Below are 267,402 nucleotides of genomic sequence, written 5' to 3' on the forward strand. Positions count from 1 at the left end.
ACGTGTTGGGGGGGGGGGCTCCGGAGCCCAAGCCCGCCCCGCCCGCCCGTGCAGATGTTTGGGGGATTGGTGGCAGAGGGGGAGGGGCCTGCATCCACAGCTGTCTGCTTTAATTATAATTATCCTCTTTTGCTTCCTTTCTGGCTAATGAGGGGGGGATTCGGTTTTTTTTTCTCCCCCGCTTTCCCTGGAGTTGAGGGGTGGGGCGCATTCAGGGTCTTCCTCCCCTTCCTCCCCAGGCCCTGGTTACTGGGAGAAAGGCAGACTCGGGAGAGTGGGGACAGTGTGAAGAGATTTGCAGGAACAAAGGGAGGACAGGTTTGGATTGCTGGACACGTCCCAGAGCTGGAGAGACCCCCTCCATCCCACCGGCACCCCCCAGCCCCCAGACAAGGAGCTCAATGTCTTCCAGCCGGTGAGAAAGAAGCTAGAGGGAGCCCAGGCCTGGGGGGGGGGGCCCAAAATTAGTCTCAAAGGATCTTTATTTCTGAGCTAGTGAAGCAGATTAATCAAGGGGAGAGCAAAATGATCATAATGGGAGCAATGAGGGGAGGGGGCTGAGGCCGGAGTGGGGCGCAGTCTGGCCGTCCCCCCTCCCCCGGTCTCCCTACTCCGGTGCGGAAGGAAGAGCCAGGCCTGCGGACCCTGACCCAAGCCCTCAGAGTCCCCCTTTCAAAGCTGAGGGACGCCGGCCCGGAAGGTGGCTGGGAAGGCGCCTGGGAGGGAGAGAGCCCCCCGCCCCAGCTTAGGGAGAGAGCCCCCGCCCCAGCGGAGGGAGGTAATGGGAAGAGGGACACTGAAAGCCATGGGGGAGGGGGAAAGAGGGAGCCGGCAGGGACTCAAGTGGCCTCCAGGTCTGTGGGACAAAAGTTGGAGGGAGATTTGTGTATGAGAGAGGAGGGGAGGGGCCTTGGGGAAGGGGGGGCTTTGACAATGAACTTGAGACAAACTTCATTAGCATGCAGGCCTGCTGTCTGTCACGTCGAGCTCAGACAGAGTTCCCAGGCCGGCCAGGAAGAGTGGGAGGGAGGGGAGGGCGGGGTGGGGTGGGGGTGACGGAGGGGACCGGCCATTGTGCCATCCTGGGCCCCAGCGACCAGCGAATATCAGGATCCCAGCCCTGGAAACCAGCCCCCAAAGAGCTCTCCCTCCTCTGAGAACAAGATAATTTATCTCCCACTTTGAATCCCCGGTCCCTCCCCTCCTGTCTCCCGTCTGGACTTCCCAGCGCTGCCCTTCCGCCCCCACGGTGGGCACACAGTGTCTCCCAAGTGTCCCTCTCTCCTTCACAACTTGGATGTGGATGTGTGATTTCCCCGGGAGCTGACAGGGCCTGGGGCTGGGGGAGGCTCGGGCCGGGGGCCCGGGGACAACCCCGAAAGGGCAAAGTGTCCTGGTTCTGGCGCTCCTTCTCCACTCCGCTCCCCACCCTGGACGGGTCGTCTAGCCACGCTCTCAAGTTCAAAGGTCAGCTGGACCGGGCGGGAGCCTGGGGACTGTGCCTGTCTGTCACACTCTTTCTCCCTTTCTCGGGCTTCCTTGGGGGATTTGGGTGGCCTGAGGAACAATGGCTTTCTTGAGCCCCTTCTTCCTGCCTCAGGTCGGAGAAGGCAGTAGGAGGAGGTGGGGGACAGAGGAGATGACAAAGACCCCTTCCCACACAGGCCTCGGAGAGAGAAGGGAGGGGGCTTTCACGGAGCGGGCTGTCATTTTGGTGGTCGTGGTGTCTCCAGACAGGGGCAGCACCCCTCTTTGCAGCCTCCAGGGAGAGCAGCCAGAGCGAGCGCGGGAGGGAGGGGGGCGAAGAGAATTCCTGAATGGACAGACAGATGCTACGTCACCGTCACCGGGGCTGCGTCCCCCACCCCCAGCCCGAGGAGGCAGGAGCCGGAGGGAGGCAGTGCAGCGGCTGGGGCCAGCGAGCCCGCTCTCCTCCTCGCAGAAGCCGGGTGAGTGGCCATTCCGGAGGGCTCTTGCTCCCTCGGACCGCCGGGCTGGGTGGGATGTGATCCCCTGGCATCAGCCCAGGGCACCCTGCTTTGCCCACCAGCGAATGGAGGAGAGGCGGGCACAAAAATCGCAGAAAGGCACGGCGGATGAAAGACGGAGGGGGCGACCCACGGGGGTGGGGCGTGGGTGTGGAGGAGTCGTTGGCAGAGGGGGGTCCCCGCTCCTGCCTCCGGCCCGCCCAGGGCGGTGAGCTGAGGCAGCAGCCCTGCCTCGCTACCAGAGCGCCTCCGGGTCCCCTCCTTCCCCGCCGGCCCGCGGGCTGCGGCTCACCAAGTTTGTCAATGGGATTGGGAGGCTTTAGGGTCACGGCGCTCCTGATCCTGTTAACCGGCCCCTCCCACTCGCCACCAGACGGCCAACGTCTTAATGCTCCGACCAGCGGGGGGTGCGCAGGAAGGGAGACCGTGGGATGGAGGGAGGAGAAAGACGGTCCAGGGTCTGGACTCCTGACCTGGTTCCTTTCGCGGCTTTCGTCCTCTCTGCCCCGGGGACTTCAGCTCTTGGGGGAGGACAAGGTCGAAGGAGCTGGGTCCTGGGGCTGGGGGCAGGGAGGGAGCCACAGTCCCAAACAGGTGGGGACCAGAATTAGGAGGAAACCCAAAAGCGTGTTACAGAATTTAGATCGCTCTAACCCTCCTTCCCTGCTTTTCCCATGGGCTGGCAGGGGGGAGCGGGGTTCGGGGATGCTGAAAGCCCAGTGGGGTGTCGGGGTCAGATGCTCAGGTCCCAGAAGGGGCAGGAGCCCCCCTGCAGCTTTCGCCAGCCCCATTGGGTGCTGGTTCTTACTTCTTGCTTTTCGGGAAGGGCCAGGGCATACGGAGAGAAGGCACAATTCCTGTCCCCACCCACACTCTGGGGGGTGGTTCTGGGAGACAGGCGGGGACTCCTGGAGGCCAGTGGGGGCTGGAGGCCGCAGACTATTTCTGGTCCTCGGGGGCCAGGTTTCTGGGAAAAGCTGAGGCTACTAGTCACCAAACAGGCTCCTTGCCTCCCTCCCGGGGCGCGGTCCTTGTCACCATGCCCCCCACCCCTGCACGGCACGGGGTGTTGGGGGGGTTTGCGAGGCAGGGCTCAGCAGGGAGAGGCATTGCTGCTGCGGGGACCCCACGCCTTTCTGATGGAGAGGGAAGGAGCCAGAGCCCCCAGCTGTGTTTGTGCCCATTTTCTAGCCAGTCTTCAAGTTTCGGGGCTCGGCCCCGCTTTGGTGTGAGGACCTTTTCAGATGGAGACATCCGCTTAGGAATGGAGGGGCTGGCGGAGCTGAGGCTGGGAGCCTTCGTGTCCCGGAGACATGGGGCGGGGTGGGCAACGCGCTCGGGCAGGAGATGGAGCTGGACGGGGAGGCTCGTCCCGCTCCCAGCCCTGCCTAGTGATGGTTTTCCCTGCCTGAAGGCTGGTGGTCTTCCCGGTCTAAAGAAGGTGGAGTAGTTGTGGAGCGAGATTGAGGGAGAAGGACTCATCAACTTACCCCAACACACACACGCACACACACGCACACACACACACAAGCATATGCAAACACACGTGTGCAAGCACACACACACACATACACCCGCCCGCACACTTGCGAATATGCCTCTAGAATGTCCGAAGCTGGGTCACCACGTCATGCCCCTAAATCAAAATTCAGCCTGAAAGCAAAATCCCGGAAAGGTGAAACTGTAAAATATTGAGAGAAGGTTCCATGCCCAACAGTAACATGTAAAATGCTGCTTTGTATTCTCACCTTCTGTGCAGAGAGGCCAGGGCAGGGGTGCTGGCAGCTCCAGGATGGAAGGGCCAGAAAGCTGAGACTGGCAAGGAGCAAGGCTGGCGGTGTCTTCAGGGCCCGAGGACTCTACAGACTCGCCGCCCTTAGCTCTTGACAAACAGGTCTCAGTGCCCCCAGATCCCTCATCCAGCCCCAGGCAGCCGGAGCAGCCGGGAGCTGTGAGGACAGAATGCCCGTGGGGTGAGGGCCTGCAGGCCCAGGTTCAAGTCAGAAGGGCCAGGGGCTTCTGCTTCAGCAGGAGGAGGAGCAGGCTTTGAGTGGGGCTCGGGTGGTGCCCTCCGGGCAGTGTGCAGGCAGTGTGGGGCCGGCGGGGACCCTGCCTTGCCCCACGTGCGGGCTGCCTGGCGGCTCTCCCGCCTCCCCATCACCCCCGCCCTCGCTGGTGCTGCCTGGAGTTCCTGCGAGGAAAGAGGGGCCTGGCCTGCGGGGGAGGGAAGGGCCCAGGAGGGCAGCAGGGAGAGGGGTGCGCGGGAGTGCGGGGAGCGCCGGAGCCGCGCTAACCTTCACGCCTCCTCCTTGACAGGGCCGGCCTCCGAGACACAGCAGCCCCGGGTTCCCCGTGGTCACCTTGGCTTTTAGGGTATTTATTTTCTTATTTGTTTGCTTTGATGGTGGGGGTGGGGGCGGGGTGGGCTGACCCTACACCCCCCACTTCTCCTCCGTGTTCTCCTGGTCCCCCCACCCTGCCTCTTCTAGCTTTCGGGCCCTGACTGTGCTCCCCTCTGAGGGTTCTAAGACCTGTGGCATCACCGACGGTGGGAACCAAAGACATCCCCCCCCACCGCACCCAGCTCTGGGAGAGGGATGAGAGGCCCTGGGGACCCGGGGGACTCTTCCTCTTCTCTCAAAGGTCCTGAGGCCCGAGGGGGGGGGCAGGAGGAGGCGGGGTGGGGATATGGGTCCCGGAGGGTAGCATGGGTTGGGGGGCGTGGGGATCTGGGAGGCAGCCCCGCCGTCAGAGGCTGTGGCCAGAGTGCCCAGGACATGGGGTGGCATTTGTGTCTGCACCCACGTGTACACAAACAGCACCCTGGCACCCCCAAGCTTTTGCCCCGCAAGGAAACCTCTTGCTAAGGGCCGGGCCCTCTAGCGTGTTCCTCCACTCCCTTCCCCTCCCTGGCTCCAGAAGGCTCGGAGACGCGCGCCCAGCTCAGCTTCTGGGTCTAAGCATGGGGGGCAGCCAGGAAGGCACTTCGACAGGAGAAAACTAGGCTCCTGGGAAGGGAAGCGTGGCATCCCCAGGGAAAAAGTCTTCCCCCTCGTCCGCGCGCCCTCTAACCCCCTCTGCCCCTACGGAGATAGACAGATTTTTTTTTCTTGGCTTCAGCACTTTTTTTTTTTTTTTTTTTTTTTTTTTGCCAATTCCTGCTTGTATGTGTCCCTACCCCACAGACAATGCAAATATTCTGTAGCAAAAGAATAATGTGTGATAATGTTTATAACAACGGGGCACCCGGGAGGCAGAAATAATACCTGAACCCAGTCTCCTCCAAAGGCAGCTTTCATGTGTATCTTCCAGGCGAATTAATCTGATCTTTGAAACAAAGAAAAAAAATACGCTCTTAACATAATGACCTGAATGGTTCCAGAGAGTGGCCTAATGCCAACATTTTTGGACCCAAACAATAAAAACCTGCCCCAAAGCTGCAACCAGAAAGCGCAATTCAGGCCTTGTTTTTCCGCACCTGGGCCTGTTCCAGCACAGACAATGGGTGCGCATCAGGCCCACAGGGATGGGGGTGGGGACAGGCACAGGCAGAGAAGGCAGGCTCGGAGCTGAAGGAGACACTTGCACGCTCTGATCACACCAGGGACTTGGGGGGCTCTCCCCGCAGCACCCCAGAATTTCCCTGGAAGGACTCGGGGGTCTGCAGGCCACAGCTACTGTACACCAGCCTCTGTCGAGAGTGCTGGGGGCTCCAGTGGAGGCCTTCCTGGGGAGACTGAGGCTGGCAGGCCCAGCACAAGGGGGACCTAAGGCACTCATTTTGCTCCAATCGGTGGCCTCTCCGAGGCCTGCCGTATCCAATTCCGGAGGGTAGAAGGGGCTCTTGCGGTCAAAGAAACCCCTGAATGAAGTCACTAACACACCGCGGGGGCCCCCATGCCTCTCCGGTCCCCTCGCACGCAGAGCCCGCGCACAGAGCCAGATTGCCCACTTTGTCAACGCCCGCCCTCTGTACCCATGCACACGAGGGCAAACTCAGCTGAGCATGGGCACGCACATACCCTCCTTAACCCACTCTTTCCTGGGCACCCACTAGGTTTTCGGCATAGTATTAGATCCCCCAGAGCCAATAGGAATGACTTTGCCCCGAGGGCCATCTCTCATGCTCGCTTCCACTACTGTCCTTTGGGAAACCTGAGTGACGCGGCCTCATATACAGAGCAAGCCCAGAGGCCCTGGGGAGTCTTCTGGCTCTTCCCGGGCTTGGCTTAGTGCCCCATTCGCCTCCATCCCGGAGCAGGACCCTGGGAGGCCAGCTTGTCCTGTCTGCCCAGAAAACCAAACCCAAAATGGCTTCATCAGGAATCTGGCCAGATATTCCAGGGCTCACGCTCTTCCCCATTTCCCCTGCGGGGGCCTCCTTACCTTTAACACCGCCTAGGCTGGGGGAACTCTGAGGCACCGTGGCTGTGGCACAAGGCAGGAAATCTAGCTCCTTATCTAGCTACTGGAGGGGAAATTTGGAAACGTACCCTGCTTTCTATTTTTTTTTTTTAAGATTTTATTTATTCATTGGACAGAGAGAGATCACAAGTAGGCAGAGAGGCAGGCAGAGAGAGAGGAGGAAGCAGGTTCCCTGCCGAGCAGAGAGCCTGATGTGGGGCTCGATTGGAGAATCCTGGGATCATGACCTGAGCTAAAGGCAGCGGCTTTAACCCACTAAGCCACCCAGGCACCCCCGTAGCCTGCTTTCTAAACCCCAGTTTTTGAGAAGGTCCAGCAAGTCTGATTTTGGCCCACGGGAGAGGGGGTGTCCTCCCCGGGGCAAAGAAGGCTTTGGGTGTCTAACCCCTGCCCCATCCCCGGCAGAAATACAGCAGTGGCTGAAATGGAAGGAAGGTTCTCCGTGGTCCTCTGCCCCAGTCACTGCACTCCCTGGGTCGCGTCCTCGTGAAGAAGAGCTGGGGCCCACTGAGGGCAGGGGACTAGGCTGGGACGGGGAGAGTGGACGGCACTGGCGAGCAACTCTTCCCACCTGCCGGCCTCAGCCTCCCAGGAGCTGGGAGAGGGGGAGGACAGGGGTGGGAGAGAAAGTACCCTTCGGGAGCTTTTAAGGGATCTTGTAGGGGGCAAATGGGGGAATATTGGTAAGGGAAGTTGGTGGTGTGTGTGGACAAGTGGAGGTCCCACCCAGGATTTCTGGAATGTCTGGAGGGTCTTGGGTTTCTTCTAGAGGGGCATGAAGTCGCCCACCTGGAATAATCTGAGGACATTTGTAGGCAGGAAGCTGAAAGGCTGGAGGGCCCGAGGTTTTCCAGGGCTCTCTAGAGAGCTCATTCAGCAGCCTGCTGGTACGGTCAGTCTGTCTCTGAGAGGGCTTGAGGAGGATCTCACTTTGCTGCCATGGAACTGAGGCAACAGAGACCCCTGTGCTCCCCCAGTGCTTCGTTCTGAGCCGTAGGGGCAGGGGGAGGGCAGGAGGGAAGAAAGTAGGCCGTCCCCACCACTGGCTGGTGGCTGGTGTGCTCCCAGTTCTGGGAGGGTAAAGGATTGATGCTGTGGAAGCTTCTAGAAAGCCTTTCCCTTGGGTAGCAGTCCTGAGACCCTTTGGAGGCTGACAGAGGAGTCGGGGTGGGGAGCTGTGCCAAGCACAGCCGGGAGAGCGCCCTGAGACTGGGGAAGCCAGGCTCCAAACTGCTATTCTGGGGAAAGGCAGGCCCCCAGGCTTTTACGCTATTTCAAAGTGTCCCCCACCTCCCATTCTCTATACATTCTCTGTAAGGGGCGCATAAAATGAAAATTGGCCATGGACTTGCGTCTAACCAGGGGGAATAGTATCCAGACAGTGCGGAGAGGTGACCCCCCCCCCCAGTGGATAGAACAGTTGGCCCGCTGGCAGGCTGGCAGGCCGAGGGGCGCACCTCTGTTGGCACCGCGCTGAAGGATCCCAGGGGATAGGAATGGGCTGGGATGAAGCAGACACACGGGCTCTAGGAATCTAAGTCGTAGGATTTTTCAAAAAAAGGGCTGAGAGTAGGGCGGCTGGAGGGGCGGGGAGTGCTCCCTGGCAGACACTGGGGCTCAGCGAGGAACCCACAGCTCTCTCTCCGGAGAGCTCTGCCAGGCGGCGAGAATCCGGACCCGGCTTGCCGGGTGGCGCGAGCTGCCGGCCTTGGGACGCTGCGTTACTGGACTCGGATTCTCTGGGCTGGATGGGGAGAGCCAGGTCAGGACATTCGCGCCGACACCGACCCTTCTCCCTCCGACGCCCGCTCTCCAGACGCCGGCGATGGAGCGGGGGTGGGGGCGCACGGGGCAGGCCTGCGAGGCCGAGTGGATTGTGCGGAGACTGTCGGCGTTAATGCCCGCGGGGGTCCGCCGGCCTCCTCCCCCCGGACCCTTGGTGCAGCGAGCAGGTTCTAGAGATGGTCCCGTTTCTGCGCGGCGACTAGGGAGGCCCTGCCTGGTTCGGACCCCGCGTCTCCCGCTAGGAGTCCAGAATCTTTCCCTCACTGTTTTGGGTTGGAAACCAAGAGCGAGGTTCCCGCCGGTCCTAAAAGGTTAGGATGCCAGTCCGGAAGGGATCCGAACACGACAAGCACAAAGAACGTCCTGAGGAGAGGAGGCAGGTGGGGGAGAATCCCGTTATCTGATTCTTTTTAGTATCTCTGGGCTCCCCACCCCCATTCTGGCGCAATACCGCGGGACCAAACGGAAAATGTGGGGCCGACCGAGAGTGAGGATGGAGGGAAACCACGCATGGCAGTGGGGGGAGAGGGCAGGCGGGCTCGGGGTGGGAGAGGCAGCGAGAGGCCGGGGGTCAGCGCACCGAGGTTCCCCCCACCCCGCTTCTAGGGGGAGGGGCGCCCCAGTTGCGCGCTCCGGCTGGTCCGTGGCAGGGGAGGGGCGGGGCCGGCTGGGAGACGAGGCGGTGACGTCAGACTTGGCGGAGCCAATCGGAGGCTGGGCCGGGGAGGGAGCGTGAAAGGATGAATGAAAAGTCCGGAGCCGGAGCGCGCCCGGGCCAGAGCAGCGGCCGCGGCGCAGGCGGAGCTGGGGAGGCGAGGCCCGCGAAGCCCTGCTGGCCGCGGCTCGGCGGGGGCTGAGGTCCGGCGGGCGCCTGCACCCCGGCGCCCGCGGAGCCCTGGCACCCCGGAGCCCTGGCACCCCGGAGCCGGGGCCACAGCTCTCCGCGTCGGGAGCGCGCCGGGAGGACCGCGCGGGAGAGCACGATGGGCGCCCTGGGCTCGCTGTAAGTGGCCTGGCCGGCTCGGGGCCGCAGGTGGGCGAGCGCCGACGTGTCCGGCGTGCCCGCGCGTCCGCCTCGAGGTGCCGGCCGAGACCCACACCTTCCTCGGGGCTGCGGGGACCTCCGTGACTACTCCCCTTCCCGATCGGAATCCCCGCCAAGCACCAGGGCCCCTTTCGCCTCGGACCCCCGGCCATTTTCACAGCCTTGGGTGCTTTGTGGACCTCTTTGTACAAAGCCGTTTTTCTGGGGGTCCCGCGGGGCCTGGGGTTCGGCTCACCTGCACCGCCTGCCCCATCTCGTGTGTGTGCGGGGTCTCCCGCAAGCCCTCCCGGGTGGGGTCTTTGCTCTTTCCTTCTCTACCCGAGACGCGCCGGGAGGCCCTGGGGCGCCCGCCCCGCACCGGCTTGTCTCCCTCCGGGTTGCCGGGATTTCCTGTTCCCTCCAGGACGCCGCCGCCGGGGGTTTCCCGCACGATTCGCTGCTCGCCCCCAGCTTTAGTCAGCGCCCTTGTTCTACCCTTTCGCGAGCCGGGGGTCCCCGCGGTCCCATGCAGAGGCTTGGGCTGTTGGGCGCGCCCTGCAGCTTCCAGAGGAGGGCGGTGGGGACCCCGTGGGGCCGCAGAGGCCTCTGCCGCGGTCCCTGCGGTCGTCCCGGCTGGCGCGAAAAGCCCGCGAGTCCCTCTTCCTGCGGAAGGACCCGCGCACTCCCGCTTCGGGCTCGGCTGCGAGCGGGAAACCAGGCGCTCGAAGCTCCTGGGGCCCGGGGGCGCGCCCTGGACTTCGACGCCGCCGGCCTTCGGTCCTTCCCACGCCCTTTTCGGTCACCGTGGTTGTCTGTGTCCTGTACTCGGGGTCCCTTTCGGTCTTGGACTCCGTTTCTCTCTCCGCCCCCACCTCCACCCCCGTGCCCTCTCCCACCTCCACCGCGCGGCCGGGGGCGGCGGCGGCGGCCGCGGCCGGGAGGCTGCGTGGAAGAGGCGGCGGCAGCAGCCAGGAGGCGGGGTTGGTTGTTATCTTTGGTTATCTAGCTGTATGAGTGGTGTGGAGTCTTCATAAAGCTAGATAACCGAAAGTAAAAATAACCCCATACACTGCGCAGAGGGCCCCGGGAAAGCTGGCCGCATGGGCGGGCGGGGGAGGCCTACACGAGGGGCTGGAGGCGCGAGGTGCCCTGGGCCGCGCGGGCGAGAGGAGACGCCGGTGGCCCGCGGGCCTCAAGACCGAACCCCAACCCGGGGCCGCGCAGGTAGGAGGCGCTGCCGGGGCTCACGTTAGCCCGGTGCTCCCCATGAGCTCGGACTAGGCAGAAAGAGGCAGGGTGGTTCCTCCCCAGGATGGGGCCTTTCTGGGCAGAATGAGGGGCGGGCCACTGCGCGGGGAGCTGCTCTGAGGCAGAGATCCGTTGACTCTATCTACGTGCAGGGTTCTTTGGGACAGTGTCTAGGGCTCCTGGCGCAGGCGTCTCCCGTGGGCGCTGGTGAACAACTTCCCGCAGGCTATGCCCAACTCTTGCTGGGGTGGGAGGTTTGGGGGGAACCCCTCCGCCAGCCAGACCTCCTTTACAGGAGAAAAGGAAAGAGCAAAGACCCCCACCTATGGTTTTTGCTTTCATACACTCCCTGAAGCCTTGTAGGTCTGCCCAGTTGGGCTGGGAGCTGGGAATGGCAGAGTGGAGACGTGTGGGGGTAGCCCTGGGGGTGGACGGGGAGGGAGGGACAGGCTGGATCCTGGGGAAGGGGCCTGCGGAGTGTTTCTCATCTCTCTTCTTCCTTATTCTTTACTCTTCCTGGCCCAGCACCTGAGTGTGATGTCTTGAAAAGCTTCTCACACCAGCTTTGTCTTCACTGACCGCCTGGGTTGAGTTGGGTCTTACCTGCCTATCCCACTCTCACGCTCGCAGAAATCACCTCCGAGAGCAAATGGCCTCAAGGAGCTCAAACACAAAGGAATCTGTAGCTTAGTATTTATGCTGCCCAGAGAAAGCAAAGAATTAGAGATTAATCAGGGCCTTTTCTGAAAGAATCCATTTATCTGGCCTGACCTAAATATTTTCAGCAAGTGTTTCAGGGCAGTGGAGAGGAGGAGGAGGACGGGCTGGAGTTACTTGGTGGGACAGAGTAAGTGCGACAAAGCCAGAAGTAGCCCCCCTGCATTTATGCCCGCTCCCCGCTCCCCCCACCACCACCTGGGCGGCCAGCCGGAGTGCGGCCAGCCGGAGTGCGGCCAGAACTGGGCAAAATGCCCTTTCCCAGACCCCAGTTCGCTGCAGCAACTGACCGTTTCCTCCAGGAACTGACTTCTGTATGGAGGAGGAGGTGATGATTCCACGATACGTTCTGAGGGAGAAATCCTGGGGACGCCAGACGAAAACAGTCAGGCTTCAGGGAGCCTAGAGCACACGCGTCTCCTCCCCTTAAAGCTTTGGAGGAAGGAGAGATTAGCTGCCTCTCACCTTTTTTTTCAACTGTTTGGAATTTGGTGTTTTTGGAGGGGGGGCAGTGGAGACCGGATTAGGGAGAGAGGGAGCAGGTTTGGGCAGGGACTGAGAATCCCAACACCACACCGTACCTCCTGGTAACAGCCTCCCCGGTCTACATGCTGCTTTTTGACCCTCTGATTAACCCCATTTTACAGAGGAGGAACTACAGACCTCAGTGCGAAGCTAGGGTCACGGAATAGTTTCAAACCTGGGGCAGGGCGGAGGGGGGCGGTAAGGGGGAGATGTGGGTGAAGGGTGAGTGAGAAAGGAGGGGGTCGGACATGGGGGAGGAAGGCCCAGGAGAGATGTGAAGAGAGCCTCGGGCCTGCTAGTGATCGGGGAGGGGGAGGGGAAGGGGAGGCGCAGGAAGAAGAGGGGGGGAGGGGGAGGAGAAGCTCCAAGAAAGACAGGCTTTTTTTTTTTTTTTTTAAAGATTTTATTTATTTATCTGACACAGAGAGAGCACAAGCAGGGGGAGCAGGAGAAGGAGAAGCAGGCTCCCTGCTGAGCAGGGAAACCGATGGACCTCATGATCATGACCCTGAGCCAAAGGGAGATGCTTAACCCACTGAACCACCCAGGCACCCCTACCTTTTTTTTTTTTTTTTTAACTCTTCATGCTGCTGGTTGGAAGTGCGTGTTTGGGATCTCCTGAGACTCCTCTACCTAAGAACTGTTTTAGCGGCAGTGGGTTTATGCCGACACCATGGGGGGGGGCCCAGGAGCACATGTGATCTCTGGGTCTCCCAAGGAGACCAGCTGGGAGGAAGCGGGTGGGTGGGGGGCACAAAACAAACACCTGCTCTGGGGAGGGGGGGAGAGGCCAGGACGGACGCGGTGGGGGAGTGTGGGCTGCCTTCCCTGTCCTCATGGTGGCGCGCCCGTGGGTGTGCGGGCAGGGCGGTCAGGAAGGGTTGGGAGGCTGTGCTGGGAGCTGTCTGTGTCTGCTCAGGAGGGTGAGAACCTGAGTGGCCTGGTGCGAGGCTGGGTGTGTGTGCGCGATGGGTGCACAGTGGGCAGGAAGCTTGGCTGTCGGATCAGGGATGCCTGACCACGCATAAGTACAAATTCGCGGAAGGGACCGACACTCTGGGTTGGGGAGAGTCTGCCCGATGCAGACCTCACAGTCATACCGCTGAGTCCTGCTGCCCGCCTCCCCCAACTTTTATGCCAGATGATGCCTCCTCCAGCTGAGCCCACGAGGTACCCTGATGGGATGGGGGTGCAGGGAAGCTGGCTCCAAGGGGCTCGCAAGGGCCTCGCCTGTCACCAGTGAGTGACTTTCTGGCTTGGTATCATCACACCTCTGTTGACGAGGTTTTAGTTTTGTTCTTTAGATCTTAGACATCCACCCATTCCTACTGGGAATCGAGTTCTAAGCTGGTTTCTTCACCCATTTTCCTCCCTTGCCCTCATCCCAGTGGCTTCCTATTGGATTCTGAGTCCAGGAGTTCAAAGGCAGTTTTCTCCTAGATATCTGACTCAAGTTTTGATTATCACTCACACCCTCACCTTGGGTCAGATTTTCCTCAATGCGGGGCATTGAAAGTTTTCCCCAGGGGCACCTGGCTGGCCCAGTCGTTAAGCTGTGATCCTGGGGTCCTGGGATCGAGCCCGTGTTGGGCTCCCTGCTCTTCAGGAAGCCTGCTTCTCCCTCTCCCACCCCCCTGCTTGTGTTCCCTCTCTTGCTGTGTCTCTCTCTGTCAAATAATAAATAAAGTCTTGAAAGAAAGAAAGAGAGAGAGAGAAAGAAAGGTTTCCCTACTTGTAACCACCATCACTGTCAGCCTGGGGAGAGACAGAAACGGAAGGAGTGTATGTGACTGGAAGGTCTGGGGTTGGGTGTATCACGCACCAGCTGCAACATCTCCAAGCCTCGGCAGGATGTTTATAGAAGGGGGAGAAGAATGTATGCCCTCAGGATTGTTACATGGAGCAAACAAAGAATTCTATGTAAAAGACCTTGTACTGTGTTACCACATCCATGGGCAAGGAGTCATACTTCCCCTACAGTCGCAACAACAATCTGAAAGCTTATGATTGAACTCAGAATGCAAGAAAGGACAGCTCTTTGGTATGTTCTTGGCTGAGGATTTCAACACATTGAAACTGGAAGTTCCTTCCTTCTTTTCCAGCTTTGGAGTCCAGGAGGGACTGCTGGGGACCTGGGTAGGCAGTATCTGGAGGCTGGTGGAAGGAGGAACAACCTGTTCAGGGAAGAGCCTAGGGTCCTTGGGGCAGAAGAGCCATCGTGTTTTCTCTTCTTAACAGATCTTATCCCCTCGTGGTAGCGTACTACAATTCAACTTACAGAGAGAAATATGGCAAGGATAGATAATAATTCCAAGCTTATTCCATTAAGTTTCTAGGATTACTAAAAACAGTTTATCCAGGTAAAGGACCTGTTAGGCAGTGGGTATAATTAACAGACCAAATGGAGACCTGCCTATCAACCTGCAGACTTTTCATCCACACTGAGCAGCTTTAAGAAGGTGTTTTCTCTCCTCTTGCCTCCCTGCCTCCTGACTGCCAAGTTCAATTCCCAAGGTTAGCAACCCTCTGGAGAAACACAGCCCCCTCTTCAGTCTTCTGGGTCTGGAAGTCCTACTTGAAGTCTGCACTTCCCAAGGCTTGGGATCTGGAATATTCTGATACTTATTTCTTTGCCTTATTCCCTCCCTAATGCTCTGGGCACAGATCAACCCTTCCACTTTCCTTCCTTTGTTGTCCAGACCTCAGAGGTCTTGGGGAGTTATGTAGGGCACTTTCTCTTCCAGAGGCAGGGTGTGCCCACTTCCCTAGGAAAGAAAATGCATTTAGATTAGTGCTTTAAAATCATTGCAGGGGAAGAGTAGATGAAACCATGAAAACATTCTCAGGGCTTTGAGGAGAACGAGAAGCAGGGTTATGGAAGGTAAAGGTGTGTGGGTGCATATTTAGATAGGAGAGAGGTGAGAGAAAAGGGGAGCCCTTCCTTGCCACCCAGGCTCTCCCAAGGCTCAGAGTGACACTCCCCTCCTCCTCCTGCCCTAATCCCCGCATTAAGGCTGCTCTGAGTTTGTTATGACAGCGGCTGAAGGCAGCTGAATTGCTGTTTGCTGTGTCTGCTAATTGGACTGAAGGGCTGGAACCCGGACACTGATGCCTGGGCGGCTCAGACACTGAAAGGAACCATTGTTGCTGTTTACGTTCTACAACTGCCTCTCTGGGGACCTTCTGGGTGAAGGGGAGCAGCATGCCCTCAGGGTCACTGCACCCATGCCCAGTCTCCACACAGGGGCCTGTGGTGGGGAGACAGTTTCTCATTGCCTGATGTCGTTGGGATGGTTTGAGCTTCCACAACACAGAAGAGACAAGCCCAACACCTGAGCCGGTCTCCCGTTCCCGATCTGGCCCGGGGTGTGGGGGGGTGTGTGGCACCAGGAGTTCCCAGGAGAGAGAAGTTTTATGCTTGTCCTTCTCTTCCATATTTATTCCCTGCTTCTTCGGCGGCCCTAGCTTTGCCTCTTCCTCCAGCGGGCCAGGGTTGACCCTTGTACTTTGTCCTAGGAGCTTTCTTCCAGGCCAGGGATTCTTGACTGGGTTACACGCAGGAGAGCTTTAGAAAAAAAAAAAAAAATACTGATGTTTGGGTCTAATTCCTGACTGATGAAATCAGAGTATCTGGGAATGAGGCCTAGGGATCTGCATCATTGGAAAGTTGTCTGGGTATTTCTAATGTGCAGGTAGGGTCAAGAACCACGGATACAAGCTTACTCCTCTGCGTGGGTCACACACACACACACAAACGCGCGCGCGCACCCAGGCACACACCTGTGCTCATTCCTCCCTTCCCTGCCTTTCCTCTCCAGCTCTCCCTAACTGTAATGCTGTTGGGCAGACTGTATCTGCACCTGTGCATCTACCTCATCTTTATTACTAAATTCCTTGTGGGAACCATAGAACTTAGAGGTCTGAGCCCCATCAACTACCTGGACTTGCCCTTCCCCAAGGGCAGGAACTGTGCCCTTCCTGCGGGTTTCCAAACACGACCCAGATGAAGACTGAGCTAATCTAGGATTCTCATGGCCTTAGGGATGAAGGGACAAAGCTCCCAACTGCGCTGGCTCTTGGGCTCTCCCTCCCCCTGAAGTTGCATTGGGGATTTGGGTATCTGCAGAGAGGAGAAACTTCCTCCAGGGCTATCTGCCCCTTTACTTACAAGTTTCCAAATGTTTCTGCTTCTTCTCTCCCCTTTAGCTTCCCACCTGGGGCGGGTGGGTGTCCCCACCCTCCCGCCCTGTCTCTCACGCGCGAGCCCCAGCTGCATCCAGCACCACGGACAGCTCCCGGGAGGTGAGTCAGCCTCGGCGCCGCCCCTGCGGAGGGTGAGCACGGGGCCTTCTACTGTCTCTAGACTGTGTAATCTGTGGGAACTGTTTGCAGGCAGCGGTGGAGTGTCAGGAAGAGGAAAGGGCTGAGGGCAGTTGTCCAGTCCATCTTCAGGAAACTGTGTCTGTCCTCCTCGGGGACTCTGAGTGAGGACCGGCTGCCCCAGCAGGAAGGATAAGAGTTAGACTTCAGGAAGGATTTAACCGAAGCCTTTGTGAGATCAGGTAGAGCCAGAATGAGCCTTGGCCCAGTGTCCCTCGTTGCACAGATTCCCTAGAGAGTAGAGGAGTTAGGACCAAGGTCACTCAGCTGGGGAGGGAAAATGCTGAGAGGCACCTCTTGAACTCCAGCCTGGCCCTGCCCACCCGGTCTGCTAGATCCCGTGGGGCCTCCCTGCTCCCTGAGTTAGGAGGAGGAGGCCTGAGAGGGTGCGCAGGCTGTCCGTGCACGAAAAAGGACAGAATGCGTGTGTGGACATGTGAGGCGTCCCCACGAGCCAGCACGCCGTGGGGAGCCAGCACGCGGTGGGGCCGAGTGCTCTCCTGTCCATCCGCAGAGGTTCCGGGGGAGGCCTCAGGCAGAGGCGCAGGGGGAGGCACAGCAAGCCGTGGCTGGCAAGCCCATGGGAGAAGAGGCAAGGGGGCTACCATCTGCCAGGGCACAGAGGCCAGCGAATGGCCACAAGGAGTCTCCAGAGGCCGGCAAGAGTCACGCAAACTGGAACAGGGCCTGGGAAAGGCCCTTCTGTGTGCCCAGGCCTGCTTCTCCGACACCGGGAGCCCAGGAACAAAGAGGCCATTCTCTCTAGGATGTGATGCCGCCATCTCCGGCTGGCAGTGCCAGGTGGTGGGGGCATCAGGGGTGTCAATCTATTATCCCCCCCCTCGACTCTTAGGTCCTCTGGGGCTGGATGTTGGGGAGGTGGGTGTTCCATGCTATGTTGCCACGGCAACCGCCCCCACCCCCACCTTCCTAAGCACAAAGAGAGAGCAGCTTTCACCCCCACCCCCGGGAAGAACCTGGGTCTGGTTGGGAATCTTCCCTTGGGAATCCTCCTTTCCGAGGCACAAGCCTTGGCATGCGCGAGCCTCACCCTCTCCTCGGCAGCAGAGCCCCGCCGAGCCGCGCAGGCAGGGCGGCTGGCGCATGCAGACGCTCTGGGAAGGTTGTGCGAACAAGCTGGAGTCCCTTGTACTTAACCCTCTCTCCCGGCAAGCTATCCTGTCCCTGCCCTCCACCCAGGCCGTCCGGGGCCTTCTTGGCTCAAGTGACAGTTGCCTTGACCTTCTAGTCCTTCCCAGAAGTGAGGGACACCCGGCTACCCCCAGCAAGCCTCCAGGCTGTGGGAACGGGGGAAGAGGGGGGGTCATCCCTGCCACCCTCCGTCTGCACCCTCCGCCATTACTCATTAGGCATTCTGCCCCCTCCTTCCGCTCGTTAAGCCTGATTTGCATACATTTGCATAATACAACTCATTTACATTCCAGGAGGCTCGTTGTAGGAGCCAGGAAAAAGGGGGAGGGGGACGGAGAAGAGAGAAAAGGGGAGAGATTTTGTTTTCATCGAAGTGTGTGTGTAGGGGAGGCGGCAGGAAGGGGACAGACATGAGAACTCACACTACTTCCTTTCTTCCCCGCCGCCGTCCCTCCCTGAGCTGGACTCCGGGACCAAGGAGAGGTGCCAAGGGGCGGCTTTTCTGTCCTTTTTGTCTTGCTTCCTCCGGCCTTGGCTCCCCAGCCTGGCCCCCCACCTTGTTGGGCTCAAGCTTCAGAAAGAGAGAGCTGGGGCGGGAGGCAATGCTGTGGGAACGGAAGCAGAGGGAGCGGGAGGCCGCCATTTCTGGCAGCTGGTGCCCCAAGACGGCCGCCTCGGACAGGTGGACGGACATGGTGGGGGGGGAGAGGCCACCGGAAGCGCCTGGCTGGACCGTGGTTGAGTCTACCTGCTCACGGAATTGGGAAGAGAGGGTGGGAGAGAGGGAAGGCGGGAGGGAGGAGGCATGGGGGCCCCAAAGGAGCGCGAGCCTGGCCTGGGTGCAGGGCTGGTGGAGAGACCTGGGGTCCCCTTGCAGACCCCGGTGAGCGCCGGCGGTCAGAGGACCTGGCTGAGGATCTGATGGGCCGTGGGTTAGGTACGGATCCTGGAGGGGTCAGAATCGGGCATCCCCGCAGGAGGAAGGAGAGGGTAAGCGGGTAGGCGGGGCCACCTGAGAAGAGGGTTCTAGTGTTCTCTGCCCAGCCCAGGAGGCTGACCCGGATGGACCTCCACGGGCCCCCGCTCAGGCTGGAGGATCCCTACAGAGCATCTCCTGCCCGCTCCCATGGCCTCCAGAGCTCCTGTTACCTCCTTGCTTGTGGCTCTGGCTTCCGCTCACTCCGTCCTCCATCTGGGTTCGCCAGGTCTGCATTCGCGCGTGTGCCCCGGGGTTCCGCGGCCCTGCCAGTGTATCCGGTCAGCCATCGTGGGGCTCTAGACGCTCACCCACTTCACCTGTCTGGCCTCTCTGGACTGCAGACCTGTCCCCCACCTGCCCTGTGTGCTCCTGCCCTTTGCTCCCGAGGCAGAGGCTGGAGGGGTCCACCCGCATGGCGGACGCCCGGGCCTGGGCTGCAAGGACCCCGGGGAACTGTGCTTTCGGCGGCCATAGTGACGCATAAGCCAGCCCCCCCCCCCCCCGAGATTCAACGGGTGGCCACTTCCCAGACGCTCCCTGGCTCAGCCCTGCTTCTGACCAGGCCCAGTTCCTACCACGCTGCCTCCACCAAACTCCTAGGCCCTCAGGTCCCACTGGGAGCAGGCCCTCGCCCTCCACACCACCCACATCAGGACCCATCTCCCCGCCTCGCAGTGCCCCTCACACCCACACCTTCCTCCCCTGCGCCCTGTCTCCACATCCACTCCTGTCAACAGGCACTGCCTGCCGGCCCTGGGGCCTTGAGGAGGAGGGACGTGGCTACAGGGCTTCGCTGAGGAGCTCGCCGTCCCACAGGGAGGGCAGGCACGCAAGGAGTCAGCGACAGGGTGAAGGCCTGGGCCGGGTGCTGCAGGGGTGCAGGGCAGGCAGCTAGGGTGGGCCTCCTGGAGGGGCCGGAGGAGACGTGGCGAGACGGGGGTGGGCATGGGGTTGGGGATGAGAGTGATACAAGGTACAGTGTCGTCCAGTCTGAGGTCTGGGGAAGAAGTGGATGCTGGAGCGTGGACAGGCAGGGGACGGGGCTGTCCATTAGGGGGACTCGGGCAGGAAGAGACGGACATGGGCCCCGCCAGGGAGGCTGGACATGACAGGGTGCTGGGGAGTTCGCTGACAGCTTCAGAGAGGCCGGGAGCAGGGTGCGGCCGGGGGGCAGCACATGACCGCTCCCAGGAGGGGCCAGGACCCCGCAGCAAGCTGCCCACTCGGCCCGTGCCCCGCTGGACGCTTCAGGGGCTCCTGGTTAGTTCTGCAAATGAAGGAAATGTTTAAGGCCTGGGAGCCCCCTGAGGAAGGGTCTCTGCCTGTCCCGCCGGCCTCCCTCACCGCCCGCGCGCGTAGGCTTGTGGGAGCTCTCCGGGAAGAGAGGCGGAGAAGCCGGGGTTGGTGTCCAGCACCCGTGCCCTGGGGCCAGCAAGGAAGACGGGCAGCTGGGACTGGAGTGAAGGGCAGACAGGGCACCGGGTCGCGGAAGGTCCCTGGACGAGGGGGTGAGGGACAGGGAGGGTGGTGGGGCCTGGGCCTGGGCTGTGAGGGGATCCCTCCTGGAGAAAGGCTGTGGGAGGCTGGAGAGGCAGCCGAGGAGGAGGAGGAGGTGGTGAGGTGCTGACTGGGGGGACGGGGGGGGGGGGTAGTAGGGGTACGGCCCCTCCCCTCCCCCTGGCCCAGCCTCTGCACAAAGGCTTCTCTGTGAGGTGAGGGAACGTGGGAGGGCTCTGTCAGGTGAGGGGGCTTAGCTCCCAGGCCCCCCCCCCGGGGGCAGGTGGACGGGTCTGGAGGTGTGGAGGGCTGAGGGGTAGCCTCAGGCGTTACCCAGACCTGGGAAGGACATGGAGCAGCTGAGATCCGGCCAGGCTCTCGGGGCCGCAGGCTTGGGACAGACGCCTCTCCAGGATCCCGTCAGGCCGCACAGGCCCCACACCGAGGCCATAGCTGCCCTTCCCTGGTGCTTCCCAGCTCCTGCTCCGGGACCTCCTTCCCCGCTCCCGGGGGGTGGAAGGGAATCCCACGCCGGCCGAGCCTCTCCCCGGTCTTGTCCTCCCCCAGGGACATTTCTGTCCTTGCCAGGTCTGCAAGTCCTGCTGACCGCCAGCGGGGAGGGACCTTCCCCACCACCCTGCGCTTGGTGCCCACCGTTCCTTGTGATCAGAGTTTGGGTGTGGGGTGCCCACAGCAGGCAGGATGTCCTGCTCACACACTTGCTGGAAGGGCCCCATCCACGGGACGGACAGCAGGAGGAGGTTTCAGTTGCTGACCTGGAACCGACAGGCTTGTCAGGATGCAAACCCTGCTTCCCTGACTTACGGGCTGGGTGACCTTAGGCAGCTCACTGAATGTCTCTGATCCTGACTTCCTTCCACAGCTGTCCTGGGTCAGAAGGGTCCCTGTGTCAGGGTGTTTTGTAAGGCTGTGTGCAGGCGTCCAGGGCTAATTCTAAAAGGGACGCAGAGTTAGAAGGGCCATTGCAGGTAGGTGGGAACAGTCAGGGAGGGCTTCCTGGGCTCCGAGGTAAAGGCAGGACCCCTGGGGCGGGGAGGGCGGGGGACTGGACGCAGGCTGCCGTGCAGGCCTGTCCGGGAAGCGTGGGGGCGGCTCTGGCGGTCTCCATCCTCAAGCCTCTTTAACACTTAGAGGGGAGACCCCCTCACCGCAGCTTCTTTGGTCCTTCCAGCTGGCTCTGTGAGCACACTGACCAGCAGTCCTGGGGGAGCCGGTCTGAAGTCCCCCTCCCTTTGCCCTCCCCTGGCGCCCCCCACATTAGGGTTCTTCAGAGGCGCCGCTTGCCAGACACGGGGACCCTCGGTGAGCATCTACGAACGGTGCCCTGGGCCTGCCGTGCCAGGCTCTCCTTCCCCATGTTCCGTGCCGTGGCCTTGTTAGGGGGCAGGGGGCTCAGTTAAGACTTCGCCAGAGCCCTCAGCCTCTGGGCTGGCAGGACTCTGAGCAGCAGGGTCTTTTGTCTCTGTGCGGTCACTCCTGGCTGTAGGGGCGGAGCTGGGAGGGGGACCGGTTCTCGGTTCTCCTCCCCCACCCCCTACAGATCTCGGGAGCCCAAGGCCTGCGGGGAAGGGCGGGGCCGAGGCTGGCATATGGAGGGACAGCCCTGGGCACAGGGGCACGAGCCTCACCCGGCCAGGGCTACCTTCTGCCGGCTCTGTCCATCTGGCACCAGCTGGCTCTCCAGCGCTGCCCCCACAGTCAACCGGACTCCTTCTGCTGCCGTTGCCATAGCAACGGGCTGCCATCTTGTACTCAGGGCACTGCCTCCTATCTGGCTCTTCCCATGGGCTTTCCCGGAGGATGGGAGATAGGTCTCCAGGGACGGACCCCTTCCTCCTGCGAGCCATTCCTTAAAAATTTAGATTAATCCATGATTTTTAAAAAATAGCCAAGATGGAGGCCAATGGTAAGTCGGACTCTGTGCTGAATTCTCTCGGTGTGTTATGTAATATGGCCAAGGAGGCACTCACGGGATCCGGTTCCCACCCAGTTTCTTACTCCTGCGACAGGCTTTTCCTCTCTCCAACCAGGAGGTCCCATGATCCTGCACATTCCTGTCTTGGGAAGTCCTTGCCGGGGCCTAACCCTGGTCTGTAGCGAAGCACCCTTCGACCCTGGGCGCGACACGGTGACTTTGAGAGGTAAGGAACACAGGGCCACCAGGTGCGGTCGCGGCCCGGCCCGGGCCTCCCGGACTCCAGCTGCTGGCACTGGCCAGCCTGATGAGGTCCCAGGAACCCTTCAAGACTTGGGGATCCACGTCCAAGAGCTGTTGTTCAGAGGGGCGCCCCGCCGGCTCAGTCAGCGGAACGTGTGACTCTCGAACTCAGGGTCCTGAGCTCAAGCCCCACGTCAGCAGGGAGCCTGTTTACAATAAGAATAAGAATAATAAATGCAATCTTGTCTAGAGGAGGGGAGTCCGTGTCACAAAATGCTAAGAAATTCCCCTTCCTTGGCCCCTAACCACCCAAAGAAAGAAGAGCCAGAGGCCCCTGGGAAGGGAGTGTCCCAGGCCCTCAGGGTGGGGGGCTGGGGTTCCCCTAGGAAGGCAGTCTCCCTGCTCCTGCCACGCGGGAGGCTGACGGGGACCCCATCCTCCCTCCCTCTGGAGCTCAGGCCAAAGGCAGGGAATGGTCACCTTGACCCAGAAGGACATCCCGTAGGGGCACTGAGCAGGGGCAGGCTCTGCTGGGGGAATCTTGAATGAGGGGCAGGCGGAGGGAGAAAGGCCATTCTCCACTGAGGCAGGGTGGGCTGGCAGGGAGGGGCTGGGGTGATTTACGACAGCACTGCTTCCCCGCCCCCCTTCCCAGCCCCCTGCTCCTGCACCGTTGCTAGGAGATGCTGGCTGGCTGCGTCAGGGCTGGGAGGGTGGGGCAGGCGGATTGGGCTCCATCTGGACTCCTCCTCCCCCACGGGCTGGGGGTGCTGCTCTGAGCTTCCCCCACCGCCCCTGCCCAAGCCCTGACACGCACCTTCCCTTCTGTTGTCCCCCCAAATCCAGCCAGCCTGGGGCTCATGGGGCCCTGAGGCAGGCTGAGGGTCTGGCAGGCCAGAAATGCCAACAGTGAGCTGGGGAGGGAGAGGCTGGCAGACGCACCTGGGGTGCCGAGGAGGGGGCCTACTCCCCAGGGCCTGTAGGAACCAGGGCAGGCTGAGGGCCAAGGGAGGTCGGGGCCTCCCAGGTTTGAGGGAGACGGAGTCCTCTCACCCTTGGGGAGCTACCCGTGTGATGGGCAAGGCACACCACATTCGCAGCCCTCCAGAGTACCGCCGCGGTCAAGGTTAGCGGCTTGCAAAGGCTGGGTTTGGGGTCGTGGGGTGGAGAGCGGAGGGCAGGGGGAGGTAAGGCTGGACCACCTGATCTGAGGGGGGAGCTGTATCGCGGGGGCAGGGCTCGGGTCCCCTCCCCTTCCGGAGATTCTCTCTTCACATTTCAAAGCCCTTGGGGAAGTCAGACGGGGTGAACTTGAGGGACCCCCAGAGCCACCTGCTCCCAGGTCCTGCTAGCAGGGAAGGGACACCGCGTCCCCGTGAGGGCTCCTGATACGAGAGTGCGCACAGCCCTGGCTGGGCTCCCTTCCTCCATTCTGCTCGCTTTACCCCGAGAAGGGCACCCACCTGGATTCAGCACCCGCTTGCCCGTGCCCCAGTCCCCGCCCCCCTCTCCATCAATCTTCCAACAGGCCTGGAAAGGGGCTGTTACTGTCCCTCACTTTGCAAAGGGGCAGTCGGAGCCCGAGGAAGGACATGTGACTTGCCCAGAGTCGGGGCTAGTAAGCTGGGCTGGGCTTTGGATGGGCCCTGGTGGGTCCCCTGCACTGCTGCCTCCCTCCCCTGTGGCTTCTGCACAGCAGGTTCCTAACACACCCAGAGTCACGGATGGGCGGGGCCTCACAGCTCCTGTTGGGGGCAAAGCCCAAGGGATGCTGACACCGCCCTTGTGGGCGAAGACAGGACCGGGAAGAGGCTATGGTTGCTGTCGAAGCCACCAGCAGCATCCCAGGTTGATCCTCGTCCGAGGGAGGCCTGTTCCCCCGTCAGCCAAGTCCCCTGGCCACTGCCCCACCTCTCACCTGCTGGGAATCTGAGTTCCTCCTCCTGTCATGGCCCTGGGTAGAGCTCCTGGAAGAGATGCCTGGACTTAGCCCTTGGGCATGGGGCCCACTGGCCCTTGCCTTTTTGGTGGAGGGGAGCCTCAAGGGCCACTGGATGTTGTCCCTGGAATTCTGTCCTGTGCCTCCAAGGTCTCCATCCAAAGGGAATCTTCTTCACTGTTGATACTTCTTTTCAGACCAAAAAGAAGGATCTGTGTATCCAGTGGGTGTGGGCTCGCTCCAAGAAGCCTTCTGGGATTGACCCAAGCATGAGGCTCAACTTCATCAACCGACCGGCTGCTCCAGGAAGCCTCTGAGCAGGATGGAACTGGCTAGGCCCTGGCTCCAGCCTGGGTTGCCCGTTCCTCCTGGAGCCACTGGGGATGAGACTTCTTTCCACGCGTGCTCCCATGTCTGCAGCTGTCCACCTAGCCCAGCCCGGTCCCCCCCGTGTCGCCTGAGCTGACAGTCCTGAGATGGGGGTCCCATCTCCTCTAATAAAGATCCCTAAATGTTGAGCCAGTCCTGGTGGTCGTGATGTACCTGGGTGGGATGTGAGGGGAGGGCTCCCCCCGAGAGACCCGTGCTGTGGGGGCCGCCGTTGCAGCAGAAGAGGGAAGCCTCATGGAGACACGCGCCAGGGGTGCGGACTGAAGTCCTTCTCGGCTGCTCCCCCTCTCCCAGCCGCCCCAGGGCTCCTGGGGATGCCTCCCAGGCTCTGGCCAGGCCCAACTCAGAGCGATGCGCAGATGCTCTCGGCTGAACTGGAACCACCACCAAGACCGAGAAAGCGGGAGAGGCTGGGCTTGCTGACCGGAGTGCCTGGGGTGGGGGGGTCCCTGGGTGGCCTTCTCTCTCCTCCACAAAGGGGCCCTTCTTCACAGACGTCCTCTGTCTGAACAGACCACAGAGAAAGAGCACCCACTCCTGCTTCCTCTGTAGACGTAGAAGGAGAGGGAAATACTTAGCAAAAGGGGTGCGGGTTAGATGGTGGGTAGGACAACCCAAGAAGACCTTGGTGGGCAGGGGGCCTGCAGTAAGAGGGGGCTGGGACTGTGCTCTTACCCCATGTCCCGGATGATGCATCGGTATCCAATGCTTTCCCCCCAAAGACAGGCCCCTCCCTGTCTGCAGAGCTCCTGCTGTGAAGTAAGTGTTGGGAGACGGACTGCAGGCACCTGGCACCTTCTAAGATCTCTGTCGCCTGCTGAGAAGTTCTTCCTCCCACCTAACCACAGCCCCTCTGTGGAACCATAGTCTGAAACCTGGAATCTTCCTAAATAAAAATGCTGAAGCTAGGAACCATGGTACACTTCCAGCAGCACAAAAGGGAAATTATGTCTCCTTCCTGCCCCGTCCCCAGCCACCCCCTCCTCTCCACAAGGCAACGACCGTCCCGTGTCCTCCCCAAGACACTTGATATGCATGTACGCACGTGTCTACAACCCCCATAGAAACACTGACCACTGCACTTTGAGTTCCCTAAACCGGGCCTCCTGGCCTGAGGGCAAGACAAAGCCCGGGGACCCCAGCATCTACTCAAGGTGCATCCAGAGCGCCGGTGGGCACCTGGGCACTGTGTCCAGGAAGGAGGGACACATGAAAGCCACCTGGTCTTGTCCCACTCTTCATTTCGCAGAGGAAACGCACGTGGGACAGGAGGAAGGCTACAGAAGCCCCCCACCCCCACCACGCCCCAGGCGCTCCCGCAAGGACAGGTCTCAGAGGGCGGCCAAGGCCCAGGACACAGCCAAGAAGAGGCCGGTCCATCGGTACCACGACGTGGCTTATTTAAGCACCTCCCCACGCCTGGGCAGCGCCTCCAAGGTTCCCAGCCCTCCTGTCAGGACCCTCCTGCTGTCTGGCCTTGCGAGGGGCCCCAGCAGCCCCCCAAGCCCAGGACAGTCGCTGGGGAGGAGGGGTGAATGGAGCCAGGGCCCGCTGGACTCCGGGGTCAGCAGGAAGGAAGTCGCTGGGGATCTGCCCCCCACACCCGCCCTGAGCATCAGTCTTCACAGCCCCTTACCCTCTGGGTGCTGGGGCCCTGGGTGGGGGAGGCAGCCAAGTATGGGGTCCAGCCCTCTGCCTGCCCCGTGGCCTCCTGGCCTGGAAGGAAACTCAGGACGCGGCGGTTGGGGTTGGGGATGGGAAGGCGGCGGAGGGCTCTGCACAGGAAGGAAGGGCGCGGGTCCAGCAGGTGTGCGAGGAGCCTGGGAGGGTGTGGGCCGTGGGGAGGCAGAAAGACCCAGACCCAGGCCGGGGTGGCGGGGTGGGGGCGCTCCCTCGCCGGGGATGCCAGCACCGGGCCGGGAGGGGCCTGGCGGGACACTTCGGAATGTGCTCTCCGAGCCCCTACGGAGCATATGCAGATGAGCCCGTCCGTATGCAGATGAGCCCGTCCGTATGCAGATGAGGAAAAAGGCCTCCTCCTCTCCGGGTTAGCACGCGGCCCACGCCCCTTGGAAAGAGGCCAGGCTGGGGAGAGGCAACCTGCGGCGAGGGTCAGACTTCAGGAGGGACTTACCCAAGCAAGTGGGCAAGGAGCTGGAGAGGAAACGGGGAACGTAGAGGGGCGGCGGGGCCGGGCAGCTGAGAAAGAACTTAGACTGGGGGCTGGGCAGCCACTCTGTGCCAGGCCTGCTGGGTGCCCTTGGGTTCTGCCGATCGAGGCCCCCCCGGGCCGACAGATGTGTCCAGGACCCCCTGTTTGCACATGGCGGGGCCGTGGCCTATCCAGCTCCGGGGCCTGGTCCTGCCCTCTGGGAGGGTGAAAGGTGTTCAAGGTCAGGGCCTGAGCTTGGCCGAGGAAGGGGCCCCGGCTGGGGGCAGCGGAGAGGGGAGACACCAGGAGGGGGACATCAGGTTGGGGAAGGATGCCAGGGGTAATGCCGTGGGGGAACCTGAGGCCAGGATCTTGGGGGCTTTGCTCTTCTCCCTCAGCAGATCCAAGTCCCAGCTGAGCCTGAACCCCAGGGTACTGGGACCCCAGCCCAGGGCCCCTTCCTTGGAGTGCAGTGCCCGGGAGTGGGGGTGTCTTTGAGAATAGCCTCTCCTCTCCGTCCGGTGGCCCCCGGCCCCCCACGTCCAGTGGTGCAGCCAAGGCCTTTGTGCGGAAGCCGCGGGGAAGAGAGGCCCCTTGTTGGCCTGTTCATCTCACCGGAGGCCCCGCCAATGCCAGTCGCCAGCACCGGCTGGGCTCTCCTTCCTGGGGGTGCCAGCCGGCCCCCCACCCGAGACCGCTGCTGCCCACTCCCCAGCTCTGTCGTTTCCTGGAGCCTCAGGGCTTTGGCCCCAGTCCCGGCTGGAGGATGGCGGGGAGCCCCAGCCCCAGAACCTCCCACACCCCTCCTTTCACACGCTGGCACCGGAGTCGTGGGAACGCCAGGCGGCAGCTGGGCACCAGTGCCGGGCTTTGCCCACCCCCAGCTCAGTCGACCTCGGCGAGGGGAGAGGGGCAGGCTGCCCCCAAAAAGCCCCTTCAGGATGGGGCCCGAGAAATCCTTAGCACTAATTATGAATCTAGGGACAAACAAGGCATTTGCAAGTCAATTAGTGACAGAACTTTCCCAGGAAAGCGCTTCATCCAGGCTCTGCTGAAGCCTGGGCCCCATGCTGGGTCACCTTGTCCCTCCTCCTGTCCCTGCCCTGCTCAGAGCTCAGGCACAGTGTTCTGCCAGCCCCTCAGCCGAGGTGCCAGAACCCGGAGTGGGCTGGACGCTGGGGGACAAGGCCGTGCTCTGTGGAGGTCAGCTGGGGGTCCCTCTGGGGCTGTCTCCGGGGCCGGGCCGGACCCTCGGGTCCACTGCAGCTCAAGCCCGCGGCTGGCCGGGGCGGCGGGCAGGGCTAGGTGGACAAGAAAGTAGACGTCACTGTGAAGAGGCCAGGGGGCAGCTTCCCTGGGGGCAGGGAAAGCAGGGCAGGAGGCAGGCAGCCCAAGGGGGTCCAGCTACACCTATGGGAACTTCAGGGGGGCTGGCCCACCATCTGGGGCCACTTCTCACCGACAGGGAACCAGGGCAGGATGCTCCTCCTCCCAGGCCTGGGAAAGGCACTCTCTGCCTAGAGGACCCCTTAATTGGGGGACTTGGCGGTGGGGGGGAACAGGCTGTTGGGGCAAAAGCCCTAGAGCCAGCCTCGCTAGCCATCTGAGGGAGATTAAGGGATTACAATTAAAAGGCGTTTGCAGGCTGAGCAGGTGGGCTGGGGCTAACGATCTAATTGCCGCCTTACACCAGCACTTTCAGGGGGCTCTAATGAGCGGGGTGGGTTTTTCAAGGGGGGGCAGGCGGGCAGAGGAAGAGGGGAGAGGGCCCGGCCGGGAGGGGCCAGGAGGGGCCAGGAGGGGCGGGACATCAGCTTGAACACCCCTGCTCCTGGGGCCACACCGCAGAGGCCCCCCCACCAATGTCCTCCCGGAGGACCCAAGATGAAGCTGTGTCACAGAGCTCTGGGGGCAGGAGAAGTGCTTCCAGGCCAGGAATGAACAAAGGGGGCGCTTAGGTCCAGACAGAGCGGAGCCCTTAAGACGGCGGTCAGGGTGTACTCTGTGTCACGCATTTTACCACATACTTTATAGACGTACATAACCCTCACAACCACAGTAAAGTCGTGTCTCCCCCAGGACAAGACCCTGGAGCTGGGGGTCCCACCGACCAGGGGGTTCCCTTCAGATCCGGCCTTTCCAGAAGGGACAGAGGGACACACCCTCTCCAGACGCCAAGAAACCCCAGGCTGAGGGTCCAAGCGTGCAGGGTGCAGCCCCCGAGCCCCCGCTATGGGGCCCCAGGCCCCTCCTTGACTCTCATGCAGAAAGAGACCGGGGCACACGGAAGGCGCCGCACAGCGGAGCCCTCGCACACTCTGTTCCAGTTCCGGGACAGCCAGCCCTTCTGCTCCTTTTAAAACATTTTTTAAAGTCTTTATTTGTTTACTGGAGAGAGAGAGCGTGCGTGCACAAGCCGGGAGAGGGGCAGAGGGAGAGGGAGAAGCAGGCTCCCTGCGGAGCAGGAAGCCCGACAGACAGACAGAGGTGGGACTTGATCCCAGGACCCTGAGATCTTGACCTGAACCAAAGGCAGACACTCCACGGACGGAGCCCCTCAGGCGCCCCCTCCGCCCCTTCTCTGCCCTTCTGAGAGGTCCTCCTATCCCCTCCGTCCCCAGGCTCTCCTCCCTCGTTCTCTGGCTGAGAGGGTGTGACACAGGCTGGGGAAACACAGGCATGGGGCTTATTTCCAGAAACCGAAGGGCCTGACCCAAGTAGTCCTGGGAGGGTCCCGAGCAGCGGGGAACGGCGGGACGTGGGGCGGAGACAGGTAGGTCCCAGGGAAACCCGTGCCGCCTAGTTTACCCTTTGTGCCTCCAGAGTGTCGAGAAGGAATTACTCAGAAACAATTACATTCAAAATATTGGTTATTGCATCTTTTTTAAAGGCTGGGGAAGGATAGTGCTTCACCCCAAAGGCCAGAGTAGCAAAGCCTGAGATGCTTCAGTTAGGAGGCGAGAGTGGGATTTTGGTTCCTTCCATCTGCCTCTCCCCTCCTCCGGCCTCTGCCGGCCTCCCTCCCAGGCACCTGGGCCTGGTCAGTGTCCCCCATGCTGCACCCAGGTCCCAGGGGCCTTTTGGGACCCTCCCCCAGAGCAGCAGCACCCCTCCCTAGCCAGCTGGCGTTGAGGGCAGAGCCTGACTTCCCACTAGCTCCACGCGCAGGCTCCCTGAGCCCGCACCAGCCCTATGAGGGGACAGTGGTGGCCTGGTGGCTCCTGTCCCTGCTGCCAGGCTCCCGTGGGCCCACTTGCCCTCTCCGCATGTCTGTGTGTCCTTCCTCTGGGGCCTGGGGCCTGGGCCCTGCCGGCCCTTCCTCCCCCGGGGCTGGCTGCCTTGCTGAGGGGAAAGGGGGCCTGGTCGTGGGGCCTTCGGGAACCGTCATCTGGAAAATGGGGCTGTAAACGTGGCTCTGCCGGAGCGGCGGGGGGCTCACTGTGATAATGGAAGTGGAGTGCCCAGCGCAGCAGGGCCCGAGCAGGGCTCTGAGCGAGGCTGTCATTGCCGTTATTAAATGGGAGGGACCCTGCGCCGTGTGCACGCCTGTGGAGGGGACCCCTCGTTACTGCTCTGGCTGGGGATAATGAGGCCTGTGGTAATAGCCCCTCACACTCCCCAGCCCGCTGACAAAAGGCCCAACAAAGTGGGAAGTGAATGTGCATAATGGGACACTCGGGGGGCTTCGCCCAGGCTGGGGGGGGGGACCAGGAGGGACCCCCAGGCTGTGGCTCCAGGTGCTCAAGGACCCCACAGGTCAGAAACCCCAGCCCGCAGGCCGCCCTTTCTCTACCTCACCAGGGCCAAGGGCCTTCAGAGGCAAACCCAGCTTAGGATGGGGGGCTGGCCGGCGCACCCAGACCCCAGGCCCTGGGGCGTCATGAGGCCACTGCTGGAGAAGGACACGACCGGCTACTCCCATCATAAATGATCTGGAGAAAAACAGATCAGGAAAAGGGGAGCGTCAGGACAGCAGGGTCAGGAAGGGAACCACAGTTTCAAATAAGGCGCTTATGGAAGGCCAGGTTTTGTTCAACTTCGTCCTGTGAAAAATCGTCCGTAAACACAAACCGCGCAGGCCAGTGTGAGGAGCCCCACGGCCCCCCCCCCCCCGTCCGCCTCCTTCCCTCTGCGCCAGCTCCCCCCACCCCCTTGGCTAGGCTCAGAGCTGAGGTTTTGAAGCAAGTCCACACTCTCCCTTTCCAGCGGCCCAGGCTGTAGGGCTCCAGAAAGCCGCGTGGCCCCAGTTCCGGGCAGGGGGACAAAGAGCCGGGGGCCTGGAGCCCTGGGCCTGGGATGCAACACACGGGTCCCACCTCCCTTGGTGACCGGCTGTGTATCATTTCATGAGTCTCCTAACTGCTCAGAACCTCAGTTGCTCTGTCTGTGAAAGGGGCTGCGGCCTCATCCTGCAGGGCGTCTGGAGGAGGAGGCGTAGCCCTCAGAGGGTTTCATGAAGGAATGACCCGGGAGGCAGGTCCAGGGTCGGCTCTCCGCACGTCTGAACCTAGGGAAACTCAGTGACAACTGGTGGTGTGGTGGTTGAGACCAGAGCCCCGAGGCACCCAAGCCAAGGTGGGGGTCAGGACGGGGCATGGGGGAGGTCTGCAGAAGGCCACTGCCGGCTAGCCAGCCACGGTGATGGGGGGGAGGCTGAGCCCAGAGACTGGCCACGTTCATGGTCTGCCCCTCACCGCCACCTGCCGTGGATGGGCCACAGGGTCCCAGGCTGCTGGAGACAAGGGGAGCCTGGAGCCTGAATGGCCCCTGTTCTCTCAAGAGGCTTGGTCCCCTGTAAAGACCCTTATCACCACCTCCACCTCCCTCCCAGGGTGATTATCACCCAGAGGGGCCTTTCCTAGGGGACATAAAGAGACCCTCAACTCCCATCCTTGGGGCAGGATAATGGGCCATTCACACTGAGGGACCCCAGCCCCACACCTGGCCCTCTCGGGCGCCGACTCCACCGCCCCCATGGTCCCAGGGGCAGGGGAGCCCAAGTCCCCAGCTGGAGGCTCCTGGCCCTTCCCCCACCTCTCCAGCCGCCTGGACTCCCGCTTAATTTGGGGGAGGTGGGTCCGCCATTCATCCACCCCCTCACTAAGAATTTCACTCCTCTCGAAAGCCCTTACAGAGCGATGGGAAAATGGGAGGGAATAATTAGGAAAATCATTAGCGTCTCAAGGCCCATCTGAGAGGGATCAAGGGATTAAAAGCCTTCCAGCCAATCTCTCCGACTTTAAGGCTGTTGCAGGGGTTTGGGGTTTTGTTTTCAGGACTCCCCCCCCCCCCCGCCTTTCTTCTGAGTTGGGGCAGACTGAAGTCTTGGTGGATCCTTCCCTCAAAAGCCATAGGAAAAAGTCAAGACATTGAAGTCCGAGCAGAGAAGAATGGGGGGAAGCAGGTGTGTGGGGGAGGGGCTCTTCCCAAGCTCTCCTGGGCCACCTGGGGCCACTTCTCAGGGTGTGAGTGCACAGGGAGGGGGCACTGAGGCCCGGCCGGGCCAGAGGGGCACCTGGCGGGCCTGCCAGGCCACCTTTCACTGGCCCGAGCGCCCGCTGAGGGCTCAGCCTACTCTCTTGCCCCTAACTGGGTCCGTCCTGCTCCGTGGCCGGTGGCCAAGGCTGGAGGTCAGGGGGGAGAGGGAGAGGCAGAGCGCCCGGCTCACGCTGTCCTCGAGGCGCCCACAGTCCATTTGGGGCGAGCCGATAAACAGCGCATTACACCCTGCGAGGGCGCCGACCCCGGGCCGTCTGGAGGGCTTAGCCACCTTCCCCCCAGAGCGAAGTCCGGCTTTTCTGCACAGGCATTCCGGGCGTTCTGAAGGCCTGGCACCCGGTCGGCTCCTACTCTAGCCCACTGCTCCCTTCCACAGGGTCGTGCTGTCTCAGGAGAGGGTGCTCTAGCCTCGAGGGAGAAATCCAAACACTGTGCCTCCAGGGTTAAGGCAAACGGGGCCCCCAGAGGCTGTGGGTTTTTGGGACCTCCACCCGAGCTACCCCCGAATGTTCCAGGGAGGAAGGGCACTGGCTTCACGTGGCCCTGCCCTTCTCCTCTCTCTCCCTGGTGCCGGTCCTGGGGCTCTCTCCATGCCCCAGCTAAGCCCCTCGGAGCCTCTGTGGCCGGGGACACCTGCGCGGTGGGGGAACGTGGAGTCCAGGACGGAGGCAGGCCGGAGCCCACCCGCAGTCTGGGAGACCACGCAGCCTGCTGGCTTGGGCATCAGTGGCCACGGTCATTAAGGGTCTGCATTAGCAACTGCCAGCAAGAAGCCCGGTGCAGATTCCACCGATAATCCGAGGCTCGCAGGGCATGGACGGACGGCTGGCAGCCACTGTGCACCGCATGGGGTCCGGCCGGGAGCCGCCACAGAGCTGGGGAGAAGGGGGACCCTGCCCCCACCGCCAGCTCCCACCCCGGGGTTCCTTGACCCCCCGGGGCGCAGCCTCCTCAGATGCTGTTGGGACAAAATGAAGCGTGAGGAATTGCATGGAGGAGGGGAGACTTCTGGAGAGAGCCAGAACCAGACAGCAGCCCGTGGGAGGAAGGCGAGGCTGTAAAAGCCTGAGTGAAATGAGCTAGAAGGGGATTGGGAACAAGCCCCACAGTGTCCCGGAGCCACATTCCTGCTCTGGGGAGACGGAGAGTGGATGGTGTGAGCCAGGGCGGAGGGGACACTGGGGGGGCCGCCCCTCCAGCCGAGGGCTCTCCTGCCAAGAAGAGCAGGGTGGGAAAGCAAGTTTGAGAACCAGGCGATGCCCAGGACAACAAAGCCACTTCCTCTCTCAGCCTCAAGCCAAGCTTGGCCTGTTTGGGGCCCCGGAGACCCGCCGAGCAGGCCCCAGGGAGCCCCAGAAGTCCAAGCCGGGGGAGCTCAGGTCGCTGCTCCTCTGGCACGGGCCGACATGAGGGTGCCACCGGCAAATGTCCTCGTGGGAGGGCAGCCGCGCTCTGGGGTTTGGGCCGGTGGGGGCCTCAGCCGCATGTGCACGTGCGTGAGGACAAGGGTTTGCCTTCTTCCCGAGGTAGCCCGAGTCAGAATGCTCCGGAGGAATTCTGGGTCAGCCCAGAGACGGGGACAAAAGAGCAGCTGGGTGAGGAGCTGTGGGGCAGCCCAGTCGCAGAGGTGGGGGCTGGGGGCCGGCAGAAGTCTGGCTGCTTCCCAGGCCCCATGGCACCCCTCAACTCCCAGCCCCGGGGCCCCTGACTCCGACTCTCCTCTTAACTTAGAGTGTCCCAAATGCCAGCCCAGGAGGCTGCTCCCCCATCCCTCAGGGTGAGGTGGCTGGGCACATTGCTCCTGTGCCCCGGGGGAGGCCAGGGGTGGAAGGCTGGGCCGGCCCAGAGGATCCTCAGGCAGCGTCTCTCTTGTCTTCTCCACCCTCCCCATCCGGGCCTCTCGCCTTCCCGGGACCAGAGGCCTGGGTTTCCCAGGACAGCTTTCCTTTTGGTGTGGCCCCACCGATTCTGCCCTGAGAGTCTGAGGAGTGCCAGATGTATCCCTGTTTCAAGGGTTCGGCACCAGCCCTAAAAGAGCTTCTCACCCGAGTGGCGGGCGCCATCCTTCACGAATCTGCATGGAGGTCCGGGAAAGGTGGGCTCAGGCCCTGCGCCTCGTCCAGCCTCAAGCCCGTGAGCCAGAGCTCAGCCTGCAGGCCCCCGGAGCAGGGCTCCTGCCCCTCCCCGGAAAGGACTCTGCTCCCAGCCCAGAGCTCCCTCACCCACTATCTGAGTATTTTTGTAAGTAAAACTCTACACCCCAGGTGGGGTTTGAACTCAGGCCCCCGGAGTCAAGACTTCTGAGCCAGCCAGACGCCCCTGTCTGAGCATTTCAACCCAGGGTTTAGCCAGTTCCATGCGTGAGCCGGACACAGGCCCCCGGGCTGGGGTGGAGGGCCGCACCTGTTTCATTTGCGGGAGGGAACCGCACCTCAGTCAGTCCTGCCACCGTGCACCTATCTCCCAGGCCAGGCCTGGCCCCTAAGTGTGGTGGACAGGAGAAGGGGGGGCAGGAAGGGCGGCCTGCACTAGGTCTGGGTTTCAGGGGTCAGGGAGGACTCCCGGGGTGTCTCTGTCCAGGACCCTGCTTTGGGGAAACCACGAGCGTTCTTCTCCGGGCTCTGGACCGGAATCGGCTGTGCCAGTCCACTGGGTCCCCGTGATGTGAGAAAATGGATGGCGATGGGGCCAGAGGCTCTGCGGACAGGTAGGGAGAGCGGGAAGAGCCCCACCCACTGGGCCCGGTTGAGGCCCCAAGGGAAGGAACCCCAGTGGGCCAAGCTAGTGAGCAGGGGGAGGGAAGTGGGGGGCCCACCGCGGTCTGACCCCCAAGTCAAGCCTGTTTGGGGCAAGGAGTAGGTGCAGAGGGGACAGGTTGGGGTCACCTCTGCCTGGGGCCGCGGCTGGTGATCAGACTGTGCCGCGGAGACAATGGCGCTCTGTCCCGGGCGCGGGGACGACAGCTCATCTCTATGCGGTGGCTGCCGGCTCCTTTCAGGCGGTGGAAGCCGGCGGCGCAGGGGAATTCTCACAGGCCGGGGCATTTGCATACCCGGGCTCGCGGGCCGAGACATTGGCCGGCATTGTTCCCGCCGGGGCGGTGGCGGCCTCTGTGGTGCAGGGGCCGGGGTGCGCGGAGGCGGGCTGCAGGCCAGACAAAGGGGCTGGGGCGCAGAGCCGGGAGGCAGCGGGCAGGGGTCCTGATGGTGGGAGAGAAATATTGGGGTGAGGCGGGGCACCCGCCGAGCCACCGACCCACACTTCGGACACCCACGCCGTGTCTAATTCCTCCCCGAGCCAAGGAGCACGCCGTGATGTGAATCCCAATGGCACAGCTCAGGCCTTTCCCAGGCTGCGGTGTTCAGGCCAGGTCCTTCAGAGGTCAGGCGAGCTGCGGTGGCCGGAGGGCTCCAGCCGCACAGGCCCTGAGACACTGGGGAGCCTCCCTGGACGGACAGAGTTATGCAAAGCCAGAACAGTGGCCATTTCCAGAAACCCTTCCCTTAGTGTCCTGCGGGCTTCCACGCCGACCTCTGCATGGCCCGTCAACCCCATCAGTGCGTCCCTGGAGGGGCGCGAGGGCCCAGTGTCCCCCTCCATCGAGGTCCCAGAGCTGGGGTGCAGGCGGTTCACCGTGGACAAGCATCTGATTGTCTTGCATTGAGAGTGATAATGGTGGTGATCAGAGGGGGCTTCCCTGAGGGCAGAGGCCTATTGGTCCTGAAGGGGTGAGGAAAGAGCCCCCTTGGCCCCGTCCCTGCCATGTCCTTGACCTGCTTGTTGTCACCCTGTTGGCCCAGGCTGGATGGTTGGGTCACCTTGCCCATCAGGGGTGGTGCTGAGTGGGGCTGCAGGCAAGATGGGGGAGGGGCTCCTTAGACACCTGCGTTTCCTGCCCTCTGAGCTCCCGGCCACACAGTAGTGATGGGAGCATCACCCCTGTCCCCCGTCACTCACACACCCTCATCCCCAACCACAAGTGATGGTTGCCTTCCTCATGGCACAGTCCGTGGGGCGCCAGCAGCCTGCTGGCCCTCAGGACCGGGTATGGGAAGGACAGGAGGGAAAGTGAGGACAAACCAGGCATCTGGCTCGGGACAGCTCAGACCCGGACCGCGTCCCCTGAGCACTGAGCGCAGCACTGTCTCCAGGCCACGGGAGGCTTCGTGGGGGACATGGAGCAGGGGACCACCTGTCCCAGGGCACTTTCGAGGGGCGGTCCCCACCTGGGACAAGGTGGCCTTGTCCTCTGGGTGGGCCACCCCACAGTTCCTCCCTCGGAAGCTGCCTGGCTAGCCACCTCCCCTGGAGAGGGCTCAGTTGGTCCCTTCCTCCAGGAAGCCCTCCTCCACGCGGCAGGAAGCGGCAGCCAGCCTGGGCTGGAGCAGGCCACGTTTTCAAGCCTGGAGATGCGGCCGTGGTCAAGCAAGGACCAGAAGGGGAGGGTCTGGTGGAATATGCTGGCGGCCGCGAGCAGAATGACGGTCCAGACTGAACCAGGGCACACCAGGGCTCGTCCCTTTCCTGACAGGTTTTCAGGTCCCTTTGAGGACTTCTGGGGGGTGGGGGGGGCTCCAGTTCAGCGACTGGACCTGGGCCAGCACAGGGCTGAGAGCTGAGGCCCCAGGGCGTGGAGGGAGGATGTGGCCTCAGCTCTCCCCCAAGCCCCCCATCCCCGCCGGGGCTGACAGGACAGGGGACCCTCCTGCCATCTGGGCCGTCATCCTTCTGCCCCAGCTCAGGGGCCTCCCCATGACCCGCCCACCCTGGCCAGCCGTGGGGGCCTCCACGGAGGAAGGACGAAGCTGACGGTCCCCTGGGGCGCTGGTCCCTCGGGGCTCTCTGTGCTCCTGCCCCCTCCTCACTCCCCAGCCAAACTCCACACAGTGAGGAGGACGCCTGCTGGGGGCACCCCGCTGCCCCTGACGCCCGCAGTCCTTGGGTCTGAACGGCCGTTGGTCTCCAGCTCCGGCCGACGTCCGGAGGAAGGGCCGGCCGGGGTGGAGGTGTCCCGGCCCTCCCGCCCGCTGCTGGGGGGCCTCTCTGTCGCACGATCTCTGAAGCCCTGGAGCCCGCCTGACACACGGGGGGCTCAACACAGACACGGGGCAGGCATGCTGGGGAGCAGAGCAGGAGCCTCCGGGAAGGACACGGGTTTGGGAGTGAGGGGGCCGGAGGGTCACGGACACCGGCTCCCGCGCCGGGCCCGGAGCGCCCTCTGGTGGTCAGAGGAGGTCAGGCCGGGGGCTGCCTTCCCTCCCGCAGCCGCTCTGGGGGCGCTTCACACTCCCAGGGCCTCACACGGACAGGGGCAGAAGGGGCGCCTGGCTGCGGGCTACTTCCAGGGACTCCGTGGCAAACAACTCCCTCTTCCCCTTCTGGGCCCTGCAGGCGCCTGCCCAAGTCAGGAGTGGGAGCAGCTGCCGTTCTGGGGCAGGAGGACCTGGCCAGCAGTGCCAGCTGTCCTGGGACACATGGACTTTTGGGGAGAGAATGAGCTCCCCATCCCTGGAGGCAAGCAAGCCTAGGCTGGGCACCTACCTGGAGGAACTCGGCCTCCTAGAGGGAGAACCATGGGCCCAGGGAGGAGGGAGCTCGCTGGCCCCGAGGTCCAACGTTCCAACATTGTGTGTCAGAGCCAGAGAGGAGCCCCCCACATGCCCAGTGCACAAAAAAGAAGTCGGAGTCCTTGGTGTGGGTGGTGTTTATCACCCCGACAGCCTGCCTGGCGCACACCGTGCTGAAACGGCTGCTTCAGCTGCCTCACTAGACAGGCCAGTGGGGGGAGGGGTGAGATCTCCCTCGACCTCGGCCAGGTGCGGCCCCCATCTGCCCACCTTCCACCGCCCTGTCCCCAGGGCCGCAGACGGCTCTCAGCCTTTCTTGCAGCAGGAGGGACAGGAGCTAGAAAAGAACTTCCCTACGGTAGCCGGTCGCCGGTCGCCGGTCACCCGTCAGCATCTTCTAAACGCAGGGCGTCCTCTCTCAGGGCTGGAAGCAAGTCAGGCCCGGCTGTCTGGCTCCTCTGCCCTCAGAGGGCCCTGGGCTTCCTCCTCCTGCTCCCCAGGCACCTGGAGGGCAGGGGTGGGGAGCAGGTGAAGGGGTAGCCCCAGGGGCTGAGGACCAAAGCTGGGGCGGGAGGAGTCCCCCAGAGAAGAAGCGGACAGGAAGGCAAGAGGCAGGTGAGGCCGGGAGGGAGGCTCGGGTCCGAGGGGCCGCAGGCACCTCACCTCCCAGTAAACTTGGTCCTCGTAGCACTGGGAGTCCGCAGGGGAGCCCAGGAAGGGCAGCTTCAGCAGGAGGCCTGGTTGGGGGGTAGGGGTGGGTGTGAGGGGCGGGGAGGCCCAAGGGCCCCCCAGGACACCTGCCACCGACGGGTCACAGCCGGATTGGGGCAGCCCTTTTGCGCATCGGACCCTGTGCCAAGGACTCAGCAAGGCCCTTCCCGGGTACCCGCCGCAGCCCTGTGAGCTGGACCTGACCCCCAGGGCATGGTGGGGAAGTCCCGTGGCTCCCTCCTTCCCACAGAACGTCGGGGACCCTATCATGACCCGCTGTGACACAGCTCCTGAGCTCTCTGGGGCCTCCCGCAGGAGGGGTGCAGAGAGTGTCTACTGAGTAAGACATTATGCGAGGGAACAAATCGAACCTTGTCAGGGCACGAGAATCTCGGGGGGAGAGAAGGGAGGGCTGGGGATACTGAGTCATGGGTTTTATTTTGAAGGCCACAAGGAGCGAGTCGAGACATAGGGAAGGACCGTCTGACCGGGCATCAGTGGGCAGTCCGCCTCCATGGATGGATCTGGGTTCCCAACCCCCGCACCCTGCCCCTTGCCCAGTGGCCCCTTCAGGACCTCAGCCTGAGGTCAGGCTGCCCTCTGGTGGGTGGAGCGGGCAGTGCAGGGAAGCCCCAGACACCAACTCAACTCAGTGCCTGGCCGGCTCCCCACCTTCTCTGAGCACAGGGAGGGAACAGGTGCCCACTTCCAGATGAGGTTACCCCTGAACTCTACTACCCCACCCCACCCCTGGCACAAAGCAGGTGCTCCCTAATTATCTGAGCCAATGAACGTCAAGGGCATGGGATCTGCTGGCCGGTCCCCCGGGGGACAGACCTCCTCTGTCTTCTGAGCCCCGCAGAGCTCCTGCCAGCCTCCCGCCAAAGCCAAGGTCACTCACCTCCGAGGCCCCCACCCACGGAAGCAAATGTCAGTGTGACCAACAGCCCGAAGAGTTGGTAGATGGCCTGGGACGTGGCGGTGCGCCGGCCCGCGGCTACGAGCGGAAACACGCTGTCCAGGCTGCAGGGAGAGGGGGTCGGGGGACACGGGGCTGGAGCCCAGGGTCAGGGCGCCAGCGCACTGCATGGCCTCATGCAGCCAAAGGACCTCGAGGGAGCCCAGAACACCCTGTCACCCTCATGGGCCGGCACACTGCTACACGCTTTGAGAACTGTCTGAGGATCTCTTTTGGTCCCAAGGGTAATTCGAATGAATGAAAACAGTGCTTTTTGTGTTGGTCCACAAAAGGAGGAAGAGAGTGAGTGAGGTCACCCTGCCGGGATAATGACCTTGGGGAGGGTCAGGGGTGGTGAGGACTCACCCTTCTCCATAAGCTTCGTGGGTGGCCAGCCCAGCCACAAGGACCCCCAGGAGGGCTCCCAGGACTCCAGGCATCCCGTGGAGGTTGTGGACACCACATGTGTCTTGGACTTTGAATTTTGCCTCGAGGATGGGCTGGAGGACAGGACACCCGTCATGAGTCTTGAGTGCCCCCCCCCCGCCCTGGGCTGTTGGAGATGGGGGAGGAAAGGGGCTGAGTGCCCCGTGCTCTGCCCAGGGCCCCGGGAGATGTCCATACCGTGAAGAACTTGTATCCCAACGTGGAGACCGTCCCAGCCAGGAAGCCAGCTGCCAGGGCCCCAAAGGGCGTCAGCATCATTTCACCTGCTGTCCCCACCACAACCCCTCCGGCCAGCGCAGCATTCTGGATGTGGACCTGGGGCAGCACCAGGGAGGGGGGCATGGGAGGCCCTTCCGGATGGCACGCCCAGCCCGGCCCACCCCGTCCAGCACAGCCGCATCTCCTGCCTCTAGAGTCCCTCTGCCGACTGACCCCTAACCCTCCAGCTGGCCCGAGGTCTCCTCTTGCGAGGACCCTGCACATCTGGTTCCCAGGCCTGTGCTGAGTCCTGTTCTCTTGGAAAACAGGCCTTACGGTCTCACAATGCTCCTCCCCCGACCCATCCCGAGGCCTCCCCGAGGCCTCCACCCCTACCATGTCCAGCCGGCCCCGCTCCCCGACCAGGGCTGACAAGGCAAAGGTGCTGAGGGTGCTCGCCGTCAGGGAGTAGTACGTGTTGAGCGCTGTCCGGTGCTGCCCGTCCCCCAGCACGGTGGGCGCCGAGTTGAAGCTGGGCCAGAAGACCCACAGGAAGATGGTGCCTAAATGGGGAGCCCAGAGGAGAGCTGGGGGGCAAGCCTCCCGGGGAAGCATGCCTTCCTGAGGGAGCCCCCGACTTCCAGCCAAAACACCCCTCCCATTTCACCACAGACCTGGAGGTGAGTGAGAAATGCAAAATCTGGGGTGCCTGGGAGGCTCAGTGGGCTGAGCGTCCCCTTGGCTCCTTTGGGTCATGATCCCGGGGTCCTGGGATCGATCGAGCCCCACAATCCTCTCCCTGCTTGCGCTCTCTGTCGCTATCTCTGTCTTTCTTTCAAATAAAATCTTAAAAAAAAAATGCAAAGCCAGCCTTTTTGTGGGGGCCCAGGCCCTCTGGCCATTCTTCAGTACCACCTACGAGACAATAAAATCTCCATTTCCTTTCCTGCCTTGTCTGTGAAGGCAGAGACGTGTGCCTGGAAGGGGGAGGCGGTGGTGACGGTCAGCCCCAGCCGCTCCCAGGAGGGACCCATGACCCCTCCCTGCGCCCCGGGCATGCAGGGGCCTCTGGGAAATCGCCGGGGCGGGCAGCGTGAGGGGCAGAGTCCTGGAGGTGGTAGATGGGGAGAATGGTGGGAGCAGCTGTGCTGGGCGGAGCCTGGCCTCTGACTTGGGGTGGGGGCTGAAGAGTTGTAAGCAGGGATTGGTGCCGTCAGACTTGGTCTGGGGCTGGGGAACGGGTCTGGGGCGTGTGAACATCCCAGGACTGAGTTCCAAGAACATGTCGAAAATAGAACAAAAACAAACCCGCTGACACTGCTGAGCAGACCCCGGGCTCTTGGAAGGGAGAGCCCAGCAGGACCCCAAGGACTGTAGGCAGTACCCCGAGAACTCGCCTAGAGGTGGTCCTCTCTAGCCACCCCAGCCCCCCCCCCCCGCCCACACAGGCCAGCCTCACCAATCATGGCAAACAGGTCGGAATGGTAGATGGAGCCCTGGCGATGTTTGCTCTTCTCCAGCTGAGGCCGGTAGAGGACCCGAGAGAGGACCAGCCCAAAGTAGGCCCCGAAGGTGTGGATAGTCATGGAGCCTCCTGCGTCCTTCACCTGGGGAGGGAGAGCAGACGTGTAGGGGCGGCCGTCCGCCCCCCCCCCCCCGCCGGCCCCATGCTCTCCCAGCTTGGGCCTTGCCCTGACGGGCCCCCCCCCGACTCACCCCCAGGAGGCTGAGGAGCACAAACTCATTGATCCCGAACAGTACGGTCTCCAGCAGGGCCATGAGCAGCATCTGAGCAGGCCCAGTCCTGCCCAGGACGGCGCCGAAGGAGATGAGCACAGCCCCCGCACAGAAGTCCGCGTTGACCATGCTGGGGACACAGGACAGAAGCGCGGGAGGGGCCGGCAAAGGGGGCCCCGGAGGCCCAGGTCAGAGCCAGCAGGCCGGGAGCACCGGCATCTGGGCCCTTCCCTGGTGGGTGGGAAGGGCTCCCGTGGCCCCCGCTCGTGGCCGAGGAAGGCAGTCTCGGCGAGGTTCTGGGACGTGGCGTGCGAAGCCCACAAGGGGCAGGAGGACCAGATCCTGAACCAGGAGTGCCCCGAACCCCTCCTTTCCCAGGACGCCGTCCATGCGCCCAACAGCCCTTGGGTAAGAAGGGGCTTAGAGAAAGGGCCAGGTGTGGCCGGGTGTGCCACGGCCGAGGGAGCCGGCAGGCCCCTGGGGCAGCCCCCGCAGGTCTGGGAGCCGACTGAAGGACAGGGCCGCGGCTGGCTCTCCCTGCCAGGCAGGGGCCTCCCAGCTAGCCCAGGGCTGGGGAGGAGCCGGGAGCCCACCACTGCCCACCTCTGCACGCCCACACGGATGCGGCCCCCGTGCATGGAGTGCAGGAAGCCCTGGATGAGCGTGGACCACTGCAGGGCGAAGGCGGCCAGGAGGAAGGTGAAGCCCACGCTGCTGAAGCCGTAGCGCTGCAGGAAGGCCATGAGGAAGCCGAAGCCCACGAACACCATGGCGTGCACGTCCTGGAAACCTGCGGGGGCACTCACAGCTGCTCGGTGCCGTCCACCCCCACAGCCGCCCTTGCCAGCTGGGGCGCCCAGAGGCTGGAGCCGACCGGCCCTCTGAGACCCCCCAGCTGCGGCGGGGACCCCCCAGCCTGGGTCACCCCCCAGCCTGGGTCACCCCCCCCCCCGGCCCGCCCTGCTGTCCCCATGTGGGAGCCCGGAGCCCAGCCTCCTGCTCTCTCCTCTGGCCCGTCTTCCCACCCCTGACGGGGCCCTCCTGCCCAAGCTCTGCCCTGCGGCAGCCCCTGACCCCCCACCCCGGGCTCCAAATTGGCTCCCCCTTCGCACTTCGTCCGATTTTTCCCTTTCTGCTGGGAAGTCCTCCTCCGTGTCAATCTCCATTCCTCAGACTTCGGAATCTGTGCCTCTCTCCGTTTTGAGGATTTTAAACTTTTTAAAAACAATTTATGAAACAACTTTATTTATTGGGGGGGGAATAGCTCCAATTGTGAGCAGAGAATTCCTCAGGGATGGGGGCGGGGACGGGGACAGGAACGGGGGGGGGGCGGGGCTGCTGGGACACTGCCAACGGGACCCTGGATCTGTGCCTTACAGAGGCTCGGGGCAGGAGGGTTCTGCTCTTTTGCGTGTGTATGTTGACTTTATAGAAGACTTGGCTGGATTCATCCCACGCGGTGTCACACAGTGCCAGTGAGTTTCTGGGCAGGGAGATAGGACGCTTCCTGCTTGCGAAATAGGCGAATAGATGTGAGGCTGATACCCACGTCTACAGGGACGCTGGGGACGCGTTACACGGCAGCGGTTTGCTTCGGTGTCCGTGTGTGCCCGCACCCCTCCCTCACTCCGTGTAAACAGGGTTTGAGACGTGACCTAGTGCGGCTCGCGGCCGGCCGGCCCTGCTCGGTCTTTTGGAGGAATTCCGTGAGGGGTCTTTGGCTTTAACTGAGAAATGCTAGGGGAGAGTCATGAATGTGGTCAGAAATCACACAGTGTCAACAAGCTATTGAGAAACGGGGTCAACTCTGACCCTAAACTCCCCTTTTAGAGCTCCACGTGAGAAATCTCCCTTGGAACTTAGTCCTAGTCAATGTCACCTCCCCCAGGGCCCCTGGCTGCTTCCGCCACATTCCCCTGACAGAGATTTACTAAGAACTGGGGCACCAGGCTCTGGGGACACGGCTGTCACCGCAGCTGCCACTGCACCTGCCCTCAGGGAGCGTCCAACATAGACGTCGGAGAACCAGGGACCCACGCGCGGAAGCCCTCCTAGCCTCCGGGGAGAACACATAACTGGTTGCATTTCCTTTTTCTCTTGGCTGCCTGGAAGCTCCGACCGAGCCACACCAGGATTGCCGCTGGGACCACGGAGGCACTCATTCCTGATGACTACTATTCATTATTTATGTTCTGCGTCTCGGCTTTTCTTTTCTCGTCCTCATTATGTGTTTGTTGTAAATGACCTCAGCTCTCTTGTAGAGAGAGGGAGATCATAAAGGAAAAAAAATCACGGTCCCCTTTTTCTTTCGTCTGAAGAAGCACCGGCAGAGGCCAAACGTGTATTGCTGGACCGTACACGCGATTCGCAGCTTCAGGAGAAGCAGATTTTTCTTGTGCTGGGTGTGGGCTGACAGGAAAGGAGGTTGCAAGCCCCTGCAGATGGCTGGGTGGGTCTGGGGCTCAGCTGCCCCCCACCCCCAGCTGCCCAAGGGGTAAGGGCCTGGGGGTCCGCTGCCTTTGCGAAGTGTCCCCAGCACCGTGCCACTTCTCCAGCACTGTGCGCCGCCGAGTCACCAGCTCTGTCCTCCCTCTCAGATCTTAAAACCCAGCAAAAAAGGAGAAGAGCCACCTGGAAGGCAGCCTGTGCCCTAAGTTCTTTGAGGCCTTGCTGTCTGGTTTCTTTTCTCCTTGTGGGAAACAGTAAAGGGGTTGCCATGTCTGTTCTTTTGTCCAAGGACAGCTGGATGGCAAAGGGGCCTGGGTTGCTGGGCTCCGTGACCCTGACGAGCAGAAACTGCCCCAGCACTTGTCTTAACTGGCAATAATATTTATATCTCCTGCTCTGGGCTTGTTTTCAATCACAACTCAGTCCCTTGACCTTTCAACTGGAGTCTAAACATTAAAAAATCTCCTTCACAGCGGGGCATTCCGCAGACTCTCCATTGGCTGTGGCCACCAAACCCATGCACCTTTGGTTGGAGAAAAGATAAAAGTCCCTAGAGATACCCATTACCCTGCCTCCTTCCCTGACTGCTCCTGCCCAATCCACTCGTTGGCTCCTGAGCAAAATAACAAGGAACAAGGGGGCACTTAGAGCTGGACTGGGTGACCACGGACAAGTCACTTAACCTCTGTGAGCCTTGGTTTCCTTACCTGTAAAGTGGGGCTATAAACACGCCCAGCAGAGGAAAGGGAGTGGTGACCTGGGGGTCCACCTCCTCTCACACTCGACTCCCTCCTCCTCCCAGAGGTCACAGACCACTCCGGTCCAGTCACGTCCCCTCCCCCACGTCTTCCAAGAAGACCCCCATTCCACCTGTCCTAACCCCTCTCCCCAGAGCTAAGCTCTCAGAGGCATGTGACACAGGACCTGCCCATACCGTTTTCTGAGACTCTTTCTCATGGCTGTGGCCGTGTCCCCCGTCAACTTGCCTTTTCTCCTCTATCTTATTTCCATGACTTGCCTCATGGGACAGGAGGAGTTGCCGCAGCTGGGCGGCTAGGGGACCTGGCTCAAGCCTGGCTGACTTGGTGTGTGATCTTGGGTAGCCCCCTGAGCTCTCTGGCTGTCTCTGCACACCTGAGGCGAGTGAACCAGATGGGCTCTGAGGGTCCCTCCTTCGGCCAGAGGTCAGACGGACCCTCAGAGTGGCCGTGCCCTTGGCACGTTAGCCCCACGGCTCAACACCAGCTGCAGAACTCCCTTTCATCTCCCGAACCAAAGGGCGGTGGCTACGCCTCCCTCTGGCCCTGACCCCTTCCCCTGGACTCAGGGGCAGGGGAAGACCCGGCTCATCAAAGCCCCAGGCTCCAGAGACCTCACACTTCCCTCCACCCCGACCTCCCCCCACACCAGGGTCCCAAGTCCACAGGGATAGAAACCTAGGACATCAAAGCGGTAGGATCTCCACTCCTATCCTTACTGCGGCCCAGGGAGAGTTGCGTGTTGCAGGAGAGCCCTGCCCCCCGCCGAAACAGAGGGGCAACTGGCTGGGGTGTTTCGGGGAGAACCCTGAGGCAAGCAAGGCACTGAGGCCTTGAAGCCCTCCGGGAGGAGCAAATACAGGGTCCTGGCAGGCAGCCAGGTCAGACCCTCGGACAAGAGCTCACTTCTCTCAGCTTGAGAGCTGTTTCCTCCCCACTCTCTACCTCTCTGGGCAAACGCGCGACCCGAGAGCCTGCCATCCAGCCGTCTGGGAAACACGGGAGATCTGCAGCCCCTGCAGAGGACGGCTGGGGGCCTGGGGGTCTGGGGGTCTGGCACTTCGAGCTGGGGCCCAGTGCATCTCACCCTCTATGCCCTCAGCATTGGCAGCCTCACTGCATCGGGGTCGGGACCGGGAGAGGGTCAGGTGGGGACAGCCTGCCACCAGCTCAGCATAGGAAAAGCAGGGTAATGACAGACCAGGGTTTATAGAAGAGACTCCCACACTCCGGACCTTGTTTGCATGTGCATCCCGCAAACTGAAGCTTCCTTCTTCCCATTGCCCAGACGGGGAAAACTGAGGCCGAGAGGAGCCCTGCCCAGCAATGGTGATGAAGTCTGGAGAGCTGGTATTTTTGGTCCCAAGAGGTGGCCCCAACCTTGAGAGAGAGGCTCTGTCCCCAGCAGGGGATGTTGCTTGGGAAGCCCGAGTCCCAGTTCCTGCTCTGCCATTCACCTGATGGGTGATTACAGGCAAGTCACAGGCCCTCTGAGCCTCAGCTTCCTCCCCCAGGAAATGGGCTAATGACCCTGCCAGGCTTCCTTCTCAGAGCTGTGGTCGGTGGTGGTGTCCTCTCTCTTGGACTCCAGAAGGGCCAGCTTTGAGTGGCTGGGGAGGAAACGCCTCCGTGCCACCGTCTTGGCTGCCTTCATAGCGAGTACCTGCCATTACCACCTTCCGCACACCACTCCCCACAGGGAGGATGCTCTGCCTGGGATCAGGGTGGAGGCCCTGCAGAGCCCGTCTGGGAACAGCCCTGCAAAGCCCAGTCACGCCAGCTGGGAGGGGAGACAGGGAGCACCTCCAGCTCGGATCTGGGTTTGAATCCCTGCTCCCTCAACTCTGGCAGCCCAAACCTTAAGCAGCCAACTAATCTCCTCGAGCCTGGGTTTCCCCATCCCTGTCCACGTCGTGGACTAAGGGAGATAATACATGTGCGGCCCCCGGCACAATGTCCGGACACCGCAGACACCAGTGAAAGGCTGTCATTATGAATCTGGGGCACCTTCTTCTCCGAGAGAGTGTTGCCCTCCGGGGGTAGAGACGCCCGAGACACCGCGGACCTTGGGGTCTTTGCTCCCCGCGCCCTCACCCGCACTCACTTGGGTAGCGAAAGTAAAATTCGTTGTCCGCGTGACTGTGATTGCCCCAGTGCCAGAGCGCGGCATCGGTTTCGGGGTTGTAGCGGACAAAGGCGGCAAAGAGGATGGCGGTGGCGCCCTGGAGGAGGAGGCACAGCAGGGGCAGCTGCAGTCGCCGGCCCTCGGCGCGGCGGGGGGACCCGGCCATGGATAGGGGCTTCCAGTCCCCGGCTCCGGCTCCCTCTCGGGGCGCGCAGGGCAGACTATCCCGGCTCCGTGCGGCAGGTTCCACCCGGGCCAGGCCCCGCCCCCGGATCAGGCCCCGCCCACCGGAGCCAGACCCCGGTCCACGCCCGAGGCTCGGCCCCACCTACCGGAGCCAGGCCCCGCCCACAGGAGCCAGATCCCGGTCCACGCAGGAGGCTCGGCCCCACCTACCGGAGCCAGGCCCCGCCCCCGGATCAGTCCCCGCCCACCAGAGTCAGACCCAGGCCCACGCCGAGGCTCGGCCACAGCTCGAAGCCCCAGCCCCCGCAGGTGCGGAACCAGGGTGGCAAAGGCCTGTGTCCGAGGCCTGAGGTGGGACAACGTCCGGGCGGGGAGGGGGTTATTAGGGACCCCCAGTTCCTGTCTCCCTTGGCCCAGCTGTCTCTCCCGCTCTTCAGGTTGGGACAGGTCCTTGGAGATGGCCTGTGACCTGCCCTGGTGGGGCGCAGCTGAAGGAGCAGGTGGAGTCGGGGGAAGAGAGGACCCTGCCCTTCGAACGTGGCATTAGTTTAGAGAGTGTTTCCCAAGGAAGAGGCCCTTTAAGGCCCCGGCCTGGCCCCTCCAGGATTACCACCAGGGACAGTGGAGGGCTTACTCAGTCTTTTCCCAACTAAAAAAACCAGATGGAGAAGGGAGGCAAAGAGACTGGGCAGGCATTGATGATTAACCTGACTGGGGGTGTCTGGGCCTCAGCAGCACAGTCCCTCCCTTGGGCCCGAAGCCTTCTGGGTCTCCCACCCCGGTCTGCATCCCAGCCTGCCCAGCAGCGGGCCGCGGTGACAGCTGGGCTCCCTGGACGCCTGCACAGGGGTGAGGACACCTGGCCTCTGCCTCAGCAGCTGGAAAGAAGGAACGCTAGATGGAAAAGGGTCTTAGCCTGGAGTCAGGAGCCGCTTCTAACATGGGCGAGGTCTACGGTGGCTGGGGTCCTGGGAGACAGACAGTAAGAACACTGACTGACGCCTACTGAGAGCCAGGCTTTGGAGACGAACCACATGAGCCCTGCCTCCCTCCAGGAGCACCTAGGAGGGAACTGAATTCCCACTGGGGTGAATGTGGGACCTTAGGAAGTACAGAGCCCAAGGGGGCCCAGGAAGAGAGGCAGCAGAACCCACGGGAGCAGGGTTGAGGTTGGGCACAGACGTGAGCTGCTTCCTGGGAGGTCGTGTCTGCAGGCGCTCTAGAAGGACAACCTAGAAATTGGGCATTCCAAGAAGGAGGAGGGGACATTTCAAGAAAGGGACCTGCAAAGACGGAAGCCTGCCCCGGGAGTGTCCAGGGTGTTCAGGGACTGAAGCTGGGGGTGGGGGGTCTAGAAAGATCTTGAAGGCCCCGCAGAGGCACACGGCCTCAGCCCATGGGCGCGGGGCCACTGGAGGCTGTCACGGGGGGAAGACCCTGGCACTGTTGGTTCTGACACCTGAAGGCCACAAGGGGCTTCAAAGAAGAGAAGTCGACGGGCGTCTCAGTGGGGCCGGTGGGTTGGGAAGCCCTGTGTCCTCCCCGCTGCCCAGCCAGGTCTGAGGGGGCTGTTGTGTGGGCAGGGCTCGTCCCTGGCGGCAAAGGAAGAGCTGCCATCCCGGAGGCCGTGGCTGAGGGTCCCAGGGACCAGCCACTCCCCCCAGCAGGTGTCAGGTGGGGCTCCTGCCCGCAAGGGGGTTTGTCCCTTCTCAGGAATGCGCAGGGACAGGTGTGACGGTGCGGTCCCTGCACAAGGGGGCTTGTCCCTTCTCAGGAATGCGCAGGGACAGGTGTGACGGTGCGGTCCCTGCACAAGGGGGCTTGTCCCTTCTCAGGAATGCGCAGGGACAGGTGTGACGGTGCGGTCCCGGCCCCTCCTCCTTGCGTCCCGTCTGTGCGGCTCATCCCCTCTGCACTTCCCACCGTCTGCTTTAGCCTCCAGCCCCGCGTGGGCTCCAGGCAACTGCTGGATTCTAGGTGTCCGGTTTCCTGACCTAAGTAAGTGACCAGCCAAGGAGTCCTGGGAGGGCAGGGGTCAGCCTCTGGGACTGCTCCCGGCAGCCCAAGCAGGCTCTCTGGCCTTCTGCGGCCCCTGGCTCGTGGCCCGGAGCTCTCTGGCACTACTTGGTCAGCAGGAAGGCTGTTTTCTAGCTCCTGCTGCAGGGGTGGGGGTGGGGGGGGATGTCTGGTCAGCAGCCTTTGGATAATGATTCTCGGACGATTCATCTGGGGTATTTTCCTGGAGCCAGCCTTCTGCCCCAGGGATGCGGCTTGCTTCCTGGGCACTGTCTGGGAGTGGGGGCTTCTTCGGGTTGCCCAGGCAGGGTCTGGGCAGGCCCTCATAAGCTGCAGAACCGGTGAGAGCAGGAAGGAGTGGGTTGGGACCTCCCAGCATCTTCTGGGAGCCTGTCCCATCTCTTCCTCACCTATTGTCTCTCTTAGTCTCTGAACGCCTCCGGATTGCAGATTCCCCCTCCTCCGTGGTTCGTTCATGCGTCCAACAACAATTCACTTACTTAGTCCCAACCCTGGGCCAGGGCCTAGGGCCATGACCCAAGACTCTAGTCAACATGGGTAACACAGCTGGGTCCTAGAGGCCTACAGAGACCTCTGTGGGATCTACTGGATATTGGGAGGTCTAGAGGGCCAGAAGAGCCGGGCCAGCCGTGGAACATAGACATCTGGGTTCCATCTGTTTGCCCCCCTGTATGGAAAGATCATTATATTTTAACAAATGGTGGTCCCAGCCTGTGTCACCCCTAGCCCAGCAGAGGGCAAGATCCTGATAGTCCTCCCCTTCTGAGGGTCCCCCCGACAGGCGTCCGCCTGCGAGGTCCTCCCTGGCCCACCACCCAAAAGGAAGAGGCTCCATCCAAGCGCTCTCAGGGCCCCTGCGTCCTCTGGGCCTGGAAGCTCTGGTGGAAGGGGGCTTTGTTTCTCAGTCCTCCCTCCACGCCACCCCTCTCCCAAAGGGCCCCTGAGTCTGTTAGCTGCTCGCATCCTGCAGCCTGGGGGTCTGCCCCATCTTGGACCTCCCTTCTTCAGGTTCCACTCAGCAGCTGGACACGTGGAGGGTGGCCAAGGGGAACTGCTGGGGGCTGCTTGCCCTGGCCCAGGGAAGACCCTGCGGTCCTTGGCTTGGGCCCAGGGCTTGGGTTACTGAGTAACTGTGGGGTTGCCCTGGGGGGGGGTGTAAATGAAGGGGCAGGATCAGGCTGCGGAGGGCCGAGGGTGTCCTGGCCCCGGTGCTAACCCGTGCTGCTAACCATGGTGGGGTGGTCAGGGAAGGTTTCCCGGAGGAAGTGATGCTTATGTTGAGATCTAGCCCAATTTCACAGCTGGGGTGGAGGAGGGGGGTTCTTCTCATGCAGCGCTCTGGTATGAAGAGAAAAGAGGCGAGGCTGGAGTGCTCCTGGATGCCCATTTTCTGGGGCTGGATGAATCGCCGCTGTCAGACCCCCCTGAAGACCACAGCCACGGCAGCACCGTGTAAAACACTGCTGTTTTTACCTCCCCGGCATGGTGAAAATTAGATCTAGCTTTCTCTGCCCAGGGCCTCATCCACTTAGGGTGCTGTAAAAGACAGATTGCTTTCTTGATCTTAAGCCCCCCATTTTTTTTCATGTGTTTAACACTCTATCTGCATTCTGGCGATGGACCAGGTGCTGTGCTGGATTCTGGCGGACGTCTCCCCCACGCTCCGTTGCCACCACATGGGACAGAACCACGCCCTGTTCTTGGGCCGCCAAGACAGAGGAGACAATGTCTCAGTCACTAAGGCTTGACGGTAGCCGTGTTTCCAAAGTACAGTCCTTGCCTAACCTGCTGGGGGTCTGAGTTCAATCCCCGATCAGTGAAAGTTTTGGGAGACCGCAAAGTGCAGAGGGAAGGGCGTAAGGACGGAAGGACATATGGAACGCAAGGACGTAAGTCAGTCTCAGCTCGGCCCCAGAGAGATTTTGCACAAGTTGTTTACCAAGCCTCCAACCTCTGTTTCCTCGCCTGCTACAGGGAGGGAACTCACCTCCCAGGGGCTATCGTGAGCATCAGTATCCAGGGAGCACGTGTCAGTGTCCAGGGAGCATGTGACCGGCCATGTGTCCTCAAAAGCAAAGCTCACGGTGATTACCGCTGTTCATAAGGAAACCTGCAAGTAAGCCTTATGGCCATTTCTTTGCCTTAGGGGAAATCTGTGCACTGCTAGGGACGTGGGGAAACTGGCTCTCAGTCCTTAGTTTGAACACAAAAGGAAGGGGGTGCCTGGGTGGCTCAGTGGGTTAAGCCTCTGCCTTCAGCTCAGGTCATGATCCCGGGGTCCTGGGATCGAGCCCCGCATCGGGCTCTCTGCTCAGCGGGGAGCCTGCTTCCTCCTCTCTCTGCCTGCCTTTCTGCCTACTTGTGATCTCTGTCAAATAAATAAATAAAATCTTAAAAAAAAAAAAAAAGAAAGAAAAGAAAATGAACACAAAAGGAAGGGTGTTCATTTAACCCTCAAGTGCCTGAGTGGGCCCCTTTAAGAGGAAAGCCAGGAGGGAAAGGGTCATATGGGTGTGACTACTGTCAAAGGGGGCCAGGACAGAACACTCTGTGTCTTCCCCCCAGCCCCCACCGCAGCTTCTTTTCCTCAGTGCTCCCAAGGACTCCACCACCACCATGGAACCAACCAGAATCACAGTCCATCCCGGACCCACTGGGAAAGCCAGCTCACGTCCTACTGTTTCCCTCTGCGGGGAGTCCAAGGACTCCCTCTCCTGGCCAGCCCCATGCTCCCTGCCGGTCTTCCCCAAAGGTGAGTTTTGATGAACACCTCTCTTCTCTGGAAAGGGAGCAACTGAGCAGAGATGTTCCCATATGACCCAGGATGGAATGACTGGATGAGATTTCTGTCCGGGGCCTGGCGGGGGTCGTCCACAGCTGGGCAGAAGCAGCTGGGATGACGGTGGCGAGCTGAGTCCCTACCACCTGACAAGGGCTCCTGGCTCTAGGAAGCTCCTGGCTGCAGAAGAGGGACTGGGCTAAGCCGTCACACTGGAGAACTTCACCTTGTCTGGTGCACACATAGGACGCAGGCTGCCTGTTCTGAGTCTCTGTCCTGCAGGCCTGCCTGAGTCCGAGACCCCTGAGACCCAGGCAGGATGTGAAATCTGGGGCTCGTGATGCTGGTAAGCAAAATCATAGCCACTCAGCCCTTCGTGATGCTGGTAAGCAAAATCATAGCCACTCAGCCCTTCCCTCCCTAGCTGTTTATGGAACCACACTTCACAAGGTCAAGCAGGCCTGGCTTTGCCCCTGGGGATACAGCAGTGAACAACAGACACTGACCTTGCCCTCAAGGAGATGCTTTTCTAGTGGGGGAGCTGCGGGAAACACACACAAATAGCTCTATAACATGCAGACGAGGCCAGCAGGCGGACGGAGGGACAGAAAGGAAGGGGGAGTGAGACTGGGCTGCTGGGGATGGCCTTGGGAGACTCAGGAGACGCAGGCAGGGAGCCAGAAAGGGGCTCCTACGGACCCCTGGGCAGAGGGAACAGCATGGAGGGCAGGGCAGCTGTGTGGGGAGCGAGGGGGTGGCGCAGGGAGACGTGGGCCGCACACGGAGCACTCAGGGCCCTGGTAAGGAGCACGACTTCTCTGTAGGGATAATGGGAGGCAACCAAGGAGTTAAGAGCAGGGGAGTCACATGATCTGATTTACTACTGTAAAGGAGCTTCTGGCTGCCTGGGGAGCACAAGTGTGCGTGTAAGTGGAAGCAGGCAGCCAGCTGAGCAGCCAGCACCATCCAGGCAAGAGCCGGTGGTCATGGTGACATGGAAGAGGAGGAAGCAGTCAGGCTCCGGGTAGACTTGGAAGCTAGAACTGACAGGGTTTCCTGAAGGACTGCACATGGGGTGAGAAAGAATGGAGTCTAGATTCACGTGTGCATGTGGATGTCCAGCTATTCCAACACTACTGAAAGGACTCTCCGGGGCACCTGGGTGGCCCAGTCATTGAGCCTCTGCCTTCGGCTCAGGTCATGATCCCAGGGCCCTGGGATCGAGTCCCACTTTGGGATCCCTGCTCCTCAGGAAGCCTGCTTCTCCCTCTCACACTCCCTCTGCTTGTGTTCCCTCTCTCGTTGTGTCTCTCTCTGTCAAATAAGTAAATAAAATCTTTTTAAAAAGAAGAAGAAAAGATCATCCTTTCTCCATTGGATTACCTTTATTTACTCCTTTGTCGAAGGGGAACTGGCTATGTTTCTGTGGGTCTATGTCTGGGCTCTCCATTGGGTTCCGTCGCTATATTCATCTAGCCTTTCACCAATACCAACCACACTGTCTTGACTAGCGCAGCTTTACATTAAGTCTTGGAGTCAGGAGGTATCTCCAAGATGCTCCAATGTTGTTCTTCAATATTGCTATTCTGGGTCTTTTCCTCCCATACATACCTCACAATAAGTTTGTCAATATCAACTAAATAATTTGCTGGGATTTTGATTGAGATTACATTTAACCTATAGACCTAGTTGGGAATGGGGTGCCTGGGTGGCTCCGTAGGTTAAGTGAGTGACTCTTGATGTTGGCTCAGGTCTTGATCTCAGGGTTGTGAGTTCAAGCCCTGCATTGGACTCCACACCCAGTGTGGAGCCTACTTTAAAGAAAAAAAAAGATCAACTTGGGAAGAACTGACATCAACACTAAGTCTTCCTATCCATGAACATGGACTATCTTTCCATTGAGCATGACTTAAACTTTTTTTTCTTTTCCTTTTTTTTTTTTTTTAAACTGAGGGGCACCTGGGTGGCCTAGTTGGTTAGATGACCAGCTGTTGATTTCAGCTCAGGTCATGATCTCAGAGTCGTGAGATCAAACCCCATGTCAGGCTCCATGCTCAGTGCAGAGTCTGCTTGAGATTCTTTCCCTGTCTCTCCCTCCCCAAACTGGCTTGCTCTCTTTCTCTCAAAAATAAAAACAAAGGGGCCTTTGGATGGCTCAGTCAGTTAAGTATCTGAATTCAGCTCAGGTTGTGATCTCAGGGTCCTAGGATGGAGGCCCATGTCAGGCTCCTCCCTCAGCAAGGAGCTGGCATCTCCCTCTCCCTCTGCCCCTCCCCCTGCTCATGCTCCCTGTCTCTCACATAAATGAGCAAAATCTTTTTATTTTTTTATAAGATTTTATTTATTGGGTGCTTGGGTGGCTCAGTCAGTTAAGCGTCTGCCTTCAGCTCAGGTCATGATCCAAGGGTCCTGGGATCGAGCACCGCATTGGGCTCCCTGCTTCGCAGGAAGCCTGCTTCTCCCTCTCCCATTCCCCCTGCTTGTGTTCCTGCTCTGTTTCTCTGTCAAATAAATAAATAAAATATTTTAAAAATATTTTATTTATTTGTTTGAGAGAGAGACAGAGAGAGATCACAGAGGAAGAAGCAGACTCCCCACTGAGCAAGGAGCCCAATGTGGGGCTTGATCCCAGGACCCTGAGACCATAGCCTGAGCCAAAGACAGACGTTTAATGACTGAGCCACCCGGGTACCCCAGCAAAAAAAATTTTTTAAGATTTTATTTATTTATTTGAGAGAGAGAAAGCTAGCATAAGCAGAGGTAAGGGCAGAGGGAGAGGGAGAAGCAGACGCCTCACTGAGCAAGAAACCCCATGTGGGGTTTGATCCCAGGACCCTAGGATCATGAACTGAGCTGAAACCAGATGCTTAACCAACTGAGATACCCAAGCACCTCAATTAAAAAAAAAAAAAAAAAAAAAAAAACCTTAAAAAAATAAATTACAAAATAAAAAACACTTTATTGAACATATTAGGCAAATATCACTGCCTAAATTTAAGGTGTACAATGTTACTTTGATACATTTATATGCTGCAATATGATTGCCTTTGCAATATTGTTGCTATAGTCATTATACTGTGCATTAAATCGCTACGGCTTATTTAAGACTCTTTACAATTCTGTACCCTTAAATATCATTTTTGGCCCCAATTCCCTATCCCCTGGTAACCACCAGTTTACTGTTCTTTTTAGTTTGGCTCTTCTAGGCTCCGTGAGTGGTATTACGGAGTGCTGGTCTTTCTCTGACGTCCCTCACTTGGCCTCATGTGCTCCAAGATCACTCACATTGTTGCAGATGGTGGGGTGTCCTCCTTTCTGACCGCTGAGCCGCACGGGGTACCTGGACCAGAGCCCTTTTACCCACTTGTCATTTGATGGGCGCGTAGGTCGCTTCCGGATCTCAGCTACTGTATAAATGCTTCAGTAAACCTGGTAGTGCAGGGGCCCTGGGGGGTGGGGGGCTCAGTTGTTAAGTGTCTGCCTTCAGCTCAGGTCATGATCCTGGGGTCTGGGGTCTGAGGATGGAGCCCCACACTGGGCTCCTTGCTCGGTGGGGAGCCTGCTTCACACTCTTCCACTCCCCCTGCTTGTGTTCCCTCTCTCACTGTATCTCTCTCTGTCAAATAAATAAATGAAATCTTTAAAAAAAAAGATTTCATTTATTTATTTGACAGTGAGAGATCACAAGTAGGCAGAGAGGCAGGCAGAGAGAGAGGAAGAGAAGCAGGCTCCCTGCAGACCAGAGAGCCCGATGCGGGACTCGATCCCAGGACCCTGAGATCATGACCTGAGCCAAACGCAGGCACTGAGCCACCCAGGCACCCCTGAAACCCTCTTCTTAATCAACTGCTTTCTCTCCTCCCCACCTCTGCAAACCAACCCAGCTCTTCCCCTGTATTTCACAGGAAGAGAAGGTGTCTGGGGAAAAGGACCCAGTCTTGAGAGTAATTGGCCAACGCATCTGTGAAAGTGATGACGCAGCGTGGCTCACGTGGCTGAGCTAAGCTCAAGTGTCCTCTTCTCAAATACTGGAAACTTATGGCTGGACCTGACCCCTCATTAAAGCTACACTGACTTCCCTGCAGAGAAATTTCCATGTGATGTGTCTTGGTGTTTCAAGTTCAGAGCTGGTTGTCAGTCCTTCTCTGCAGCACAGCTCAGATTCCCCCACTCTGTCTTAAGGAGGTGACCCGCCCGTTTCTAACCCCACCATCCGGCCGACAGCAGTCTCACATCAGGTCATATCATCAACTGATTCAGGTCCCACGAGCGCCATCGCCCTTCCGCCCCAGAATGCCTGCCCGTGGTGTTCCCATGACCTTACAGGTGCCCTGCTGCTCTCCGAAGGCTTCCAACGGCTCGTCAGTGCCTCCAATACAATCAGAGCTTCTAGTGGCTGTGCTTAGTCCCATGGCCCCGGGAAAGCTGCCTTGTCAGATCTCAGCACTCTCCATTCTCCCTCACATCCTCTGTTGGGGAGGAAAGCTTCTCCTAATTTCTAGTGGCTTCTTCTCCCACCTCGAGGTCCTTGTCCAAGCCCCTCCACTGACATGAGCCCTCCCCTTACTTCATCTGCCTAAGCCCCACGCCCAGCCCTTCACAGAGTCCAAGATGGGTGCAGCTGCCCTCCCTAAAGACCCCTCCCCTGCAGCCCCCTGCAGCCTCCCTCCAGACCCCCTCCAAGGACTGCTACATTTTGCAAGGAATTAGCTTAGCTGCCTTGTTAGATGGACCTCCTCCCAAGACGGTCTCTACCGTGACACGTATCCCCGGTGACCCTCCCAGTGCTTTGCACCCTGCGCGCACTGACTGTGAACCAGCCATGTGCAGGATTCCTACACACTGGGTTCCACCGAGGGCTTGCCGGGGAGAAAGCAGAAGACGCACACAGTAACTTTGTTCCACGAGTCATTTAGTGGACTGGGGCAGGTGACTGAACAACAGGCTGCGGGGTAAGGCTGGGAGAGTAGAGTTCTTGCTTGTCCTCCCAGGAGCCAGCTGTGTCATGGATGCTTGTAAATTTTCCAAAATAGCCATCTGCTGTTGGGCGAGCTGGGTCTGGAGCTGGAGATTGGCGTACATACACTCCAGGAGGCCCAGGCATTCTGTGGGCTTGTGGTCAACTCCTGAGGGAGAGCAGAGGAGGTGCACCGGGGGCAGGAGGGAGACGCGGAGACCGTACCGCGGTGGGGAGCGCTCCAGCTGTCCCCGCACAACTCAGCCCGCGCGCACTGGTGCTCGGCTGTCACCTACCCGGCCACACTACTTTAACTGGAAAACTGTCACTGGGATTTGTTCCTTTCTCCCTTGCCAAAATTCCCCCCATAGTACTTGTGATCACATAGCCTGGTCTGCAATCACTTGTTTAATGGTTGTCTAAGCCCCTCTCTAGCACGTAAGCTCCGGGAAGGCAGGAGGCTCTGATTCCTTCGCTGTTCTATCCGCAGCACCGAGAAGCGTGCTGGTGTCTAAGTATTCAGAACGTACTGAGGAGCGAGTGAGACGATCCTTCCACAGCCTGGTGCGGCGTGGGGTCAGCGGGGACCCGCAGTGCCTCCTGTTGTCTCACGTCACGTTGCTCCTGTTCTTAAGGACTACAGCCGGCTCCGGGGTAACTCTGGCAGTGATGTGCCTATGTCTTATGTATTTACTGGCCTTGGCTCCTTTGCTAAACTCTGAGGTCAGCAAACACTGTTGTCATGACCTGTCGTATGGTCTAGTGCTGGTTAGGCCCTGCAGGTGTCCGTACCCACGCATTCCCCCACGGGAATGTGAGCAACTGCCTACCGTTTCCTCCCCTGGCCGCTTTTTAACTAAAGTTACTAGCGAGCAATACAATTTTCCTTTCGGTCCCGCCTAGCCCAGTAAATATGCGAATAAGGAAACCAACACAAATTGGTCGAAAACGCTATCAGTTGACCTGAACAATCAGCAAGCTGCCAGTGACCTGGGGTTGGTACCAGATCAACAGGGAGAGAGCTCAGGCCACTTCCTGCGTGCAGGCCCTCCCCATCCAGCGCTGGGTCCCTTGGGGAAACCTCCCCCCTCCCCAAATCCTTACCTGAGGGCGGCTTTGTTTTCTGGATGTTCAGGGAAGTGGCCGGTGGGGAACTTGCTGGAAGATTAATAAAGCTAGGGGAGGGTTTGGCTCGACAAAGAGGCACAGCATTACTTTCCTCTTTGGCTGGAACAAAATCAGAGGCAACTAATCAGAGTCATTTCTCACAAGGGATGGCCTTTCTAACTCGACCCCTGCCTTTGGTCTATGAACACAGGTACCAAGGCCCTGCACTCAATAGCTCCAAAGGAAGTGACGTAAGACAGACAAAAAAGAAGCCACAGTGGAAGTAAGGGAAGCCAAGCAGGGATGGGCTCAGCTAACACCTGACAAGTTCTCGTGGACGTGTGCCACGTGCTTACTCCTGTGCTAGACACTCGCGCAACACAGGGTCTCGAACTTGTGGCTTCCCAGGGACTATCTCTTTGGGAGATGAATAGCACACTGATGACGAAATGTGAGATATAACCACTCAAGGACCAGGGCGCCTGGGTGGCTCAGTGGGACAGGCCTCTGCCTTCGGCTCAGGTCACGGTCTTGGGGTCCAGGGATCGAGGCACATATCGGGCCCTCTGCTCAACAGGGAGCCTACTTCCCCCCCAACCCCTCTGCCTGCTTGGGATCTCTGTCAAATAAATACATAAACAAATAAATAAAATCTTAAAAAAAAATAACCACCCAAGGACCTAAACAATGTGCTTCTGACAATCTGGGTGAAAATGAGAACTTTGTTGCTATTATTGTTATTATTATCTCTAAGACTTATTTATTTGAGATAGAAAATCTCAAGCAGACTCTGCCCGGAGAACGGAGCCAGGTGCAGGGCTCGATCTCACGACCTGGAGATCATGAGCTGATCCCGCATCAAGTCAGACCCTCAGCCAACCGCGCCACTCAGGTGCCCCCAAAACAAGGCCTTTTATCTCGTAGTTATCCTACGTATGTGACTGGATGCAGAAATGGATGCTTTCGGAAAGGAACAAGAGCTCAAGACAACTCTGGGAGTCGGGGAAGACCCCCGGCCAGGAGAGGGTATCTACCGGAAAAGATACTTCAAGTGGCGGGGAAAGAGGCTCAGGAGAGCAGGGGTGCCAGGGGGGGCCCTTCACAACAGTGAGCCTGAGACTTCAGGCTTTCTCCTGAATCCGGTGGAAAGCCACTGAGCCTTTTAGGATCAGAAAATGTGATAAAAACTCTATTTTATTAATTTCCAGGAATTAAAAGAGACTGGATGTGGAAGTTCTTGAACGGGGAAATACATGACCTTGGGCACAAATAATTAAGTTAGAAGGGAAAAGTGCATTTGTAGGGAGAAGGTCATGGGTCCCACAATAGACATGTGTCAATTTTGTTTAGTGAGCAACACTTCCTCTGGAAAAACTACTCTTCTCAGATTCCAGGCCATTCTGGTTGGGACACCAGGCCCGGCTTCCCAGGAGGAAAGGGCGTGGGACCCAACACAGGCCAACCACGGTATCTCATCCTCCGCGGCCATGTGGCTGATCCAAGCGTAAGCACGAGGGGCCGGGGGGAGTGCACAGACGGATCCGGCTGTCCAAGCAGTCTGCTTTCTTCTGATCTGCTATGCTGGGAAAATGTGAAGTTGGGGCAGAGGAAAGCTACTGAATTTGGCCAGCGTGCTGCAAGGAGCAGACACAAGCAAGAGAGCCCAGAGCAGAGTGCCGGGGAGATGGACGGACTAACGGCTGCCGGCACCACGTCCCTCAGTGCAGGCCCGGAGGCCCCCGCTCCTGCAGGGCCTTCTTCCTGTCCTGCGAGCATCTCAGCTTCCCTCCCAACTGCACAAGCCTCCGAATTTCCTTGTTTACCCAAGGAAGTCTGAGTTGGGTTCCCATCCGATTAACGTAACTCACATTTTGGACATACTGAATGAGTGGAGACGAGACAGTCCAAGTAGAAATGCCTAGAAAAACAGCCAGAGGTAGCACTGAGCTCAGGGGAAAGGTCAAACTACCAGGCCAGCCCCAAAAAGGGGATAAAGAAGGTGCAAAAATAAATCAGCTCTCTAGAGTGAAAAAACAGGAGAGCAAAAACGGGACCTTGGGAAGCTCTTCCTCGGGAGTTTCAAGATGAGAGTGGCCAAGCGTACAGAGGCGGCGGATGGAGAGGCAAAGCAGCTGAGTCTCCGAGGGAGACCGCGAGTCACTGCCAGGCCGAGATCAAGGGGGACAGAAAGACGGACTCCACCGGCTCACTTGCACACCTAGGAGACAGCTCGATGCCCGCGAGCGTCCACCACTGACGATGCCACAGCAAGCAGACCTGCACGGTTGTGACTCTCAGGGAGCGGACAGCGCTGCGGTGTAGACAGCCACTAAGCGACTCTCAGGGAGCGGACAGCGCTGCCGTGTAGACAGCCACTAAGCGACTCTCAGGGAGCTGACAGCGCTGCCGTGTAGACAGCCACTAAGTGACTCTCAGGGAGCTGACAGCGCTGCCATATAGACAGCCACTAAGCGACTCAGGCAGTGGATAGCGCTGCGGTGTAGACAGCCACTAAGCGACTGAGCATGTGCGTCATTCCACCGGGAAGTGTGAGAGAGCACCTAACCTAGAGCCCATCTGGACAGCCGGGGACTGTGTTCCCCAAAGCGATCCTGTCTCAGCCGGGATCTGGGGATGAAGATACAGGACGGCTGTCTTCAGAGGAAACAAGCCTGGGGCAGAGGTGTGACAGGTAGGTTGAATGAAAGAAGATGTCATGTTCTTGTCCTTAACTCCAAGTGCAACAAAGCCCCCCCCCCCCCCCCCAGCAGGGGACAGAGAGTCCTCATAGCTGGGTGCCAGGCTGAGGTCCTCTCTACTTGGAGACTCACTGGGCCTATGAAAATGCAAATCTGTTGGGGCACCTGGGTGGCTCAGTGGGTTAAAGCCTCTGCCTTCGGCTCAGGTCATGATCCCGGGGTCCTGGGATGAGCCCCCCATCAGGCTCTCTGTTTCCTTCCTCTGTCTGTCTGCCTGCTTCTCTGCCTACTTGTGTTCTCTGTCAAATAAAATAAAATCTTAAAAAAAAAAGGCATATGAAAATGCAAATCTGTTTTATTCCCTACTACTGCTGGTGAAGGTGAAGGAAATTCGTCTTTGGGGGTTTTTTTAGGCTGCGTTTGCGCATTTTCCAAGCCCGGCTGTAGGCCCCCCCATCTCCTTTTCCCCACGCCTCATCTGACATTTGAAGGCTCGTGCGGGATGGTAAGAAGACAGAAGCTGAAACGGGGGGTCTCGTGATTACTGTCACCATTGGAAAAAATCTAACTTTAACTTCCATACAAATGCACTTCTCCACAATTCAGTCCCTTCCTAGGTGTAGGAGGATATATTTTCCACCAGGCTGGCAGGTGTGAAGGTGTGAGGAATACTGACACACAGTGCACGGGAAGGAACCACACCTCCGGCAACACAGAGGGGAAGGAGGCTGGGAAGCAGCTTCGGGAAGCAGAACACAGGAAGTAAAGGGAACAGGTGCTTTATGGACATTACCTAGTGGGAACAGGTGCTTTATGGACATTACCTATTTCTCACAATGACCGGAAGACATTTTACGGTCACATTTTATCTGAAAAAAACTTAAGGTAGGAAATTTGCTTAGGATTCCACAACTAGCCACGTGGCAGTGCTGGGGTTAAGTCCCAGCCTGGGGGCTCCATGGTCATGCTCTTTACCAGCCCCGACGGCTCCGTCTAAGCTGTGACACAGCCGCCTCTCCGGTAGGAGTCATCTACTCCACCCATGGGGAAGTGGCTGGTTCTGCAGTCGGCAGCTCCAGGCACCCCCCAGTCGGCTGAGCGGGACTGCGGGGGACTGCGCCGCCCCCCCCAAACGGAGTATCTGTTTTCTCTTCCCACCACTAGGTCTCCTGGAATCCCTGCGCACGAAGTCGTGTTCTAAGCAGTAAGAGGGAAACAAAGGAAGAACAATGTATTCCGTCAACGTGTCCTCGAGCAACTATCCTGTAACAGATCCAGTTCTAGGCCCTGGGAATACAGCAATGTTCCCGTTTATTTATTTATTTTTAAAGGAAGGTCTAGGCCCAGAATGGAACTCAAACTCATGACCCGGCGCTCAGGAGTCACAAGCTCTGCCGACGGAGCCCGCAAGGCGCCCCAGCAACGTTTCCATCTGAAGGGAAACCGTAGAACAGCTGCAAATACGTTCCACTTAACAGAGAGAACAGTGGGGGAAGTCTATATATACAACTAGAATCCTTTTCCCGAACTCTGAGCAATTACGGAGGCCTGGCTTTGGTGTGTGTGGGGGGTGGGTGCAGGGCCTCGGACACACACCTTCTCCGCTGGGACGGCCAGCACGCTGCTCCATCGGGACACCAGCAGGTGCGGTGCCTGGGGAAGAACCACAGCGTTACGGGCCCGACAGCCCGCGCTGCCACCACCAGCGACGGTTCCGGCTCTCTCCGGCGCATCTCGGGAGGCGCGCGCGGGAAGGGAGGTCCTGCTGCACGTCCCGGCCGAAGCTGGCGGCCGGGGTCGCCGGCGCTCTCGCGGGGCTGCGCTAGCTCGCAAGCAGGTCTCCGCCGCTGCTCCCGCTGTCCAGCACCGAGCCGTCGGGAACGACGCCCAGAGCTTCGCGAGGAGCCTCCCGCGAGCGGGGCCTCCCCCACGGCTCCGTCCCGCAGCGGCAGCCCCCTGCCTGCCCTGCGCGGCCCCGGCTCCCCTCCCCACGCCGCACCCCTGCTCGCGTGGTTTTCGGTGCGGGGCCGGGAGTGGGGCGCAGGAGGAGGGCGCGGGGGAGCCGGGACCGGAGCCCCGGGGCGCGCTGCGGGCCGGACAGCGGGCTGGCGTCTGCGGGAGGCGCCTGCGGAGCGAGCGCGGGGGCCGCGCGCGGGGTCTCGCCGCGCGCCCCGAGAGGGGCTCTGCCACCCAGCCGGCCCCAGCGACCCCGCTCCCGAGGCGGCCCGCGCCGCGGCTCCTCCCGCAGCTAAGGCTGGGCAGGGCCCCCCGCGGCCCCGGCGCACCCCGCACGCCGGCCGGCCCGGGCACCTCACCTGCGCTGTTACTCTAAAGCCTCCGGCCCGGCACCCACCCTCGCAGTTGACACACATGCGCCGTGGCGCGCCGGCCAACTGCCCCGGCCTCCGCGCCTGCGCAGACCCGCGCGCCGCACGCGGCCGGGAGCGGCCACCCTACTGCGCAAGCGCCCGCGCCCTCCCCGTGCCATCGCCGCGCGCTCTCCATCTAGCTTGCCCGGCCGTTCCGGCGTCGAGGGCGGGGCTAAGGAAGCCGATTGGCCGGTGTTCGTGCCGGTCAATGCGCTGGCTGCGGTGATTGGCAGCGACCCGGAGGGTAGCGGGTTGAGGTGTGAGCCTTGAGGAGGCAGCGTTTTCTGGGCTTCTCTCTGCTTCTCTCTCTCCAGAAGGTTCTGCCGGTCGCCCCAGAGCTGGGTACCGGGCTCTGCATCGCGCCGCCATGATGGGCCATCGTCCGGTGCTCGTGCTCAGTGAGTTGGGGGGAAGCCGGGGCAGGGGCCCCCTTCCGCCCCTTCCCTCCGCGCTTGGCCGTGGGGCCCCAGCCGGGTCCCGCCCGGGTCGGGCCGCGCAGCCTTCCCGTCGCCTCGGAAGCCCCCGCCGCCGCTCCCCGAGTGCCCCGACCGGGTCCCTGGTCTCCCTGGCCCTGGCCGAGCCGCCGGCTGCGGGCACTCGCGCTCTCCGCGCCGCCGCGCCCCTGCTCGCGTGGTTTTCGGTGCGGGGCTGGGGAGTGGGATGTGGCCCGGCGCGGCCCGGCCTCGGCGCCGGGGCCGGTGGGGCCGGTGGGGCCGGTGGGGCCGTGGCCGCGGGGCCCCGCCGGCTCGCCTGGCTCGAGCGTGCGGCCCTTACTGGCGGCGCAGGAGCCTGTCCCCGTGGGGTGGGGGGATTAGGTGCCGGGCGGGGGGCAGCGGCCGGAGAGGGGGTCCGCGCACAGCCGGTGGGACCCGCGGTCAGTCTCCGTGACGGCGCCCCGGGGTCCGCTCCAGCGACGCTGCGGGGTCCGGCCTGGGTGTGATTCGCCCCGCGGCGACCTCTGCGCCGCGATCTTTCCTGCGGAGTGTTCCTGGATTCCTCTCTGAGGGCCACCTCCATTGTCCTCGCTCGGGCCGTTCCCGTTTTTCGGGTAACTTCTGTACCCCGTACAAGCTCTCGTCCCTCCCTTACGGGTTTCGGTGCGCAAATGCAATAACGCGATTTCCTCCGTTTTCCCTGTCCCTAGGAAAGAACTGTTTTTAGAAAAAAGAAAAAAAAAAAAGATTTCACCGAACTGGGGCAAAGCCGCCTTCGTTCTGATGAGTCTGCCGGACAGTCCAGGCGGGACTTTAGTTACGGCGACCTGAAACGGGAATCCAAATGCTGAGGGTCCCGAGCGCGTAGATGAGACGGGACTGGGTGAAAATTTTACCCATTTAACCTGTAGGGAGTCTGTGGTCAGCATTAGGTTGGTCTGGTTGGAGCCACGGGCTTGTCTCCATGGGGAGGGCCCAGGGGCAAGTGGTGCATCGTGAAGCCTTTTCCAGGTCTGCGTTTATCCCTGGCACTAGAGGCTAGAACCGAGTAGGCCTCCTGTCAGGATTCGTGCTTAGCTCTGGCTGATGGTAGGGGTCCCTGAGGCATTCCTGTTCTAGCCAAGTGTGGAGCGAGCGTGTCTGGTAAACCGAGCCCCTCTCAGAGCATGTTCTCACTGCACAGCACACCGTGGGGGCACGGCAGTGATTGCGCTGGGACTGTCAGTGTGATTCCCTCTGCCCAAGTAGGAAGATAGGGACCCCCCAGACTCCTTCCTTTTTAGCATAAAGCAGTGATTGATGCTTTTTTTAGGTCAGCGGTCCTTTGAGAACCTGATCGCTCTAGAGCCTCTTCCCAGACAAGAACACAGTATCTCCCCATTTTCTCCCAACCCCAGGAGTTCATTCCACTAGGGCCCACTCGTGGACCTCAGGTTATGAATCTGCTGTAAATACGTGAACGTTTGGTTCGTGGGAAGGCGATGGCCAGGGCTCCAGGGTTGAAGTGTTAGGGATTGTTTGTGTGCCAGGGCTTGACATAAAGACGTAGCCACAAGTACGTATATTTACTTTTTTAACAGTTTTTTAAGGTATGTCGACACAATAACTTACACGTATTTGAAGGGTACGGTCCGGTGAGGGTTGACCCTTGTTACATCTGTAACACCTGTGTGTGTGTTTATTTTCAAAGGTCAGGGAATTAGACTTTCTATACGGTGGGTGAATCCTGATCTGTTGCATTTTATTTTATCTGTTTTAGGCCAGAACACAAAGCGTGAATCTGGAAGAAAAGTTCAGTCTGGAAACATCAATGCCGCTAAGGTAGTGTGTCTTTGAAGTAGTTTAAAGTTTGGATTAGTTTGCCTCCAGCTGCCTTCCCTGGTCCTTTTGTATTCATTTGCAGTTAGGCAGAAGAAAATGTCCTTTCAGGCCGTTTCTCTCATGGTGGTAGGTAGAAAGATACTCTCCCGCAGTGAGTTAGGCCTAATACCTGGGCATAATTCTGTTAGTGTATATTGTTTTGTAACCTGCTCGTGTCTGCCTGCCATTCCCCACGAGTTACTTGAGGGAAAGGACTGTCTTCCCGTTGGCATTCCTAGTGCCCACTGTAGATCCTGGCGGGGTACTCAGCACGTGCTTCTGGACGAAAGAGTGAAACCTCCCCGGAGCTGGTTTAGCGCAGTGTGGAGGCCCCTGTCGTGGGAAGAAATGCTAACGTGGACCCGTGGTTACCTGAGTTACGGGAACCGGAAGCTCTGGAAGCCACGTCCCCCTTTCCTGTGAAAAATTCTTTCTGCGTCCACCCTGAAATCACTCCTGGGGAGAAGTAGCAGCCCCTGGGGCTGTGGCGGCCTGTACCGAACGTGCCTTCTGACGCGCGCACTCACGGGCCTTCTGACCGGTGGTCCGCGTCTGTCATTTTCTTTTTGCTAGACCATCGCGGACATCATCCGCACGTGCTTGGGACCCAAGTCCATGATGAAGGTAGGCCTGGCCCTTCCTGCACTTTCTGACTTCAGATTTTTCCTGTCTGTTACCTGGAACAAGTGTAACTTAGGTATGACTTACTTTTGTCCTAGATGCTTTTGGACCCCATGGGAGGCATTGTGATGACCAACGACGGCAACGCCATTCTCCGAGAGGTGTGACTTTTTGTTGAGCTTTCCAGTGTTCGCTTCGGCAGCACACATACTGAAATTGGAACGTTTTGCTTTCTAGGAATTTTATAAAGGATCCGTAAAATTATGTATGCATGATGGTTAGTTTCTTAGGACTGCCGTGGCTTTAAACAGAAATTTATTTTCTCATAAAGTGGAGGCTAGAAGTGAAAAATCAAGGTGTCAGCAGGGCCCTCCTCCTTCCGAAAGCTCAAGAAAAGAATCTGTCTTTGATGCTACCAGCATCTGGTGGTTGACCGCAGTCTGTGACATTCCTTGGCCTGTGGACTCAGTCTCCTTTTTTTTTTTTTTTCTTTTAAGATTTTTATTTAACAGCAGGCACAAACGGGTGGAGGTGCAGAAGGAGAGGGAGAAGCCAGCTCCCCACTGAGCAGAGAGCCTGACGTGTGGGGCTCTATCCCAGGGCCCTGAGATCATGACCTGAGCGGAAGGCAGAGTCCTAACCCACTGAGCCACCCAGGCGCCCCCTGTCTCCTTCTCAGTTGTTATAGGCCATTCTCCTGTTGTGGCTCTGTTAGAAGGACAACAATGATTGGATATAGGGTCTGTCGTAATATCACACATGATCTAATTGTAGATCTTGATTACAACTGCAAAGACTGTGTTTCAGTAACATTCCCATTCACAGTTTCCAGAGGGTAGGACTTCAGCTGTCCTTTTGGAAAACACAGTTCAGCCGCAACACTGGGGCTCCTGGGAAGTAAGCTATGAAAGTAAGAGGCTCTTCTGTCTTTGAGAAACTTGAGTAGTTGAGTTGGGACGCATTTTTCCCTAAAAAGAGGGGGACTTGGAGAGAGGATTCACTTAGATATTTTGGAGACCCCTTAAAATCATGTAAGCTGTGGTAAAACAGTACTGGGTAAGGGAGAGAATATAACAGCTCAAGAGTCAGGACCCAGTAGAGTGGGTTCCGAGGTCTTTGAGTATTGCTGATTCCGTGGCAATCTGTGTTTTCCTTCTCAGATTCAAGTCCAGCATCCAGCAGCCAAATCCATGATTGAAATTAGCCGGACACAGGATGAAGAGGTTGGAGACGGGACCACATCAGTAATTATTCTTGGTAAGAGGACGACAGCAGTGCTGATAAGGGAAGCTCGATTGAAACATGAGGTTTTTTCTTTCCCCCCTTTTTTTTTGTTTAAGATTTTATTTATTTGGAGCACCTGCCTGGGTAGCTCAGTCATTAAACATCTGCCTTTGGCTCAGGTCATGATCTTAGGGTCCAGGGATCGAACCCGACATCGGGCTCCCTGCTCAGCAGGGGGCCTGCCTCTCCTTCAGTCCTGCTCGTGCACGCATGCGCTCGCTCGCTCTCTCTCTCTCTCTCTCTCTCTGTCAAGTAGACAAAATCTTTAAAGATGTATGTTTATCGGAGAGAGAGACAAAGAGATCGCAAGCAGCGCGGAGGGGTACAGGGAGAAGGGGAGGGGCCCACGTAAGACTTGATCCCCATGACCTGAGCCGAAGGTAGACACTTTACCTGCTGAGCCACCCAGGTGATCAAAACATGAAGATTTTTATCGGAAATAACATATGTGTCCTATTTTAATAAGGAAATTATTACCAGTCCGCTAATTACAAAATTTAAATAATTTATTGGTAATTTTTTGTGTATTTTCTCTAAGTGAGCATAAAACATTCATTATAGTGTAGGATGAACTAAAAACCTGGTTGAACAAAATACAGTGTGTTCTTGTCATTCACGGTAAGTTGCATTCTAGAAAGTCACCACAGATGCTGAGTTCGCAAGCGCTAAACCGTCCGTCCTGGAGTAGATCCGTGTCCGGCTCCTTTGAGCCTCTACACACTCTTTAATACCTACACACCTTATTGCATTTGTTTGGGGGGGGTGGGCAGGGGAGAGGCTGAGGGCAGAGGGGGAGAAACCCAAGCAGAGTTCCCGTAGCGACGGGAGCTTGGAGCCTGATAGGGAGCTCGATCCCACGACCATGAGATCATGACAGCTGAAACCAAGAATCAGGTGCCCTCATACCTCACTTAATGTGAGGGGTTTTTTGGTTTGTTTTATTTATTTCTATTTCAATTTTTTAGAAAGGTTTTATTTATTTGGGGGAGAGAGTGATCGAGAGCACGAGCAGGAAGGAGAGAGAACAGGCTCCCCGCCGAGCAGGAAGCCTGATACCGGCTGCAGTCCCAGCACCTTGGGATTAGGACCTGAGCCAAGACCAGATGGTTAGCTGGCTGAGCCACCCAGCCTCCCCTACTTATTTTTAAAGTAATCTCCCAGTTCACCGGGGTGGCTCAGTTGGTTAAGCGTTTGCCTTTGTCTAGGATCATGATCAGGGTCTTGGGATCAAGTCCTGCATTAGGCTCCTTGCTTAAAGGGGAGCCTTGCTTCTCCCTCTGCCTGCCGCTCCCCCTGCCTGTGCTCCCACGTGAGCCAGTGCGTGCTCTCTGACAGATAAATAAAATTATAAATAGAATAAAAAACCAACCAAATAAATAATTTCTACTTCCAGCATGGGGTTTGAGCTCATAACCATAAGGTCAAGAGTTGACGCCTTTCCAAGTGAGCTAGCCAGGCACCTCTCGGTTTGTTTTTTGTTTTGTTTTGTTTTTAAGATTTTATTTACTTATTTTGCAAAGAGAAAGCAATCGCAAGCAGGCAGAGAGGCAGGCAGGGCAACGGGGGTGGGGGTGGGTGGTGCGTTGCAGGTTCCCTGCCAAGTGGAGAGCCCAATGTGGGGCTCGATCCCGGGACCTTGAGATCATGACCTGAGCCGAAGGCAGAGGCTTAACACAGTGAGCCACCCCGGCTCCCCTCAGTTTTTTTTTTTTTTTAAAGACACCCTATGGGGGCTCCTGTGTGGTTCAGTCATTAAGCGTCAGACTTTTGGTTTCAGCTTAGGTCATGATCTCATGGGTCCTGAGGTCAAACCTAGCGTCAAGCTCTGTGCTGAGCAGAGTCTGCTTGAGAGTTTCTCCCTCCTCTTCCCCCTTCCCCTCCGCCCACTTGCACAGGGGAATGCACACGCGGTCTCTCTTTTTTTCTCAAATAAATAAATTATTTATTTTTTAAAGGTTTTATTTATTTGAGAGAGCAAGGGATCATGAGTGCGGGGAAGGATAGAGGGAGAAGCAGAGTTCCCACTAAACGGAGCCCAGGGCGCCTGGTGGCTCAGTGGGTTAAGCCTCTGCCTGTGGCTCAGGTCATGATCTCAGGGTCCTGGGATCGAGTCCTGCATTGGGCTCTCTGCTCAGCGGAGAGCCTGCTTCCCCCTCTCTCTCTGCCTGCCTCTCTGCCTAACTTGTGATCCCTCTGTCAAATAAGTAAATAAAATCTTAAAAAAACAAAACACAAGACTTGATCCCAGGACCCAGGGATCATGACCCGAGCCAAAGGCAGATGCTCAAATGACTGAGCCACCTGGGCGCTCCACAATAAATAAATTTTTAAATAAAAATAAGGACACATTATGTAATACATGTTGCTGATTCATTGAACTCACAGCCAGTAGCACCGTAACTCACGCCTGAACGAGGCTTTTGTAATGTGTTTTCTCTGTAAGGCACGTCACTTTTCTTGCACTTAGGAAGGCTGGGCTGGACTAGTGCTATGCTTGGGCCAGTTTAAACAGTGAAGTCAACAAAATGCACAAAAATGTGAACCTGTATTGCATAAAGTGTGGGAGCTGAAGCAGGGCAGGGCATTGCATTGCGTGACTTGAGTGTTCATCTCAGCACGTGTGTGTGAGTGACAATGAAAATGCCCCTGATTTGGGGCTCAAAGATAACATTTTATATATTTATTTGACAGAGACCATGAGAGGGAACACCAGCAGTGGGAGTGGGAGAGGGAGAAGCAGGCTGCCTGCTGAGCAGGGAGCCCGATGCAGGGCTCTATCCCCGGACCATGGGATCATGACCTGAGCCAAAGGCAGATGTTCAGCAACTGAGCCATCCAGACGCCCTTACAAATGACATTTTAGCCAGTTGTGCGGGTGACGAATGTTGACAATGAGTCTTGACCGTACATATTTTAATAACATCTTTCCATTTTCTGTAGGATCATAAAGGATCAGTTCTGAAAATTTGACGTTGCCTTTATTTCTCTGTGTGTTTTAAGTCAATGGAGAAATGCTTATAATCAAGGCATTTATTTTATTTTATTTTATTTTTTATTTTTTTTTTTTATTTTTTTTTTTAAAGATTTTATTTATTTATTTGACAGACAGAGATCACAAGTAGGGAGAGAGGCAGGCAGAGAGAGGGGAATACAGGCTCCCCGCTGAGCGGAGAGCCCGATGCGGGGCTCGATCCCAGGACCCTGGGATCATGACCCGAGCCGAAGGCAGAGGCTTTAACCCTCTGAGCCACCCAGGTGCCCCAAGGCATTTATTTTTTAAAATCTGATTTCAGTAATACATTGTTGAGGAAATCACCATCACCCTATCTCTCTTCCGCCCCCCAGCAACCCTCAGTTTGTTTTGTGAGATTAAGAGTCTCTTATGGTTTGTCTCCCTCCCAATCCCATCTTGTTTCATTTTAAGGAAATGAACTCTTTTAACAGATGTCAGTTAATGATGTTGGCCCACATGTCTGGAAGTAGAGTGCATATAACAGAATTATTGTATGAACTTTTAAAGTGATGTTTTCAGTTATTTTTAGGAAGTACAGAGTTGGGTGGAGATGTAGTGTGTCACCACCAACTAAGCACTTGGTTATTTTTTGACAGAGCGTGAGCTGGGGTTGGGGGGCGAGCAGAGGGAGAGAGGGGGGCTTCAGCGGACCCCCTGCTGATCGGAGCTGGACTCAGGGCTCCGTTCCTCTGGCCCTGAGATGACCTGAGTCGAAACCCAGGGTCGGATGCTTAACCTGGAGAGCCACCCAGGTGCCCACTAAGCATTTGTTCAGACCCAGTTCTCTTTGAGGAGTGAAAATTAGGTGTGGCTAGTTCTGTGCTTGGAGGGAAAATTCGGAGGATGCAAGAAGGAAGACAGACTTCATGTGTTTTCCCACTGTTTCGTGGCTGCAGATGAGCAGTAGTCACCAGGCAGGCTTTCCTAGCTAATAACCTAGTTAAGTCTCCCGGAGAGATTAGGGGGTTAAGTATCCATGAGTCTAGGTAGCTCTGATAAAGAAAACCCTGGTGTTCCTAGAGTCATTCTTCTTTGAAGTTGTCCTCACTGTTCTCTAACAGGCCATACCTTTTCCTAAGTGAACTTACTCCAGTGTATTTTAAAATGCGTATTTCTGGACGCACCTGGGTGGCTCAGTCAGTTGAGTGTCTGACTTGGTTATGGCTCAGATGATGATCTCAGGGTCGTGGGACCAAGCCCCGCATTAGGCTCCACACTTGGTGCAGAGTCTGCTTGTCCCTCCTCCCCTTCCGCCCCTCCTGCCATGTGTGCACACGCGTGTGTGTGCGCTCGCTCTCAAACTGAATAAAGTCTGTAAAAAAATAATTGCTTGATTATTTTAACAGGTATTTTGGTCACTTAGGAATTGGTGTAAGGTATCGAATTCAAACATTCAAGCACGTGCCAAAGTACATTTGTTTTTGTTTTTAAGATTTTATTTATTGGACAGAGACACAGCGAGAGAGGGAACACAAGCAGAGGGAGTGGGAGAGGGAGAAGCAGGCTTCCCGCTGAGCAGGGAGCCTGATGCAGGGCTGGATCCCAGGACCCTGGGGTCATGACCTGAGCCGCAGGCAGACGCTTAAGGATTGAGCCACTCAGGTGCCTCTCAAAGAGTACACTTGTGAACCTTGACACATTTGTGTACATTTTTTTTTCATTTGTGTACATTTTAACAATCAGTGTTAGTGGACAGGTAGTACAAGCAAATTGTACAAAAGATCTTTTTTTTTTAATTGTTACAAAAAGTATATTTGTCTCTCCAAACTTTTTTGTTAAGAAACAGACTTGTGGGGCGCCTGGGTGGCTCAGTGGGTTAAAGCCTCTGCCTTCGGCTCAGGTCATGATCCCAGGGTTCTGGGATCGAGCTCTGTATCGGGCTCTGCTCAGCGGGGAGTCTGCTTCCTCCTCTCTCTCTGCCTGCCTCTCTGCCTGCTTGTGAGCTCTGTCTGTCAAATAAATAAATAAAATCTTTAAAAAAAAAAAGAAGAAGAAGAAACAGACTTGTGTGTATATGTGCATCTATATCTATTTGTGTGTGTTAGAAAATAAAGACAAATTTTTTTAGTAAGGGGATGTTTCACAAATAATCTCAGTAAATTTTGTAAAATTTTTGTGGTTATGCTTCCAGGTATAAGGTTTTTATGTGTATTTTTGTTTTTAGTACAAATGGTTTCTCTGCCTCCCAGGTTCCGAGAGAATCATAAACAAGTCCATTTTCCTTTATATGTTTTTCCTTCTGGAGTCTTTGGGGGGGAAAATGTCTCCTTTTGCTTGGAAAACTGGTGACAAACGCTGATCTTGAAAGATCAAGTGAATAAACTGTGTTCAATCTTCGATCACTTAAAGCATGTCTGGTGAGGGTATTTTTTTCATGGATTGCCTTGTATAAAGTATAAAATTTGGATTACAAAAAAATTTTATTAACATTCCATTGGCATAGGTTTTGGGACCATCTATTTTAGGGAAAATGATAAGGTATTTTTAGAAGTCTCATGAAGTTGCCTTGAAATCTTGGTACTTTATTAAAAAAAAAACACGATGGCTTGTGTGTCTCTTTTCAGCGGGGGAGATGCTGTCTGTGGCCGAGCACTTCCTGGAGCAGCAGATGCACCCAACGGTGGTGATCAGTGCGTACCGCAAGGCCCTGGACGACATGATCAGCACCCTTAAGAAGATCAGGTATTGAGATCAGAGCTACTGTCAGCCGTGGGGGCCTGGAAGATGGAGGTGTTCTGCGGTGGTGAAGGAAGGCGCATCACCAGGGCTTGACACTGTTGTCCTGTATGCAAGGAGGAGAGAGGAGGACAGCAGAAGACAGAGGACAATGACACAGGGCACGGAGCGGACAAAGGGAGTTGGGTTCAGTTCTCCCACATGTCTTCGGGTTACATGCAGTTTGCTTGTTCCCCTGTTAGGGGCTGCTATGGAAAATGTGTAGCAAAATAGACCCACCTTCTCAAAGCTTAGATGCCAGTGGGGGGAGTTAGTTGAAGAGTTGGATAACTAATTATTCAGGATTTAATACTAAAGTGCCCTACCATCACGTAGGATTATGACTCATGCAGTTAATTCTCTAGTAAAATGCTGAGGAGGGCGGTAGCCGGCAGTCTTCCATTAAAGTCAGGAGGAGTGGGACTGAAAATCTGTTTGAGTCCCATCTAGGAATTCAAGAACTTGCTGTTCATCTGCTGTGTACTAATAGGGTAACGATAGGAGTGTGGAAAGGCAGGACTTCTAAAATCAGAGGATGTGAGGTCATGACATAACGCAGAATGTCCTGGGTTTAAAAATTCTGTGTAAAGCCTCTACTCTGATGTGGTTGGGTTTTTGGTGCATAAGCCTCGAGTAACTTGGCGAGCTGTGTGTTGTAGTACCTGCTAAGAAACGGACTGTATGTTAAAGTCTGTCTAGCACTTTCAGGGAATGTGGTGTTGTTTGCCTGAAATTAATTTTATAAAGTAAGCTGTAAGAATGTAGAGATAACCAAAGGATTTATTGAGTTTGTGGAGCTGAATTGATAGTTTCTCTTATCAAACAATAATTGTCTGAATGTCCTAGGTGATACTTGTCGAGCTGTTGTTTCTTCTCTAAAATCCATAATTCTTGGGGCGCCTGGGTGGCTCAGTTGGTGAAGCATCTTCCTTCGGCTCAGGTTATGATCCCAGCGTCCTGGGATTAAGTCCTACCTCGGGCTTCTTCCTCACTAGAGTCTGCCTCTCCCCCAGCTCATGCTGTCTCAAATAAATATTTAAAAAAAATAAAATCCAGGGGCACCTGGGTGGCTCAGTGGGTTAAGCCTCTGCCTTTAGCTCGGGTCATGATCTCTGGGTCCTGGGATTGAGCCCCGCCTCAGGCTCTCTGTCAGCGGGGAGCCTGCTTCCCTCTCTCTGCCTCCCTCTCTGCCTACTTGTGATCTCTGTCTCTGTCAAATAAATAAAAATCTTTAAAAGAAAAATCCATTAATTCAAGAGCTATGTAATGATAGCATAGCATATGCCTTACACTGTTACATGAAAATTCGGTTTAGGTGGTGTCCAAGGTATTGTAGAACTTCAGTTTTATGGCTGCAGATAGTCTCACCACATACAGGTGTGTGCTGCTGTTAGGAGAGGCTGAACACAAACACGGCATGTGGTTCACCACGGAATCAGCTGCTTGAGGATAGTGCGGGCCGAGGGGGGTTACCAGGACGAGCTCTTGGCATTTACTAGTGGTGGGATAAGGTGTCAGAGGCAAAATGTGTTTTGACCCAAGTTACAAAGTGGAGTTTATTTGGTTGAAGCAGAAGATAAAGAACACACCATTTTTCTGTAAACTCTTAAGTCTGGAGGGTCGTCAGGCATGAGGAGACACTGGTCGGATTTGAGATCGCTTCCAGGGACGGCTTAGTTGCAGTCTTGTTGAAAGTCACGGGGAGGGACAGTTCTGTCCGTTGCCCCCCACCGGGGTCCCTAGGCTGTAGATGAGGGACTTCCTCGACCGTCCGAGCTGTCCGCTGAGCACACTGCCTGCCTCTTCCTCCAGTACCCCTGTGGACACCAGTAACCGAGACGTGATGCTGAACATCATCAACAGCTCTATCACCACCAAAGCCATCAGCCGGTGGGCCTCGCTGGCCTGCAGCATCGCCCTCGACGCCGTCCGGACGGTGCAGTTTGAGGAGAACGGTCGCAAGGAGATCGACATCAAGAAGTACGCCCGGGTGGAGAAGGTGAGCTCGTCCGCGCGCTTGCAGGACGCGCTGCTTCCGAGCGGGAGTCGCCTCACTAGGCAGGACCGAGGGTTGTGTTTTTATAGTTAGAACATTTGCTGCCCAGAAAACTGCAGCTTGAAAAAGAAGGTACCCAGGAGGTGTTCCCAGAATAGTTCTGCTGCTTTCAGTGCTGTTCCTCCGCAAGGCTTCCGGGGGCTGGAGGAGGGCTTCTCGGTGTCTCTGTGTCTGGGCCTCTTGGTGAGGCTTTCACCCAGGCCCCAGAAAGCGCTCCCCAGCTCTGCTCCTTGGAGGACCAAAAGTAGCATTAATAGCCGTGGGCCTGTAGGTGGAGCCCCAAGCCTAAAACATCTGAGAGAATCTTTGCGAGTCCCTGAATTTCTCAGCGTCTCCGCTGACCTTCAGATCGGGGTCCTGGTCCGTGATTGGTGTGCCTCCTGGAGGGAGAAGTGTGGTTACAGCTGTTTTTGACGTTCAGGGAAAAAGCGACGTCAGAAACCTGCATGTGCTCATTCGGGAAAGCCGAGTGTCTGGGAAGGGAGTTGAGAACTGGCTGCTCTTGGTTGTGGATGAAAAGTGGGTCTTTTGCTCAGATACCGGGGGGCATCATTGAAGACTCGTGTGTCCTGCGGGGAGTCATGATTAACAAAGACGTGACCCATCCCCGAATGCGGCGCTACATCAAGAACCCACGCATCGTGCTGCTGGACTCCTCTCTGGAGTACAAGAAGGGAGAAAGCCAGGTGAGGCTCCCGGCCCGCCTCCTCGCCACTGGGGGAGGACTCGGACTGCGAATAGGACACGGAAGTAAAGGCGTGTTTGTTACCCTGCCTGCTGCGTCCGCAACCTACATGTCTACTTTCTGCTTCCCACGGGAACCCTTTCCCGGTGTTGGTGCTGATTCTGATTTCCCTTCACAGCTGAGGGATTCAAAGCTCAGAGAAGGTAGATTAATTGAGGAACACAACCGTCCCGGCCAGGTCAGGGTTTGAACGCAGCTCTGTTGGCTTCGGTTCCATACTGCCATGCCGCCTCTCCTGACACGAGTAGAACATAGGGTCAGGGGTAATTCAGCTTGGGAACGCCAAGGAATTTTCAGAGGGAGGAGGTTCACCAGGCTTTTACTCTGTGTGGCTAGAATAAAGTAACAGGCTCGTTAACGCAGGCATTGGGAGGAAGGTGTATTTTGTTGGCGGGAAGAATTAAGACCCAGATACTATGCACACTGACGGGCTGGAGGGAACGTTGCACTAGGGTCCGGGACCTCAGGCCACAAACTCCCCTGAATGCCTTTGCCTTTGACACTTCCACTTAACGTGTAATTAAACATTAACACGGAACCACACCCCTGAAACCAATGAGACATTATGTGTTAATTTAAAAAAAAGGAAAAAAAGTGAAGGCATTCAGCTGCAGGGCTGGAGCTGAACGGGCTCCCGAGGGCTGGGCTCCCGGCCAGCAGGCCTCTCGGACCTGTAAGTCCGCAGCTTTCTCCACCTCACAGACTGACATCGAGATCACGAGAGAGGAGGACTTCACGCGGATCCTGCAGATGGAGGAGGAGTACATCCAGCAGCTCTGTGAGGACATTATCCGTCTGAAGCCTGATGTGGTCATCACAGAGAAGGGCATCTCAGGTAGGACTCCATTCGCTTCCCCTCCCGGTGAGCAGAAGAGGGCGGCTGCCCCCACCGCCCCCCGTTGGCGTGGACCGAATGTAAACGCGACGGTGTGGGGTACGTTGGGGATGACACCGGTTCAGGACCCAGGATTCCGGTTTCCAGTTTGACGTCTCTGTTCTCGGGTTTACAGATTTAGCTCAGCACTACCTCATGCGGGCCAACATCACAGCCATTCGCAGAGTCCGGAAGACAGACAACAACCGCATCGCCAGGTGAGTTGGCCACGTGAAGATGAGATTCCTCCTTCCCGTGTGTTTTCCTTTTGGAGCTTTATAATGTGGTTCCTGTTACCTGAAAAGGTTTAATGTAGGACACAGTCAGATTGGGTATTGATGGGCATAACCTGGGCTTAGCTGTGTGCTGTCTCCAGAAAGGCTCCGGACCCGCAGCTGCCTGCTGCTGGCCAGTAGTGACAGGCTCAGGCTTAGACGTCTTGGTCCCTGCCTCAGGGTCTGTCACAGCCTGTCTGTGGTAGCTCAGCCTAGAGCACGGCTGTTGGATTCCCTGACTGGATCTTCAGCTGCTGGTCATGTAGCTTACGACTGACTCGCTATTTGCAGATTCTGTGTTCACATACCATTCGTTTCTGATACTAATTTTTATTTTAAAAAGCTGAGTCCACCCCAGTATCAAATATCAGACCCAAGTCAAGTGTTATACTTCCGCCAGCTCTGAAAGGGCTCTGAGTGCGCACGGCTACAGAGGGCGGACCGTGGGCCCGGGAGTGGGGGACCCGGGCAGGTGAGTTCCGTGCTCCGTGGAGTGGAGTCAGACGCACACTCACGGACTCCCTTTCCTCCCTTCTGGACTTCGCGCTGTCTTGAGTGCAGTTCCGTTACTGGCCTGGAGCTCTCATTGGGCCTTGCGGGACGCAGCGCGTCTGGAAAGGACTGTAACGTGGCGCACACGGTAGAAGCGCCCGGGAGCACATTTGTCCGATGCTGAAGGGCCACAGAACATCCTCGGGTCAAACTGCACCTGCTTGTCTCATTGTTCCGTGTATTTGCAGTTTATCAGCCCTGTCCATGCAAGGACACGTCACATACACGTGTTTGAGAATCTTACTGCCGGGCAGCCAGGAGCTCCCGCGTTACGTAGCCGTGTTTCCAGCAATCCACTTCGGGCCTTACCCCCAGCCACTGGCCTCCGGCTGGGAAGATGAGTAGAAGCCCCCAAAGTCACATGCCCCCCCCCAATCTGGTCAACAGAGCTTGCGGGGCCCGGATAGTCAGCCGGCCAGAAGAGCTGAGAGAAGAAGATGTTGGGACAGGAGCAGGCGTGTTGGAAATCAAGAAAATTGGAGACGAGTACTTCACATTCATCACCGACTGCAAGGACCCCAAGGCCTGTACCGTTCTCTTGCGCGGGGCCAGCAAGGAGCTGCTCTCCGTGAGTCTGCCTTGGGGGCGTGCGCGCCGGAACTGGGTCTTCCTTTCTTTCTTTCTTTCTCTCTTTTCTCTCTCTTCTTTCTTTCTTTCTTTCTGATTTTATTTATTTATTTGACAGAGATCCCAAGCAGGCAGAGAGAGGGGGAGGCAGGCTTCTTGCTGAGCAGAGAGCCCGAGTGGGGCTCCATCCCAGGACCCTGGGATCATGACCTGAGCCGAAGGCAGAGGCTTTAACCCACTGAGCCACCCCAGGTGCCCTGGGTCGTTCTGTTTCTTGAGAGAGGCCCCTAAGACCTAAAATCCTTCTGTTGCCCATTCATAGCCATTTAATTTTTGATATGTGGCCACAAATATCTTCTTTTTTAAGTGAATAATAATTTTTTTTTAAGATCTTATTTAGTTGGGGCACCTGGGTAGGCTTAGTCGTTGTATGTCTGCCTTCAGCTTGGGTCATGATCCAGGGTCCTGGGGTCAAACCCACATCAGGCTCCCTGCCCAGGGAGAAGCTGCTGCTCTCTCTGCCCCCCCCCCCCCCCCCGCTTGTGTTCCCTCTCGCTGTGTCTCTCTCTGTCAAATAAAATCTTTAAAAAAAAAAAATAAAAGATTTTATATGACACGAGCACAAGGAGGGGGAGCAGTAGGCTGGGGGGAGGGGAAGCCGGCTCCCCACTGAGCAGGGGGCCTGATGTAGGACTCGATCCTGGGACCCCAGGATCACGACCTGAGCCGAAGGCAGACATTCAACCAACTGAGCCACGCAGGCGCCCTGAAAAACAATTTTTTAGGGGCATCGGGTTGGCTCACTGGATAAACACACAGCTCGAGCTGGAGGTCATGAGTTCAAGCTCTGCCTTAGGTACAGAGATTACATGTGTATGTAATTTTTAAAAAATTATTAACTACAAAAAAAAACACATAAAATTTACCATCTGAACCATTTTTGAGTATATAGTTCCGTACATATTTACATTCTCGGGCCACAGATCTTCAGAACCTTGTCATCTTGCCAGACATACCCCTTCGGCAGTGACTCACCATTTCCCCGGGAACCACTGCTTCCTTATTTCTTAAGCTGACGTTACAAATACCACTTTTGTCCCAGGTTAGGTAACTTACCCAAAGGTGCACAAGCAGGGCCTATGGCGCCCGGCTCCCGCAGCGCCGTGGGAGGAGACGGAGGGGGACTGCTCTGTGTCGCCTGACTTCACCCCCCGCCCTCTCACACACCTGTAGTCCCTGTGCTTCTGCGAGGCGCAGGGCGTCTGCTCTGCCCCACAGTGTTGTAGGGACCTTTCCAGCTGCCCTCCTTGATGGTTTACCAGACGTGGCAGTTAGGGAGCCCTCGAGTGCCTCTGATGTGTCTCTGAGTCCCCAGCCTTGGGCTTCATGTCATCCGTTTGCTTTCCCAAGGAAGTGGAACGCAACCTCCAGGATGCCATGCAGGTCTGCCGCAACGTCCTCCTGGACCCCCAGCTGGTTCCGGGGGGTGGGGCCTCGGAAATGGCCGTGGCCCACGCCTTGACAGAGAAGTCCAAGGCCATGACCGGTGTGGAACAGTGGCCATACAGGGCTGTTGCCCAGGCCTTAGAAGTCATCCCTCGCACCCTTATCCAGAACTGTGGGGCCAGCACCATTCGTCTGCTTACCTCCCTTCGGGTGAGTTCCTTCCCACGCTTTGCTCCTGACGGGGTGGGCAGAGCTGCTTGGCCCAGGAGGATGGTTCACATCTGTGCGTCTGGCTCTCCTGACAGCTTGTACCTTCAGGTGTCCCCTCTCTCTCTCCGAACACTCGACGTGTTTGCAGTCATTGTCATTCCCTTGTCTCATGTCACTGTTTTTGCCTTATTACCTCATGTTCCTGCCCACTTGTTTCTGGGGTTTTCCCTTGAGCTGTTGATACTTCTTCCGACTCCAGGCCAAGCACACCCAGGAGAACTGTGAGACGTGGGGTGTAAATGGTGAGACAGGCACCTTGGTGGACATGAAGGAACTGGGCATCTGGGAGCCGTTGGCTGTGAAGCTGCAGACGTACAAGACGGCAGTGGAGGTGAGGCGCCTGAGTGCGCTGGGCTGCGGGCGGGCACACCCTGGAAACCAGCGTGTTGGGCTCGATCTTGAAGGGGGGGCTTAGAAGACAGAGGGTTCTCGGAAGGTCTCGCAGAGTATCCTTTTCTGTACTCCCCTCTAGCTCATGCAGAAAGCAAGGTGACCCCACAAGATGTGGCCCTTGCTGAGGGAGAGCTGTGTTTTCCGTGCCAGGCTCGGTCAGGGTAGACGGCAGATAAAATGCTAACTACGTGGAGGAGCTCGGTGTTGGGTTTTAAAGAAAACAAGCGCTCTTGCGGTCTCTGCTGACCTCTTTGGGGCTGTGGTTTTCCCCCAGACGGCAGTTCTCCTGCTGCGGATTGATGACATCGTCTCGGGCCACAAAAAGAAGGGGGATGACCAGAGCCGGCAAGGCGGGGCTCCCGATGCTGGCCAGGAGTGAGTGGCCGGCACCCAGACCTCGACGCAGAGCCGGTGGAGGCTCCCTCTTCCCTGAGCCAGACCGCCAGGGACACTGTGGATGTCTTTGCTTGGAAGGGTTCGGGTTGAGGGGCAGCCCAGCCCCTTTTCTGCCCCAGCTCAGTTTGCAAAAGGCACTGACATGTAATTCTTCTCTGTTGTAAGCTTTCCATTTAATTTAGTTTGCTTCCGACGATTAAATCTAAGTCATTTGAGACGGTGGTTCTGTGTTTTTCAGTCTCGAGTCTTATCTCCGCCTCCTGGTGAAGCGGGAGGAGGAGGAGACCTTACTGGGGAGGAAGGGAGACGGGAAGGAGGCAGGCACCCGTCTCCTTGAAGGCGTTTTTCAGACTTCCCAGCAGATGCTGGTCGGGAAGACTCTTGGAATTCAAAGGGTCGGACTTCCCACTGGAAGCAGCACCGCCTTGTATAAAGGGCCCAGAGAACAGGAGGAACCTGTCCAGCCCCTGGGTGTTCCCGCGGGGGTTGTGTAGACAGCAACACCCAGTGCACGCCACAGCTCAGGTGTCTGCCCTAAAGAGCGTGAAGCTGGGGTTTTTCTGTTGTTCCCTTTAACTTTCAGAATCCCTCGCGTCTTACCTGGAATGCTTTTCTTCCTGACCGCGTCTGTCCCCCGGCCTGCTGGCGTGCCCTGGCACGCTCCGGTCACCAGAGGGCCTCTGCCTCCTTGCTGGCGGTCGTGGAAGGTTTAATTGTGTTTCATGCTTTGTTCTTATCCGGACAGGAAAATAACGGCCAGGGATGCTGGAGGCCAGGTGGGGCCAGCCTGTGATTTCTTCAGGGTCCGTGTTGGCTCCTGGGCCCTCCACATCCCCTTTGTCCTTAGGAGTCATAACGGTCAGCCCTTCCCTCCTCCCTGGCCGCAGGCCTTAGTCGTGCTGGGCGGCGTGCTCGGTAGAAGGAGAACAGCACACAGTGCCTCCTGCCCAGCGCGTTCCAGTCCGCGTGTGTACTCCGGTCTCCACGGAGACCCCGATCAGTCCCATCCCCTTTCGCACTGGGGCGTCCGACTGGCACAGATAAAAGTCGAGTCAAGGGCCACAAAGCTGGAGAAGGCAGGCGAGCTAGCTGTGGGCGGTCTGGCTCTCGGCAGGCCGTGCCCACCGCAGGAGGCATGAGGTGGTCCCTGGTCTGTTTGCCTCCGGGGCCCAGCGTTGGCTCAGCCCCCTCTGAAGCCCTTGCTCCTCCTCCTGCCCTGCGGCTCTGGAACAGGCCCGCCCGTCCTGTGCCGTCCTGTGCCGAGGGCCCTGCCTCTGTTTAATTCATCATTCCTTCCGCACTCTAGGACCTTAGGGGCGAGGTAGACGACCCTTGAAGTGGTGCTCATGAAGACCCTGTGGGTCTTTGCTCCCTGTTGCAATTTTCCCCAACGTCCATTCTGGCTGCAGTTGTCCCTGCCGGGTGTCGGGGTGAACGCTGGGGGAGCGTGTGGTGGCCGGCCTGCTGTGCTCAGACCCTTGTCCCTGTGAGCGCCTCTGAGCCGGACTCCCGGCCAGCTCCTCCTGTCCAGGCCGGCTCCGGCGTTCCCAGCCTCTCCCTGCCGCGCAGGCTGCCTCCTCCGTCACCACCCTGTGGGCCCGTGACCGCAGCTTCGCAGCTTCGCCACCTCCTTGACTGGGCGTGCCACCCCCCATGCGTCAGAACCGGCCACATCCCGTTTTCCTCCTGTAAAGCAGCATTTTTGTGTGGTGGGGAGGCTGAGCTCCTGACCACTCAGGCAAGACACCAGTCTCTACTTCACCGTGTCTTGGTAGCTCAGACGATACAATCACTTGTCTCAAAAATGAGTGGTTTTTGGGTTTTTTTTTGTTTGTTTTTAGATTTTTATCCATTTGAGAGCAAGCATGAGAGGTGAGGAGGTCAGAGAGAGAAGTAGACCCCGCGGAGCCGGGAGCCCGATGCGGGACTCCATCCCGGGACTCTGGGATCATGATCCGAGCCAAAGGCAGTTGCTTAACCAACGGGGCCACCCAGGCGCCCTCAAAAATGAGTTTTTTGAGAAAACTTGAGTTCATCCCAGAGGAGCCATTTGGGGGGAAAATAAAATTAGATCCCTACTTCATTCCCGGTTTCCAAAATTACTTCCAGGCAGCTGAAAGTTTTCAATATAAAAAAATGAAACCAGAGGAAAACCTGACATTTTAGAATCTATCCGTGTTGGGGAGAATAATGAACATTGTGAAAAAGATGGTGGAGGCGTTGGGGGCAGTGATGCTGGTTCTAGTACAGAAGTGAACTTGAAAGAACGAGCACTTGGCGGTCAGGAAGGTGGGGCCTGCAAAGAATCAGGCCAAGGTGTAACCCCAGAGGAGTGGCCAGCCTCCCTCACCGGGACAAGGCGGCGAGTGTCAGACCCTCCCACACAGGGCCTGGCCGTGAGAAAGCTCACACACTGTCCCTGGGATCAGCCGCGCGTAGCTTCCCTATCTGGACTCCGATGCGTACGAAATGCTGTCGGTACAGGGGTGGTCACGCCTCAGTCTGCCGCCGCGGATTGCTGGAAACCACCTCGGCTCTGGGAAGATGTATCCGGGGGACAGGCCCCCGCGGCGAGACGCGCGAGTGGAGAATGCGCCGGGAGGAGAGGGCAGCTGACAAGGCACACGCGGGAGAGCACACGGCAGGTCGCGGTTTGCCGCCGTTTCACGGCATCACACGTATGTGTACATGTGTGGCACGTGGCACGCACAGAACAGCTTGGGTCTTGTTCTGCTTTCTTCAGTAGGCTCTGTGCCCGGCGTGGGGCTTGAACTCGCAACCCCGAGACCAAGAGTTGCCCGCTCCCAGCAGCCTGCTGGGTGCCCCTGCGTGGTGCTCCTTGGGAAGGACAGGTCCCAAACACCACAGTGGTGGTGGTCTCAGGAGGGAAGAAGGGTGACACCCTCCCTTACCTTAAGAAGTCTGAGTCATGTGCATTTATTATTAATATAATTTTAAGGAAAAACACGAAAACAACAAAGAGGTTTATTCAGCCAGACATAACTCCTTTTGACAGATACACTGTTCCCATCTCTTAGTTTGGAAGTGTCTTATAAGGCGGAGCTCCCGTAGGTCAGGAAGGGCATGCACGGGCTCCACGGTCATGGACGGACCCATGGGGGCACCCCATCTGCGCCCGAGTTCTGTCCAATTCCTCTCTGCCTTCCCCACAGCACAGCGTTATCGGGATCCTCTGGGATCTCGAATCCCGGCATCGTGGCCCCTTAACAGGCAGCCAGCGTGGCGGTCGGGTAGGCGAGGTCGGGGTGTCTCACTCGAGGTCCCGCTGGGGATGACGAGCGGCCCACCTTCCCGACCTTCTCTCCCGAGCCTGGGCGGGGTTAAAGGAGGCGGCCCCTTTAAGGACTGCGCGAGGCCCCTCCCTGCGCGGAGGTCAGCTGAGTGTGCGTGTCACATGACTCTGGGGTCTCTTCCGCCCTCTGAAGTTGGGGCCCCATGTGCCGCCGCGAGGGGCCCCGCTGGCGCTGGGGGCGCGGTGCCCCCGGCCCCACACTTCTCCTGAGCCTGCTGGCGTCTGCAGCCCCGCTCGGCCTGCTGGGGGACGAGACCCGCCAGGTGAGGGACGAGACCCACCGGGTGAGGGGCTAGAGCCCTGGGCGCTTCGGCAGACGCTGGCCTGGAAGGGCACCCGGGCAGCAGGGGGCGCAGGGGGCTGCTAGTGCCCACGGGAGCGGGTTGCAGAGGGCGGGGGCTCCCTGTCTTGCCCTGATGGCCCGGAGGGACCCAGGCGGGCCTTTCCTCACCCCCCAGCCCTGCGCCCTCATCTGCCCGCCAGGGTCAGGGCGCCGGGGCTCTGTCCACCTCTGCGCCCCTTACCTCTCCCCATCCCCCCAAACGGCTTCAACCTGTGTCCTTTTCCGTACCCCATGATCCAGGTATCTCTGGAGGTCATCCCGGACTGGCAGGGGCCCCCCCAGAACCTGCTGCACATCCGGGCGGTGGGCGCCAACTCCACGCTGCACTACGTGTGGAGCAGCACGGGGCCCCCGGCAGCCCTGCTGGTGGCCACTGACACCCCCCGCAGTACCCTGGCCGTCAACTGGAGCCGCCTGCTCTCCCCGGAGCCGGACGGGGGCCTCACCGTGCTCCCCACGGACAGCGTCCGGTTCTCTTCTGCCATTGTCTTCACCAGGGTAAGGAGGCTGGGGAGAGCCAGGGGGAGGAGCAGAGAATTCATCGGGGTGCCGGGGGAGGGTACTGAAGACTGTCAAAAATGGGACCCTGGGGGTTGGGGTCTGCAGGGGGGTGGGGGTGGGAGGTGGTTCGGGTGCAGCGGGACACAGCAAGCCCCTCCCACGTCACCCCGCCCACCAGCTGTTTGAATTTGATGACACCAACACATCGGAGGCGTCTGCCAAGCCTCCGGGAAAACCGTATCCCCCGTATTCCCTGGCCGAGTTCTCCTGGGACAACATCACAGACTCTCTGGACCCTGCCACCCTGAGTGCCACGTTTCGAGGCCACCCCATTCGTGACCCCACCGGGGCTTTTGCCAACGGCAGCCTGGCCCTCAGGGTAAGGTGTGGGGACTCAGAGGAACCTGGAAAGCTGGTTTGTGAGGGTGGGGAGGGCCTGCAGATACAGACCCCGCTTCCCATGCCTCCCCACTCCAGGTGCAGGCTTTTCCTGGCTCCGGCCGGCCAGCCCAGGCCCCACGCCTCCTGCATTCAGCGGACACCTGTCAGCTCGAGGTGTCCCTGGTTGGGGCCGCTCCCCGGGGAAACCGTTCCCTGTTTGGGCTGGAGCTCGTCACCCTGGGCCAGGGCCCCGACTGCCCGTCCATGCGAGAGCAGAGCTCCATCGATGACGAGTACACGCCTGCTGTCTTCCAGGTCAGGCTTCCGGCAGGGTGGGGGCCGCAGGAGCCCGCGGGGCCAGAGGTGCCGGTCGGTCACCACGTACCAACGGGCAACTAGTTTAGCAGCTTTAGGTGCTTTAGTCACTGTGGCCTGAGAAGGGTTGAGGAGGGAGCTGCGCACAGGCTTGCAGAGGGCAGGGCTAGGAGGCGCCTGGTGCTTCCCATCCAGCTCCCACTTCTACAGAGGACAGACTGAGGCTCTGTGCACGTGGCCTTCGGTCCTGGAGGTGGCCCCGGCCCCAGGCCAGACAGTGACAGCAGGAGGCCCAGAAGGGTCCACACAGGGTGTTGTTCTCATCCTGTTGTTTTTCTTTCTCCCCAGTTGGACCAGCTGCTGTGGGGGTCCCCCCCATCAGGCTTCATGCAGTGGCGGCCAGTGGCTTTCTCCCAGAGGCAGAGGGGCCGGGATTCAGCCCTGCCCTGCCAAGCTTCCCCACTGCGCCCCACCTCGGAGTACCCTCTCCCCCAGTCCCCCATTGTCCGAGCCTTCTTTGGGTCCCAGACCAACTTCTGTGCCTTCAATCTGACCTTTGGGACTTCCACAGGCCCCGGCTACTGGGACGAACGCTACCTCAGCTGGTGAGGGCCAGGGCGGGGCCAGGGCCTTGGGACTGGACGTGGGGGAGCCGGGCCTCCCGGTCTTCCCACCTAACCTGCTGGCCTGCCTTTCCCACTCTGCTTGCCTAGGTCCATGCTTCTGGGCGTAGGCGCTCCTCCGATGGACAGCTTGTCCCCGCTCATCTTGGGCATCATGGCGGTGGCCCTGGGGGCCCCGGGGCTCATGTTGCTGGCAGGAGGCCTGTTTCTGCTGCTGGGCCACAAGCAGTGCTCCGAATACCAGCCTATCAACTGAGGCCCGCTCGCCGGGGCGGGGGATATGCACTTCGGGCCTGCCTCGCCGGTCTGCCGAATGGAGGGTCAGCGGCTCCCTTCTCCATCCGGCTTCCCTGCAGGACCTCAGAGACCACCCCCAGGGGTGGCTTCCTTCATCCTCCGGGGAGGGAAAAGCAACAGGGTGATGGCTAGAGGTGGGGAGGGTCCCTTGGCATCCCTTCCCGCCCCTCGAGCCCTGTTTCCCAGGATGGGACTCGGGCCTAACGAGAGGCCTCTGACTGGTTGGCCACCCTGGAAGGGACGAAATAGACTCTTTTTCCCCCACAAGGGCTCGTCTGTCAGTGTGCGGGCTTCATGGGTGGGGGGGCGGTGCTGGTTCCAGGAACCGAAGGCTGAGGTGTGGGCATGGGAGGTGTGTGCAGCCCCCTCTCTTCCCTCCAGCACGCCCCTCTCTGTCCTGTGGGGCAGGGGGTTCTGGACCAGTTGGCTCAGACCAGGAAGGGACACCTGAGAGTGGGGTTCAAACATGAATAGTGAGGGGGGACCGTGGCGGTCATTTATTGTCACACGTTCACACAGGGTTCCCATCGGCCACCGCACCCTGCAGGCACCCCAGCCACCGTGTGCGTGGGCCCATGCACACATACCCCTGCCCCTCTCTGGACGGAGGCTTCCCCTCCCCTCTGCAGGTTGGAGGTGGGGGGGTTGGGGGCCTGACTGGGTCGGAAGGGAGCAGGCGGCAGCTCTGGGCTGGGGCAGCTTCGATCATCTTGACCGAAGCTAAAAGTCCTACAGGGGCCCGTGGTGGAGGGTCCTGAACCCAGGCCCGCAGGAAGGTTTCCGCCAAACGTATAAGTCCCCTGTGATCAGATGCCCAGGCTTTACCTTGGGCACAGGCACTACTGCCAGTCTTCCTGCGGCCCATGGCACAGAGATAGTCGGCGGAGGCTCTGCCTGCGCGGCCTCATGGGGGCTGGAGCGTGGGGCGGAGGTCAGCACGGGGGTCCTGGAGGCAGCGCCAGGGGTGGGGGGTGTTGCTCAGGAGGGAACCATGCCCCTGCTCCCTGTGCCACCCCCTGCCCTCAGCCCGCAGAGGGGCATGGCCGTCCACCTCTTTCCCTGCAAGAAACCAGCTGAATTCCCTCCCGACGGCCGAGGGCTCCCGAGGTGACGGGGGAGAGCAGGGGGCAGACGGGCAATCCTGGGGCTTGTCCCCCGAGGCACCGAGGCTGGGGGAGCCGAGTGGGGGCCTCAGCCCCAGGGACGAGGCCTGAGGTCCAAGGCCGAGCGGGCGTGGTCGGGGTAGTCCAGGCGGCTCTCGGCAGCGGCGAGCATGCGCTCGGGCTCCACCACGAACATGTAGTACAGGTTCCACACCAGCATGGACAGCAGCGGCAGGAACGTGAGGCCGTAGCCAAAGCCTCGAAAGGAGCGGCCCACGGCGAAGGTCAGCCAGTATATCAGCCTGGGGGCAGCGGGAAGAGGAAGTGCGTCAGCCGGCTGGCTTGCGGGCTGATGGGGGCGGCAGACACGACACGACGTGGGCCCTAGTGTGGACATCCCGCATCTCCAGGAGGCCCTCGTCATTCCCTCCCTCTCTGCTGACTTTCCGTATTTAAGTCTGGAACTTCAGCGTAGGTGGGATACCTTTCTGTGGTTCGGAAGGCAAAGGCAGCAGCGAGGACGGTGAAGCGCCCCCGTCCCGACCCCTGCCCTCGGCCACCCGCCTCCCCTCCACCCACCCTCGGACGTCCAGTAACCCCGCGGCCTGTGAGTCAAGGCTTTATGTGCAGATGAGCAAGCACAAGGCGGATGTTCTCCTTTTCCCGTTGTGAGGGTCGGTAGCACACCGTACAGACCGTTCGCGCCACTGCCTGTCCAGGTTAGGGTTGTAGCCATACATAACGCACTTCCTCGCCTCTCACAGCTGGACCGTACCCCACTGTACTGGTTTCTCGTTTTGCAGATGAAGAAACAAAGACTCCAAAGGGATTAAATAGAACTGGCCCAAGGTTGCACATCAGGGAAATACTAAAACTGTGATCTGAACCCAAGCCTGAGCATCACCCTCTCTCCTGCCATGTTAGAGGACAGAGGGAAAAAGAGTAAGGAAGCCGACTTCAAGAGGCCTGGAGCCAAAGGGATAGGCCTTTCTGCTCTTGGAAGATCCATCCCAAATACACACCCCTAGTGCCAGGAGGACAGCAGCCGCCTCTTGTCACATGAAGGACCACTCGCCACAAAATGCCTGTGCCTCCACTCTAACTCGTGGGACGGGGAAGAGCCTCGGCCCGGGCTGGCAGGTGCAACGGGACACTGGGTTCCAGCGCCTGAGCCCTCCCCGAGCACCAGACTCCCGCAAGCTCTGCGTGAAGTCCCTGTTGAAGTCCCATGCTCCGCAGGGGTGAAGCCCCACGCTCCACAGGGGTGAAGCCAGGCAAGAGCGTTGAGCACCTTGCAGGCGGTAGGGAAGGAAGGGCCCTGTGGGGGACACACGGAGGGGCTGTGCTCCAGGCCCCATGGCTGCCGGCGGGCCTCCCCTGACCTGCTGGGCTTCCCTCGCCGTGAACTGGGTGAGAAAGGCCAGACAAACGTCATGGCTGCTTAAGCCAGCTTCTGTCTGAGGCCGGCGCTCCCCAGGACGGACATGGGCACACGGGAGGGTGAGTGGCATAAGTAGGAACACGTTCATCTGGGGGAACATCTGGGAGAAAACAGGCTTCAAGATGGCCGGGAGGCTGGTGGGACAGACGGCCACTGGACTCCAATCAGAAGAACGGCACACGGATGCTAGCTCAAGAGCAAGAATGTTCTAGCACTTAAAGGGACCAGGAATCCTGCATGAAAAGTAACAAAAGGAGGGATGCCTGGGGGGTTCAGTCGTTAACTGCCTTCGGCTTGAGTCATGATCCCAGTGTCCTGGGATCGAGTCCCACATTGGGCTCCCTGTTCAGCAGGGAATCTGCCTCTCCCCCCCACCCGTCACGGCCCCTGCTTGTGCGCACCCTCTCCCTCTCTCTCTCACTCTCTCTCTCTCACAAATACAAGCTTAAAAAAAAAAAAGTAACAAAAGGAAATACATTAGGGAAAAAACAAAAAGATCTGCGTGTGCCTTCAGAAATTCAAAAGTGCTTTCTGGGTTCGCAGCAGTTCATGTGGAAACGCCCCACAGGGTTTCGGGTGACTTCCAGACAAAAGCAGAGGAACGAGAGCCAACGTGGCTCCATGTGTACCAGCAGGAGGCCAGTGCCAGTGACAACGGCTCTCTGGCCAGAGGGAAGGTCACAGGACACTGAGGCACAGGAAACTGTGGACGGGGGTGGGGGGGGTGGGGGGGGTGCTGGAGTGGGGACTTGGAGCACTGGTGTCAAATACCTGAACGGCCCTGGGCAATTCCAGAGTCGAAGTCAGGACAGCGGTTTATAACACAAAGACAAGACTCTCTAGTAACTGGGGCCTTTACACAGACGCGGAACTGAGCATCAGTCACAGGGGGTGTCTAACTAGAGGCTAGCAGGGGGGGGAGGTTGATGGAGGTGACACCTGGCAGCCTTTCCAGTTTGGGGTTGGTCCTTGTCTCTCTAAAACAATTTCCTTTGGGAACACAGAGCGGGTCACCTGCTGCCAGGTGAGGTCAGGGGCAAGGAAGAAAGCGGACTCACCGATGCAGGGGGCACATCCGGGCTAATGCGGAATCCCGAGGGCTCCCTGCCTCCCGTCTCCCGTCTCCCCAGACCAAATGCCGGGGTCCCTCCAGCACCACCGCCTCCCCCAGCCCCACCCCGCCGGCCAGCTCACCGGGAGATGGCAAAGAGACCGGTGAGCAGGGGGAGCAGTTTGAGGGTCTCCTGGGGCAGGTAGGTGGAGAGCACGGCCAGGTTGAAGAAGTACAAGATGAAGAGCTGCACCGACTGGGCCACGAAGCGCCGGTGGATCTCCACCTCCCGCCGCCGCTCCCCGAACGGCCGCAGGGCCGAGAAGCACAGCAGGCTCAGCCCGTACACCAGCAGCCCTGGCGGGTCGGAGAGCGCATGGTCAGCCCGGGAGCCCGCAGGCGGGAAGCCTGGGAGGGCTTGCGGTGTGGGGGGGTGAGCGTGGGGCCGCGGACCCCGGGGAAGGGGAGCTCCCGCCCCCGGCCCCGCTCCCCGCAGGCTCACCCAGGATGATGGGGAAGGTGGCAAAGACCCCGCAGCGCAGCGTGTAGATGAGGCGGGAGCTCATGGTGGGCAGCCGCGGGGCGTCGAAGGGCAGGAAGGCGTAGGCCCCGTACAGCAGGCAGGGGAAGAGAACGAGCGCGGCTCCCACCGAGGCCACGGCCCTCAGCCCGTCCCGGCCTCCGCAGCCCCCGCAGCCCCCGCAAGTGTGGCCCGGCGGCCTCACCACGGCCTCGGCCCACTTGCGCTCACAGGGCTCGGGCTGGGTGGGCCGGGCGGGCAGGCAGGCCCGGCGGCCCTCGCCCTCGCCGGCCTCACAGCGCACAGCCGGGTCCTCCTGGGGCCGCCGCTCGATGCACTGGAGGTCAATGGGCACGAAGGCCCGGGCCGCCTTCTCAGGCAGCAGGATGGCGTCATCTTCGGACAAGTCCTCTAGCTTGGTGGGTGGCTCTGACCGGAGGGGCTCGGGCTCCATGTCCCGCCACCCGGGGGGGTCTGGGAACAGGGCACTGGGCGGGGGGCCGGTCCCCCAGGGCAGGGTGGCCGCCTCGCTCACTGTGCTGTCAAGGCCATCCTCAGGTCCCTCTCCGGCCGTGGTAGACCCAGCTGAGGACCCCACCTTGGAGGATGCGGCTCCATGGGTCTCGGCCTCACCTTCCCCTTCTGGCTGACGGCCATTGGGGACCAAGGCCTGGGGTGGGCTCTTTTCCAGGGCCTCAGACCCCTTCACTTCCAGCAGGGCCAGGGTCTCGGGTTCTGTCATCCTGGGGCCTCACTCCTGGGGTCTACCATGAGGGCCTATCACCCTGGAGGGAGCAGAAGAAAGCTCTGTCAGAAGTTCCTGGTTTCTGGCCCTCGGGACAGGTTGATAGAATCGGAACTGTCTGGGGCAGCTGGTCTCATGGGCTCTGGCCTCTTCTGGGACCTTCGGGAGAACATGGGGGCCAGAAAAGGTGTTGAAAAGAAGGAGGTAGGAGGGAGGTGAGCAGCTGAAATGGAGACCCCCGTTCCGCATCAAATGCTCCCCAGCAGGAGCGGGTGAGTCAGGGGGCACAGGCGCTGGCAACCACGGCCTCGGCCAGCTCCCACCCACACCGTCTACTCCCTCCACCAAAACCCCTGGGGTCACAGCCCCCCTCCTGCAAAAACAGGAGGAAGAAGGGTTTTCTAGAGCTTTGCCAGGACCTCCCTTCCCACCAGCGGCCTCCCTGCCTCTCCATCTCCAATCCTTCCCGTCTTCTTGGGGATCCCTGCTTGGAACTCTCCTGGTAACCGATCCCACTGATCTGCCTACAACTCTGTCCCAAGGATCCGGCAGCGGCCGTGCGCCCTGCTCTTTCGTCTCCAAGGTGGGCACCGGGGCAGTCTCCACTCTCTTCACCAGCCCCTGTCCGCTGTCCTCCATCTCCAGAGGGCCTGGGGCTGTCCCTTCTGAGTTCTGGGCCTAATCACGGCTGTTCCCCATGCCTCCTCTCCTTTCTTTCCTCCCTGTTTTCTCCATCTCACTCCTGCTTGATGGGGCTGGGCCCCTTCCCCCCACTTCCTCAAGGGCCTTCTGCCTCTAGCCATGTAGACCCATGATACCCTCTTACTTTCCATCTGGAGAGACGGAGGGTCCCCAACGTCTGGGAAGGAGCTGCCCGGCTCCCTGCTGGCTCTGCAAGTGTTCCTCTCAGTCTCTCTCCCTTTACCAGTGTCTCCAAACCTGTCTGACCAGAGCAGGTGGGGCCCAGATTAAAGGGGCAGGACCCGCCCTGCTGAATCTGCCGACAGAAAAAGCATTGTCAGAGGACATCGTCATCCTCTCTGAAAGTAGGGGTGCAGCTGGGCGTACAGGGGAGCGTGCGGTCCAGGCACATGGGATGTGTGGGGGCCCGAAGCTCGGCAAAGCAGAGGGTAAAGAGTGGGTCTGTACGTGAAAGGGTGCTTGGAGTAGGTTGGGAGACCCAGAAAAGAAGTGGAATTTCTACCGTTATCCCAGAATATTTGTGGAGCACCTGTTTCTAGCCAGGCACTATTCTGGGCACAGACACAGGAGACAAGATGACAGGCAAGGTCCCTGCCCTCCAGAAGCTTATTGTATTGGGATCCCAGGTAATGAAGAGCCTAACCTGTCAGACGATTAGAGTAGAGAAAAACTTCTTAGCCAAGATGACATTTAAGCTGTGACCTCATGGGAAATAAGGAGTGATCTAAGGAGGGGACAGCAGGAGAAAGCCCAGCCTAGGTGGTTTCAGGAACAAAAAAAGGTCGGTGCAGGAGATGGAGGAGGAAGGGAGGTTACGCTCCCATCATGACTCACAAAGACCCCAAAACACCTTGCCTTGTAGCCTGGGTGCAAGGTTAGGAAAGCAATCAGAATCCAAGGTGACCTTCCAAGGCAGAGGGCGCGTGGCCGCTCACGGCCGTGGGGGCTGCTCGCTCCCGTGGGGCCTCACCCCCGCGCCGTCGGAGCTCCGGGAGGGCGGGACAGGGTCTGGGCCGCTCGCCCCGCATCGCGTGGCCGGGTGTGACTGTTCGCGGGGCTGCTGAGACGCGCGGGTGTGGGTCTGTGCGACGGGAGCCCGGGAGCCGCGGGCGCGGTCAAGGCTGGCGTCCCGGAGGGCCGTCCGCTCGCGGGCCGCCTTGTGAAGGGAACTTTCAGGGACACTTGGGTTTGTTTGCGGGACCGCGGGGGGGTGGGGGAGGGGAGGAGAGGGGAGGGGAGGGGAGGGGAGGGGAGGGGAGGGGAGGGGAGGGGAGGGGTCGGCAACGATCCGAAAGCGCCGCGGCTCCAGCGGGGGCTGGGGTGAAGGGTCGGAAGGACGGACCGGGGCCCCCGCAGGACGGAGCAGAGCCTCGCTCCTAGCTGCGGCCATCTGCCGCCCCGCAGCCCAGCTCCAGCCCCTCGCCGGGCCCGCCGTCTGCTCGCGGCCGGCGTTGTCAATAAAGTTTCCCGCGGCGGCTCGCGGAAGCCGGAAGGAGGCCGCGCTGCCCAGACTTAGTTCGGGCAACTTCCCGGGAGGGAAGACGAGCTCCGCGAGATTTGGCAGCGTTCAGGCCGCGGGCCCGCCGCTGGGCGGCTGCTATCGCGAGATTTGGCGGGCGGAGGCGGAGCTGTCGCGGGCAGCCGCCTCACAGCGATGGCGGCCGAGCAGGGCCGGCGGCGGCGGCGGCGGCAGCGGCTCCGGCCGGACACGGCAGTGGTGGCGGCAGCGGCGGGCGGCGGGGGCCTGTGACCGGGAGCCGCCCCGGACCCGGACACCATGAGCCAAGGCCCCCCCCCAGGGGAGAGCAGCGAGCCCGAGGCCAAGGTCCTCCACACGAAGCGGCTTTACCGGTGAGGGGCCGGGGCGTGCGTGCGGCCGCCGGGGGAAGTGGGCGCCGCGGGGGCGGGGCCGCGGCGGGCGGGGCCGGGGCGCGGGGGGCGCGGGAGGGCGCGGCCGGGCGGCGAGCGGGGTGGGCGCGGGGCCCGGCGGGGGCCGGGGCCGGGGCCGGGGGCGCACGTGGAGGAGGCCCCTGGCCCGGAGCCTGGGGCGGGCGCCGAGCTCTGCGGGCGGCGGAGGCGGCGGCGGGGTCGCGGGCGGGGAGCACCCGGAAGCGAGCGGCGCTCCGAACCCCGCAGGACGCGACGGAGGCGAGCGCCCCGGCCTGCGGTCCGGAGAGCCCGCGGCTCCGCGTGACCTTGGGCCTCGCCGTCCGCAGCCTGGAGAGGCCGGGCTTGGGTCGGGAACGCCCTGCCGTGCGTCCGGCTCCCGTCTTGCGGAGTTTGAATGAGAAGAGAGGCCGAAGACGAGCTGCGTCGGCCTGGAGGGGCCCCGAAGGGCCGAGTCCCGAGTGTTCCTAGGTCACGGAGCCCATTTCAGGGCACCAGGGCCCCCCCGGTCGCGAGCCCTGCGCCCTCCCAGCCCCCTGACTACAGCCCCTGGCCAGGCCGCGTCCATCCCCAGTGTCGGGGTCCCGCGGCGCCACTCGCCCTCCGCAGGTCCAGGCGGCCGCCCCCGTCCCCCTGCGGAGGCCGCTGTGCGCTCTTCCCACACGGGGTCGAGGATTTTTTCTTTCGGGGCGGGGGGTGCAGCTGGAACGTGGTTTCTAGAACTGGGGCAGAATGGGGTGCAGCGTGAGGCGAGGTTGAGGTTGCTGCTGTCTAGTAGAGGGTGAGGTTCGTAGAACAGGGGCCCTCGGAGCGGCGGCCCGTCTCGCCGGCGCCACTCGCAGTGCGGGGCTCGGAGCGTGTTCTTTCCCTCCCGGCCCTGGGCGTCCTGCCTTTCTGGCCTTTGTAAGTCAGAGCACAGGGGAGCATAGGCTGTTCCAAAAATAGCAAAGTGATCCAATGCGGCAGCCCCCAGCCGCCTGGGGGGGGGGGGGGTGAGGAGCCGGCTGAGGGTGACACGGGGCCGCGTCCCGCTCCCGAATGTCCGCGCTGTCCCTGGAGCGTGGGCCCTGCCTGCGAGATCCCGCACCGGTCTCCAGCTCTCAGCGACGGCTGGTCATCCTGATCCTTCGCGGCCTCGCTCTCCCTCAGCCCGCCCCAGTACCTCACGGGACCCACAGGGTGATGTGGGCGCACGTGTGGCTTACGCGCGAGCGTGCCTGTGCCTGTGTTCCTGCAGGGTGGAGACCGAGGCAGCAGAGGGTCGCAGTGGTGCCTGTTGGAAGGAACCGGGGAAGGGAGGTCTGCTTCCTCTGCCCCAGTAAATGTGTTGTGAGATACCAAACTGTCACTCTGAGCGTCAGTAAATTTGGGAAATTCCCACCGTCTGTTTATAGTCGGAGATTCTGAAATGTTTTAGAAAAAGAGAAGGCAGCCGTCGAGGGGATGCTGGAAGGGCCACAAACACGTTAATTAATTAGTCTGATTAACTATTTTTAAAAAGTCGTTTTTCGGGGTGCCCGCTGGCTCAGGAGCGCGTGCAGCTCTTGATCTTAGGTCACACCTTCAAGTCCTATGTCGGGTATAGAGATTACTTGAGAAGGAAAGAAGGAAAGAAAGAAGAGAATCTGCAATTAGAACTTCCCAGAGTCGCGGTTGTTAAGCTTCCCTGGATTGGGAACCAAGCAGAGCTGTGCAGCCGGCCCCTAAAGACATGCGCGGGTGCTCCCGAGGTCTGTCCGCGACACGGAAGTTGGAAGGCCCTGCCCTGGGGAGCTAAGGGGGCCTAGAATAAAGTCAGTGATGGCCATCTGACAGCCCTGGCATGGAGGGCCAGGCCGGCTAAAAGGGCCGCCTCCCATCTGTAGGCAGCCCAGAAGGCATTTGCAGGAACGCTGAGCTCTGAAGATTGCCTGTGAGGAGGCCTGGAGTCCTCTCCCGCCCGCTCCTCTGGGCGCTGGCGGCCACTTTGCCCTGGGCAGGGCAGCCTCTGTTGGCATCCCACCTGTGCCACCGCAGTGAGCCAGCCTGCCGTGGCCCACTTGACCCAGCCCAGAGGCCCACGTCTCAGTGTTCTGAAAGAGTCACCAAACCCTCCCTTTCTTGTGTGCCCAGAGCTGTTCTGAGTGTCCCTGTTTCCCCAGCTCTACCTGCCTTCCTCTGGGTTTTCCCCTTCTAGAGATGACGCGTCCGTCTGGCACTTCTCAGCCATCCATGGTGGCGTTTCAGTGGCCTTTTCTCGTGGTGTCTGGCATCTCCTCCTGGCCTTACGACAAGAAAGATAGAAGCTAATACTTGCTGAGTCTGCACGTATGAGGCACCGTCATGAGCGCTTCACGTATTCGCTAATTTAATCCTCGCGCAGTGGGGCGTGATGGTGCTTCCATCGTGTAGATGGGAGAACCGGGACACGAGGAGGTTATTCCCCCGCCCGGCACCCAGAGCCCGGCACAGCAAGCGAGGAATGGAGGAGACCTTGCGGCGACGCAGTGCAGTGCCCCGTTCTTCCGTACCCCACTAATTCAGAAATAGAAATTTATGCTAGGAAGGCCTTTCCTTTGTGTCAGGGACAGTAAGTCCTTGGACAGTGACTAACTTGAGTCCCGTTACTTGTTGAGTGGCTGCCGTGAGCCAGGGCCTCAAGCGAGTTCTTTCAGTTCGTCCTCACAGTCCCCTGTGGTGGCTGCCATGCCTGTCCCCGTTTTTATGGACAGGGAAACTGAAGCTCGGAGAGCTTAATTTGCCCAACGTTACAGATGTGGACACAGCCAGGGTCAGAGCCTGCATTTCCTGTTTGCGTCCCAGCACAGGCTCTTTCCATTAAGAGAATCGAGCTTTTGGGGCGCCTGGGTGGCTCAGTGGGTTAAAGCCTCTGCCTTCGGCTCAGGTCATGATCCCAGCGTCCTGGGATCAAGCCCCGCATCGGGCTCTCTGCTCAGCGGGGAGCCTGCTTCCTCCTCTCCCTCTGCCTGCCTCTCTGCTTACTTGTGGTCTCTGTCTGTCAAATAAATAAATAAAATCTTTAAAAAAAAAAAAAAAAAAGAATCCAGCTTTTCCTGTCACAGGGCTTCTCTGCTTTGACCCCTTGGACACTTGGGGCAAGATATGTATTGTGGTGGGCTGTCCCGTGTATCGTGGGGTCTCTGGCAGCACCCACTGTAAGCCAGTAGCAGCTCCCCTGCCCACCAAGCTCCGCCGCAAGTAGTGACAGAACTGTTCCCCAGGGCAGAGGGCTATTCTTGGGGTGCGTGGTGGCTGTTCGTCTGGTTTTGTACAGCTTAGCCTGCAGCCTTCCCATTTCCCTGCCCCTAATTCTGTAGCTTCTCCTCTAGGATCAGTGCCCCCCGCCCCAGCCTGCCTGGACCTATGCAGGGCTCAGGGCTCTCTGCCTGTGCTTCCCTCCAGGGCCGTGGTGGAGGCTGTGCATCGACTTGACCTCATCCTTTGCAACAAAACCGCTTATCAGGAGGTGTTCAAACCAGAGAACATTAGCCTGAGGAACAAGTAAGCCGGAGACTCTCAACGACAAAGCCTTAAGCTTTCTCTGCCTTTCTCCCCCGAAACCCTGTTGCACACAGACGCGTGTTCTGTCTTACCTCCTGAGCTCATGGTAGGGTATCGGGCTGAGAGCTCTGGCCTTCCTGAGAGAGGACGTGGGGACTCCTCACTGTCTCCGCAGCTTCTTCCTCTAGCGGCCTGGTGCCGCTGGACGGCACTGAGTTGGGGGAACCGGTCATGCTACCAAGTGGTGGGAAAGAAAGATGGGGTTAAAAGGCAGGAAAAAGGGAGAGAAGTGTGCGGGGCGCAGAGAGGATTATTAAAGTTCTTACTGCTCCCGCCTCTATCCTTGGGGGTTTCCAGGACTGCTGTTTTTCCTGGGTCCTGCAGACTGACCCTGGACGTCCCTTGGGAGGCATGGGGATTGGTGGGTCGGGGCATGGCACATGCCTCCCTGTCCGAGGATGGTCAGCCTCCCGTGCCGCCCTGTGCCCTCAGGCTGCGCGAGCTGTGCGTCAAGCTTATGTTCCTGCACCCAGTGGACTATGGGAGGAAGGCCGAGGAGCTGCTTTGGAGGAAGGTGTACTATGAAGTTATTCAGCTCATCAAGACTCACAAGACGGTAAGGGGAGGGCCCAGGTTTCGAGAAGAAAGGTGTCTAAAGAGGGACGCTGAGAACGGAAGAGACAGCTGGGAAGGGGGACCAGGACACGGTTGGAGGTAGAGGAACCACGGGCAAGAGGCAGGAAGGAGGGAGGGGCCCGATGAAATTAGGCTTGGCCGGGGGGCCTCCTCGCAGACGGGAAGATGAGAGGTGGATCTGAGGGTGTGGGGTGACCCGTGAGTGAAGGGCATGTGGGCGAAGTTCCAGAGCCAAGAATCCAAGTTTGGTTCCTGGTGAGAGGACTGGGGTCAGGGCGGGGAACAGCCCTGTGAGCTCATGGCTTAGCAGTCCCTGCGCTTTCCCGCCGTCCAGCACATCCACAGCCGGAGCGCCTTGGAGTGTGCCTACCGGACGCACTTGGTTGCTGGGATCGGCTTCTACCAGCATCTGCTTCTCTATATCCAGTCCCACTACCAGCTGGAACTTCAGTGCTGCATCGACTGGACCCACGTCACCGACCCCCTCATAGGTCAGTGACATCCGACAGGTGGGCTGGGGAGCGAGTGTAGGGGCCGCCGCATCTGGCCTTCTTACTCTTCTGGGTTCTGTAGCTGGTGACCTGGCCAGGCACAGAGGATTCTAGCCAGACCTGCAGACGGTCCGTGGATTTCGGGTTTCTCTAAACAAGCGTGCGAGGTTGGGTGAAGACCTGGAGGAAAGAGAGAGGTGTCTGTTGGTCGGGGGTGCAGACGAGGCGGTGTCCGAAGGACAGCCCCGATGATTGCGAGCAGGCCTGTCCTGGAGGGTGGAAGTTACAGCACCTGTTTTCTTCTTGCCCTTGAGTTTGCTCAGCACTGTGTGTGTGTGTTCTTTTTTAATTTAATTAATTGATTATTTATTTTCATAATCTGTACACCCAACGTGGGGCTTCAAGTCACGACCCCAAGATTAGGAGCCTCCCACTCCCCTGACTGAGCTGGCCGGGCGCCCCCAGCACTTTCTTTTAACTTCAGAAATTGTTTCCTAGCTTTTTTGTGCGTATTGAAAGTGTTAGAAATGTTTATGGGTGGTCCTTCAAGATTGCGCTGCGCGGTTAGGTGTTAGCAGATAGGTAAGCGTGGCTGCCCGAGGGGCCGCGACTGTGCTCCACCTCGTTCCCTCCTCGTCCAACTCTGGCCGCTCACGCTCCTTCCCTCCCCTTGCCTGTGCCCCTGTCCTGGCCAGACGCTGTCTGTGTCAGCTGGGGGCATTCTCCTTCAGAAGCCCAGCACTGCATCTGGTGCATTTACAAAACATTTAAAAACAACGAGGTAACCTAAGACCGCCCTCCTAGACACCATAGCAGATGGCCGGAGGGGTCCAGAGCCCCTGCAGTGAAGAGCCTTCACTTCAGAGGCTACGTTTCCTGAACTCAGTTTTTCTCCTCATTGATGTGCTCGCGACCGGCTGACTGAGGACGTCTGCAGAACGTACTAGGAAGGGCTTCTCAGGGCGGGTCTCGTAGCCAGCAGCGTGGCAACCTGGTGATGTGGACAGAGGGGACCAGCTCGAGCCAGTTTGCTTTTCAAGTCCTGGCTCTGCCACTCACCAGTGTGTGACGCCCTTCTTGACTGCCCGGTGGGAGCAGTGGAAGTCACCCTCTCCAGAGGTTGCCGTGGGACCCGTTGACACCAAACAGGACTGAGACCAACCAGTGCCTGATACGTGGGGAAGCTGCCCCCCAGAGAGCTCGAGCTCTCTGAACTGAGAATGGGGAGCTGAGAGCCCAGCACATTGGCTCCGGGCACGGCAGGCTCACCTGTCTCCTGCACGGGCAGACTCCCCAGTAGGTGGCCTTCTCCATAGGCCTCCTCCCCCCGGAAGCCTGGGGCACCTGCCTTGGCCTCTTGTACATTTCATTCTTCCCAGCAGGTTTCCCGTCTGTACCCAGACCTTTGCTCCTTACGTGGGAAGCTTCTACCCAAGGCACCCAGGACTGACTTGACACTTGGCCTTCCCCTCTTCTTCCTTTCTAGAAGCCTTCCTATGATGACCTTTCACGTTGCCCTTCCCCAGCAAACTGTCCTGATCTGAGGACCCTTGCCCATCTCCTCCAGTTCCTTGCCGTCCTGTGAATGATCCCTACCTGCAAGCCTCTGTCTCCCCACCTGGTCCTGGATGCATGTCTTCCCTGCCCCTAACACAGGGTTTCAGGACGAGCTTCGGATTCTTGATCTCCTTCCCCACCTAGGAAAGATGTTTCCCATTAGGTAGAGGGCCGGGGAAGGGGCTTCTGAGTGTCCCTTTCTGTCTTTCTCAGGATGCAAGAAGCCAGTGTCTGCGTCGGGGAAGGAGATGGACTGGGCACAGATGGCGTGCCACCGGTGTCTTGTGTACCTGGGGGATTTGTGTAAGAACTGGCACTCGTTGGGGCAACGGTTTGGGCTGCAGGACAGGCAGGAAGCTGCTTCTGTTGGTACCAGCTTGTGTGTGTGGCGGGAGAGCAGGAGGAGTCGTCTGCGGTCTGTAACTAACATGTCCCCTTGTCCCTGCTCCTCCATGAGCCAGAAGGGACCAGTGACTATGGAAGAAGGAAATAAACTTTGAAAAAGTCTGGGTGGTAACTCAGGTTCAGTAGTGGGTTAGGAAGATTTTTTTAGTTGGATGTTTTTCTCCTTTGGGGTATGTTTTTTTCGTTTTTGCTCTACTCCTAGAGGAATTGAAGTTCAGCCTCCTGGAGGGTTTCCCTGCCTGGCAAACGTTCCTAGAATGGAGGAGTACTCTCTTGCCTGCTGGGCCCTGGGCCTCTAGTCCTGGTAGCTAAAGGTTCCTCATTAGGCTATTAGATGCATTACTTTTTGTCCCCTGAGGCTTTCCTCCCTGCCCCGCACACTCCTGGCCCCCTCATGGGCCCTTTGTGCAGAGAGAGCAGCGGCTTTGCGTTAGACTGGCCGAATGTCCTCAGTAACGTCTTCCTGCAGGATCAAACAGCTGTATTCCATGACCCACTGCTGGAGGTCGTCCCGAGCAGTTACGGCTGCGGTGGGTGCCGGGGTCCCCTTCCGTTGGAAGGAGATAAACAAGAGCCTGTTTACAAACACTAAACATGACCCACACCCTGAAGCTCCCAGCAGGGAAGAGAGTTGAACGACTGGCAGAGTTAAGATTATGCCCGAGGCCCAAGCAGTCAGCCTCATAGCTCAGGTGTCTTCCTCCCAGGGTCTTCCTGCAGGTCCACAGAGTGACTCCAGGACGAGGGGAGGTTTTTCTGGAACACAGCAGCATCATGTTTCCTTCCTTCTGTCTCCTGCAGCGCGTTATCAGAATGAATTAGCTGGCGTAGACACCGAGCTGCTAGCTGAGAGATTTTACTACCAAGCCTTGTCAGTAGCTCCCCAGATTGGTAAGTGGCGTCCAACTCAGGCCTCCCTAACCGGCAGCAGTTTTCAGCAGGAAGACGACATTGAGAGGGCAGGCAGGCCGCACTGGCTTCGCTGGGTCCTCTTGTGCTCGGTCCCGTCACACTTTGCCTTGGTTGTGCATTCTCCCTCTCGAACACAGGCTCGAGAGAAATGCAGATTCTTTTTTTTTTTTTTTTTAAGTTTTTTTTTTTTTTTTTTTTTTTTTTTTTTAGATTTTTTAAATTTATTTGACAGAGATCACAGGTAGGCAGAGAGACAAGCAGAGAGAGAGGAGGAAGCAGGCTCCCTGCTGAGCAGAGAGTTCGACGCCGGGCTTGATCCCAGGACCCTGAGATCATGACCTGAGCTGAAGGCAGAGGCTTTAACCCACTGAGCCCCCCAGGCGCCCCGAGAGAAATGCAGATTCTTTATCTAAGAAGGAGGGAGGCAGAGGGGAAGGAAGAGAAGGCTCCTTTGTCTCTGAGGCCTCTGCAGAGAGAGGACACTTGAGGGACAGTGGGAGCAGGGGCAATGCTCCATTGCACGGAGAGGTGGGGATTTGCTTGCAGTAGGAGGGCTCAGGTGAGAAACAGAGCTGGGGAGGAGCAGAGGGCTCCGTGGGTTTCCAGCGACCCTAGAGTTGCCACAGCCGCGCCTGACAGAATGGCACCCGGTGGTGCTGATCCCTGGCAGGCGAGGCGGGAAATGAATGTCCAGTCAGTCCCCCGGGGAAATAGGATTGGCCACTCCTCCCCGGGGATGCTGGTGTCCCCTGCTGACCCAGGCCGCCTCCTCCTCACAAGCCCATGAGTTTCCCGGTGCTCAGCAGTGCTGGGTCATGGCGGCAGGGGAATGTCCTGGCACAGACCACATGACTTCTGTCTCCCTCCAGGGATGCCCTTCAACCAGCTGGGCACGCTCGCAGGTGGCAAGTACTACAATGTGGAGGCCATGTACTGCTACCTGCGCTGGTGAGTACTGCCCGCGGGCCTCGTGTCCCAACCGCTGCTGCTTCGCTTCCCCGCCTTTTCCTAGCTCCTGCTTGTCACGGATCCGCCTGGATTGGAAGGCGCTCAGGCAGCCGGCAGAGCTGCCCACCGTCTGCTGGGAAGTGCAGGATGGCTGTCTTGGGGGAGGAAGTCAGCGGGGTGTGGTAGGCAGAATGGGGTCAGGGTAGCGGCTATGCAGAACAGCACAGCCGTCGGCCTTTGGTGTCTGAGTGACCACGGCGACAGTGTGGGAGGGCCCGCTGAACCGCAGGGTGGCCACTGCTTCCCCAGTGCTGACGCGCCCTCAGAGTAAGGAGCCTCGGCTTCAGGATGGCTGAGCCGAGTGGGCTTAGGTCACCCGAGTCGCCAGAGCCGAGTGGACGTGTGTCTGATAGGTTGCTGGGTGCCCCAGTGAGGTAACGGTCAGGAATAAACCGCCTGGGCCCCAGCGGCAGCTGCCTTGTTGGGGCCGATGGCTCCATGAGAAGCCAGATGTTCCAGAAGATGCTGCTGTGAACTAGGCTTCCAAGCAAGGGGAGTGGAGGGAGCTGGTTCTTCGTAAGTGTGTAGGCCGCGTGCGGAAGTGTGAAGTGAGCGTCTCCCTTCTCATTCCCTGTGCCATGATTGTGGTTCATTTGGTCCAGGAAACCTTTCTCCTTGAATCAGCACAGTGTCTGCTCTTGGGGCACCTGCCCCCTGTTCGGGGCCGGCATAGACCGGCCCCCGTGGCTGCTGTTCTTAAATACAGGTGATCAGGTTCGTGGGCTTCCGTTGCCTCCTCCCCAGTCCTCTCGTACCTTTCCGGGAATGCCCCCCTTACTGGTCCTTGGTCCCTCATCACCCTCGTGACCGTGATTGCGAGTGATCACTTCCAGAGAGAGCCTGGCACGTCCAGGTTTGGGAGGTGCCCGCAGGGACCCTGCCTTGCTGTGTTAAAGCACTCACGTCTCCCGTTTGTGGGTGAGGCATCTGGGTGGGGCCTGGTCAGGCCTTTCTTTGCCCCCAGTGGCCTTTTCTAGGATCAGTCACTGGTATTCAGCAGCCCTGGGGGCTGCTCTGTCTGGAGCAAGGCTCTTCCGGACCCTTCCCACTCAGTGGGTTTCTCTTCTTGGGAGAAGCTGCTCTGCATCGTCTTCTCCCCCATCCCCGATTTAAGGCGAGGACGCACAGAACCCACTTCTGGACGGAAGGAGTGTCCGTGACTTTGTGACTACCTCTTATTCACCAGTAACACATATTTCTTCTTTTCTGTCCCTTGCTTCTTATGACAAAAATACATTAAAAACAGCCCAGTGCCCTGTTGGTGTTGTGGGTGCTGACGCGAGGCAGGCTGGGCTGGGAGCCTCCGCGCTGGCTTGGGTCCGTGGGGCCGGTGCAGTGCCCCTGCTCGTCCCAGCTCTGCGCGCACGTGCGTACGTGTGGGCGGCACGTGCTGGGCCTGGCCTGTGGCGGGCTTCTCTGCATACTCTCGCCTCCGAACCAGTGTCTGAGCATGGGAGCTGTGTGTGCACACATGTGTGTGCGCCGGCTTGTTAGCTGCCGCTTGTCGTTACGTGCTCTGTGCTGCCGTATTTCAGGGACGGTCCCTGACAGAGCGGGAGCAATTATTGTGCTTACGGAGGGAGCGAAGGTCTTCCGTTCACTGTGTTGTCCGAAGTTGTGTCTATGTAATTTATCTGGAACGGTGGTCTTGCCCTGAGTCTGTACACAGAAAGGGAGCCTGGGGGCAGCGTGCGTTTGCTCCAAGTACTGTTCCTCCAAGCGCCAGCAGAGCGCCGTGCCTGCCGGGGCTGCACAGTGCACTCTGTGTCTCCTTCAGCATCCAGTCGGAGGTGTCCTTCGAGGGGGCCTATGGGAATCTCAAGCGGCTATACGACAAGGCAGCCAAAATGTACCACCAGCTGAAGAAGTGCGAGACTCGGAAACTCTCTCCCAGCAAGAAGCGGTGAGTAGGGCCCGTGGGGCTGGGGCGGTGGGACTGGAGGGCCTCTGGGGCATTTGCCATTTCCCTGGGGTGCCTCTTCTTCCAGGTGTAAAGACATCAAGAGGTTGCTGGTGAACTTCATGTACCTGCAGAGCCTCTTGCAGCCCAGGAGCGGGTGAGCGCCAGCGGATGGGCCCTTGACCTGCATCCCGTGAGCCCCCTCCCGCCCGGGCCAGCTCTCTGCAGTTCCCACCAGGCCCTGCAGCTCGTCTTGCCTGCCCTGGGCCCCATCACTGACCTCCTTGTCGCCCCTGTCCTTCTGCAGCCCGGTGGACTCGGAGCTGACGTCGCTCTGCCAGTCAGTCCTGGAGGACTTCAACCTCTGCCTCTTCTACCTGCCCTCGTCCCCTGGCCTCAGCCTGGCCAGCGAGGGCGAGGAGGACTACGAGGGCGGCTATGCTTTCGTCCCGGACCTCCTCGTCTTTCAGATGGTCATCATCTGTCTCATGGGCGTGCACAGCTTGAAGAGAGCAGGTGACTCCCGCGCCCTGCCTGCCCCCCCCGCCGCCCCTACCCGGCTTCCTCCCCGGGCTGCCCGCCGCGCCTGCCTCACTGCTGGGCTGGGGACCCCTCCTCTGCAGGAGCTTCTGGTGAAGGAATGAAGGCAGCAGCCTGTCCATACTGTGCCCCCACCTCAGGCCCCTCCCGCAAACACACTGTTGGTCACAACCCGGACCAACAGGAGGGACAGGGTACTTAGCCGATGACCCAGACAGAATTCCAATTTTGTTGTCGGGAGCGGTTGGGCAGTTGCGCAGACCTTCCTGGGAGCGGCACACATGGAGCAAAGTCAGGAGGAAAAGGGAGGCGGGCCTGGGTATGTAGGGGCTCGGGCTGTGGGGAGCCCGCCTGAAGGCGTCCGAGCCAGGGCAGATGGCACGGGCCCACAGGATATGCTTGCCCGAGGACGCACACGGTGAGCCGGCACGTCCTGGGCGGCAGCATAATCACGCAGAGACCTCAGAAATCCTTTTTTCTTAGAAGAAGCTTTGAGAAGTAGTTTGGTCCTTGGAAGGAGGAGAGCAGGTGAGATGGGGCTGGAGCTCATGGCGCCTGCTCCTCCTCAGAGCCCTGGGCCGCTCATGCCCAGCTTTCCCGGCTTTAGGGTCCAAGCAGTACAGCGCAGCCATTGCCTTCACGCTGGCGCTCTTCTCGCACCTCGTCAACCATGTCAACATACGGCTGCAGGCGGAGCTGGAGGAGGGCGAGAACGCCGGGCCTGCGTTCCAGAGCGACGGCACAGGTGCGGGTGGGGGGGGCTGGTCCAGAGCCACGGCACAGGTGCAGGTGGGGGGGGCTGGTCCAGAGCGACGGCACAGGTGCAGGTGGGGGGGTTGGTTCAGAGTGACGGCACAGGTGCAGGCGTGGGGGTGGGCCTGGTCCAGAGTGATGGCACAGGTGCAGGCGTGGGGGTGGGGGTGGGGCTGGTTCAGAGTGATGGCACAGGTGCAGGCGTGGGGGTGGGGCTTGTCCAGAGTGAGGGCACAGGTGCAGGCATGCGGGTGGGGCTGGTCCAGAGTGATGGCACAGGTGCTGGCGTGGGGGTGGGGCTGGTCCAGAGTGACGGCACAGATGCAGGTGGGGGAGGGAGCGTGCACATGGGCAGGTCAGGCTGGTGTGCGGTGACGGGAAGGGGAGCACATGGGGGGCTCGGGAGGTGGTGAATTGCTCCAGTTTGCCCCCAGGCCCCACCTGACTGTCTTCTTGGCACAGATGAGCCCTTGGAGAAGGAAGAGGTGCCAGGCCCTGAGCCCCCTCCCGCAGCACCTCCAGCGGGTGAGGTCAGAAAGAGCAGGAAATTTTCCCGTCTCTCCTGCCTCCGCCGCCGCCGCCACCCACCCAAAGCAGGAGATGACAGTGACCTGAGTGAAGGCTTTGAATCGGACTCCAGCCACGACTCTGCCAGGGCCAGCGAGGGCTCGGACAGTGGCTCTGACAAGAGTCTCGAAGGTGGGGGAACGGCCTTTGATGCCGAGACAGACTCAGAAATGAACAGCCAGGAGTCCCGGTCAGACCTGGAAGACATGGAGGATGAGGAGGGGACACGGTCCCCAGTCCCAGAGCCTGCTCGGCCCAGGTCAGAGGCTCCTGAGTCTCTCAATGGCCCCCTGGGCCCCAGTGAGGCTAGCATTGCCAGCAACCTGCAAGCCATGTCCACCCAGATGTTCCAGACCAAGCGCTGTTTCCGACTGGCCCCCACCTTCAGCAACCTGCTCCTCCAGCCCCCGGCCGAAGCTCACGCCACGGCCAGCTGCAGGCCCTGCGTCAACGGAGATGCGGACAAGCCCTCAGAGCCAGGTATCTGGGCCTCTGTTCCTGCCACTCTGGTCCGTACTTCCCACCACCCCCCGAGGGAGGCGGCTTGCCTGTCTGTGCAGGTGCCCTCCCCGCCCCCTCGCTGCATCCGTGTGCTCTCTCTGGTCCGGTCCGGTCTGGTCCAGCAGTGTCGTCCTCAGAGTCCCCACTGCTGCTTGCAGTCTGCCCCTTCTCCCACACCGCCCCTGCCCCTGGCCCTTGTCCCACCAGGGACCTCTCTCTAGGGGGTCTTCCCTGTACGGGGCGCCCAGTGCCTGCTCTCTGCTGGGCGCCGGGCTGGCCTGTCGTCGGGTGCTTTGTTGAACTTGCACAGCAGCCTCGTGCAGGACGAGTTCTCCTCCCTCTTCTGAGTGCTGCCCCTCACCTGGTGCTTGGCTCCTTCTTACTTGCCGTCTGGTTTTCCCTCATTTATTTATTTATTTATTTATTTATTTATTTGACAGACAGAGATCACAAGTAGGCAGAGAGGCAGGCAGAGAGAGGAGGAAGCAGGCTCCCCGCTGAGCAGAGAGCCCGATGCGGGACTCGATCCCAGGACCTGAGATCATGACCTGAGCCGAAGGCAGCGGCTTAACCCACTGAGCCACCCAGATGCCCTTTGTTTTTCTTTTTAAGATTTTATTTGTCTGTCAGAGAGAGAGAGTAAGCACAGGCAGGGGGAGTGGCAGGCAGAGGGAAAGGGAGACGCAGACTCCCCACTGAGCAGGGAGCCTGACTCGGGGCTCAACTCTGGGGCCCAGGGATCATGCCTGAGCTGGAGGCAGACCCTCCGCTGACTGAGCCCCGGAGGTGGCTCAGCAAGGGTGGAGGCACTAGTTTCTCAGCTTAAGAGCATCCGGCTGGTGGGCGTGGAAAGATGTGGGGGTGCGTGGTGAGTTCCCCATCATCAGCACTCCGCCCCGGGGTGCGGGCAGGGCGGGCCGTGGCCTGGAGCTGAAGCCTGAGGCTGTGTTCTGGCCGCTCATCCTGGCTCCCTGTCCCCCACCCCAGCCTCCGAGGAGGGCTCCGAGTCGGAAGGCAGCGAGTCCAGCGGGCGCTCCTGTCGGAACGAGCGCAGCGTCCAGGAGAAGCTGCAAGTCCTGGCGGCCGAAGGCCTGCTTCCCGCCGTGAAGGTCTTCCTGGACTGGCTGCGGGCCAACCCTGACCTCATCGTCGTGTGCGCGCAGGTGCCGCTCTCCGGGGCGGTGGGCGAGCTCCGCCATGGGGGGTGCTGGGGGGCCCCTCCACGTGTTCCATCACGACAGACGTTAGGCACCTGCTTCGGGTGGGCCGTTACGCTTTCTATAGGGACAGGGTTAGACGTGACCTCTGCCCTCCAGGAGCCTGTGGCCCCGGGCCGGGACCCGGAGTCTGTGCACAGGGAAAGTGAAAGCTGCTTGTTGCACTTTGTGCCCTCGTGCCGCGGGTCACGCCCGGCCTCAGGACTGGGGTCAGTGAGGGCCAGCCTCAAGCCCTGTCCCGGAGTCCAGAGGGAGGAGTGGTGCCTGGGAGACGGGCCCCGGGGGCGGCAGGACCGCCAGACAGGGTGGAGGCGCTGGGGCAGGGGAGCCCTGGAGGTAGTGGCGTCAGGCCCGGGCTGTGGAGGCGGGCGCTGGGGGGTGGGGGTGCGGTGGGGGCAGGGGGTGCCTTCTTAGGGTCTGTCTGTCTCGAGCCTGGAGGGCCGCACAGTTTTTGTCCAGTGTTGCTTTATCCCAGGGGCACATCTGCCCTGCTGTGGAGGACCCCTCCCCTGCGGGTCGCCCTGTTCTCAGAGGAGAGCTGGGGTTAGGGCCAGGCACACCCTTGGGCGTGTGCTCATGTGTGCTGGCGGCGAGTTACTCACTCCCCTTGAGTCATCGGGAGGTGTGCTAAGGATGGGGGTGTGGGGTCCCGTCCCCACACAGGTATTCCAGGATGGGCGCATGGAGAGCAGAATGGTGGGGAGAAGCCGCCTCCGGCGCTCGGGTTTCTCCCCACTCCCAGAGCCCAGTGTCCTTCCTATGGCCTCAAACCTTCTCCCCACGGTCTTGCTGCTGGTGATGAAGTTCAGCCAGGCCCGTGGGCCCCCTTCATTTCTCGTGAGATTGGCTCCCTGTTTCCCAGGTCTCCCAGGACTCCCCCGCCCCATCCCCCTCGGCCTCTTTTGTTGATTTTTCCATCAGCTCGCTCTAGGTCTGTGCCCATAGCCAGCCCCCGCCCCGCCCCGCCCCGCCCCCCCCCCCCCCCCCCGCGTCCTCCTCCTGCCCCACCGAAGGCTTCCCTTCTTCGCAGAGCTCTCAGAGTCTGTGGAATCGCCTGTCTGTGTTGCTGAACCTGTTGCCAGCTGCTGGCGAGCTCCGGGAGTCTGGTGAGTGAGTGCCCAGCACTGCCCCTGCTCTCCCTCTCCCTCGTGGCCCCACAAAGCCCAGCCCCCTCCCTGGTAACCCAGCCTGGGGGGAAGGAGGCTGATGGAGCTCTGTGTCCGGCCATCCTGGCACACAGCGGCCATTGTGGTCTCTGCGTCTCTGGTTTCCTCAACACTGCCCCACTGTGGGCAGGTGGCCTGGTTGGCGAGGCAGGGTGCTCCCCGGGGAAGGCTGTGGGGTGGACAGGAGCAGAGAGAGGCAGGCCTGGGAGCCAGCTCCGGTCACCGAGAGTCCTCCTGGGCCTCCAGAGCTCATCCCCTCTTGCCACGTTCGAGCTGCGTGTGTGCTCCGGTTCCCAGCTCGGGCCTCAGCTGAGAGGGTGCATGTCCTCCTCGAGAGCCCTCCTCAGGTCCACGCTGGGCTCGGGGAGCCTTTCGGGTCAGAGCACACTGCTCCTGTGCCTGCCCTGCTCCTCCAGCCCCACCTCCTGTGCCTGCCCTGCTCCTCCAGCCCCACCAGTCCTGTGGGACGACCCTGCACGTCCATCTCCCTGCTCTCCAGGGGGAAGGGCCATGTCCCTCAGGGGGCTCCCACAGGGCAGCTGGTCTCACGCGGCTTCTCCCCAGGCCTGGCCCTATGTCCTGAGGTCCAAGACCTTCTTGAAGGTTGTGAACTGCCTGACCTGCCCTCCAGCCCGCTGCTCCCAGAGGACACGGCCCTTCGTAACCTGCCGCCTCTCCGGGCGGCCCATCAACGCTTTAACTTTGACACGGATCGGCCCCTGCTTAGCGCCTTGGAGGAGGTGGGGACGGCGTTTCTGACACCGGTAGCTCTGTTCAGCCAGCCCCGCAGTAAAGCCGGTGGCCCTCCCGTCCCAACGGACAGGGTCCTCAGGGCTGGGCTTGGCGTGAGCCGCCGGGCTTGCCTCCTTCCCAGGGGATGCTTGTGGGTGTCCTTCCGTGGCCTGCCTCCACCGTGTCCGGCTTTTGCAGAGTGTGGAATGGGGGGCTGTTAGGGCTTAGGAGCTGTTCTCAGGCTCTTTTCCGCTCTGGGGCCGGCATCCTGTGAGCTGGACAGGAAGCCGTCCGAGAGAGCTGGAAGGGGCAGCGCTGCCTGACCGGCCACCCGTGTGTCTGCGTCCCTATGCGGGTTGCCTGGGGACTGCCCGGTAAGCCGAGCAGACAGGCACCCAGCACCCTCGCCGGCACACAGGGGCCTTTTGGTTCCTCCTCTCCAGCCAGAGGGCCTGGGCTTTCGTCTGTTTCATGTTTTAGGGTTTTAGAGAGGATTCTTGTTTGAGGGGGAAGAACAGTTTTCCTAACCAAAAGAGGCTGGAACTGTTGGTCTAGCTGTGCCCCTCGTTTTTGCACTCGAGGAGGGAGGTGGCGGGAGTGCCCAGGTGCCCCAACGCCCAGCCCGCTGTGCTGCCTTTTCTGTCTCCGCCTGGGTCCTGGTTAGCCAGTCCTGCCTGGAGTCCCCTTTCCTGGCAGCCCAAAGCTCTGGGTCTCGGGGCTCCCCTCTCCAGCGGCCTTTCCAGGGAGCCCCTGCCCCTGCTGCGGGGGGGGCCGGGGGGGCGGTGCCTGGGGGCCCTGCTGCGCCTGACCAGCTCCCTCGTGCCCGCAGTCGGTGGTGCGCACCTGCTGCATCCGCAGCTTCGGGCACTTCGTGGCCCGCCTGCAAGGCAGCGTTCTGCAGTTCAGCGCGGAGGCCGGCATTTTCGTCAGCATCGCGCAGTCGGAGCGGGAGGGCGTGCTGCAGCAGGCGCAGGCGCAGTTCCGCATGGTGAGCCTCGGTCCTGGGGGGCAGGGCCTGCACGGAAGAGCGAGGGGACGGGGGTGCGGGGCTGCGGGGAGGGGCCTCCCCCCGTAGGCCTGCAGACGGGGGCAGCATAGGAAAGGAGCGGTGCTTTCAGTAGAGGCAGCCTGGCCCCCGTCTGTGTCTAGACTGCCCGGGCTGGAGGCCTGTCTCTGTCCCCTCCTGTCTGAGCTCCCTGCTAGGTTCCCCCATGGGTCCCCTGGCCCCAGGGGTGCTGGCCTCTCGGGGTTGTTGTGACGTCAGAAAGAGCTTGCGTCTCGGGCATGTGCTCGCGGGCGCCCCTGGCGCTTCCTCTCCTGGCGATGAGGACTGGGGGTGGGGGGAATGGCCGGATCCTTCCCTACAGGACCCCCAGAAAGTAGGAGGTGGCCGGGGTTAACCTCTTCTCCATTCAGAACCTGGTCCCCAGACATTGACTGAGAGTCCGCTCCTAGCCAGGCCAATCTGTTCTGTAGACCCTGGGTTCGCGGCAGTGAGCGAGCAAGGAAGGCCGTTTGCTCTCGGTGGCCCGATGCTGGGGAGCAGGGTCTGGGCTCTGCGCTGGGGCCTGCATGGCTGAGCACACTGTCCCCCCCGGGCTGGATGGCAGCCCGTTTTGGGGGGCAGCGGGGGATGTCTGGCACTGAAGCATGGCCCATGAGTCTCTGCAAACCTTGAGGTTCTTCATCCGAGGCCTGTCCCCTCCTCCCAAGCTGCAGGCCTCCCCACCTCTGAGCATCCGCTTCGCACGGACAGCGTGCGTGGTTGGGAAGGGGCACAGGCGCACCAGGAACACCCTTCTTCGTGGTCTTAAAAGCAAGCTCCTTTTGTTGAAAAGCAAACCTGTCGTGTTCTGTAGAGGAAAACACGTAATTACAAAGACATTCACGGGGAAACCACACAGCTTTAAAAATACTAGTTTTTGCAGGCATTTCCTTTAGCTTGAAGCTCCAAGACTCCCATCGCAGGGACGGAGCCGCTGAGAGCCCCTCGCGGTTGGTGCTGGACTCCAAGGTTCCGTCGCCTGCCGGGGCTGCCCCCAGCCCTGCAGAGTGGCCCATGTCCTCCCCAAGGGTGCATCCCTCAGCAGCAGCGTGCCCTCCCTGTACTGACATCTGCCAGCGCAAACTGAGAGCTTTCCGTGTGCCGAGCCAACGTAGCCCGGGACAGCGCGATCAGCCCTGGGCGCAGCTCAGTGAGGGGCGCTTATCCTCTCCTGCGCCCCATGATGGGACACAGCCACAGAAGAGGGATTGTCTGTGGCAAAGCCAGGGCTCTGCCATCGGGCAGACCAGCTCTTCTTAGCTGCTGTGGCTGCAGCATTTGCCTGGGTGAGGCAGGCCGAGGTCCCCTGAGGACGGCCGAGGCCCACATCTTGGAGCCGCTGGCCTGACGATGCCAGAGGCTGAGGTCGGCGCAGCTCTCCTCTTCCTGGACCCAGATGGAGGTCCCTTCTCTCCCCTCGGCGGAGCGGACCTCGCAATTCAACTCCAGCCTGAAAGGCTGTTCCCCGGGCCGGATTCTGCAGCGCCAGCACTGCCCGGCCTCGCTGGTCTGTCAGCACGGCCCTCCCTCTCTGTCCTGTGCCCAGCGTCCCCAAGGGGCCATTTTGTCATATGGTCCTCTGGAGGGGGGTAGGCGCATCTCGCACAACCATCGTGTAACTGTCACAGCTGAGGTGCTGGGGTGGGCGCAGTACTCTTAGCCCCAGACTTTCCTCCGATGTCACTGGATTCTCCACTGACGTCTGTTTTCTTTGTTGTTTTTCTAATGATTTTATTTATCTGAGAGCAAGCAAGCAAGAAAGACAGAGACAGCACAGGCAGGGGGAGCGGTACGCAGAGGGAGAAGCAGGCTTCCTGCCGAGCAGGGAGCCTGATGTGGGCTCGATCCCGGGACCCTGAGATCATGACCTGAGCCGAAGGCAGCCACTGCCGGTGCCCCAGATGTGCTCCCACATTATGTTGGGTTGTGTGTGTCCTTGGTCGGCTCTGGGCTGTGGCGGTTTCTCAGTCTTTCCGTTCTTGACCTTGACACTTGTGAGGAGTGTCTGTCAGTTGGTCTGTAGCGCGCCCTCAGTCTGGCTCTGTCCAGACAAATCGTGGCCACGCGTTCTCGCGGCGGACGTGGTTGTATAGGTTACTGCTGTAGAGCATTGTTCTGAGGACGTCCCTTCACTCGTCGAAGGGCCTTCGGTGCCGTGCCCCCTGCCGCCCATCCTTTGTCTCATCTTTAGACCACGTTAGGGAGATTGGGCTTCATCCCCAGAAGACAAAGGGGACCGTCAGAGGCCTCGGGGCCCAGCAGCTGGTGTCTGGGTGCCGGCGGGGGAGGTGGCTGGGGCAGAGGCAAGGGCCGGGGAGGAAGAGGTGGGAGGAACCAGCTTAGACGGGGGTCCCACAGCGGAGGTGAAGAGGAACAGAGGCGTGAGTGGTTTTTCGGACGTGTGGTCAGCAGGACAGGAAGGCGATGACTTGGGGAGCAGAGAGAGGGACCAGTCACAGCCCAGCTCAGCCTCCTGGCGTACACAGCAGCTGCTTTCCCAAGTCGGGGACCGCCAGAAGGGGAGCAGCAGGTTTGGAAGAAGTTGGCAAGTGGTTGGCGATCGTGGTGTGCGGGCGCCGCGCAGAGCAGAGGGCAGAGCTGGTGGCCTCCGTGTTGCTGGGCACTGTGTGTGTGGCCCCCGCGCGCAGCTGTTGCTCCCTGGCCCGGGTTCCTGGCCTGGCAAGAGCTGCGGCGCGGGTCCCAGAAGCCCTTCTCTGCCAGGGCAGTGGTCTGTCTCCTGAGCCTCCCTCTCTCTCACGTAGTGGGGGCGAGAGAGCCGACCTCACATGATGCCTTCCTGTCTCCGACGCGGGAGCTCCTCTCGGGTAATCTGTGAGAGCTCTTGATCACTGGGGAAAGGACTGTGGCCCCAGCTCTCGGTCCCAAGCTTAGCGCGCGTTTTGCCTTGTAGGCGCAGGAGGAAGCCCGTCGGAACAGGCTGATGAGAGACATGGCCCAGCTGCGGCTTCAGGTAGGCAGTTGGGACCCAGCGGCGGCCGCTCTGCATCTGCTCATTGGCCGGACCCCACGGGCAGATGGTGCCCAGCCGCTGCCCCCCTGCTCTGCCCCCAGCGCCTGTTCTGCCCCCGCACCCCCGCTGTTCCAGTGTGGCGCCTGCCCCTAGAGCTCTGCTCTGTCCGCCCCCGACCTTGCGCACTGGCTTCCACCCGAAGCAGGTTGCCTCCCAGACTGCCTTCTCCGGCTCTCTCCTCGCTGGGCCTCCTGGGCCCTTTCTGCCTTCTCTGTTCGCTTTTCCTTCTCTTTCTCTTTGCCTTTCCTTCTTCTGCCTCCTTTTCTTCTAAGGCCTTGGTACAAGGAGCCCCCCCGTCCGCCTTGGCAGCAGGGGACACCCCACGAGAGCCCCCTTGGGTTCCATCCTCCACGCCCAGGCTGCAGGGCCCATGCAGCCGCACCTACTCTGCCCTCTCTCCCCAGCTCGAGGTCTCTCAGCTGGAAGGGAGCCTGCAGCAGCCCAAGGCCCAGTCAGCGATGTCTCCGTACCTCGTCCCTGACACCCAGGCCCTCTGCCACCACCTCCCGGTCATCCGCCAGCTGGCCGCCAGCGGCCGCTTCATTGTCATCATCCCAAGGACAGGTAGGTGTACTGGGGATGGGGGCAGGGTGTGGTTAAGAGAGACTTGGGGTTTGCAGTCGAGAAGCACTCACGGAGGCCCAGTTGGTACACGGTGGCCTCGGTCAGGTCCTGCCGTCTTTCTAAAGCTCGGTCACTTCGTCTGTGGAACGTATGTGCCAATCTGTTAAGTGCTGACTCACGAGACAGTTGGGAGGAACGAGAAAGACCTAAGCTCACGCACTTGGTAGACCGTGAGCTCTACTGATCGGAGAAGGTCCTATTTTGGAAGAGCCCTGGGAGCCACCAAGGAGCCCGGGTCCCTGCTTCTACTGCTGCGGGTGCTGGGGTTCCCTGCGAGCTCACCTGTTCCCCCCCCCCCCCAACCCGCCAGTGATCGATGGCCTGGACTTGCTGAAGAAGGAGCACCCAGGGGCCCGGGATGGTATCCGGTACCTAGAGGCGGAGTTTAAGAAAGGAAACAGGTGAGTGTGGGCCTCACCAGGCGTCTCCTGAGCCCTGGGTCCCCGTTGGGGAGAGACACACTTGCAGTCCCTGCGCACTGCCGGGGGGGGGGGGGAGGAGGGGACAGAGATAGGACGACAAGTCAGGGTCTCAGCTGTGGATGCGGGGTGGGGGGCTGTTGTCAGACCACCCAGGCTGTCGTCTCTGTCTCTGGGCAGACGGGAGGTGAGCGTCGTCAGGGAGCTGGGGCAGCACCCCCCCACACCCCCCCACCCCTCCGGCTCCCGGCTGCCGCTGTGGGCTGCCGCTGTGGGGTTGGTCCTGTGGGGTCTGTCCGCGATCAGGGCTCCTGGGGTGGGAGTGCCTTCACCTGCGCAGCCAGGCGGCGACTGCTGAGCCCCGCTCAGGCCCTCCCTTCGAGGCTCCAGGCTGGGAGAGCCAAGGGCGGTGGGTGCAGCAGAGGGACAAGCTGGCTCCGGCGCCCCGGCGTCCCGGCGGCATCGGCCCCTGCCCGGCCAGGAAGCCACACAAAGCCTGCTTGTTTGGACCCTGTCTCCAGAAGCCCTGACTTGAAAAGCATCTGCTGCTCCTCCCTTCCCAGCTCCTCCCCCGGGAGGAACCAAGGGATCGATGTTATCGGGAGGAAAAGCGAGCCCAGCTTGGGAGGGGGGCAGGAAGCTCCTTAGAAATGGCTCCAAACAGAGCCCGGATGGGAGCGAGGTGCCCCTCCGCTCCCCTGGGACACAGGGAGGTGCTTTAGGGGAGGTGCCCTGCCTCCTCTGACCCCCTCCCCCTGCTGCAGGTACATTCGCTGCCAGAAAGAGGTGGGGAAGAGCTTCGAGCGGCACAAGTTGAAGCGGCAGGACGCAGACGCCTGGTAAACGCCGGCCCCGCCTCCCTGCTCTCCCCACCTCTCGGGCTGGACGGTGCTGCAGCGGCTGGTGGGACCAGCCTGGGGCCATGCTTAACCCGCCAGGGCCTCCTGTGCCTGTCCCTCGGGAGGGAGAAGTAGCCCCAGCCCCACAGCCCTGCTTAGTGTCCCTGCTTAGTGTCCCTTTACCCAGTCCCCATGCAACACTCTCTAGAACCACTGTCCCTCTCTGCCTGGTTTCTCCTGCGTGTGCTCCTGCTGCCCTCCCCAGTCCCCAGCTTCTGGGGTTGCTGGTACGCGGGCTGCCCTCACACTATGGCTTGGCTTGCCTCCTCTTCCTCCCTACCAGGACCCTGTATAAGATCCTGGACAGCTGCAAACAACTGACTCTGGCCCAGGGGGCGGGTGAGGAGGACCCCAGCGGCATGGTGACCATCATCACAGGCCTTCCGCTGGACAACCCCAGTGTGCTCTCAGGCCCTATGCAGGTCGGTCCGCCAGGCAGCAGGATGGGGGTGAGCGGGGGGGAGGTGCCCGGGCCGACGTCCTCCTCAGACCACTCCATGCGCTTGCTTGTCGCTTCCACCATCCCTCAGGCAGCCCTGCAGGCCGCTGCACACGCCAGTGTGGACATCAAGAATGTTCTGGACTTGTACAAGCAGTGGAAGGAGATTGGTTGAGACGGACCCCACGCCCTACAGTGGGGCTGCGTCCAGATCTCTCCTGCCCTCCCTGGCAGCCAGGACCACCACCTGTAGTCACCCCAGCACACGCAGACGCACACACGCACGCAGGAAGGAAGCCCAGCCGCGCAGGCCACAGGGAGGGCCCGAGAGCGGCAGGGAGGGCCCGGAGCCGGCCGAGAGGGCGGTCTCCCTGTCGCCAAGATGACGTCAGGAACGTGAGGGAAGTGCTGGGAGCAGGAGAGGCCTGGGGGCCCCCAGCCAGCCCTTTCGCCTCAGCCCACCGCTGTCCTCGGGGGCAGGGGCAGGCGTGGGCGTCTGCGCTCCATCGGAGAGCTTTGTGGACCTCTGAGGGGAAGGGCCAGCAGGAGGGCCCGTCTTCTCACTCAGGATGCCCGGTGATTGGCGCCGGGAGTCCGCATCCTCTGGCGCGGGGCGGGGGAGAATTGGGTAACACCAGACACGTGGGTAGTTCTCTGTGGACCCTTCCTCTCCTGGAGGACCGCCCGTCCTCTCACTTTGTGCGGGCAAGGCAGCTCTGGAGCCTTGGGGACTCTTCCAGAAGAGGGGCCCGGAGCTGCCAGCACCAAGAGGAGGGCCAGGGCTCGCCCCCTCCTGCTGCGGGGGCCGCGCACCCAGCCGCCCCACTTCTGCTTCCGCTCTGCGTTTGCCTGGCTCCCAGGGCCCCGAGCAGGTCACTCTGTCTGTTGGCCGTCTGGCCCGCAGGCCAGGGAGGGTCTCTGGGGCCCCCAGCCCCACAGTGGTGGCACCTGCGTGGGGGCAGAGTGTGATGCCAGGAAGAGAAGAGGGGAGCGGTGGGAGGCCGGGAGAGGCCTGCATGGAGATGGGCGGCAGGAGGGAGAGGCCCTTAGAGCTGCCCGGCCAGGGGCTGCTGGCCTGCTGGGGCGGAGCATGGGGTTCACTTGCGCGCAGCGAGGGGCGAGGTGAACGTGGGAGCCGGGATCGGGAATCGCTCAGGGCAGCGGGCTTTGCAGCGGGCACAGGCTGTCCGGAAGGCTCTGGCCAGGAATGCTTTGGCCCCTTGCCCTGGGGCTGGCCAGGAGCTCGGCCAGGGGTGGGGGGTGCCGGGGGTCTTGGCTCTGTGCCCCCCACCCCAGCACTAGCCTAGCTTCCCGGGCTGTTCTCAGAGGAAAGCAGGCTTCTTGCCTCCTTCCTCTAAGACAGCACATCTGGGACAACCTGGGGCAGCGGGGTCACCCCCCTCCCAGGCCTTGGCAAAGACTGAGACTAAAGCGTCACTTAATAAAGACCCCTCGAAGCCCAACCCCGTCTCCTGGTGCCATTGTGTCCGGTTGTATTGGGATGTTGGCACTTTCTTCCTGGCGTTTGCAGAAAGTTTCTTCGAGGTGAACCCCTCAAAGCAAGAACCCAGGGATGGTTTTGTGGAAGACTCCGTCAAGTTCCGTGGCCCTGTGAGCGGCTCGTGGCTTTGCAGGGGTGCTAGCGGGAGCTCCAGCAAGGACAGCAGCTCCGGTGGGGCGGGCGATGCGTGGCCTCCAGCTGGGTCCCATGAGCAGGGCTGAAGCTCTTTCACGGGGGCGGGGGGCGTGCGTGGGGGCCCGGACACCAGCCTCTGGGGCCTCAGCCCTTGGCCCCCAGCAAGGACTGGAGCGTCTGGTGTGTCTGGGGATAAACAGGAGTGGCCATTCCCTTGTGGTTCAGCCCCATTTCCTGGAGGCGTTCACTCTGGACTCTGCCCAGCACCCAGGCTCAGCGAGAGGTGCTTTCTGAGGTCACAAGTCAGGATTTGGGTTCCCGAGCCCAGGCGTCCCCCTGCCCCCACCGCCCTGCTCATGGCAGGACCTGGACCCCTGGCGCGCCCCCTGGTCTGAGGAGGGTGCCATGCCGCCCTGGCCAAGTCCGGGCTGGCTCTAGCCTGGTGTGGCCAGTCTGATGTCCATGGGCTTGGGTCAAGCCGGAGGGGCTGGCTGTGTGCAGGAGGCCGAGTGAGCGGCCTGCTAATTGGGTTGGGCCACCCCGCGCTGCTCCCTGGGGGCTGGACAAGGCTGGGATTGTTCCCTGGTTCCCCTTTGTCTCACTCCCCGCCCAGGCCTGGCCTGCCTGCCCGCTGCTCTCTCCCTCCTGTCAGCTTGGCTGGCAGGAGCCTGGGACTCTGCCCGAGGAGCCCCGGGCCTGCTGACCCACCGGGTGGGGAGCGCCGGCCACGCTCTGGGTAAGCCTGGGGTGTGACACCTGCTCTGGGGGACCAGAGGAGAAGCGCCTGCTCCAGATCCCTCTTCTGTTTAAATGGCTACTGCACACAGCCCTCCAGAGACCCCAAACCCTACCGTTAAGGGAAGGGACCCCAAAGGGAGCTAGGCCCCAGCATCTCCACCCCCACCCGTCCCCAGGAAGGTGGACAGCGCGCAGGATGGGTCAGATCACCCCCATCCCACTCCTGGGAGTGGCTACGGGACCGGGGAGGCTTCATCTAAAAGCCAGGCCACAGGGACTAGAGACCGGGTCTGCCTCCGCCCAGCAGGGTCCCCAGCACCCAGGTCAGCAGCAGAGCCCGGCAGGAGCAGAGGCCCGGACCGGCTGGCGGTGAGGCCCAGAGTGAGCCGCGCACAGGCACACACCCAGACCGCCGCGCGGGAGGCAGGAAGAGGGGCGGGGCGGGGCTGTATTGTTGCCGCGCTGTTTTGGCTGGGGGAGGGGGAGGGTCCTCCTCTCCCTCCCCCGGGGCTGCTCCACCCGCCGGCTGGCCCAGCCCCTCCAGTGGTGCCAAGGAATGTGCCTGGGCGAGGCAGGAGGGGCCGCGGGGCCGCAGCCACCCGGAGGCAGAGCCCAGGTCTGGAGCTGAGGGGTACGGGGCTCAGGAGGGTCGGGGACCCCCGGGGCACATGTGTAGTCTTTAGAGAAGAGCCAGGCTCGCCCTGATTCGTTGCGACTCCCGCGGCCATCCGGCCTCTCCCGAGCTCTGGGCGAGCGCGGTCAGTTTCTGTGCTCGGCGGGGCTCCGCGGGCCAGGGGGCGTTCTGGGGCGGGGCGGGGGGTGCGCGGATGCTCTTGGCACTGACCTCCCTGACTCAGGCTTCCGCAGAGACGGAAACGGGGGGCTGGGGACCCGGGTCCGGGGTTTGGGACTACTAACCCGGGCTGCCTTCGCGCGGGGGAGCGCCCTGCACTGTCTGTCCCGGGCTGAAACTGAGCAGCCCCTCTCACTCGCGAACCGAACGCCCCAGGCGGGGACGGGGGCACGTGGTATGACGGAGGACGCCAGCTCCCGCGCGCACCTGCGGGCACAGCGCACTCCGGCTCCCGGTGGCCAGGCCCGGCCTGCCTGGGGTGGGAAGGGGCCCAGGATGGGGGCAGACACCTGATGCCCTCACCCCGCGCTTTGTCTCTAGGTCACGGGTGGAGGTGCCGGGCCACCATGCTCAGTCTCAAGCTGCCCCAGCTCCTCCGAGTCCACCAGGTCCCTCGGGTGAGGGGCTTGACCCACCAGCTCCCCGTCCCCAGGCTTCCCCTTCTGAGCGGCTGGGCGTGGGTGTGGGGGGCTCCTTCCTGCAGGCATCCCTCTGCTGTCTAAGGAACCTGCTGGCGACCCCTCCCCAGAGCCCAGGATGCTCGTCCACCCAGAGTCCCTTCTCCCTGACCCCCCCGCCCCACCTCACCCCTCCCCTCTGGTCCCCTTCCCACTGCCTCCCGGCTTTCTCCTCCGCTCTCTGGGTATTTGGGACGCGGTAAGGCGCGGCTCTGAGTTGGCTTGGCTTTGGGGCGGGAGTGACCTCCAGCCCAGTCTCTTCGACGCCGCTTGTGGAGGTCTCTCGCGGAGAGAAGGGCGGGCCCAGTGGCGCCCCCCGACCTTGTGCCCCACCGGGCCCCGCACAGGTGTTCTGGGAGGACGGCATCTTGTCTGGCTATCGCCGCCCCAGCAGCTCGGCCCGGGACTGCGTCCTCAGCTCCTTCCAGATGACCAACGAGACGGCCAACATCTGGACTCACTTCCTGCCCACCTGGTGAGCGGCGCCCCGACGGGGTCCCCGGGGGGGGGAGGGGCAGGGGCCGCGGGGCCCGCGGGCGCGGCGGGTGGGCGGCGGGCCTGAGCACCTGCCGGCCGCAGGTACTTCGTGTGGCGCCTGCTGGCGCTGGCGGGGGCTCCGGGCTTCCGGGCGGAGCCGTACCACCGGCCGCTGCTCGTCTTCCTGCTGCCCGCCTGCCTCTACCCCTTCGCGTCGTGCTGCGCGCACACCTTCAGCTCCATGTCGCCCCGCGCGCGCCACATCTGCTACTTCCTGGACTACGGCGCGCTCAGCCTCTACAGCCTGGGTGAGCCCCGCGGGGCGGGGCGGGGCCGGAAGGCTGTGGGGGCGGGGCCGGAGCGCTCCGGGGCGGGGCCGGCAGGCTCTGGGGGCGGGGCCGAGCGGGCGCGCCCTGGATACGTCAGCTCCAGCCCCGCCCCCTCGCTCCCCAGGCTGTGCTTTCCCCTACGCCGCCTACTCCATGCCGGCCTCCTGGCTGCACAGCCGCCTGCACCGGCTCTTCGTGCCTGCTGCCGCGCTCAATTCCTTCCTGTGCACCGGCCTCTCCTGCTACTCCCGGTGGGTTTCCCGCCAGTGCGGAGGGGGAAGGCGGGGGGACAGGACACAGCTGGAGGCCCGAGACACACCGGACTGAGGACTCCCCCGGGGTCGCTCCCCCAGCACCAAACCTGCCCCGTCTCCTTGGATTCTCACGGCCACCCTGGAGCGGCGGGCGGGCGGGTGTCCACCGCCTTCACGGGTGTGGTCACTTACAGAGGCTCCCAGGCCCTAAGGGCTTTCATGGCCACTAAGCTAGTGACAGTCCATCTTGGCCAAAGGACCCCTGACCTTCAGTGACCACCGCCAGCAAGGGTGGTGACTAGCCTTTCCCTCCCTCAGGTTCCCCGAGCTGGAGAGCCCTGGGCTCAGTAAGGTCCTCCGCACGGCCGCCTTCGCCTACCCCTTCCTGTTTGACAACCTCCCTCTCTTCTACCGGGTAAGGGAGCCCAGGGCTCCTGCCCTCCCTGCTCCCCAGACCCTCACTCCCGAAGGCCCTCCCGGCAGCTCCGCTTGTCTTCTGCCAGCTCGGACTGTGCTGGGACAGGGGCCCCGGCTGCGGGCAGGACGCGCTGAGCGCCAGCCACGGCTACCACCTGCTGTGCGCCCTGCTCACTGGCTTCCTCTTCGCCTCCCACCTGCCCGAGCGGCTGGCCCCGGGACGCTTCGACTACATCGGTGAGAGCTCAAGACTGGTGCCCATCCAGGAAGGGGTGAGGGGAGACAGCGTCCCAGAGCGCAGAGCGAACCGAGGAATGGGGTACCGCAGCCAGGGAGAGCACCCAGGGTCCAGGCGCACCCCCTCCCCACATAACAGTGGAACCAGCAGCACGGGGACCGGGGGGCCTTCTAGATTTTCTTAGTCCCCGTTTAGGGGAGCAGCCCGCCCAGAGCAGGAGGTAGTCAGGGTGGCCCTGGGAACGGAGTCTGTGCCCTGAGCTGCCCGCCCCCCACAGGCCACAGCCACCAGCTCTTCCACATCTGTGCCGTGCTGGGCACACACTTCCAGCTGGAGGCCGTGCTGGCTGACATGGGATCTCGCCGAGCCTGGCTGGCCACGCAGGAGCCCCCCGTGGGCCTGGCAGGCACGGTGGCCGTGCTGGGCCTGGCGGTGGCCGGGAACCTGCTCATCATTGCTGCCTTCACAAGCTCCCTGTTTCGGGCCCCCAGCACCTGCCCCCTGGTGCAGGGCGGCCCCCTGGAGGGGGGTATGAAGGCCAGACAGCAGTGAGACCCCATCTCTGAGCCTGCCCTGGGGGAAGGCGGAGGCCAGGCCTTGGTGCTGGGGAGGAGCCCAGCCCTGATGGGCGGGGCACATGGAAGCCTGGAGCGAGAGCGGCTGCGGAGAGAGGGCAGAGGAGCCGAAAGGGCCAGGGCGCTGCTGCCGGCGGCAAGCAAGAGGGGCAGCGACGGTGAGCTCAGCGGGGCCGGGGAAGTGCTGAGGGTCGGAGAGGAGCAGCGCGAGTGCCAGGCCGCAGCTGAAGGCTGGCGACGGGGAGGTGCTGAGGCCCTGACACCTGGTCCCGCTTCTGGCTGCGAGTCTCTCCCAAGCCCGGGGAAGCACTAACAGGACTAACCTAGACCCCCGACCCCGCTCGGCCTGCAGACCCATGGCCACCCTGCCTCCCCCACCAGGGGCTCTCTGCCCTCGGGGAAGAGGCTGTCCCCCGCACAGCCACGCGCTCCAGCTGTCCGGGCCTTCGGGTCTTCCACAGAAGTGGGTGTCCTGGGTGGGGGGAGGGGTGCTGGGCTAGAGGGGGGACCCTAATAATTAAACCTTTAGAAAGCTCCCTTCGATGCTTCCAAATAAACCAGTCAACGGCAGATCTGGGGGAGCACTGAGACTGAAAAGGCCTGCCTCCCCACCCCCTCCACACCGCCCCCCAAAACCCCACAGACAGACAAAGAATCACGGCCCCAGTTCCTCTTCCGGAGTTTATTCTGGAGCAGCGGGATGATGGGGACCCCACCCTTGCGGGACGGGAGGTGAGGGGAGAGGGGGGGTGCGGGGGGGAGGCGGGGAGGGCTGCCAGCTGGCCAGGGCCATCAGGGCGCCCGCTCTAGGCCGTGCCGTAGAAGCGCCGGTAAGCGTCCTGGAAGCCGATGTGGTCAGCCAGCTCGTCGCAGTCGGGGTTGAGCTCGCAGACTTCCCTCTTGGGCTCCAGGGAGTCCGGGTAGGGGGCGGGGGCTCTGGCGCACCGAGAGAGAGGCATCAGCCTCCAGGCGCAGCGCCCACGGCCCTGGGGCTCCCCACGCGTCCCCAGGCCCGGTCTGGAGCCACGGGGCCCCGGATAGCACTCACCCCAGCCCGGGGTCCAGGTAGCGCCGGAGCCTCCTCACCACCTCGCTGCCCTCCCGCTTGGCCATGAAGGCTGTGGGGCACAGAGGCGGGCGTCAGGGGGCTCGGGGCCTGCGGGGTGACACGCGCACCCCCCCACGGGCCCTGCCTCATACCTGCTCCTCTGCGGGACTCTGCACCGCTGGGCTTCGCATCTGCAGGGGAGAGGGTCTGGTTCAGCCCTGCTCGTCCCGGCCCCCACCCCCAGGACAGAGCCCATAGGAGGGGGGGCGGCTGGGTGAGCAGCAGGTAGGGGAGGGGAGGCTGGGGCCGGCGGGCCACTCACCGGCCAGGCCCGCCAGGCAGAGTGCAGCCAGGGCCAGCAGGGTGAGGGCCGTCACGGGCCTCATGGCCGGTCTGTCCTGTCTGTGTCCGTGAGCGGCTGCGGGGCTGCTGGGCCTCAGTTGGTCTGTCTCTCGCCGCGGCCAGCACCCGCGCCACTTATACTTCTAGTTGAGCCCCGCAGGCGAGGGGGGCGCCCCCCATGTTGTGGGCGGGTCCCAGGGGACTGTGCCAGGGCCGTGTGGGAGTCATCTGCCCCAGCTCTAAAGGCCAAACCCCGAAGGATGTTGTGGTTGGAACTGGAGCTGCCTGGGCAGGCCCGGCCCCTCCCCAGGGGGCGCACCCCAAGTCCCCCGGCTCCAGCCTCAGTTTGAGCACCAGTGGGCCAGGCCGGGGCGGGGGAGCCGGGGGAGAGAGGGGGGCTCCAGGTCTAAAATAGGCTCCGGGAGAGCCGGGCTGCCTCTGGAAGCCTGTGATTTGCACCGCCAGCCAAGGGCAGGAGCCAAACCCCAGGGAGGGGGAGCCCGAGGCAGCGATGCCCTCACTCACCCCAAGGCAGGGTGGAGGTGCCCATCCCCACAGGGACGTCCATGGCAGGCCTGATGTAGGGGTGCTGGGGACCCTCTCCAGGAGCCCCTCGCAGGGGCACAGACAGGGCCTGTGAGGAGACGGAGGCTCTCTGGTCCTCTCCTAGGGGTTCACAATGGGGACCGGTCTTCCGAGACAGACGTCCGGCCTGCAAAACCCCACCCCAGCACCCCTGAGGGCCACAACCCCTCAGTCCAGCCTGGAGAGGATGGGGAAAGGGTGCCCTCATGCCGCCTCGCTGCCCACCCTGCGGCCTGCAGCGGGGCGGGAGGGGGTCTCCCGTGTGAATGCCGCAGCCCTGCTGGGCTCCGGGCAGCCAGCAAGGGTCCCTTGATATCTGCCCGTGTGTCTCTAGTGCCCCCAGCCAAGCATCCGGGGGGCTTTTTCTGTGCCCCACGTGTACGCATCCACTTCACCCGCCGGTCAGAAGATCTGCCCGTCGGCGCGTGTGTGCGCGTGCATAGGCGCTCACCATGTGCGAGATGGAGGGAGGCCTGCCTGGGGCCCCCGTCACAGTGAACCCGGGTGGCAGACAAGGACTGGCCCTGGGGTCCCGGTCTCCCGGTCGAGAGGCTTTGCTGCCTCCCTGCACGGGACATGCGGTGGTCAGCGGCGCCCCCACCAGCCCGCCCCGGCCTGGAGGCTCTCAGAGCAGCTCGGGGGGCCTCGCGGGGGGACCTGGACCCTGGAGAGACTGGGAGAGGCTGGGAGAGGCCCGCGGAGGAAGCGTCCACGCAGATTACAGTGTAGGAAGCGGAGGAGGTTTATTTACGGATGTGGGGAGAACATGGCAAGGGCCCTGGGGCTGGCTGGCAAGGGGGCAATCAGGGCGACCCGAACACAGATGCCCCGGGCCAGGTCCGGGGGTGCTCCGGAACGGGCGGGGCAGGCGGCTGGCTCCGACCTGCAGGACAGAGAGCCTGGGGCCTGATTCCCGGCGTGGGTGCTGGCCGACAGCCCTCGCGTCCGAAGAGAACAGGGAAGGGTCTGAAGGTGTGTGTGTGTGTGTGTGACCTCAAGGGAGCCCCCAACGCAGAAGGGCTGGTCAGGCGTCATCCTCCGGCTAATTCCATCCGCACTCAGGGACTGGCCACCACTTCACTGGTTCTCAGGGGCAGCCGGCCCTGGCCCTGGCCCTCGACTGCCCTCTGTTCCTGGTCCGGTGGCCGCCTCCTCACTCGGGCTCCCCCAGCACGCCCAGCAGCTCCTTCTGTTCTCTGTGCAGGGCCTGGCAGCAGCAGAGGGGACACACAGCCCAGGAGAAACCGTAAACCTTTCCCTCCACTTGGCCTAACCCCAGGCCTCTTTCCCCCAGCGACACGGAAGGGGTCTCGGCTCAGGTCACAGGCCCAGCAAGGGAGGGGCAGGCAAAGACCTCTGTGGAAGGTGTCCCCTACTCAGCTAGTGTTTGAGGCAGGCTGGCGGTCATGGCCACCGAGGCTGGGCCTCCCCAGAGCAGCGCCCAGCATGACTAAGGGCCCCCGAGTGTCCCCTGACACTAGCAGGGTCGCAGCTGGGCCATGGGCTGTGACACGGACAGCCCTGCGGGTGCCACACGGAGTCACGCACCAGCTCACCAGGGCACCCACCGCCCACACAGTGGGGCTCTCTGGCTGCGTTGGGGCTGCTGTGGCTCTGAGCAGGGGCTGTGCACCCTGCTCTGAACACAGCAGCTCTGAACGTCAGGGCTGGCCGGCGTGGAAGTCGGGCTCCAGACAGGAGAGTGAGCCTTGGCCTCGTGGGGACAGAGTGGCAGTGGCGGGGAGCACACTGCCTGACGACTCAGCAGGGTGCCCCCAAGGAGGCCCGGGTCAGGACCCTGTGGGTACCTGCTGCCCAGTGCCCCAGAGCCAGGGAGGGGGTGAGGGCAGGAGGGAAGCGAGCAAGCCACTGGCCGGCTCCTGCTGCAGCCTCCGAAGCTCGGGGACCCGGGAGCCTGGGATGTGGGGACCCACTGTGGCGAGGAATGGAACAGGAAGGCCTGCCCCGGGAACCCGCAAGTGGTTACGAGTAAAGACGGGCTGCGCGTCTGGGTGACGGAGCGAGCCCAGCAGTGGTGCCCACAGCCCTGGACTGGAGCCGCTCTGAGGGGGAGGGGGGAGGGGGAGAGGGAATCCCAAGCAGACTCTGCTGACTGCAGGGCGGGGGAGGGGGGGATCCGAACACGAGCCCGAGGGCATGGCCTGAGCTGAGCTGAACCGGGTCGGACGCTTGACAGACTGCGCCTCCGGGCGCCCCCAAAAGCTCCTGGGGGTCTCGTGGAGAACCCCACAACCACAGGCCACCGAGCCTAACAGGAGGAGCCTGTTCCTTGGGCTTGCCACCTGCCATCAGGCCCCACAGCGGGGGACACGACCGGGGACACCCACCTGCCAGGCCTGCTGCCGGGCCCGGGCCTGCTGCTCCAGCTGCTCCAGCTGCCGCCGCCCGGCCAGCACAGCCTCCGCCAGCCGCCGGTTCTCCGCCTCCTGCCTGCGCACCCGGCGCTGCAGCGCGTCCCGCTGCTGCAGGAAGTAGGGCACAGCCACGCTGCGCACGTCTGCCTCGGGGATCCCGCTGGGGCGCCTGGGTGGCGGGGGTGGGGGGAGCACGGGTGTGGGTGAGTCTCAAGCGGGCCGGGCCGGGCCCCCACTGCTGGGCTCACCGGCCGGCTCTCGGCTCAGGCGCCCGGGGACCCCTCTCCTGGTTCTCCCCACCCGCCAGCCGCAGGTGGCCCCCCATGTCTAACACTCCAGAGCAGGAGGCCACCTTCCAGCCACGGCCTCTGCCTGTGGGACCCTGTGTCCCTGCTCCTCAGCAAGTGGGGCCACCCCGAGAGGCCCAGCTGGTGCCGGCCGCCTGGGAAGCTATGGCAGGCGGGTCTGGAGGTGAAAGCGCGAGTCCCCAAGGCCCGCAGTGAGGACGGGCTGGTTCGGAGGGGCAGGGGGGTGGAAGCCACCAGAGGTTCTTTAAAAAATTTGTTTTTCTGGGTGCCTGGGTGGCTCAGTGGGTTAAGCCGCTGCCTTCGGCTCAGGTCATGATCTCAGGGTCCTGGGATCGAGCCCCACATCAGTCTCTCTGCTCAGCGGGGAGCCTGCTTCCTCCTCTTTCTCTGCCTGCCTCTCTGCCTGCTTATAAACTCTGTCAAATAAATAAAACCTTTAAAAAAAAGTTCGTTTTTAGCTCTAAAACCCAATTCTCTTATGTGTTAAGGTCACAAAGCATAAAAAATTGGAAGGCATGAGAAAGGTGTTTCCTGGTTCTGGCCTAAAATCAGGCAGGGGGTGTTGGGGAAGGCAGGAGCCTGGGATCCCCCCATCCTGTGTGGGGTGCCCCGAGCCACAGGAAGGTCAGCTTTGGGGGCGCACTGTAGGGGTCCCCTAAATACTGTGAAATGGACAAGTGACTAAAACCCGGCTGGACAGGCACTGCAAATCCGCCAGGTGGATCCCGAGATGAGCGCCCCCCAAGGACGGTCCCCCGTGGGCGGTGAGCCCCCGACAGCACGTGCCGGCTCTAGGGCTCGTCTTCCCCCGGGGGCCACACTTCTCACCAGGCCGGCTCCGTGCGGTCTTTGTCTTCTTCCACGATCCTGTCCAAGGCGTCCAAGACCGCCTCCAGGTTCCCCTCCGCTTTGATCTCCGAGATCTCCTCCTGAAGGGCAGGCGGGCCACAGCACTCAGACGCCGGACAAGCCCGCCGGGCCCACACACGCAGGACCGGTAAGATTTTGGCTAACTCCTGTCTTCATACCAACATTCCAACTTCTCTCCGTGTGGCTTTAATAATTAAGGACAGAAAGTACCAAGCGGACAGCAGAGCCCGCCCAGCCCCTCGGGGTGCCACCGCCAGGGCCCAGCGCGGTGCCTCGGACGCACACAGATGCACACGGACATGGAGCCCTCTGGAGACACCACGGTTACTTCAACACGCGAACACAGCCCTGGCCTCTTTCGCATTCCCCGCAGCAGGCCGGTCCACGGTTGCCCACGGTTACGTGTCGCCTCTGCGCCCTGGGCACTGGGGACGCGGGGAGGACAGGAGCCCGGGGGGCAGCAGGCACACACCCCAGCCCGGGCCACGGGCAGGAGAGCAAAGCCACGCTGGAGAACTGACAGCGGCCACGGCAGCCCGCAGCCACAGAGGGCAGCGCTGAGCCCTGGGGACCCCGAGGGCCAGCACCCCCTGCTGGGCTCCTTGGCACTCACCCGGACGGACGCCTGCAGCTGGGCGACAAACTTGTCGTGGATCCGCTGGGTCACGTCCGGCTGCAGCTGGCAGAGACGCTTGTAACAGTCGCTGAATCTCTGGTAGCTGGCGGGCAGGACAAACAGCCGGCAGAGGGTCAAGCGCCCGGCCAGCCTGCGCCCGGCCTGGCCACCTCTGTCTCCCTGCCGCAGGGGCCGGCCATCAAGTCCACGGCCCCGGGGGAAGGCTGTGGTTGCCACCCGCAGCCCCACTCAGCCGCACCTGATCCCCGCCCCCCCCCCCCCCCCGCCCCACAGCAGAGGCCATCTAAGCTCTGGAGTCTCCCCTTACGAGTGGGTCACCCCCGTCCAGCCACAGTGCCTCAAATCACCGGGAGCTAACACTCCGTGCCAGCCGCCCCCACAGTGTCCAACCCACTCCCGGGGGCGGGGAGGTCCTGCTGCGGGGGTGGGCTGCGGTCCTTGAGCAGCTCTGGTCACTCCAGCAGGACAGGACAGGACAGGTGGCCTCTGGCAGAGGTTTCCTTCCTCTGTAAAGGAGCCACACAGGAAGGAAGCAGTGCCCCTTCTGTGGGAGGGGACGACCCGTGCAGGCGGCAGTGGCTCCAGCTTCAGGCCTCCGTGGGGACCTTGGCCTGAGGGCAGAGCTCATGGCCTGAGGAGGCTGAACGGAAGAGGGGAACTGGGGTGTCCGAGGACATCATCATGCGCTGGAAACACCAAACCAGAGCCACCCACCTTGGGGCTGCTAGTTAGTGCGGTAATGAATTCCTCTTACTGTCATGCCTTTATTTAACAAAAATTTTTTAAAGATTTTATTTATCTGAGGGAGAGGGAGAGAGAGAGAGCATGAGCCCAGGGCTGGGGAGCGGCAGGGAGAGGGAGCCGGAGACGCGCCCCTAGCAGGGAGCCCGACGCGGGGCTCGATCCCAGGGCGAGATCATGATCTGAACCCAAGGCAGACGCTTAACCGACGGAGCCCCTGGGCACCCTGTTTGCGCCCTGTAAAAGGAGGTCTCTGTCCCGGCTGTTGGAAGCTGGTCCCCGGATCCACCCTCACAGCTGGAAGGATCAGAGGGTGCCCGGGACACTCCCCGGGGCTTGCTCTCTTGCACAAAGAAATTCAAATAAGGCAACGGAGGCTCGTCCTCCCCACTCCCTGCTTTCTCGTCTCTCTCTCCCTTCTCCCTCCTGCCTGTCCACCGTCTGCCGGCGTGCTGGCCGCCAACCAGGTCCTGGGTGATCCTGGGAGGGAGCCGCATGGCCTTCCTGGGGCGTCCGCGGGAGCACACGTGGACATGGGGACGGCTGCTCGTGGGGGGCACTTTGAAGGCAAAGGCTCTCAGGATGGTCTTTAAGCTGCGGTGGGGGGAGCTCAGTGACCCACAGGAGCGTCTGAGCCCGGAGTCCCCAAGCACACAACAGCCCACACTGTGCTCGGCGGGGGATCGGACGCTCCCCAGCTGTGTGGCCAGACTGGGGGGCCACGGGACACACATGGTGTTGTGTCCCTGGAAGCCGGCGCCTAGCCCCCCGCTGCTCGGGGTTCACTGCTGGTCCCCCCTTCTCATGGCTCCTGGCCTTCCCGACCAGCTCCTGCCCTACACGACGTCTGCGGAGCGGGTGACACCTGTGCGTGCACGGGGCCCTGCGAGGGACATCTGCTAGTCCGCAGGAAACCTGTGAACCTGCTGTTCAACCGCCCCAGACACGAAGTCCTGCCGTCTGTCCGCAGGTGATATTAGAAGCAAGGCTACTGCCGCCTCCCGGCCCAGCACCTTCCTGGGGCCCCGGGGCGGCTGCCGTTCTCTGTCTGGAAACGCTCCGCCTACGGGGCGCCGCTGCTGTCCTGCGATTGCGGCTTGAGCACTGACACCTTGGAGACTGGCACGTGCAGAGGCCAGGCCTTTATTTCCAGAAGGCCACCTGCAAGCCTCTGCTGGCAGCTCCACGTGAGGGATGGTCTCTCCCTGTCGTGACGGTGCCCGCTGGACACCAGCACCTGTGGGGGCTAAACCTTGGCCCCGTGAGCAGGATCAGGGACAGAGGTTGGCACCCTTCAGCCTCGGCGGGGCCCCAGGCGTCCTGTGTCCTGACAGCCCCACTTGCCACGCAGTCTGTGGCTACAAGAGGAATGTGGCGATGCAGGACATCCGGCCAAGCGGGCTGGAACGAAACTGGGTAATTGTGGCTTCAGAAAGACTTGGCTCGGACACCGGAGATCCTGTTCCTCCTCCGGGCCTGCTGGCCGGTGGAGGGTCTGAGTGGGCCCCTGTCCTGCGCTCCGGCATCCGGTGGTGGTGGTGGCGAGGATGCGGGGCCCGGGGATCAGGGACAGGCCATCGCCCACCAGTGCTGCTGTGGAGGTCACGGCGTGGCCCGCTGGGCTCCGAGGACTCAGTGACGGCAAAGCCCACACACGCAGATCCCCGAGCAGTGACCGCGGGCCGCCCGGGAGTGGAGGGCGGGCGGCTGGACTGCAGGACGGCGTGGGGGAGACGGGGGCACGGGGATCCCGGCTTTGTTTGTTGGACACTGCGAGGTCCCTGCCACGCCTGCTCATGTAAGGCTCACGGCACGACGCTGTGGCTCTCCCACGGTGTGAGGACGACCCCGAGAAGTGCAGCCGACACCCCCAGCTGGAGGAGACACGGGAAACCGGGGAGGAACAGCTTCTCCTCGTGGCAGGCGCTCCCGCAGCGGATGCCCCTTGCAGAGCGCCGCGCGCTGCGGTCAGGCCCGTGGACACCGCGTGCGACTCCGTGTGCCCCGGGCGACCTCACCCTCTAGCCCATGCGCGTCCCTTTGTGTGCCCCCTCCCGCCCCCACCCCACCCCACCCCACCCCACCCCACGAGTTCCTTTCTCGAGAGCAGGGTCAGGCTCGGGAACAGTTTGAATGCCCTTGTGACTTCTAAAAACATACTTTGAGAGAAAAGCAGGTCAAGTGATGCATTTTGGAAAGCATTCGGGGCCGTCACGCTCCTACACTGTCCCCTCCCTGCATGTCCGGGGTGCCCGGATCTGGGCTGGAGGCAGCTGCAGCCCAGCGCCCCCACTGCGCCCCCAGGGCCAGCGGGTGTGCACTGATCTGGCAGAGGAGTCCTCCCTCAGGAGCAGCCCCGGGGGGGGGGGGCTCTCTGCAAGCCCCCTTCACCCCTGCTGGGACGGTGCCCCAGCCTTGGCCTTCCAAGGGCACGCAAGGGGCCCATCAGCTGCGTGTGGCTACGTGCACTGGTTCTGCGGCTCACGGCCTGTCCGTCTGTCTGGGTTCAAACCCTACCTCTACCGCTTGTCGCATGAGTGACGTGTGACAGCTTCCGCACCTTTCCGAGCCTTGGGTTCTGCTCCGCCCGGCGGGCAAGTAAGTGTCTGCGCTCACAGAGCTCCCGCGAGTCACGCGTGTGACGCACCTAGCACAGGGACCCCGCGCAGACGAGCACTGTCAGTAGCATTGATTCCACCGCAGGCTTCACGGCGCCCACAGAAGTGCCCAACGGTGAGCTGGCTTCCCGGCGTCGAGAAGCCTCCCGGCAGACAAGAGCTCCCTAACAGCGTCCTGGTGGCAGAGGCCGGCTCGAGGCCCGCCCAGCCGAAAGAAGACCCCACTGGCCGCACGACAGAGAAAAGGCTAAGCTGTGCCCCCCCCCAAAGAGGGCTATATTTATCACCAAAGTCATGTTTGAAATGTACTAATTATCAAAACACAAATGACTATATTAACTGATTTTAATCTAGTTCTTCTCTTATACTCTTTTAAGTTATATTTTTTTAAAGATTTAAATTATTTATTTGACAGAGAGAGACAGTGACAGAGGGAACAGACAGAAGCAGGGGGAGTGGGAGAGGGAGAAGCAGGCCTCCCGCGGAGCAGGGAGCCCGATGCGGGGCTGGATGCCAGGACTCCAGGACCATGACCCGAGCTGAAGGCAGACGCTTAATGACTGAGCCCCCCAGGCGTCCCTTTAGTTCGTTTTAAAAATAACCTCTGTGCCGCATGTAGGGCTGGAACTCAGCACCCCGAGATCTAGAGCGCCCTGTTCTCCAGCCCGCGCACCACGGGAACGGAGATCCCCGTGGTCTGAACTCATAGAAGGAGCATCTCATTAACTGCACTAAAAACTCTGACTTTACCACACGAGTTTATTTATTTTTTTAAAGATTTTGTTTGAGAGAGAGAGCGCGCAGGAGCAGGGGAACGGCAGGTCGAGGGGGAAGCAGGCCTCCCGCGGAGCTGAGAGCCCGATGTGGGGCTCAATCCCAGGATGCGAGATCATGACCTGAGCCAAAGGCAGACCTGGACAGATGGAGCCACCCCAGCGCCCCGTATCATGAAATTTAACTTAAAAAAATTACCCTCAACATATGGAAGCCCAGAATCATGCCCCCAGGTCGGTCAGGGCAGGGCTTTGCAGAAGGCTCGCCACTGCCCCCCTCCCGCGGGCCTGCAGCTCTAAGCACCGCCCCACCCCCACCCCGAGCTTGTGGCCCCGCTGAGCGCCCTCCACCGACCGCCCACCAGAGGGCGCCTCGGCCCCAGCCCAGGGAGGGGGCGCTCCGAGCCCGCGACAGAGCCGGGGGTCTGACACCGCCCCGCGGCCGGCTCACCAGCAGGTGCCGGTGGGTGGCTCCTCCCCGCTGCCCCTTCTGGGTGCTGGGCTCAGCGGGCAGCCGCGGGCTCCTTGAGGACCGCACGGGTCCGTGATGCATGATGACGACTGTGGCAACAAGTTAGCTTTTATTTATTTATTTTATTTATTTATTTTTTTTTTTTAAAGATTTTATTTATTTATTTGACAGTCAGAGATCACAAGTAAGCAGAGAGGCAGGCACTGAGAGAGGAGGAAGCAGACTCCCTGCTGAGCAGAGAGCCCGACACGGGACTCGATCCCAGGACCCTGAGATCATGACCTGAGCCGAAGGCAGTGGCCCAACCCACTGAGCCACCCAGGCGCCCACAAGTTAGCTTTTAAAAACTCCTCTCCATTAGGGGCGCATGGATGGTGAGGGTCGGCCTTCCCTCTGGGTCGCGATCTCCGGGTCCCCGCGTCTTCCTCCCGTCCCTCTGTGCCTCTCCCTGCTCGAGCTCCGGCTCTCTCTCAAGTGGGGACACAGGCCCCTTGTAACCTCAACTTTTACTGCTTGGAAACTTCGGGAACTACCAGAAACTTAATAGTGAGAATCTGAAATTGTGGTACTTTTTCTGAAAAACACTTCTTCCGATTTCATAAATATTAACAAAAAGATTTTTAAAAATCCCTCAAAGCAACTGTACAGCGGCCCCTTTACCCACGGTGCACACACGCCAAGACTCTGCCTGCGACCGGACGGCGGCGAACCCTGCAGTGCTGCTTCTCCTGTGTGGACACAGCACCATAAGCTTAAGTTATGACCCAGGTACTGTAAGAGGTGAACGACACTGTAACAACGACCGTTCTGAAAAACATCCTCATAACAGCAGTACTGCAGTAGAGTCGCGTGAGCGTGGTCTCTGCACAGCCCCGTGTCTCCAGTAGCTGCTGCGGAGAAGGGGAGAGGCCTGGGGGTGCAGAGGCACGGCTTCCCACCGGGAGGGGCTCCGCTGTGCTGTGCTGCTCCGCGGGCTGGGAACCAACCGCGCAGTGGGGTGCAGGCAGAATACCGACCTGGGCTGGGCCAGGCGCGAGGAGGGGGAACCGAAGGCGCAGAGAACCCCGAACCTGTCCAAACAGCTTTCTGACCCCAGACCTGTTTCCCTCCCCAGCTCCCGATGCCGGCACCGCCCTGCGCCCAAGCACTGCAAGCTGGGAGTCGTGGCATCCCTGTCCCTCCTCTCCGCTGTGTCCTACACCCCCCCCCCCCACCCCGTCGCCTGTCTGCACCGCCTCAGGCTGCTGTGGCCCCTACCAGGCAGTTAGGCACCGGACTCTGGGCGGAGGAGCTTTTCAAGGTCAGAGAGATCGTCTCAGACTTCCCCAAAAAATGGAACAGCTTAAAAAAACAAAGCCCAAATTGAACTAGTAATGGTCATTTGTAAAAGACTGTAAAATGTAATGTGTCAACTAGTCAACTGCAATTTTATTTTAAGATTTCATTTTTTTAAGGAATGTCTATACTCAACGGACAGGCCTGAACCTACTACCCCAAGACCAGCAGCGCCAGCCACTGAGCTGCCGGGCACCCCCGCGCCTGCAACTGTAATACCAGAGAAAGATCATACTCATGGGGTCTGCGTGCTTCCCTCCATAACCTGGCTTTAAAATCTAACATCATAATGTGATCATTTCCCATGAGTAGAGATTATTCAAAATGGAATTTTATTTTTTTAAAAGATTTTACTTATTCATTTGAGAGGGAGAGAAAAAGCACAGGAAGGGGAGGGGCCGAGGGAGAGGGGGAAGCAGGCTCCCCCTGAGCAGAGAACCCGACACAGGGCTCGATCCCAGGGCCCTGATATCATGACCTGGGCTGAAGGCAGGTCACTGAGCCACCCAGGTGCCCCCAAAATAGAATCTTATTATTTTTTTAAAGATTTTATTTATTTATTGGACAGACAGAGATCACAAGCAGCCAGAGAGGCAGGCAGAGAAAGAGGAGGAAGCAGGCTCCCCGCTGAGCAGAGAGCCCGATGCGGGACTCGATCCCAGGACCCTGAGATCATGACCTGAGCTGAAGGCAGAGGCTTAACCCACTGAGCCACCCAGGCGCCCCTAAATGAAAAACATTTCTATATGTAAACAAATACATAAATAACAGGCGAAACATCTGAGTCAGCCGTTCTCCAAAGAAGACCCGGAAGCGGTGGAGAAGCGCGTGGACGGGCTCAGCCCGGGAGTCCGGAGGAAAGCGCGGACCTGCGGCACAGGAGACGGGAGACGCTGCTGGGCGCGCAGCCGCCGGCCTCTGGCAGACAGACCGCCGGCGAGGAGCCCGGCGAGGGTGAGGGCAAACTGAGCCGGTGGAAACGCAGAGCAGCACAGCTGCGCCGGAGGACAGCCTGGCACCTCCCCGGACGGTGACACCGGGAGTGACGTCGGGAGCCAGCAGAGCTTCCCAGCACTGTTCCTGACGCCCGTCCCCGGAGAACAGCCCCGCCGCGTGCCCGCCGGGGCAGAAGCCACGAAACAGGGTGGGAGGGCCACGCGACAGAATGCAATCCGGGCACAAAAGGATGGAAATCCTGACACGGCGACAGGGACGAACCCCGAAATCCTTCCTCATGCGAAGTGCGAGAGGCCGCCGCGTCAGGCCAGCGCGGTGCGCTCTGTGTGGACGGAGAGTCCAGACCAGGCGGGCGCACGAGACAGAGGGCAGACGGGGACCGCGGGGAGCTGGGAGAGGATGGGGAGTGACTGCAACGAACACGAGGTTTCTTTCTGGGGTGGTGAGAATGTTCTGGAACTAGAGAGGGGCGACGGGTGTACAAGTCTGCGAATGTGCTGTGCACCACGAGGGTACATTTCCCGGTGTACGGATTAAACAACTTCTTCCGCGGCTGCTTGAAGCCTGGCCGCCGGCACGAATGACGCGGTAACTACCCGCACCAGGAAGTTCACGACCAACCCGCCACTTCAGCGGGAACAGACGGTCCCTGACGTCCCCCCGGAAAGGCACCGGTACCGGAGACAGAGATTTGCAAAAAACCCGCCACGATGTACCAGACCACACCAGACGTCCCATCCGCACTGGGATTCAGAACTCCGGACCCAGACGGGTTGTGGCCGCGCAGCCGGCTTCGGCGCGATCGAGGACTCGTGAATGACGCAAAGAAAAATGGACCCAAGCGCAGACTCACAAGACACGGTCTACATGAGGAGAAAAGGCAAGAAGCGGTGAAGGAGCGCCAGGGACAGAGGCCGGCGGGGCGGGCGCGGGCCAGAGAAGCGAGCTGGAGGCTGCGAGCAGCAGCGGAGCCGCCGCGGCGCCTGCCCCGGAGACGGCGGTGCGGCGTGCGAGGAGTCAACCGAGACCGTTAGAGAAAAACAAGAATTAAACAACTATGAAAATAGGAAAGGTGGTAAATTCGTAGAAACCAGCAGTAGTCGTATGACAATAAACAGGATTTATTTTTAAGATTTTATTTATTTGCCAGAGAGAGAGCACAAGCAAGGGGAACGGCAGGCAGAGGGGGAAGCAGGCTCCCCGCCGAGCAGGGAGCCCGATGCGGGGCTCGATCCCAGGACCCTCGGATCGTGACCTGAGACCTCCAGGCATCCCTGACTTTTTAAAAACCTCTCAGAAAACTAGAAACACATAGAGACTTTCATAATTTTTCAAAAATACATAGCCAAAACTGTTTTTATTTTAAAGATTTTATTTATTTATTTGACAGGCAGAGATCACAAGCAGGCAGAGAGGCAGGCAGAGAGAGAGAGAGGAGGAAGCAGGCTCCCCGCTTAGCAGAGAGCCCGACAGGAGGCTCGATCCCAGGACCCCAGGATCACGACCTGAGCCGAAAGCAGAGGCTTAACCCACCGAGCCCCCCAGGCGCCCCTATACAGAGCCAAAACTTAAACACTGTGGAGAAGGAGGAAGAAGGCGAAGACGATGACATCACTGTTTACTACCGCGAGTCCTTGGTGACGATGTGGGTGAATCTCACAAGGGCAGTGTCGAGGAAAAGAGTCCAACATAAAAGATCACAAACCGCAGGATTCCTTCCATTTGATAAAGTGTTGGGGGGGGGGGAACCCAGGCAAGATTCATGTCTGGGTAACAAAAGGCAGGAAAGTGGTTACCCTTCCAGCTGCAGGTGGACGGGACGGGGCGCCTGGCACTTCATGGGGGTGTTCCGGATCCGGGTGCCGGTCACAGGGCGCGCTCATTCGCGGAAATGGATCCGGTGAACACCGGGGACCCGCGCACTCGGAGGAGGTTACGCTTCGGGAAGAGTGCAGCAAGACTGCTGGATACAACTATCTCACAAAAAGCAATAGTTTCTCTAAGTCATCAGTAAGTAATTTTTAAAAGAAAACAGAAAACAAGAGAACATTCCCGACAGTAACAGAAACTATCAAGTACGAGGTAGTGACCTAGTAAGAATGCGTGAGTTCTTTGAAGAACGTTAAAACTCCGCAGAACGGGCGCCTGGTCGCTCAGCGGTTAAGCATCTACCTTAAGCTCCCCATGATCCTGGGGTCCTGGGATCCAGCCCCACATCGGGCTCCCTGCTGAGCGGAGAGCCCGCCCCTCCCTCTGCTGCTGCCCCTGCTGGGCCCCCTCCTTCTCTGTCTCCCTCTCTGACTAATCGATAGAATCTTAGGAAAATGAGTCTGAAAAAGAAAACCTGGTGGCGGCGGGCGGCAGACAAGGAAAGCCACGTGACTGACAAGTGCGGCGAGGGGCCCGGGAACTGCTGTGGAACAGCCCTGTCCACGCCTTCAGAGCGGCAGGGGTTAGGTGGACGCCGGTGCCGGTGAGGATGGAGGAGACAGGGACAGCTTTCCTGGGAAGCAACCTGGCCAGGCAGAGGCGGGTGCGAACCCCAGAAGCCAGGGCCCCTCTCAGCGCTCGGGCAAAAGCAAGGACAAGGGCAGCGGCCCAGGCAGGAGCTGTGGAGGACGGGCGAGCCGGCCAGGGGTCTGCCCCCGGCTGGGTGAGCGCCGGATGCCCACCAGGGAATGAAAGGCGGCCCAGGCCCTGCACCCCAGGCACCCAGGATCCGTGGTGACCCCGTAACGCAAGCGTGTTCAGTGAGAACGGCCTCCGCGGGCCCATTATCACTCACGTCCACTTACAAACAGGCACGAAACCTGTTTTTCAGGGAGGCGAACACACCAGTGTCCCCTCCTCGCACTGGCCAACCCAGATGCCCCGACCCGCCGCTCTACTCCTCGGAGTCCCTTCTCCTGATGGCACTGGACTCCGGAGAGCAGGCGCCCTGCGCCCCGACCGCCGGTCCACCTCCAGCTCCGGCAGCACGGCCGGCGACCCTGCGGGCAAGGCCTCCCGCCCCAACCCCGCGGGACACCGAGCCCACAGAAAGCGAGGTGTATGGAGGGGGGCGGGCGGGGGCGAAGACGGAAATACCTAAAACAGGAGCGACCTGGCCTGGGCAGGTCTTGGCGGTGGCTTTCGACGGGTCCACGCGAGCAACTGCGGACGCTTTACCAGGCTCCTTCCTGCGACAACTGCAGGAGAACCGCTCCTGCACGGAGGCCACCAGCGGCCACCAGTGTCCGGCACCGGGCGCCCCTCCCCGGCGGCCCCGACGACCTCCGGGCCTTGGCACAAGCCTGGTCCGTAGCCTTCGCCCCGTCGCCCCCCGGTTCCGCTCGGCGTCACGTGCTCTGCGGCTCCCTCCCCGCGCGGCCCTCGGTCTCGGCCGGCCCGGCGCCCGCCCCCGCACGCCCGCCCCGGAGGCCCAGCGCCCAGCTCCCCGCCCCGCCCCCGACGGCGCGCGCGACCACGTGACCGCGGGCGGAGCCCGGCCAGTCGCGACCCGGGCGCGAGGCCCCGTGACCGGGCGGCCGCCGCGCCCCTCCCCGGCCTCTCGCTTCCCGCCTCTTACCTCCCGGCAGCGACCAGCTTCTGGAGGAAAGTTTCCACCAGCGTGTCGAGGAGCTTCACCCTCGGGATGGTGGCGCCGGGGGGCACGGCTGGACACGACCCTTCAGGCCCCCTTTCCTCGCAGCCGCCGTCTGCGTGGACGCGGCGCGCTGCGGCCATCTTGAACTCCGACCGCCGAATCTAACGGGCTCGCTCGCCCCGCCCCCCGGGCCTCCCGATTGGCCGGCCCGGCACCGGGCGCCTCCGGTTGGAAGGGGCGAGTGTCCGTCACCGAGCCGCGGGGGCGGGGCGGCGCGCTCCGGCGGGCCGAGGGACCACGCGCACGCGGACGCCCGGGGGCTCGGTCAAAAGGTTTAATCACACGGCAGAGGCTTCGTACAGTGCATCGGCGGGTGTCCGCCGCTCGCGTTCGCAGAGTCCAGTGTGCCACGCGCCAGCTGCACCTGCGTGCCCGCCGCCCCGCTGTCCCACGTTCCTTCCGGGGCGGGCCACAGACCAGCCCCCCGCGAGTCCAGCGGCCGCCGCCTTCGGCCCGCTGCCCACCCGAGCGCTCCGTAACCCGAGGCCACCCGCCCCCGCAGGGGTCGGGGCCCCCTGTCCGAACACCGGCCGGGGCGAGGGAGGGAGGTGGGCAGAGGGAGAGGTGGAGGAAGGAGGGAGCGGTAGACACACGGAGAAAGAGGTGGACAGAGGGACAGCCAGACAGAGGGAGAGGTAGAGAGGGCGGGGGGGGGGGGGTTTGGCACCCCGCATGGGGAGCTCGGGGCGGGGCAGGGGGGAGCAGTCTGAGCGCACGCACGCCCCCTCCTGCCACGGCCCCCCGAGTGGCCAGCGTGGGGCCGACAGCAGCCTCTAGGGAGGAGGCGTGGAGCGAAGCGCGGAGACTGCAGGGACAGGAGCCCTGGCCTCCACCCTCCTGGTGGCTCTTGGGCAGGTGGGTGACTGAGGGGCAGTGGGTCAGAGTCACCTGTGCACCCTGGTGTGGGGGGGAGCCACTAGGGGACGGACACTGGGGGACACCTGACAGAGGAGGAGAGGGGACACAAAACCAAAGGGAGGTGAAGGGGGTTCGCCCTCAAAGATCTAACAGACCCCGGTGGACAGAGGTGGAGAAGCGGGGTCTGGCTCTGACCTGGCCAGGGAGACAGAAGGGGGCAGCCGTTGAAGTGTCAAGGCCTCGGGTAGCTAGCACCTTTCACGGCACCGCGGCCATTCCCGGGGTGGGACTGATGAGAGGCGGGAAGGCTCCTCCAGCCACACGTGTAACCTCTGTGGGTGCGGCAGCATGGGTGGCAGCGGCGTGTGGGGAAGGAGGAGTGCCGGGCAGCCGCGCAGGGCAGTGTCGGGCTGGTAAGTGCAGCGGTCGTGGGCAGGTGGTTTCGTGGCCTGCTCCTGACTCTCCCAGCACCCCTCGGGAGGCCTGTGACCGGGAAGGCTCTTCACTGGGATGAGGAGAGAGACACCAGTGGTTCCACGACTCGGAGGCTCCCGCTGTGAGGCCTGTGTGTCCGTGAGTCCCGCGGACCCGGGTACAGACATGGGTGACCCCACTGCGTAGGGCCCAGAGCTCCACTGGGCTTCCCCGGACCGGCTGTTCTCTCTGCCTGGCAGGCCCTCTAGTCACCCCGGGCCTGCACGTCCGGGGGCTGCTGGCTCGGAAGGAACGTGGACGGGACAGATAATTGGTATTGAGGGAAAAGCCGCGTTTTCCACCTGTCTTGAGGAAGGGGTGGGCTCTGACTGCAGGACTGGCGCTTCAGCAGGACTGACAGTACCTAGTTCACAGGTGTTAAAAAAACACACACAAGATAAAGGATCAACACTTGTCCCCGACCTAATACCTCTCCAAAGAGAGGACAAGTGCTCTGGAACACCAGAGGTTCTCGCTGCTCCTACTCCCCGCGCGGAAGTGCCGGCCCGTGCCTCCAGCGCCCCGTGGGCAGGGAGAAGCAGCGCAGTCCGGCGGGCAGCTCAGTCCCGAAGTAAACACGAGCGGGCCCGCGGAAGGCAGCGGGAGAGGGCTCGTGGCAGCCGATGGGAGCGGGGCTGAGGGCCCAGAAGACCAGTGACGGGAAGCAAGCTCTATGTACAGCTCTTGTCTGGGTGTCAGGAACACAGACGGTGGGGGAAGCCAGAAGAGGTTCCGCAGGGCGTGGGGCGGTGGCACTGGACGGTGGGTTTCCTTAGGACGGGGCTGAGGACCGGGACTGAGCCAGGGAGCCCAGCAGGGCAAGAAAACGAAAAGTAACGGGCGAGGGGGTCCCGGTGTGGAGCTTCTTCAGCAAGAGCCGTTCCGTCTCTGCCCTGTCCCAGACAGGCCCCCTGGGGTAGGGCTGCAGATGTGGGGTGGCGGGGAGCCCGTCGGGAGGCGGCGCCACCCCCCCACGCGGCCCCTGCCCCAGAGCAGCGCGGCCACCAGTGGGCTTGGCTCCCGCCGCGGGTTACCAGTGTCGGGAGTCGACCAGCTCCGGCCGGAGGCTCAGCTTCTTGAGGCTCTCGTAGCCCACCACGATGACGATGGTGGAGGGCGTAGCTGAGATGATTCTGGCCGAGAGGCCCTTCATGAGGCCCCAGGGCCCCTCTTCCGCCATCAGCTGTCTGAAGGTCAGGATGATGGAGCTCTTGCCTTCCACCTGGAGAAGCACACAGCGGAGGGCCGCGGGCTGCGGTCAGAGCCGCTCAGCACAGCCTTGTGCCTTGGGGTCCGGGGTGGGACCGTGCTTGGGCGTGGCAGGGTGGCCCGGGGCTGCGTGTGGGCCCCAGTGCCGGCCCGCCTGCCAGGGTCGGATCCTGCTCCCCGGTCACCGGTCACCGGTCACCGACAGCACAGCCCCGTGGGGAGTGTACTCTGTGCTCGGGGCCCTCGCGCGTGCAACAGCAACGGAGCACCCCCGGCCCCGCCGCGGTCGTCTGAGCAGTCGTCTGAGCGGTCCCGCTGGCAGGCCCCGGCGCCCTGTTAGTGCGAGCTATTACCGCCGTCAGGCCGGCCCTCCGCCGCGGCCCTGCCCTGGCTGCGTCCCTCTGGCCTCAGGGAGACCGGGTACTCGCGGTCCTGCCGCTCTGTCCTTTCCATTCCGACCACTTCAGTCCCTCAGTCCCCGAGGCTGGACTCCTCCCCTCACGCTGGCACCCACACACCCCCCAAGGCCCCTGTTCCCTGCCACACCGGAGTCCAGCTGAAACTGGCACCTCCTCTGTTCTTCTCGACAGTCCTGCCCCCTTCCTGTGCCCCCAGACCCTGCCACCGAAGCACACTTGGTCCCACTCAGACCCTCAGACGGCGCAGGACACCAGCTCTCCGTGTCACGCCTCCCCAGACTGGGCGATGTTCACAAGGCCATGGGCTCGGAGCGTCAGCCCCTCCCCCCACGTCCCGCAGCTCCGGCCGCACACCACACCCCGCTCTTCCTCCGCACACCCTCCGCACACCCTGCTCTTCCTGGGCAGCACTCTCCTCTGCCCGCCTCTGCCCCCTGCCCTCCCTGTCCTCCCGCAGAGCCACAGCCGGGGCAGGGCCGCTCGGGTGAGCCTCCAGGCCTCCAGCGCGCTTTGTCCCCTCCCGCCCGGCAGTGCCTCGGCAGCAGACACCTGTCCTTTCCCTTGGTCTCCTCACGGAACACTCGAAATAAGCCTCAGAAGAGGAGGGAACCTGTGCACTTTGTTATCTGCAAACCAATCAGATGCCAACTGATTCGTTCAAAAGTGTGTGGGGGGGTGCCTGGGGGGCTTAGTCGTTGGGCGTCTGCCTTCAGCTCAGGCCATGGGATCGAGCCCTGCATCGAGCTCTCTGCTCGGCGGGAAGCCTGCTTCTCCCTCTCCCACTCCCCCTGCTTGTGTTCCCTCTCTTTGCTGTGTCTCTCTCCATCAAATAAATAAAGAAAATCTTTTAAAAAAGTGTGTGGGGGCGGCATTCTTTCCTAGGGACGAGTACACCTACATTTACCGGCCACCTCCGTCCCAGCATCCTGGTATCAGGGGGAGGACTTCACCTCCAAGCTGTTGAGTTTCTCCCCCCCCAGCCTCACCAGCGACCCCACTCTCCTGCACAGCTGCCCTCCAGCCCTACCCACCTCAGACGTCACAATTCCCCAGTATTCTCACCTAAAGCTTCACACCGCAGCCCCTGCCACCCGTCTGTGACACACCCAGATTCAGATTCTGCTTCCTCGGACGAGGTGCCGGGGAGCTCTCTTTGAGCTGAGGGAGCACAGGGACGATCATCCCGGGACAGCACCACCAAGGGCTCTGTCAGCGTCCCTGCCGCATCTACATGGCACAGTCGGTGAGACCTGCCCAAGAACAGTCTGCAGAGAACCCAGACCTACCCGCCGAAACGGACAGACGTCTAATCGCCCCAAACCTGCGACGTAAGGAAAAGCTGTCCTATCGGCTACGCTAGCAGGCGGCCGGGCAGGGAGGAGCCCGGCGGGCATGGCCACGACAGGAGCAGGGCATGCTGGGACAGGAACAAGTGTGCGAGGCCAGGAGCAGGACGTGCGAGGCCACAGACACTACAAGGGCAACACTAGGGGCTTCGACGTGCTCCGCTGGTTTCTGCAGAAGCGAGCCGGCTGCGGGAAGGGGCCTGGCTGACAGGACAAGGCCAGCTAGACTAGAAGGCCATGGCTCAGAGGTCAGGAGGGCACGGGGGAGCCCGCAGGTCACCCACCCTCCTTCTCACCCGGGCGGAGGCCGGACTTACCTGCACTCGGGTGCGGATGACGTCCATGGGGTTGGTGAGGACGGAGGCAGTGGCCGCAGCCAGGGGTCCCGAGACAGCCTGGAAGACGATGTGCGGGCACTCCTTAGGACAGAGGTATGAGAGCTGTTCTGGAACCGAGGGAAAAAACAAGGCCTCAAGACCCGTGGCATCACGCGGTCAGCCCTCAGGCTGCTTCTGCGCCCAACAAGAACGAACCCTCTCCAGCCCCAGCCCCCTCGGACCCCGGAACACCCGTCTTCTCTTCCTGGCTTCCATCGGAGCCAACCACACTGATGGCTCTGAGGGCCCTTCCGGAAGCCATGCTGGGTCCATCTCCAACCTGAACAGAACAGTCCTCTGGGGAAGGGGTTTCAGAACCTCTCTGCACACCAGTTCCTTTCATCTGATGGACAGAAATCCTCCCTGGTGCGAAAACCTGATGCCTGTGCTCCGCTCCTCTCGACTCACGGCCAGGAACGCACACGGGGCCTGTCTTCCCACGCAGGCACGAGGAAGGGGCAGGGTGACTGGCACGGGCTCTCTTCCCCGCATCCCTGTCCTGACCTTGTGCGTTCTGGACCACGTGAATATTTGTACTGTACTTTTTCATTCCAGCTTCCTAGCAGGTGGCATTACGTTAGTTTCCTACGGGGGACACAGTGACTAGAAAATCCCGCATCCTGCTCAGTGCTCGCGACATTAACCCCTTCAGCCCCATCACCTGTTTCCCAGCCTCCCACCTCCCCCCTGGGGACCAGCAGTGTGTTCTCTGGAGCAAACAGCCTGTTTTTTGGTTTGTCTCTTTTTTTCTTTGTCTTGTTTCTTAAATTCTATGTCTGTGTGAGATCCTATGATACCTGCTTTTCCCCGACTGGCTTATCTCACTTAGCATTATACCATCTAACTCTGTCCATGTCATGGCAAACAGTTAAGTTTTCATTTTTTTTAATGGCTAATACTCCATTATGTATATACCTATGTGAATTTATTTTAAAGATTTTATTTATTTATTTGACAGACAGAGATCACAAGTAGGCAGAGAGACAGGCAGAGAGAGAGGAGGAAGCAGGCTCCCCGCTGAGCAGAGAGCCCGATGTGGGACTCGATCCTAGGACCCTGAGATCATGACCTGAGCCAAAGGCAGAGGCTTTAGCCATTGAACCACTCAGGCGCCCCTATGTGAATTTTTTTAAAGATTTTTAATTTATTCATTAGAGAGAATGAGCGAGCACAAGTAGGCAGAGTAGCAGAGGAAGAGGGAGAAGCAGGCTCCCCACTGAGGAGGGAGCCGGATGCGGGACTTGATCCTAGGAGTCTGGGATCATGACCTGAGCCAAAGGCAGAGGCTTAACTGACTGAGCCACCCGGGGGTCCCCCGCCATATGAATGTTTTTAAAAACAAAAACAATACTGAGAGAAAGTCATATCCCAGAGAGAGGTTTTCTCCAGGCTGTACCAAGAAAGCAAAGCTCATTTCTCAAACTGCTGATGGAGACGGCCAGACTCACCCACCCCCTGGTCACTGGGAAGCTCAGTGCGGCTGAACTGTTAGCTTTACCCTCTCTAGCCATGAAAGACAAGAGCTCGCTTGTTGAACAAAGGCTCCCTGAGTGGCCACGTGGCCAGCCGCCCCAGACCCCGAGGATGGAGGTGTGAATAAACGAGGTCAAATCCCATCCTCAGAAAGGTTCCTGTTCTACGGCGGTGGCGGGGGGGGGGGGGGGGGGCGGATACAGGCAATCCCAAAAACCAAAACCAAAAGACAGAGCTAGGTCAGAAGTCACGTGTGTCCCCTGTCGATAAGGATAAAGCAGGAGAGGGGACAGGGAATGAGGAGTGCTAGCAATGCAGGGGCTGCCGTTTTAAACATGGTGGGCATGCAAGCCCTCTCCAGAAGGCTTGAGTCTGAGCAAAGACCTGAAGGTGAGTGCAAGCCCTATGGATCTGTGCAAAGAACTTTCCAAGCAGGGGAACATCCTGTGCAAAGGCCCTGAGGCAAGAGCATGCCTTAAGTCTTCACGGGCAGCAAGGCCAGTGTGAGGTCGAAGCTCTGGCTTCCACTCCACAGGAGGCTGGATGCGCGGCAGGCTCGCCACTGCAGGTTCGGTCTCTGTGTTCTCTCTATAGCTCAGTTACCATAGAACCTTAAAGAGTTTTCTTCTCATGCCCTTACTTTTGGTCATTTGTGGCCACCTAAAGATCAGGGGGTAGGCATGTGGGCCTCTAAATCCGGTAGCACGGGATGACTCCATACGGCCTGCCAGAGCTGCCTGCCTCTGCCACCCGAGGTTGCTAGCCACCGGTCAGCATAAACCGAGAGAGTGACCAGCATAAACCGAGACACCTGCGTCCTGTTTCTCCAGAGAAGGAAGCATCTCACGGCCACTGCGTGGTGGCGTCCAGCTGGGCGCTGCCAGCTTCCATGGGCCTGTCTGCACTGGCCCCTGGGCCTGCAAGCCACAGCAGGCTCCAGGTTCCCGCTGTAGTCATGCACACAGACCATTTTCCTGGGGCTTCGGGAGACGATGAGAAAACAAAGCAAGAGGGTGGGGGCAAGAGCTCCAGGTCTCTGCTCTCCACCACTCGTTCAACCAGCGCTCATGGGCTCGAGTATCTGCAGAGCAGATGGTAAACCCAAGCTCACTTGGTCTAAGGCCCTCGTGGCCACATGATTTTGGACGGTAATATAAACGCCTGTTTATTTCACGCTACCGGATGCCAGGCACTGCGCGGAGCACAGGACACACAGCAGCGAGATGAACCTGGAAGGGCCTTCATGGGACTCCCATTCTGCTGTGGGAGCTGTGAGTCAAGGACCAAGTGACCGCAAATCACGACAAACGCTGTGAAGGAAACGAGCTGAAAAAAAAGACGAGCCCTTTTTCCAACTGGATGAAGACGTCTTCTGTGCAAAGGTGGCGTGTAGGCTGAGGCCTGGAGCGCCAGAAGCACGACGGGGGACAGGGCGCTCCAGGCCGAGAGAACGTTATGTGGAAAGGTTAGGACAGAGCTTGGTGTGTTTCGGGAACAGAGAGCAGGACAGTGAGGACGGAGCGGACCACAGGGACGGAGGCCACCGCGGGCCGCACAGCACAGCGGCCGGATCATGGAGACCTGCACTGGCCACGGGCACACTCGTGTTCACTTTGTAAACTTGTGTTTACATTTATTCTAAATGCTCAGAAGGCACCATTGGCAGATTTTAAGGCTTTGGGAACGACAAGAACCATTCTGCTCATTCAACAAGTATTTACGAAGCACACGTGTCACGTGTCCAGGAGCCCGTCTGTGCAGTCAATAAATGTCAGTTTCCTCCCCCTTCCAAGAAACTTTCCAATCAACTGTATCTTAATTGTATCTCAACTGAAAAATGCATTAGGAAAAAGGGAGCCTTTCCACACCGTGGAAGAGAGAAGGTGCGACAGTGGTAAATGTGTACGTACTTCATGCTCGACACTCACCACCTCTGAACACATCATCCTGCTTGACTTTAACAAAATAAATGGTGTCTTGCAGTGAAAAAAAAAAAAAAGGAGAGAGAAGGTGCACACAAACGGCATCAAGGCAAGCTATGCAGCTGCAGAAGGAAGCTTCCAGGAGCGCCCCGGGGCTCAAGGACAGACAGGTGGTTTGGGGGTTAGGAAGGGCTCCAAGGACAGATGGAGGCGGCAGTGAGCAGCACTCACGTAGGTCATGGCCTCACAGGGCTGGTGCACCTGGACGGCAGAGAGGAACAAAGCCGGGGTGGGAAGATTTGTCCGTGATCTGGCCTGGCTACCACGCACACCACACCAGGGGACACTCCGCTGTAAAGGGCGGCGGAAGCCAGGCGAAAAGATGGGCCCGTCCTCGGCCAGCAGGGGGAGTCGCTGAGCACCACACCCAGGGTTGACAGAGCGACTCCGATGCCATGTGCGCTAGGTGGGATGGGAGACCAGCTAGAGGGCTGGCGCAGCAGCAGGCAGGGTGGCCCTGGAGGCCTGGTTTCTAGGGAAGGCAGGAGAAATGGACAGAGAATAGGAAAAGACATTCTGGGGTCACCAGGACCCGATGTGGGCACGAGGGAGTGACTGTGTCAGTGACATGGAGAATAACCTGGCCACTGAGAAGGAAGGGAGTCAACCAGCTTGGGATGAAAGACAGTTTACGGCGTAGTGTTTCGGATGTAAATGCATGCGTCCAAGTCGGGAGGCCCAACAGTCAGTGTCTGTCCAGAGCTCTGGGAAGTTAGTCTAGGGACAGACACAGATTTTCTGACATGGCAGAAAAGGCCAAGTCAATTGTACATGAAATCACATGAGGAGAGAAGGGCAGAGACAGATGCCGGAGAAAGCGCTCACGTTTCCTAGACTGCTGCTTTCTTTCTTCTTCTTCTTCTTCTTTTTTTTTTTTTCCTTTGGCGAGAAAGAGCGCACGTGCACAAGCAGGCCAGGGGCAGAGGGAGAGGGAGAAGCAGGCTCCCCACTGAGCAGGGAGCTGGATGTGGGGCTGGATCCCAGGACGCCGGGATCATGACCTGAGCCGAAGGCAGACACTTAACCGACTGAGCCACCCAGGCGCCCCTCTTAAGAGTTTTTCTTAACATTAAGATTACCAAGATCAGTTCCCAAAGGATCTGAGGCAAAAGGTCACGTGGAGTCTGGGTGAATTTTACCAAATATGCAAGAAGAAAGACTGTGCTGAACATGAGAGAGAAACCAAACTGGCAATAAAGAAGAAGGCACAGTCAGGAGAATAGGAGAATCACAAACGTGTAGTCCCTGAGGGAGAGCGTGATGACAGGTGAGGAAGGCATCATGAAGTCTGGTTAGAAAGGTCCCGGAGAGCCTGGGCAGAATGCCCACGGCCAAGGCTCGGAGCCCACAGCAGGGACTGTGGAGGCTGCAAGCAGACACCGTCCTCACAGGAGTCTGCTGGTGGCCCAAAGCCATGGGTGTCAACGGTCACAGGCACGCTCAGGTCCTGTTCTTGGCAATGCACTCTGCCTTCCAGAAGGAAGTCTGGCAACAGGCTTATTGAGGCCCTCAAAAATGTTATCTTTGGACCCAGTAATCCATTTCTGGGAAACACCTAAAAAGAAGTAAAATGTCTTACAAACAAAAATACATTCTAGGAGCGGAGGGGTTCCAGGCTCTTCGACACCCTGAATTTAACAACGCTGAGGAAAGGCATCCAACGCAAACACTCATCTGAAATTTGAAATTTCCTCTTCAGATCCCAAATATCCCATGAATTTTGTCCTTCCTCGCCTTCCAATTAAAGTCCACGAACCCCCACTGATTAAGGCAATCAACATAATTGATGTTCGAGAGTCGTCTACTTTACTCGTCTGAGTCCCCCCACAATGACAGAAGCTCCCCGAAAGCAAGAACCCGTGTCTCATTCATCCGTGAGCCCTCTTGGGATCAAATGTTTGTTGGACAAACACCCCGTTCTTCCCTGAAATCCTCCGCTCTGGCTTGCACAGCGCCCCGCCCGCCCCGCCCCCACTTACCCCACCTGCCCAAGCCCTGCTCTCCCGCCCCCCTTACCTGCATAGAAGTGATAGAAGGGCCACCAGACAGCACTGTTTGGGATGTAGGTAAGCAGTGACGCCACGTACCCCCGGTAGAAGCCTCGGAGCCCGTCAGCCCGCAGGATCTGTTTGATGATGTCCTTGGTTTGGCCAAAGGCTACCACCCCTCGTCCCTGGGGGCTTGCTCGCACTTGGAAGCGGCCCATTCTCTCGCCCTTGCGCTGCATCATCAGGTGCTGGGACACCACATCGATGGGCACCGTGATGCTCTGCGCCACAAGGGAGGCCGAGCCGCCGGCCACCAGTGACTTGACCGTGTTGCTCTGGCTGTAGTCAGCGACAAACTTCCGGGTGAGCTCGTACGTGGTGACGTAGCACTGGCCGGAGATGAGCGTGAAGGTGTTGACCAGGAAGCCCCGGTAGAGGCCAGTCACGCCGTCGGCTCGCAGGATCTTGACGAAGGCATCGAAGGTCCCGTGGTAGAGGCTCTTGCCTTTCTGGACCTGCAGCCGGGTGCGGATGAGGGTGAACGGGTAGACGCTGACGCGGATCATCATGGTCATGGCCACCCCAAACACGTAGAACTTCTTCTTGTCCAGGTGCTCCCACTCGATGATCTGGATGTTGCGTTTGTCCTCCATGGCGCCTACAGCCCTGGGGGTGCGAGCGGGCAGGAGGACGTGGGCAAGGAGGCCAGGGCTTGCGCTCTGCCCTGCGGCTAGGCTCCGAACCCCGTGCTCAGGCTTCATCTCCGGGGTACCCGCCTCCCCAGAGTTTAGATCCCACCCGGTCCAGCGTGGCCGGCTCTCTTGCCCGAGTCATCCTTCGTGCCCCTGCTCTCTCCTTGGTCAGCCCTTCCCCAATTCCAGAAGCCGCCCCTCACCTCAGTGACTCCTGCAGCTCCGCTCCCGGCTCGGCTCCCTGCCCCGGCTGAGCAGACCACCGAGCCCAGTCCCTGCCTCTGCCCGGGCCCTGGAGTCAGAGCCCATGCGCCTCCTGCTCTGCTCACCCAGGCAGAGCTCAGGATGCTGCCCAGAGAAACCACCTGGCCAGGGGCAAGGCCTCCACGGGGATGAAGGGATGTCACTGAGCGACACTTAGCAAGTTCCTAATGCTGAAGGGAAGCCGGTGCTCCATTTTGGCTGCTCCAGGGCCTCCCAAGGAGGCACCGCCTTGACCAGTAACCGTCAGCAGGGTGCTGCTTTTGTCACCATTTACCGGCAGCGGACTGGGCCCTCTGAGCGGCCCACTTACCCTCACTACACTTATCTTCCCTGCGGCCTGCATTAGAAGAAAGTCTGCCCCCCTCCCCGCCCTCCAGCAAAGGATAGAAAGTTAGCAACAAGCCAAAGGTCAGAGTCCCCTTTGGTTATTAGATAACTCTCGCTCTAGAGAAAAGAAGCAGCAGCAGAGAGCAAAGAGGTTTCCCTGAAGTCTGGAGAACCATAAGGCACAAGACAGGCCCAGCCCTTCTCACCCCTGCACACAGAAATCGTCATCTCTGTGCCGTACAATGAGGGCAGACCCAAGCGATAGGAAGATACCACCTCTGCCTTCCAGACGCGCACAGTCTGTTTTCAAAGACAACAGCAATCCCTCCGGGGAATGGATCTAAGACTCAGACAGAAACCAGGTCAAAGTACGCTGCTGTGGCTCTAATGTCAGGCCTGGCCACCACCGAAGTTCTCCATCAAAACCAGCACTAATGCAATAACCATATGAAACCGGGACCTTCCAACTTAAGAACCATCCAGCAATGGGTCATGATCTACTGGACATGCCCTGAGCGACAACGGAACGTGTTCCTGCACAGGACACCGGACATTTTTGGCCAGAGTGGAAACGGGGAGGTGGAACCGGCAGCAAGAAGTCAGGGGCTCCCCAGGCTTTGGGAGAAATCCCGACAGGCTTGGTAAGGAGGTGGCCACATTAAAGGGACAACTCTAGAAGCCGAAATGTTCCTGAAGCCAGTGCCTTAGCCAACCTCATGTGTCTAAATGGAATCCATCCTTGACCACCTATCCCAACCAAAGGTCCCAAGTAGCCTGAGGAGCTTCTCGCTTTGCCATGGAAGTCAGCAGAGAAGCACAGTGAGCTTTCTGGGGAGCCCCCACCCCCACCCCCAGCGGGACTGTGTCACTGTCACAGAAGGCCAGGCTGCCTGCAGGGCGAGCCAAACACCTGTGCCTGGAGGGAAAACCTCAGCTTCAGGTGAGGCCAGCGGAGGAACCCTGCAGGGCAGAGCCGTGGGGACAGAGCAGGAATGCATGCAGACCGCGAGAGCAGCAAACGGTGGCTTAGAACAACCAGCTCGGCCCAGGAGGAGCATCTAGGATGTGGGAAATAACCGAAAGGAAGGCTGCCGTGTCACTTGCTGCGGGCAAAAGTGGCCCTTCCTCCCCAGCCTCAGATGGGGACACCCACCAAGCCCCACAGTCCTCTCCTCTGAGGCCTTCAAGAGAAGGTGGTCACTGTCACCTGCCCAGAGTGTCTGGTATCCAGGGTCCCAAGGTCATGTTTCCAACACCACTGGGCGATGAGCAGAGAGAGACTCAAGGATTTTCCGAATACCTGTCACCTCATGTGACCTTAGAACCTCACCTGTGCAGAGTTAGACACTTCGGCATCAGATAAAGTAAAAGGAACAGGTCCAAGGTCATGGTGGAGGCAGGATATGAGCCAAGATTTCTCCTCTACTGACCATGCCTTCTACCCCACGGAAGTGAGGAGTTCCAACACAAGTCACACTGCTCAGTCTAAAGCCGGGTCCCTCCCACCTGTGGCAGGCAGCATTAATGCTTTCATGGCTGCTGGTCACTCAAGGGTTAAAGGGTTAAACATAAGCTCCTGGGCCTGCAGATGACCAGAGATTTCTCTCAGCTTTGCTCCAGAGAAACCGAAAGCTGCCTCTGCTTTCCCAGGGTGCTGGTGGAGGGACTGACCAGGCTGAGCGGCGGGCCAGCACTTGGCTGTCACCGGACAAACACAGCAGGGCTCAAGCAAGACGTCCTCCTGCTGGGCTCGCGCCAACTGTGCTAAGCAGGACAGAAAGGAAGAGCAGTGGACTCGTTCTCAACTTGTCCAGCTGAGTCATAAAGAACCACTAACTCCTGACAAGAAGTCCGACGGCGGGACCCAGCACCCCATGTCTCCATCCTTACCTGGGCCTATTGACTGTAAAGTCCCACAAAGAAGTGGGGGGACTCTCCGAAGCCAAGGCAGTTGTCTTCTACAGCTGCCATGGTGACCGAAGCCACTAAGGGTCATGCCTCAGAGGGAGAAGCTTGTGCAGCTGAAGGCGAGAAGGCCCCGCACGCACTCCCTCTAACCCTTCAAAAGCTGCGGCTGCCCTCGAAAGTGGGATCCCAGCCTGCTCTTTGTTACATAACCTCCAAACTTCCTGCTGAAATACCAAAACTAGTCCCTCCCGCTCTACCCGATGGAAAATCCTCTTGGCAGGCACCCGGACGCGCATTGCCTCTGGGCTTCCCTTCTCCCCACTCAGCAGCCCCGTTCTTTCGGGCTCTTCCCCCAACCCTTACTTGCGTGCACAGCTCCGAATCTGAATTTCCTCCCGTCTTTCAACAACTGCCCAGGCACAAAGTTTGAAGTGCTTCCTATGGAACCCAACAGATGACCCAGGACACGCCGAAGTCATCAAACGCGATGTCAGAGGCAGCGCCTCCGCTACCAAGCCCAGCAGGGGAAAGGGACAGATCGGTGGTCTCTGCACCTCCCCCTTCCACCTGCACTCTTCCTGATCCAGAAGCATCCCTCCAGATCATTTTCTAGGTACTGAGGTAAGACTCTGGTTCAGGACACGGCGGGCCACCTGGAAGGCCGGGGTCATGCAGTGGGAAGAACACCCGAACTCAGGAGGTCCGAGGTCCACTTCCATTACTGGTACGATCGGAACCATGTCGCTTCATTGAAACTCAGTTTCCTCATCTGGGAAGCGGGGCGGCCAGGCCTGCCACACGTGTACCGGCGAGGCAGTTCGTGGGAAAGCATCCGGTAACAGCGAACATCTCTACCACTGCAAAGCTCTCCTGGACAGCGCTGCCCTAAGCCCTGGCTGGTCAGAGCCGCGCACGCACCGGCAGCTGGCCCGGGCTGGGAGCTTGCAGACAGACGAACTGAGGCTGCAGGCTAGCCCGTCCAGTAACAGCCACTGTCAACGAGCTGTCTGGGTGACTACTGTGCCCCAGCGTTTGGAAAAGTCTGCTTTAAGTGACGACGGTCACTCTCGGTATAACGATGACAGAGCTGCTCAAGAAGTCCAGGACCATAACGACTCTATCCTGACCTGTCGCCAGAACTGGGCCCAGCACTGGTCACCCGACGCAGGCAGAGCTGTTCCCGCGGCCACCCGCACCAAAGCCAACCGCGTCCCGCAGCTCTGGGCCCACACGCTGGACTCGGCCCCCGATTCTCAGCGGAAGCAAGGCCTCTGCCCCACTCTGTCCCTCACTCTCCCCGCACGGGCGCGGACACATCTCCACGCTCAGCCACCGCGACGCCTCCGACCCCTCCGACCCCGCCCTCGAGGCCGACCCCCCACCCGTCACGGAGCGGCCCCACCCAGCTCTCCCGGGTCGTCCACAGGCACCCACGCGATCCTCGTCGCAGACACCGCACGACAGCCGTCCCGGCGGCGCCTGCCCGGGCCCCCCGCACGGCCGCCCTCGGCCCGGGGCTCCCTGCCGGCCGAGCCACGCCCCCGCCCCGCTCCCTCCGCCGCGCGCTCCTCCGACGGGAGCAGACGCCTGGCCGCAGCCGCCCCTCGGCCCTGGGGCTGCGAGGCCGGCTCCCGCGGAGCCGCAGGCGCTCGCCGCCGCCGTGACAGGTCCGCGTCCTCGGAGACCTCCGCCGCCGGGCGCTCCGCGCCGCCGGCTTCTCACCTCCGCCGATCAGGGCGGTTCTGCCGCGACTGAGGCGAGCTCCGAACCCGGCCCTTTAGGCCACAGCGCCCACTCGAGCCTCCGTGCCCGGCGGCCGCCGGCCCCCGCTCGCATCTTCCTCCATCTCGACCCGGCTCCCGGTACTGCCGGAACCGGAAATTGGGGCACTGTCGCTCCCGCCCCTCGCGAGGGGGCGGGGATACGCCGGGGGCAACTCCACCAATGGCGTGCTGAGCTTTGAGCCTCTCCCCCGCCACCCCCGAGGAGGTGAGGGGCGGAGCGCGCGGCCATCCTGAATTCGGGCAGAAGCCACGCCTTCGTTGGCCTCGTCATGCCCTCAGTTCTACGGCGCGTGCGTGTCCTTTCTCGTTCGCGGAGCCAAGTCACCCGGCCCTGCTTGAGGATCCCGTTGTAAATGGGTCACCTTGTGTTTCGGGTCTATTGGAAATCTTAACTCCAAATCTAATCTGTGATTTTTGCGTGACTTTTCTCATCTGTGGAGCCAAAACAGTAGAGGCCGGTGTGCAGCAGGAAGGAATGAGGTTAGACAACCGATTCTGAGGCTTGAGAACCCAAAACATTGCAGGAATAGGGGCCATTCTGGAGGTGGAGTAAATGACATTAGGGTGTCTTCCGGCTCTGAAACGACCTGTGTTTGGATTTTAAGGGAGAGGAAGAGCTCTTTAAATGAGGGTCTGGAAGACCCGGGGTGGAGAGAGAGTTCACTTCAAAATGGGATTTTCCACATCTCAACAGCAAAAGACCAACGACTCGGTGGACAAAAGACTTGAATAGACGTTCTTTCTCCCGCCTCGGTTCGTTAGCAAGTCCAGTCGCAAGTCCAGTCTTGCATTGGCACAGACCACGGTGCAAGCTCTCCTCTCCCCTGTCACCTGCAGCCCGTCCTCAGATGCCGTGGGCTTCATTTCTCTTTGTTTTTATGTATGTATTTATTTATTTATTTGACAGACAGAGATCACAAGTAGGCAGAGAGGCAGGCGGGTGGGGGGAGCAGGCTCCCGGCTGAGCAGGGAGCCAGATGCGGGGCTCGATCCCAGGACCCTGAGATCATGACCTGAGCCATGAGCCGAAGGCAGAGGCTTTAACCCACTGAGTTAACCCACCCAGGCGCCCCTATGGGCTTCATTTCAAAAGCCTGTCCAGAGCTTGGCCACTCCCCCCCAGCCGCATGCTGCCTGCCTGGCCCCTGCCACCGCTCTCACTTGGATGACTCCAGCAGCTACCTCACCGGTTTCTTTGCTTCTCCCCCTTGCTCCTGCTATGTTCTAGTCCTGGGATCGAGCCCCACATCGGGCTCTCTGATCAGCGGGGAGCCTGCTTCCCCCTCTCTCTCTGCCTGCCTCTCTGCCTACTTGTGGCCTCTCTGCCTACTTGTGATCTCTCTCTGTCAAATAAATAAATAAAATCTTAAAATGTTTAAAAATAAAAAATAAAATCTTTAAAAAAAAGGAATTGTGTCTACTTTGTTCATCGGTGTGTCCTCAGCACCTCACAGTGCCCGTCACGTAGTAAGTGCTCAGTAAATGTTTGAATGAATGAAAGGATTTCAGCATTGAGACTATGCCAGGTACACAGAAGCCCGGTGAAGCAGCAGCCATGTATGAAAGGGATTAGAGCAAGGTGTGCCCAGGGCACTAACTCTGCAGGGCAGGTTTGAGAACAATACAGAGGGGCTGATGTCCCAGGGGGAAGAAACGGCATGCCTCAAGGAACGTCACTGTTAGTTCTGTCAGGCAGAAGGCTACTGATCTCTGTGTCACCAAGGTCTGGACTGACACTGGACACTCAGTATAGGTTCTTGGAGAACGGTCCCAGGTGCTCAGTCGCTGGACGTAGTAGAAGGCGTATACAGAGCAGCTGGAGGGAAGGCACGCTGTCCCCAGAGGTCCTGCTGGAGTTCTTTAGTCTGGATTGAATGAAAAGCCATTTCAAGTTTTTTTCTTCAGATTTATTTATTTATGTATTGGAGAGTGTGAGCTTGCCAGAGCTCAAGCAAGGGGAGGCGTTGCAGAGGGAGAGGAAGAGAAAGAACCTCAGGCAGGCTCCCCGCTGAGCGTGATGTCGTCCGCAGGGCTCGATCTCACCACCCTGAGATCACGACCTGGCTGAAGTCAAGAGTCAGACACTCAGCCAGCGGAGCCCCCAGGTGCCCCAGCCATTTCAAATTTGTGGCAGAATCGTTTCAAGCAAGCTCTTCTTGACCCTGGCCGAGAATGACCCTCCAGAGAAGGGAGTCTGGATGGGAGTGGCAGAGAGGTGGAGGGGCCGGTGAGGGGTCGGCTCTGGCGGCCTTGGCGAGGCGGTCAGGACCTGGTGGGAATGCAGGGGCAAGCGAGGGCCGGGAGCAGATGGGGTGGGGACCCAGTCCCCAGGGAGGGCTGGGAGAGAGGAAGTGTAGGACGAGCCCCAGGCCTCCACACTGCGGTGTGACTAGCCCGCACAGGGGAACACGGGAGAGGGTCTGGAGGGAATGACAAATTGAATTTGGGACATGTTGCGTTAGAGATGTCTGTGGTGTGTCCAGGTGGAGGGAAGCAGTAGCTGGAAGGCAGGTAAAGCACTGTCCCCCTCCATACCTCTTCCCCAGCTCGTGGCCCGCTGTCCCTGCTGCGGTGTTGTAAGCCCCATGCAGACAGGAAGCAGGCCTGGCCACGTCACATTCTGGACCACAGCCGGGGCAGAGTGCATGTTTGCTGAGCGGACGGGTTGGCGGGGACGGACGGGCGTCCTTCGTTAAGAGGTGGGAGAGGGAGCAGTAGGTCTGGACACACTGTCCAAGGGATCTTTATTTTAATATTTTATTTATTTGACAGAGAGAGACAGCGAGAGAGGGAATATAAGCAGGGGGAGTGAGAGACGGAGAAGCAGGCTTCCTGCCAAGCAGGGAGCCGATACGGGGCTCTCGATCATGACCTGAGCCGAAGGCAGACCCTCAACAACTGAGCCCCCCGGCGCCCCTACAAGGGAGCTTTTAGCGGGAGAGAAGCCGAGTGATGCTGCGGGAACCTCAGACGCTGGGACAGGCAGGCAGGTGAGCGAGTGCGCAGCCAGACGGAGCAGCACAGGTGTTGCTGGATGGAAAGGTCACCAAGGTCAAAGGCTGCACGGAGGTCACGCAGGGCGAGCCGGGACGGAGGCTGTGCTGTCACAAATGGTGAGAATCTCCGGAAGCCTCCGGTCGCCACTGTGTAGTGCCTCACGCCTCACGCTGCCAGCTGTGGGGGTGGCCTGAGATGCACGCGCCCCCCCCCCCCCAGGGTCGCTCACATTCTTAGGTTTGGCACCTCCCGAGTGAGGCAGACAGTGAGCACCAGGGAAATCCCGGGGAGGAATGACCACCGGGACTGGGGCCAGCTGGGAAGATCGCGTGGAGGCATCTAAATTGTACCTCAGAGGGGAATGAGGAGAGAGACTGTTTCCAGAGTAATGTTGAGGGGAGGCAGTGAAGGGCAGACAAAGGATGCGCTTCCGGACGCCTCTGGGTGGCCTGGAGGAAGACGTCCGGCGGGCTTGTCCTCGGGCTGGCTGGAGCCGGGAGAAAGCTCGCTGAGGAGACGCCTGCCTGGCAGCGAGGGTTCCATAATGCTTGAAGCAGGAGGGGCTGCCGGTACCTTCCTTCCTTCCGAGAGGTGAGGGATTGCCGCGCGGACAGGGACGCAGGCCGAGTGCAAGTTCCCAGCAGCCCCGTTGTGGCCCAGCGCCCCCCCCCCCCCCCGCAGCCCCACTGCTCTTGGTTGAGAGGTCCCCGGGATGGGAGGGGGCGGCTGGAGCCCCAAGGCGCGTCTGGCAGTTGCTTGAACAGCAGAAGCCGGGCTCAGGCTAACAGTGTGTTCGGTGACCAAGGAAGACGGAGCCATTGCACGGGGCGGGGGCAGAAGACATTCCTAGAGAAGAAGACCTCCTCCAGAAAAGAAGGCACAGAAATCAGGGTCTGGAGGAGAGACTTGCCCACCGTGCTCACTGCAGCGGTGTCTGCCGTAGCCTAGAAACGGCTCAGTGGAGGGTCCTCCGGCGCGAGGGGAGGGGAGAAGCGGCGGGACAGGTGCCCAGGGGAACAGTGCTCCGCCCTGGCGAGGAAGGAGGTCCTCCAACATGCGTGAGCCTTGAGGACGTCACAGGGACTGAAAGAAGCCCGTCACAGAAGGCCAAATACTGTGCGACTCCCCTCACAGGACACACCTCCCGTAGCCAAATTCACAGAGAGGGGACTGGTGGTTGCAGAGCCTGCAGGGGCCCAGCAAGGGGGAGATGGTTGAGGGGCAGAGACCCGGGGCCGCAGGAAGGCAGGCTCTGGCGGCATCACATAGCAAGGGGAGCACACGCAACACTCCGCGGTGGTCCGTGAAGGGGGTAGACCGCCTGTTGTTTGCTTTGAGCTGCATTACAAATAAAAACGTTAAGGAAAAAGGAGAAGCCCCAGAGAAAGAGTCGTGGGAGTGCAGTGGCCAAGTGTGAAGGTGGCAGAGAGGTCAAGGCCCTTTGGGGCTTATGAGTAGCTTCAGAGTCATCGGTGCAGACAGGTGGCCAGAAAGCCAGAGCACAGGGCACCCGAGAGGGCAAGGTTGTCCCCGGGGGAGCCGTGGGTGGGCGGCAAGAAGGAGCCCTGTCTGGGTTTGGGTGCGAACAGGAAAGAGAGCCCGTGGGCGTGGGGGGCGGGGCGAGAGCCCTCCTTCGTTGGGACCCTGCAGGGAACACCCAGCACAGGTGAGGGGAGGAGCTGTAGAGTGCGGGCAGTGCCGGGGTCTTGGTGAGAGGAGCCCCCGGGGGGAGCCCCACACAGGGCTGTTGTGGGACTGGGGAAGGGGATGCCCCGGCTGGGGGTGGCCATAGGGTCTCTCCCTAAATTCAGTCCGCCAAGAGTGGACACCGACCGCAGACATGGGCAACGGGATTGGGGACAGCGGGGACAGCAGCTGCCCAGACAGGGAATGGCGTGCGTGGGCGGCGGATGAGGAAAGGGCTGCAGGGTTGGTTCTGGGTGCGGCCGGCGCGGCAGAAGAGGCGGTTTGCCCGTGGACAGCGCTGGCCCCACGGACCGGAGGCCCTCCGCGGCCGCCCCCTCCATCCCGCCGTCCTCTGCGGCCGCCTTCTGCTCCCAGAAAACAGCGCGAGTCGTGAGCTTTGTCTTTTTAATAAAAAATAAACTGTCTGTGACAAGCGGTCGTCTGGATCCCCAAATAAAGGAAAGGGGAGAGGAGAAGGCTCGGGAGGTCAGCCAGAGTGGAGGGGGGAACGAGGCTCAGACCACCCCGTCCTTCCAGCCACGGCAGGGGCCACAATCTGCCCCGGCTGAAACCAGAAGGAAGCTGGTCAGACCTCCAGAAGGACGTCCCAGGAGCCAGCAGCGCGGCCGGTAAGGAAGCGGGAGGGGCAGCTCCGGGCAGGGACCCGGAACAGCAGAGACTTGGTGTCCATGGTGGCGGCGGCAGCAGCCCCCCGTGGGGTCTCTGGGCAGCGGGCAGCGGCCTGCTGTGTCGTTCGTACCTCCGTGTTTGTTACTACGGGGGCCTGAACAGTCCCAGGTCGCAGGGGCTCCTGGAGCAGCATGTTTCTGGAAGGTCTTGGAATGGCCGGAGATGAAGGACGGGCTCCAGGTCTCGTCTGGTCCGGGCCTGGGACGACCCGGTGGAGAGCCCAGTGCGTGGCGGAGGGACAGCCCACGGGGGTCAGGCCGCTGTGTCCGGCCCGCTGAGGACCACCGGCGGCACAACAGGAAGGCGGTGTTTTGTGCTCCTGCCTGTCCTGGGGCTACACTGCCCCAGGTCCCCCAGGCAGCCCAGCTGGGCATCCCGCCCTACCCTACCCTACATGGCTGCAGCCCTGCCCAGAGCCTACGCCACCTCTGTGCCCGGGGGGTGGTTGTCAGCGTCCACATCGCTGGCAGAGGTCCTGCATCCCTTGGGAGGCTGGAGGTGCTGCTCCCGACTCAGGGGGGCCTTCTCCCCTGGAGGCAGGGTCCCACAGCCCTGCACCTTGCCCCGGGCTCGGAGCGCCCCCAGCGGGGAGGCAAGGAGGAGGAGGAGGGCCCCTGAAAGCACTAAGGCCAGGAGCACAGTGACTGTGAGGAAGTGGGGCCAGTAGGACCGCTGGGCAGCCAGGGCGGCACCAGCCCCAACCCTGGTCAGTGGGGCATCCACACGCTCCCGGGGGATGCCTGCCAGCTCGGGGTCCAGGGCCAGGGGCTGGTCCTGGCTGTGCACCCAGTAGGAGACCACGGGGTGAGAGAAGCTGTTCTCTGTGGCCCAGCACTGGTACAGGCCTCCTACCCCGCCCTGCAGCAGCAGCACCAGGGAGCCGTTGTAGACCGCGGAAGACGCTTCTGGAATCTCAGCTGCACCGTGAGTCCAGCGGTATGAGGCCAAGGCCGAGAGGTGGGGGCAGGGGAGCTCCAGGATGGAGTTGGGCGCAGCCTGGACTTCTTTAACTGGAGATGAAGGAAGCGGATACGGCTAAGCGCAGGGGAGCAGGAGGGCAGGAAAGCTCTACCGACATCTGGACCCTGACCCCCCTCTCCACCTTCCAGTCCGGCCCCCACACTCAAAGCTGAGCCCTCGTCTGTCTCCAGTCTGGACCCCAGACTAACCTTGGTTCATCTGACTCCCACTCTGACACCACAACCGACTTCAGCCCCAGTCCGGAATCCCCGCTTGGAATTCCCATCCGCCCGCCCGAAGCCAGGCCTGAAATCCCTGCCGGGTCAGGTGTTGGGCTCGCAAGCTGGCGGGTCCTGGGGGAACAGCCACCTGAGCCTCCCCCCACCCTCCCCCCGTTCCACACTCACTGATTTGGGGGCGACCCTGGGGCTGGCGGCTCCTGCCCATGGGGCCAGTGGCGCAAGCCCACCCTGGGTTCCCTTGCTCCGTGTCCTGTCTCCAGGACCTCCTGCGAAGGCAGAGAGCAGACCTCAGGCCTTGAAACAGATGGACGCGGGAAGACGACGGAGGGCGAGAGGGTGGTGGGGGTCAGCACAGAGAAGACGCAGGCAAACCCAGGCGGCGGGGGCAGCTCCAAGACCCCTCGCTTCAGCCCACCCCAGGAGGAGCCTCGGCCCCAGGAGGGAGACCCCGGGTGGGACCGTGCCCCACACGCTGGGAAAGAAGGTCCCTGTGGGCCAGCCTCCACTGCCGTCCGGGACCGGCACTCACGGGATGGAGCTGGGCACCAGGCGGCAGGTTCTGGACTCGGGGTCCCAGGCACAGTGGGGGTCCCGGGCCAGGACACAGTCCACGCAGCTCTCATAGATGCTGCAGTTGGCTCGGGGAATCCTCCAGATGCCCCCTGAGAAGCCTGCAAACACTGCACCCTGAAAAAGAGAAGGACAGTGACCTCTGCACCCCCAGTAGGGACCCAGCCACCCCCAGCCCCGCCTCGTCAGAAGGGCCCTTGCCACCTGCTCGGGGGCCAGCAGCAGGTTGCGGACAGGTTCCGGATCGAGGAACAGCTGGATCTCCTCCACCAGATGAGCACCGCTGTCCCCACTCACCACAGCCTTGTGGAGGGCCCCTGTGGCTGTGGAGAGACAGACGGTGGAGACTGTCACCTCCTCCACGGGCCCTCATGCATGGCCTCTGACTCCAGACTCCTCCAAAGAGAACCCAGCACAGCCCATCAGGCTGCTCCCTCCCATGCCGTGGGGCTGACAGGAACTCTGTTAGCAATGGCTTGGAACCCCTTGCCCCTCTGTCTTTCCCTTGCAAGAACCCAACCCACACCCCCATGGACTTGGGGCCAAAGACAGCCACATGCTTCTGCAGAAAGCCCAGCAGCCTCCACCCTCAGCTCCCCTGAGTGTCCCTCCTCCACGGGCCTCAGTGAGGTCACGCTGACCGCGTCGTTAGAAATCGCACCCCCCGGCTGTGGCTGGGGGTCCTCCCTCCCTCCAAATCAATTTCTAATCTCAAAACACACGAGGTCCGTGGCTCATGTGCTACACACGTTGTCTGTCTCCATGCGTCCCACAGGCACCGAGCTTTCGTCGGTCCTGCTCTCTGCTGGAACCCAACAGGCACTGAGCGGAGACAGTGGCTGCGATCAGCGCACCGGTAGCTTTCTTCCACGGAAGCTCAAGGTCATCTACCCCCACCAGGCCTTCAACACACAGGCCTGGCAATCTCGCACGTCCCCCTGCTGACTCTCTCTCCTTCCTTCACACTGACTTGTGAATGTAGCCCTTTCTCCTCACACCTCCCTGCTTCTCCACCCCTGGTCCCCAGCCCCAGACCCCATGTCCTCCTCCTGTACGGAACACCAAACCCTGCCTGCGACAGCCACCTCTGCTCCCTGCCGGACACCTGCCCCCAGCCTGACCTTCTTCTACTTCCCCACCCCGTCCCAGCATGGGGGCTGCCCCCCACCTGCGTCCTGGACTCCAGCTTCCTCCTGGCTCTGCGTCACCTGCCAGTCACCCCTGACCTGCCTGCTCACTTCCTCACCGTTTGCCTCTCTCCTGCAGCCTGAGGACCTTTCCATCTTAAAAAAAAAAGAAGCCTGCTGGCAGGAGCCCCCTCCTTCCTCCAGTCTCCTCTCCCCGCTTCTCTTCACGGCCAACTTCTGAAGGACTGTCCCCCACGCTGGCTACTCCCAGCCACCCGCCACCGGCTCACTTCTTCACGGCTCTAATGGGGCTTCGGGAGACAAACAGCTCCTGGTTCAGCCATCAAAGCCCTCTGTGCTCTGTGTCCATTACCCCCTCCAGACTCAAAGCTCAGACAGGGTGGACACTGGGCTGTCGGGTGGCCCCACCGTATCCTAGAGCCCAGAGGGACACCAGACACATAGCAGGTGTCTGCATTTGCATAATGAGAGCGGGAGTGCACGGAGTCCGCAGCCTGAGTCACAGTCCCCACCTGGTGGCCGCGGGACATCGGGAGACTTTACTCACTGGTGCCCAGGTACAGGACCAGATGGCTGTGCCCGTCGGCACCCTGGGCTGTCTCCACCGCAAGCCTCGTGTACTCCACACCAGACTTCACCAGCAGGGGTGTCCCCACCACCTGCTCGTCCATCAGGAAATGGTCCTTCATGAAGGTCAAGGCTTTGTCGGAGGAGGGGCCCACAGAGCACTAAAAGGGGAAGGAGGAGCCTCAGGTCAGTGCTCTCTGCCCTGCAAGCTCACTGTCGCCTTCCCGCACCCCCACTGGTCCCTCTCTCAAGGCAGTCCTCATCTCAGGACCCTGGGGCTGCTGAATTCCAGGCCCCGCACACAGCACAGCGTGTCACCGGCTCACGGTGCCCCACTCCGTCAGCTGCTGCTGTGCAGATGTCTCTTCCCCTCCACACGCTTCCATTTCCTCATCTGTGATGTGAGGTAAGAACATCTGTGTTTCACTCTGATGCCAGAAGGAGCACGTGCACCTACTCTCACTTCCTCCCCCTACCCCGGAAATGGGGGGACGGGGCAGGGCGAGAACAAAGGCAGACGCAGGGTGAAAGCTGAAGTCAAACCATCAAAGATGGTAAAAGACTGAGCAGGAAAAAAAGGAAAGAATTTTCTTAAGCCAGCCCCGGGGTAGCCAAAAGGGTCTGACTTACAAGGCAGACTCTCTAAAGGTCACGAATGGCAGCAGCCACCTTTGGAAGTGGGGGGTGAGGGTGGGGGGTGCCGTGTCAGGAGGGCAAGCTGAGGTCCCACACATGGGGGGTGGGGGGGCTGGCCCTGCAGGCCTCGGGCCCAGGACTGGAGGCTCCTTCTCTGGAGACCAGAAAGCAGAGAGTCTCTGGACACGGGCAGCAGGCACACGTAGAAAGCAGGGGGAGAAGGCGGGGAGACCAGTGCATGTGGGGGCATGGTCCCCCGGCCCCCCAGGGCCGGCAGCCAGGCCGTCTCCCTCCAAGCACAAGGCTGGAAGAGGGCCCCAGAAAACTGGCTGCAGGTCAGAGGTAAGACCTGTTGATACTGACTCAGAGGACCCCTGAGAATACTGCCTGACCAGGCCACCTTCCGTGGGGCATCAGGGAGCCCCCGCTGGCAGTCATGTCCATGGAAGAGGCTTCTGGAGAGCTTCACGGGCCCTTCTCACGAGAACAGAGAACCCGGGGCCATCAGACCCGTGAGTTAAATCATGAACACAAAGGGAACCAAAACTAACTGATGGAAAAAAAAAAAAGAAAACGAAAAGCTAAATGACCTAGAGGAAACAGACCCTCTCCCAGCAAAGAACTACTGAAGTGGTCTTATGCCCCCGTGGAGCTCTAATTGGACGGAGTCTCTAGGCCCAGCCTCCAACAAGACGCAGGAGCAACGGCAACTCTGCCACAGAGACCTGGAAGCTCCAAGATCTAGACTGAGAAAAATTCCACAGGACAAGCAAATGGCAAGAGAAAAGAAGACGGTGGAACGTACAGATTAAAAGAGCCTTAAAAGAACAACAAATCCAAGGGGCACCCAGCGGGCTCCATCGGAATGCATGCTGCTCTCCATCCCACGGGGTGAGTTCTAGCCTCACGCGGGTGTACAGATTACTTCAATAAGTAAACTTAAAAAAAAAAAAAAAAAAAGAGGGGCACCTGGGTGGCTCAGTGGGTTAAGCCTCTGCCTTCAGCTCAGGTCATGATCTCAGGGTCCTGGGATCAAGCCCCGCATTGGACTTTCTGCTCAGCGGGAGCCTGCTTCCCTTCCTCTCTCTCTGCCTGCCTCTCTGCCTACTTGTGATCTCTCTCTGTCAAATAAATAAATAAAGTCTTAAAAAAAAAGAAAAAGAAAAAAAACCCAGCTAATCCAAGGTTACATATCTTACTTAGATTTTGATTCAAATAAACTATTTTGGGGCACGTGGGAGACTCAAATGGGTAAGCGTCTGCCTTCAGCTCAGATCAGGATCCCAGTGTCCTGGGATCAAGTCCCCAGTCGGGCTCCCTGCTCAACAAGGTGTGAGCCCCTGTTCATGTATTTTCTCTCTCTCACTCACTCCATCAAATCAATCAATCAATCAAATCCTTAAAAACAAAAGAAAAAAATTTAAAAAAAAAAAAAAAAGAGGAAGCCATGGGATGTCAACCACGAGGACTTCACGGAGAAATACAAAGGAAATGCCCAGAAGACAAGAAGGGAAATTCTAGGATGGCGGCAGTGTGTGTGTGGGGGGGGCAGGTCTGGGCTGCAGCTCATGGGAACCACCTCCAGGAAGGCAAACCCGTTAGAATGCCTAAAGCATCTGTCTTCAGAAGAGATGCAGATCACTGAGGAAGGGTCTGGGGTAGAATGAATGATAAGAGCTTAGAAAACAAAGCAGCGAAAAGACAAAAAGAAAAAGAAAAGAAAAGAAAAAGCAAATTAAGAAAGTAAAAGAAGAAAAAAGAAAGAAAAAGAAGAGAGATAGTTACACACCCCCGGGAAATTTTGAAATTATGCAAAAAGGAAACGTAATCAGGGTCTGCTTCCTGACTCAGCTGTGCATGAGTCCTGATCTAAATACTGATCTAACCAAAATTACTATAAAACTCTGTTGGGAGATGACAGCTGGGTGCACTGGTGTGCTGGTAAAACAGTTCGGGGGTGCGGGGACACGCTGCCCTAATTCCCGCGGGTCTCAGGCCACCGGCGTCATGTCAGCACACATGAGCTTGGAAACAGATGCCCCCAAACGATTCTTGCTGGCTGCTGCAGGCCAGCTCCAGTGCCTACGTGCCTGGGTAGGGGTGAGGGGCACAGGGATATCGTCACCACCCAGAATGGGGATTCGATACATCCTACTGAAACTCAAACATCAAGAAGGAGCAATAACAGTATGTTAGAGATTTGGAGATAAATACAAAAGGTATCAGCTCAGCTAAAAGAGGTTGTCCCTCTACAGGGGGAAAAGTGTAGGACGCTGCATAGGGCTGTTTTTGGTAACAGACCACGTAGATCTGTAAGATTCTGTAAATGCTGTCGGTATTTACAGAACTCAACTCTGATCAAAACACAGAAGTTAAATAAGAAAGGCAGAATCAGATGCCCAGGCAGTTCTTGGCACAGCCAGGGTTCCCTTGATTCCTCCATGATACACCTGGGTACTTGGGGTGCACTTAGCGGCGGGGGGACTTCTCTGTGTGTAGGATGCACGGACAACTGTGGAATGTGGGCCACAGGAGCAGGTGTGTACCTGAGCAGACAGGACTGGGTAACATTTATCAGACACTGATCGTGCCACAATGGGTACTTCCATATGCAGGACATGTGTGTATCAGTAGAGCGGAGGACTGCTGGGTGTGGGGGGTGGTACTCACGCTGCCTGGCCGGGGACTGATCTCGGGGACCCCATAAGTAGTCCAGCGTGATGTCTCTTTGTTCAACTCCTTGTACTTCCCCTCAAAGACACGCTTGATGTCCTTGAGAGCGAAGGCACAGACAGCAGAGCTCCTGGTCCCACCGATCTGCCTGGGGACAGCCAGAGCAGACACAGTCATCTCCTCTGCTCTACCAGCTCCAGGCCTGGCCCACCCCTGTGAGAAAGCCCTGAAGGGCAGGAGTGTGGAGCGCCCAGCTGGCCTACTGCTGTTTACTGCCCCTCCCCCACCACCCCCATGATAGGGGCCAGGAGAGCCCCTCACTCTGGCTCATTTTAGGATTATCCTTAAGGATAATTAGCTGGGGCTCAGGTCTTGGGGCGGCTCCTTCCTGTCTTGCCCAGGCTGGGCTGTACCCATTGGAGGGGCCATGGAACCTGCCCCTGATGATGAAGCCCTGATCCTTTGGGCCTCCTGGATTCCTGGTCCTGGGACAACCAACCAGAGCCTGACTATGAGACTATTTTTATTCCTTCAGCCCTGGTCTGTGAAGACAGGTTTCTCTTGTTCCCTTTAGCCAGATTGTGGCACACCCCACATTCTCAGTTCTGGATGCCACTGATACCAGGCCCTGCTGACAGCAGATACCTTTGGTACCTGACATACGGTCATCAGACACCTAAACACTGTGGGGCCAGATCACAGCAAATCAATGAACTTTTCCCAGCCTCCAAGCAATGACTATTCTTATCTTAGTGACACTGATGGTGTTTCCCTCTTTGCTCTGGACATTGGGAAGCTCAGAGCTAAATTTGTAACCAGCATCCCAACACTGCACCAGCGACAGCCATCTGTGATGTGCTGACCCTGTCCCTGCCTTCTCGTTCTCCTTTTACTCCCATTTCATCGGTTTGACCTTATCTGGTGTCAACGTTCCCCTTCCATAAGCCTCCTATCCTTCTTGGAAGGGGGCAGGTTATAAACCAGAAAGAACCTCTCTGGGCCTAATTTTCCCACCTCCACGAAGGTCATGAGTCAGATTCCTGGGACGTGGTGACGGGTCCATGCCTTCCTAGGTGAAGTGCATGCAGGGGCCGCTCTGGGCCCCACGACACGCGTGCCGCCCCTGCGTCCCCACCGCTCTGCTCACCACTGAGAGCTGAAGGTCGCGTAGACGAGAGGCTCGGCGGAGGCGGCGGCGGGCAGCAGGACAGCGTGGCGGATGACGTTGAAGGGCAGCTGCCCCGGCTGGGAGCACAGCAGCTGGGCCTTCAGGAAGGTGGTCCACTTCTTCTGCAGCAGCTTGTCCCCGCCCACGTCGTTCTAGGGCCGCGGGGGCGGAGTCAGGGCCGCCTCGCCCCCGTCGCCCCGCCCCCGTCCCGCTCCCATTGGGCCGTGAGAGCTAGGCCCCGCCTCCGCCGCGTCCCCAGTGGCTCCCCCGACGGCCGGCCACGCCCCCCGCCCGGGCCGCAGACCTTGCAGACTCTGGCCACCCGCGACGTGTGGAGCTTCTCGAAGAACTCGAACTCGCTGGCCGTCTCCTCGAAGAAGAAGTACACGAAGTGCGTGGAAGGGATGGCGGCCACGAAGGAGGCGTCCGCTGCGGGGCGGGGCGGGGAGGCTTAGGATTGGGAGCCCCCCACGCCCCCCACCCCAGGCGGGTTGTACCGCCCGATGGGACGCCCCACGGCTGGCGGGAGGTGGCGCTGGGGGCGGGAACTGCACCCTCTCCCCTAACACAGAGGACCGCGGGGTTCGGGAACCGCGGCTTTCGGGCCTGGTCTCCGCGCTCAGGGCAAGGCCAGACCTGGGCTGGGGGCTCGGGTCCTTACGCTGCAACCAACGAAGAAAATTGTCGGTCTTGAGGACGGGCTGGGGTCCCAGCGTGCGGATCAGGATGGGCTCGCTGCCCAGGAAGTTGTTCATGGTGCCAGAATAGAGCATCCCATCTAGGGGAGAGGGCAGGAGGCATCCTCGATGGAGGGTGCAGCTTCCTGGGGCGCCCACAGCCCAGCCCAGCTGGTAGACCCCACTGAGCACCCTTGTTAGGGACTCCTGCGGCAGGAAGAGCCTCCCTCCTCGTCCTCCGGCAGGCTGGCCTTGTCCGGCCCTTCCCTGGCTGCTCCCTCGCATGCCCAGCTGAACCCCTTGCCAGAAAGGATCCCTCTTTCCTCCCCAGAAGTGGCGGTGCTTTCTGCTTCCACGCCTTGGTCCCACTCTTCTCCTCCTGGAACATCTTCCCTGTGTGACTACCCCAATTTCCGAGGTCCCACTCAAAAGCCAAAGGCCACCTCCTCCAGGAAGCCAGGGTGGGGAGTCCGCTGTGGTTTGTGGATGGGAGGGTGCAGACAGTGATGTCACTATAATCTATGGACAAGTGGCTGAGCCTCAGGCCTCTTCTCTGCCAAGATCCCTCCCAGGCGCCCCCGCCTGTGTGAACGAACCTCTCTCCACCTCTCCCCCCACCTCCTTTGTGGTTGGGGAGCTGGTGGTTGGGGTGCTGAGTGCCCCTCCAATCTAGTGCTCTGAGGCTCCCGGCTTCCCCTCCCTCTGTCCCCGGCCTTTCAGGAAACTGTCAGCTTCCATATTCCACAGAACGACCCGGGAAAGTCCCTGCCGGGAACCTGATGCTCACCTGTCAAGACAGCCGTGTGCTTATGGGCAGGGTCAAAAGGGCTCTGGCCTTTCCCCTCCACAACCTTGTCCTCGGAGATGGGCAACAGGTAGGAATCTCGGAGTTCCTAAAGGGGGGGAGAGGCTGGGGGCCAGAACGCCAGAGTCTCATGTCTGGGAAATGGGGGGCGTGAGGAAGGGAGAGGGATGTGGAGGGGAACTGGGGCCAAGAAGCTCACGAGGGTCCCGCATCCAGAAGAGCAGGGTTTTCCAGAGCTAGAGAGGGTGGGGAGGGGCGGGGGCAGGGTGTAGGTGTGAGTAGGGATGCTCGGGTCTGGGCGCTGGTGCCCCGTAACTCACAATGAAGGTACAAGCAGGGCTGAAGGCAAAGGTGCCGCAGGTGTACAGGTGGGTGGCGTTGAAAGAGACCAAGACGCGGATAAAGTTGAAGCACTGTGTCTGGGGAGACAGAGAATCCGGGTGTCTGGCCACTTGCCCCACACGCTTGGGCCACGGGCTGCCCCCCCACTTCCTGGTGGGGAGAGGGCCCAGAATTGCTGGGGGGGGGGGTCCCTGGACATCTTCACAGAACGTGATACAGGCGATCGCCTAGGAAAGAAGCCTCCTCCACTGCCGGCCCAACCAGGTGCCATCCAGTGATGGTCTGGGGACTGGGGGTTCCCCACCCAGTGTCCCTACACCCCTACCTCCACTCACCTCATTGCTCTTCTTCTTAAAGGCGCATTCACTCTTTTTCCGGTCACTGGCCGGCCAGGGGATCTGCAGCGGTAGGGGTCGGGAGGGAGAGGGCAGTGAGGTCTGCTCGAGCTTTGACCCGCTGTCCTCTCCTCGGGTCTGCTTTAAAGCCACCAGCATGCACAGTGGTCAATGCACACTGATGAGCTGTAATAACACCAGCCCTTGACCCTGGCTATTGCCCAAAGGATACCGGTGTTCAGGAGGGTGCGGCTCTACGGGAGAACCCAGCCTGTGGAATGAGACCCAAGTTTGAATCCAGGCTCAGCCACCCCCTGGGTGAGGGGTCCTAGGCCATTGCACAGGCTTCCGGAGGGCACAACCAGTGTCATATGGAAAGTACCCAGTACCCGGCGGGCTAGGCAGAGCGGCAGTCGACAAACCACACGTTTCCTGGGGAACTTGTTTAAAATGTCAGTTCCTGGCTCACAGCTCAGAGAATCTGCATTTTCAGCCAGTATCCCGTATGCACAGGTGGCCCAGAGACCACACCCTGAGAGACACAGCGAGGGAGATGAGGGACCCTCGGCCCCATCCCTCCTCCCTCCCCCCTGTCCTCCTCACAGTGTCCCCAGCAGGAGGGTGACTATGATTTGACACGGAAGCTTCGGGGATTTCTGCCGGCAGGTGGACATCGTACTGTTGATCTAACTCCAGTCCACGCTTCCTTCAGTGTCAATGATTTCCATATCATCCATTTTAGCAATTAATGTTATTCCTCCAGGATGCATGGTACCAGCAAGCAGTGAGGCCACCATGGTGTTTCTTATCTGCTCTGCAGACCAGATACCTGCGTCGGGAATGGCTGATCGCCGCGGGTTAGAGTGGACAGCGCTTGCGCAGTGAGTCGTGCGTGGGCAGTCCAGGCCCCCGGCAGCTGCCCGCCCCCCCACGCACCGGCCCGCACCCTTCATCCCCGGCCTCCTCACCATGTTCTTCAGCTTGGGCATCCCTGGGTCCTGGATATCCAAGGCCAGAATGGCCTCTCGAGCCCCCACATAGAGAGTGCCTCCGTCATCGCTCAGGAGCAGGGTGTCGAAATCCTGGAGGCCCTTCTGGTGGAAGAGGCTGAGCGCCCTGGGTCCCTCCCCTGTTGGGAAGTGATGAGAAGGGGTGAGTGATGAGGGAGGGCTGGGCAGGCAGATGATTCCTGAGGTCACGGTGGGGGGTGGTGAGGAGAAGGGTTGGCAGAGTGTGCTCCCCTGGCCTTGGAAGCTGGACCCACTCTCCATCAGCGGCTCCCCTTCCCCCCGCTGCCCGTAGCATAGGAGGTCTGTGTTGAGCCCATAGGAGAGACAAGAGGCTGCCAGAGACAGGCTAATGACAACCTGGGACTGGGGGAAGGTGGCCTGCACCCAAGAGATAGACAAAGGGACGGGAAATCGAGCAAGGCACATGGACATTGTTCCAGGCCTGCGGGGCGCTGGGGGCAGGGGAAGGATGCCCTGATCCTCCCCAGGGAGGAGCAGGGGGAGCAGAAGGCAGAGGGACAGACAAGAAGATACTATGAGCCACATGGGACGGTGTGTCGGGGTAGCTGTGGGCTGTAGGGTCACACTTGCCGACCCCCCTTCCTCTCCTCTAGCAGGAAGCTTCAGCCACTAGAATCACAGCCAGAGGCTGAGCGGAGGGGACCATCGGTCTTCAGAGGCCCCTGTTGGCATGGCTGGATGTCTCCGGGGTGGGGGAGGCGAGCTGGTTCCAGGAAGGACACGCCAGCAACAGGGACAAGCTCCTCCATCCCCTCACGGGCGCATTGGCACCTTGGCCCTCGGTGGAGGACCATCTCACTAAGACTTACTTCTGGAAGCTCTGACAATCTCAGGACCAAAAGGAGAGGCTAGCAAGGTGCTGGAGGCCTCCCCCAGAGCTCACAGAACCGAACCCCCTTCGCACAGCTCGTTGCTGACATGCCTTCCCACTCGAGCCTGCGAGCCCCCTGAGCACGGACGAGTGTTGCCTCCTTTGGTAACCCTAGCACCCACACCTCCTGCAGGACCATGTCCTTCCCGGACCTCTCCCTGGAAGTAGGAGAAACATGGGCCCCTACAGCCTCAGCAAGAAACCAGCCGACAGGCGTGCCTGGCGGGGCTCAGTAGGTTAAGCATCTGCCTTCAGCTCAGGTCATGGTCTCAGGGGTGTGGGCGCTCTGCTCAGTGGGGCGCCTGCTTCCCCCTCCCCCTCTGTCTGCCTCTCTGCCTGCTTGTGATCTCTCTCTCTGTGTAAAATAAATAAAATCTGAAGAAGGAAAGAAAGAAACCAGCCGGTAGCGTCCCAGGGTTTGGACCCCAGCAGGCCACCCTGATTCTCTTATTCCTGGGGCCCATGGCACCGGACACGACACGGTCCGGCACGGTCCGTGTGGTTGTCATGTGCCTGCCATGTCCTGGGCCGCCGGGTCCACGGATAACCTCCTAGCACGGGCCTTGGTTTGGGGTGTGTATGAGAGCAGTTAGGGTCTGCAGTGCCCAGCTTGAGGAAGCCACCACCTCTGAGAAGCGCCCCGGTCCCTCCTGTCCCTCAGTCTTTCGCCACACGGTTTCTTCACTCCTTCCTCAGTGTCTGGCGCTGCGAGACCACAATCTCCAACCCCCGGCCCCGACCCTTGCGTCCCCCTCTCCCTCGGTCTCTGTCCTCCTCTGGCCCTCCCGTTTAGCCCCACCGGCCCTCAGACCCTTACCTGCGCGGTAGGTGATCCTGGGCATGGGCTCCTGCCCTCCGCCCCCTGCAGTCAGCGGGAGCGGCACCGCCAGGAGCAGCTGGGAGAGGAGAAGGCCCAGGAGGCTCCAGGGGTCCCGGCCCGGGGCTGGGAGGGCCATGCTCAGTGGGAGGCTGTCACCAGATGGCTCTGGGGAAACAGGCGTTGGGTACTCTCAGCGTGAGCCCTCCTCACCACATCCCCCCCCGGGGACCAATGGGAGAGCCCCAGGCAGCAGAAGTGGGGGTGGGGGTGGGGGTGCCGGGGAGGGGACAGCTTCCTTTGCAGGGTGCCCGCAGAGTCTCACTTCCATCACCCGCAGGCGCCTGCCCGCTGCCTCGCACTGCCCTCCGGGTCCGAGTCCCGCCGTCAGGCCGTCGCCCTGACCTCCGGCCACCCCGGGCCCTGGCCCCGCTCTGTCTTTGCTCTCCTCACTCTCAGGAAGTCCCTCTTGCTGTCTCCTCCTTTCCTTCCCTTCCCCAGAGTCCAGACCCCAAAGCCCTTCCTGGCCCCCGGAAGGGGAGGTTCTGGAGAGCAGATTCCCCCACTTAACGCAGAGGTGAGCCGGCCGGCCTCTCCCCGCACTTTCAGACCAGCGCGCACCCTGGGGCTGCGCCTTGTCCGCTGGCCTCGGACGACCCGGGCAGGCCTGCTCCGACCGTTCCCCTCGGCTCAGCCAGGCGCTGGCCTGCGGCTGTTTGATGCCCAGACCTACCTGGCCCCCTCCCTGCAGGGCGGCGATGAGGAGCCCAGCAGCCTCCCGGCGCTGCCCGAGCGTCCACAGCTGACCCTCTCCCTGGAGTCTGTCTCCCCGGGTCGCTGCATCTGTGTCCCCAGGATGGTCTACCCCCAGCCACCTGCCCCTTCCTGCATACCCTTGAGCTAGCCACAGCGCAGAAACCCTGGTGGCCGGACTCTGGGGTGGAGGGGGTCCCCAGGCCCCGGAGGCAGGGGACAGAGGCCTTAGCCCGGCTGGGCCGGGAGCGTGGCCCTCCGGGTGCCCATAGTGCCAGAGCCAGCCCTGGGAGTTCTGGAAAACCAGAATTTCCACCTCTCGAGTCCTGACAGATCCCTGGCTTGGGCTTGGGCGGAAGTGGGGGGGTGTGGCAGTCAAAGAAAGGAGACTCGCCTCTGTCTCCCCTCCTCTCTCCCTGTCCGTCCAGAAAGCTGAAAAGGCCAGAAGGTTTCTGGGTCACGTCAGCCACCCCTCTACCCTCTGTCATGCCACATCCCGTCTGACCAGACCAGGAATGACTACTCTTGCTCGAGCCCTCGCAGCTGGGAGCCATGACCCGGGCTTCGCTGTTCCTCTTTCGGCTTGCCCACAAGATGAGGTCTCCTCCTGGCTGGGGGCCTGGACGGGCCTGCAGCTGGCTGACCCCCAGACCCCCACTTCCAGCTGAGCCTCCGGCTCTTACCCGCAGCTGTGCCGACCCAGTCCCTCTGCAGCCCGGTCTCCGTCCCCTTCGGGGCAGCACAGGCTGGGTGGCCCAGAGCATGTCCCGTCTGCGGTCACACCTCTGGGACACACTGCTGGGGCACCCAACCCCCCCCCCCCATAGCTCACCTGCCCCTGGAGGCCCCCGGGGGAGCCTCATAACGCAGAGTTAATGACACATCTCGCACTGAGGGCTCACAGCCTATGAAGTGGGGAGTTTCCGGCCTGCTCAGCCGGAGGCTGGCTGGCTGCTGGGTTAAGAGCATGGCCATCCCTGGGCTGACCTGACTCCAACCGCGACCCAACTCCTTCTCAGATGCCCATTCCTCGGGCGGGGAGTCCTTCCTGTCCTGCCAGCCCTCTGGCCACGACGCAGCCCAGGTCACTCCCTAGAATTTCCTCTTGGGCACCCCAGCACTCTTTCCTCATCCCTCTGCTCCCATTTCTCTTCCGTTCTCCTCGGGGCTGGTCTCAGCAAGACCCCTCCAGACAACTGTCACAGGGGTTGGTGGCCAGGTCCTTGGGAGAAGCCGGGGAAGGGGCGGCAAGCCGCTAGAGAAAGTCTTTCAGATTCCCAGAACCCTGGAAAAGTCCCACCTGGACCCCACCTTCTGCGCCTCCCCACCTCCCAGCCCAGATTGGGACCTGCCCTGGCCCTGGGCCTCTCTGCTCCAGCAGATTTGGCTTATCTGGGTCACAGGGAGGAGTTCTGGTGGGGGGAGGTGGGTGGGGGAGGCGGGGGAAGGAGCCCTGCTCCTGCCTCTGGAAGTGTTTGATTCAACAGCTGGGTTTAGCTCCTCCTTCCCCAGGGACCCAGGAATTTTCCTTCTGGCCCCAGGCATCTTCCCCAGCGCCTCCAGCCAACACGAATAGTTTGAGATGGAGCTCTGGTCTGCCAAGAACTTCTGCAGCTGGCTACCATGGTAGTCCCATTTCCCAGGTGAGGCTAGTGAGGCTCAGGGAGGCTCCCCAGGGAGAAGCCAAGTTAGAGTCAGATCTGAAATCCTAGGCCACCCGGTGGCTGGGGAGCACTTACTCCCGCTGTCCTCCCTTAGCTCGGAGCCACTTGGGCGGGGAAGACAGCTGGGAGGGTGTGTGCTGCTGGCTCGGGCTCTCCTGGCTGAGAGTGCGTCTCTCAGGGGACTCCCAGTGCAAGAGGGAACGGAAACCTTGGCAGGCAGGAGCCCCACACCCAGGAGGGCCATCGAGGTCGCAGAAAGACCCAGACCGGAGGAAGGGCACTGCACCCCGCCCCGCCCCTGCCTCTCCTGCATGGGAGGCCCTGGAGTCAGACTCCGCAGTCCACACCGCCGCCCGCTGTAGCTGGGGAGCCCGCCGCCGGCTGGGGTCAGGGGCACGTGACCTGGGCAGCCGCAGGAGCCCGCATTCTGAAGGGCCCCCGTGCGCCGGGTCTGTGGCTCTCCAGCGGCCTCCTGAAGGCGGCTGATGGTTTCTGATGGGGACCCCCTCACATCTCCCTCTGCACCAGGCGGGCAGACAACGTAGCAAGTCCTGCCCACAGCCTCCAGCCCCCTGCTGGCAGGGCCCCACCTCCCTCCTGCCTGTCCCAATGAAGAAACCAGGGCCCAGCAGGGGAGGTCTTGGGAGGGTTGTGCAGGTGGGGGGTGGCAAGAAGGGGTCAGGGGTTCGGGGACAAGGTCTGAGGGGCCGTGATGTTGCATAGCCCCAATGTGGCGGTCCTCCGGCTCCTCTCTCCCCAGCCTGGGCACCCCCCAGTAGCAGCAATGCCGAGTTCAGCCATGTCCCCCACCCCAGGGTCCACCTCCTCTGGGGGCTCCTCCCCCACGGCCCCTCGGTCACATCAAACAGCAGACCCTTTCTGCCAAGCTTTCTGGCCCAGGGTGGAGATCTAGCTGTGGGGGTTAGAGGTGGGAGGGGAGATGGAGGTGTCATTCTGCACCCCACCCTGTGCTCACCCCCTGCACCCCTACCTTGTGCTCACCTCTGCACCCCTACTCCATGCTCCCTCCCCCTACACCCCTACCCTGTGTTCATCCCCTTGGACCCCTATCCTGTACTCCCCTTCCCTGGACCCCTACCCCATGTTCACCTCCCCGGCATCCTGACCCCATGGTCATCCCTCGTACCCCTACCTTCTGTTCACCCCCTGCACCTCTACCCCATACTCACCCCTGTATACGCCTACCCTGTGCTCACCCCCCGCACCCCTACCCTGTGCTCACCCCCCTGCACCCCTACCCTGTGCTCACCTGCTCCTACCCTGTGCTCACCCCCCCGCACCCCTACCCTGTGTTCACCCCCCCGCACCCCTACCCTGTGCTCACCTGCTCCTACCCTGTGCTCACCCCCCGCACCCCTACCCTGTGCTCACCCCCCCCCGCACCCCTACCCTGTGCTCACGCTTTGCACTCCTACCCCATGTTCGCCCTCCTCCCCTCCCCATCCTGTGCTCACCAGAGAACTCTGGGGCACTTTGTCTCCTCAGTGCCCCAGGGCACATGGATACCTCACTGAGAGGGGCTCCAGGAGTGGGGAGAAAGACTTTGCCAATGACCCAGCAGATCCCACGCCCCCTAGCCCCTCTCCCTTCCAGCCTCAGGGGCAGCCCCAGAAGAGCCCAGTCGTGGGGAACACCAGCCTCCTGGCTCCCCTTCCTGCACCCCACCTGCCCTGCCCCTTGTTGCTCTCTTTTTATGATCACAGCCAAGTCAAGTCAACTTATGCGGAGCAGCCTACTGTGTGTCAGGCACTAGGGATGCTCCCGGCTTCCACTCCCCCAGCCTCCCCGCCTCTTCCCGCCCACACTGTCTCTCAGCCTTCCTGCCACCCGCCCAGCCCGACCTCCCTAAGCCTTTCGCCGGGGCCTCCTAGGCTTCTTCCTCCAATCTGACTGTGCTGGAAGGCTGAGCAGAGTAGCACACACAATGGCCCGACCCCTCCGTCTGCCCCCTCCTCAGGGCAGAGGCAGCATCAGACAATGGCCCGCCCCCTCCCTTCAGTTCTCCCGCTTCCTTACCTGGAGCTCCGGGATGCACCGTGCTTCCCTCCCCCCAACGCTGGGCAGTTCCTGTCTCCCAGTGCCTCGGTCCCTGCCACGCCCCCGCCCCCCATCCTCAACCCCATCCCGCCTCACTGGTCCTCAGTCACCATGGCGACCGCATCTCTAAGTGGGAGGGACTAGAATCTCCCCATATTCTTCCTCCTCCTACTCGTGTCCCCCTGCGCCCCACCTTCTGCGGCTCACGGATCCACATGTGTGGGGGAGGCGGGGATCCAGCTGTGGGGGGTAGGCAGGAGGGAACACTAGCCCCTGGGGGGCCTTGCTCAGCTCTTTCTCCCCCATCCAGCAGGCATCACCTCACAGATGTCCCCCAGCTGGGTTCAGGGGTCATATGGTGCTAAATTCTTTCCTGGGGTCCGTTTCTCTGGGTTTCGCTCTTCCCTGGGAACTGCGTCTATGTAGGAGGGGTCCCAGCCAGCTGCCAGCCAGCCTGACCCCATGCAGACTGAGATTGCCAAGGAGGAGGCAAGTGAACCCACAGATGTCCGGGCAGATTAACTGAGAGGCTGGGTCTCAGAAGCCCTCTTCTGTTCTTAGTATCCCGAGTCCCCCGGGAAGGGGTCCACCACCACGCTCAGGCTGGTGCCACGGCCTTCTTTGGCTAGCCCCCTGAGACCTGTCAGGGGGAGAAGGGCGCTGCTATAAGAGGGCGGAGAGCAGACTCCTGCAGAAGGGGCTTTCTAAGGTCTAGACCAGACGCAGATAAAACAGAGACAAGCCTGCGCTGGAGTCTCACCCCTCTGAAGGGGCAAACCGGGTTCCGGCTGGGAGCTTTGAACCTGGGCCTGTGTCCTCTCCTGGCCCCGGAACTGAGCACCCCGGACCCCTCCCTGCTCTCCCGTCCCCCCCCGGACCTCAGCTTCCTCACTGGTAACAGGAGCAGTTGACAACGCTCCTTCCAGGCTGGCCTCTCTGGGCCTAGGGGAGGACTGTAAAGCAGGGACCAGGGGGCCAGGGAGCCGGAGCCCTGGGTCCCAGGCTGGGCTGCCTCAGACTGGCTGTGCAACCCTGGGCAGCCTGCTTGCTCTCTCTGATTCACAGAGGTAAGATAATGGCTTTCCAGCCTACCTGGGAGCAGTTTGGCCCATTTCTAGACTTCATAGTGTTTCTAAGAAGAAGGAAGTGAGTGTGCTGCTGCCAGCCCCAGACCGGGCTTTCAGAGACCGAGTCTGATTCCCACTTGGGTCTGGGCTCGGGTGGCCAGTGAGCATTTCCGTCTGGGGAGGGGCCGCTTGGGCAGGGCTTGTGCTGAAAGCAGCAATGGACTCCGAGCCAAGCTCCATCACTGACCCCCACGGTCCCTTTCCCCCTGCTGGCGGCCCCTTGGCCTTGGGGCCTCAGAGAGTGCCCGCTTGTCCAGGCTCTTCTGCCCCTGGATGGGGGCGCATGGGAGCGGTGGGGGGAGGCGTGACTGGAAATCAAGGTGGCAGGGTCGGAGGCAGCTGAGCTCGTGGCGCAAGAGGAAGGAAGAGGTCAGGACTTCCCGCCTGCGAGTGTCCCTGGGTCTTCCCCCCACCTCCTTCCCCTCTAGGGGAACTGGGTGCCATTCCTGGAACAGAAGCATAAGGACCACATTTCTGAACTACTCCAAGGAAGCACAGTGGAGGGAGGCTGCCAGCTTCCCCTGCCTTACTTCACCCCTACGCAGGTGGGCTTCGGGGAGCCTCTCCTGGCCTTGAATCAGAACTCCAGGAAGGAGCCAGGCTGTCCCGGTGACGCGGTGGGGATGTAGTCTCGGGCTGTGGTTGGAACTGTGCTGGACACCCAGTGCCCTGTGTCCTCTCTTCCAGGCCGAGAAGGAGGGAGAAGCTCTCTGCAGCCTAATCCCCATCTCTCCTGCTAATGTATGCACCATTCCATTTCCTCTGGCTTGCCCAGCCTCAGTTTCCCCACCTGTGGGAAGATGGGGGTGCCAGGGTCCCACATCTTTAGTTGCAGGAGGGACAAGTGGCTGATGGAGTTTATCCCAGGAGGGTCCCAGGAAAGTGAGATGGGGGAGGGGAGGGTGAGGAGACACAGGGCTGCTTCCCCCCCAGGCTCTGCCCCTCAAGACCCCCGGAGCTGCCCTACCCCCAGCCTGAGGCCGGAGGACCCCCTGGAAGGACCCCCTATGTTATTCACTGAAGTTGGCACAGATACTTGGTGCCCAGAGTCCTAGGAAACTGGCATCCCACCTTCCCATGCCCTCCCCCGGGGACCACGGTCCCCCTGCCCCACCACTTTCAGCCTTACCCCCAGCCCAGCAGTGGAGACCCTAACCCCAGCGTCCAAGACTTCCAGCAGAGTCTGTATGGGGCAGGGGCGGAGCAGAGGCGGGCATGGCAGGGGGAGGGGGTGGGGGCCCTGCCAGCCCCCTCCGGTGCCCCAGTTCCCAGGCAGCTCTTAAAGGGACCAAGACAAATTAGCTAGGGACAGCGTCAGGGGGCAGCAGTGGAGGAAAGTGGGTGGTGAGAAGATTAGATTTGCAGGGGGGAGGGCAGGAGGGCCAGACTGGGGGCCTGGGGGCCTGACGTCCCCTCTCTTGCTCCTGAAGCCCTCAGACTCATCAGTTGAACCTTTCCCTCGTGCGTGGGACCCCCATGTTGGCCACCGGCTTCGGATCCTGGCTCCCATTCCCCTTGGCCCCTGCCCACTTCCTCCCCTCCCCCATATTCGCGCCGCCTCGGTCTCCGGCCAGAGCTGCCAGCTGGCACTGACTGGTACTAAGCACGGAGAACCAGCTCAAGGATTGTGAGGGCCTGCAGCCTGGCCCCAGAGGGGGAGGGGAGGACAGTCCCCCCCCCCCCCGCAGGGTCACTGCAGGGGCCGGGGCCAGGGAGCACCTTCCCCTCCGATCCCTCTCCAGCCGTGCTCCTGGGCGGCAGGATAAGGGCCTAGTGGCGCTGGGGCTGCAGGGAGGCAGGGTCCGGCTCAGCCCCTCCCAGTGCTGGCCTGCGAGCTGGTGAGGGCGGGGGGCACGGAAAAGGCAGAGAGGCCCGAGTGGGTTACTTGTGGCCACAGAGGGGCCCGGGCAGCTGAGGGCAACAGGCAGATGAGGGGAGGACAAAGATATGAAGGCGGAAAGACCTCAGCCAGGGAGCCCACAGGAAGCGTGGGCTCTCCTCTCTCGGGCTCAAACCCGCGGGCTCCCCAGTGCCCACAGTGCCAACGTGAAGTCCCCGTGGAGTCCCGGCGGGTTCCGGAAGGCTGGACTCCAGACCTCCCGGACCCAGCGTTTCCTTGAGTTTCAGTTTCCACCTGCAGTGGGCCTTCCTCTCATGTCCACCAGATAGAGTGTCTCTCTCTGTTTTTTAAGATTTTATTTATTTATTTGAGAGAGAGCACAAGGCGTGGGAGAGAAGCAGAGGGAGAGGGAGAAGCAGGCTCCCCGCTGAGCAGGGAACCCGATGCGGGGCTCGATCCCAGAACCCCGAGGTCACGACCCGAGTTGAAGGCAGAGGCTTACTGACTGAGCCCCCAGGTGCCCCCAGAACAACTTCTTGAGTAATCTCTATGCCCAACGCGGCGCCTGAAATCACAACCCGAGATCCACACGCTCCACGGGCTGAGTCGGCCGGGCGCCCCCAACAGAATTCTTGTCCTTCTCTGCCTGCCCCCAAAGAACCCCTTCCTTCAGAAAGTCCCGGGTCCTCCCACAGTGCTGAGTCGCCACAGCATCTTCTGGGAGCCAGGAGCCCCGGACCCCACCAGCAGCTGGATGACTTCGGCCCAGCCTCTCTCCGCACTGGCTCCCGGGTGCTTTGCTTCAAGTGGGAAGGTGACCTCTGCCCTGCAGCCAGGAGCGGCAGGTCTCTGCGAATGTGCTCGCCCCGAGGGATTCCCCTCCCGCGCCTGCCGACGCTGGCAGAGTGCCTGCTGTGTGATCGGGCACCGCGCTGGGCGCTGGAGTCATCGCCTGAATGAGACAGACCCCAACACCTGTCCTTGGCGCATGCGTCCCGGGATGGAGGACAGAAGATGAACAAACATGCGAATGCAGTATGACCGCCGCCGTCGTGGGGACGAATGAAGGGGGGAGGCTGGGAAGTGTTAGGACTCAGGAAGGAAACTTCTTCGGGGAAAGCCGTCCTTGACGGTGACGTTTGAACAGGGACTGGAGAGAGTGAAGGAACGAGCCCCAGAATATTCGATGGGAAAAGTGTTCCAGGCGAGAGGGGGGCCCCTGAAGTCGGGGAAGAACTTGGCAGCCACGGCTGGCGTGGAGGGGCCGGGAGTGAGGGGCCACGTGCCCGGGTGGTCAGGCCGCTGTGCGCGCCATTTGTGCAGGACACTTCGCTCTTACACGGACGGCTTTAGGGAGGTTCTGGAGAGTTTTGAGCAGAGTGTGACCAAGCTGTTAAAGGCTCCCGGTGCTGGGGGCTCCTGGGTGGCTCAGTCGCTAGGCGTCTGCTTTGGGCTCGGGCCCTGATCTCGGGGTCCTGGGATCCAGCCCTGCATCGGGCTCTCTGCCTAGCTCTCACTGTCTGTCAAATAAATAAATAAATATCTTCAAAAAAGAATAAAAAGGCTCACTGTGCTGCTGTGTGGGGAACCAACCTCGGGAGCAAGGGCAGGAGGCCAACTAGGAAACTGACGTGTCATCGTGTAATCGTGTAATCCGCACAGGAGGTGGCTGGGGGGGGGACAGGCTGGCTTCCTCGCTTCCTCGTCTGTACAGAAGAGCTGCCACGATCTTCTGGGAGACTGAATGTGGGGTTTGAGAGGACAAAAGGAGTTAAGGGTAGACTCAAGGCTTCCGCCCGAGCCGCCGGACAGAAGGATGGTCACCCGCTAACGTGAGGAGGACGACGGGCAGAGCAGAACGGGGCGCATTGGTGCAGACATGCTAAACTCCAGAAGCATCGGGTCTGGGGTTCAGGGAAAGGAACGAGCTGAAGGTGCACACCTGGGAGTCGGCAACGTGTGGCTGGTGCTTAAGGCCATGAGCCTGGAGGAAGCCTGTCCTGGCCGCGGTGGAGACAGAGAGGAGTGGAGACGTCAGAGGAGGGAGAGAAGAGGAAGACCCAGCAGTGGGGACTGACAGGGAGCAGAGCATCGTCGTCTGTGACAAGCAAGGCCAAGGGCAGCAAGGACTGAGTACAGACCACTGGGTCGGCCTTGAGCAGGGCACACGGACCTCAGCAAGAGCCGTCTCTTCGGAATGGAGAAGGACACAGGTCAGCAGCTGAGCAGGAAGAGAGGAATTTGAAGAGACAGGAGAAGGTGTGACATAGTCCTCTGGAAAAGAGTGGTCGGGGCTAGGGACCGCAGCGGGGGGTGGTGATGGGGCGGTGGTCCCAGGGGTGTGTGCTCATGAATTTATTTATTTATTTTTAAAGATTTTGTTTATTTATTTGACAGACAGAAATCACAAGCAGGCAGAGAGGCAGGCAGAGAGAGAAGGGGAAACAGGTTCCCCGAGGAGAGCAGAGAGCCCGATGCGGGGCTCGATCCCAGGACCCTGAGATCATGACCTGAGCCGAAGGCAGAGGCTTAATCCACTGAGCCCCCCAGCACCCTCTGCTCATGAATTTAAAGTCAGGCTAGTGGGGCACCTGGGTGAATCACTCAGTTAAGCATCTGACTTCCTTTTTTAAAAAATTTTATTAACGTATAATGTATCATTAGCCCCAGGGGTACAGGTCTTTGAATCGCCAGGTTTACACACTTCACAGCACTCACCATAGCACATGCCCTCCCCAATGTCCATAACCCAACCATGCTCCTCTCCATATTCCCCCTCCCCCAGCAATTCTTAGTTTGTTTTGCGGCATTAAGAGTGTCTTACGGTTTGTCTCCCTCTCGATCCCATCTTATTTCATTTCTTCCTTCCTGACCCCTCAAACCCCCCACTCTGCCTCTCAATTTCCTCATATCGGGGAGATCATATGATAATTGTATTTCTCTGATTGACTTATTTCGCTCAGCATAAAACCCTCTAGTTCCATCCACATCACTGCAAATGGCAAGATTTCGTTTCTTTTGGTGGCTGCATAGTATTCTATTGTGTGTATATACCACATCTTCTTGATCCGTTCATCTGTTGATGGACATCTAGGTTCATTCCATAGTTTGGCTATTGTGGACATTGCTGCTGTTAACATTCGGGTACACGTGCCCCTTCGGATCACTATGTTTGTATCTTTAAGGCACCTGACTTTTGCTCAGATCCTGATCTCAGGGTTTGGGATCCAGCCCCTGGGATCGCCACACTCAGCCGGGAGTCAGCTTGTCCCTCTGCCCCCCCCCCACCCCGCTCCTGTGCGCACTCTCTCTCTCTTTCAAATAAATAAATAAATCTTTGGGGTGCCTGGGTGGCTCAGTGGGTTAAGCCTCTGCCTTTGGCTCAGGTCATGATCTCAGGGTTCTGATATTGAGCCCCACATTGGGCTCTCTGCTTAGTGGGGAGCCTGCTTCCTCCTCTCTCTCTGCCTGCTTGTGATCTCTGTCTGTCAAATAAATAAATAAAATGTAATAAATAAGTCTTTAAAAAATAAATGAGGGGTGCCTCGGTGGCTCAGTGGATTCAGCGACTGCCTTCCGCTCAGATCATGATCCCAGAGTTCCAAGATCAAGTCCCACATCAGACTCCCAGCTCCACAGGGAGTCTGCTTCTCCCTCTGACCTTCTCCCCTCTCATGCTCTTACTCTCTCTCTCTCAAATAAATAAAATCTTAAAAAAAAAAAAAAAGTCAGACTAATCAGCAGAGGACTCACAGAAACTCCATCATAAGAAATTACCTGAAACACTCCAAGAAAAGGCATTCTCTGCCGCATTATTTATAACCACAGACATGAGAACAAGCCTAAATATCCAGAGACGATCGGTGAAATGAGGTGTTATATATACACTTAGCCATTTTTAAAGTACTTTTATATAATAAATATCCTTTATCAAATATTTGCAAAGCATATAGCTTCATAGCTAAAGAGAGAGCGCTTTCTCCCCTAATCTTAAGAACCAATATGAAAATGATAATTTTCCCAATAAAAACAGCAAAATATGGAAACACGACTCATTCCAGAAGAATTGCAAAAGCCATTATACGTGAATGAGAAAACAACTCAACTTCTTTTCAAGGAGACGCAATTCCGAAGAACAATGAAGTGTAATTGTTTTCCTCTCCAGTTGGTAAAGATTAAAACGGGTAGAAATTTCGGCGTGGGGAGGAGCTTGGGGAACAGTGAGCTCGGGGCAGGTGGGAACGGGAAGGGTCGGGCTTCTCTGGAGGATGCTCGGCCACGGTACCAACAGCCCTGCCCGCGCCCCGCGCCCCGCGCCCCCGCCCCCGGGCCTCTGCTAGTCCCGACCCGACATTTATCCCGTGGAAGCGCCCAGCGACGTGAGCAAAGAGGTCGGCCCGCGCGGGGCGAACAAGCAAACGTGCTGGAACCCCCGAGCCCTGGGGACGTGCGGCGGCGGGAGTGCGGTCGGGCCGGGCCGGGCCGGGTCGGGCCGGGTCGGCGGTGCCGCCTGGGCGACCCGCGGAGGGATCCGTGTTGCCCCGGGTCGTGCTGACGACTGAGCAGCGGCACGGGAAGGCGCTCGCGCGTGTTCACTGAGAATCGGGATGGAGACCCTCGGGAGAGCCTGACCGCGGCCGCGCGTGTCCGCGGACATCTAGAAGGAAACCCACCGGTGCCTGCCCTGGGGGGTGGAAAAGGGATGACTTTTCCCTCTTTGTATTTACCCGCGTTCTCAGTGTTAACGGAGCGTTACAACTGGACACAAAACATTTTCTTAAAATGAACAGTCTCGGGCCGGCCAGCGGGGCGCGCGGGCAGGGGGCGCGGCGGACGCACCTGCTGCCCCAGCCCCGCGCAGCCGCCTTGGCCCGCGGAGGTCCCGGCCCGGGCGGCGCTCTGGCGCCCTCGGGTGCCCGGCCCGGGAAGTGCAAGGACGGGCTCCGGCGCCTCGGGCCAAGGGCGGGAAGGGGGTTCCCGCCTCAGGCAGGGGCCGCTTCCTCCAGCGCACAGCCCTGGCCGTGAGCATCCCTCTCCCGGGGGCCCCGGGCCGCAGCCCGCGGGGCAGCAGGGTTCCCAGCAGGACTTGCGAGGGCTTGTCCCCTCACCCACGCTGCTTTTCCCGGTCGGGGTCGCCATCACCCCAGACTGCTCCCTGCCGCGGGACTCCCCTACCCCAGGGAGCAGACACTGGAGCAGGCTCCTCCTTGCTCGGAGGGGACCGTGCACTCACAGGAGCGGGGGTGGAGGTGGGGGCTGACTCCCGCGCTCTGGGATCCTGGCCACCTACCCGCGGTGCGGCCGTGGGCAGCTCAGAGACCCTGTTCCCAGCGGCAGAGGCCACAGTCCCGCTCAGACCAGGAGAGGCCACTGAAATAGGGCAGGGATGCTTTGGAATCTTTGATGGCCGGGAGAGAGGATGCTCACCAGAGTTCACGCCCCATGGGCCCCCCACTCCTTCCTGGGGCTCCCACTCTGCCTGAGACACCCCTTTGTCCCCGGGTATGGCTTCCACTGGAGTGGAGTCTCCCTGACGACTGTACTGTCCCCAGCTGAGCACAAAGTGGGGAGGAAGGCCAGGCCCTCCAGTGGGCTCTGCCTCTCTGGGGGACTTCCACAGGGGCACAGCCCTGCAAGGGGAGGGCACAGCTTACCCGGAAGCCCCACGCACCAGCCACCAGACGACCCAGGTGTGTGTCTGACGAGCTCCGGGGCCTCCGCTGGTCTCCCCCAGAGCAGGGGTGCGGCTGGGCAGCAGTGAGCACGAGGATGTGGGAGACCATGTGAGGTGTGTGTGTGTGTCTGGACACTCGGTGACGCCCATCGACAAAGACAGACAGCACAACAGCGGGGGATAGAAACAACTAGTGTATTGACTGGCGGAGGAGAGAAGGGGTGCAGATGGGAAACGGGGGGCAAGGGGCTCTTTAGTGTTTGCCAAAACCACTGACGCACACCCTCCACCCCTCTCACCTTCCTCCTCTGGGATGGGGCCACAGCTGGCTCCCACCCTCTCTACTCCCCTCCCTCTCCCTCCTCCCCTGCACCCACGTGACCTTGACCTCCGGAGCCCACGCTTCCAGCTTCCAGATGAGGCAGGCTCAAAGAACCTTTCTTCCCCCTTCTCCCACCTCATTCCCATCTCTTGTCTAAATAAAATACAGCAAAAGCAAGTGTAGCTGGTACTGGGCAGCCAAGTCACCCCGGGGCTGGGGCAGGGGTGGGGCAGGGGCGGGGCAGACTGCGGAGCCTCAGCCGGGTAGAGTGGAAGGGTGGAGTGGCCCGGGGCCTGGCTCAGCCCTCCTCCCTCAGAGGCCGGCAGAGAAGACTCCACACCTGCTCTCAGGCACCATGTTCACGGGGTCCCCGGGGTGCGCGCAGCAGGCAGAGCGGAGCAGCAGAAAGTGGGCTCCGTACAAGCATCCCTTTCCCTTGGCTTCTGGAAGAAGCCCTCTTTGGTTTTAAGGCAGATAAAGAGTTTCCGGGAGGCAGGGAAAAGCAAGGGGAGATTGACATAGATGATTCTTTTTTTTTTTTTTTGCTTGTGTTTTCCTTCAGTATAAAACCACTGTAGAAAATAACTTCTCTTAGAAAAAAAAAAAAAAAATAGAAGAAGAAAACCAAAGGGGTACTTTTCTTTGGCTTCAAGCCCCGTCCCACGAGGTGCAGGGCGGGGGTGGGCGAGGGTGGGGCAGAAGCGGGAGGCCTCTACCACCACCCGGCCTGGCAGGTCCCAGATTACATGATGCTGCAGTTCTGGGGGCCCTGAGAGAGAGAGGGGAGAGGGGAGCGGTGTGAGCGGCAGCCTGTGCACCACCACCCCCTCCCCCCCCCTCCCCGCCCCGGCCCCGCCCCCGCCCTCCAGTCTGGGGCTCAGACGGGAGGGGCAGGGTGCAGGAGCCCACCGGCTGGACCTTGGGCTGGGGGAGGAGGCTCCCACTCCCCCGGGCTGCGGAAGAGAAGGCCTCTCCCCCGCCCACAGGGCCCCCTTGACCTAACCATCAAGGACCCGCGGCCCCTGCTGACAGGTGTGCAGGCGAAGCGGGGACTCACCTGGGTGCGGCGGCTGGAGTTGCCCAGGAGGTAGGAGCGGGTGACCAGATTGTCCCCGAAGCTGCCACCCCCACTGCCCCCCACACTGCGGTAGCTGCGGGTGACCGTGACACTGGAGGCCGAGGAGCCGGACGAGATGGATCCGCCCACCGCGGCGCCCGCGCTGCCGGCAGAGGCCTTGTCGGCGGGCTGCCCGCACGTCCCGCACAGCACGGTGCGCGAGCGCAGGTTGTACTCAGCGGGGTCCCCCGAGCTGCTGCAGTGCGAGCCCTGAGGAGGAAGACAAGGCTCAGGGGGGACGCGGCGAGCCCCCGACTGTGCGCTCGGGCCCAGCCCCCGCTCTGCGCTCCGGTGCGCACCGCCACCAGGCAGAAAGGCGGGCTCTGGGTTTGGGGGCCCCAGTGGAGGGCCCCTGCTGGGAGGAGGGGAAGCCGTGGGGGAGCAGAGGGTCAGGAAGACTTGGGGACTGGCAACTGGAGCTGCGCCTGGACCCTGTGCCAGCCACTCGAAGCTTACGAGGGAGAGGAGAGCGAGCAAGCTCGTGGGGCAGCAGCCATGCAAAGACAACGGGGCTGGGGACTGGGGAGAGACCGTTCTTGCAGGAAGGAGAAACGGGGGGGGGGGGGCATGCAACAGGAAGGGGAAGAGAAAGGAAATGCCAGCCACAGGCGTGGGGGGAGAGAGGCAGGGCCAGGCGCCCCGCATCTGTCCTCCTGGCCCCTTCCTGGGAGACACATCCAGACCCTGTCCGCTGCTCCCGCGGGAACACCCCCCGGCGGCGATGTTCCCGCTCCTTCCCAGCCGAGGGCACCCAGACACCTGGGCTCCCTGTTCAAGGTACAGGGAGGAGAGAAGAAGAGCCAGGGCAGCGTGTGAAGTTCCAAAACATTCTTTAATGAGACGATTTCTGGCAAGGAGAGGCCTGGCGGGAGGCCCCGGCGTGGGCTCGGCCTCAGCGGCGGCTGCCACTCACGTGGTGGTGATGGAGGAGGTCCTCTCCGTCCTCGTCCTCATCGTCCTCGACCACAGTCACTGAGCGCACCAGCTTGCGCATGGCCACCTCCTGCCAGGCACCAGGGGTCAGGGGGTCAGAGCCGGGAGGGGCACGGGCATTCTCACTCCCAGTGACCCCCCTGCAGTCTGCCCTCCGTGGCGCTAGAGCGGAGGGACTTTCCTTCTCCAGAGGGACCTGGCAGGCTCGGTGGGGGGCTGTGTGAGTGTCAGAGGAGTGCGCTCCTGCCTTTATCCATCCCTGCCTTAGGCCGCTGGAGGAGGCCCCCCCCTCCCCCCCGCCCCCGGGTCGGCCCGCTGGACAGAGTCTGGGGCCTGGGGCTGACCGGGAGGGAGCTAGGCCCCCCGGGGCTGGGTGCTGCTGGCTCCAGCTCTGGGGGAGGCTGGTCCAGCCGGAGGCCGGCCCGCAACATACTCACTTCCCCAGTGGAGTTGATGAGGGCCGTGCGCAAGCTGTTCCCGCAGCCCCAAGTGTTCTGCGCCTTCCATACCAGGTCAGTAGGGGGGCTATGGGTGGCCCCGGCGCCTGCAGCCCAGATCTGGGGAGGCAGGGTTAGAGAAGGGGATTCAGTCCAGCGTGCCCAGCCTCAGACCAGCCCCTCCCCACCCAAGGTCGCCCCAGGGGACCCTGCCACTCACCGTCACCACCTGCCCAGCCTTCAGGGTGAACTTCGGCGGGAAGCGGTAGGTCAGCAAGGGGTCGTCTCCATTCTGGCGCTTGATCTGCCAATTGCCCATGGACTGGTCCTGCCAGGAAGGAAGGGAAGGGGAAGGTGGGGGAGGCGTGCTCGGGCTCCCCGGCCCATCTTGCTCCCGCGCCTGGGCTGGGCCCCACCAGGGAGAAGAGCGAGGTACCGGGCCTGCTGAGGTTGAGCCGCTCGCCCAGGGTCCCGCAGCCAGTGGAGGGACACCTGGCCCTGGTCTGGCTCTGGGAGGGGCAGCCCGCGGTCCCAGGGCCATCCCCTCCTGCAGCAGCTCCTCCCTCCCGGAGCGCAGCCCGAGCCCGGCCTGCAGGCCCACCTCGCTGGACTTGTTGCGCAGCCGCACGAACTTGCCGTCCTCGTCCACCTCCTCCACGGCCACGCGGCCGCTGGTGCGCGCGTGCTGGGAGAAGCTGCTGCTGCGGCTCTCCGACGACTCCAGCTTGCGCTTCTTGGTGACACTGCCGGTCCCCTGCGTCTGGGAGGAGTGGGAGGAGGCGCGGCCTCGGCTGCGCTGTGAGGTGGGGCTGGGGGACAGACGCAGCCTGGCAAGGGGACACAGAGAGGCCTTGTCAGCGCTGGCGGTTGGGCCACCCCCCCCCCCGCCGCCGCCCCCATGGCCCGCCCTGGGCTCCTCCCGACCCACCTCTCCTCCTCGCCCTCTAGGAGCTTGCGGTAGGCGTGGATCTCCATGTCCAGGGCCAGCTTGATGTCCAGCAGCTCCTGGTACTCGTCCAGCTGCTGCTGCATCCTCGCCCGCATCTCCGCCATCTCCCGCTCCTTCTCGGCCAGCAGCCGCCGGCTGGTGTCGCGCTCACGGGCCAGCGCGTCCTCCAGGTCCCGCAGCTTCGCCTCCTTGGCCGCCAGCTGGGCGAGCAAGCCGGGGTCAGGGGAGCTCCCAGGGTGTGAGAGGAGGACAAGCGGTGCCCCCCACCCTGGACCCTATCCTGGCTCTCCGGCCCCCCACCAGGGCCTGCTGGGGGCTCTCACGTGGCCTGGCTGGCTTCCCCAACACCTTCCCTGTATTGAACTGAAATCTCTCGTTCTGGGGCTGGAACCTGCTTCCTCCGGCCACAAACGCACAGCCAGCCGCAGCACTGAGCCTCGCGGAGGGTAAGAGGTGCCTCCATTTTCAAAAGGGAAAACCAAGGGGCACCTGGGTGGCTCAGTGGGTTAAGCGGCTGCCTTCAGCTCGGGTCATGATCCTGGAGTCCGGGATCGAGTCCCGCATCGGGCTCCCTGCTCTGCGGGGACCTGCTTCTCCCGCTCATCTTCCCCCTTCTCACGCTCTCTCTCTCTCTCTCAAATAAATAAAATCTTTAAAAAAAAAAAAAAGGTAAAACCAAGGCTCTGTGGAGCGCAGGTCACACAGGCCAGACCAGGTCACGGACTCTGAATCCCAGGCTCCCCAGGCAGGCTGGGGCCCCAGGGCATACTGTGTCGTCCCCCCACCCCCCTCAGAACGCTCCGTCCCCGGGAGGGCGGCGGGGGCACCTGCTTCTGCAGCTGGCTCAGCTGGGCGGACAGGCTGTCGATGCGGATGCGGGACTGCTGCAGCTCCTCGTGCGCGGCGCCCACCAGGTTGCTGTTCCTCTCCGCCGACTGCCTGGCGTTGTCCAGCTTCAGGGGGAGAGCACAGGGTCAGGGCACTGCCGGTGGCGGTGGCGGTGGCACCGTCCAGGCCGGGCGGAGGCTGAGGGAGCCGGGGCGGGGGGGGTGTGGGGGTGGCCGGGGGCAGCACCTTGGCGGAGTAGGTCTTCTCCAGCTCCTTCTTGTACTGCTCCACCTGGTCCTCGTGCTGGGCCCGCAGCTCCTGCAGCGCGTCCGCCAGCCGGCTCTCGAACTCCCGCTGCTTCCCGTTGTCGATCTCCACCAGCCGCGTCTCGTGGCGGCGCTTGGTCTCACGCAGCTCCTGGGGGCGACCCGAGATGGGACCCGGTCCTTGGAGGCTGAGGCCCGGGTGGCCAAGCCCCCTGCCCGATCCTACGCCTGAGCGGAGGCCCTGTCACCCTCCTTCCCCCTGGGGTCTGGGTGCTGGACGTCCCCCGCCCCGCAACGAGCACAAGGCAGGCAGGCGGGTGAGGCCCGCACCCGGCACCCAGCGCAGCCCCAGCGCCGCGGCCGTACCCACAGAGCCCGCCCACCTCGCTGTAGATGTTCTTCTGGAAGTCCAGCTCCTCCTTCAGGGTCTGTAGCCGGTTTTCAGCGTCCACACGCCGCAGCATCTCGTCCTGCAGCTGCTTCTTGGCCTCGCCCAGCGCCGCCTCAAGCTGGGAGAAAGGGGGCAGAGGTCAGGGAGACGGGCCGTGGAACATCAGAGCCGCAAGGAAGCCGAGGGTCTGTCCGGCACACCCCTTCACGTGTGCAGACACAGGTCTGGGGGACGGAGAGCCTCCGCGGTTACCGAGGTCACAGTGTCCCGTCACCCACAGAACCCGCTCCGGACAGGTACTCGCATCCCTCCCCGGCACAGCTCAGGACGTGCTCTGAAGGCGGGGGGGGTGTCCAAAGTACAGAGGAGCACGGGGCAAGAAACCAAAGTGTGCCGGGGGGCTGGGGGGCACTGCCTTGGCCAGGGTGTGGAAGAGAGCCTGTGCAAAGGCCCGGGGGTGGGAAGGCCCCTGAGTGGTGCAGGGAGCGGCTGGAGGTGGGAGGCCGGGAGGGCAATGGCCCAGCCCGGGCTTGGCAGTCAGCCTGCTGGACTCTCGCGTCTGTCCGGCACACTGCTGTGGCAGGGCCCGGGAGGGGACAGGGCCCACGACGGCAGCTGGGCAACTGACGCTGGTTGTGCCCGTGCTCTGATCGGAGGAGGCTGAGCCAGTCAGCTTCCTGGATTCCGTCCCTAGCCTGGGTTGGGAGATGGGAGGCAGCACGGATGGTGGGGGGTTTCGAAAGTCAGTACAACCATACCCGTGCCTGCATCCCGTCGGTGATGAACCCCCACTACCAGCCCAGGCTCTGATGTCCAGAGGGAGCACGGCTCTCTGATGGCACAGCCAAACCAGGAGGGATGGGGGCCAGGCACGAGTCCTTACAAAGTTACGTGGATGCGGCTGGGGGCTCTTTCATTTATGAACATAAGCTCTACGGACGATGTGGGGCTCCACCCTGCGGCCCCGAGATCTGGACTCGCAAGCTCTAGCCCCTGAGCCGGCCAGGCTCCCGGCGACGGGCGGTCTGGCATCACCGCTGCAGGATACCCGCCGGCAGAGGCGGCTGCGATATGGCGGGCAAGGGGGGGCCGGGGGCCGGCAGGGGGAGTAGAGTGGCCTGCTCTTGGCCATGGGGGAGGCAGGGTCACAGTGGCCCCGGAGGCTGGCCTCACCTTGGCCACCTGGCCCCGCAGGTCATGGAGCTCTCCCTCCAGCGTGCGCTTCTCGCTGAGCGCGGTGCTCAGGGCGGCCTCCTTGGAGTTAAGCAGAGCCTCCAGGTCCTTGAGCCGGGCCTGGGCGGCCATCAGGTCGCCCTCCTTCTTGGTGTTGCTAAGGAAGCAAGCAAGGAAGAGTGGGCTTAGGAGGAGAAGTCCGTGCCCCAAGGAGAACCTGGCTCCAGCGGGGAGCCACAAGTCACCTCCCAGAGGCCTGCCCGGCCGGCCCGCCTGTCCCGGGAAGTGCCAGGAGAGGGCATCCTTGCTCTTGGTCTGTTGGCATAGGCCTGCCCCTGGGGCTGGACTCCCACTTTCCCCAAGGTCCCCCAAACCCCCTTCCTGCTTCTCCACCCTTCCCATGACTCAGTGCTCAGGAACGTGCCTGGGGCCAAGGGCAAAAGCAATCCCAGGAGATGAATGCCTTTCCCTCTCTCTCCTCCCATTCCTTCCCAAAGAGACAGGGCCACCTTTGTCTCCTGCCCCTTCCCACACAAGGCCTTAACCTTTTTTTTTTTTTTTTTAAGATTTTATTTATTTATTTGACAGAGAGAGATCACAAGTAGGCAGAGAGGCAGGCAGAGAGAGAGGGGGAAGCAGGCTCCCTGCTGAGCAGAGAGCCCGATGCGGGGCTCGATCCCAGGACCCTGCAACCGACCCTGACCTGAGCTGAAGGCAGAGGCTTCAACCCACTGAGCCCCGCAGGCGCCCCGAGCCCTTAACCTTCTCCCTGACTCCACCCACTCTCCACCGGGCCAGGCCTCCCTCCCTACAGGGGCTCAGACAGCCAGGCTTCCAGCCCTGGGGTCCATGCTTCCCTACTGCACCTCGGGCCCCAAAGGGATGGGCCACCTCTCCTAGCCCCTTTCACACATCAGGGATGGTCTGTTTAAAACTCAGGCAGGAGGGCGCCTGGGTGGCTCAGTTGGTTAAACGACTGCCTTCGGCTCAGGTCATGATCCCGGAGTCTCAGGATCGAGTCCCGCATCGGGCTCCCAGCTCCATGGGGAGTCTGCTTCTCTCTCTGACCTTCTCCCCGCTCGTGCTCTCTCTCACTGTCTGTCTCTCTCTCTCAAACAAATAAATAAAATCTTTAAAAAAAAAAAAAAAACAACAACAACAAAAAAACCAAACCTCAGGTAGGAGGACAGCAAAGCCTGGTACTGACCCCTCCCCTTCTCATACCCAGTCTGGGTCCCCTGATCCGGGCCAAGCACAGGGGTTCCAGCTGCCGCCTGCCCTCCAGGCCTTATCAGAGCAGGAGAGAATGCTAAGCCTGGCCCTTGGGCCGCAACCCTCAGCATTTGGCTCCAGATGTGGCCCCTGGGTCTCCAGGTTTGAACCTCCCTAACCCTCCAGCTGGGTGAAGCTTTAGCCAAGTAACCAGATAAACGCGGCTCTCGCTCTCACCTCCCTCTCTTTCTGGGCCCCCAGTTATGTTTGCTAGATAGTGAATCAGAGACACAGAGGGGTCCAAACCTCTGGGAAACCCAAGAACTTTGCAATATGTGGTGAGAGAGAGCAGCAGCCCCGGGGCTGGAGGGAAGGAGCCCAGGGCCTGGGCCCAGCTGCCCTCATGGAACTCCTCTGTCCTGAGCCTGAGCCAGAGACTAAAGGGAAAGTAAAACCAAACGTGGGCGGGGGTGGGGGACTTCTGTCCTGGAAGCAAGAAGAGTGGCCCTTCAACATTTTTCTCCTCGGCAAAAGCCGTTCGCTCTAAGAGACCCAGCCTTTCCCTGCGAGGCCGAGAGAGCCTTGACAAAACTGTGCAGGGCGCAGCCCAGACGCGGGCGAACTCCTGCCACCGCCCAGGACTTTCCAAACGGGGTCACTGGTCTCTAGCAGGGCCCTACCAGGAGGGGGACACGGTGACACCCAGCTGGGGTCAGGGGACGCAAAGACCTAGAGAGGGCGCCCCTGCAGGCGCGCTGGGCCCGGGGGCCGGCCACACCCCAGAACAAGCCCTCTGATGGGGCAGCGTCTGTCTCCCGCGCAGAGAGGCCCATCCAGGCCTGGAGGATGTCTCCCCTCCTCCGACTCAGCCAGAAAAGCTAAAAATAAAGTCAAAACCCAGCTCAGGTTTTGGCTGCCATCCGGCCCAGCCCCTGGCTGGGAACATAGCCCCAACTTTCCATGACTTCAGAACTTCTCCGAAGCTGAGCCAGCGGCAGGGGGAGGAACCAAGAAGAAACCGCTGGTAAAGTGAAGCCGTGCGGCCCCAGACGGCAGCTCCTGGGCCCGCTCCAGAGGCCCGCAGAGGCCTCTACACCCGCGGCTGGCGGTGCTGCAGCCGCTCTGGGCCAAGAGGACTGGGAGGGGCTCGCGGGGGGCCGGCGCAGGCCCCTGCTCTCAGATGAGGACACTAGGCACAGAGGACCCAAGTGAAGGGCCTGCAGGCGGCAGTGGCCCAGGACCGGGGTCCCACTCAATCCTGCTGTGGGGGACCCCCGCCTTGGCTCCCAAGGCCTTCTGCGGGGATCCCGCCTGCCCGCCGTGGCGCAGGACCTGGGCTGAGGGCAGAGGGGCCGGCTGCTGCCCTCTGCCAGCGCACGGTCTGCGGGGCTGCACCCGCGACTCCCCGCGACGGCGGTGTGGGTAACAAGGCTCATCAGAGGAAGGCGAGGCAGCCAGCAGGCCTGGGCACCCGTCACACAGTGGCCACTGCTCTAAGGGTCCATGCTCGCTCCCTTGGTCTGCACAGCGGCCCACAAGCCGGCACCCTCCCCGTGTCACTGAGGACGCCGAAGCACGGAGGCTCACGTCCACGGGGCAGCTGCAGAGCTGCAGCAGAGCAGCCCCTAGGACAGCCTCGAAGCAGCAAGGAGGCGATGAGCCTTCCCGTCCTGTCCTGGCGACTGCAGCCAGGAACCACCGGCAAAGAGGGAGGGAGGGGGCGCTGGCGGTTTCCTCATGCGGGGTGGAGAGCCCCCATGTGTGGGACACTGTCAGCCACCCACAGCTCATGACTCAGCCCCCAGGCGCTGTGTGGCGGGGGAGCCACGTGCCCACTCCAGGAAGCGGCCGGGACAGTGCAAAGCCAGGCCCCTTGCCTGCCTAGACCCAGCAGGGACCCCCGAGCAGACCCTGGCCAGGTGGTCAGCCCCTCAGGTGCCAGGGCCACTGGGGCTGGTGGCGAGCGGTGGGTGGGGCGGCCCAGGCGCCGGGAAGGGCGGGAACGGGGCTGCAGGTGACTCATCCTGGGGGGACAATGCCGGGCAGGGGTCGGGAAATCCTCTAGCACCCACAGGGGAGACCCTGACTTTGCCCACGTCCTGCCCCAGCCCTTGCGTCCAGGTCCTTCGAGCACGGGAGTGGCTGCGTCCCAGTGGGCTTGTGAGGCCAGCAGGGCCGGGCCTCCTGCTGCCGCCTCGACCGGACAGAGACAGTGGGCTGGGGCGGGCAGCGTGCGGAGAGCTGGGGCCCGCGGCTGGGGGTCTGCAGGGGCCCGGGGTCCGCAGGGCCGAGGCCTCAGGGTAGGGAAGCTCGGGGGCCGGGTGGGCCCCAGGCCAGGTGCTGGCCCGCCCACTGAGTCACCCTCCTCAGCTGGCTCCGATGCCAGATATGGAAGCCAGGCCGCCCAGGCCTGTTTGGGCCCCGTTGCTAGGGACAACTGCTAGGCTGGGCGGGGGAGGCCCCCATTTCCTCCCCCCGGGGCCTGAGGAGCAGGCAAGGGGCTCAGAGATCCCAGGCCACCCTCAGACTTAGGAGGGGGAGGGGAACGTGGCCACGGGGTCCCTGAGGAGCCGCCCAGCCCTGCAGGGGCTCCCTCCCCGGTCCCCTTGGGCCCCTCAGCTCACCGGCACACAGAGTTCCCCATGGCTGGGCAACCCCCGGACAGGAGGGAGGGGAGGGGCGGGCAGGGTCTCTGAGCCCCGCCGTGAAGGGCGCCCCCTGTGGCAGGGCAGGGCAGGGCGGGGGTGTGGGCCAGAGGCAGCTCTTCCCTCCCCTCCAGGGACTCCAGACGGGGCCCAAGCCCGCTTCCTGCCAGCAAGGGTGTCTCCCCCCGCCACCCCCCCCACTTTGTTCCGGCAGCTCCCCCTTCCCATCTGTCCTTCCTTCCCTCTGTCCCTGCAAGCCCACCCCGCAGGCTGCACGGCCTCTGCCCTGCCCTGGCGCTCTGGTCTATCCCCAGCGCCACCGCCACATGCTCTGCGGCTGCTTTGACCCCGGCCGGACGCTCTGTCCACTTACATCCGGGGCTTTTCCCGTCTGTGCCTGGAACGCCCGCAGGCCGGGCCTCCTCCTGGGCTAACCCCTGTGTGGTCGCAGCTGGGGAAACCGACCCTGGCCCGAGAAGGCTTGCCCATGGGGTCACTGAGGACACTCACAGCAGATGGGGACAGAGTCCCCAAAATGCCAGTGGGGCACCTCAAGGGGGCCTTGGGGGGTGCAGAGGGTGGCACTCGGGCCCCGGGTAGCAAGCCTGGGACGCGTGCTCCCCCGGCCTCCCCAGGAGAGTCATGGCGCCCAAACGGTGTGCGAAGCCACGGGCTTGGACGGTCCCCACCACCGGGCTGCGCGGCTGGGCTGTGGGTCGGCCACCGCTTTCTAGTAAGGGCAGGTTGTGGGGAGACAGGACATGTGGGCCTCCAGGTACCAGTCCTCGCGGGCAGAGAGACCTTCAGGAGCATAACTGTGGGGGAGGGGTGTTCCCGGCCCTGCCAGGCCCCGGAGCCTTCTGAGCACCTCATAGCCAGAGAGCACAGGTGGGCCCCTGGGGTGGACCCACCCGGACCTCCCCACACAGGTGCGGGCATGGCTTTGCCTCCCCCGGGCCTCTCCTGGGTGTGACACCAGTGCTTCTGCCTGGTTCGAGGCCCTCAGATCCCTGTCCAGAGCCGCGGGGCTCCAACTGTCCCCCACCCTACACAAAGCCAGGTGGTGACTCCGGGCGGGGGGCAGGGGGAGGGACTGGCACTGACAGGAGGCCTGGGAGGCCTGTGGACATGTTCAGACGCAACTCCAGCAGAGGCGCTGGGCCTGGCGGGGGGCCAGGCCTGAGTCACAGCTGCTGGGTGTATCAACGTGGCATTGTACCGAGACAGGAGGCAGGAGGCGCCCGCAGCCAGAGGCTGGGCCCCGGGGTCCTGCACGATAGGCAGCTGGCTTCCTGACCAACGGCTCTCTCAAGGTCCCTGCCAACTCCCCTTTCCTTCTCCTTGGCCTATCTCTCTAGAAGTCCCTCCTGCCTGGTCACGGCAATGCACGGCTGAGGCCTGGGGCTAGACCAAAAGCAGGGGCGTGGGGAATGTCCAGGGGGGAGGGGTATTTAGGGGCTCCCCCACAAGAAGCTGACTCAGAAGTCCCTTCTTTAGGATGCATGAACCCTCCCCCTGGTGGCTTCTGCTTATTAACCCCATGACAGCAAGAGGGGGTGGGAACCACACCCCAAGATCAGGAAAGGAAGTGGGAGGACCTAGGAGTTCTGGTCCCACCGCATTCCAGCTCCAGGTGCCAGCTTGGAACCCCAGGAGAAGGGGGGCCCTGGAAATCCCCATCCCTGCCACCCCCCAGAAACCAGGCCCCTTGTTAGAAGGGTCCCTAGCTCCTCTGACCCAGCCCTAAAGGGACACCTGTTCCATCCCCTCCCTCTGTCCCCCGTGCTAATCCCGCCCTCCTGCCTCTTGCTGCCGCTGGGCAAGAACATCCACGGCACCCCTCAAAAAAAGGCCACCCCCAGCCCTTCCTTCTCTGACCGAGCAAGTTCAGGGTCTCCTGTCCACCCTCACGCTGCCCTCTGCCGTGACTCAGCTCCTGCGTTGGGCCTGGGATCCAGCCAGAGTTAATCCTGGCTTCCTCTCCCACACGCGGACAGGGAGCACCCCGCCCTGCCCCCCTTCCCAAACTGTCCCCCTCCAAGTCCTCCTCACAGCCCCACCTCAGGTTAGGGGAGCTGGAGTGGGTGCGGGAAGGGAAGGGAATGGGTGGGCAGCCCAAGGTCAGCCGCACATCCGCGGGTAACAGCGCGGCCCCTCTCGGGAGTCCCTGCCAGCCCAGCACGGGCCGTGGCCCTCAGCCCGTCCTGTATAACATGGCCCTTCCCACCGTCCTGGACGCAGACGCGTGACCATGAAGTGTCCCTTCTTACCAGCAATAAAAACAAAGCCTAAACCGAGAGTGTAATGTCACCACTGTGAACTGCTCGCACAACCTCTGACAACAGAGAAGCGTGTCTGCGCTCTGCCTTCCGCAGCTCGTGGGAAGCATTTCTATTGAGAACACCATTGGCTGTTAATTATGTTCACATTAAGTATGTTTAATTTTAACATTTATAGCTTATAACATTTATGGCTTGGTGTTTTGGAGGGCTGTGTTCTCACGTCGTGGGTCCCTGTGCTACTTTGGAACCTGAGGATCTCTGGACACCTCCTGCTCTCACCCCTTTATTCCACAGCTGGGGAAATCCAGAGAGGGAAGGTGACTGGCTCAGGGTCACACAGCAGTGTGGCAGCGAACCAAGCCTAGGGTAAAGGGCATGGAGGCCCAGGGCTGTTCCTGCGGCCTCGTGCCGGCTGTCATTTTGCTGGTGGCCGCCTCGTTAAAGGACAGGAGCCTCTCCAACTGCTCTCTGGACGAGAACATCAGAGCTTGGCCCGAGTCTCTTCCAGGACCCTGGGGCTCCAGGAGGCGGGACTGGGGGGGGCACCGCCCTAGTGCTAGGCCTCTGAGCCAGACAGGGTAAGGGGCCGGGAGGGGAGGGCTGGGGGAGGGGCAGAGGCCCAGCTGGGAGGTGAAGGCCCTGCGGACCAGTTGTTCTCACAGCTGCCCCTGGCTTCAGCCCTGACATTGAACTACTGAATCCCGGGGGAGGGAGGGTGGGGAGTACTGGGGGGACGAGGGGCACTGCCCACACAAGGGCAAGTCTCAGAATGGAGACTGGGGGAGGGACCAGCCGGGCCTGTGGTCACAGGGAGGCACTCGGGAAGCCCGGTGGGAGGTGCGGTCTCTTTTGTCCCTTTTGGGTTCCTCACGCAGTGCTCAGTCCGTGAGTTCAGCTGCCCCTTCACTGCCTCAAAGCAGAATGTAGACTTCGGGGACGGGGGCGGAGGGCAGCGAGAGAGAATACCGGGGCTCCCTCAGGTGAGAACAGGGGCCCAGGTTTCCTCAAAGGCCTCCGTCCCTGTTCCCTTCGATCTCCGCCAGAGGGTACGGCGTCCTTCCTCCAAGTAGCACCTCCTGGGCCAAGTCCCAAGACAGGAATCCCCAGCCCTGCAGAGCTCTGTCTTAGGGTCCCCGGCCTGGCAGGGTCTTCGGTCTCTCCAGGTACAGGGCAGAGCAAAGGCTGGCTACCAGCAGACCCTGGCAGGACAGGACAGCATGGCGAGGTCGCTGGCCCTGCTGGTCTCAGAGTGCCACCTGCGGACGGGGGAAGTGAGCCTCCGCCCCACCACACCCGCCCTCCGGACCCTGCCCTGTCCTCTAAGCCAGAGAAGTCGGCTCCCGTGGCACAGGCCCTGAACTGGAACTCTGGAGGCCTATGCTCAAGTCCTGACCGGACACCCCTTTGCTCTGTGACCAGACAAGCCTCTGCCCCACTGAGCGCTGGGACCAGCCTGGGCCTCCGCTTCCCTGCCTGGCCTCCTGGGGACCGCACTGGAGCAGACAATACAGGAAGTTGTCAAACACCCAGCCTTGTCCTGGGGGAAGAGGAGCTTCTGCTTTGTGGGTCCAGGATCTCCCCACTTCTGACTCGGCCTTCCTCCACTTCCACGCAGGAAGGCGCAGACCTCAGCCCCGTGCTGCGGCCTGCAGCCCTGGACCTGGACTCCGCTCTGCACCCACCTGTGGCACCACGGCCCCCGCTGGGGCCCTGGCCCCAGACCTCCAGCAGGGGTCCCACGGAAAGCTCCCAGGATGCCTTGGGGAGCACGGGGAGAGTGCGGCATTCGCGCCCCCTCCCTTTAAGACATGTGCTGTCTCTTCTAAAGCCACCGGGGTGGAAGGGAGGGGGGACAGCATCTGAGTCAGCCGCCCAGCTGTCCTGCTGGGTTGGGGCCCAGCTCTCAGCCTGGCCCCCAAGAGGGCTCCCCTGGTGTTTTCAGCTACCCATACCCCCATGCTTAGTTGTCCAAACACGTTAGACTCCAGCATAGACAGAATGTGGGGGGGGGGGGTGTGCTTGCTTCTGCTTGGAGCCTATTACCCAGCCCAACCAGAGGGCGCCCCAAAGCCCTGGGTGTGGTCAAGGTACCAGACTGGGCCAGGGATTGCCACGGGATCTTACAGACAGCTCCGCGCCCCAACCAGACGCTGGCCCTGACCTCTGCGCTCTCATTAAACATTAAACCAGACAACACCTTCTCCCTAGGCTTTCGTAGGAGGAGTCACGGCAATGCCTTTCTTTCTCTCCCCAGTTCTACTCTTCTCGCCCTGGACACAGCGGACACAAAGACAAGCAAGGAATCCAGTCTTCTCCACTGGAGACAGAGACGGGGATAGGCACCCCGAGTCGAGGCTTCGTCTCCACCTGCCTCCCAGCAGCCCGAGATCCAGGTGTGCCAACCCACCGCTCGCTTCCGGAAGCCCAGCCTCCCCAGCCAGGATCAGAGAGGGAGAAGAAAGGGAAATGGCTAAATATAACCCGGGCACACACCGCCCCCGCCCCTGCCCCACGTGCATGCACACCCGCCTGGCGTCCCAGGCCTGGACAGCTGCACCGCGAGGCTGGGGAGACAGCCTGGCGTGGCTGGGTTAGCGAGGGACGGCTGACTACTCATCCTGTCTCAGTGTCGCCCCACAAAACACCCGCTGAGAATGCCCTTCGCAGGAACAGGCAGCGGCAGACTAATCTAACACGCTGGTGCTCTGGGCAACCCCCCCAGCTTGCCTCCCGTCTGTCCTGCTCGCTCAGTAGTTCCTGTCACTACTGCAAAAAGACAGGAGTGGCTTCTGGCAACAATGCCCCCTGGCGAGTGACCCTGTCTGCAGCCACAGTTCCCACCCAGTCTTCAGGAGGGGATAGACCCGCCACGCCCATGGGGCCTGGGGCCTGGTAGAGGAAGGGCCAAGAGCAGGGCGAGATCTGGATCTCCGGATCCAGAGAGGCTCGGAGGAGAGCCAGTCTGAAGACGACCGAAAGGCAGGGCAAGAAGGGACGTCAAGCCGTGGCCCCCACCGGCCACCCCAAGGATCTCAAGCACCTTCAGTGCTCCTTGGCTTGGAGAAAAGGGGAACGGAGAGGAGGAAAGTAAATCCTTAGGGCCCAGGGAAAGGGGCCTAAACTTCCAGGCTCCAAAGGCCTTTTGAGAAAAGAGGGTGGAGTCAAGCAGGGTGGGGTAGGGTGCGGCAGGGATGGGTGAGGTAGGAGGGGCTTGAAGTGGCCAACGGCTGGATTTCAAAAATGTCCCTGTATTCCAGCAGCTTCGTAAGGCAAAGATCAAAACAGTCAGTGGCTGAGTGGACCGGGCCCAGCAAAGACTGCTCCGTGGGGCCGGGAAATGAGAGTGGCTCGCCCCAAGCAAGGAGGCAGGGAGGAGCAGGGCCGCCCAGCGTCAGGCACCAGGCAGAAGGCCAAGGCTGGTGCACCAGACCTGGGCACACACCACACAACTTCCTGAGCCGGAGGGAGCCGGGAGCGAGCCGGGAGCCTCTGCCCTCTGTCTCCCTCCCTCTCCTGCATTCCTGGGCCAAGCAGGCCAAGGGCTGTGGGAGCTGCGGGGGAGCGGTGCTCCTGGGGCCGGCTGAAGGGCCTGTCAGAGCCCAGAGAAGGTCCCAGACAGGCGAGTGGAGAGGGCGGAAAGCTTCCCAACTCTTGGAACCCCGGAAAGAGTTGTGCCAAGGGGGTCACCTCCACATTCCTGCCCCGCTAACCTCTCTCCAGCCCCACTGGGCGACTGCCAGCAGGGGTGCTCCGTCTTAATGGGCACCAGGTGTCCAGACACAGACTGGGCACAGCTGGCACAGTGCCAAGCCAGCCAAGAAAGTTCTAACAGGACCCTTTGACCCACTCCAGTGTGTCCTGAGAGCCCAGATTTCTTAGACCGGGCAGCGCCCCTGGCTCCCGATGGCCTGCAACCCCCGCCCGGACAGGGACAGAGCTGTGGGCCTGCCGTCAGCCCCCACTTGGCCCGCTGTCCCCACCATTCCCTAGACACCCCGCCCTCTGCCAGAGACCCCTCCCTTCTCTGTCCCGTCTTGACAATTTCCCTTGGCACTGCCAGTCACCCGCCGGGGCAGTTCCGGGGAGGGAGGGGACTAGAAGGCCAAGTTTATCGGCCGCCGGCCGGCGGGATCCGACGGGGCAACGGCCCGCCCACCCTCTGGGCTCCCGCACGCGCGCCGCCACCTGCGCTCACTCACCGCGCTTTGAGCTCCTTGAACTCCTCGCGCACTTTGCTCAGCTCCAGCTGCAGGCGCGCGCGCTCCTTGGCCACCGAGTCGAGGGTCTTGCGGGCATCCCCGAGCTCGGCCTCGTAGGCGGCCTTGATACCGGACACCTCGCGGCTGACCACCTCCTCGGACTCGGTGATGCGAAGGCGCAGGCCGGCGTTCTCCGTCTCCAGCGAGCGCACCCGGTCGATGTAGACCGCCAGGCGGTCGTTGAGCTCCTGCAGGTCCTCCTTCTCCTGCAGCCGGGTGATGCGGGTGGGCGACAGCGGGGTGGAGCTGGCCTGCGCCCCGCTGCGGGTGGCGCGCCGCTGGGACGGGGTCTCCATGGCCGGCAGGGTGGCAGCGCTGCCCACAGGGCAGAGGTCCCGGGAAGGGCGCGGGGCTCGGGCGGAAGGGCAGAGACCGCTCGGGGTCGGAGCGCGCGGGCCGGCGGGCTCTCGGCGGGCTCCTGGCGGGCGTGGGCTCTGGGCCGGGCGCTGTCGGACCTCGGGACCTGGGCGCGCGGCGGTGACTGCGGCGCTCCCGCGGACACTCTGAGTCACCGACGCCGGGCACGGGCTCTAATAGGTCTAGGGAGTGGGAGGAGGGGCCGCCGCTCTTAAAGGGGCCGCCGCACGGCCGCAGCGGGAGGCGAGGGGGCGGCGCGGAGGGGCGAGCACCGCGGGGCGCGGCGGAGGGGGCTCCACCCTGGCCCGCGCTCCCGCTCCGCCCCGCGCTTCCCGCGTCTCGGGTCCGCCCGCTCCCAGGGCTCCCTCCCAGCCGCAAGCTTGCCCCCACCGGCTCGGGCCTTCCCGGGGAGAAGGCCCAGCCAAAGGCTGGGAGTGGGTGGGCAAAGGGCAGGAGGAAAGAGAAAGCGGGTGGAAGGCGCGGGGGGGGGGGGGGGGGGCGTCAGGCAGGCCGATCCAGGAAAGGTGGGGGGAGGGCTGAGCCTAGTGCCCATAGGGGTGACTCACTCTTCTTCCACCGCCGGCTCCCCCCTTCCTCCCCGTAGTAATAGTGAGTCACCCCTACCCCCCTCCCCATGTGGGCAGCCCATTCAAAGCAGCATCGCAGTGTGCCAGCGTGGGGTGGGGAGGGAATGCCGAGCTCCCTGGGGAGCTGGGCTGCGGGGAAGTTCTGGGTGCTGAGTTCCTTTAACCCTCAATTTGGGGGGCAGGGGCCAGAAGTTTGGGGTCCCTCTTTTCCTATCTTCTGCCCCATCTTCACCCTTCAAAGCCAAGCATTGGGTCCTTGACTCCAGCACCAAGCTGCAGGCCCCCGCAGAAAGCCAGGAGTAGGACCCAGGCATTTGCACCCATCCCTACCCCTTCTTCAGACCCAAGTGACTGGGAAAAGAGGCTGCGGAGGTCCTCCCCCCCCCTTCATCCTTTCTGCTCCTTCTATCCGGCCCTGCCAACTGCAAGACTGAACTTATTTTAACGGATAATTTAAAACAGATACCAGAGCTGTGCGTGCACTCATCACATTGCCGGGACACCCGGTCCCAGATTCCTGTGGTTCCCAGAGGGGCCTGGAAGGGGGAGCAGGGCAGGGGCTGGACAGCCAGTGGTGGGTCTCTGTCCTGGTTTCAGCCAGAGAGGCGGTGTTGGGGGGCTGGGACAGCAGAGACCCCACAGCCCTCCAGCTGCACTATCACTACAGACCTCCCTGGCCAGGTCGGCTTTGCCACTGATCACCCAGGGGACGTGCCCAGATGTCCCCACCCCAGGCCTCACCAAGGACTCCTCTGATCAGCCTTGTCCTCCGCTAGCAATCCTAGCCGGGGCCCCACCCACCACCTCTCCTTCTCTAACCCATCATTCATCCTCTGCTCACAGGGCCTCAGAATGACGGGAACCTGCCCTCAAGAATTCACTATAAAGGGATTTCCAGACCTTGGCCTTGAGTCCCCAAATCATTCCCTCTCTAAGAAGCAGCAGGGCCCAGGCTCCAGAACCCACATGAGTTCACATCCTGCCCCTGTGCCTCCCATGACTTCTGCTCTGGTGAAGAACCCAGAAAACTCAATTATGTTGCTAATGCCTAAAGCTCCGGGATATCAGGGTTTCTGTGATAGGAAAGGGAAGCAGAGCAGGGAGGGCCCTCTTCCCTGGGTTCTGGAGCCCAGCCTCAGAGGACACAGGGGTTGGAGTGGGGTTAGGATGGGAACTCTTGAGTATTTATGGAGGGGAGCCGTGGAGGGGATGCTTGAGTTTCCCATCTCTGTGATGGTGACCGTCCAGGACACACCCAAGCAAGGGATCCAGGACACAGCCAGCCCCCCAGGCGGCCCTCTCCCCCAGGGCGTGGCCCCCACTCTCAGCTTCCCAGACAAAACAAAAAGTCTTGTTCTGCTTCTCCCTCTTCTGTTCCCCAAACTAGGAGCGGAGGCAGGGTGGGTTAGCCAGTGGAACATGAGGGACAGGGCTCATACTGTTCCCACCACCTCAGGCCCCCCCACCTCCGGGCACTGAGCCCCCCCTCTGCCCCACCCAGTCCCAGACTGGCCCAGCTTCCCTTCCTGGCCAGGGAAGCAAAACCACACTTAACCCTTCCTATCCCAGACCTCCTCATCTTTGTGGAAAAGAGGCAGGAGAAAGGAGGGGGTGGACTCTCAGCCCAGATTTCACTGTAGGCTCTTTCCGAAGGGTCTCCCCTCTCTTACACCAGCACTGAAAGCCTCAATCCTAAATCCAAACTTCAAAGTGGGCCTCGATCCTGAATATTGGATCCTAACTCCCATTCCATCAGGCTGCTCTCACCCCCACTAGGCCACAGATCCCCAGTCCCAGAAGCAGCAGCAGGAGAAAACAGGAGGCCAGGACCAGAAGAGGGAACCTGACCCGGGGTGGGGAGCAGGTTCCAGTCCTGCCTCTCCCTCCTCGCTCTGCTACTGGATTCTCAGGGCCTCCGTTCCTCACCTCAACATGGGCAAGGTGCCCAGAAGAGGCAAGGCTACTACTGTGTCCACTGGTGGGGAGACCAAGGGAGAAGCACGAGCAAGCGCGGCAGCTGCAGAACAGCAGAGGACTCTGGACTAGAGAGTGAATTCCAGATGGAAGCCAGAGGCCCGAGAGCTGGAGCAGGAATGAGTATTATCAGAATACAGGGGTGAGTCTAAGGCGTGGCCAGGGCAGTGGAGGTGGCACCTGTCTTGAGGAAGTGACCCTGGAGAAGGGCACAAGGCATGCCGTGCCTCCCTTCCTCCATGAGCCTTCCTCCCAAAAGTGCTGTGAGAGACAGGAGGGACCAAGTCTCGGTCATCTGTGTCCCTAACACCTGCTCTGTTCCTAACATGTGGCTCACAGGAGCCGCTCAGAGTTTCTTACCTGAGCTGAGTGCGCCGGGCCCTGCTCTCAGGGGTGTGACTCTGGCCTCCCTTTCCTGGTCTATAAAACAAGGACGCTGCAGTGATTAAATGATACACACTTGGGGACACCTGGCTGGCTCTGTGGTCAGTAGAGTACATCATTGGATCTCAGGCTCATGAGTTCGAGCCCCACCTTGGGTGTAGAGATTACTTAAATAGATAAATATTTAAATACAGACACACAGTGGGATGATGCTGGACAGTGAGTGACACTCTTCCAGTCAAGTTCACCATTGCACATTCTCAGCTGGTCCACAGAACCCCCTCGCGGCTGGAGACGCTCACTTTCCCAAAGGTGAGACTCACTTTCCCAAAACTAGATTCTAAGTAATCGGCTGAGCTCAGAGCCTGGACCAAGCAGCCTGAGCCAAATCCAGGACACGCTTCGCTCTCTTATGCCACTTCGGTGGAAGGCGTGGGAGGTGCTGGGGTGGCCTGGTGCCTCAGAGGAAGCCTGGGCAAAGGTGCCAAAGGAGCAGGGGCCCCCAGACGCAAGAACTCGGGGGGGGGGGGTGCGGGTTCTGAGAGGGGAAGAGGCTGAGGAGGCCCTGGCCAGGACACCAGGGAAGCTGGAGGGAGCGGGGTGGGGGGGTGGGGGACCCGGACCAGTAGGGATTCCGGAAGCTAATGATGACTGGTGAGTGGGGCAGGGAGTAGGTGGAGGCACAGGGCGGCTGTGAGGGGCCACCTCGGTGAGCCCCCACCGTAGCTCTGCAGGCTAGAAACTAGAAATAGCCGTGTTTTACAGAGGAGGAAACCGAAGCCTGGAAAGTTAAATTCTTCACTTAAGGCGGGGCCTCCGAGCTCCCAGCATTTGGGGCTGGAGGTTTCTTTGTTTTGGGGGGGAGGTTCCCGGCCTCTACCCACTAAATGCCAGGAGCACCTCCTAGACCAGCTGAGCCAATCCAAAAGGCCTTTGGATGTTGCCAAATGTTTTCCATGAGGCAAAACCTCTTCCTGCTGAGAACCACCTGCCCAAGGTCTTGTGGTTAGTTAGTAGCAGAACTGGAATTCTGACACAGGTCGGCCTGATTCTGGAAGCGAAGATCTTGCCATTAGGCTATCGTCGCGGACGGTGGAGGGGAGAGGCTTCACCCGGGTCCCAGGCCACTGGGGAGGCAGCTGTGCTCCCCCCACAGCAGTGGGAAGGACTGACTCTTTGGAGGAGGGTCTAGGGATTGGTGTACTGTGGGGGGGGGGTGATTTGGGGACTCAAGGCCAAGGTCTGGAAATCCCTTTATAGTGAGTTCTTGAGGGCAGGTCCCCATCATTCATCCTCTGCTCTCGGGGCCTGGTACTCAACAGGTGCTGAGTTGCTGAGTGAGTCCCGCACAGATGATCAGTGCAACCTTGAGGAAGGAAGGAGTACCTGTACCTGATCTTAAAGCGTCTGCCAGGTACCGGGCTCTGGGCTGGGGGCCGCGTGGAAGAGCTCCCACTCACTCTCCCCCTCCAGCCTAATGAGGCGCTGAGCCGGAGCCAGTCTTCCCTCAGGGCTCCAGCCAGGCCAAAGGGGTGGCGGATAATGGGGTAGAGAGCCAACCCCTCACCTTCACACCTAGGCAAGGTCTCCTCTCCCCACACAAGATTGCTATCTTAACCTTCCCTAAGCATCCTTGCAGGACCCAGAGTGAGCACCTTGATGTCCCCCAATACACATGAGGATGGGGAGGTATGGGCGGGTGAACTGCCTTGCTCAAGGCCACGCAGCTGACAGGGGACAGGAGCAGGCCCCAAACCCCAGCTGTCCACCTCCAGCTTAGCTACACCCCACTTCTCTTCGGCCCAGACCCCAAGAAGACCAGTCCAGCAGCGAGATCCTGGAGTCGGACCCGGAGCTCCTTCCCCACACACCGGACCACGCTCCCGACCCCTCCCCCACCAGACTGGGCCCAGGTAGTCCGCCCAGCTTCCCGGAAGCGTCAAGATACACGACAGCAGCGCAGTGTCCCTTACTGTCACACGCGCCCAGACTCGGGCCAGGCGGGCCGCAACCCGCGCGACCCTTTCCTTCCCACCTCCCCAGTAGGCCCGGGGCCCGCCCGCCGCTCTCCCTCCCCACCCCCCACGCACCTGCTGGAGGTGGGGGAGGGCAGGCGGATGGGAAGGGGCGGGGCCCGGGGCGGGGGAGGGGCGGCGAGCGGCCCGGGCCGCCCTCCCGCCGCGCCCGGCGTCCCCGCCCCGGCCCCGAGGCGGCTGCCGGCCGGCGGTGCTGACGCAGGTCCTGCGCGTGGGCGGCTGCGCGTGAGGCCGCGAGTGTGTGTGTGTGTGTGTGTGTGTGTGTGTGTGTGCGCGCGCGGTTGCCGGGGACTCCCCGGCCTCGCGAGCGGGGGTTTCCTCTCCCTGTTGCCAAGGAAACAAACAAGCGCTACAACGCCAGGCCCCGGGGCTGCCGAGGGTCCCCGAGCCGCAGGCCGCAGCGCGCTCCCGGGAGGGGAGGCAGGAGAGGAGCCCCCCAGCCGCCCCTCCAGCCGCGCGTGGGGCTGGAACCGGGGGCCCCGCCGTGGGCTCCGCGGGACGCGCCGCACCCACGGGGCCCGCTACAGCTGTCCCTTCGCGCTCGCCCGGTTGCTGCGCGGAGGCCCTATTTGTGAACGGGACGAAAATCTCTCTTGGACCAAGTGTCGGCGGCTCTGCGGCCACCCGGGCGGGCTCCCTCCCCTCGGCGTGTCTGAGCGGCAGGGTAGATCCTGCAGGTCCCAGCGCCCCCAGCCCCTCTGGGCGCCCTCGGAAGGCGACCCGGGGCCTGCAGCCAGGGGTGTCTACAGGCCCAGTGAACTCCGGCGGGGAGGCTGGTGGTGAATTTTCGGGAGATTTCCTGACGGATGGGGCAGAGCCCTGGGCCCTTTCCCGGAGAAGGGGCTGGGGCTACCGGCGGACAGTTGGGATGGGCTGGACACGGGAGCTCCAGGAGGGCCCCCAGGGATGGCGACAGGACTGCCTTTGGCCAGAGTTTCATCATTTCATTCCCCAGAAGCCAGAACTCCAGAGCTGGGAGGAGTCTTAGAGCAGTGCACAGGCCAACCCCTCTTTCTCAGACCTGCCTGGGGCCAACTGCCCAGATTCCCTGGTGATACTCTCCGGAGGGCCTGCGCCAGATCAATGCACTGGCCTCCCCGTGCTGGTAAGCCCAGCTTCCCCAGCGCCCTGAGAGCCTGCCGGGGCCCTGGGAGCCTGCCACCCTGGACCCTGCAGGGTTCTTCGTTACAGGGACAGGGGACAGGAGACCCCTGGAGGAGGTGTAGGGCACCAGGGCATCAGGGCCCTTGCTGGAGGGGGGACAGGATGTACAGGCCGAGGCCGGAGCACCGTCAGGCTGCCCAGGGAGGGGCGGAGGGGGCATCTGTTTCCTCTTGGCCATGGTTCCCTCAGTGCTACCCCCAGAGGAGGTGAAAATGGTGCCGGCTTCCTGAAGAGAAGCTCCCTGGGGATGGTGGATGGAAGACGGATGGGTATTCATCAAAACATCCCACATCCCTTGATCTCTCTCCCCTTGGAGCTTCGGGGACCTGAGCTGAGGCTTAGGGGTGGGGCTGTACTTCCTCTAGAAGCAGAGAGGTGAGGTCCTGGTTCTCAGTACCAAGACTAAGCCCCAGGCGAAGCCAGGCTGGGCTCCCAATAGGATGTGGCGGGGACCTGTCTAGCTCAGGGGTGGGGTCTCACCCAGGTGTCAGGGGTGAGCACAGAAGGCAGGTGGGGATGTAGGGAGAGATGAGAAGGGGCGAAGGAAGGAGACTGGGGAGGCGTCTCCTGTGAGGGGGGGGGGAATGGAGCTTTGAGACAAGCCAGTTGGGGGGGGGGCACACCTTGAGTCCAGGCCAGGGGCCTTTGGAGAGGGGACCTGGACAGAGGAGAGGCCCAGGAATTGAGGAGAGGGCAGCTGCGTGGGCTGACACCGGGCGCTCCAGCCCCACCAGTGGGGCAAATATTTACCCAGCAACAAGGGTTGCTAAGCAGGGAGGCAGGAGGGAGCCCGTAGCTGGAGGCCCTTCCAGGCTCCTCCCTCGCCCTCACAAAAGAACACTCGGAGAGGGTGAGCCAAACCGCTCCCCTCAGCTCTCCCCCCCAACCCCTCCATGCACGCACACGTGTGGCCACTTCTATCCACCCCCAACCCCAAGCCGGCAACAGGCAGGGGTGCGGTGCTGGGCTGGGGGAACTGACTTCCTGGGCTGCCTGGGCTTCCCCGACCCTGGGACAACCCTGGGGGCTCCCACCTTGCAAAAAGACCCCTCCCCCAATCGGCTCTTCAGTGGGGATTAGAAAGAGGGGTGCTCTACAGAGTCGGGATCCAGAGAGGGAGGGGGTCCTGAGGGCCTGAGGGACGGAGTCCAGATGTCCGAGTCTGCAGGTTGGGAGGGGCTGAGGAGGTGGCAAGAAGGGGGAAGGAGTGAGTCTGTCAGAGACTGTGAGGGGGCAGGACAGAAAAGAGGGGTCCTCGGGGGCACTCCCTGCTCAGGCCCCGGGCAGAGAAGGGGGAGGGGACAAAGCGGGGGAGGATATGCTCCCGGAGAGCCAGATGTGGCCCATGTGACGTGGGCTGTGGCTGGCATGGGCACTGTGGGGACGGGCTATGCAGCCGTGCCAGGACGGCGTAGTCAGAAGCCTGGAGGGAGAGGGAAGGGACAGCTAGTCCAGGACCCCCTGAAGCAGATGGGCGCTTTCCGGGAGGCGGGGAGGGCTCAGGACCCGCAGGGAGGGACTGGCTGTGGCTGAACTCGGGAGTCGGGAGTCGGGAGGCAGACGGGGAGTTCTGCTGCCCCTTCCCGGGGCACGGGACAGACACGCACTAGGTCTCTTACCCACCTTCTTGGGGTGAGATCTCTGCTCTGCAGGCTTCTCCCTGGGAGTTGGTGGATTCTCACCCCCAGCCACAGGGCCTCTGGAAAGTGGGGTACAGAAGCAGAAGGGAAGGGCACAGAGAGGAAGCTGCTGGGGCAGAGGCGGTTCCTGGAGCCCAGGCTCCCCGGTGTGGACGGTCGTTCTCAAGAGTTGCAGTGTTGGCCAGATGGCTTCAGGCACCATGGGTCCGCCCTGAAATGGGGTATGTGGCGGGCTTACACCCTGCAGTGACAGCAGAGGACAGGCCGAAGCTCCCCCCTGCCCGAGGGACTTCTCTGAGCCCCTCAGAGGCGGCATGGGCCAGTGGGCGAGGGGGCAGGGTCCCAGGAAATGGAGCAGAGCCGAAGGGCTGGGCTGGGTGTAGCGGCCGTTGCGGGGAGACCCTCCAACACAGAACCAGGAACCCCTGGATGGCCAGGCCCAAGCTGGCAACCAGAAGGGTGTTGTTTCCCAAAGTGCCATTGGAAAGTTTGAAAAATACACATGGAAACATGACTCACTGCCCCCTCCCCATGGCCCCCCTTTCCTGGTTTCTGTGATTTTTCTCCCAGGAGTTAATTCAAATCATATTCTCTCAGAAACCAAGTTTAATGAGGGAGGGCAAAGAGCAGGCTGAGGAAGCCCAGGGGCGCTCCGGGAGGGGCCCGGAAGGGAGGGGCCGGGGAAGGGGGGGCTGGGGCTGGGGCGCAGGGACCGTCCTGGAAGCCCCTGGGTGGGGTACCATTCAAGGGGTAGGGGGAGCCTTTCCCAGACCCGCAGCCAAACTGCCCTATGGCCCCGGGTGGCCCCGGCCTAGAGAGCCTGCCTTCTGGGCTCCCCTTTGGAACCCATTCGCCAGGGCCACAACTCAGGCCAGAGGCTGGGAGGAGGCAGCAGGGTCCCTAGAGCTCCCCTTATGCACGGCTCCTGCCCTGTGGGCTGCGGAAGATCCAGGCCAGGCCTGCCCCGACGGGGTGTCTCTGGGCCAGGGATGCCCAGTGTGTCCTGGGAAGGTCAGGGACACGGAGAGGCTGGCCCCGGGCCCCGGGCCCTTCCCTCCAAGCATCCGCACTCCAGGGGCAAGCCCTGGTTTCCACACTCACCATCTCCCCGCTGCCGGCCCCGCCCTCGGTGGGTACCGAACAGAGGTCTTCACATCTCCCTCGGCCAGGCAGCCCCCACGGCCTGTAGACCCGATTTCTAGAATCTCTCTCCATCCTGGGTAACTGCTCGGGTTCCCGAGCCAGTCTCCGTGCCCACACCCTTGTCTCGGTGACCTCTTCTCCTCCTCCAGATCATGGCCATGTTTCCAAAACGTAAACCTTGCATGTTTCCATGAGACTTCAAACTATCACTGTAGCCCGACGGTACTGGGGATGAGGGTCAAACGCGGTGGCCTGGCTTGTGAAGGCCCCCAGGCATCTGGTCCTGGCCTCTGGATCCCAGCAATCCAGACCTCTCTGTTACTTCTAGACCAATCTGCCCGAAGCTGGCACATGCTTTGCCCTCTGACCAACTCCTCATCCCCCCCCCCCCCCAGCGCAGCTAAAAGTGCCACTGAGGCTGGGCTAGGCGCCCTGGCTAAGCCCCCAGCATCTCTCGGCACACACAGTGATGCTGTCCGTGGATGCCTCTGTCTCTCTCCCCGGTTAAGGAGCTCCTTGAGGAGGGCTGGGTGGTCTCCCTTCCCATCTCTGATCTCCAGGCCTTGGCTAAGTGCTTGGAGCCCAGACAGAGCTCTGCCCACACTCGAGCCAAGCAGCTCAGGGGCCCGAAACCTCCAAGTGCTCAAGCCCTCTGCTTTTTCCGCACACCCACTCTTGCCAGCGCCTTCCTTGGAGGAGCCCTGCGTGCGCTCTCTCTAGGAACTTTCCATTTATGGGGTAATGGGATTCCAAGCAGGAGCTAGAAGAGGTCGGCCCCCGGAACCTACTGGTCTGATGGTTTGGCCTCACCTCCGCAGGAGCTCCCTGTGTAAAGGAGATGCTAGGTACACGCCAGTGCCAGGCCCTCAATACGTGTTTATTGCGCAAGGAACAATATAATCGCCTCCCTTCATAGCAGGCTCTGTCACTAGCTAAACAGTGTCTCCAGGCGGCCCTGGGAGGCGAACACAGTGGGGTTATTACTCTCACCTTATAGAGGAGGACTCTGTCCAGGTGAGCGGGCGGGACCTGCTTCCAGGGGCGCACAGGTGGTGACCCAGGGCCACGCAGCCATCAGGGCCCTGAGCTGCTGCTGGGCAGGGGGGTGGGGGGCGGGGGCTTTTATTTGAGAGTGTTTCAGGGGTCAGGGCGTGGGGGAGGCACCCTTCTATCCGGTGGGCTCAAGCCTCACCGGGCGTCACAATCACTCGGGAGAGGGGCTTTCAGAAGCACCCATTCCCAAAGTCTCAGATGTTTTGACTCCATGCTCGGTCCGGCGTGGGACCCGGGCATTTTTCAGTCTGCCGTCTTACACTAGGCAGCTGAGGTCTGGGATCGGGGTGTGACAGTCACTACTTACTCTGGGGCCCCCCAAGCCAGGCCCTGTTCTGAGTGGCATGGGTTCGCTATCCATCCACTATCTGCCCCTCAGCCTTCCCCTTTGAGGGGTGGAAGGTTATTATAAGCTCCATTTTATTTTATCTTATTCTATTCTATTTTTTAAAAGTTCCATTTTGGGGGTATTTCGGTGTTTCAGTCAGTTAAGCATCTGCCTTCGGCTCAGGGCTGGATCTCGGGGTCCTGGGATCGAGGCCCACATAGGGCTCCCTGCTCAGTGGGGAGCCTGCTTCTCCTTCTCCCTCTGCCCTTCCTCCACCCCGCCCCCCGGCTTGTGCTCTCTGTCTCTCTCTCAGATAAAGAAATTAAATCTTTTTTTAAAAAATAAAACATTTAAAAAAGATTTTATTTTTAAGTAATCTCTACACCCAAAGTGGGGCTTGAACTCATTACCCCAAGATCAAAAGTCGCACACTCTACCGACTGAGCCGGGTGGGCGCCCCATCCGCTGCGTTTTCAAGGTAAGAAAACAGAGCACAAAGGGTCCAAGGTCATAGTAAATGGTGGCGCTGGAGTTCAAACCCCTTGGAAGCCAGCCACCTGGCTACCAAACCCACACCTCCAACCTCGACCCCATAGCTGTCCACCCCAAAGCTGCAGAGGAGCCGGGCCGGGGTGGGGATGGTCCAGGCCCAGATCTTACATCTCTTCTGGGCAGAAAAACCAGACAGCCCCTGAGAGTGAGGAAACTGAAGCCAGAGAAGCCACAGAACAGCGAGGCCTCAAGGCTCCTGGCCGTCCCTAGGCTCACAGGAGCAGAAGGGGCTGGGCGCGGGGCGACTTCCCCAGGGGGCCATCTGCCTCCCTCCCTTCCAGAAGGGGAGCCCTGACCAATCCCGGCTGAGGTGTCACCCTCCCTGTGCTAAGCGATGCAGCCTCCTAATTGCTGATCACAAGGAGGCAATTAAGTCCAATTAGGGAGGGAGAGCTAATTAGTGCTCAGCTTCCCACAGCCTCTGGGCACCCCCGGGGTCTGCAGCGACCTGCCGTCCACCCCCAACCCCAGGGGAGGGGACAGCTGTTCTTGCTGAGCGAGGCAGAAATTCATACTCTTCCTTGCTTTCCTGGGGGTCAAGGGTCAGCACTGGGCTTCTCCCCGACTCTCCACTGCAGGGCAGCTGTCTCCCAGCCCTGCAGGACATGACTTGCCTTCCCTGGCAGTCAAGAACCTTCACGTCACCCGTAATTCTTAAGTACTTGCCCGCCCTCTCACCCATCCTCCCGGCAACCCGGAGGTGGGCTAGCCCCGGGGCTCAGAGAGGGTAGGAGGGCGAGAGACCACACAGTCCTCGGTGACCCCAGACCTTGACACCCCTGCCACGCGCTGCCAAACGGGGTCTTTCCCATGATCTCCCCTCCACCATTCCCGGGGTCACGTGGCAGGTGGGGCGCGACCTGCGCCCGTTCTTCCCACGTGTGACCCCTCGCCCTGGCACCCCAGCTCATCCACCCGCTCCCCTCCCTTCATCCCCCTGACCCAGTTCTGAGAACCTGGGGCCAAATTCAAGAATATTCTCCCTGGGATCAGAGAATGTAGAGTCAGGAGTTAGGGGAATTCGTTTTCTCTTCTACTAGTTCACTGTGACCTTGGAAAACTCGTGCTTCTACGGGCTTCTGTTTTCTTTGTGCAAGACCAGGAGGACGGATTGGAAGGGTCCCCAGGCGCTTGCCGTCTCTGTCTCTTCCGAGGCAGGGGCAGAGATGGGGAAGCGCTGGGCTTCCCGCTTGCGTGCCATCACCAAGGGCCCCGCGGTGGGGGGGGGGGGACCTCTTTCATACTGAGTTTGGGGGCCCCCACGCCTTATCAAGAACGAAACTGTCCCGCCAGTAGCAGAGAGATGGGCCCCAGCAATAGCGAGTGTGGGGAATGGGGGAAGGCACAGACGATGCATCCCCCCCCCACTCTCTCTCTCTCTCCCGCCCCCAGGACCAGGCGACAGGGAAAGTGATGCGGGATGCTGGCTGCACCGGACTTGGGGACCGCCTTCTTGGGCTTGGCGGAGAGGGAGGGCGGCCGAGACGGATGGGGATCCCTCCCATCTCGTCCCGGGCCTTAGCCACACCCGAACTCGCATGCCCCCGCCTCTGGGTCTCCACCAGCGTGGCCGAGTCCCACTGGCCCGGGTTCCAGTCCTGGTTCTGCCACTCTCGTCCTGCCCCTCGTCCTGGCCAGGGTGACTGTCTCCCCGTCTGTAAAATGGGGTCTCGGTTCCGCACCGCGCGCCCCGCACTGCCCAGGCCCGGGCCGGGGGCGCGAGCCGAGCGCGGGGCAGGAGCACCAGGCGCGGCCGCCGCAGACCCAGGCCTTCCGCGACCGCCGCCCCTTCCTGTGGTGAATCACTGCTCCCGGCCTGCGACCCAGGAGTCCCCGGCTGGCCGCAAACACCGCGTCGCCATGGAAACCGGGCCTCCCCGCCGCCCGCGACGGGTTGGACCACGTGGCCCCCGCGCAGCCCAGTCGGGCCCCTGGCGCTGGGCTCTGACTCACTGCGCGGCTCCCGCTTCCTGCCCCCGCGCCAGGCTCTGCGCCCCGAGCCCCGCAGCCCTCACGCCCTCCGCGCCCAGTTAGCCCCGCGGACACCTCTGTCCCTGCGTCCGGCCGGGACCTGCCCCTCCCGTCCGTCGCGGACTCCCGCGGGGCAGGGAGGTGGCCGGGGACCGAGCCCCGCGGGCGCTGGCGCCACCTGCCGGCCCCGCAGCGGATGGCGGGTCCGGGCCCCAAGCGGGGAGGGGCTAGTCCTCCCCGGACGGCCAGTGCCCCCTCCTTCCTCCTCTGTATTCTGCACCTGTGCCCCAAAGGCTTAGGGCCCTCGAGGAATAAGCAGTGAAATTTTGAGCGGCCAGGGCGGGGGCATGCTGGGGTGGGGGTGGCAGCTCAGGGTGCCCGAGGGCAGAGAACCAGCACCAGAGCCAGCCCGCAGCGCCAGAGCAGGTCTCCTGGAGGAAGGGATGATGCATGTGAGTCCCGAACATTTATTAAGCACTTGCTGTGTGCACTGAGGCCTGTGAGTTTACACACGTCTTCCCACCGATCACACAACAATCCTGACAGGTAACTGCAGCTGTTACCTTCATTTTATAGGTGGGGAAACAGGTTCCGAGAGAGAAGGAATTTGCAGAGGGCCTGCAGGTGGTGACGGCAGCCCCACCGACCGCTGCCCGCCCACCCGGGCCAGAGGACAGCCACGCCCGGCTTCTGCTGCACCAGCTGGGCAGAAGTGTGGGACCCAGGAGAGGCCTGCCGCTCGCTCGGGAGCCGCGGGCCTGGAATGCTGGAGGAGAGCCGGAAAAGGAGCAGCCGGGGAGGGTGGGACTGGCAGGGTCGGAGGTCAGAGGTCGCGCAAGAGGAAAAAGGGAGCCTGGACCGGTCAGTGTGGGTGGGAAGGTGGGGAGGGCCGTGCAGTCCGCTGGGGGCCCTGGTCCGGAGGGGTCTGCGAGACCCCCGGAGGGGTCTGAGGGGAGAGTACGGAAGTGGCCCCGCGTATGGCCAGAAGGACCCGAAGCAGCCAGGTGTCACTGTCCACACCTTGGGGCTGGACACAAGAGGTGACCGGGGGGTGCTGGGGATGCGATGAGAGTGGGGAGCAGCCCGAGCGCCCCCCAGCTCCTGACAGGGGCCCTTGTGCAAGGACGCTGGAGCTGGCCAGTGTGGTGGAGGCGGGGGGGCCCAAGCCTGTCCACCGGCGGTGCTGATGCTGAGTGGAGGTGACCCCCCCAGCCCACCATCCACACCAGAATCAACCGCGGCCAGGGAATGTAGACCATGGCAACCGGCCGTTGTCGCAGACCAGGGCTCTGATTAACCTGAACAAGCACATCTTCGTTCTATGTTCTCCTGCCGCCACTCTTCAGAAAGGGAAACTGAGGCCCAACAAGAAGAGGCTGACTTGTTCAGTATCATGTTCTTCCTTTTATTCACTCAGTCATTCACTCAACAAACCTTGACCATGGGCCCCCCCGCATGAGGTTTGGAGAGACAATCCTCGTGTGGGGGTTCAGTCTCTGTGGCCTCCTGAACACGGAAACGGGCTCTGACCGAGCTCTACGCTGACCGAGTGCTAGAGGAGGGGCCCACTGACTTGCTCAGCGTGGTCAGGAAGGCATCCTGGAGGATGTGACTCCTGAACTCAGCTCTGAAGGACGAGTCAGGGAGACAGGGCTCCGGGCACAGGGAGTGGATGGGGCCTGGCAGGAGCACAGGACTCGTGGACGCTCGGCACTCTTGTGGCCTACACCATGCAAGTGACGGAGGGGGTGATGACAAGCACGCCCACTTCCCAAATAGCTGACACTGACCGGGCACCTGCTGGGTGCTGGGCACCTTGGACCTGGGAAGGAGGACCGGACTAGATCCTGTTCCTGGGCTCAAAGAGCGCCCAGTGGACTGGGGAGACAGAAACATAAAGAGATGGTTACAGTCCAGGGTAGCGACGGGTAAGGGAGATTTCCCAGGGAAACTGTCATAGAGGGGACCTGCGAGGTGCACCAGCAGTAGACGGGGGAAGGGTCAGGGAACCCCTGACGGGTCAGCGCAGGGCACAGCTGGGCGCTGAGCAGGACAGGGTGTGCTCCGAGCCCTGAAGGAAGGCCGGTGTGGCCGGAGCGGAGAAGGGGCTGGAGGACAGAGTCCACGGAACCGAAGGGCATTCTAAACCGCACGGAGGAGTCTGGTCTCCAATCTAATGGCAGCAGGGAGCTAATGCAGGGTTTTAAGAAGGGAGTTTCACGGCCCTGCTGGTTTTGGAAATGACCTCTCTGGCCACGGTGCCGGAATGGAGCTGGCGGGGAGGGCATGGAGGCGGCTGGGAGGAGCCTGCAGCCCTCATCGGCAGGGGGCAGCAGGGACAGCGAGCCCATAGGCTTGGGAAGTGTCCAGAGGTGTAGCTGGGGGGTCCAGCTGATGGGCTGGATGGGAGTAAGTTATGGAAAGGCAGGAATCATACGACTCCTGTTCCTGGCTTGAACCACCAGGTGGGCGGTGATCCATCTCCCGGCAGCGGGAGCGGGGGGAGGGGCAGGTCCGGACTGCAGAGGCAGAGGCAGACCCAGTTCTCCCAGCCCAGGACTCCTGTTTCCCCCAGGGGGGCTGCTGGAGGAAGCCTGCAGGCCAGGCGGGGGACAGAGGAAGGGGATGGGGACGGAGCGGGCGGGAGGAAAAGGAACAGCCATCTCACACCTTTCTACCCCACATTTCGGCTTTAGTGGTCTTCATAGCGACCACCACTACCAGAGATGACATGATGACCTTGTCTACTGTCTGTGTCCGCTCCCGCCCAGACTACCAGCTCCCCGGGAGTCTCATCCACTGCCTTGTTCAGTGCTGCGTCTCCAGGGCCTGCTGCAGTGCCTGACCCAGCGAGAGTTCAGCACCCATCCACGGGATAAAAGCAATTACCTCTTACTCTCGTCCCTCCCCTTCAGACCCAGGTCAGTTGAAGTCCAGTGTCGGTTTCCTCAGCCTGTCCCCTGAACAGTGTGTCCCAGGGACTCGGGAGGGCAGCTGGACACGAAGGCAGTTTGAAGCAGCTGGAGGGGGCTCGGGATGACCTGAGCAGCTGATGTGGCCGTGGGCGTGCCCAGCCTCTGCGCCCGGGTTTTCACCTGGAGTCGGGAACACACTGGTCTCCCATGTGTGGGGTGTCCATCCCGCCAAGGGCAAGGTGGAAACTCCAGGTGACCCCTGAGGAGGCAGGGTTGGGCACAGAGCCCTGGCAAGCAGGGAAGAAACACCTGGGCCCTAAAGTCCAGTCCAGGCTGGAGCCGCTCCCAGCTGTCGGCCTGCAGCGCCACCTCGTGGTCGACGCTCCCAGACGTTGGTCCTCCACCTGTGATCCACGCCAGGGGGCCACCTGCCCCACCAGCAGGCTTCCCTGGGCACCTGTGGCACCAAACACCAGTCGTCCCTCCAGCCCTCTCCCTTCACAGTGACCTCACTCATGTGTCAGGGACTCCAGAGCCACTCGGTCCAGGAAGCCTCTCCAAACTGCTCCCGGTTCAGTGGTCACCCCCTGCCTCCAGACACGCACTGGGTGTCACTGTTTTCCCTCCAGGGTCCTAAGCTCTGCAGTCAGAAAGATCTAGCACCCAACGCCGGAGGGCACTTACCAGCTGGGTGACCTGCGCTAGTTACTTAACCTCTCTGAGCCATAGGTCCCTAATGTGAAGCCGAGGCGGCATGTCTAGTCTCACGGAGTTGTGAAGAGGATGAAGTCAGATGGAGTCTAAAGGCCAAGACAACAGCAGGGCCAGCAACAGGCGCTCAGGAAATGGCCAAGTCCCTCCTCACCCCTCCCCCGACTTCCGCTTCCCTTTCCTAAAAAAGACAGCACGATGGAACAGAAAGCATAAGAGTCACAGGGCCTGGCTTCTCCTCTGTAAACTGAGGCCATTAGGGGTGCCTGGGGGGCTCCGTCGGTTGAGCGTCTGCCTTTGGCTCCGGTCATGGCCACGGTCGCAGGGTCCTGGGGTCGAGCCCCGCGTCAGGCTCCCTACTCCTCCCTCTCCCTCCACTCCTCTCCTGGCTCATGTTCTCTCTCTCTCTAGCTCAACTCTCTTAAATACAAATCTTTTAAAAATATATTAAATTAAATTTTTAAAAAACTTTAAAAATGAAATGAGGCTATTAGATAACTGATGAACGTGTTCCAATGCTCATTCATTCATTCACTCCACTTCTATTTCCCCGAGGACACTCTCTGCAACCAGCACGTGGCTTGTATCTGCTAATTCACCTGGGGCGGGCTGTGTCTTGAGGGTCAGGATCCCCTTCAGTTTCTAGCTCGGCACCTGGCACAGAGAGGGTGCTGGAAAAGTCCCTTCTCGATGACCCGGCAAGGGCGTGTCTACGGCCTTCACCTCCCTGCCCCGAGAGAGCACCCAGCCCAGGCTGGCACCACACGCCCCTCCCCCTCCCCAGCCCGAAACCAGAGCTGGCGCCACTGGGTGAGGAATCTGGGGACCAACTGTCACAGCTCCAGTATCACCCGCCTCCCGGACGCCGGGGTCCAGCCCTGAGTCCCGGAGAGGCCCTGTCAGCCAGCTGTCCTGGGGGACCCTGGCTCCCCCCCAGCCCCTCTGAGCTGCTCTCCCTAGGGAAATAAGAGAGCAGGGGACCTGCTGGGGGTGGGGTGCTGGAGTGGGCCTAGGGGAAGGGCAGTGGCATCTGTCCAGGTCCAAACCTCAGACCCGGCTTCAGAGCCCCTGGAGACCAGTGCAGAACAGCAGGAGGACCTGTAGTGGCCTCCTTGCTCCTCTGCCTCTGTAGCCCTCTGAGTCCAAAAGACCGTTTGCCCCCCCACACCTAATCGTCTTTGGCCACGTTCTCTGGGTCACATAGGCTAGTTTCGTGGCTTGCTGCAGGCAGAGATCAAACCTGATCTTTCTTTTGTGTGTCCTACAGAAATTTACTTAATACATCCTCATTGAAATTAATGAGCTCGCGTGTTCCACCAACCGAGAGCAAACGGGCTGCCGTCTCGGCAGGAGACACGGTGCTGGATAGCAGTGTGGACTTCCCCCAGGGAGGGCCCACCAGCTCTGTGGGGCAGCCTTGACGACAGCCTCCTGTGTCCCCTCCCTCCCTAGGGGCTCTGAGAATAGCACACAGGAGGGGCAGGTGCTAGATGTGTGCCCCATCCCTTGGTGCTTGCAGAGGTGACGATACAAGGTTGGCTCAGAAAAGAGAAGGGACCCGGCTCCACACCCAGACAAGCACGGCCTCTGACCCACAGCCCCCACACAAGCTCTGGGTTCTGTGTTCACACGTGTGGACATGCGGACACCCACGCGAGCACCCAGACACAGACACACCTGCACACAGACACACGCTGCACAGGCAGCCTGCGCAACAACTCCACGGGGTCCTTTGTTCCTGGGCCGGAGGCTAGGAGGCCGGCCCGCGCGTGCTCTCGCGCACCAGAGCCTCAGAGTTTGCCTGCATTCCAGGACTCATGGCAATTATTTCTGGAATTCTGTGCTGGTGGTTTGGGGTCATCTCCTCCCTGCAAGGCCAGATCTAGAACTGGCTCCAGGGGACCCAGGGTGGGTCGGAATCTCCTACAGCGCCTCGCACACCCGAGTCAGCTGGGAGAATGAATGGGTGAGAATGGATCCTCGAGGACCGCAATCTCGCTAAAGGCGCGCAAGGGGGGTGCAGCCGGGCCGAGCACTGACAACGACCCAAGGCCCAGGAGGAGCCCAGCGCTGTGCTGGGACTTATTTTTCCATTTCAGAGATGAGGAAACCAGGGCTCAGCCGGAAATGATGGCCCAAGGGGCAGACGCAAGAGGCCTGTGTGCCCCCTGGTTCTGCCCCAGACGCCCGCCCGGGAAGCCTCGAAGTGCGGTTTAGTCAACACGCCCTCCCTGGGCTTCGGGCCTGGGCAGCGCTGGGGGCCGGGCACTGGGGTGCCGGGGCAGGGGGTGGGGTGGGGGACGATGACAAAGAGAAGAGAGAGACTTGTGCTCCAAGGCCCTGAAGTGGAGGGATCTGCCGCCCACACACCTTTCTGGCCGGAAGGCAGACGGTGAGGGGTGGGGTAGGGTGGGCATAACCAGCTCTTTCCAAGCAAAATGGCTCAAGGAAGGGCCTGGGCCTTAATTCTGGATCAGGCCTGCAGACAGGAGGAGGAAGAGGAGGGCCGGTGCGCAGAAACCTAGCTTGGCCAACACAAGTGTCAGAGGAAGAGGGGAGCCCCCTGAACAAAGGACATTTGCCTGCGGGACAGCCGGAGAAGGGCTCACGGAACTGTCCCAGGGAACCTGGCTCCTAGGAGCCCGCCCCTGGGCTCCTCGGCCGCCTGGGCAGCCTGGCCGTCCCCACCCTGCGTGGACATGCCCCAGTCTATAGGCAGGCGTGCCCCCGTGCCACAGGTCCACATGCGCTCACACCCCCATAGCCTCTCCTCCAGACACACAGCTTCACCTCTGCCTCTCCCAGCCCCAGCCTCAGGTGTGGGTCTGGAGCCTCAGCGGGACCCAAGGATGGACGCGGGGTGCATGAACACATCCAAGGGGCTGATTTGTCTTTGTTGGATGTGTGAGGTGGGCCCCACAGGGACCTCCGTCTCCCCTACCCGGCTCCTTAATCTACCCCTTCCCGTTCAGCAGCTGCCCCCTCCCCACTCACACACACTTGTTTCTGTCCTTTGTTTGCCAAATCCCCAAGGCTTCTTTGGTCATTAACCTCCTGCTTTAATTAGCTTAGTAGAGAGGAAGGGGGAATCAGGGCAAATTCAGGGCTGGGTGTCAAGGGGGACTCTTGTTTCGGTGGGGACAGGAAGGCTCAGACCAGCTGGTGACAAAAATGCCTGGCTCACAGTAAGTCCCATGGAGCTGGCTGCTATTTCTCTTAAGGTGAAAACCAGTCACCCAGGCCGCAGAGTAGGAGCCACCCCCCCCCTCCAGGTGAGAGCCTCCAGTCCCCAGGGGCACAGGTTCCCCAATCCCTGTTCCTGGGGCAGAGGGACCAGGGACAAGAACCCACCTCTCCACCCCCTCTCCCACTCAAGCCATAAAGCTTGTTAATATTACGTGACCTCCCCCATCCAGGGGGAACCCCTGCCCAACGCTGGGGCCCTCCAGGGGCTCCTCGCAGTCTCCCCTCCCCTAGACCTTCTGCTGAGCTGAGCGGGAGTGGGAGCCCGGCAGGGTGCCAACCCCTCCCGAGACCCTCCAGGGTCCCCACCCTCCCCATGGTGCTCAAACCCACTCTTCCCAAGAACCGGCTTAGTGAGCTGGGCTGCACAGCTGGCCCTGGTGGCCTCACAGTGCGGCCTCTGTGAGGCCACCTCCTTGGCTCCCTGCCTCCAGGCAGGACTTTACCTCACAAACCAGTTCAGATGTTTGGTTTCCAAGGCGCCCAGAAAAGGACACCTTGTCACGGGAGGCTCACCCACCCATTCCCAAACAGTTATTTTGGGAAATTCTCCTTAAAGCCCAGCGTCCAGGCCTCAGGCTGCAGCGCCTTCCTCCGTGGTCGCGGAACCCGGCATGAGAAGGGCGACAAAAGAGAGGCTGGAGGTCCGGGGGATGGGGAGGAGGGCAGGAGACACCGCATCACACTCCGACTTCCCCAACTCCCTCCAGAAGTACCCAACTGTCCAATTCATGCCTCAAAAACTTATTTTTTACTCTCACCAAATGTCCAGAGTCAAAGGAGCTGCAGTAATGGGTTTTCAGTGGCGGGGGTGGGGGGGGGGGGCGCGTGGAATGATGGTGGAGGCCAAAGAGCAGACCCCCCCAAGCCCCCAGCCGTCCGCGGGGCGCGGGCCTGAAGCAAGTTTGGGTCCCGAGTCGACCCCGTCTCCCCTCCCTCCTCCTGCCGAGCCCTGCGCTCAGGGCTCTCCCCCGAAACCGTTCAGTCCCATCTTGCCTGTAAGACTCCCCCTGCCTCCCCGCTCCCGGCGCCCGCCCATCCTCCACAGTCCGCCCGCTCCCCTCTGCCGCTCGGAAGGACGAGAACTAACTCACCTCCCAGTCGGTGCCGCTCAGATCTCCGAGACTGGGGGGCGGGAGGGCATGGGGGGCGGCCTGCCGCTCGGTGGGGAGCGCACCCGGTCTTTTGCCAGGGGGTCCCGCCCTCCAGCCCCGCAGCCCATCCTGGCCTCCACCGCGCGCACGGCCCGGCGGCGCCCGCATCGCGCTGCGGGCTTTGTCTGCTCTGCGGAGAGGCTGTCCCCGCGGCCCGCAGCCGGGACGACTCCGGGGGAGGGAGGGGCGGGGAGGCCGCGCGCGGGGAGGGGGCGAGGCCGGGGAGGGGGCCGCCGCGACCCGGCCGGGCGGCTCCCGCCCCTCGCCCCCTCATTACCATAAGAAGGGGGGACCCGGGCCGGCCGGGCGGGGGCGGGGTGGGGGTGGGGGTAGGGATGGCGGTGGGGGGGTGGGATCCCGTCTGGGGAGGGGGCGCTCCGCTAGCCTTTTCCAACCCGCTCCGCTTCCGTCCCCCGCGCCCGCCCCTCGGAGAAATTAGGGACCTCGCCTTCCACCCCGCCCCCCCCCCCCGCTTCGCCTCCGAGCGGGGCTAGAGACCGAAGGCACGTCCCCATCCTCCGCGGGGCTGGCAGCCCGAGCCTGCGCCCCCGAGGGCGGGAAACTACAACTCCCGGCATGCCCCGGGCGCCCCCGCGGCCCCCCCGCAGTTCCATGCTGCTCCATCCAGTTCATTTAAAACAAAAGAGTTTGAGCGCTGGAAGGGGCTGGGCTCGACTGGGGGCCACTGGGCGCCGCTCCCGGACCGGGGCTTGGTGCGGGAGCCCGAGAGGGGCGTCTGGACGGCGGGGTCTAGAGCCGCCCGGGTCGGAGGCGGGAGGGGTGGGGGCAGAGATCCCGCAGCCCCCCGCCCCCCGTCACCCCCGAGAGGAAAGGAGAGCTGCTTCCTCGGTTTTGCTTCTCTTTCCCCCCACCCCCACCCCGGGGGCTGGGGCGAGGGGAGTCGGGTTACAGGGTGTTTGGGGAGGGGGGCTTAGGGGGAGGGTCTATCTTTCTATCTCGCTTTCTTCCCCCCTCCCCAGTTCTTTGTTCCCCCCTCCCCACACGCCCCCCTCCTCTCCCCTCCCCTCCTCGCTCCTCTTTTCCCTTCCACCACCTCTCTCCCTCTCTCCCCCAGCTTTTGTTTCGCCATGCCTAGTCTAGTGGTATCTGGAATAATGGAAAGAAATGGGGGCTTTGGAGAACTAGGATGTTTCGGGGGAAGCGCTAAGGACCGAGGGTTGCTGGAAGACGAGCGCGCCCTTCAGCTGGCTCTCGATCAGCTCTGCCTCCTGGGTTTGGGGGAGCCCCCCGCCCCCACGGCGGGCGAGGACGGGGGAGGTGGGGGGGGCGGCGCCCCCGCGCAGCCGGCCGCCCCCCCGCAGCCGGCCCCGCCGCCGCCGCCCGCGGCGCCCCCGGCCGCCCCGCCGGCGGCCCCCTCGGCGCAGACGCCCCAGCCCCCCACCGCCCCCAAAGGGGCCAGCGACGCCAAGCTCTGCGCTCTCTACAAAGAGGCCGAGCTGCGCCTGAAGGGCAGCAGCAACACCACCGAGTGTGTCCCCGTGCCCACCTCCGAGCACGTGGCCGAGATCGTGGGCAGGCAAGGTAAGCGGGCGGCGGGACCGCGGAGAGGGACTGGAGTGGGGGGCACCCCATCCCAGCACCGAAAGTTCATTTCCTCTCTCCTTGCCCGCCTCTGGCTCTGTCCCTTCCCCACAAAGGGGGACCCGCCCCCTACCCCGATTCCCGAGTGCCACAAAGTTCCCTGCCGCCCCCAGTCGGGACTGTTCTTCAGATAGTTCCTTCCCGAGGGCCCTGCCTGCAGACAAAGAAATACCCTCTCTTCCAGAGAGGGAGAAGGGAGGGGATGGGTCTCCCAATGCCGGGAGGCTGTCCGGAGGGGATGTCCACTCCTGGCCCGAAAAACTGGCAGAATGTGCAAAGAGTTACTCAGAGGCCCCTGCTCCGGGATCCGCTGGTGGGCTGGGGAGGGGGCACCCCTGGGACCCCCTACAGCTGGAGTTACAGACTTTGGGGGAGACCTGGCCAGGGAAGCCAGACTGAGTATCTGTCTCTTTGTTGGGCTGAGTGCAGGAATGGAAGGGGGTGTGGCTCATGGGAGGGTCCCAGCCCAGGGGAGAGGTGGGGAGGGGGGCTGCTGGGAGGAGGGAGTCCTGTGGTCACCCACACACCAAAGTTGAACGGTCTGTGGGGTTTGGGAAGGGTTGCCTCCGGAGAAGTGCGGCGTCCTGGCGTGGACCTGTCCTCCTCTCTCTCAGGCTTTTGTTCTGGGCTGGCCACGGCCAGGGGCCAGAGGCCTGGAGAGGGGTCTCTCCTAGTACAAGAGTAGGACAGGGCAGGAGGGGGCATGCCGGGCGGGGGGGGGGGGCAAGAAACCTTCACGTGGAGCCTTGGTCGGAGGGCGTGTGTCTGGGTGTGCTGTGGGGTGGGGGGTGTAGAATTAACCCAGCCTAGTGTGTCTGATACCACACCCTCCTGGGCTCCAGCATCCCTGGGCGGGTGCGGGTCGGAGTATTGGTGAGGGTCCAGATTTAGCAGACGGGATCTTGGGGACCTTTCCCTCTCCCTGTTTCCGAGAGGAGAGTGGGGGGGGCGGGATTTGGAAATTGCAGGAGGGCTGGGCTGGGGAGGTCTGGGGTGGGGGAGGAGCGGGGGAGGAGCTGTCCCACCGTGGGGAACAATAGAGGGGCTGCATTCCGGCTGGGAGTGAGGGAGGAGGCCGGCTGCCGGCAGGGTGGGGGAGAGGGGAGGCGAGCCAGGGGGGCACCCCCCCAGCAGCACACCCAGTCTCATCTCCCCGAAGTGCTTGGAGGTTGGGGGCATTTTGCAGTGAGATCCAGAATGGAGGAAGGGAAGATACCACTCCCCATGCACGGCCCTCATCCCTCTGGGGTGCTCCATCTCCTGAGATTTCTGGTTCAAAAAGTTGGATCTCCTCTTGTTGCCAGAAACTAGGGACCTGGAGCCCTGGAACTGGGTGGGGACACTGATATCTTCCCTTGGGCGGCTGGCCTTGGGGGGCCCCAGGATTTCATGGAGTCATCCTTCTGCCTCTCAGCACATGGGCCTGTCTCTCTTACAAGTGGGGGCATATCTCCTATTCTAAGAAAAGAGGCTTCCCCTTGGTCCTTAAGTACGTGGAAGTCCTTCCTCTTGTCTGACCTCCCTCCCCCGCTGCAGTGCCAACACGCCTCTTTCTGACCTCTAGAAAGGTGAAGTCCCGTGGCCTTCCCTTCCAGACATGCTTGTCCAGGGCTCCAAACCCCAGGGTGAGGCCCACCGGTTCTGCACCCCCGGGCCCCGCCTGTCTGCCTCACCCCAAACCCGAAGATACCCAGCTCCTACTTAAGTTGATGGACCCAGAACTTAGAGCCAGCACCCAGGTGCCTCTCAGAGGCTGTGGGAGTAGAGAGTCGTAGGAGGAGGAGTCCAGGCCCCTCACCCCTTGGTGCCTCACTCTTAGGACAAACGCTGACTGCATTAAAGCAGCAAGGGTGTGGGCTTGACAACAGGTAGGACTTCTCAGCTGCCCAGAGGTCTGAAGACAAAAAGGGAGGAGCAAATTCTCCTTCCTGAGGTCTCTTGAAGGTGAGGAGCTCCGCCCCCAATCCACTGCGGTCGCCCCCCCTCTCCCCAGGCCAGTCCAGGGGGTTAGAGAAGAAGCATCTGGAGTGAAGGAAGGATGCAGGAAGCCCGTGAGCTCACCGCAGGCCTGGGGCTGGAGGCCCGGGGCAGCGTCAGAGAGCCCGGACGGATGGACGGCTGGCCTTGGTTTTGGGGGGAAGAGGTCATGTGGTGGGGGAATGAGAAAGGGGTCAGGGAGTGTGTACCTGGAGAGGGGTGTGAACATGTGTGCGGGTGCCTGGGGGGCAAAAGTTGTGGGTGTGTGAAGGAGCGTGCCCTTTGAGGGCCGGGGATGTTGGAGGTTGGAGCGTGGAGTGTATGGAAGGTCAAACACAGGCCATCCGTGTGTGTGTGTGTGTGTGTGTGTGTGTGTGGTGGCACATGTGTGCACGGGCATGTGCACGCGTGTGCACCCTGGGTGTGCCCCGCCAGTACTGTTTAGATAAAGGCACACAGGGCATCGTGACTCTTAGGTCCATGTGTGTGCGAACTCACACACGTGTAGCATGTGTGCCCCGAGAAAGCGCGTGAGCCTGGCTTTGCGTGAAGCTCGGGGCAGGGAGAGGGAACTTGGGAGAGGAGGAGAGGGTCCCGCCCGTGGGCCATCGTGGGGCCGCAGCCTCGAGAGACGCCGTGGCGGTGGCGGCCTCCGTGGCTGTGCCGCCTCCGCGGCTCCTCTTCCCCCTTCTCTCTCTTTGTCTCTCTTTGTCTCGGCTCTTTCTCTTCCTGCCTCTCCCTGCAGTCTTCGAGCTGGAACCCACTCCTGCTTCAGAGCACGAGGATGGGTCCCCCCAGAGCCTCAGTCCCCAGCCCGGCTCGGCTCCCCCGCCCCCAGCGGACAGGGTGGCCGGAGTGTCCATGGGGGGTCAGGGGTGGGCCCTCAGACATCATTCTCGGCATCTTCATACTTCTTTCCCTCTCCAAACTCTGGTTCTCAGACCCTTCCCAGTCTCCCACACTCAGCTAGCTGCTGCAAACTTGCTGTGAATCTGCGGCCCTCTGAGAGGCATTCATGGGTGGAAGGCATGGGAGGGGGTCATAGGTCACACAGCAAATGGGTGCCAGTGGTCCCTGAGTTGACCGGAGGACACTTATAATGAATGGAGCTCAAGTCAGGAGTAGAATGGGGGGTTCTTGAGTACTTTGGGGTTCTGTGGAGAGCTCAAGGTCAGTGACAGGCTCCGGTGGTGGGAGGGAGGGGTGTGTGAGGAAGTGATCTGGAAGTCTGCGAGTGGCCAGGAATCAGAAATTGAGGGCAGGGCGCATGGTTGGGTGGAGTTAGTCGATTTGAGGTTAGCAGCTTGTCTGGGAGGGTCAGTGGCTTTTTTCCTGGTTGCAAGGAGTGACTGTGTTGGGAGGGTCCTGCGTGGAGCTGGAGGGAAGGCTGGCACGTTTGGAGATCTGTGGTTGACGTGGCGGAGATCTGAGAGGCTCTGGGCGGACTGCTGGAGGCGGGGTGCGCTGCCGGCGGCGGTGATGGGGGAGCGGACTGGCCCGGGCGCAGACCTTCTTGCCCTGTGAGTTTCCTTCTCTCTGCACTCCCCCCCCCCATCCCAGGCTGCAAGATTAAGGCTCTGAGGGCCAAGACCAACACGTACATCAAGACGCCGGTGCGCGGCGAGGAGCCCGTGTTCATGGTGACCGGACGGCGGGAGGACGTGGCCACAGCCCGACGGGAGATCATCTCGGCGGCCGAGCACTTCTCCATGATCCGCGCCTCGCGCAACAAGTCCGGCGCCACCTTCGGCGTGGCTCCCGCCCTGCCCGGCCAGGTGACCATTCGCGTGCGGGTGCCCTACCGCGTGGTGGGGCTGGTGGTGGGCCCCAAGGGCGCCACCATCAAGCGCATCCAGCAGCAGACCAACACGTACATCATCACGCCGAGCCGCGACCGCGACCCGGTGTTCGAGATCACGGGGGCGCCGGGGAACGTGGAGCGCGCGCGCGAGGAGATCGAGACGCACATCGCCGTGCGCACCGGCAAGATCCTCGAGTACAACAACGAGAACGACTTCCTGGCGGGGAGCCCCGACGCCGGGCTGGACAGCCGCTACTCCGAGGCCTGGCGGGTGCACCCGCCCGGCTGCAAGCCGCTCTCCACCTTCCGCCAGAACAGCCTGGGCTGCATCGGCGACTGCGCCGTGGACTCGGGCTTCGAGGCGCCGCGCCTGGGCGAGCAGGGCGGGGACTTCGGCTACGGCGGCTACCTGTTCCCGGGCTACGGCGTGGGCAAGCAGGACGTGTACTACGGCGTGGCCGAGACCAGCCCCCCGCTCTGGGCGGGCCAGGAGAACGCCACGCCCACCTCGGTGCTCTTCTCCTCCGCCTCCTCGTCCTCGTCGTCGTCCGCCAAGGCCCGCGCCGCGCCCCCCGGGGCACACCGCTCCCCCGCCGCCTCCGCGGGGCCGGAGCTGGCCGGCCTGCCCCGACGCCCGCCCGGGGAGCCGCTGCAGGGCTTCTCCAAACTGGGCGGCGGCCTGCGGAGCCCCGGCGGCGGGCGGGACTGCATGGTGTGCTTCGAGAGCGAGGTGACCGCCGCCCTGGTCCCCTGCGGACACAACCTCTTCTGCATGGAGTGCGCAGTACGCATCTGCGAGAGGACGGACCCGGAGTGTCCCGTCTGCCACATCACAGCCACGCAAGCCATCCGAATATTCTCCTAAACCCCCTGCCCCCGGCCTCCGGGCTCCCTCCCTGGGCCGAGGGCGCCCCCACCCCCACCCCCACCCTCCCGCCCTGGATCTGTTTTCCACCCGGGCCTTTTTGGAAATCAGTGGGCTCAGTGGGCAAGGTGCTTTGACGTACTGGATCCGTGGGGAGGGGTCGGGGAGGCGACGGTGGCTGGGGGGGTGGGGTGGGCCACCTTCAGAGCCTCTGGCCACCCCGTCCTGGAAAGGTTGGGAGGGGGCCAGGCAGGAAATTTTACTAGAGTTACAACTCTGATACCTCAACACACCCTTCTATCTGGAAGCAGCTACGAGAAACTTTTGTTTGGCCAGAGGGGGCCCCCGCTAAGGCATCCTGACCCCCTCTGCCCAGCCCCCCCTCTGCGCACCACCCCTTCCTCTCTGGGGGGGATTGGGTAAAGGGAGGGGGAGCATTACCATCTGTATCTGGAGGTGCTCTTTCCAGCCCTCGAGCCCGCTCTGGCCCTGACCTTTGACCTCCTTATGTGACCCTTAAAATCACCCCCCCACCCTCCCCAATGCCATATCCCGTTTGGGCATCTGCTCCTGAGTTTCCAGTGGTCTGAGGGAGTTGGGGCCCTTTCAGAAGTCTGCACAGATTCCCTGGGGTTGGAGGGGAGGCGTGTCCATCCATAAAGGGCTCAGAGCTGGATGGAGGGGTGTGGAGAGCGAGCTCCTCTCACCCTCTCCTCCCCACCCCTCCTCCCCCTGGGCTGGCCTCACCTCTCCTCCTCCACCAGCTCTCCCCTTTGCTTCCCCTTGACAGCTGTCGGCTGTCGTCCCCAGCTCTGTCCTCCTCTGTCTCTCTTCCCTCCCCTCCTTCCTGGCCCTTCTAGTCCAACTTTGGGCTCACCACCCCCCTGGGGAGAAGTAGGGGAGAAGAGCATTTGGATGAACCCCCCCTAATTCCTCTTCTGGCACCTGGAGGCCCTCCCCACTCCTCCAAAGAAACACCTCAAATTCTTGATAGAATGTATCCCCGTTCTCAGTGAAAATTTGAGGAGGGACTAATACTGGGCTACATCAGGGGTCCAACCTCTGCCTCTACCATCTTTGGGCATTGTATTTAGGGAGCAGTTCTTGGGCTGGATCTTCTGGCGGCAGGCGTAGGAGAGACAGGGTCGCGCGTCTGCTGTTCAAGGGGCAGGAAGGAGCCTGAGGCAGGTGGAGAGGCTGGTACACGGAGGGGCTGCCCCTCCCCCTGCCTCTCCCAGGGCCTGCGCCCCCTCTCTGGACCTGACCCAAACCCCTATTAGCAAACAAATCATGAAGTCTCTGTCCCACCCTTCGTGGTTGTGGGGAGAGGCTGGGTCTTCAGAGAGAGTTCAGTCCTGGACCAGGCGGGATTGGGGTGCGACATTCTGGTCCAGTATTGCTAACAAGCCTAGGACCCCGCCCCACCCCCACCCCCACTGCTTCCCTAAGGCTCACTTGGGGCTGCCACCAGCCTCCCACCCTCCTGGTTCCGCTGGCCGGGCCAGGAGAGGGTGGGGGATGGGAGTCCCTGGGGGGGTCCCAGGCGATTCTTGTATATAGTGGGGTGGGACTCTGTCCTAGGTGACCTCTGAGCACGAAGGCTCGGGGAGTCCCATTCTGTCTGCTGGAGAGGGGGCGCGGGGATGGAGGCACAGGGGGGATTTCCTCCTCTCCTTCCTCCGGTGGTGAATTCACTCCCCCCTCCTCAGCCTGCCCCTCCAGACCACCAGCCAGGGAGGGGAGAGGAAGGAGGTCACAGTCAGGAAAGTGGCCTGTGACAACTTCCCTCCTTCCCGCCAACGTGAGCCATCCTGAGATGTGTGTACAATAGAAACCAAACCAAATGGGCGCCCTCGGTCGGTCGGTCGCCGAGGGGGGTGGGGAGGGGGTGGGAAGAAGGGATGTCTGTCTGTCGGTCCCCCTCCCCCTCTCCACTTCTTACCCACAAAGGCAGAAGACTGTTAGGCTAGGGGGCTCAGAGAATTCAGTCCCGCCCTGACTAATTGAGCCAAACCTAGAAACCAACGCAAAACACACATAGTGAGAGACAAAACAGAGGAGAGAAAGCGCGAGAGGGAGCGAGATAGGCGAACAACACAGAGGAGACAAAACAAAAATAGCAAAAAAAAAAAAAAAAAAAAAGCAGTTCTTTATAATTTAATATTCTATTTTAATAAAGGCGTTTATTACCGTATAAATGTAGCAAAGAACCTGGGCTAATATGAAAAAAAGACTTTTTATTAGGTAATTTATTATATGAAAAGGATATTTTATTTTATGATAAAGTGATCCTTAAAAAAAATAAAAAAACTTTAGAAGGTTTAGAATATATGTAGGGAGAGAAGAAGAAAAAAAAATACATTTGTATTCAGAGTTAAATCTTAAAAAAAAAAGTGTTTTTAATATATGTTCGGGTTTACGTTCCTTTTTCCCCCACTTTTATTTGGGGAGGAATGTCATTTGCTTTTTGTGGGGAGCGTCCTGGGATGTGTGGTGGAGATGGGGGGCCTGGGGGAACCTGGTCCCTCTGGGGCCCCAGTAGATTGGATTTCACTCCGTGGGCCCCCCTCCCCCCTCCCCTCCCCCTCGGGGGAGCCCGCAGAGCCAAACAAAGAAAGGGATTAACAAGAAAGGAAGAGCGCTTGGACTGAGGATCCTGGGCTGCCCCCCCCCTCCCCTGCCCTGTCCCAGGGGCGAGTGGGGAGGGGAAGTCCAGAGCTGAGGCCTAGCAGGCCTGCGGGAACCCTCAGAGAGGTGCAAGATTTAAGAGAACTAGTTTTGTTTTGTTTTGTTTTGTTTTGTTTAACCAAAAATGAGAGAGAGAGAGAGAGAGAAGAAAAAGAAAGAAACCGAGGGGTTTAAAAGAAAAGAATACTACAAAATAATAATTATTAATAATAATAATTCAAATTTATTTCATATAATCCTAGAGAAAAAGAAAGAATTACTAGTTACTTAGTAGATGATATTCAGATAGCTTAAAGTTTAGTAGCATCGAGGGCCCCTGGGTCCAGTAGAATGTATAAAAGTTGTAACGAGAGGAAAGTAGTTGAGGGAAGCGGTCAAGTGCACCCTGCATGTGGGGAGCCCCCATCTCCAGATACCGGGCAGGAGCAGGACGCTAGCGGAGCTCGGAGCTTCTGGTCTGCTGGGGTTGATTCTGAGAATCCTTGGATTTTTAAATTGTAGGACAAACAGATGAGGGGCTCCGTCCCCTGGGTCTTTGAAAGATGGACACTGATCCATTTCAACTACATGGGAGCTGGGCCGGCCAGGGCAGAGGGGAAGGTGAGCGCCTTCGCCTGTGCCCTCGCCCCTGGGGGCCCACCACCCTGTCGGTCCCCAGGTCTCTGCAGAGCAGTCCTTACTCCTAAGTGCTGTGTCCTCTTGGGGCTCTCTGGGAGGGTGCAGGCTTCCCAGCTCAGACCCTCCCGGACCTGCTTCTCCCAGGCCCCAGGACTTTCCCAGGCCCCAGGAAGTCCTTAAAGTGCAACCTCGATTCACCCCACAGGGAATTGATTCAAGAGCCTGGTAGGTCATTCTAGAAACAAGACACATACACACTTCCCACCTTCCTGGAGCTTCATGAGGGCTGGGGGTCAGGCCCCTGTCCTCACTCCCGCACGGTATCCCGCTTAGTTTTTGGCCTCCGTGGGATTGACAATCTCAGTCATGGCTCTTTCTCTGGGCCTGCTTTGTCTCCTAGAAGTTAGACTCCAAGAAGGACTTCCCACCCACTGGGGTACCGTGTAGACACTGTCCTTGAAGGCCTGGGAGAACTAGGGCCCCCAGGGGTATGAAGGCAGGGGGCGGGCAGCAGGACTGGGGGGGGGGCGCTGCCCCTAGCCCTGTGCTCCAGGCCACCTGCAGCTCTAAGTGTTCAGGACACAGCAGCGCCCCCGGGTGCCCTGCCCTGGGGGCACCTCGCCCTCCCCACAGGAAACCTGGGAGCGTGGCTTTGCATGTGAGAAATCACCTCCTGTTTTCTAGCACTTGCCTCCCACCAGCGGCTCAGGGCCGGCCCTCCGTCCCGCCCCAGGGAGCACAGGGGACCTGCTCCAGCGTCACACCTGAGGCTCTGTCGTGCCCCTCCCCGGCCCTCAGCCCCCAACACATCTCCCTCTCCCCGGTTTACTTTTACTCTTCTCACCCCGCCTAGGGAGAGTCCCCCCTGCTCTTTTTGTCCTAGAAACCCCGCTAGTTTGGGAAGGTAGAGTCTGGGGTGGGGAGGGCTTCCCCTTCCCGCCGGAGGGTGCGGGTGGGGGAGGGAGGGAGCAGCCCTGGGGCAGGGGGTGGTCTCCGCGGTAGAACGTAGAGTAGGATTGTGGTCAGACTTAATTTGAGGCATCTAGTGAGGACACGTAAAAATCCACCAAGGAAAAATATTTCAGAAACAAAATAAAGGCAGGAAACAAAACGAACCCATGGATAATCAAGTCAAAGTGAAGTTGCACAAAACGCAGAGAAACCAAGAAGGGGAGGGCTACTGTATTAAATGTGCTATTAAGAACTTAATTTTATTAAAAGTATTATTAATTAAGGCTCTGGCCTCTTTCTCCGCGTGTGGGTCTGACCTGCGGTGGGGCAGAGTGAGGGGCCACCTCAGGAATTGCCAGATGGAGGCAAGTGACTCCGGGGGCCCTGCCCCCTTGTGGGAAACGCCACAGGGCGCTGTTGGGCACTGTTGGGCCTCCAGGTCCCTCCCGTCCCTCCCCATTTACCACCTAGTCCTCCTGGGGGTGGGGGTGGGGGGTGGGGGGCGCAGCTTGTCCTGCAGAGCAGGGGCCGGCCAGGCCCAGGCCCGACGCTGGGAGACTCTCCCCAGCCATCCCCCTGGAGCGGGGCCCTCGCCGGACCCCACGCTCCCTCTCTCTGGGGTCAGAACTGCGTCCTGGGCAGGAGGCTCGACCTCCCACATCCCGGGCTGGCTGTGACCCCCCCCCCTTCTCTCCCAACACTTCCCCCTGCCTCCTCCCCTCGCCCCTGGCATTGGAGTGACCTCAGTTCTTGGCACCAGGGCCCTGGACACCAGATGGTGCCTGACGGTGAGTTCCTTTGTCTCTCCTTCCCCGGACACCCCTTCTTGGCCACGCTGTCCCCCTCCCCCACCTGCCCTGGGGGTTGGCAGAGGGAAGGGTGGGCACCTCCCTCCCCCTTGGCACTGTCCCCAGACCACAGGACTCCAGAGGCAGCTGGCCCTGGGGGGCAGTGGGTGTGGTGGGGAGGCTGGGGGTTGGGGGAGGGGAACACGAGCTCAGAGGGGCCAGAGGTGAAGGGGGACAGCGATGGGAGGAGCAGGCTGGCCAGACGTTGGTACAAAACAGCTTTATTGGAAGGCTTGGTCTGTGTGGTGGTGGCGGTGGTGGCGGGGCGGATTCGGGGAGGGCAGGTCATAGAGATACAGGGGTCGGGGAACGGGAAGCTCCTGGAGCTCCGTGGGGCCACTCTGGCATCTGGAACCACAGGGCAGGGAGAGATCCTGGACCCGGGGTGGGAGTGGGGCACCAAAAAGCCAGCGGGGGCCGGGCAGGGGCCGGCCAGGGTCAGAGGCTGATGCAGCAGGCCCTCTTCTCACCTGGGCCCTGCTCCTGCCCCGCCTGGGCACCGCCTAGAGTGATGGCGTTGGTCCGGCTGCTGCTCTGCCTCTGCTTGGACACTTTGGTGAGGATCTCTGAGGGGGTGCGGAGGGCAGTGATGGGGTCAGAAGACCGAGAGCCCACACTCCCCTACACACGGCGCAGGCTCGCCAAACAAGGGGTGTGACCACACTTCAAGGAGGCTTTGCTGGAAGGAAGTGGAGTTTGGGCACCACGGCCCTTCTACTGATTTGGGTGGAGAAGGGCTAATGCTTAGCTCCGAGGGAAATGTGACCTTCTGGTTCCCTCCCCAAACCTTGGGCTTGGGGGTGGGGTGGGGTGGGGTGGGCGCTGGGGAGGCTCTGAGGAGGCTGGGGGCCCACGGAGGGGCAGAGGGATCATTGGGGTAGGCCAGGGCCGGCGGGCTGCACTCCAGCCACTGCCCACAAGAAGCCTCAGGACCGGAATGGGGCCGCCAGGAGGAGGCAGGGCTCTAACCTTTGAGGACCGTCTGGAAGGCCAACTCGACATTGGTGGAATCCAGGGCTGAGGTCTCCAGGAAGAGCAGCCCATTGTTTTCTGGCAGGAAAGGCAACACAGTAATAATAACATTGATCCTGTGTTTACTGGGTACATCTGCAAGGTGCTAACCCGTTGGCATGTGCAGTTCAATCCATGCTTGAAACCACCTGCCAGGGAGATTTGAATAGGACCTTTTCTCGCGCAAGAGGACGCTGAAGGCCAGCGGCACAGAGAGCTAAACAAAGGCCCGGCCAGGCAGGGGCGCGGGACACCTAGCCTGTACCCTTGACCACCGGCTTGCTGCCTCTGACCCCAGAGGCCTCCTGGGGAGATCGTGAATGGAGAAGGTCATGGGGAGCGCACCTCCCACACCCCAGGGTCTCGCGGAGTGGCCGGCTTTAAAGTCAAGGACAGGGGCGCCTGGGTGGCTCAGTGGGTTAAGCCTCTGCCTTCGGCTCAGGTCATGATCCCAGGGTCCTGGGATTGAGCCCCGCTTCGGGCTCTCTGCTCAGCAGGGAGCCTGCTTCCCCCCCTCTCTCTGCCTGCCTCTCTGCCTACTTGTGATCTCTGTCAAATAAATAAATAAATAAAATCTTTTTTAAAAATTAAAATAAAATGAAGTCAATGATAAGGAATCGCCCATAAAGACAATCCTGGGGCAAGTGGTGGGACCCGATGAGGGACCCAGGGTGACTGAGAGGAAGGGCTGGGAGACTGGGAGGAAGGAGTGACGCTGGAGGGGGCTCCGTGGAGGAAAGCCAGGCTGGGGCAGGAGCAGGGGCTGGGGAGGTGGGAGCGGGAGGGGCGGGGCTGGTGGGGGGGGGGCTCTCACCGGCAAACATCCGGGCCTCTTCTGTTGGCACTTCCCGGGCCTGTTGGAGGTCACTCTTGTTGCCCACGAGCATGACCACGATCGTGGCCTCGGCGTGGTCGTAGAGCTCCTTCAGCCAGCGCTCCGCCACAGCATAGGTCTGGTGCTTAGTGAGGTCAAACACCAGCAGGGCCCCCACCGCACCACGATAGTACCTGGGAGGTAGAGCAGGGGACAGAGGCAAGGTCAGAGGTGGGTACCGGAGATGGAGAAGTAGGACAGCTGAGGTCAGGGGACCCGCGTCTCCAGGCTCGGGGCCTGACACTGAGCCCTTCTGGCTTGCTGGTATGACGGAGCCGGGGACCCCAAAGCGGCCCCTGCTTCTCTGAAACCACCACCTCCATCCTGTCTTTCTAGCCATGGCTTCCTTGGGTCTTTTGTTCCGACGTTAGCCCTCGCTCGCGGTCCACCCTCGAGCACCTGGGCCATGCTCAGGTCGGCCTCCTGGATCCCGCCTTCAGTGGCAGGTTCCTCACGTTCCTCCTGCCAGGGTGTCCGCCTTTCCGGGGTCTCAGAAATGGCCAAGTGCGAGCAGACACGAGGCAGACGCTTCTCTATCCGTCCCCCAGCCTCCCCCAGCCCGGGTACCTCTGACACCCTGCTGGAGCCTGGGGTTCTTATATTAAGCAGGGATTAATTACAGCATCTTAGTCCTCCGGAACTTGGAGGATTACACCACATACCCGACGGAGAGTGCCTGGTACCCCCCTCCCGGCACGCAGCAGAGGCTAGGGCAGTCGGTACCACTGTACCCGCACCTGGGGCTCACGGGGGTGGGGGTAGGGGCACGGAGCGCAGGGCCCCGCGGCCTCTCCTCCGGAGGCACTCCTGGATTTCCCCAGCACCCCCCCAGCCCTGGGGGCTCACGCGGAGGTGATGGCTCGGTACCGCTCCAGACCAGCCGTGTCCCAGATCTGCGCCTTGATGGCGGCCGTGCCCAGCGTGACCGTGCGGGTGGAGAACTCGACCCCGATGGTGGTGCGGCTGTCCTGCTTGAACTCGTTTCGTGTGAACCGGGACAGCAGGTTGGTCTTCCCCACGCCCGACTCGCCGATCAGCACCACTGCCGACGGGGAGAGACAGGGCTGAGCTGGGGGCCACCCATCGGGAGCGGGAGCCGAGCCCAGGAAACCGAGGGAGGAGCCCGGCCTCCTGGTGGAGGGTTCCAGACTCCCAGGTGAGGGGCTGAGAGTGGGGGCTGCAGGCCTGGCAGGGCTCTTGGTCTGGTCAGCCTGCACTTCCGCTGAGGGGCGCCAGCCACTGGCTGTTTGTGGGTGTCGGTGCTGAGGGCTATGAGGTTGGCAGGGTGTGGATGCGGTTGGGGCATAGGTCTGGGAGGGCTCCCGTCTCTGGACCAGGCCGTGTGACGGCTTTGTGCCTGCCTGCGTGCGAGCCGCGAGGACGGGGAGGCTCGGCATGCAGGTGTGCGTGCGTGTGTGTGCACGCGTGTGTGTGTGCACGCGTGTGTGTGTGCATGCAGGGAGCCGCCACGTGAAGGCAAATACAGGGAGAAGAACACTCGGCAGCGACACGCCTGGGGAGGGAGGAAAGTTCGGGGGGTAAGAAGTTAGGATCCGAGGGGCGCCTGGGGGGCCCAATCTGTTAAGCATCTGCCTTCGGTTCAGGTCATGATCTCAGGGCCCCACATCGGGCCCCCTGCTCAGTGCCCCCTGCTTCTCCCTCTCCCACTCCTCCTGCTTGTGTTCCCTCCCTTGCTGTCTCTGTCAAATAAACAAATAAACTTAAACAGCAACAACAACAACAAGAAAACAAGAAGTTAGAATCCAGCTGTCTCCAAGGAGGGACACAGGTAAGAACACGGGGCCAGCCTACCCTGACATGCGTTTTCACAGGACACATGGGAATAGAAATACTGTCTCTCTTCCAGATGGTGGTGAGAAGTGAGACGCTGCTCAGGCTGATTGTTGCGGGCCGGCCGCGCCGTCGCCGTTGGGTTTCCAGGGGCCAGGATCTGCCAGGGGCCCTGAAGAGCCTCCGGGCTGATGTGCGATGTCCAGGGCCTAGCCGGACCCACGCCGCAGAGCTGGGGGCCGGCTGGGGGTGCGGGGCCAATGCCAGGACAGCGCACAAATCTCGTCACCCCCAGCGGACACCTGGGATTACAGGGGGACCCCCAGCTGGTGCCCGGGGAGCCACATTTTCTGGGCACTGGCCTCTCACTCGCTAGAGACCTCGAACGAGCGGCTCAGCTCTTCTAGGTCTTGGGCTCCTTGTTACAAAATCTAACAAGTCCCCTGGAAGGTGTGCAGGCGGGAAGAGGGCTGGGAGCAGTGTGGGCGTGGGGGGGTGTGTTCCTGACCCCTCCGCCCCCCTGCTGGGACCCTCCTCCTGGCTCACCAGGCTCACCCCTGCAGGTGGGTGGGCTCCTCGCGCTGCCCGCATGCCCAGAAGGTGCTCCGGGCAAGGGCCTTAGAGCCCCACACCCGTGGGTTTGAGTGTTGACTTTGTGACCATTTCAGCTACTCCCTGCCTCATCCTCATCTCCAAATCGGAGACACACAGTGGCCGAGGGCCTGACACTATTGACTCCTTTAGTACCCAGCACGGCGCCGTGACGCCAGTACCGCGATCACGATCGTCCCCTTTTTACAGATGCGGAAAAGCAGGCACCAGAGGGAGAAGGGGCTGGCACCAGACAGCACGGCTGGCCTCGCACACACAGAGGTGTGCTGCCCCAATCTGCCTCCGAGGAAGGCCAGGCCCCCAGCCGCCAGCCCCCTCCGCAACACCCTGTACCCCGACTTCTCAGTGTCTGCTTCTGGAGACCCCCACCTGCACAAGCTAGTCAGGGACAGAGCAGAGATCTGAAGACTCCGTCTGGAGGCTCCCAAACTCCCGGCTGGCACAGAGGAGGGCTCAGGGAAGGGCAGCAGACTAGCAACAGCCACCTGGCCTCCCCTTCCTAGAACAGGGGCCGGAGTACAGCTACCCCAACCGGAGCGGCCTGAGTCCCAGCTTCCAGGAGGGTGGGGCATAGGCCGGGAGAGGCAGTGGGGTGGGGTGGCTGCCTCTGTGGTCTACCCCGCCCTGAAGGAGACGGAGAGGTGGGGTGCGGGGGGCTGGGGTCTGAGGGGTCCCACGCAGGGGCAGAGGTCGAGGAGCAGGAAAGATGCCTGTGTGCCTCCAGGATCAGCCAAGTGGACCCTATGCCTGGCACTTGGGCCCAAAAGGGCTGCCAAGGGACAGCAGACAAGGCCGCAGCCCTCACAGTCTTCTGGGCTCTGTCAGACCCTGCTCTCAACCTACTACATCTTCCCTGCCTTCACCCCGAAATGGACAAAGCTCTCCTTTCTCTTCTTGCCTGTATGTCCACTCGGAAACAGGACTTCCTTCCCCTCCAGTGATTCCCTCTCTTCTCCAGAGGGAAGTTCCCTCGGAGATCTCTTGTGCTACCGCGCTTGACAGCTCCTAGGCGCGGGCTTCCTTCGCCGACCGAGCAGAGGGACCCAACCCGGCCCCACCGGGGCAGCGGCCAACATCATTCCCTTCAGGAGCAGGGCACCCCGGAAGTTCCAGAACTTCTGCCCCAGTAACCAGACCCCCCTCCCCCCGCAGCCTTCTCCTCTGTGAAGGAAGGACGGCCCAGGAGGGTCCTAGGAACAGGTAAAAAGACAGGAGACGCGCTCTGGCTCTATGTCTCACTCCCTACGGACCCCAACTCACCCTTGAAGACAAAGTTATAATCTTCCTCGGCTCTGTTCCCCATCCTGGCTCTGCATGGAGGGGAGGAGGGGCTTCAGGGGCGGAGGTGACAGGTCTATGCGCTGGTTCAATGCCCTCCACCCTGGGTTCTGCGGAGACCCAGATCCGCAGCTCCGCTCATGGGGGGTGAAGAGACTTCTGCAGGCGGAGGGCTTGAGGGCCTGCTAGAGGCTGGGGAAGGCCTGGGAGGCTCAGCTCGGGCAGGCGGGGGTGCTGCAAGGAAGCCAAGGTGAGGAAGCTGAGAACAGGAAGAGCCGGTGCCCGACCTGCCGCCAGGGGGGCGGAGAGAGGATGACGTCAGACAGGTTAGGCAGGTTGAGTGTCTGCTCTCCACGCGGCCGGCGAGTGGGCGGGCCAGGGGCTGGGGACACAGAGCTGGGGGGAGCTGAGACAGGCACAAGACCTTCAGAGAGCAGCTGACAGCTGAGTGCCTGGTGCTAGGGCTCCTGGGGCCGGGGACCCACCTGGGCAGCTACCAGTGAGTGAGAAAGAGCCTCTCAGGCGAAAGCCTGCTTCTCCTGCTTTTCCTTCAGCGCCTCTGGTTGGGGGGTGATTGGGGGCACCAGGAGAAGGGCTGTTGGGGCGAGGGGCTGGGGCTGACGGGCGCCATCCACCCTGCCGCAGTTCAGAACTCCAGGAGCAGCACGGTGGACATGGCATCCTCCGCCCCTCCTGACAGCCCAGGGCCTGGGATGGGCCATGTTCCTCACCCAGGGTGGGGCTGAGACTCACAGCCTACCTCCCCCCCCCCCTGGGACGGTCCCTTCCCACGGCACCCGGCTAGGGGCTAGTAGCACCCTGTCCGGACCCGCTGTAAGCACCCAGGCTAGGGGGAGACCTGCCGCAGAGACAGACAGGCGGACTGAGGAGGCTGAGCGCAGCGCAGGATCTGGAGCTGGAAGGCCCCTGAGAGGCCTTGGACACTCCCTCCCCAGGACCTGTGGTCCAACCTGCCTGCAAAGGGCTTCAAGATCTGGAGGGTCTGTGTGAATGTGGGGCCTTGGTAGGCGTGCACACTCTTCCAACCCTAAGAGCAGAAAAGCCATCCCCCACCCCCCAGCTTGGGACTGAACGACGCTGGCCTTACAGGGCCCTATATTCTTGCTGTCCAGGACAACCACCATCAGCCCCCCAGCAGCCCGCTGCTCCCCCGAGGTCACTCCCAAACGTTTGCCCGACAGGGAGTGGAACTTCCGGAAGCTCAGAGGCAGGGCTGCGCTGTCAGAGGGCAAGGTGCCAGGCAGGTTCTCCGGAGCAGTGCTCGCTCCATCCCACCTCCCTGGGCTCCCCAGGGTCAAGAAAGCAGTCAGCACACAAGATAGGAGTTCAAGTTTATTCTTGGAAAAAGCAAAGTCTCGCTCTCCCCTCCACCACCCAGAAAGGGCTCCAAGGGCCCTGCCCCTCCACACGGTCATTGTTCTTTTCCGAGCCCAGCTCCAGCCGAGGCCCACTAGGAGGCGGCCACTTGGGTTAGGGGTTCCTCCAGGTACCGCACCAAGGCCTGGGCCTGCAAGAAGGGAGAAGTCAGGCCGGCCCGGGGTCCGCTGCTGGAGGGACTCCCGCTGCTGAGCACCCCGCCCCGCCCCGCTCCTGGGAGCTGGCCCACAGCGGACTCCAGGAAGGTGGGGGGGGGGGTAGTGGGCCGTGAAAAGCACAAAGGCTGGGCCCACAGGCCGAGGGACGGGCATATACACACCTTGGCTTTGAGCATTCCAAAGCCCACTGTCTCCTTGGCATACATACACAGCAGAAGGTTGGCCACCCGGGTGATGGCGACACGGCCCTCCTGGTGGGGGTGACATGGAGGAATGGGAAGTTCTGCTTGGCACCCTTAGCCCACGGTTTTCCCCAAGGGCCCCTCTTCAGAGAGCCTATCATCTTCCTCCCATGCCCTGGGCATGGCAAGGCTTCAGACGAGGGGCTCTGGCCGCAGCCCTGGACGTGGGGTCCTGAGCTCAGACTCCAGGATCAGCACAGCCCCTGCTAACTGACCTCCCCTAGGAAGCTCGACCTCACAGACCTTGGTTTCCCTTCCCATGACTCCCGTGTTCTCCCCGCTGGTGAGGGTGCTAGTACACAGGTCGGAGTTTTGAAACTGGCCAGGGCTGTCCAGATGAGTGACATCATGATTACAGGTCTGCCCCAAAGACCCCGGAAGGAACATGCAAGCATAGAGTTTTCTTTTCCCAAGGTAAAGCTTTTCGAATTGCAGGTCTGACTCTAGGGTTCGATCAGTTAAGGAGGTAGGTCGGCATGGAAAAGAGTAACGGAGCACGCTGCGTGTTTGTCTTAGTTGGGGGGTGTGGGATTGGACTTCACAGGTACTTCTTACGGCTGGGGTGCAGATAAGACATTGGAAAGCTACGGCCCTACAGCACCAATTCGAGGGTAGGCAGCACGCAGGAGTCATCAGCAGAGTGGAAATGACATCCTTGGTTGGATATGGGGTGAGGACGAGGCAGGGGGCCCCAGGACAGTGGAAATCCTTTGGGAAGAGTTCACTCTGGGCCTTTTCAATTTGGTTCAGCACACTTCCACTGGGCATCTGCTGTGCGCTGGGGCCCAGGGGCAGCACTCCCTGCCTCTCTGGCCTCCCTCCTACTCACCTCCCCCATTCCCAGGCCACTTGAGCTACATCAACCTTGTTAATCCTCGACCAGACATTAGTGCACCTCAGGGCCTTTGCACCTGCTGTTCTGTCAGAACTGTTCTTCCCCTAAACGGCCGTACGGCTGCCCAACTTCCTTTGGATCTTTAATGAACTATCTTTTCAGTGAGACTGTCTTGAATACGTGCCCTCCTCACTTCCGTTTCGCGTAGCATTTTCGGTATCTTACATCCTAGTGTTCTGACTCACATACATATTTTGTAACACACATAAAACCCTGAGCTGCCGTGAGATATCAAGGCCGCAGTTTGGGTCCTGTTTGCTCCTCTTTCCCTAGGGCTCGCGAATACTGCAGGGACCTCAACATCTGTTGGCTGAACAAAAGAAGGTGCGTGAGACAGTTTCCGGGAAATTCACAGTCTAATGGCCACTTCCCCTTTCTGGACTGCAGCTCCTTCTTCTGTAAACTGCAGGGACGGGCCTAGGGTCTGGAGATTCTGCTGTGCTTCCGTGAGCCTGTGGCTCTGGGGTAAGGACACTGCCAGTTTACATCCTTTTGCATGATCTTCACAAGCCTGTGTGTATGCGCTCCTGTTGGGGGTATGACTGCTGCGACAGGGAGTTCAGAGAGCTTCCCAGACACAGGCAGGGCTCCGGGACTGACCAGCGGCCAGCAGAGCCAGAGGCCCAGGCAGACACTGGGACCCCGGCTCCCTGCTCACCACCGCAGGCTGCCTGGGGTCCTGCCTACCACAGAGCTGCAGCAGACCAGCTCTCAGTAGCCCTGGGAGATCCTGTCCCTGCCCCTCCAACCATCCAGGGTGGGAGCGAGGTCGCCCCACGGGATCCCCTCGGGGGACAGAGGGGGCGGCTCGGTTCTCCATACCATGCAGTCCATGAGGATGAATTTGAGATTGTCTTCGTTAAACGCCTGGTTCCCGTTGCGGTCGTAGGCAGCCCAGATGTTGCTGGCGATGGCCGCGGTGACCCGGGCGTCCGTGTCCCCGTAGCCGGAGTAGGCCAGCAGGGATCCCTCGTTATTCAGCAGCCTGGCGGGCGGCGGTAAGCGACAGGGACGCGCTCGGGCGGCGAGGACGACGCCTGCGCTCTCGCCCCACCTCCCGCCGGGGTGCGTCCGGAAAGCAGGGTCCGGGCGGAGCGCGGTGCCCCCCGCGGGCCGCGGCCGCTCTGCCCCCGGCCCTCCCCGAGCCCCGTCCCCAGCTCCCCTCCGCGCCCGCCGGCCGCACTCACAGCGTGCTCTGGACACCGCCGGTGTTGGCCTGGCTTAGCACCTGGGTCAGAGCCTTGGGACGCAGCATGCCTGCGGCTCCCAGGCCCGGGCCTCCGCGCCCGGCCCCGCGCTGCCTCCCGCGGGCCCCCGCGGGCACCTCCCTGAGCTCCCGGCCGCTCCGCAACGCCGCGCGACCCGGAGGTCCCGGCCCGACTCCCGGGAGGCGACGCAACGCCGCCCCGCCGCGGGGGGCGCCGGGAGTTGTAGTTCCGCGGGGCCTCGCGGTGCACCCTGGGAACTGTAGTTCGCCTTTCCCCGGGGACCACGCGGTTGTTGGGGGGAAAAGAGCGGGAGCGAACGGACGGGGACAGGACCGGAAGGTCGTTGAGCAACCCAGTCCCGTCACCCCCACCCCGGGGGGAGAAGCGTCAGCATGCCCGCTTGACAGTCCACGACCAGAAACCGAAAGGGCAACCCCAGTCTTTGTCAGGCACACGTCCGGTCACTTTCCCGAGCGGTTCCCTACGTCACGCACGGCCCCGGGAGCCGGGCCGAGGCTCCGAAAGGCCCCGGGAGCCGCGCTTAGTAGACTCGCGCGGGCCACGGCCTCCGGGGACGTGGTCGGTCCTAGAGGTGAGCCCTGGGCGCACGTCCAGACGCGGCCCAGCCCAGCCTACGGGTCGGGAGAGGCCCGGGGCGGCGCGGCGACGACAGGGACACGGCGCTTTGTCCCGGAGCAGCCGTCGCCGCGGAGGCTGCGGGCCCGGGCGGGCGGCCGCCGTCTCGGGGAGCCCGCCCCGCCCCGCCCCGTCCCGCCCCGTCCCGCCCCGCCGCGCCGCGCCCCGGCTGCAGTGCCCCCACCAGGCCGCCCGGGGCGCTGTGGGCGCGGCGGGTCCGGAGGGCTGCGCGGCCGCGGGGAGGGGAGGGCAGGGCAGGGGAGGGCGGAGGGCGGAGGGGCGGAGGCCGGAGCGGAGCCGGCCCGGCGGCGGGGCGGGGGGCAGGAGGAGGAGGAGGAGGAGGAGCCGGGACGGGCGGGCGGGCGGCCGGGTGGCGGCGGCGGCGGCGGCATGGCGGAGCCGAGCGGGGCCGAGGCCAGGCCCCCCATTCGGGTCACCGTCAAGACCCCCAAGGACAAGGAGGAAATTGTGATCTGCGATCGAGCCTCCGTCAAGGAGGTAGTGCGCGCGGCGAGGGCGGCGGCGGAGGGTCTGCGGGGAGAGCGGCGGCTCCGAGGGGCGGGCGGGGAGGGCGGGGGCCCCGCGGGCTCTCGGAGGGGCGGCGGGGCGGGAGCGCGGCTGCGGGCGTCCGGCGCGGGAGCTGGGGGAGCGCGGCGCGCGCGGCGGACGCCAGGCCGGGGCTCGCCTTGTGGCCTGGGCTGGGGGCGTGGCGGAGAGCGGGGAGGGGGCGCCTCGCTCCGCGGAGGGACAGGGCGCGCGGGCTGAGGGCAGCGTGCGCCCCGAGGACAGGTCGGGGGGTCGGGGGGCCGCGGCCGGCCGGCCCCGGGCTCGGCGCTGCGCCGGGGGAGCGGGCGGGGGGCGGCCCCGGCTGCCTGGGCGCGGGGCGCTGGGGGAGCGCTTCCCTCGGTGCTGGTCCGTCCACCGCCTCACGCTGAGGGGTTTCCAGCGGGCCCTCGGCCGCCCCGGGGCTTGCGGTGAGCCGTAGGTGCTCAGTGGAAGCGCGGCGGTTGAGTGATTGAGGGGACACGGCCCGTGGCCGCCGCCCCCCCGCCCCGTGGTTGCTCCAGGATTTGTCACAGGCGGGGCGTGAGGTGGGCCGTCGGGTTGGACGGAGGGAGCAGGCAGCGGCCTCGCGGAGCAAGTGCACTCCGGACGCAGAGGGTCCCGTTTGGGCTGGTTTGGTTGTTTCTGGGGGGGAGCTGATAGATCCGGGCGGTCTGACCCTCCCAAGCCGGTCTCCGGGGCCATCACTGCCCCTCCCCTGCCGAGAATGCCCAGGGCCCGCCTGCGGCAGAGCTCCGCTGGGAATCAGCTTAGCTCAGAGCCCTGTGTTGGGTCCAGAGCCAGGGCTTCGGTGTCAGGGCCGCCCGCGGCGAGTTACCTAACTGTGCTGATCCCCAGTTTCCTCATCCTGAAAGTGGACGTGGAACTTCTTATCTGTCTCACAGGACAGAGACTCACTGCTGTGAGATCACCGGGGTCTGGGTGCGGTGATGGGTGCAGGAAGGCTGGACGGCAGGGGAACCCGGAGTCTAGAACCGAGGGCTGGAGGGAGGCAGGCCTGGGTCCAAGCCTGCCGAAGGAGTTGGGACAGAGACACGGTCACAGCGCTGTGGTCCCCAGGGGCTGGGGGGAAGGGGCAGAGGAGGGAGGCAGAGGGAACTGGCTGGGCCTTCTAGGGCACAGGACCCTGGGGTTAAGCTGAGACAGAAGCCTGTCCCTGGTCTCTTCGGTTAACAAGGGAGTTGCTCGAGGCCGCTTGGTGGATGGGGCCTTGACTGCGGAGGGGATTCTGCAGATCAGAGGCAGGGTCCCTGCGGGTGGAACCCAGGGGAGCCGAGCCGTGACCTCTGCCTCTTGACCACAGTTCAAAGAGGAGATCTCCAGGAGGTTTAAGGCTCAGCAGGATCAGCTGGTCCTGATCTTCGCAGGCAAGATCCTCAAGGACGGGGACACCCTGAGCCAGCACGGCATCAAGGACGGGCTCACTGTCCACCTGGTCATCAAGACCCCGCAGAAGTAAGTCCAGGGCGCCCGGGGGTCAGTCGGGGAAGCATCTGCCTTCTGCTCGGGTCGTGACCCAGGGTCCTGGGATCAGTCCCAAATCGGGCTGCCTGCTTGGCGGGGAGCCTGCTTCTCCTTCAGCCTCTCGTCCTGCTCATTCTCTCTCTCTCTCTCTCAAATAAATGAATAAATAAATAAAATAAAACAAAAGAAGAAATAAGTCCCCAAGAGGAGCAGATGCCGCTGCTGACTGGGCTTCCCCATCCAGGCCCCACTCTCACCTGTGGCTCCCCTGAACCCGGAGGGCCATGCAGACACCCAGGAAGGCGGCTCCCAGAGGGATTGCCAGGCAGCCCTGGGGTCTCCCCTGCAGGGGAAAGGAAGCTCACCTCCCTCTCCCCAGTGCCCCGAGGCAGATAGGCGGTACCAGTTCCTCCCTCATGATCCCCGCCCCCTGCCCCCAGCACCACCCACTACCGCCTCAGGGTGGCTTCCGAGGCGGCTAAGGTTAGGGCAGGAGATGCACCGAAAGGAGCTCCTGTCTCCCCTTGCCTGTTCACCTCAGCTAGGACTTTGTCCTCAGGGCTCAAGACCCAGCTGCTGGCGCTGGGTCCTCCCCCTCTACTCCGGACCCTGCCTCGGCGCCGTCTACCACGCCCGCCTCGCCCGCCACCCCCGCCCAGCCGTCCACCTCTGGCAGTGCAGCTTCAGACGCCGGAAGTCGGAGGAGCAGTGGGGGGGGGCCCTCCCCGGGGGCTGGGGAGGGACCCCCCAGTGCTGCTGCGTCCATACTCTGTAAGCCCTCAGGGAGGAGTTCTCTATCCTGTCCGGGGCTGGGGAGCCAGGGAGAGCCAGGAGGAGGCAGGAATGTGGTCCCTGCTCCCAGGCTGATGGGCCGAGGGCCCCCTGGGCCTGGGGTTCCAGACACTGGGACTTGGGAGGAGCTGGGGCAGAAACTGGCCTCCCGGGGCCTCTCGGAGGAGGGGAGCGTGGATGAGCCTTAAGAGGGAGGGACGCAATGCAGCTAGGGTTGTGGAGCACGGCGGGTGAGGCTGTCGGGGCGGGGATGAGGGGTGTCCAGCAGCCGCTGGTTGGGGGATGTTTGTTGTCCATGTGGCAGTCCCCGCAGGGCACCGTCTCTGCGCTGTGCCCAGTGCTCAGCCTGTGCCACCAGCGAGGTCTGAGGTCTCCGTGTAGGAGGGCAGTGGAGTGGGGCGGGGGTGGGGGTGCAGGGGTGGGGAGGATGGAGGGACCGGCAGGGGAGAGAGGAGAAGCCGAGCAGCTGGTCCTGGAGCCCCGAGCATGTGGCCGCCCTGGCTGTGGCCTGGTGGGGGCGGGGTCTCGCGGCCGCTGGTGACCCCGGCCCCTCCCCGCAGCTGGCTTCGGGGGCCTCCTGGGCCTGGGCAGCCTGGGCCTGGGCTCTGCCAACTTTATGGAGCTGCAGCAGCAGATGCAGAGGCAGCTGATGTCCAACCCCGAGATGCTGTCGCAGATCATGGAGAACCCGCTGGTCCAGGACATGATGTCCAACCCCGACCTCATGCGCCACATGATCATGGCGAACCCGCAGATGCAGCAGCTCATGGAGCGGAACCCCGAGATCAGCCACATGCTCAACAACCCCGAGCTCATGAGGCAGGTACGTGGGGGGCACGGCGGGGGTGGGGCCAGCTCGTCTCGCCCGGGCTCGTGCGTGCGCATGTACACGTACCGTCCCCGCCCCCCGTCCCGGCACCCGTGTTGTGGACCCTGCAGCTGGAGGCCTCGCTTTCCAGGAACATCCGGTCTCCGAGGCGAGTGGGCCAAGCGGGCTTGTGGTTATGGTGCCGAGCGGTGGGTGCCATCGCTGAGGCACCCGCAGGAGCTCCCCGGAGCCTGGACGGGGCTCCCAGCCCTGCTCTGGGGCTCAGGGGAGGCTTCTGGAGAAGGTGTCCCCAGAGCTGAGACCCAGAGGAGGAGAAAGAGCACACCCAGGGCTGAGGGACAGCAGGTGTGAGGGCAGGAGGGCACTTGTGGAGCCCTGGGGCTGGGCAGGGCTGGTGGCAGCCGGAGACCCTGCAGACGCGGTGTCGCGTTGGCCGTCGGGAGCTGCGGCTCACCGCCCAGCGCAGCGAGAGACGAGGACAGATGCCGGCAGCAGGGCTGTGGGCACCGGGGCTGCGTTCACCAGGAGAGAAATTCCTTCAGAGCGAGGATTTGAAGGTGTTTTCTTCGCCGTCTAGAGCAGTGCCTGGTGCGCAGACGTCCCCGGGCAAAACACTGAATGCGGGCGGGAGTCACAGGACCAGGAGTCAGGGTCCCAGCGTGGACATAAAGGTGTCGTAGAGGCAGGTGCGGAGCGGGCTTGGGAGTAAGGACAGGAAGGCATCCCCAGTCCGTGGGGACAAGAAGGCACAGTGTGCCGTTCCTTGCGTCACGGACTGCTTGTCTCCTGGTCGACACTGACATGGGCAGCCCTTAACTGACACTGAGCCTTGCTGGCTCCAGAGAGAAAGCCCCCATCTTCGGGTTTCGTGTGGTCTGGCCAGCCAGAAACCCCAGGCCGGTGTGAGAGAGTGTGGGAACGCTGTCCTGGCTTGAATGCCTTCCCTCCCCGACTCGTAGTCATCGTCAGGAACCACAGTCGGTCTTGGGCAGACAGACCTGCCTGGCCCGGAAACCTGGTTCTGCCACTCCCTGGCTCCATGTCCCCAGTGAATCTCAGCCGGTTTCCTCATGTGCAGAATAGGGACAGGAATGTCTCCTTGGGACGAGTGTCGTGGGGATGCCATGACTTTGGTCGTGTACATGGTTGTGCCTGGTGTCTGTATGCAGTAGGTGCTCAGTAGCTGTTGATTTCTTCTGCTGCCTCTTCCTCCTTCTCGTGTCCTTTCTTACTCGGTTTGCCCGTCTGATGCAGGACCCCCCTCCAGGACCCACCCTCTTCCAAGCTTGGTACGTCCCTGGTGCTAGGATTCTTCCTGTCTCTCCCTTCCCCACCAGACCATGGAGCTTGCTCGGAACCCAGCCATGATGCAGGAAATGATGCGGAACCAGGACCGGGCCTTGAGCAACCTGGAGAGCATCCCCGGGGGGTATAACGCCCTCCGCCGCATGTACACAGACATCCAAGAGCCGATGTTCAGTGCTGCCCGGGAACAGGTGGGGCTGGGGGCCAGGCTGGGGGAGGGCTACTGGGGCTCAGGAGTCCCTCCCCCGACCCACGCAAGCCTGGGGTGATGTCTGCTCCCCTCTTCTGCTCCAGCTCTCCGAGAGTGGGCCTGGGCTTGAAGCACTTCTGCAGCAGAGGCAGGGATGGTCCAGCCTGGTGAGGGGCCGAGGCAGTGGGGCAGCCGGTAGCAGAATCCCCTGGGGATGCTGGGCGGGCGTGGTGTCCGGGGATCTGACTGTCTCGTGCACCAGGGGCTCAGAGGTCGTGAGGCAGAGTTGGAGTGGGACAGCCGAGCCCAGCACGTGCGTCTCCTGTGTGGCCCACAGGTCCCCTGTGTCAGCATCACCCTGGAGGCTTGTCAGAAAGGAGCTTCCTGGCCCCTTCTTTGAGCTCTTCATTGGTTCAGTCTCTGGGATCAGGCTTGGGAAGATGCGCTTTCGAAAGTGCCTTAAGAATTATTCCAAGTGCAGAAAAAGTATAGAAAAAACACAGCGTTCTTTTGTGTCCATGCTGCCCTATGTGTAGCTTCATAAGAGCTTTGGCTCTTTTTTTAAGTTTAATTTATGCTAAATATGTTACACATTTATACACTTCCCCGTTCCGAAATTACACAAAGTAAACCAAAGGGGTCCTTCTATTTCCATGTCCGGGCCACCTCTTGTCCACCCCAGAGGCATCTGATGTTAGTATTTTTTAGTTTCCTGGACGTGTTTAGCATTTGCGAATAAGACGTTCCAGATAGAACCGCAGCCTCCAGGTACCCCTGCCCCATTTTACCCTTTTCCGTCTCTAGAGCGAACTGGCTCCGAGAAGTCGGGCTGTTTATCATTTTCCTTCTTTTATGGCCTGTGTTTGTAGCCATGAATAACCCAGAGCACTGATCTGCATGTTTTTAAACCTCACAGAAGTGGTACCCTGCTGTTCGTATCATTTTTAACTTGCTTTTTCAAAACGTTTAAAAAATGTCTTTCTGGAGAGTAATACGACTTTGGAAAGGTACCCCTGTTGTAAGTGTGTGTCTTGATGGAGTTTCCCACGCTGAACACCCGCCAGCCCCTGCCCGAACCTGTGCCCAGGTGGGAGGGTGGGGTCCCACGTTACCTTTTCCTGGGGGAAGAGAAAAGCCCCTGCTCCTTGTGGTTCACAGTAACCCAACAGATTCCCTTGTCCACGCCGCCTCCAGCCTGCAGCACGTCTCCAGAGATCAGTGTGTGTCTTGCTGACTGTCCAGGGTTCCACTGGTCGGTCTGTCCCTACAGTGATACCACATTGTCTTCACTAAGTCTGGGTTCCCCCGTAGAGTAAACCCCCTGCCTTATTCTCCAATGTCTTCTTGGTTAATCTTGGCATCGCTCTTTCAAATTTAGAAAGTGCGTATAGAGATCAATTAGGAGTCTTTAAAACAAATTTCTTCTTCTTCTTTTTTTTTTTTTAAGAATAAGCTTTTTTTGGGGTACCTGGGTAGCTCAGTGGGTTAAAGCCTCTGCCTTCGGCTCAGGTTATGATCCCAGGGTCCTGGGATCGAGCCCGGCATCGGGATCTCTGCTCGGCAGGGAACCTGCTTCCTCCTCTTCTCTCTGCCTGTCTCTGCTTACTTGTGATCTCTGTCAAATAAATAAATAAAATCTTAAAAAAAGAATAACCTTTTTTCTTTTTAAAAGATTTTATTTATTTATTTGACATACAGAGATCACAAATAGGCAGAGAAGCAGGCAGAGAGAGAGGAGGAAGCAGGCTTCCTGCCTAGCGGAGAGCCCGATGTGGGGCTCGATCCCAGGACCCTGGGATCATGACCTGAGCCAAAGGCAGAGGCTTAACCTTAACACACTGAGCCACCCAGGTGCCCCCATTATCTGCTTTTTCTTTCTTTCTTTTTTTTTTTTAAAGAAGATTTTATTCATTTATTTGACAGAGATCACAAGTAGGGAGATAGAGAGGAGGAAGCAGGTTCTCCACTGAGCAGAGAGCCCGACGTGGGACTTGATCTCAGGACCCTGAGATCATGACCTGAGCTGAAGGCAGAGGCTTAACCACTGAGCCACCCAGACGCCCTCATTATCTGCTTTTTAAAAGAAGATTTTATTTATTTATTTATTTGACGGAGAGGGAACATAAGCAGGGGGAGTTGGAGAAGCAGCTTCCCCAGAACAGGGAATCCGATGCAGGGTTCGATCCCAGGACCCGGGGATCATGACCCAAGCCAAAGGCAGAGGCTTTAACCCACTGAGCCACCCAGGTGCCCTTAAACAAATTTCTTCTTAAGATTTTTCTTATTTACTTGAGAGAGAGAGAGCACGAGAGGGAGGAGGGTCAGAGGGGGAAGCGGACTCCCCACCTAGCAAGGAGCCTGGTGCAGGACTTGATCCCAGGACCTTGGGATCCTGACCTGAGCTGAAGGCAGATATTTAACCGACTGAGCCACCCAAGCGTCCCTTAAAGAATTTATTTTAATAAAAAGTTATATAAAGTAAAAAAGGAACTTATTTATTTGAAATTACATGTAAGTAGTTAATTTAAAATGTTCATAAAAGTAATGTGTGCACATGGTTAAAAAAAACCCGGTAGCTGAGAAAGGTTCCCGGCAAGCACTCTGGCTCGCTCTGACGCACGCCAGGCCGCAGGAGCCCCCGGGGAAGAGCCGAGAGCTGGTGTCCGCAAACCAGGCTTCGGGCGCTCACGCCCGTTCCTAGTGGTGCGGGCGAGTCCTTTCCTTCCTGAGACTTAGCTTCCGCGTCTGCAGACTGGAGGCAACGCAGCAGAGCAGAGGTTCTTGATCCTTGGGGCCTCGGACCACCTTAGACGCTTAGGAACCGCTGGGGACCCAAAGAGCTTCTGTTTCTGTGGGTTAGAGCTGTCCCTCTTCACCGCATCTGAATTACAGCTGGGAAACGCAAGGAAGGTGTAGTCATTGGTTTTAAAATAAGAGGAAATGCACTACACATTAACATAGATGGCATAATCTTCTAAAAAAATAACTTCGTTTTCCTAAACGAAGGAAACGTGAGCGGAGCGTGGCCTTGCTTTAATGTTTGCCGACGTCTTTAAGGTCTTTAAGGTCTGGCTTTACCGCCGGCCGACTGGACTCCCAGCCGGGCTTCGGCATTCGGGCTCTTGCCATGTCCCATGTCACGGAGCCTCTGGAAAAGGCCACTGAGCAGTCAGGAAGACAACAAAAGGGAAGAAAAGCAAACAAGCCCCCAGAACTATACAAAGCTGTGGACAGGCCCCAGGGCCACACTTTGAGAGCTGGTGTCTCGGAGGGCTGCTGTAAACCTTAGAATAAATGTGCCAGGTGCAGAGTAGGTGCTCCGTAAATGGCGCTGTTACTGCTGGAGGGAGGTTGGAAAGGGGTTTGGTCCCTAGAGCGTACCGGAACCCAGCCTTGGTGGGTGTGGGGCACCAGGACAGGACGGCAGAAGCAGGGACAGAGCCTCGGGGTCGTGCGTGGGTCTGGGCCCGTTGTCAGCAGTCATCTGGTCAGACGGGGGAGGCGTGGCTCAGGGCTGGGGTCCTGGTGATCTCTGCTCCCCATAACCCACTTTGAATAAGCAGGAAGCCCCACGGCGAGGAGGGCGAGGAGGGCCTGACGTTGCTCAGTGCCTCCTGCTTAGGTGCAGCCCACCCAGACCCTCCGGAGAGGGAGCCTGAGCGGGAGCATAGGGTGCGGATACCCCCGCACAGAGCTTTCCCAGGTGCAGTGGGCCTGGAGGGAAGGAGTCTCAGGGCTGCCTTAGGCAGCGCACCATCTGATGGGGTGCAGACCCCTGGGCAGTGACACAGCGGGGAACCTGGTGCAGAGGACCTGTTTAGCTGAAGGAGGCCGAGGAGGATACGGGGAGGGAAGCAGCGGGGTGGGGGTGGGGGTGGGGGGCGTGCTCAGCCAGAGATGGGCTTGTGGCCCTCGGGGGATGGAAGGCCATTTAGGGCCCCGGTGGAGGGGGGGCAGATTCTGGGGAGTGGGTGCTGGAGCAAGATGGCTGGAAAAGGGGAAGCCTGGAGGCCGATCTGGGCTGAGCTCGAGGCCGCTCCCATCAAGCCAACAATTCTGTCAGGGGAAGGTGCAAAGAGGAGCCTGTTTCTGCCCCTTGAGCGCTAAGGAAGACAGACCGGTGGTTTTGCAATGGGAAGCGTGTGCGTGGAGTCCCACGGGGCGCAGAGGAGACTAGAAACCAAAAGTTCAGAGGCACCGGGAGGGACGGGAAGTTTCCAGTTATCTGTTGTGACCCGGGTCGCCAGCACTGGCCAGCTCCTACGCTGTGGGATGAGGGGGTAGCTGCCCATTGTGAGCTGCCCTCGGGGGTCTCAGGCCCCTGTCCCTTTTCCAGGGAGGGGAGGCTGTTAGGAGAGAGGACACAGGGGCCTGGCCCTAAGCCCTGGTTTGTTTCAGTCCTTAACCCAGAGCCTTTCCCTCCTCCCAGTTTGGCAACAACCCCTTCTCTTCGCTGGCCGGGAACTCCGACAGCTCGTGCTCCCAGCCTCTGCGGACTGAGAACCGAGAACCCCTCCCGAACCCCTGGAGCCCCTCACCCCCCACCTCCCAGGCCCCCGGGTCCGGGGGGGAGGGCACCGGAGGATCGGGGACCAGCCAGGTGCACCCGACAGTCTCGAACCCCTTTGGGATCAATGCGGCTAGCCTGGGGTCAGGTATGTCCTGGGGGGGGAAGGAGTTTAATGGGGTCATCAGGGTGGTCCCTGTGCCCCAGGACTGAATGGGGCTCACACTGCCCCAGAATATGAAGACAGGTGAGACTGTATTGAAGCCACGGAGGGGCTCTGCAGCCTCAGAGGACGTGGGGTGGTGTGGGCTGTGTCTCCTGTCCCTGGGAGCAGCCTGAGTGGTGGCTCACCTCCAAAGTTCTTGCAGCCCCTAATGGAGCTGTCCAGCGTCACTGGGTCGGACTGGGGAGGAGCTTGCAGGGGAGGACTCAGCACACGTGGGGCAGGCAGGTGTGAGGCTGGGGGAGAGGGATGTGCAGAGCTGCACGGAAGGGGGGGTTATGCACTGCACAACTGTTGGGGATGCCCCATGTATCTGGACATGACTTTACGTATGAGCCTGGGGGTATCTTTGGTAGATGCCCTGATTTCTCTGTGCCCCAGGCCAGGGGTGGGCAGGTACCTTGATCTGAAAGTCCCTTTCCCTCCGTATGCTTCATTTCCCTTGTTTGTAAAATCAGGGGTTTGAACCTGATCCACTGCTTTAAAATTGTACTCCAGTCCTGGGGTACCTGGGTCAACCCCGGGAGAAGGAAGGACCCAGTGGGAGGGGCTCCAGCCATCCCGCCGGGCTCTGAGCAGACTGTTGGCCTACTTGGTTTTGGAATGAGATATGGTTTGAGGAAAGGCTTCCAGCACAAAGACAAGCCTGCAGACCGCACGTCTAGGTGACCTCTGACTGACCCTTTCCAACCCTGACGTCGAGCTGGGGCAGGAGCAATTGGGGGACACGAATGAGAGAGACCCAGTTTCCAACCGGGAAGAGGGACCCGTGCCCCTGTACTTGGGGGCCCGTGTTAGCGCTGCCCTCTGAGCCGCGTCGCTGGGCAGCATTACAAGGAGGGGGTGGAAGGGCGGCACCGGGTTCCACCTGGACCCCTGTTCTCCTGCTGCCTTTTCTTCCGTGTGCCAGGGGTGTTCAACAGCCCAGAGATGCAGGCCCTCCTCCAGCAGATCTCTGAGAACCCCCAGCTGATGCAGAACGTCATCTCAGCCCCCTACATGCGCGGCATGATGCAGACGCTGGCCCAGAACCCCGACTTCGCTGCTCAGGTATGCAGCTGCCCTGAAGGGTGCGCCGGGGGCAGTGGCTCGTGCTGGGCAGCTCGGTCCCGAGTCAGCCGCGGGGCGTGGGTCTCAGGCCCACACGGAACCTCCGGGTTAGTTGGCTTGCCAGCGGTTTCGGCAGTGGCCCCTCCCTCCCGGAGCTGTGCAGGCTCCGGGAGTTCTTAGCGGTGCCCAGAACGGGTGTGGCGCAGCGGGCACCGTGAACTGGCCGTCGCTGCCATCAGCACCCAGTGTGGGGTGAGCGCCTGGGCTCGCCGCCCGGAGTGTGCCTCCAGGGTGCCCTGAGACCCGCGCTGCCCACAGTGGTCAGGCTGCGGAGGGAGACCGGGGCTGTGGGGACTCTTGGGGTGGACGGGCCTAGCCTCCCCTGCTGCCTTCACCCCTGCAGATGATGGTGAATGTGCCGCTCTTTGCGGGGAACCCCCAGCTCCAGGAGCAGCTCCGCCTGCAGCTCCCCGTCTTCCTCCAGCAGGTGCGTGAGGCCCTGAGTGTGGGCTTGGAGGGTGGGGCAGAGCTCTGGCCTCGGGGCGCAGGGGGCCTCCGAGTCCATCAGGCTACCTCCCATGGCCGTCCTGTGCCTGTTTCCCACCAGATGCAGAACCCGGAGTCCCTGTCTGTCCTCACCAATCCCCGCGCCATGCAGGCCCTGCTGCAGATCCAGCAGGGCCTGCAGACCTTGCAGACCGAGGCCCCTGGGCTGGTTCCCAGGTGAGGGCACCCTGGGGGGCGGCGAGGTTCGGCTCCTGCTCCCTTCCCCCTCCCCTGGCAGCCTCACAGCTCTCCTGTTCCCACCTCTCCCCCTCCGGACCTCACGTGCCCGCCCCCATCGCAGAGGCTGTCTCCCACCTCTTGGTCTCTCCTGCCTGCAGCCTTGGCTCCTTCGGGATGTCCCGGACCCCAGCCCCCGCAGCAGGCAGCAACACCGGGTCTGCACCCGAGGCCCCCACCTCTTCGCCTGCGCCCCCTGCCACATCTTCTCCAGCGGGGGCCCCCAGCGCTCAGCAGCATCTCGTGCAACAGATGGTCCAGCTGTTGGCTGGGGGAGGGGGCTCACAGGTATGGGGAGTGGGGCTGCGCTGGGGGGCGGGGCCGCAGGATGGAGACAGCCGAGCATCTGCAGTCAGCCGGCCCGGCCCTTAGGCTCTAGTTGGCCACCCGCCGGCCTCGGGTGGGTTGCTGCCTTCCCCGTGTTCAGTTCCTGCTGCCATGACACGGGGCTCAGACTAGTGACCGTCCCTCTGGGCTGCCACGCACCGTTCTGAGCACCTTCCGTGGGAGGGCACATTTGTTCCATGTTCTCCCAGCCACGAGAGGGGAAACAGAGGCCCAGAGAGGCTAGGTGGCTTTCTCAGAGTCACACAGCCAGTAAGTCGGTAACAGAGCCGAGATTCCGACCGAGGCACGCCGGTTCCCAACTGTGAACGTCAGCCGCCGTGTCCGAGCGCTGGTGCTGCCATCAGGGGGCTCTCAGGGACTGCAGCCTCCTCCAGCACAGAGGCTGGGGAGGAAGCTTCTGGGGGACGAGGTCACTAGAGCCCTGGGACGCCAAGTCAAGGCCTGGGCATCGGCTGGGGAGTCGGGTTGACCCCGGGCGAGGCCTTTCTTTTTCTGGCCTCTGTACCTCCCCTGGGAAAAGCCTTTCAGCAGAACCGTCAGCGGGCCCAGCTCTATAGGAGGCTCTGTGCTGCAGAGGCCGCGGAAGGCTGGCGCCCAGAGTCCCTGGGGCCCAGCCTGCGGCGGGGGACGGCACAGAACACCGCCGAAGGTTCTCGCACGTTTCCTGTGGGGGTGCCGCCGTCCCGTCAGAGGCTGGTGGGCTCCCAGGTCAAGATCTAGGCTCCGCCCGCCTCTGTGTCCCGCAGGGAAGCCCTTCTGGGTGTTTACAGGAGGGTCCAACATGAAAAGTCTTCGCTTTTGTAAATGCGTGTGTTTGTCGATTGGCTGAGCAAAACCCAACGGGTTCTTTCTCACCCGGGGCCCTTCTCCGGCCTCTTCCCTGGCTCCGTATGGACGCGGCCGGGGTTGGCGGCGTTTGGCTTCCAGAACCCCACTAACGTGTCCTGAGCGCTGAGGGGAAGCAGTCAGGAACGTGGGCTGAGGAGTTGGACGTGAGCCACGCCCCACCTTCTATCCCACGGTCTTTAGTGGCCTGGGTGCGGGCTCCTTGGCCCCTGTTGGCCGATCACCCCTCCCTGCCCACTGGTTGACCCTGAGGACATGCGAGATGACTTCCTGCTCCCCCTCCCTTGGCCCCGGGGGGGTGGGTCCTGTGTGCCCCTCACGAGGCCTGTCCCCTCCAGGTGCAGACACCAGAAGTGCGGTTCCAGCAGCAGCTCGAACAGCTCAACTCCATGGGCTTCATCAACCGCGAGGCCAACCTGCAGGCCCTCATCGCCACGGGAGGGGACGTCAACGCAGCCATCGAGAGACTCCTGGGCTCGCAGCTCTCCTAACCGCGCGCCTGCGCTCCTGCCTCTCCCCTCCCCGGGCGCCAGCCCCTGCCCTCTGTGCCGGCCGTCCCCATCGCTCCCCGTCCTCTCCAGAAAGGAGGTGGGCCTCAGGGCCGCGGCCCGGCCCCGGAGCTCTGACGATTCTGGTTTCACTTGCACATCTCCCACGGAGTCTTCTGTCCAGGTCCTGCAGGGCTGTGCGGGCTGCTTTCACAGTGTCCCGGCCCAGGCCCCGCTCCCGGCCCCGCTGCAGGGCCCCTCGCGCAGCCTGCAGACGCCCCGGGAGTGGGGCAGGGATGGGGTCTTCCGCAGGGCCCACAGGAGCTTGTATGGATGCTCGTGGAGACTCCCCCGCCTCTGCCCCCTCCTCCCACCGGCAGCCTGGCCCAAGCCAGGGTCGCACGCTCGGAGGGAGGAGCAGGTGCACAGGCTGGGCCTCCTCACCCCCCTCCTGGTCCGCTCATCCAGGCTTTGTTGGGTTGTCCCAAGAGAGGAAGCAGCCTGTCCTCCCTGCCTGAAGGGGGAGGCGACCGCCCTCTCTGTACAAGGAGCTAATGAGCCCCGGAGCAGCCCCGTGGAGATCCGTTGGAGGAAGGGAAGGGGGAAGGACTGAATCAACGGCTCAGAAGTTGGACTTGACACTTGGGGACAGAAGCCCTGCAGCTGCTTTAGGAGGGAGAGTGCGGGCTCATGCGGGGCAGAGAAGGCCTCGAGATGCTAACAGAGCTGGAGCTGGAGGACGGGGTTCCTCCCGGCTCCGGGGCCAGGACCCACCAGTGTCCCCGCGTACGCTGGTTGGAACCCCCCTCGAAAGACGTGAAGGGGTTGGGGTCTGTCCCGGCAGTGGGGGTGTGTGTGCGCGTGTAAGCGAGTTGCACAGGGGTGTTTGTTCCGTTCCGCGCTCCCACCAGATAGAAGGGGGCAGAGGGCCGGTCTCGGGCGGGAGCACAAACAGTCCAGAGAGCTGGGCCCCTCGGGCCCCGGGTGCTGCGTCCCCAAGGGTAGTGTGGCCGCCCCTCCCCCTTGTGGGAGGGGGTCGGTACAGGAGGCTCCCCCACGCCCTCACGTCCTTGGCCTTTGGAATCTTCACTGTTTGCTTCCAGGCCAGAAAGTTCTATTTGAGGAAGGAAGGGACAGGGCGCAGTCATGCCTCTGATCTGGAATTGGACGTGGCTCTCGGAGCGCCGGCAAGGCTCGTGCACAGCTTAGCGCGTGGAAGCAGGGTCTCCTCCAGGTGGGAAAGGGTCCCAAGCAGTCCAGAGAGGATGGCTGTGTGGCTTCCCCCTCCCTCCCCAACGTCCACACTGGCCTTTGTAAATAAATGACGTGGTCTTTGATGTCACCGTGTCTCGGAATCTGTTTTCTGGGGGCGAGGAGGCTTGCCGAAAGCAGCTTGGTTCCAGGGTTTTTACCAGGCGGGACCTGGTGGGAGTGGCTCTTGGGTCCAGTCCACCGAGACGCTGAGCGTTGAAGGTGTGGGGAGGACTGCGGGGCACAGCCGGTCCCCAACCCCTTGGGGCTGAGGGAGGCGCAGAAAGGTCCTTCCTGCCGACCGATGCATTGGCAAGACTAGCTCCCCCTCACCTCAGGGACAACAGGCAAAACACCAGGGAGCCTCGCCGCCCGGACCTTCTCCAAGTGACCTTTAGGGGCTTCTGGTCTTGAGCTCCGAGACCAGGCGGGGCCGGCTTGTCCCACCGCTTGTGCCCGCTAAGGAAAGTCGAGTGCTGATGGTGTCCCGTGCACGAGGTTACGGACCAGGCCACAGTGCCACGCGAGGGAGCTGTGCGTGGGAGCCCTGCTTCAGGTAACGTGGGCTAGACGTCCCTCGCCAGCACTTTAATTACAGGGTTTGAGTTTTTTTTTTTTTTTTTTAAGATTTAAATTTATTTGACAGAGCGAGAGACCACAAGCAGGGGGAGGGGAAGGGGGAGAAGCAGGCTCCGCACTGAGCGGGGAGCCCCATGCAGGGCTTGATCCGAGGACCCTGAGATCATGCATGACCTGAGCCCAAGGCAGACGCTTAGCGACGGAGCCACCCAGGCACCCCTCACTACTGGGTGAAAAAATAACTGAAAAAGCGTCAAAGGGCCACCGAGAACTGGTGGGGGCACTGCGGGGAGGGGGAAGGCCACTGCCCTGCAGGAGCCCTGCCTCGGACTCTGCGGCTGCTGCCCATGGGGAACACGACGGAGGGGCTGCGCTGTGCTTTGAGAGCCTGGAAGGACAGGAGCCGGGGGAACAGCAGGCCGGCGTCCCCAGGTGCGTGGCAGAAGCAGCAGAAATCTCCAGAACGTACTGTCAACTGTGAAAAAGTGAACGATGCACCAGTGAGGACAAGGTGCTGCCCGTGAGGCCAAGCGGGAATGAGGGACAACGGACGGACCCACGGCGACTCCAGCAGCTGGGCCTACAGATGAGCACAGCTGCTTAGTGTCGCAAGATAAAGACCCGACCTGGAAGTTCCAGCGAGACTGGAAACTACCAAACCAGACAGCGTCCCGGTGGCAGAAGGACCAAGTGGAGAGGTGAGCAGGGCGTCCGTGGACGGGCACACTAGCCAATGCCACGCAGCTGCGCCGGGAGCTGGTGTAGACGGCCAGGCCACGAGGATGGGCACGGGCTCCACTACACGTCTAGGTCACATCACAGTGACAGAACTGATGAAAACCACAATTCACAGGTTCAGGAAACCCAGTGAGTTATAACAGACTTGCGTTCTGCAAATAGGTCAAAAGCAGCAAGAGAACGAGGGCCGACGAGCCCGAGAGGGACCAGGCCCAGCACTGCTGTGTCCACAGCCACATGGGAGCCTGGTGGGTGGGCCAATCACCTCCAGGTCCTCAACAAGATTTTTTTTTTTTAAGATTTTTATTTATTTGACAGACAGAGATCACAAGCAGGCAGAGAGAGGAAGGGAAGCAGGCTCCCCGCTGAGCAGAGAGCCCGATGTGGGGCTCGATCCCAGGACCCTGAGATCATGATCAGAGCTGAAGACAGAGGCTTTAACCCACCGAGCCACCCAGGCACTCCTCAATAAGATTTCTAATTTATTATTAGGTAGAGAACACAAGCGGGGTTGGAAGGGCAGAGGAGAGGAAGAAGCAGGCCTCCCGCTAAGCAGAGAGCCTGGTGCAGGACTCCATCCCAGGACCCCGGGATCACGACCGGAACTGGAGGCAGATGCTTCACTGGTTGGGGCTCCCAGGCGCCCCCAGGATGGATGTTTTCTCGCTCAGCAAACAGAAGCACAATGTGTTCCTGCCAAATGACTGGAGGGAGAAAATAAAGTGAGGGCTCTGAGGCAGGACAAGAAGGAAACACCATGTCAAGAAATCTGGGAGCTTTCCCAGCACGGCGGAGCCATCATGCATGGTCCTGCCCCGGTGGATTTACCAAGACCCATAGAACCTTCCAGCAGAGGACCCTAGGATATGCAAACAAGAAACATGTCATCTAGGAGGTCAGGAGACACCAGGACAGGATGAGGAATGTAACCAGAGGCTCAAAACATGTCATAAATGGATGAAATCAACTCCCCGAGGAGGGGCGTCAGCTGCGGACCCAGAAACTCAGAAATGAGCGGCATCTGTGAAAACAGCGGCAAGGAAGCCTAGCACTGGGCTCGGGGCGACGCGCATCCCTCGGATGTCTTGTTAACAAGCCTGGTCTAGCCCACTGGGGTAGACCTAAGTAAACGCTGGATCCCTGGGGCGCGCGGTGCTCCCCGGGGAAGCGGGAGTCTACAGACAAGTGAGGGGCTGAGTCTAGAAGGACCTGAGTCGTCCTGGATTAGAGGTGAGACACCAGCACGAGCTCATGTTTAGCTTAATGCAGCCGCAGAGGCAAACGCCCGGGGAACATGAGTTGGCACCGCCTGCGTCCTGGCTCTCCGTGGCAAGGCGGCCGAGGAGGTGCGACACGTGGGGGCGTCTTGGGCACCTGGCGGCCAGGCCTTGGCTCTGAGGCCATCCTCCGGGAAAGTCCCCCATGTCTCCCGGAGGAACGGCCGATGCCGGGACAGGACACCTGCTAGATGAGCGGGGAGCACACCAGGGGGACTGGCAGACCCCCAGCGACCAGGGTGTGGCAGAAGACACGGGAGCCCCTGGAAGGCCTCCCAGTGGCGGCATAGAATTGAAACCCAGAGTGCAAAGTATGCCCATGAGTCTACTGATGCCCATCAATAATGGATCAAAAAGGGGCACCTGGGTGGCTCAGTGGGTTAAGCCGCTGCCTTCAGCTCAGGTCATGATCTCAGGGTCCTGGGATCGAGTCCCACATCAGGCTCTCTGCTCAGCAGGGAGCCTGCTTCCTCCTCTCTCTCTCTGCCTGCCTCTCTGCCTACTTGTGATCTCTCTCTGTCAAATAAATAAATAAAATCTTTAAAAAAAAAAATAATGGATCAAAAAATAGGCAAAGAGAGACAAATGTGTGCAGGAGAAGTTCCCAGCACCGTATGTCAATCTTCCGCCTAAAGGAGGTCGAGCAGATCTGCCCGCTCCTCGGCTGTGGGCTGTACAGGCCTCCCTTCCAAAGCAGGGAAAGGGCACGGCCGGGTGACTTTAGAGAGAGGACGCGACCTCAGCACGGGGGTGCAGGTCAACAAGAAATCACGCCGATAGCATGTGCTCATGACAGGAGGCGATAAAAACAGCATCTGACCTCAGTTCTCTTCCCCCGAAACTCCTATCTCCCGTCCAGTCACGAGGAAAACACCGCGCTGTCCCGTCTGCGTCCTCCTCGGAACCGTCAAGGTCATCGGAAACAAGGAGAGTCTGAGGAACTGTCACGGTCGTGAGGAGCCTAAGGAGACGCGACCATCAAAGGTGACGGAGCATCCGGCTCCCCAGAGAAGACATCGGCTGAAAACTAGAGAAATCTGAGTGAAGTACAGATGTTAGTTAATAACAACGCATGAGCCAGGCGGCTGCCTTAACACCCGCGACAGTGAAGGGTGACCGTCGGTGGGGGAACCGGGCCCAGGGTCTGTAGGAACACTCTTTGCTGTAAGTTTTTTTATAAATCTAAAATTCTGCACAATAAAAAGTTTATTTAAGATGAGAGAGGGCGCCTGGGTGGCTCAGTGGGTTAAGCGTCTGCCTTCGGCTCAGGTCATGATCTCAGGGTCCTGGGATCGAGCCCCGCATCGGGATCTCTGCTCAGCGGGGAGCCTGCTTCCCCCTCTCTCTACCTGCCTCCCCATCGTGTTGTTTCTCCCTCTCAAATAAGTAAAATCTAAAAAAAAAAGAGAGAGAGAGAGAGAGCGCGAGAGAACATTGAGAGCACCATAAAGAGAACAGGGAAACAGGGAAAACCCTCAGTCACAGCTCTGAATACGCGTCTCTCTGTAACTGACGGCTGCAGGCCGAGACAATAGCCATAGGGTCTAACAGACCATGAATTCTAAGATACAGAGTTTTTATCAGGGTGTGTGGGTGCCTCAGTGGGCAGATTGTAGAACTGTTGATCTCGGGGTTGTGAGTTTTAGCCCCATGTTGGGTGCAGAGATTACTTAAAAATAAAATCTTAGGGATGCCTGGGTGGCTCAGTTGCTAAGCCTCTGCCTTCAGCTCCCGTCATGATCCCAGGGTCCTGGGATGGAGCCCCACAGTCGGGCTCTCTGCTCCACGGGGAGCCTGCTTCTCCTTCTCGCTCTGGCCCTCCCCCGCACATGCTTTCTCTCTCTCTCTCTCTCTCGAAGAAATAATTTATTTTTATTTTTTTTTCAAAGATTTTATTTATTTATTTTACAGAGAGAGATTGATAGATCACAAGCAGGCAGAGAGAGAGGGGGGAAACAGGCTCCTCGCTGAGCAAAGAGCCCGATGCGGGGCTTGATCCCAGGACCCTGAGATCATGACCTGAGCGGAAGGCCGAGGCTTAACCCACTGAGCCACCCAGACTCCCCTCGAAGAAATAATTTAAAAAAGCAAAAATAATAACAGGGTGTCTCGGTGGCTCAGGGTTAAGCGTCTGCCTTTGGCCCCGCCTCGGGCTCCTCCCTCTTCCACTCCCCCTGTTTGTCTTTCTCTCTGTGCAATAAATAAAAGCTTAAAAACAAACAAGCAAACAAAAAACCAACAGCAGCAAGTGCTGGTGAAGATGTGATGAAACTGGACGTCGGCATTGTTGGTGACAATGCGAAATGGTAGAGCAGTTGTGGAAGACGGGGTTGTAGCAGCGTCTCAAAACACGGAAAATGGAGCTAGCACACGGCTCAAATTCCACTCCTGGGTCTAAGCTCAAAGGAATGGAAAGTGAGGTCTTGAAGAGATGTGCATACACCCCTGTTCATAGCAGGATTATTCCCAAGAGCTAAACCGTGAAGTCAGTCAGCTGTCGCCCATGGGTGACAGGAGCCGCAGAGTGCGGGACCGTCGCTGGGGCCTGAGGAGGAGGCACCTTCTAGTTTCGTTGTGACAGGCACGAGCGTCGAGGACGTCGCAGCGCCCGAAATAAGCAGTCACCATCCGGAGGAGCCCGCACAATGCAGGAGGCCCGTCGCGTCGCCAGCCCCGCAGAGACAGAGCAGGGGCGGCCGCAGGGCGGGGGCAGGAGATGGAGGGACCGGGCGCCGCGGGACGGGGTTTCGGGGCTATGCGGTGACGGGTTCTCGAGGCCGACAGCGGCCGCGTGTTGGGTGCCCTGACGTGAGCCCTTGAAGCGGGCGACACGGTGGATGTCCTGTCGCGTATCTTACCACAATGAAAAAGGATTTGATCAATAAAATAGAAAACACAACAAAGCCGACAGCGCGGGGAGGGATAATGAAAGAATATGCCGCATCGTTTCGCACATAAAAACCTAAAGTGGGCAAAAGTAAACTTTACTTTTTAAAAAAGATTTGTATCATTTATTTATTTATTTATTTATTGAGGTGAGCGAGTCCACAGGGAGGGGCAGAGGGAGAGGGAGAGAGAATCCCAGACCAAACTCCCTGCTGAGCGCAGAGCTCCATCCCGGACCCTGGGATCGTGACCTGAGCCCAAGGTAGTCGCTTAACGACTGAGCCACCCAGGCGCCCCTGGTTTTATTTTTAAGCATGCTGCTGTAATACGCTTTTTAAAGGTTTTATTTATTGGACGCAGAGTGAGAGAGCGCACAAGCAGGGGCAGAGGGAGAGGGAGAAGCAGGCTCCCCGCTGAGCAGAGAGCCCGATGCGGGGCTCGATTCCAGGACCCTGAGATCATGACCTTAGCCGAAGGCAGAGGCTTAACCCACTGAGCCACCCAGGCGCCCCGTGTAATAAACTCTTCAAGCACACATGGAGCATTTACAAAACTTAAATACACCTGGGAAACAGGACGGAGGACGAATGTCAGTGAATTCTAGGAGCTGCTATGACGGCCCCTGGGCCGACCCCGGGGCACCCACCCCACTCCTCCGGGGGACTTGCCAACCGCTCACAGCAGGGACCTCCACCCCCACCCCGGGGGGGCTCCCGGTGGTTAATGGGGCCGAGGCCACAGCCCACTCAGCCTTCCTCCCAGCGGGTCCTGTGTCCTCACTGCCCTTCCCGGCGGGGCCCTCAGCCTCGGCAACCTGCGGGAGCCCCAGCTAGGACGGCGGCACGTCTCCACTTGTCCCCACGGGTCGCCGTCCCAGCCAGCCAGGGGCAGGGCCCGAAGGAGGTCCTGGAGGGCGAGGCCCCCTGCCCCTCGCTGCGGCGGACGCCAGGCGGGTTCCGGCAGGCGCGGCGGCCAGCGGCCTTTGTTCCCATCTCAACTTTTGCTAAGTGAGGAGCCCACAAGCTTTGTCTTGACCTGAGCATCTGGGCGACAGCCGAACTCTGGAGGGGGTGGGGGGCTGACGAACGCGCCCCCAGGCCTCGCCCTTGGCACTTTCCCTCTCCAAGCCGCAGCGACCCCCCCCCCCCCAGGCCTCACTCTAGGGACAGAAATTCCAACGCAGCTGGAAAGGTGCTCAGGCGTCCAGAGAGGACAGGAGGAGGAAAGCGGGCGCGTGGCCCCCCCCGGATCCACTCACCACCGTCCCACCTGTCCGTCCCACGGTCAAGGGGCTGGCACCGACCTCCTCGAACAGAAACTGGGCTTTATTTACAAAGGTTGACCGTCTGGGGCTCCCGGCTCCGGGCCAGGCCTCGCCCGGGCACAGCCCCTGCAAGGCCTAGCCGTCGGGCCGGGGCGCCCTGGACCCCGACCCCCGCCCCGACCAGCGAGCGCAGCAGCAGCCGCACAGACAGCGGCGCAAGCCGGCCAGGCTCCAGCGGGAGGCCGCGCTCTGGCTGTAGGCGCCGCTCCCCGGGGCGCTGGGGCTGGGGCGCTCCTTCTGCTGTGGCCTCCGGGACCGCCGGGGCGGGGGGCCCCTGTCGGCCTCGTGCGCCTCCTGCTCATCCTTCTCCTCCTTGTGCTTCCTCAGGCTCCGCTTCTGCCTCCGGGCCGGCGCCAGGCCGGGCTCTTCTTCCTTGGGGAATCCGAGAGCGAGGCGTGACCCATCCCGCGACCCATGGGCCTCGGTGTCTGAGGGGGCAAGTGAGGCAGAGAAGGACCGAGGTCGGAGGGGAGGTCAGCGAAGCCTGCCCTTCCCCCTCGGGGACCGCGGGCAAGTCCCCAGACAGCCCCTGCCTGGGGGGCTCAGCCTGCTGCGGCGGGCGCCGGGGGGTTCCTTCGAGGCTCCCGACGCGGATGCTGTGGTTAAACAAGACTCATTCTGCGAGGCAGATCCTGCCCCCCAGGGGTCCCCTCTGGAAATCCTGGCTGCTCCTGCTTCGGGGGACGGATATGTCTACCGTGAGTGTGATGGTTTCCGAGGTCGCGCACCTTCCTCCTCGGCAAACATGCACTTCAGATAGGAGCAACTTGCGAGTCAGCGACCGCGGCCCCGACAGAGCCGCTCCAGCCCACAGGCCGCTCAGTCCCTCCACCAGCCGGTTTCCTGCCCAGAAATGTTGCGAGGAAGCCCCGGAGGAGGGGTGGAAAGGCGGTCCGGGACTGAAGCACTTGTGGGGGAGGACCTGGGGCAGACACCCGGCTAGGCACCGAGCATCTCCACTTCTGACCCATGTCATCTTGGGAGAGTTATGTCCCTTGCCCGTGCCTCAGTTTCTTTATCTGAAAAATCGGGACAATAATAGCATCTACCCAGAGAGGCGTATGTAAGCTGTGCTTTCGATGACTGTTGGCCTTTTACTTTGGAGGCAGTCATTTGAGCCACGCTTAGTGAGGATGTGGGCTGGAAGCATGCGGGGAAGGTTGGGAAGGTGGCCGCAGGCCATTGCCGGGCACAGAGCACGGGCCGGGGGCTCCCAGGGGAGGCGGGGTGCGGGGGAGGCGGCACTCACGCTGCTCAGCTCCCGGCTCCCTTGGTAGCCGAGGTCATCAGTGAAGCTGTGGACGGACATCGAGGATCCGGCACAGGAGTTAAAGGAG

The 267,402-nt window shown here is 60.9% G+C and overlaps 15 protein-coding genes across 28 annotated transcripts; 6 read left to right on the forward strand and 9 right to left on the reverse strand.

Moving 5' to 3' along the window:
• Window positions 1–37,565: 37,565 nt before the first annotated feature.
• RHBG (Rh family B glycoprotein) lies at window positions 37,566–47,083 on the reverse strand. The gene is made up of 10 exons (XM_059145580.1): window positions 46,808–47,083; window positions 42,101–42,287; window positions 41,477–41,627; window positions 41,220–41,367; window positions 40,157–40,323; window positions 39,740–39,877; window positions 39,482–39,615; window positions 39,059–39,180; window positions 38,110–38,183; window positions 37,566–37,950 (listed from the first exon to the last, which is right to left on the reverse strand). Exons 1-10 carry the CDS (start codon window positions 46,992–46,994, stop codon window positions 37,882–37,884), a joined length of 1,377 nt encoding a protein of 458 aa, XP_059001563.1. The 5' UTR covers window positions 46,995–47,083; the 3' UTR covers window positions 37,566–37,881.
• A 9,642-nt stretch (window positions 47,084–56,725) lies between these two features.
• Window positions 56,726–63,020, reverse strand: TSACC (TSSK6 activating cochaperone). Its single transcript, XM_059145581.1, has 4 exons — window positions 62,909–63,020; window positions 62,190–62,246; window positions 57,892–58,014; window positions 56,726–56,956 (listed from the first exon to the last, which is right to left on the reverse strand). Exons 2-4 carry the CDS (start codon window positions 62,221–62,223, stop codon window positions 56,739–56,741), a joined length of 375 nt encoding a protein of 124 aa, XP_059001564.1. The 5' UTR covers window positions 62,224–62,246; window positions 62,909–63,020; the 3' UTR covers window positions 56,726–56,738.
• Window positions 63,021–63,201: 181 nt separating this feature from the next.
• Window positions 63,202–80,678, forward strand: CCT3 (chaperonin containing TCP1 subunit 3). The gene is made up of 14 exons (XM_059145579.1): window positions 63,202–63,360; window positions 65,156–65,217; window positions 65,830–65,880; window positions 65,976–66,038; window positions 67,038–67,134; window positions 72,739–72,856; window positions 74,702–74,888; window positions 75,482–75,631; window positions 76,393–76,525; window positions 76,701–76,782; window positions 77,779–77,959; window positions 79,369–79,614; window positions 79,874–80,005; window positions 80,342–80,678. Exons 1-14 carry the CDS (start codon window positions 63,330–63,332, stop codon window positions 80,444–80,446), a joined length of 1,638 nt encoding a protein of 545 aa, XP_059001562.1. The 5' UTR covers window positions 63,202–63,329; the 3' UTR covers window positions 80,447–80,678.
• A 3,189-nt stretch (window positions 80,679–83,867) lies between these two features.
• Window positions 83,868–86,503, forward strand: GLMP (glycosylated lysosomal membrane protein). The gene is made up of 6 exons (XM_059145989.1): window positions 83,868–84,039; window positions 84,360–84,617; window positions 84,799–84,999; window positions 85,098–85,316; window positions 85,665–85,921; window positions 86,030–86,503. The coding sequence occupies exons 1-6, from the start codon at window positions 83,920–83,922 to the stop codon at window positions 86,193–86,195; spliced, it is 1,221 nt and encodes a 406-aa protein (XP_059001972.1). The 5' UTR covers window positions 83,868–83,919; the 3' UTR covers window positions 86,196–86,503.
• Window positions 86,504–86,690: 187 nt separating this feature from the next.
• TMEM79 (transmembrane protein 79) lies at window positions 86,691–93,016 on the reverse strand. 4 transcript variants are annotated; one of them, XM_059145990.1, is made up of 5 exons: window positions 92,649–93,015; window positions 91,923–92,039; window positions 90,334–91,136; window positions 89,975–90,188; window positions 86,691–87,641 (listed from the first exon to the last, which is right to left on the reverse strand). In XM_059145990.1, the coding sequence occupies exons 3-5, from the start codon at window positions 91,091–91,093 to the stop codon at window positions 87,428–87,430; spliced, it is 1,188 nt and encodes a 395-aa protein (XP_059001973.1). In that variant the 5' UTR covers window positions 91,094–91,136; window positions 91,923–92,039; window positions 92,649–93,015; the 3' UTR covers window positions 86,691–87,427. The 4 variants fall into 4 exon arrangements, with proteins under 4 accessions (XP_059001973.1, XP_059001976.1, XP_059001975.1 ...); XM_059145993.1 differs by lacking the exon at window positions 91,923–92,039 and having other exon boundaries at window positions 92,769–93,016; XM_059145992.1 differs by lacking the exon at window positions 91,923–92,039 and having other exon boundaries at window positions 92,703–93,016.
• A 397-nt stretch (window positions 93,017–93,413) lies between these two features.
• Window positions 93,414–117,491, forward strand: SMG5 (SMG5 nonsense mediated mRNA decay factor). Its single transcript, XM_059145987.1, has 22 exons — window positions 93,414–93,649; window positions 97,088–97,186; window positions 97,679–97,802; window positions 98,157–98,313; window positions 100,084–100,173; window positions 101,077–101,166; window positions 102,057–102,135; window positions 103,973–104,098; window positions 104,184–104,252; window positions 104,403–104,611; window positions 105,243–105,380; window positions 105,851–106,435; window positions 107,444–107,619; window positions 108,704–108,779; window positions 109,404–109,579; window positions 110,401–110,559; window positions 113,528–113,587; window positions 114,052–114,211; window positions 114,582–114,672; window positions 115,455–115,529; window positions 115,873–116,011; window positions 116,120–117,491. The coding sequence occupies exons 1-22, from the start codon at window positions 93,576–93,578 to the stop codon at window positions 116,201–116,203; spliced, it is 3,036 nt and encodes a 1,011-aa protein (XP_059001970.1). The 5' UTR covers window positions 93,414–93,575; the 3' UTR covers window positions 116,204–117,491.
• Window positions 117,492–118,870: 1,379 nt separating this feature from the next.
• PAQR6 (progestin and adipoQ receptor family member 6) lies at window positions 118,871–122,361 on the forward strand. Its single transcript, XM_059145994.1, has 8 exons — window positions 118,871–119,018; window positions 119,577–119,653; window positions 120,061–120,188; window positions 120,293–120,498; window positions 120,644–120,770; window positions 121,092–121,188; window positions 121,277–121,427; window positions 121,706–122,361. The coding sequence occupies exons 2-8, from the start codon at window positions 119,603–119,605 to the stop codon at window positions 121,978–121,980; spliced, it is 1,035 nt and encodes a 344-aa protein (XP_059001977.1). The 5' UTR covers window positions 118,871–119,018; window positions 119,577–119,602; the 3' UTR covers window positions 121,981–122,361.
• Window positions 122,362–122,665: 304 nt separating this feature from the next.
• On the reverse strand, window positions 122,666–124,566 carry BGLAP (bone gamma-carboxyglutamate protein). 2 transcript variants are annotated; one of them, XM_059146002.1, is made up of 5 exons: window positions 123,919–124,566; window positions 123,374–123,632; window positions 123,204–123,242; window positions 123,052–123,121; window positions 122,666–122,939 (listed from the first exon to the last, which is right to left on the reverse strand). In XM_059146002.1, exons 2-5 carry the CDS (start codon window positions 123,435–123,437, stop codon window positions 122,810–122,812), a joined length of 303 nt encoding a protein of 100 aa, XP_059001985.1. In that variant the 5' UTR covers window positions 123,438–123,632; window positions 123,919–124,566; the 3' UTR covers window positions 122,666–122,809. The 2 variants fall into 2 exon arrangements, with proteins under 2 accessions (XP_059001985.1, XP_059001984.1); XM_059146001.1 differs by lacking the exon at window positions 123,374–123,632.
• Window positions 124,567–124,704: 138 nt separating this feature from the next.
• On the reverse strand, window positions 124,705–153,884 carry SLC25A44 (solute carrier family 25 member 44). Of its 5 annotated transcripts, XM_059145995.1 has the most exons (8): window positions 153,750–153,884; window positions 148,865–149,502; window positions 143,334–143,461; window positions 133,433–133,500; window positions 128,145–128,250; window positions 127,490–127,590; window positions 126,327–126,522; window positions 124,705–125,185 (listed from the first exon to the last, which is right to left on the reverse strand). In XM_059145995.1, exons 2-8 carry the CDS (start codon window positions 149,487–149,489, stop codon window positions 125,132–125,134), a joined length of 1,278 nt encoding a protein of 425 aa, XP_059001978.1. In that variant the 5' UTR covers window positions 149,490–149,502; window positions 153,750–153,884; the 3' UTR covers window positions 124,705–125,131. The 5 variants fall into 5 exon arrangements, with proteins under 5 accessions (XP_059001978.1, XP_059001983.1, XP_059001981.1 ...); XM_059146000.1 differs by lacking the exons at window positions 133,433–133,500; window positions 143,334–143,461; window positions 148,865–149,502; window positions 153,750–153,884 and adding an exon at window positions 138,633–139,149; XM_059145998.1 differs by lacking the exons at window positions 124,705–125,185; window positions 126,327–126,522; window positions 127,490–127,590; window positions 128,145–128,250 and adding an exon at window positions 132,768–132,861.
• Window positions 153,885–158,885: 5,001 nt separating this feature from the next.
• SEMA4A (semaphorin 4A) lies at window positions 158,886–178,775 on the reverse strand. Of its 4 annotated transcripts, none has more exons than XM_059146987.1 (15): window positions 178,758–178,775; window positions 172,027–172,194; window positions 170,276–170,436; window positions 169,308–169,370; window positions 168,951–169,049; window positions 168,613–168,718; window positions 167,810–167,926; window positions 167,453–167,577; window positions 167,128–167,300; window positions 165,978–166,128; window positions 162,652–162,832; window positions 161,161–161,279; window positions 160,916–161,073; window positions 160,552–160,652; window positions 158,886–160,194 (listed from the first exon to the last, which is right to left on the reverse strand). In XM_059146987.1, the coding sequence occupies exons 2-15, from the start codon at window positions 172,163–172,165 to the stop codon at window positions 159,602–159,604; spliced, it is 2,286 nt and encodes a 761-aa protein (XP_059002970.1). In that variant the 5' UTR covers window positions 172,166–172,194; window positions 178,758–178,775; the 3' UTR covers window positions 158,886–159,601. The 4 variants fall into 4 exon arrangements, with proteins under 4 accessions (XP_059002970.1, XP_059002969.1, XP_059002968.1 ...); XM_059146986.1 differs by lacking the exon at window positions 178,758–178,775 and adding an exon at window positions 172,920–173,068; XM_059146985.1 differs by lacking the exon at window positions 178,758–178,775 and adding an exon at window positions 172,760–172,881.
• Window positions 178,776–185,990: 7,215 nt separating this feature from the next.
• On the reverse strand, window positions 185,991–202,432 carry LMNA (lamin A/C). Its single transcript, XM_059146988.1, has 12 exons — window positions 201,897–202,432; window positions 191,559–191,715; window positions 190,378–190,503; window positions 189,975–190,145; window positions 189,728–189,853; window positions 188,880–189,100; window positions 188,553–188,778; window positions 188,172–188,279; window positions 187,952–188,071; window positions 187,495–187,584; window positions 186,522–186,791; window positions 185,991–186,233 (listed from the first exon to the last, which is right to left on the reverse strand). The coding sequence occupies exons 1-12, from the start codon at window positions 202,250–202,252 to the stop codon at window positions 186,207–186,209; spliced, it is 1,998 nt and encodes a 665-aa protein (XP_059002971.1). The 5' UTR covers window positions 202,253–202,432; the 3' UTR covers window positions 185,991–186,206.
• Window positions 202,433–223,651: 21,219 nt separating this feature from the next.
• On the forward strand, window positions 223,652–232,866 carry MEX3A (mex-3 RNA binding family member A). The gene is made up of 2 exons (XM_059146989.1): window positions 223,652–224,710; window positions 228,308–232,866. The coding sequence occupies exons 1-2, from the start codon at window positions 224,257–224,259 to the stop codon at window positions 229,411–229,413; spliced, it is 1,560 nt and encodes a 519-aa protein (XP_059002972.1). The 5' UTR covers window positions 223,652–224,256; the 3' UTR covers window positions 229,414–232,866.
• A 1,857-nt stretch (window positions 232,867–234,723) lies between these two features.
• RAB25 (RAB25, member RAS oncogene family) lies at window positions 234,724–240,338 on the reverse strand. The gene is made up of 5 exons (XM_059145342.1): window positions 240,067–240,338; window positions 237,250–237,445; window positions 236,344–236,537; window positions 235,488–235,568; window positions 234,724–235,084 (listed from the first exon to the last, which is right to left on the reverse strand). The coding sequence occupies exons 1-5, from the start codon at window positions 240,107–240,109 to the stop codon at window positions 234,957–234,959; spliced, it is 642 nt and encodes a 213-aa protein (XP_059001325.1). The 5' UTR covers window positions 240,110–240,338; the 3' UTR covers window positions 234,724–234,956.
• A 1,086-nt stretch (window positions 240,339–241,424) lies between these two features.
• On the reverse strand, window positions 241,425–244,099 carry LAMTOR2 (late endosomal/lysosomal adaptor, MAPK and MTOR activator 2). Its single transcript, XM_059145343.1, has 4 exons — window positions 243,965–244,099; window positions 243,600–243,762; window positions 241,802–241,891; window positions 241,425–241,612 (listed from the first exon to the last, which is right to left on the reverse strand). Exons 1-4 carry the CDS (start codon window positions 244,030–244,032, stop codon window positions 241,556–241,558), a joined length of 378 nt encoding a protein of 125 aa, XP_059001326.1. The 5' UTR covers window positions 244,033–244,099; the 3' UTR covers window positions 241,425–241,555.
• On the forward strand, window positions 243,021–259,352 carry UBQLN4 (ubiquilin 4). Of its 3 annotated transcripts, none has more exons than XM_059145341.1 (11): window positions 243,021–243,242; window positions 246,553–246,640; window positions 247,209–247,420; window positions 248,002–248,264; window positions 249,608–249,766; window positions 254,195–254,420; window positions 255,406–255,545; window positions 255,949–256,032; window positions 256,153–256,268; window positions 256,430–256,616; window positions 257,861–259,352. In XM_059145341.1, the coding sequence occupies exons 1-11, from the start codon at window positions 243,137–243,139 to the stop codon at window positions 258,011–258,013; spliced, it is 1,734 nt and encodes a 577-aa protein (XP_059001324.1). In that variant the 5' UTR covers window positions 243,021–243,136; the 3' UTR covers window positions 258,014–259,352. The 3 variants fall into 3 exon arrangements, with proteins under 3 accessions (XP_059001324.1, XP_059001322.1, XP_059001323.1); XM_059145339.1 differs by lacking the exon at window positions 243,021–243,242 and adding an exon at window positions 244,031–244,577; XM_059145340.1 differs by lacking the exon at window positions 243,021–243,242 and adding an exon at window positions 244,956–245,119 and having other exon boundaries at window positions 246,489–246,640.
• The last annotated feature ends 8,050 nt before the right edge of the window (window positions 259,353–267,402 follow it).

Source organism: Mustela lutreola, chromosome 14, assembly GCF_030435805.1.
Source record: "Mustela lutreola isolate mMusLut2 chromosome 14, mMusLut2.pri, whole genome shotgun sequence".
Taxonomy (NCBI): Eukaryota; Metazoa; Chordata; class Mammalia; order Carnivora; family Mustelidae; genus Mustela; species Mustela lutreola.

Bases quoted from the DNA above. Each gene is read 5' to 3' on its own strand.
- RHBG (XM_059145580.1), bottom strand. From the start codon at position 46,994: ATGGCCGGGTCCCCCCGCCGCGCCGAGGGCCGGCGACTGCAGCTGCCC. The intron at 42,288-46,807 runs GTGAGTGCGGGT...GTGCCCCCGCAG, and splicing joins ATTTTACTTTCGCTACCCAA to GTTTCCAGGACGTGCACGCC. The intron at 39,181-39,481 runs GTGAGTCCTCAC...CTCTCCCTGCAG, and splicing joins CACGAAGCTTATGGAGAAGG to CCTGGACAGCGTGTTTCCGC.
- TSACC (XM_059145581.1), bottom strand. From the start codon at position 62,223: ATGGAGCAGCGTGCTGGCCGTCCCAGCGGAGAAG. The intron at 58,015-62,189 runs GTGTGTGTCCGA...ATTTTGTTCCAG, and splicing joins TGGCCGTCCCAGCGGAGAAG to CCAAAGAGGAAAGTAATGCT. The intron at 56,957-57,891 runs GTAAGGATTTGG...GCTCTCCCTCAG, and splicing joins GAAAACAAAGCCGCCCTCAG to GAGTTGACCACAAGCCCACA.
- CCT3 (XM_059145579.1), top strand. From the start codon at position 63,330: ATGATGGGCCATCGTCCGGTGCTCGTGCTCA. The intron at 63,361-65,155 runs GTGAGTTGGGGG...TATCTGTTTTAG, and splicing joins TCGTCCGGTGCTCGTGCTCA to GCCAGAACACAAAGCGTGAA. The intron at 80,006-80,341 runs GTGAGGCGCCTG...GTTTTCCCCCAG, and splicing joins CGTACAAGACGGCAGTGGAG to ACGGCAGTTCTCCTGCTGCG.
- GLMP (XM_059145989.1), top strand. From the start codon at position 83,920: ATGTGCCGCCGCGAGGGGCCCCGCTGGCGCTGGGGGCGCGGTGCCCCC. The intron at 84,618-84,798 runs GTAAGGAGGCTG...CCCGCCCACCAG, and splicing joins CTGCCATTGTCTTCACCAGG to CTGTTTGAATTTGATGACAC. The intron at 85,317-85,664 runs GTCAGGCTTCCG...CTTTCTCCCCAG, and splicing joins ACACGCCTGCTGTCTTCCAG to TTGGACCAGCTGCTGTGGGG.
- TMEM79 (XM_059145993.1), bottom strand. From the start codon at position 91,093: ATGACAGAACCCGAGACCCTGGCCCTGCTGGAAGTGAAGGGGTCTGAG. The intron at 90,189-90,333 runs GTGAGCCTGCGG...CCGACCCGCCAG, and splicing joins CACCTTCCCCATCATCCTGG to GGCTGCTGGTGTACGGGCTG. The intron at 87,642-89,974 runs GTGAGCTGGCCG...CGCTGCCCCCAG, and splicing joins GGTCTCTTTGCCATCTCCCG to GCTGATATACTGGCTGACCT.
- SMG5 (XM_059145987.1), top strand. From the start codon at position 93,576: ATGAGCCAAGGCCCCCCCCCAGGGGAGAGCAGCGAGCCCGAGGCCAAG. The intron at 104,253-104,402 runs GTGAGCGCCAGC...GTCCTTCTGCAG, and splicing joins CTCTTGCAGCCCAGGAGCGG to CCCGGTGGACTCGGAGCTGA. The intron at 109,580-110,400 runs GTGGGGACGGCG...TCGTGCCCGCAG, and splicing joins TGCTTAGCGCCTTGGAGGAG to TCGGTGGTGCGCACCTGCTG.
- PAQR6 (XM_059145994.1), top strand. From the start codon at position 119,603: ATGCTCAGTCTCAAGCTGCCCCAGCTCCTCCGAGTCCACCAGGTCCCT. The intron at 119,654-120,060 runs GTGAGGGGCTTG...GGCCCCGCACAG, and splicing joins GAGTCCACCAGGTCCCTCGG to GTGTTCTGGGAGGACGGCAT. The intron at 120,771-121,091 runs GTGGGTTTCCCG...TCCCTCCCTCAG, and splicing joins GGCCTCTCCTGCTACTCCCG to GTTCCCCGAGCTGGAGAGCC.
- BGLAP (XM_059146001.1), bottom strand. From the start codon at position 124,186: ATGAGGGCACCCTTTCCCCATCCTCTCCAGGCTGGACTGAGGGGTTGT. The intron at 123,122-123,203 runs GTATGAGGCAGG...TGTGCCCCACAG, and splicing joins AGAGTCCCGCAGAGGAGCAG to CCTTCATGGCCAAGCGGGAG. The intron at 122,940-123,051 runs GTGAGTGCTATC...TCGGTGCGCCAG, and splicing joins TACCTGGACCCCGGGCTGGG to AGCCCCCGCCCCCTACCCGG.
- SLC25A44 (XM_059145995.1), bottom strand. From the start codon at position 149,489: ATGGAGGACAAACGCAACATCCAGATCATCGAGTGGGAGCACCTGGAC. The intron at 143,462-148,864 runs GTAAGGGGGGCG...CCTCGGTTCCAG, and splicing joins CTTCTATCACTTCTATGCAG to AACAGCTCTCATACCTCTGT. The intron at 125,186-126,326 runs GTGGGTGTCCCC...TGCTGCTGCCAG, and splicing joins CCCGGCAGCAGGCCTGGCAG to GCCCTGCACAGAGAACAGAA.
- SEMA4A (XM_059146987.1), bottom strand. From the start codon at position 172,165: ATGGCCCTCCCAGCCCCGGGCCGGGACCCCTGGAGCCTCCTGGGCCTT. The intron at 161,280-162,651 runs GTGAGTAAAGTC...GTCTCTCCACAG, and splicing joins GGTCCTGTACCTGGGCACCA to CCACAGGGGCCCTCCACAAG. The intron at 161,074-161,160 runs GTGGCAAGGGCC...TCTCTTTTTCAG, and splicing joins TGCTGCTGGCCCCCGAGCAG to GGTGCAGTGTTTGCAGGCTT.
- LMNA (XM_059146988.1), bottom strand. From the start codon at position 202,252: ATGGAGACCCCGTCCCAGCGGCGCGCCACCCGCAGCGGGGCGCAGGCC. The intron at 188,072-188,171 runs GTGAGTGGCAGG...CTGCCTCCCCAG, and splicing joins AGGCTGGGCAGGTGGTGACG to ATCTGGGCTGCAGGCGCCGG. The intron at 187,585-187,951 runs GTGAGTATGTTG...GGTGCCTGGCAG, and splicing joins TCATCAACTCCACTGGGGAA to GAGGTGGCCATGCGCAAGCT.
- MEX3A (XM_059146989.1), top strand. From the start codon at position 224,257: ATGCCTAGTCTAGTGGTATCTGGAATAATGGAAAGAAATGGGGGCTTT. The intron at 224,711-228,307 runs GTAAGCGGGCGG...CCCCCATCCCAG, and splicing joins CGAGATCGTGGGCAGGCAAG to GCTGCAAGATTAAGGCTCTG.
- RAB25 (XM_059145342.1), bottom strand. From the start codon at position 240,109: ATGGGGAACAGAGCCGAGGAAGATTATAACTTTGTCTTCAAGG. The intron at 236,538-237,249 runs GTGAGCCCCCAG...TCTACCTCCCAG, and splicing joins TACCGAGCCATCACCTCCGC to GTACTATCGTGGTGCGGTGG. The intron at 235,569-236,343 runs GTGAGAGCCCCC...CTTTCCTGCCAG, and splicing joins AGAGGCCCGGATGTTTGCCG to AAAACAATGGGCTGCTCTTC.
- UBQLN4 (XM_059145339.1), top strand. From the start codon at position 244,031: ATGCCTGCGGCTCCCAGGCCCGGGCCTCCGCGCCCGGCCCCGCGCTGC. The intron at 246,641-247,208 runs GTAAGTCCAGGG...CTTTGTCCTCAG, and splicing joins GTCATCAAGACCCCGCAGAA to GGCTCAAGACCCAGCTGCTG. The intron at 256,617-257,860 runs GTATGGGGAGTG...TGTCCCCTCCAG, and splicing joins CTGGGGGAGGGGGCTCACAG to GTGCAGACACCAGAAGTGCG.
- LAMTOR2 (XM_059145343.1), bottom strand. From the start codon at position 244,032: ATGCTGCGTCCCAAGGCTCTGACCCAGGTGCTAAGCCAGGCCAACACC. The intron at 243,763-243,964 runs GTGAGTGCGGCC...GCCGCCCGCCAG, and splicing joins GGCGGTGTCCAGAGCACGCT to GCTGCTGAATAACGAGGGAT. The intron at 241,892-243,599 runs GTATGGAGAACC...CACCCCCACCAG, and splicing joins TCATCCTCATGGACTGCATG to GAGGGCCGTGTCGCCATCAC.